The 288358-nt window shown below is 38.0% G+C and overlaps 3 protein-coding genes across 4 annotated transcripts; all 3 read right to left on the reverse strand.

The window, feature by feature from the left end:
• Positions 1-571: 571 nt before the first annotated feature.
• Positions 572-137196, reverse strand: LOC149312145 (phosphatidylinositol phosphatase PTPRQ-like). 2 transcript variants are annotated; one of them, XM_089526809.1, is made up of 63 exons: positions 137149-137196; positions 135812-135949; positions 133997-134132; positions 132556-132810; positions 129811-130028; positions 127936-128122; positions 127550-127834; positions 126066-126350; positions 125166-125435; positions 123248-123508; positions 122069-122199; positions 121548-121677; positions 120847-120997; positions 119912-120018; positions 116823-116920; positions 113971-114136; positions 112047-112307; positions 109667-109827; positions 108662-108773; positions 107719-107945; positions 100474-100543; positions 97667-97866; positions 95316-95550; positions 92471-92599; positions 90465-90611; positions 80298-80470; positions 79969-80176; positions 78716-78841; positions 78437-78616; positions 77160-77267; positions 75251-75532; positions 74264-74446; positions 73693-73794; positions 71733-71853; positions 70318-70475; positions 67950-68095; positions 65711-65879; positions 64184-64477; positions 62978-63253; positions 61439-61590; positions 59338-59479; positions 57814-58086; positions 55305-55628; positions 47691-47812; positions 40345-40531; positions 38231-38475; positions 37229-37295; positions 36380-36538; positions 35249-35471; positions 32946-33019; positions 31960-32059; positions 30272-30400; positions 28771-28815; positions 18421-18447; positions 17684-17765; positions 13169-13259; positions 11399-11475; positions 7078-7212; positions 6849-6974; positions 4570-4718; positions 3659-3794; positions 2209-2332; positions 572-665 (listed from the first exon to the last, which is right to left on the reverse strand). In XM_089526809.1, exons 1-63 carry the CDS (start codon positions 137194-137196, stop codon positions 628-630), a joined length of 10161 nt encoding a protein of 3386 aa, XP_089382935.1. In that variant the 3' UTR covers positions 572-627. The 2 variants fall into 2 exon arrangements, with proteins under 2 accessions (XP_089382935.1, XP_089382936.1); XM_089526810.1 differs by lacking the exon at positions 28771-28815.
• An 11037-nt stretch (positions 137197-148233) lies between these two features.
• LOC149312146 (otogelin-like protein) lies at positions 148234-259964 on the reverse strand. Its single transcript, XM_089527174.1, has 56 exons — positions 259886-259964; positions 257242-257314; positions 256717-256879; positions 253399-253516; positions 250385-250539; positions 249533-249654; positions 248179-248384; positions 246488-246615; positions 245241-245347; positions 244101-244207; positions 243344-243469; positions 240863-240971; positions 240157-240203; positions 237339-237484; positions 236145-236271; positions 233300-233477; positions 231608-231732; positions 230224-230433; positions 229534-229699; positions 228390-228464; positions 227360-227412; positions 225952-226114; positions 222955-223062; positions 222493-222631; positions 207476-207610; positions 205748-205882; positions 203835-203954; positions 199624-199740; positions 197181-197337; positions 196232-196258; positions 194244-194411; positions 192580-192858; positions 190889-191006; positions 188698-188777; positions 184969-187544; positions 184380-184557; positions 179082-179224; positions 178189-178212; positions 177992-178084; positions 177051-177240; positions 176237-176451; positions 172930-173071; positions 170732-170917; positions 169539-169751; positions 167898-168002; positions 167680-167787; positions 165975-166076; positions 164647-164751; positions 164486-164526; positions 163845-163908; positions 163229-163407; positions 161576-161680; positions 160176-160295; positions 157065-157110; positions 151419-151498; positions 148234-148455 (listed from the first exon to the last, which is right to left on the reverse strand). Exons 1-56 carry the CDS (start codon positions 259962-259964, stop codon positions 148255-148257), a joined length of 9582 nt encoding a protein of 3193 aa, XP_089383300.1. The 3' UTR covers positions 148234-148254.
• A 3892-nt stretch (positions 259965-263856) lies between these two features.
• LOC149312147 (small ribosomal subunit protein uS9) lies at positions 263857-267851 on the reverse strand. Its single transcript, XM_089524036.1, has 6 exons — positions 267801-267851; positions 267656-267708; positions 266467-266568; positions 264856-264952; positions 264246-264293; positions 263857-264056 (listed from the first exon to the last, which is right to left on the reverse strand). Exons 2-6 carry the CDS (start codon positions 267701-267703, stop codon positions 263911-263913), a joined length of 441 nt encoding a protein of 146 aa, XP_089380162.1. The 5' UTR covers positions 267704-267708; positions 267801-267851; the 3' UTR covers positions 263857-263910.
• Positions 267852-288358: the final 20507 nt, after the last annotated feature.

Below are 288358 nucleotides of genomic sequence, written 5' to 3' on the forward strand. Positions count from 1 at the left end.
AACCCTCCCCCAACCTACTTCACTGGGCATCAGCTGCTTAGGAAGAAGGAGGCCTACACTGCTGGCTATCAAGCACAGGTGAATGATGCTTCCATCAAGTTTGGGGGGGGGGGGTTTCAGGCCAGGATGGTTTATTTAGTTATGCACAGTATACTTAACTAAGGAACTGATGTAAAATACTGGCAATGATGATTATGGAGGTCTGCACAAAATGACTGGTAACAACTCCCATTTGTATATATGTAGAGAAACAGATGCTTTTGTCACAGCTTAATTTGAAAAGCAGCTTTAAAGGTGAAATTAGATATGACATGATACATGGGGGTGCTGTTGTTTTGTATTTCTTCCACATTCTTGTTAATTTCTAATTAAAAATCAACAACAACCAGATGATAAGGAAAATACCTGCTGGATCAGACCAAAGGGCTGTTGCCCATATTCAATGTCATTTCAATATTTTTAGTACTTATAGTATTTGTGAAGACATATTAAAAAAGTATAAAGTATAATTTCTTTTTTCTTTTCTTTTTTCTACAAAAATTACACTTTGCTTTCAGTTAACTGTAAGAATGGGATATGTTTTGGCCTCTGTTGTTTAAAAATTCAATTTGTTTCTTGCCCATATTTTTACATGGTGGTTTCTTCCCATTCTAGTTCTACATCACCTGCAAAAATAAACAGATGCAATGGTTGAAACTTTTAAATATTAATCTTCATAGGTTATATGTAATAGTTTAATGCAAATTTAAGACATTTTTAATACACACACACACATATAATATGTATAGCCTTAGATCCATAAGTCAAAGGAAGAGCAACATCTTACCAGCCACTGTGGTAAGATATATTTTGTTTGCTGCCTTTCAATGTTTGTAATGTATTTTTTTCTTGCTTATCATTTATTCAAATGTGAAATTCCCCAGTGCCCCTTTCAGGGTAGTAAACAAATATATGGTAAAATATGCAAATAAAAAAATAAGAATATGTTTGAAAAGGAAAAAAGATATATTAAAATTCATGAACAGTCTAGGAATATAAAATATACTTTTCTTCCATTAAAAAAAATAACAATATTGATACCAGGGAGAAATTTCTGGGGAGGAAATTTCCACAAATAGGGAGCCACCAAACCAAAATAGTCTCTGATGTTTGAATTGTATGTGTGTGTGTGTGTGCGCGCGCGCACGCGCGTGCTAGACAGAGATTCTTGATACCTTAGTTTATCTCTCTTCTTATGACTCCTGGCAGTTTGAACACTGCATGATGACAATGATAATGATATCAATGTGTTAATATCACTTTACAAAGTTCAAGAAGATGGACTTTTGCTCTAAGGAACGTCAAAAGGGAGAACAGCAAGAAAGTAAAAGATACGGTAGGAGATATATAAAGAGAAGAAAAACATGCAGGAAATGATGACAAAATGGAATCTGTAGAAACCTTCATTTAAATGATGTGTCCTGTTATTAAATAGGAGAGGAAAGTCCGAACAGTTTGAACGAGAAAAAGAAATCTGTAATGCTAAGGTTGGTATGGCAGGAAGAGTGCAGATCATAGAGAGGAGTATATGAAGATATGAAAAGACAGAGGATAGAGGGGAGACGACCACATAAAGGAGGAGCTTCTTTTGAATCTGGGAGTGGACAGTGGAAAATATTTAAGAAAAAACTTATCATGCTCAGAGCAAACAAGACAACAAAGATCTTGACAAAATGAGGTGGCCAAAGACCAAAGAAGAAATTTTTTTAGAAGTCAAGGTAAGAGATATCCAGAAAATGAAACAGAATTTTTACTCAGGAAGGTTCTTGTTTCTTTCTTTCTTTTTTGCATTTTTTTTATACTAAGGAAAAGTGATGTAATTTGGATAAATATAGACTAAATATAAAGAGCAAAGGGGGAAGAGGACTAAAAAAATTAAGTGAAAGTTTTACACATCTTCACTATACTAAAGAGTGACATTGCCAATGGATACTGAAGGATATGAAGAGAGAATGGTTTGATAGTAAAGGTGAGGTGTTTATTATACTGATTACTGGATTGCAAACAATGAATACTAACTGTATTCATTGAGTTGGAGGAGGCCGAAATTAATATAATTAAAAATTATAAAACTAATTATGTTTTTCAAAACATACTATTTCAATAAGGCCAAGTATGTACTTTTCATTTTAAGGAACACATCTTTTTTTTTGGCACATATCTGTTTACCTTCCATGGCATCCAAAGAATCCATCTTTTGCAGTACTGAATAATTAACAAAACATACAGGCTGGCTGCTCCGCTTGATTGTCAATAAGTCCAAAACACACTGGTGCAAAAATATATATTGTGCCTACAAAATGTGAAAATTAAAAGTTACTCAGCTTAGTTTATTTGTAGATGGCGTGCCTGCACTAATATGGAAATGTTTTGAAGCTATGTTGGAATATCATGTTGATTGCTTTTAGAAAAAGAACATTTTAATAGCAAATTTCTGATCTCTTGCAATCTGAAGGGCATTCTGGGTTATTTCCAGTCCTCGGAAGAGGAAGTGAAACCATGTTTACTGTTTCAGTGTCTAACTTCCTGCTTCTAGGATCTCTGCCCACCTGGAATGGAACTGAAAAAAGCAATAAAAACCCTTGTCTAATGAACTAAAAAAACTGATTAATGAAGCTAAATACTGGGTCACATAAAAATTAAATCCGTAATCTTATATGGCAGTTATAAAGTAGCAATGTGGATTTAGGCACTCATGACTGTTTGATATTCATGATCCCTGTGTAGCCCCTGGGATACGTAGGACTTTACTGCACACACTTTTGCTCCTGATCTGGGCATGGGCAGGGAATGTGTGTGGTTGAGTGAAAATGCATTTTATTGCATGCCATACTGTCCTCAAAGCGACCTCATGTAATTTAGTTTAGGGGCTACATAGGGACTGTGAAAGTCCCCCAATCTGCACTTACTGGGAAGCAGCAACTGTGATTATTAGGGGTCTGTTCCCCTGCTGGCCACCATTCTCGCTCACCCTCATCATGCAAATGATCTCCACCATGAGGGAGAAATGCAACAGGGGTGCATGTTGCACAACAAATCAGTGGCAGTAAGGTGTGGAAACAATCATCAGCTGCTTTCCAAATAAAAGGGGAATAGCCTCCCATTTATCAATTCATTTCATTTATTTCATTTGCATGCCACATTTCTCCCTGAGTGGGACCCAAGGCAGTGCCCAAAGAGAACCAGTTTAAAAACTTTAACAATAAAAATTTAAAAATGTATACTTTATAAATAAAAAAACACATATCCCAAACAAGAGGCTTCCTTGCTTACATATTAAAAGCCTGCTGAAACAAAAAAAGGTCATAGTGGTTGTTTTCTGGTAAGTAGGAGCCAGAATTCACTGCATAGTGCAGTGAGTGTGGTGCTTAAACATACACAAAGACCATGGAGGATTCCTGACATAAGTATGGTGTGGCAAGACCAAAATAAGTGGTAAAAAAACCTCCCAAGTGGCTCCCCTCCCCTTCCACATATTGAGCACAACAGAATCCTGAAAATGAACAATTCATGCAGCGGAGAGGAAAAGAAGAACAGGAAGAACCATAATTCAAGGTAAGGTTTTGCTAATTTAGGTGATATTTATGAAAACGTGATATGTAGGCTTTCAATTTCTTACCAGATTTTGAACCATACACATCCTTTCACTTCGCAGCTCAGCTACAAGTCCATAGATATCCACAAAGTCATGGTCATTTATATGCTGCGTTATATGGTCAAGGGCGATATAAATGCCTGTTCTTCCAACTCCAGCACTACAAGGTACAAGTGAGGTATTTGCACATGACTGTCAATTCTAAAATATCTAATGGATAATTAAGCTGCAGTAAAAGGAGATTACAGTTCAGATAAAATATTATTTAAATTTATTTTTAGGGATACACTGTTTTTCATAATACTGATTCCCTTGGTACCTTTTGTTGCATAAAGACTCCTGAATTCTCCAACCTCTACTGCACAATCAAATTAAAATAATAAGAACTTTTTGTTGTTGTTATGTGCCTTCAAGCTGACTCTACCTTAAGCTAAATCTCTCACAGGGTTTTCTTGGCAAGATTTATTCAGAGGATTTTTTGCCACTGCCTTCCTCTGAGGTCTTAGTCCAACACTCAAAACCCTGTCCTATGCAGATTCCAGTAGTTAGTTGCTCATTTTGTGCCTTTACTTATATTTATGAAGATTTTCATTATGATGGTGTAGCTGCTGTTTTGCAGCTAGTCCATTTCATTCCTAATTTACTGGTCCAGGCTTTTGGCTAATTGATGGATCAGATATATGAAGCAGGTTTTCTTACATCTCCATAGCTGTAAGAAACTACTAGTCCTATGCTTCACAAGTGACCAGAGCATCTTCCCTTTGTACTAGTTTTGCCCCCTTGCTGTTGAAACCTATCAACAACCTGTGTAATGATCACTAGCTCTCCAAATAAGCAGTGAGACTACCTGAACTGGATAAAATGCATTTCTATTCCTGACAAATTAATGGTTCTGTTTAGTGTTAAGTTTGTACTGAAATAAATGATTTGCTTACCTGCAATGAACAACTATGGGTGTACTGTCATGTGCTCGGCTGGCACGAATTAGCTTTACAAAATGGACCAATGATGCACTTGCTTCAGGTACTCCATGTTCTGGCCAAGCAGTAAAGTTACACTGACGCACCATCATGCAATCCCCATGCTTGCAAACACAAGTTGAAATAAATTAAGATCTTGGTTTAGCACTGCAAAGACTTCTATTCATAATCTGGGAACTCACAAATACACTGAATTCTAGTCATTTTTATGGCACCATACTAAGTCATTCCCTCTAAGATAATGATTGAATAATCCAATTTTCCCAACAAAATAATAAAAATTGTTGGAAGATTAATAATGTCACTAATTGTTCTGATTTTTGACAGTGGGATAAACTGATATTTGATGAAGAACTCAAGAAGACTATCATAGAGACATTAAAGCTATGCTGGAAAATGTACCACCCGCCTCCTAAAACTATTACTAAATGCTGTTAACAAGAGGTTAAGAAAGTTCTGAGTATTTGGTTGTTTCATATGTTGCTACCATTTGATGCGGCATACTGGTCAATCAAGACATCTCTAAATTCAGCTGCCAAGACTAAGTCATACCTGCACACACACCATTTAGTATCTCATTACTCAGTGCCATAACACTCCATAACCTTTGGCAGAATGCATAAACTGCTTCCTTTTCTGAAAGCTCTGAGTGATGACAATGAAAAGTTGTTTCTGCACTTTTCATTTCTGACCACTGCTTTGTACAAGTCATCACTCAGCATTTCAGTAAGAGAGTGATGAATGTGTTAGTGTGAACTCATCCACAAACTGACTGTATTTCCTTTGGATCAGATATACTATACCCCGGTGTTGTACAACAGTGGATGCCAGGAATAAGGTGTGAAATCCGTGTGTGTGTGTGTGTGTGTGTGTGTGTGTATGGTAGTATAAAGTGCATAGCTATAGCAATCTCAAACAATTAATATCAGTCACACAGTGAGTTCATATATCCTTAAAACATGTATAAGCATTAAAAAAATTATATAATGTGAAATGTTTTTCTATAAGAAAACAACTCCATCATCCCAAAGCCTCAAAAGGCAATGGAGGACTCAGGTGGAGGTTGAGTGTTTTGATTGTTTGACTAATGGTTTTAATGATTTATTTTATGTTTTGTCATTGTTATATTTTGAGTTTTTGTTGTATATGAAGAGGGGGAGGGGGAATTATGTGTATTGCGTTGAATTGTATTAGAGTTGTATTGTATTATATTTTTGTATTGAATTCCATTAGAGTTGCATTTGCTATTTTTATATAATGTTTGTGGGAGCAAAAGGGACCATGTTCTCTTGTTGTTACTGTATTATTGCTGTACTGCATTATTGTATTGCCTTTCTGTTATTTTGCTGCCAGGGGAGTGTCAGGAATTGCTATCTAGATGTTATGCCTCATTTATTACCATATTATGTATTTTGGATTTTGTACTTTGTATTTTTATTAAGTATTATGCTATGTCATGTACTTTGGATTATGTTTGTTGTATTCTTTATTCTTTATTTCTGCTTTTGTAGAATTGTTTTAGTGTTATTATGTTTGTTGTGCTACAATTGGTGGGGAGGCTATATTTTTTGTATTTGATACCTTTCTTTTGTAATATGCTTTGATTCCGTGAGGGAAAAGCAGAATATAAATAAATAATTTATTATTATTAGGAGTCTGCTAAAATTCAAGGCTTATAAACAAAGGAAAGAAATTCAGAAACAATAATCAACACCAGTGCTAATGATTATAAAAAATATTTTTATTAGAGATGTATTAAATATTATTTAAATGTTAAATTATTAAAATGTTACATTTATAGAGTTTAAGAATTAAACCTATTATTATTAATAATAAATAAACAGCTTCATTTATATACCACTTCATACTGAACTAGCAGTGTCTAAGCGGTTTACAACTGTAAGCTAATTGCCCCTAACAATCTGGGTACTCATTTTAGCGACCTCAGAAGGATGCAAGCCTGAGTTAAGCTTGAGCCCTTTCGCTGGTATTGAATTGGCAACCTTGTGGTTTGGAGTGAGTGGCTGCAGTACAGGCATTTAACCACTGCGCCACCAGTATAATATAATATATTATATTATATAACCTGGATGCTTTGTTGTTGGCAGTAACTCTTTAAAATCAAAAATAATTAATAACAAGCATTCTGAAGAACCAGTTGTGTTTAAGATTAAACTCAGACATTTTAGCAAAAGAATAATCACTGTTGCCACAGAATGTATAGATGATCTTACCCTTTCAATTTTCAAATCCCTTATGGTCCAGTCTATTTGAATGTCTTCAACTAATTTGGTAATCACTATATCTCCAAAAACAGTCACTGGTATGTTGTCTTCAGGCCAGTACTGGTGACATCTTATCTAAAATCAGTATGGAATAATATGGCTCATAAAAATGATAACACAAGTTTCTTTGATTCATAATTGCTTGTTATAAAGTATAATTTTTATCTGAATAACTTACTCGTCCTTTTTCAAAACACTGAGATAGCATAACAAGGGTTTTTGCTCGTGTTTCCCATACCATTCTCCAGAAATCTCCTACTGTGCCTGGGAGTGGTCCTTGAGTTGCAATAAATTCATTTGGACATAAATAACCCTAAGGGAAAGATGTACTTTAATAAATATCAATTTAAAAAAATCAAGTTCATCATTTGAAGTCATAGGACTATACTCTTAACAGGAATGTTCCTCATCGGTGCATAATGATTTCCAGAATGTTAATGAGAAAACTCAGTTTATTGCCATAGATATTCAAAAGAATTTGCAGTGCTGAAGATAGGTGTGTATGTGCGTTGGGGGGAATTCCCAGGACATGGACCTCTAGGGGTCCCAGGCTTCTTGAGATCTGGATAGTAACAAAACAGCATTGCAAAATGAATTTTAGTATCTGAAGAGCCTGAATAATATCTATAATGTTGGTTGTTAACTCTGGATGCATAGGCAATGATCCATCTTGCTCCAGTTTCATTTGCAGTTCTCAGCAGTTCAGGGAATATGTATAACTTTCCAAATGAGCATCCATTGTCATTACTTTTATCTAGCAGATACTGTTATCACTAGAAACCACAGGCATTTGTAAAAATAATGGTGGTTTATCATATACAAGTGAGACCTACATAAAAATGTCATTTTCAAGGCTTCAGCTTGGCACTCATGCCTTTTCCCAGGATACTTGATTCTGTTCTCCTGTTTCCCTCAATTTTCTGAATTTTTCACCACCAGACACTTAGCATTACGTTGCCACCAAGTAGCCACCTTGTTTTGTTTTGTATTTAAATATACCTCTGCAAACACCTTGAAGCTTTCCCAAGAATACTGATATCTCCCTCTTGTTAGTAGATAATGCCATTCTGACTAGACAAAGACAAACACTCACCTCTGAATTTTGGAAACAGACTTTATTGCAACTACTCTGAGCCACAGAAATTCAAAAACAGACATAGAAATATTCACATTTATGCATTCAGAACACACACACACACACTCAACTAGTCCTGACCCTACAATACTCTTGATATGAATCTTCCGCCTTAGTTCTATAAATAATCAAATATGCTTGGCATAAACTGTGCTACAAAGGGAGTATGGCATTGTCATTACTATATTTACTTTAGTTAATTTTTCAGCAAAGATTTAAGAACATAAGAATATCAGATCTGACTATGGGTCTATTTAGTTCAGTATCTTATTGGAATAGAATGCACATAACAAATATAAAATTTTGCATTGCTAAGTTACAGTCTCTCATCTCATTCTTGCAATGGAGGGAATTAACATAGCTTTCCCAAGCCACCTGTTCTGTATATTAAGTATCAGATAACCAATAAACAGCTGTGAATTATTTGACCTGTAAGTATCTTGATTTTTATTTGATGTGAGTTTAATTCTGTCAAGGACTAATCATTCTCCACTGTGAATAAACCCTGGAATATCTTCTGTAGAAACAATATTGGTGAAAAGAAAACCAAATGGACAGAATGTATGCCAATAGTGTTGATTTGCAAAGTTTTCTCCTGCACTGAATTATTCCAGTGCTCAACTCAAAACAAAGAAATTACCTTCTCTTTTTAGCACAAAGGAAAGGATGTGCAGAAGAAAGACACTTAAATATTCTTGCACAGATTAATTACATTTTCTCCTTTTAGGACTGGAACTCCTCATTCCTATTGTTTCTAATGAAGAAATGAGTAGACAAAGTGGACAATGAGTGGACACTTATCAATCTATAGAAAATGTGGATGTTTAAGTCTATAGTGTAACAGAGAATATCATATCTGAAGTACAGTAGTCCCTTTTTGTCTGCTAGCAGTAATCACTTTTAATAATGATATGGCACATTAGCACTAATAAAAATGCATTGTAAATGACTATATTGATTGCAGTTATTGGATGTTGCTTAATATTCCCAAATGTCAAAAGTAAGTCATAGGGTATTCTTATGAATAAGGTTAAAATGAGTGTTGTGTTTTAAAAGATTTGTGATTTAATGACCAGACAGCAGATAGCTGCTTAGAACTATACCCTTATCTCACTATTACAAATTGGACAAGTCTCTCTGAGGATCAGTTTCCCATCTGTAAAATAGGAGCAATGGGTCTTCATAGGTCATTAGTGACAACAAACATATTAGTTTAAATCTAGTTTTTAGTCCCAGCTACAGTAGTTTTATTTATTCAATGGAAACCTAGTAAGCCAACAGTTGTATACAATCTATTGATTCAGTGGGTTTACTGTAGTTTTGATTTTGACCACTGATAATTGCCAAGTACTTTGTATACAAGAAAAAACACTGTTTAATCCTCAAGAGAGTATTCCAGAAAACAGGAACAATGCAGCTACTGAATGCATGTCTTCCCCCACCTGCCCCAAAAAACTAGACCAGGAAACGGTGTGCAGATATGAAGATGTCAATAAATTTAGTATATATATAGATGTGTTTCTGGGCATTACTTCTTTTCCAGAAAATTTGGTGCTATAATGTTTGCTGCACTGCTTGTTACTGTTTCCTTTGTATGATTTCCCATTACATTTTTGTGGAAAAAAGAGAAACAATTAACCATGTAAGAATTACAAGGCTTCCAAAGACTGTGATAACTGAACCATGAAAATAAATTGGCATAAAACTCCCTCAGTGCATTAGTCTACCAAGTCTTACTTACACTTCCTATTCATTTCCTGTGTTTTTAAAGCCTTCTCCAGTGTCGAAATTGATCCAGCCCCCCCCCCCCCTTTTGTGGTCAAAATGTGCCCTATTGCCTCTAGAGGACATTTTGGGGCAAAATATATTTTTAAAAATGTTTGCAAAATGTTTCTACTGTTGGCTGTCCCAGGAGGCCTCCAAACATTATTGGAAATGACCTCAATGTCCCCTAGAGGCCATTTAGGGGCATTTTGAAATTTTTGACCCTTGGGGGGCCCTGAGGTGCTACCTGTAACTCATGGGCTGCATACTGTCCATCCCAAATTTACATAGTGAAAGACTTTGCTGCAGTCTAAAGAAAAAGTGACATTCATTTCCTGGTTTTTTTTTTTTTTAAGGCTTCTCCTCGGCTTAAAATGGTCCAGGGAGACCCAATAACATATGGGTGAATATGCCCCCATGGGCCCTAGATGGTATTTGGGAGCAAAAATACTTTCTGGTTTTCTTGTTTGTTTGTTTTTGGTTTTGCAGAGGTAAGTATGGCTTTCTATGAACCCCTAAGGCAATGATGGCAAACCTTTTAGAGGCTGAGTGCCCAAACTGCAACCCAAAATCCACTTACTTATCACAAAGTACCATTTCCCTCTGGTTTTCTAGTTACGAACGCTGTGCTGGGGCAATGGCATACGTGCCCACAGAAAGGGCTCTGAGTGTCCCCTCTGGCACTCACCACTACTGGCCTAGAGGACCAAGGCAGCCCCCTAGTCCTCCACAGTTGCCCACCCTAGATGTAGATCATGACAGACTATGCTATCCAAGAAATGGAAGTCCTACAATTTGATTGTTGGGAAGCAAGTTGGGGAATATTATTAAATATTATTATTTAATAGTAATGTTTAAAAATATTGAGTATTCCTCAGCCTTGCTTCTCAACAATCAAATTGTGGGACTTCCATTTTTTTTATAGTCAGCCATAATTTGTCGTGAAATCCAAAATCTAAGATTGCAGTCATTTTGAGATTAATTGCAATAAGTGTTGAACTGTATTCAGTACAGGCTTTTGTTTCCTACTTTAGTAGGCTCCAGCATTATTTACAAAGGCCTAAATCCAGCTGCTAGTGCCAACTATAGCAGACCTACTGAATTATTGGATAGAAGGGCAGTACTCAATGTTCAGTGGGCCTACTCTAACCAATGAGAGCCAGCATGGTGTAGTGGTTTGAGTGATGGGACTAGACCCTGGAAAGAACATAGTTCAAATGTCTGCTCAGCCATGGAACCTAGTGGGTGATCTTGGGCAAGTCACAGTCTCTCAGCCTCAAAGGAAGTTAAGGGCAACCCCCCTCTAAAAAATCTTCCTACGAAAAAAATTGTGATAGGGTTGCCATAAGTCAGAAATGACTTGACAACAACCCTGCCCATAACTAGCTATTAGATTTAGGCCAGTCTGCACCAGAAAAATATTAATATAAGTCTTATTATATCTGGATAAAAATGAATTTAGAGAATCACATTACATTATAGCAAGAGAAGAAATAATACTGCAACAGGATAAATGAAAATTTAGACCAATCATTTAAAAAAATAAACATATTAAAAGCAAGGCAAATGTGATATTAATTACAATTGATTCCAAACTTACAGAAACATAGCTGGCATTGATGTAATCAGATCCAGGTATACTTGCATCAGGCATTAGCTTCACCCGGTTGTTGTTATCTGCAGTAGAAGTAGAAGCAAGGCAATAGCTGTTGTTTGTTTTGAAATGTTAGACAGATACTTCTACTGCAGATATATCAAGTATAGATAGACACACATAGATGTAAAAACAGTATTTTAGTGTTACAATTTGTGGTATTCATAGGCCTACACACACAATTTATCAAGCAGATCCCTCCTACCATGTCAAAACTTTATTTCCCTCTTTGCCTCTACAACCTACTCCATACTGGCTCTCAGTAAAGATATGCTATGATATAAATAAAACACTTTAATAGGATATTAAATTTATGTCCAAAAATAAATAGGTTGTTTTAAATTTGGTGTGGAAATTGTATGGTCTTCCAGATGTTGCTGATTTGCAACTCACAGGAGCCTATGCCATCATAGCAAATGGTGAAGAATTCTGGAAGTTGCAGTTCAGCAATTTATGGAGGACTGCATAGTCACTATCCCTGGCCTAGATCCAATGTTAGAGTATAACCAGTGCAATCAGAAAGTTAGTCGTGACTAACATGTTCCATTAATTTCAATGTGTCTATTATAGATAGGAGAACTACTGGATTTAGCCCCTTCAAAAGTAGTAATCCTGTTAGTGCATTAGTCTGTGTTATATCACAAATAGACCAGAAACATCAGGTTTTAGCATTGGTAAACAGAGTAAGCAGCAGCTGTTAAGAAAAGTTAACAGCACAGAAATGTGGCTACATTAACAGAGGAATGCACTGCCCCCCATCTCACATCACAGCTAATGCTTAAAATAATAATGGCATTTCTTGTCTTATTAAGTGAAAAATGAAGCAGTGTTAAACTACAGAGAGACAGACTCCTGTCTCCTGTGATAAAATCTATCCTTGACTTACAAGTTACCATATATTCACTCTGATCTTTAGTGGCACTCTTACACAGTACATTTGTGAGTTTCCTTATGAATGCATCATTATGTTCCAAAGGAAAGGAAAGTTAATATAGAAACAGACGAATGTATATTTGTCAATATATAAGAAATTAATTTTTTCACCATGAGAAAAAAAAATCCAGCAGGAGATGTTATGTCACAAAGTTAAGTAATTATTTAAAATTATGTGGGCCTATTACTTAGTCCCATCTGGAGCAACCTCATATACCTAATTGCTGAACAGTGAATCAACATGTGGAAAAAATCCCATTGACACTGCATGTCTACTCTGCTTGGAACTAACAAGGTACCCTTCAAATATTTTGCAGATGAAAACAGGAGCACACACAGTCAAGAAACATCAGGGCATGGTTATGGCAGTGAAAGTTATTAAGCTGAGTTAATTGAGTGCAAAGTACTCTTGTGTACAGTTTGCAGCAGTTGAAGTAAGCTGAGGAAGTGAGAGGAGGAGAATGAAACTCGGACATTTGAAAAGCAGTTGAAAGAGTGGAATGACAGAGGATTAACTGGGACTTCTTGCCAAATCAGAACAGTTGGAGGACAGGATTCAGGCTATGATTTCTTGTAGCACCAGCAAGAAAGCTAAATGATAATGATAAATAGCTTTCAATAAAACAACAAAAACTAGACAGAGAAATGATGATAGGTCCAAGCTACCATCTGCACTGAGAGCCCCCCTAACCTCATTTAAACACCAGAGTAGAACTAAAAGTTCAAGATGCATTTTACATATACAGAGTTGGAGAAAAGATTAATTTGTAAAATGAAACATACATGGCTTGATGTTTGGGAAACGGTTTTTAGACCTGTTCCAAGGAAGATCGGCATCAGTTGAGGCAAGATCTGGAAGAAACTTGGGAAGTTCCTACAAAATATATAATACATTAGAATCTCTTTCAAGTTATTTTTGTTATAAATAAATCATAATATCATTAGATCAGAAGTAAATATGCACTGAAGAAATATAATCTTATTGATACACATAGTTCATCCCTTGGGAGGCGGCATACAGAAGATGAGGCATGTAAAAATGTATTTTAACTATGAAACTCTTCTGGCAGTCTTACATAAATAAACTGCTTTCTTTTTTTTTTTTTAAGTGATAGTAGTGGAAAAAATGATCTTTTTACTGACACAAATGTTCACATTTTGAAAAATAAAAAATACCTGAAATTCCAATACTCATTTATTGCAAAAATAAGGGGTTTCCTCATATTGTGAGGCATTCCATCATTTGCCCATGTGAAAATATATATATACAGTCATGATGAGATCGAATGAAACAATTGCATTCAACTGCATCATTCCAGTACAAGGAAAGACTGGGAGGGGGTATGTGAAATATATTGGATTTCTAAAGGCAGCTGATAACATTACCAAAGCCTTTCACCTCTCTGTCAAACTTTGTTACATCCACCATGTCAAACGTTAAGCTGCAGAACAGACTGTCAGGCTGAACTATCTAAGCTTATATGAACTTTCACATTAGAAGTCTTGATAAAGTCAGTCTATCATTCTCTTTGTCTTGTGTGGGGATTTTAAGGAAGGAAATCAAATAGGGCAGGGCTTTTTTCTTGAACCATTTTATGTAGCAACAGCAGCCTAGGTAATCCATCAGTGAAATATTTTTTTCTTGATTTTATTTTGCTTTATTTTATATTATTTTGGGAGAACAATTGTTACAGCTCCAGAACAAGTAGGCATTTAATCACGCAAGGATAACTGGCAAATTGTTTTTCCTCACTGAACTCTGTCTTGATGGAGGAAGGACTAGAAAATATAATCTGGGCATAAGAATTAGGGATAAGGGAAGAGATGAGCTTCCCTGTTCAAATATTAAACATAAATTGTGTACAAGGAATAGAAGTGTCAGATTAATACCCACAAAGACAGAATACACTGGATTAAGTTTGTGTTGGGGGGGGGGGGATGAAAGAACAGGCTTAAAATCAAATTGTTACCAAGTTTATCATTTTCACCAGCAATTTTTAGTGACTTCAAATTTCTACTAACAAAGTTGCTTATGTCCTTGGGAGATGTCATACTCCTGATCATTTTGACAACAAATCCCCTCAAGAAAATTTCACCACATTTTGGATTCTCGCTGTACCATTTTAGGCCCAAGAGAGGTCATTTTTCCAAAAGGATGTGACCTGGAAATTGATGTCTGGTTTACTTGCTGCTGAAAAAAGGCTTCACTTGGACCTAAAAGGGTCATGGTGGGGGAAGAAGTGTAGTAAAATTATACCCACATTCCCAAAGGGGTGATGGGGGCATTTTTAAAAATTAAGGGAGTGTGTCCTGGGGTTCCATATGCCACCCAGGAGCTATACCTTCTCCATTAATGGCACAGCAGAAGAGCCAAAATGGGGGCAGGGAAGGAGTACACCAAAAGAGATGAGTTGTGCAAATTCTAAATCTCCTCGTGCCCAGGGATACAGATACAATGCTGACACAATAATAGGCCTGAATAAAAGATATGCTCAGCAATTTCCAGAAATCCCAGACTGGAAGGAATTTAGAGTCATCACAACTTCAGCTGACTTAGTAGTTAGCTTGGCTGGTATGTAGCCATCTTGGCCATTCAGGACTGTGTTCTGCCATACTAGTTAAATGGTTTCTAATTAATTAATTAGATTTTTTAGCAGATTACTATGGTACAACATGTCTCCAAATGTTGTTATCTTGATAAGATGGAACTTCAGCCGTTTTCAGGGGGGAAAAATCCTTACACACACTACGGTATACCCAGAAGTATCTTATGAGTCCAATATTAAATGCAGACCAAGACTGCTCAAGGCTGTCCAAGATTCAGTAGGAAATACTATTAATCTTGTTTTTCTTTTGTTATTTGTTATGAGGATGAAATACTATAATCTAACAGTATAACTGTCAATTGATTTTTTTCTTCATTATTCACAGATCCAGATAATGAACAGTTCATGGCAAATCTATAAAACCACAACTATAAAGTCATTGGAGAATGACAAACGATTAAGAGGATAGCAAATGTCTCCATGGAGTGATGAACCTCTTAAATAACAAAAAGGTATCTATTTTTGACATTTTAAAAACTTGATATCCATATAAAAGAAGTTACTTAACAAAAAAAAATGAAAAGTCAAGACTTAAACATAGTTTTGGTATGACATAGTTATTATATAAATGTCATGCATATTTTGGAAAACTTAGACTGACAATACTGCTAAATGAGATACTGCTGATAGTGATTTTACAGCTTGCAGTTAACTGTGAGCTACTCGTGTGACACCCTACTGAGATAAAAGAGAGCTAAACAAGAACACTGCAATGCAATGATTTTACCTAGCTCCCCTTTATTTCACTTTAGGTAAAAAATGTACTTGGAAGGTTCAGTTGAGTGGAAGTGATTTACATGTTAACGTGTGTGTTGGTTTGTTATTGAACATCCTGAGGCCTTGCCATTGAACAACAGACCAACACAGAGATTAGCATGTAAATCAACTCCTCTTAACCAGCGGACACACACTATATATACCCCACTCACTTCCATGCCAGCATTCTCCAAAGATGCCAGCCACAGATGCTGGTGAAACATCAGGAATAAACTCTTCCAGAACATGGGCACCTAGCTCGACAAAACCTACAAAAAACTATGTTTATGCATATGTTTCCCTGATTCCTATTGCTTAATCCCAAGCAGAGAGTAGGCCCATTGAATCACTTATTGAGTGGTAAACTGATAGACAGGTAGATAAATCTACAGAGCTATATAAATAAAGCATAATAATAATCATAATCATAATAACAATAACAATCTACTCTAATAGGAACAGGATTCAGGCCATAATGTATTGGCCATACTCAAGAAATGAAAATCAAGAAATAGGGTGGCATTATTAGTGAGGAGATATGTAGCAAAAATAGAAAAATGATATAATGCCAAGTCTGACGGAATTATATCAGTAAGAATGACAGACAATATAGAAATCAAATAGACTACATAATTGAAAGGAAAAAAAGAAGAAGCTTCATTCCATCTGCAAAAACAAGGCCAGGAGCAGATTGGAGAACAGACTGTGAACTGCTTATATTAAAAATGAGAGAAATACTAAACCAATAATTGTACCAAAAAATAACCTGAAAAACATCCACACAGAATTAAAAGATAATGTAAAAAATAGATTTACACTATTAACCCTAATTGACTGGGAGCCAGAAGAACCTTGGACTGAAGCCAGGGGCAGTGTTAGAAAAGAATGCAAAAACATTCTATCTGTATCCAAAAAGAAAGAGAAGCCTCAATCAGTGGTGTCACTAGGGTCAGCATCACCTGGTACAGTAATTTAAGGTGTGACTGAGCTTCTCCCATCCAACACCATACAGAATCCTTAGTAATTTTTTGTACTAATGCTATTCATAAATCATAATTCTCATACATCACCAAATGTAATGGCAATAATTCTGACATAAATAACCAGCAAAATTAAAAATTTACATTTAAATTACAATATCATGTACACAACCTAAATGAATTTACATGTACATAGTTTCATGTACTTAAAGTGAAATTTTAGTAAGATGATGTGATGCTTCCTTGACTTGCAACCAGATACCAGTAATCTGCTGTAGTGAAAATTCATAGGGAAACTTTTGCATGATGGTACTTGCATGTGGCAGATAATTGCTGTGAGTATAGAATGGCGGAGCAAGGTACTCTTCCAACACTGGAATTACAAAAAGGAATGGCTTCTTCCAAGCAGCCAAACATGGGGAAAAGTAGTAAAAAACAAAGCTACAGTTCTTTCCAAACTAGATTAGATTGATGATGAATGTGAGACAGCAATCACTTCCTTCCCCATAAATCAAATAAGAATTACCACCTTTTGCTAGAGACCATTCAGTCAACCTATATTTTGGCTGATAATGGGAGGAAGATTTAAACTGCCCCAGCATCGTGTTCTATCCTGAAAATTTCTAAGTATTCCATGCCTTCTCCCACTCCTCATGGGACCTCCTCCCATTCTAGATATCACATGGGTAAATTAACATATATTGCTGAAATGACTACATATTTTTAAATGTTTGACTATAATACTTTTGCTGCTGCAGTTCTGATCATACTGCAATAAGAAAACACTAGTACCTAAATGGGTGTAACATTACTTTCTAAACAATCAAGCTGGTAATTGGGTATTGATGATCAAGGGCAGAGTCCTTCATGGCCTTGCCTACTTAAAATGGACATGAAATGTGACACATGAAACGAATGAAGGTCTTGCAATGTTGTGACAACTGCTGGTAACATACCGAAAATTCTTCCTGAAACTTTAGGTTGTTGTTTGCACAAAGCTCTTCAACATGTTGTAGAAAACATTTCTTGCCTATAGGCCTAGAAATAAGAGAAAATACATTATCAGTGAAAAGAAAAGTGTCTTTAAAAGAATTATCAGAATGTTAAAGTGTTATTATCCACTTGATTGACAAGATTAAGATACGGATGATAATTTACAAAAAGGAATCATTTATGTTTGGAATTGTTTTGAAGGTATCTGTTTCTCTAGCTTTTCACTTTAAACCTCCATGGTTTTAGATGATGTAACACAACTGCTGTCTACAAACTATGTTTTACAAAGGTCATAACTCCAAAATGCATTCTTTCCATATGTATGTATTTTTCTAAAGTCACCTTTCAGTTCAGTTCAAGCACATAATGCTTCTTTTGTCACACAGAAACCATTTTATACAATGCAGGGGCTTTAGATATATAAAATATGGCAGTGACTTCATTCCCATAATGACATGGTTTTTAAACCCCAAGGAGTTAAATATCCCTGTATTACTTGCCAAGCTAAAACACAGACATGCAGGCTTCACCCCAGAGAGAGAGAAAGCATTTCTCCAGTTACCATGCAATTAGTCATGCTTTTATGATTTATTCACAGCTTGGAGCTTTTTCTAATAAATATACAAACAGGAACCACACATTACGAATCAGCAAACTAGCAGATCTATAGACACAATGTAAAAATCAATAGACAACTTACTTGATGGATTTTCTATAACTAAGTAACCTGCAACAAAGATTGTGTTAAGAGTTCAGTTTTGAGTCAAGCAAAACTCTGAATTCCAGTTAAGTTCAAGATATAAAAGAGAAAAAAGGAAGGTGTCAATAATATATTCAGTATTTCCAATGGGTTAGTTCTATAGCTCCTTTTGCAGTTGTACCATTACTAAAACTATTTTTTAAATTTTCTTTTTTTGAGGGGAGATCTTAACACTGTGAAATATCATTTGATTTGTATATTTTACGGATCATTCAGCAAAAGTGCATGATGGAAGTTCAACTTGGTAAGATTTTTTTTTCAAAAAAAGAAGAGTATGCAAGAGCAATGTTTTCAAAAGAAAAATTCAAACATTTGGGTTTACCACGGCAAAGAAACTCCATGCATCAAGAATTCAAAGATAGAGCCATGATAGTCTGTAAAATCAATATGTAAAGAGATCTTGTAGCAGCTTTGGGAATAACTGAAAGAAAGAAGTTGGCAGCATGAGCTTTTGTAGACTGCATAAAGGAATCTTATTATGGTTTGATGAATCACAAGGAGTTCTTCTCTTGCACAGAATTTTTTAAAAGTACTTACTAACTGCTATACATAAAATGATGTAACTATAGGTTTCATGTATGTATATATCTGCTTGCTTTTCTGGACCAGTATAAATTGCTTAGCACCTCAGGCCACTGGTGGCCAATGTCCTGTGATCAGGCAGAGGTTGGTGATTGGGTTTAGGCTTGATTCTTCATGATAAAGTTGTACAGGAGTCAGATACTCTTCTGAACATATACCCCCTTCCACTCTATTTCCTTCCCAGACATGATTAATTTCAGAAACTGGGTGGTCATCTCAGAGGCCTTTGGGATGACTTTGCATTTCCTAAAGAAGGGATACTTGCTGAATAGTGATATATATGACACTCTCTTGTCCTATTTTGGTATTGGATGTAAACATTCCAGATTTGTGCAGCAACTACAAAGTAAGGAGCAATATGAAATTAAGTTTGCCTAGTGAAAAGCACTCCTGTACCTTTAATTGGTGTGAGGAAGAAGGAATTTCATCAGGTGTAGCTTATCATGTAGGCAAGACCTACATGAAATTGGAGTAGTGGATTTCCAGATGAGATAATGGTGGGATAAGATTTTTACATCTCTTCATGGAAGAGAAGAGCCAAGGTCCAGCTGAAGAATGTAAAGGATCTGGGGGCATTTCTAAGCTTGTGGGTACTACAGAAGTCAAAGTGAGGGAATGGGACAAATTCCATCAAGCTCATGCAGCTGTAAGCAAACCTTTAAAGGACACTGAGCCTTCAACTTCACTTTCTCATTTACTTCTTAAAAACATCTGGAATTGTTTGAACTTAAAGAGAGTTCTTCAACTCAGTGATGATACCAATGCCTTGTTGAGTTTGCTGCTTTTCATACTAGTATGAGAGGCTTTAAGACGGTTTGAAAGATTTTTAAGATCACATTTTGAAAGCAGAAAATTTAATGACTGTGATTTTAAAAAGTTTTTTTTAATGGACAAAGGACACAGTAACATGAAAAGCTGGAAAGTAATTTTTAAAATTGAAAGATAGGATGTTTTTGTAAGTGTTTTGCAAATAAAATTGACTAAGGAAAGAGATCAGTTTGTTATGGGAATATGGATTGGTTTTGTCTGGTAGAGGTATCACATTGAAAGCAATTTGAATAACAAGAGAAGCTAAATAGACATGCTCTGTCATTGCAACACTGTATCTGAGGAGTCACTGTGCAGACAAGTGTTTATATATGCCGTGTTTGTTCTTTAATAGAACAATGGCAATGATTCAACCCCAGAAAATATATGTGATCAAGTGATTTGGCAGGAGATAGGAAAGAAATTTAATCTGATAAAAAATGACTTCAAGAACTTCAGATTAACAATCTTTGACTTGATTAAAGCAGAAAATCAGAAGATTATTGCCCTGGGGTTAAAACGTTCCCCAGTGAATTCTAACGGGGGCCAGCACAGAGCGTGACAGGAACCCAATGGGGCCCAGAATGCTAGTTTACTGCACGGCAGAACAACAACGACGCCGAGCATCCCCATCGGGTTCCAGGGGATGCCATTTCTGGGCACGCATTGAAACTGTCCCCAGAAATGGCATCCCCTGGAATCTGATGTGAACCCGATGGGAACTCTCGGTGGTGGCGGCGGCATTCTGCCATGCAGTAAACTAGCATTCTGGGCCCCATCGGGCACTGGGGAACGTTTTAACTCCAGTGCGATAATCTTCTCAGATGAAGCAACAAGGTACCGGATGGAGGAGGAGAAGGACTGAGGGGAGATACTGGCATATGAAGAGGGAACCCTGTTGGTGCTGTGGTTAAATGCCAGTACTGCAACCATTCACAGCCACAGGGTTGTGAGTTTGATCCAGGGACTGCCAAGGTCCACTCAGCCTTGCATCCTTCTGTAGATCACTAAAATGAATACCCATCTTGTTGGGGGCAAATTAGCTTCCACATTGTAAATTGCTTAGGGGGTGCTTAAGTGCACTGACAAGCAGTATAGAAATGTACTTGCTATACATTCTATGAAGATGTCAGCCACAAATGCTGGTGAAATGTCATGAATAAACTCTTCTAGAACATGGCCACATAGCCCAAAAAACCCACAAAAAACTATGGATGCCAGCCATGAAAGCCTTCAACTTCATGTACTTGCTATTGTTAAAAAAGAATTATGAATGGCAATTTGCAGCCAGACCAATAATTTTGGACATTAAGAAACAATCTAGCAGAAACCAAGGGAAAGTACTGAATATATTGGAAATAAAAGAGAGGAGAGGAATAAATTTGGACACTTAGGTGCGTTACAGATGCGCCAAAGGGGCGTGCTAGGGTTAGGAAGGGGCGTGGTAGGGTTGAGAAGGGGCGTCACTTCCTGACGCCCCTCAACCCTAGTACGGACTGAGTCCGTACAAAATGGCAGCACCCGTCCACACAGGGGGCGCCATTTTGATGTCGCAGATGCATAGCGTCCGGACGCCGTGAGTGCGTGACTAGCACCTCATGGCGCCACTTCCGGGGCCCAGAAAGAAAGCCCCATTTCGGCATTTCTTTCTGGCTGCGCCCAGGAACCGCACAGTTTGGCCACTGCGGTTCCCAGACGCAGTAACCAGCGCCGGCGGCAGACCGCCCATTTTGGGCGGTCTGTAACATGCCTTAGAAAACATTGCAAAGGAGAAGAGTATCTGGATGATCCTCTGGAAAGACAGTTGAGATGCTGGAAGGAGGAATGCTTTAACTTACAGTAAAGTCACCAGAGAGAACAATGACATTTGGGGAAAGTTTCTGAAAACAATGATGATATTTAGCTCTGAGTTAGATTTTTGGAAAAAGAGAATGATGAGAAAGATGTTAACAAGAGCTGCATCCACACTGCTGAAATAACCCAGGTTCACACCAGTTTAACTGCTGCAGCTGAGTGCTTTGGAATTCTGGGATTTGTACTTTGTTGTGGTACAAGAACTCTCTGACAGAGAAGGCTAAATATTTCACAAAACTACAAATCCCAGAATTCCACAGAATTGAGACATGGCAGTTAAAGCAGTATCAAACTGCAGTATTTCTGCAGTATGGGTGAAGCCAAAATCCATGTGAAGGTTTTTTTTAATGGAAGGATGCCCCCACCTGCCCAGGTTTTAATGATTTTGATGAATTATTTTCAATTTGTACAATTGCAAGTGTTTGAGAGGAAAAAACCCAAAGGTTAAATTTAAAGTATGAATGGATAAAGTAATTATGTTGTTTGAAGCTTAATGTTGACAGTGTAAAAGAAGTTGTGATAAAATTAAGCTTTTCATATATATATATATATATATATATATATGAATATGACATTAAGAAATTGTTTTAAACAATATTAAGGTTAATTTATATATGTGCTGGTGGGTCAGGTAATTAGAAGGGATGATCTCATGAGAGGGGGTGGTGTGGCAGGGGAATCAAATGCTAAATTTGATTTAGCGCCAGCTTGTATGAGATTGAATGTGAACTGAAGAATATTTCCATTTTTAAATAATTTTACTTCAGTTGAAGACTATGGGAATTTCAGTTATTACAGTTAACTTCTAAGTTCAGTTCCTAATGTTTCTGCAGAGTAGATTGATAATGAAAGAAGCTAAACTTGGGATGCTTTACATAAAAATAATGTAATTCACTGCAGTGAATTCACTTAAAATGCAAAAGAGTTGCTCTTGAAGGGAAAGAGAGAGAAATGTCCAAGGGCACTCCTGCTGAATAAAACTCCTGAAGTGCTTTCAAAAGGTTAGGAAAGAAAGATACTGCATACATATTTTAACACAGTCAGTGTAATAGTAGTCATCTAGCTCAGGCTCAAGGAAGCAGCAAGATGCTGAAATATCCCCCATGACCTCCTATGCAGATCAAAGCAATCTCAGGAGGTCTGTCCAATTTAGAAACTACAATTTACAAAGAGAAAATAATGGAATTACATATTAGACAACATGGTATTAAAAATGTATATTTGATGTAGGAATATGATTGTTTGGGAAATAAACATAACAATTTTTATGTTGTGAAGATGATTTTTTAAAAAAAAGTAATTCTCCCAATTGGCAAGGCTGCATTCTGTCACCCTACTTGTTCAACATGTACGCAGAAGATTTCATATGAAGAGCAGGCTTAGAATCAGAATAAGGAGATGTTAAGACAGGAAGAAGAAACATCAGTAATCTACGATATGGGGATGAGACTATACTATTAGCAGAAACCATCACAGATGTGGAATAATTACTAAGGAAGGTAAAAGAAGAAAGTGCAAAGGCAGGCTTATTGCTGAACATAAAGAAAACAAAACAAATGACCGCATCTACATATGTTCAACTTAGATAATGAAAAAATCAAAATATTTAAATAGTTCCCGTACCTTAAATCAGGCATTGATAAGAATGGTGATTGCAGTCAAAAAATAAGAGGATGACTAGTAGGAATGGGAAAGGCAGCCATGAAAGAACTAGACAAGATCCTAAAATGTAAAGATATACAACTGAACACTAAAGTTAAACTCATCCAATCATTTGTATTCCCCATCACGATGTACGGATGTGAGAGTAGACAGTGAAGAAAGCTGATAGGAAGGAAATCAACTCATTTGAGATGTTATACTGGAGAAGAGTGCTGAGGATTCTGTGGATGATAAAAAAGACAAACAAATGGATCCTAGAACACATCAAGCTTTAATGATCCCTGGAAGCCAAGATGAAGAAACTGAGGCCGTTGTATTCTGACCATATCATGAGAAGGCATGACTCACCAGAAAAGACAGTAATGCTAGGGAAGGTAGAAGGCAGCAGAGAGAGGAAAAATTCATGCCAGATGGCTAGAATCAATCAGGGAGGTCATGGGCCTGAATTTACAGGACCTGAGCAGAACAGTGGAGGACAGGGGGTCTTGAAGATGCCTCATCCATAGGTCCACCATGGTTTGTGGTTGAGTTGAGGACAATTAATAACAGCAACAATTCCCAAAGAAATATTTATATATTCAACTATAATAATAATAATTCTTAAAGGTAGAAACAAGCTGATTAAATCTTTAAATATTAGAGAAAAAACTTTTGACCTCATTGGAAATAATACAATTTGAGTTTAAAGCACTTCTAAATTGTGGTTTGTCTATGGCGGGATACACACCGCCATATAGTACGTATTGTATATGTACTAGGGTTAGGAAGGGGCGGTGCTTACGCACCCCCCTAACCCTAGTACGTATACAATACGTACAAGATGGCGGCGCCCCTTCCACATGGGTGCCGCCATCTTTACGTACTGGACACATAGCGTCCAGACGTGTCGCGGCGCCTATGATGTCGTGAATGCACCAGCGGCACTTCGCGATGTTATCAGTGCGCCGCAAGAAGAAGCTCCAAAATGGAGCTTCTTTTTTGCTCCACGCGGGAGCCGCGCGGTTTGGCTGCTGCAGCTCCCGCGCTGAGCAAATGGCGCCGGCGGGGAAGCGCCGCAAAGCGGCGGTTTGTATCCCGCCATAGTCATGTATCAGTACAGATGGCTAAAGGAGAAAAGATAGTTTTAAAGAGTTTGGCCTTACGTTCTATGGAATTCCAGAAGGAGTGAAAAGTGAATTGACAGATGTTCTTACTACTAATGCAGTATCATAGTCAGACAACTTAGTTTGATTGCAGTTTTCCAGTCCTTTAAAAACACTGCTTATTTAACTCTTTACTAGGAAAATTGAATACCCCAAAGAGACTTACAGAGCAAATCCCTCATATGTTTACTTGGAAGTGAGTCTCACTATGTTCAATGGGGCTTAGATCTGGTATGTTTTCATAGGGTTACAGCTTTCATTACTTTAAAGCTCTCAGAATAAGATTTTTATCAGCTACAGTTTTGACAATTTTATTAATATAATACACTGCACTATTGGAAGCCAGTTATGTGGATACCTGCCACTGAGCTCACAAATGGAAACATTAGTAGAAAGGATTATCTGTTTATTTGACTGGTGATAAGTTTAAAACTTTAATTCATTTGTTTTAAGTTGGATGGAATCTGTGCTTTAATTTTAATTGCTTAAGTTTACATTACATGACTAAAAAGAACCTTACCAAAAAGGAATAAGTCACATGCAGATAGTTAAAATTAAGTTGGTTGCTTAATTGTGCTAAATCTTAAGTAAGGACATATATAAAGTGGGCTAAGAATATTATCAAATCAGTCTCTATAGTCCTGCAGCCTATTCAGCTTTGAAAACCTTCCTGCTCAGTGTTTCATTTATCTTTATTAGGAATAACATCTTCCATGGGGAAAACCTGGCATTTTTGGGATTCTTCTCCATTCCCAACAAAAAATTATTAAAATGACACAAATAATTTGCCAACTGCTGTAGTTGTTAATTGCCAACAAGTTGGCTTCGACCTATGGCAACTCTAGATGAGAGACTTCCAAGGTACTCTTTCATCAACAGCCTTTCTCAAATCTTGCAAACTCGGGGATGGCTTGATTGATTGAGTCTATCCACCTGTAATGCCATCCACAGCAAAGCTACTTACAGACATGCAGCCAATTTCAGATGAGCATTGTGGTCTAGTGGTCTGAACACTGGACTATGACTCTGGAGAACAGGGTTTGAATATCCACTTGACAATGGAAATCCATTGGGTAATCCTGGGCAAGTCACACTCTCTCAGCCTCAGAGAAAGGCAAAATCCCTCTGACCAAATCTTGTAAAAAAAACCATTATAGGTTCATCTTAGGAGTGCCATAAATTGGAAATGATTTGAAAGCATATAAAAACACTATCACTAGCTAATCCCTAATATATAGGGAGATGATTTATACAATCATTCTAATTCTTTTTTGGAAGTAGTACTGTGAGCAGAAATGTAGCTTCATAGTGATCAAGCACATTATCTAAGAAACCCAATTTGTGGAAGAAACTTGTCAATATGACAATAATAGTTAAGATTAACAGAAACAAGTTATCATATGAAAATATAGTTTTCTTACAATAGTATGTTCACCTTAGGGTTGCCATAAATTGGAAATGATTTGAAGGCATGATACAGACACATGCAATGCCATTGCAATATAACTGTACAACAGGATTGATCAACAGTGTAGCCCTCTAGATCTTTTTGGACTTCAGATGCCATAATTTCTCACAACTGGCTATATTGCAGTCTAACAACATATGGAGAGCCACACATTATACTTACTCCTTACATATGAGAAAACCATGGTTCGGGTTTTTATTATGCAGCAATTCAAAATGTTTAATTAAACAAGCCTACCATGCAGATTTGGATAATATGTTTAGGTTACTAGAGTTATTATTACAGAAAGCAAGTGCAATTTATGGGCATTAGTAACATCTATCTTGTCTTGAGTGATAGGTGGAGCCTTTGAACTTAGGTGAAATGTTAGTTTTGTATGACTTTCTATCCTTACTTCTAGTTTCAATTATTTGTCTAGATTTAACAAGTACTCATGTATTTATATTGGCAATAGTGCCTGGAGTTCATATTGTCACACAAAGACTTAGCTTACTTGCTGGGTCAGTCATGTGAAATCCACTGGGAATCAAATCTTGTTCAACAGAAACCACAGAAATGAATATAAAGACTAAAGGCTTAACTCATAAGCACCACAAGCACTTGCTAGGAATAACTAAGGAAATAAATTTCAACAAGTTAATTGAAATCTTCATAGGTCTTATCCTTCAGGGACAGTAACATACAATCATTACATATGAAAAATCCATACACACAGAGAGAGAGCCATTAGGCTAAAACTCAATAACGGATCTTAAACTATTTAATAATGTTCTAATACCTTCACACAGATAGACAACATATTTTATGATTTGTCTAGTGAGACTTGTAGCATTTTTGGCTACATCTTCCTCAAAGTCAAGAGTTTTCCCCCAAAAAAACAAACACTGGAAAATAGTATCAGGTGTTGATACTAAGAAGATTATCATACATTGTTAAAAATGTGACTTACTTCTCCTGTTTTGTAGTCTCATTCAAGATGCTGTCGCCACCTCCCAACTGCATGCGGGCAAAAATCCAGGTAAAATCCACCCTCAGCTGGCCGATTTAAAAGCCAAGAAGCTCCCAAAAGTGAAAAGAGGCCAGTTGAGGGTGGATAATAGCTGAATTTTTGCCTGGATGCAGTTGGGAGGTGGCAACAGCGGCAAAATCCATGCGATAATACCTGGCTGCATCCCGAATGAGACTACAAAATGGGAGAGGTAAGTTGCAATTTTTAAAAATGTGATAATCTCCTAAGAAAATACCTGATGTACAGAATATGACTTTCAGTCATCAGTGCTGGTGAAAGGGGACATTTTTATCTGGGACACTGCATACATTGTTTTTACTTAAGTGCTATTCTGCTATCACAAGCCCTATTTTGTTGTTGTGTGCTTTTAAGTCTTTTCTGATTTATGGCAACCTACTGAAGGGTTTTCTTGTCAAGTTTCTTCAGAGGTAATTTACCATTGCCAATCTCTGAGGCTGAAAGAGTGTGACTTACCCAGGGTCACCGATTCGGTTTCCATGGCTGTGCCAGGATTTGAACCCAGAGTCATAGTCCAACACTCAAATCACTATACCACACTGGATCTCTGTTATTTATACTTATAATATAACTTGTGGTTAGCAACACCATTAAATCATGTGCTATTTTTATAACGTTTTAAAACATTAAAACACACATTTAAGGGGTTGAGAAAATTATTATTTGTTATGGAAAGCATATCAAAGAAATGTAGCATTGACTGGACCACTTCACAACAAATATCCATAGACCTTAAGAAGTATGAGATTTGAAATTGACATGCTGAAATGATATTAAAAAGCAGAAGCACAATAAGTATCATAAAATGCCCATGTAGGTTTCTTTTTAGAGCTACTGTCATGTTGGTAGGTAAATTTACACTTTACAATAAAACACAGGTTGGCCACTGAACTTAATGACTTTTCGATCTCTCCCTCTAATACAGTAATAGTCAAACTGCAGCCTGTAGGCTATACATGACTGGTCAGGCCCCTTTTTGCATAGTCTCCAACAGTCCTTGGTACTCCCCAGAATTTTCTAAAATTGACTTCATGGCTTGCCACCGAAATCTGGCATCAAACCACTAAATACATTGCAACCAGTGAGAAAATGAACTTTAGTCAATGCCATAGTCAGTGCTGCAATCGATACCATATTCAAGTTATATTAACTAAATAATAAATTAAATAATTTCTAATGGGTTTTAAATAATTAAAGGGATTTTAATTTTACAGTAATACCAAGAAATTTCATTACAGTAATTAAATCTAAGTGGGTTTGAGAATTATTTTATTGTTTAATGCTAACAAGTTAGGAATTGAATAATATTTAATGAGTTGATTCAATGTGAGACATTTGGGAGCACTTTAATCTGTTAATATTCAGAAATGTAATACAAGCTTTTTAAAGGAATCAAGTATTTCTGATGTTTCATCTGCCATATTAATGCCTCCTGCAAAAAAAAAAGGATTATTTTTTAAAAATACAGCCCTTGATCACTTGACCAACCTAAAAAGTCATTACTCTTGTTTTAATATGCCTAAATACCCTAAAGACACCAGATCCTATCTGAACTTGGAAGCTAATTAGGATCAGACCTGGATAGTATTTGGATGGAAGATCACCAACACATAACCGGACTGGCAAAACAACCTGTGACTATTCTTTATTTAAGAAAACCCATATAGGTCAACAGAGCATCGTAACACACAAGTGAACACAGCACATGAGAAACCACACATGGACTGTTCAGCCATGCAGCAACTTACTGGATGACAAATATCTCCTTGCGTCTAAAGAAAAAGGAGGAATATCTGGAAACAAAATCCATTCATAATTAAGTATTCAGAGAGATACTAATATTTTTATTCAGATTAAAATTCTTAATGGGAAAACACTGAGCATAAGCACCTTGATTTGAAACAGTGGTCCCCAAACTGTGCCCTTCACCTCCCAGAAGCCTCAGCCATGTTGGCCAATAGTCTGGGATTCTGGGGGCTGAAGTCCAACATCTCTTAAAGGGCACAGTGGGGACAACTGATTTAAAATATAAAAGCTTACATTGTAAAATATGAATGGATGTTAAGATTTTTTTCTATTTGTCTTCTGTAATGACCATTTCCAGTATTATTATCATCACCAATATGTTAGTGACAGAAACTTTAGCTAAGATGAGGCACACTTTCATTCCTGTAGGTAATCCTCATGAAATGGGAAGGCCCTGTCTTCACATTCAAATTCTAAAATGCTCAGAAACATGGAATACTGATCAAAAACTGAAATCTGCTGAAATCTCTGCTAGCCACCTATAGTTTGTAGCACTGAGATTTCTTTAGAGAAGTTACATAGAACACCAATTGTGTTTCAGCTGATTCATGTATTAAATTCAGTGATTACCACCCAAGACAATGAAATATATCTGGTCAAAATCTTTTCCCATGCAATGTTTGGCTCAGAAAGGCCCTATGCATATCATCCTAGGGCCTGAGTGGTCTACAAGTAAATTAAATTGAAGTATTTGTATTTAAATTAATTTAGATCTACTAAAATCAAGGGTATGAACACAGATCTTTAGATGGCATATTATCTGTGGTTATGTTTTCAAATGTCTTGGCTCTCACATACCAAGCACTTAGCAATCTACACACCATTCTATATCATCAGCTCATCTTCCTCTGCTTTCCTCTATTTTGTCCTCAGAACAATTCTTTCAATTTAGTTTGGCATAGAGACTAATTGGCCCATAATGCTCCATTAAATATCATGGCTAATAGCTATTGAAACTCAGACTGTCTTGGTTTAAACTGCACAATATTTCTACTATGTCACACTGACTCTAGTGCTGACAGATTATTGAAAGATGGTCAGACAGCACAGAGTGACTGATGTTATTTAATTGTTCTTAGTCAAAATGAACATCAGTAGCATGCTCTCACAATATTTAAAGTGACTTTATATCTCATTCTTTAAAAACCACTTAACTTCAAAACTACTCAGAGAGATTAAACATGCAATTTAAAAACATGTAGCAAATATTCTAGGCAGGATTGTATAATTATTTGCATTTGGGCCTTGTTTCAAAGAGCAGAAGAGCAAATGATTATTTCAATTCTTGAGAGAGGTGTCTGCAGTTCACCCTTTGAAAGAGGATCTTTGAAAGAGGTGACCTGTGTAAATAAGAAAACCACAAACACTTCCAACAAGTAAAAGGTCACAATGGGGTCATGGCTGCAGACCCCTAGAACTACTGTTTTGCCTAAGTATGCTTACCGTGTAAATCTCTCATCCTTCATTTCCAGGTCTGCCACTGTGATTAACTGATCTAGTTTGAATTTAGTGTCAATAATTTCTGCATCCCGTGGAGAATATGTGCCCCCTTCTTTTTGCTTTTGGCGAATTCTAAACCAAAGGAAATTAAGTAAATCCTCATAATTCCTGAATTAAATAGATCTTTTTAAAAAAATCTATTGGTACAGAAACAACAAAAGTAAGATGAAAAGACAAGGTCTAGAAGTGCCAATATATAATGAATACTTCTACTGAAATTACAGACATTTTTGGTGCCGTTTTTGCAATGGTTTGCATCTCAAATTAAAATACAAAAGTAAAGTTTTATATTTTTCTGTATAACACAGAAAATTATATTTTCAATGAAATTCAGCAGTATTATATCAAATAAATACCAGATAAAATTATATAAATATCAGATAATAATACTTTTCAAACAAAACAAAATAGCAAGTATTGATGTCAAAAGATTAGCTACTTTCCTGGTATAAAAGCTCTTCTAATATCAGTATCTTATAATACTGATATGAATTTTGTTAAAGTTAATAGCACTGTTTGAAGTCCTCTTGCAGATGTCTTGTATTCACATCCCTAAGGCAACAGGCTCATGCCTGTGATTTTATTTGGCTTAGAGTCATCATGAACTGGGTGTCATGCTGTATAAAAGGTTTCTTCAGTGGTGGGGAAGTGATTGTGAGCAAAGCTATGTTGAGGATGATGGGGATAATGCAGCAGATGGGCCTTAGTTCAGTCTTCAATTAGAAACTGGCCTTCATCATCGCTGGTAAGAGTTTAGGCATAAACCAACCGCTCAACAGGTAAATACCATGAACAAGTTAATGAAGTGCTTCAGACAAATCAGAGTAGTGAGATATGGGTTTTTGTCTATCCCACTACATGTCTGTGGAGTTACATATACATCTGCATAATGCCCATAAACCGTTGAATATATTGTGTTACCTTTTTTGTCCACCTCTTCTGTGATATATTTGTAAGGATGTAATAATGGATAATTGTTTCTACAAAAGTTCTCTTCTGTTTATTTTCAATGCAATCTGAGTTTGCATTGTCTGCACAAACCAAATTTTTAAAAAAATGCTCTTGTCCTCCTCTCAGCAGAGAGTCTGCACAATGCACAGCCCAAACCCTGGTTCTGATGTAACAATTTGGACAATGTTCACCCGGTTAAGCACCAACACCCCCTCGCGCCTTATAAAGGATCTTAAAAACTCACCAGTTACTCTGGATCTTCCTGGAAGATCCAGAGCCCTCTGTTGTGATGCTCAGTAGCTGTTTGGAATGTGACCCACTGTGCCACCCAGCATCACCACCACTGGTGAGAATTGTTTGCTCTGAGGTCAGAACAGGGCACCCAGCCATGTGATAAGTGAATGACTCATGGTGGCCATGCCAGGCAGCACACAGGGATGCTCATGTGAACAGCCACCCAGCATCGCAAGAGAAGTGCCAAGGCAACAGGGAACATTGGGGCAGTTCTATGGCCAGAATACTCTGACAGCTCACAGAGTATTCTGGCCACTGCACAAACCATCCTAGACCATGAAATCTTAGACAGTGGAATTGGGGAAAATATAATTCATTCTATTGAATAGTTAATGCATTGTCTTGAACTAGAATAATTTGGCTGAAACAAATAGAAACATACATACCTTGCAAAAGCATAAATTGCAGCCACAAGAAGAATTATGGACAATATGCACAAAGTAACTGCAAGTATTATTTCTACAGCTCTTTCAGACAGTCCATCACCTGTTATATAAAGTGTCTGTTACTAGGACTGAAACATAGTTTAAAGCCAAACAAGATATCTGACAGCTAAACAATACAATGTATTTTTTGCAAATATATTTTCTGCTAAATTACTCAAAAGGCAACATTTCACAAAATTTAGCTAAGATCAAAAGCACAGAATGAAATGATCACAATGGATAATGATTGTAGTTTTCCTAATCGAACTATTATATTACTACATATGTGCTGTGCTGATGCCTTAATGAGGTTTACAAATGGTGTGCAAAAAAGGACAAACTGCCCAAGTATGCATGCCTTACAAATTGAGTTGTTGCATACCTTTAGTTCCTTATATGCTGCAGTGGAATAACTCCCACACTGAAACAGTCACATAACTGGTTACTCTCACATTAGAGCTGGGTCTTGATAATTTTATCATGGATGAACCAAGGCTGAAGAACCCTACCTACAATGCATCTTAGAAAGCATTCTTCTCACATCTCTGATAGCAGAGTGATGGCAAGGAGAATGTCAGGACTTGAGCAGATAATTATGTATCATTGGAAGGATTGCTTGAGCAATTTAGAGCATTGCAAAAAGGCAGAAGCACTCGTGACTTCAGTCAGCAAGTCACTTGTGCATTCAGCTGTCAAAGTCCACTGTAAAATTTGAAGAGAAACTTGGTAAGAGTACATATGCAAGCTGTCCCAGGGCATTGGTGATGTGAAAGTCAATGAAACCCTGTATCTACATTTCCCCCCATAGTCTGCACACAAAGGAAGTTTTTTTTTCATAGCAATTAAACGTCAGGTTTTGTATGTATTTTCTTAAAAAAATGAAGTTGAGCTTCAGATCCCTTTGTGATGCTCTAATGAATAAATGTTTGTAGTAACAACATCTTTACCTAACGTTTTGATGGGGTCAGAGTAGTCTGAATCTGTAAACTGGCCTTTGATATTTGTAGCTCTGAATTTAAATCTGTAAAAGAAAGGATAGAAATTAAGGAACAAGCACATAGTGGACCAGACTGGAGAGGCATCTAACAAAGGATCCATACTTTAACTAGAAGAATGAAGAACCAGGAAAAATGAAAAAAAGTGATTTAGGAATCACCCATCATTTATGAGCAAGTGATATTACTTCTTGCTTGAGCAGAGAATACAGGCAGTTTGGTTTACAGGTCAAAACCACAGCCTTAGAAAACATTCTGGTGTGCAAGTCACTTACCAGACTTGAATTTAAGATCTGATTGTGCTACTGTTTCAAAGGGAACTGGGCAATTAGGACCTAGATCTACATGGACCTTGCTTCAACATCACAAGCATCATCACAAAAATGGCAATCTACAGAAAGTGAGCCTTTTTGAGGAGCTGGGAATAGAAGCATTGTGAAGCATGTTCTGTCTGTGTATGCAAGGTGATTTAAAGAAAGGTTTAATGTTGTCTAAAGTGACAAAAACCCAATCAAAGGGTCTAAATTTTCCTCACATCAGCAGAGGACAGCAATGCTGTAGTGGAATTCTGTTTGCTATTCCAGTTGTGCAAAGGTAGTACACATGTGATACCAGCCTCCTACTATTCATGCATCTGGGCTGCTGATTGGAGTTATGCAAGCTGCCTTGGATTCCCCACACCAGCACTACATAGTATGGAACTAAGTGTTTGTGAGTGTAACATTATTTATAATAGGGGATTACACCATTGGATATTGGCCTGCACTTAATTTGACTGGCAGATTTACTGATGAGACAAGAGCAATCAGGTATAACAGTATGGCTTGTAGACTAAAATAGCCTACTGACTGTCTATTGGTCTTCTTATTATTTGTTTGTTCTATATAGTTATAAACAACTGTAAACAATCAGAGTATTTAAAAAGCATTGAAAGTCTCTAATTATAGCTCAAATAATACAAAATACTTTACTACTATGCTATCAATAAATTCCTCTGTTTGTCCAAGGTGCTTGAAAGTGTGGTGGCTTGAAAGCTTCAGGCATTCTTGGAGGAAACAGATTGTCTGGACTTCTTTCAATTTGATTCTAGGCCACTACTGAGTCCTCCTTTGTTGCCTTGATCTAGTCCAAATGAAAGAGAATGCTACCCTGTTGAGTTTCCTGGATCTCTCAGTGCCTTTTGACACAACTGAACATGGCATAATTCTGGACTGATTCTGTCAGATGCAAATGGGAAACACTGGATGGTGCAGATAACTAACTTATATAATGCATAGCTTGGGAATACTCTTAGATCCATCCTTGGTGCTGGAGACCCAGATAGGCTCCATTGCACAGAGCGCTTGGGATCCCTCCAAATTGTCCAGCAACAATCAGGGATCCCGCACCACATGTCACCCGGTGCACGGGTCGGGACTACTGGAGGGCAGTACTTCTCGGTGGGGATTCCAGTGGAACTTCCGGGGCCAGGGAAACTGCCATGTGGGCTAGGTGAAGCACTTTGTGAGCGGGAGAAATGGCCGCACAGGCTGCAGAAATTGCCGGTCACCGGCTGCCTGGGCAGGAGACACCACCACGATGCCTGGAGACACCCCCCAAGGCCCGAAGTGGCACCCACATGGGTCCAAGGAGTGCCTGTGGGAGAGAAGTGCTGACTGGGTGTCACCCCCCCTTTCTGGGATGTCATCCGGTGCAGTCCACACTCACTCAAGTCATGCCAGTGAAGCTACTTATGGCCTTTCCTGGACAGGAATAGCTCAGTCAGAGTAATCTATGTACTGCACTCTAAGTGTGACTGCCTTTAACGGTGATTCAGAAACTGCAGCTAGTGCAAAATGCAGCAGTTAGGCTGCTGAATGGAATACCATACAAAACCACACTGGTTTTAAAGCAATTGCACTGGCTGTGCTATGGCCAGAATTCTTTTAAATTGTTTAAGTTGGTTTTAAATTATAAACAATTTCATTTTGTCATTTAAAATCATCATTATTGTTATTTATTATTTTAAATTGGATTTATTGTATGCCACCCTGAAATCATGGGATATAGGGCAGGAGCTAAATATTCAAATAAATAAATAAGGGGGGGGGGGGACCCTGATCTGATCCCTCCCCACCAGTTTTGTCAAACTTAAGATAATATTTTAATGTCTTTTCTTAAATGAGCATTAAGAGATGGACCCATGCACACACATATACTCAAACACATTACTAATTATTTACTACAGAGATAGAAGGCATAAGTCAAACACTTACAAGTACTGCTTTCTGGGCTTTAGAGGACCATTACAAATTTTTTCTTCACTTCCTGGTATCATACATGTACTGTCAGCCCCTATTACATATACATCTTCCTTGCTGGTCAGCCCTTCATTTCCTTCAACGCATGGAGGGTTTGGAAAACCCTCATTAACAAAATAGGGCCTTGGTTTCTTGAAGTAGGCATCATACCACTTGGTTACATTGCCATCATACTGAACTAAAAAGAAAAAAAGATGGATTATTGGCACCAAACAGACAGGCAGTAAAGTACAGCTTCTGGCTGCTTTGGGGGCATGGTGCTTAGACAATGCACAATGCCCGAGTGGCCAGAAGACTCGCGGAGAGCATATCTGGCTGGGAAAAGCTGACCACTGTGGTGGCATCCTGGATCAAGTCAGGTGCATGCTGTCACCACGGTCTCACACTGATCACAGTGGGACCAGCCTCTGGCCACTCTTTTTGCCCCATCTGTTTGAGGCCATAGTCTCATACAAAATAAAACTGAATAGTCAAACAAATATATGAACATATTCCACTGAACAAAATTTATACAGAAATATGCATGAGTTCACATATGATATAGAGCAGGAAATATCATTTGTGACAATGAATATGTGCAGAATTGTGCTGAAAATACACAATTCAAGAAATATATGCTTTAATGTAAGATTGAAAAACAAGTTTGGCAATGTAAAGCTAATTCAACGGGAGTCCAAGTATGTAAGGAATTCGAAGAGAATAAAAAGTAGAAATCAAAATAAATTGAGATGGTATTTTATTTACTTATTTAACAACTTTAATACCCTGTAGGCTTACCATTTAGGGTGCTTGTCCTCATAAGGTGGCTTCCACTAGAAATATTTATAGAAGACTTAGACAGAGGCCTTATTGGCTCCTGAGCTTCATACACTTTTAAATTAGTGCTTTCCAGAGGAGCTGTTGTGTTAGTCTGTTGCAGTCATTAAGACTCTTCACTGCTTAAATTTGTACTGCAGCTGGCAGTTTCCCTTTTAAAAAGTATGTCTGCACAATCAAATATGTAAGGCATTCAAAAAGAATAAAAAGCAGAAATCAAAAGAAATGAAAATGATATGTTTAATTTAACAAAAAAAAATATTTCCATACCTCCTACTTCTGCAACTAGAATTTGTATTTTCTTGATGGGTCCATGATCATCACTATAGTAACAAACTGGCATACGGATAGTAATTGTTGTAGAAGTCACAAGTAGTGTTCCACTAGTATCATATACTGGCATTGGCTTCTTACTAGGCCTTGGTGGTTCTGTTTGAGATAAATAAATGGTGCAATGCTGCTCTGTTAAATCCAGCTATTGCAATTCTTTTCCAGTTAGTTTTCAAGGAAGTACATTTGTTCTGCATGAAATACCCATAATATTATTCTAATAGCCAAGCTCCATGAGCCTTTGAACACAACAACAGATATATCAGCACTGACATACTAGCACTCATCAGCATTACTATCCAAGTGCTTTCTTCCATTTTTCTAGGATGGGGCATTGTGGGTAATGGCCCATTAAATTATTCAAATTGTGGTTGGAGTAGACAGCTCTGCCCTAAGTATTACAAATAAAGCTGTGAAATGTATTTCACATCCAACACATACTTGCTAGTGTATTATGTTATTGCCAGAACAGATTAAAATACATTGCAACATCATGATGATGACAATGCTTTGGAAATAAGTCCCACTAGATTTCAGCCTTAGTGCAGCTGACTAATCAGCTAATCAACTATACATTATTGTTGTTCTTTCAGAGGTTAACATTATTTAGCTTAGTATCTGAACTACAATACAACAGAAGATTAGATTGGTAATGGAAACATCATATTAAAGTATGCTAGAATATCGCTTTCCTAAATTATGAGAAAGCAAATGGAGCTGAGTTTATATTATATTTCAATAGGTATGATGTTTATTATTAAAACTCTGAAATCATTCTATGGTCTTTACCTTTCATGTCTGTTGTGATTTTAAGTTGGATCTTTGGCCCTGCACCAGCACCATTGAGTGCATACACCTAAATACAAATAAAACATTTGATCACAATTTGATCTGTTAAACTTAAGCATACAATACTTTACTGGGATGATTTACTAGGTTTCATTATGTCTATATATATTTAGAGGTTACACTCCTAAAGTAAGACCTCTTGATCCCAAGCACATCAACCCCCTCAGTCAATCAGCATGATTAATTTAAATCAATGGGACATATTTATATGTGCCCAACTCAAGGTACATGCTTTTTGTCCACTCTCCCTTCTATTTATTTATTTATTTATTGCAAAATTAAGGTAATTGAAGAGATAAAGTATAACTTGTATATTACAAGGTGTACGTTAATTAATTAATGAACTAACAGCAGAGAAGCTCTCTAGCTTATTATTACATTTGGCTTGACCTTACTAGAGATTTCATCAAGATTTGTTCTTATTAATTTTACTATTAGACTGACAAAGACCAAATATTCCAGGCAGTTTATTAAATATCGAACATCAAAATAGCTAAAATAGTTCAAGGTTAAATAGCATAAACTACTATTTCACAAACGAGTGTCGCCACTGAAAAGGATGTCCCTCCCTTGTAGCTACCTACCTCACCTCATTTGACCAAGGCTCCTGGAGAAGGGCCTCTGCTTATTACCTCTGAGTATTCAGCAACCCATCTTCAAGCCATGAAAGATTAAAGTTAAAACTATCACTCTGAACTGAATCCAGAGACAAATTGCTAGCCCATAGAGAAAGGTAGAATATAAATGTAACAAATAATAAAATAAATAAATAAAAATTGGCATCATATTTTGAAATTGGCTGCCCAAATAAGCATGCAGTAGAGCACAGCAACTTGAAATATGTTGTACTTGATGCTAGCATCTCCACTGCATCAGAAATCTTCAGGCAGTATTTCCAGATACTAATTAACATTAAGGAAAGAGACATATTGTTCAACTTACACTGATATTATATGTATAGCCTCCTTTTAGTCCCTCTATCAGGGCAGTAACTGACTTGTTTGTTCGGTCGATAACAGTTAAATTATAGATTTGGAAGACAGTTGGATCATCTTCTTTGTAGACCATTGCTTGATATACTTGAATATTTCCACTGAGTTCAGATGGTGGTATAAATGTCACCTGAAATTTTGTTACTTCATTGGGTATCTTCTGAAATGTTACATTGTTAAGTGGGTCTCTGGGTACTGAAAGAATTTACAATAATTAATTATTTATTCAACTTTAATTAATCAATCACACTTCTACCTGAGACAAGATTTAAATTTAGATGTCGATTTGAATTCTCCACTTATGTAATTGTTCTTTGTAGCTTTCTGTTTAAAAAAAAAAGATCAAATGGCCAGGCACTCTGTCTCTCTACAAATAATAAAAATGCTACTCTGCCACCACTTTCTAAAAAGTTACACAAAAAATTCTTACTTTCCCAAAATTACTGTGATAAATCGAAACACTATCTATGATGTTGTTTTTATACCACCCATGCTAGGAAGGGGCCATATGCAGATCACACAAATGTGTAGAAGTTCCCCTGGCATTTCCAGTAAAGAATTATGATGAGGAAGATGTTTGTTGAAACTGCTGGAAAGTTTCTGCTAGTCAGAGTAGACAACACTCAAGAAATGGGTAATGAAGGGCAAGGTGAACAAATAGTCTGTCTTCATAGGAGGCAGCTCATATTTTAAAAAGCAATTAGAACTGGCACATCCATTCCACAGACTTATACAGTTTGTGATAAAATAAACATTAACCTCTCACTTTAATGCAATTAGAAGACTCCCAGTCTCTAGAAAGGAACAAAGCTACGCAGATTTGCTTCACATGTTTTGATGCCAGTACATAATATTATCAGCCCTACCAACTTCAGTGCCCATTAACAGCCACATAGAGGACATCTTATCCATCTTGTCTCCTGTAAGCGCAGCCTCAATGTTCTACCTAGTACTTGCAATGGGAAGAATATTTGAAAATTGCTTGAAAAACATGTGTGTGTGTATGAGGAACCCCTTAAGAGGAAACTTCTGGGCTTCAGGAATCTGCACAGTTTGGGATTCAATCTGTGCAAACTGGCACTTTTTAAAAGTGTTGTTTCCTATGTAGAAAAAAAAGAGCAAATTTTGCACAGAGTAAGTCAACAGCTCCAAATAGTCTTCAAAGATCTTCTCACAGCATGAAGAAAATTGCTAAAATTGCTTTTTGCTTCCTCCAATAATGAAGTTAACAGGGAATTCCATCCCTGTTTAACACAGTATGGTAGAAGTATTTTTATTTGTGGAATCTTTAAAAGGGGCAGCTATTCCAGTCTATGTTTCCATGCTGAGAAAAGCAGCAGCATGTTGGTACAACAGCTAGTAGTCTTTCTATTCACTGAGGTTTATTTTAATAATAATAATAATAATAATAATAATAATAATATCGTTTATTTGTAACCCGCTTTTCCAAAATTTTGATCAAAATTTTAGAGTTATTATGGCTGAGAAGAACGGGAGTACAAGCTCATTATTTTAAGCTTTTTATTTTAAAAAACTTTTAAACTTACATTTCTTTCTTTAAAAGACAGAAGCCACAGAAAGAACATTAATTAAGCCAATAAATTTACTAGTACTAGATTTCTGTGCAAATTTGCTAGCCCATTTAAGCTGTATATAAATATCATGGGATGTTTCCATTTATATTCTACAAATGTATTGATAACTGTTTTAACTTTTTAACTTCATTCTGTTTTAATGTATTCAAGATAACAGTTGTAACCTACCTTGTGACTTTCAGAGCCATGCCTCAGAAGGCAGCTTAAAAGAAATGAATAAGATTTAAAAGAGAGCCAGTGTGGTATAATATTTTGAATGCTGGACCAGCACTCTGGAAAAACAGGGTTCAAAATCCATGGTTCCAGCCATGAAAACCCATTAGATGACCCTGGCCAAGTCACACACTCTCAGCTTTAGAGCAAGGCAATGACATACCTCCTCTGAATAGATATTGCTAAGAAAATCCTATCATTGGGTTGCTAGAAGTCGGAGCTGACTTGTCAGCACATAACAATAACAAGGTTTTACCTGCTTCAGATGTGGAAACAATAACTGCAGTGCTAGGTTTGCCTTCAGTGTGTGCAGCATGTATATCTCCTGTAAATGCAGTGACCACTACAGAATATCTTGTAAATGCCCTTAAACCGGAAACAGCAAGAGTTTTTTCCTCATCATTTGTTTTGACAAATGAAGCTTTATAGTAATCTGTATCCACCTGTACAAAACAACAAAATGGCAGGGGAGGGAGTAACTTTTATGGAAATAGATGTATGGTACCATCAGTATTATGACAGTGAATAAACTAGGTTAGCAAAACTGGATTATCTCCTACCTGTGCAGAAAATAAAAGACATCATGCATAATGACATTATCATGATCTTTATTTCAGCCACAGTGCAATAAATCTTCCTTGGCTTACGTTTGTGGCGATTATGGATTTCTTTGGATACTCCTTTAATGGACTCTGAAGAGACTTCAGAGGATCAGTAGTGCACATGGGTGCTTAAAATCTCATCAGCTCACTCTATTCAAACCATCATGTGAAAGGATGTCAGGACTCAAAAACATTTTAAAAATTGGCTCACTGTCTATTTCAATGAACAGTAATAGTGAAATGCCAACCTCTTTCATGTCCTCTGTACTACTAGAAGTTAAGTCACAGCTGAGCCTGCATACTGGGTCCTCTATTTATCTAGGCATTACAATAACATTGCGTGCAAGAGATTTTGCAGACTATTTTGTACTCTATTTACACACCGTATGAAGGAGGTGGTTTGGTTATACAGCAGCTCCTAAAGATACAGCATGGAATATGAACACTGAAAGGTTTCATTATTAACTAAATAAAAAAGGTAAATGGCATTATAAAGCAGCACTGTATGGATTATGAAATTGCCACATGAAGTTGGAAAGCTGATAGTGTTGCCACATTTAAAACCTAAATCCAGTTTGCATTGCTGGAGATCTAAACTGGAATTTCTTGATATTCCTTGGTAAAGGATTGGTAAGAATGTTCCCATGCTGCATTTTGACCTGGTGTGCTTGAACAGGACACAACTCTTTTTTAATAGAATCCATGTAGTATCATGACATGAAGCAGATGTCACAACAAGGAAACTAGACTGAACACAGACACTCTCAGAAACCTGTTGTCATTGCATTATCCTGTACTAAACTGCCACATGCCTTTGCCTCCTCCTCCTTGTGCCAAAACAAAAATGCCAGGACAAGCAAGCCTCAACAACTAAGCAAAAAAAGAAAACATGTCATGTAATAAACAACAAATACAATAATGTATAAATTCCCTCCACTCCCTTATCTCCTTGTCCCATTTTTTAACTGTGCAATAGCAAACAAGATTATCATTCTCTACAGTAGGAGACCTTTTCCCACTGGGTCAGTCCTGTAACAGATGCAGCTGCTAACACACTAAAATAGGTAAAGCATATATTTTCTTTGACAGATGTCCCTTAGTATCCCCACTGAGAGTTAATCTTAACTCTGATGTGCTAAACAGATACCCATTTTCCAGGATGACCACCAAAAGAAGAAGCATTTTATTTTCTTAAATCAGCACTCAAGTATATTTGCCAGTGGGGAGGAACCACACATACAAACATACAGTATATATTTCACATCCACACCTTTATTCACAGCAAGGACCATTTTTGTAAAGTGTTTGTACTACATACATGTGCTGCAATTTGGTAGTCCACTTCCCAAAGGGAGTAAACTAAGACTACTGCATTCATTATACAGCCTTTCTATTACAACAAAAAGGAGGGGGAAACAGAAGAATTCACAAATGTATATGCAGTTTAAGAGAACAGAAGTCATAGAGGAGCTATTGGCATCGAGATGAACAGTCTGAAATCTCTACTCTATATGGAAACACCCTGGGTGGGCCAAGTTAAGAGGAAGTACATAAAAAAGATCATAATTATAAGTGGGACTATGTATAGAAAAGGACTGTGACAATGACGAATAATAATAAATTCAGGTCAGGTTACTATTCAGGACTAAGATCATCAAATGAAGAAAATGTGATGCAATTTATTAAACACAGATAAGTAAGAAAACAAAATGGTTTAGTCCAGTCAACATACTTTGTTTTATAAAAACCTGCAAATTTCACATTACAGTTCAAGTTCAATTTTAAATTCCACTATACCAATCCCTTGTGTTTGTTGTTATAAGTAACAAATGGCCACAAGCGAGATATACATGGATATACATGGATAAATTCATAATAATCTGACTTCTCTGACATATTCTTTAACTTTTGCCTTAGAAAAAATAAACACACTTTGGTTAATCCATTAAGTAGCAATTCATTATATTCTGAGATTCTTGTTAAAAAGCGAAACAAATATAACCTAGCTGCTAGTAGTGACTTTTTAAAAATCTGTAAATTATTTTCCTCTAATACTTTGCACGAGTTAGATAAGTGAGAAGCTCTCCAATTTCAATGAGCCATACTTGCAGAATTGTAAATCATGTTTTAGCTAATCTGACATCAGGAACTATAATTTTTAAATAAACAGTTCTTTGGACCTGGATTATATACAAGTAATTTATACATTTATGAAACTGAACAATACAAATTCTTCCTGCAAAAACACATAATTAATGCATAATTTACATTTCATGTCAGATATTATATCATCTTTGTCAAAAACCATGTCATTCAATAGCCATTTCTTTTTTTAGAGTAAAGATGTAATGCTTTGGTATTATGGTTGTCTCTATGTACAAAATCTGAAAGATGTAAATAGCTTACATTTGCTAGGTAATATTCTGGCATTTTCTTATATTTGTTGTTATTGTGTGCCTTCAAGTCATTCCTGACGTATGGTAACTTTAAGCCGAACCTATCTTGGGGTTTTCTTGGTAGATTTTATTCAGAGATGTTTGCCGTTTTCTTCCTCTGATGCTAAGAGACGATGGCCTGTTACAGACTGCCAAAATAAAGCTGCTTCGGGTCTCTTTGGAGGTATGCTATTTAAATGATCCATGGGTCCTAAGAGTCCGGAGGTTGCGCCAAAGCCACACTCCCTTCCTAAGCACTGGAGTGCAGCTTTGGTGCAGCTTCCGGATTCTTAGGATGCATGCATCATTTAGACATCATACCTCCAAAGAGACCTGAAGCAGCTTTATTTTGGCAGTCTGTAACAGACCAATGATTTGCCCAAGGTGACCCAGTGGGTTTCTATGGCTGAGCAAGAATACAATTCCTGGTTTCCTATGATGTCCAATGTTCAAACCACTACACCACACTGGAATTGTATTGCTAACAGTAATTTAATATATGTTGCCAAATCTTCATGAATCAAGTATTTGCATCCATTTTCAGCACTGAGATATAACCAAAGTCTCCAATGTAGTTCTTAAAATTCTGAATGCAGTCTAACTCATCTAAGCATCAGGTGCTTGATCCAAACTATATTTGTGGCTGAATATTTAATTTTATTTATCTAGAAACATACCTATCCTGCAAATGTAAGAATCACGTTTACAGTCTTGTTTACTTGATGTGTGTTTCCTAACATGGAGTTGCCTTGAATATGAAATGGCAAATAATACACCCAGATAATGATATGTAGACACCTGCTCAGTGACATTTTGACCTAAACCTAAAGTTCTGCACACTGCTGACAAGAACAGATATTTTATATCAGTTTGAAAGAAGTCTCTGAACCATGCAAATAGAATCATAGAATCATAGAATCACAGAGTTGGAAGAGACCACAAGGTTCTATATAAACAATTGACCATCAAAGTTGAAGGAACGCTAACACAAAAAGATAACTTGCAGGAGGAAAAAGAACTCAGAAAAAGAAATCTCATAGTTGAATGGAACTTACTCCCAGGAACCTCAATCTATGACTACTGTCACACTGCAGAATTAATGCAATTTGACACCACTTTATCTGTCATAGCTCCATCCTATGAAATCCTGATATTTGTACAGTGAGGCCACCTTATCAGTGGATCTGAGCATCTGTGGATGTCAAGCCCTCATTGCCCCCAAATGTGACATGGCTGCAGCTGTGCCACCATTGGGGACAAAAGTTCCTCTCCCTCCTCCCCTGCCTCCTTTCTTCCCTTCCTCCTCCCCTGCCTCCTTCCTTCCTTCCCTTCTTCCTCTCCCTCCTTCCTTCCTTCCTTCCCTCCTTTGAATCTTCTGCCCCAGCTTGGCTTTGGGGACAGAGTCTGTCACCTAGTCATCTGGGGCTGGGGCCAACGAGTGAGACTCAGAGCCCCTGTCCCCAGGCCCAGCATCTGGGACAGAGCCTCTGGGCCCCGGCTGACTACAACCAAACTCCACCCCTACAGCTAAGCTGGGCAGAAGATTCAAAAGAAGGAAGGAAGGAAGGAAGGAAGGAAGGAAGGAAGGAAGGAAGGAAGGAAGGGGGGCCAGGGACATTTGTCCTATTCTCTCCAGTGGTGGCATCGCTGCATGGCTGTGCTGTCATTCAAGACAATGAGATTTCAGCATACATAGATTTGGGTATCTGCTGGGGGGAGGGGGCCCGGAACGGATCCCCCGTGGATACCAAGGGTCCACTGTAATTTGTTGTGGCACCAGAGCTCTCAGACAGACAAGGTTAAATAGCTCACAAAATTACAAACCCCAGAATTCCATTGCATGGAGGCATGGCAGTTAAAGCTGTGTCAAACTGCATTAATTCTGCAATGGAGATGCAGTCTATCTTTCAGCCTTAATTTAAATGTAGTCTAAATTAATTTTAAATTATATTATATGAACTTGCCAGAAACTTCATATCCTTCAGGGAGGGCTTTCTCTCAGAATATACATTAAATAAATCACAAGGGAAACTAATTTTTAAAACAAATTTCCTTAATTCTCTTTTTTAAAATCTATTATAATACTGGAATTTTCCAAACGGAATGTTGTAGAATGCAGCTTGTGCATGGAATCTGAAATAGTAGTACACTGTTTCCCAAGAGAGTCACAACATTTTATTGCAGGATTTTCACTACAGTCAGACTGATAGTTTTATTGGGATTTAAGCATCAATATTCCTGTCTAGATAGAGTTTACACCTGCAGCTGCTGATCATGTAGAAACTATTCTTTAAAATTAAACCTTCTGTTGGGGATTGGGGCAATACTTAATCTCTGTCTCTGTATTGCCTGTAACTTCCAAAGACTGTGATTTGTTAAACTGAAATACTGAGATTTAATTACAGTGCAATACAATACATCTTTGCCAAGCACGTCTCACTGAGATCAGCGAGAGCTCAAGTAAATGTTCATAGGACTGCAACCTTAGTCTTGTCTGAATCAGTGAGGAAAAAACTGGCTTATATAGGCTGCTGATTGAGTTGTTCATCATGATATAACTCTTTTATTATACTTTATATCACCTTCCCCAAGGGATGAAAACTACCTTAATACAAAATTTAAACTTGCATCATCATCCACTGACATCATCATAATCAAAACATGTATTGAGTCTTTTAAATAAGTTTCAAGTTCGAACAGTTCAAGACAATAAGATTCACTATGTCACAACAGATGGATAATTTTTCCAGTGGTGCTAGGTAAATCTAAAACAACAGGAATATATGAAGTGACAATGATTTTTTAAAAAGCCTTTGAATTATTATACAGAGAAAGTAAGGCCCTCTACAAACCGGCATAAAGAGCTGGCATGGGGGCAGAGTGGGCAGAGTGGGGGTGTGGCGACCACATGCTGGCTACCCCGACTCCACACCCCAGGCCACCCACTTGACCAGTGGGTAGAATCCCGCCGCATCTTTGGTGCAGTGTTTACACGCACTGCACTGAAGAAGTGACAAAAAGCCAGTGCTGCGGCGACTAAGGTGCCCTTTCTGCACCGCAAAAAGGAGCTGCTTTTTGCAGCTTCTTTTTGCTCCACAGAAAGGCCACATTGGGGCTGGAGCATGTAGTTGCCATAGCCCTGATCCAGCAAGGAAAGGGGAGGCTGCAGGTCGCTCCAAATGAGCGGTCTGTTGAGTCCCTAATTCTACAGAGTAAACCCTCCTCTTGACATGCACAAAGGTATCACCAGAATTTTTTACACTGTTCTTATTTAAACCACACACAATCTTCTCACAAATAACTAAAAACTAGCTTAGATTGCTGCTACGTTAAGTAAACTACACCCTGCAATGTTTCCTTCACAGCTGAATATGCAGAAACTGCTTCTATTGAGGAAAAGAGACTTTTAGACAAATATTGTGAATCAACAGAATCAGCTCATTTGAAATAAGAAGGAAGAGAGTTCTATGGATACCATGTACTGCCAAAATGACCAATAAATGGGTCCTAGAAAAAATCAAGTCTGAACTCTCCCTAGAACCCAAAATGACCAAACTTAGGATATTGAACTTTGGCCATATCATGAGCCAACATGATTCATTGGGGGTGGGACAATATTACAGGGTAAAGTGGGAGGCAGTAAGAAAGTGGAGGATAGACTCAATCAAGAGCTGCTGTCACACTGCAGAAATAAAACAGTTTGACACTACTTTAACTGCCACGTCTCATAGCTATGGAATTTTGTAAAATGTAATTTTGTGAGATATTTATCCTTCTCTGTCAAAGAGTGCTGATACTTCACCAGACTACAAACCCCAGAATCCCATAGCATTGAGGGTTGAAACAGACCGTCCCAAAGGGTTGGCTTCAAGCCACCTCTGCTGAAGCAAGATTGGGACTGTGGCAAGCATGTGCTGAGGCCCCAATCTGCCTTGAAGCCAGCCAAAAAAGGAGCAGCAAAAATATTTTCCTCTTTTTTTGGCTGGCAAAAAGCCAGATTTTCCTGCCTCACACTGGTTTGAAGCTGGCTGCTAGCCACTCCGGCGGCACGTGGCATATGAACACTTCACTGCCAGATCATCTTGAAGCTGCCAATGTCTAAACATCTGTGCAGCTTCAAGACATCTTGGGGGCATGTAGCATCTCAACGCCACACTCCCATGCCTCCCAGAAGGTGGCTTTACCAGGCAGTCTGTTTCAGCCCTGAGCTTTGGCAATTAAAGTGGTGTCAAACTGTTTAATTTCTGTAGTGTGGCTTCAGCCAAGGAAGCTATAGCCTTAAATTTGCGGGACCTGGAAAGGGCTCTTGATGACCGGGTGTCCTGGAAGGTTCTCATTCATAGGACTGCTATAAGTGAAAGCTGATTTGATGGAAATAATCAATAGTGATGGCTAGGTAACTGTCTCCTTCAAAGTTTCTCTCACTGGAAATCAAGCACTGTTGCTATAACATACATTTGTACAGCTGGAGTCCTACTGGTTAGTCACAATTAAAGCAGACCCTTAGAATCAATTACTGACTACTGAGTTGAGACTCGAAGAATCAGAAGCTAAAAATGACTTACTGAGGTAATGTCAATGAGGTAGAATGTTGGTCCAGTTAGGATGAGAGGCTCATTCCAACTAATATTAATACTGTAAGGAGATGTAACTACTGCAGTTACATTTTCTGGAGGAGCATCTGGAGCTGCAAAGAAAAAAATATATCAGAAAAAGAAATATTTCATTTTGAGGATTCCACGAAGAAAAAGCCATTATCACATTTTCCTCCTCTTCTAACAGTACTTACTGTCTGGCTCCAGGCATATGTATGGAACAGCCAACATTATAGGAATTTTAATATGCATATACTCTGTTACTGTATGTGTTGATTTTAATTGTGACTAAAACCATAGGAACTGAGTGCATGAAAATAGATTATATACAGAGACAGCCCAAGCCATTTTGGTGCCTATCCCATATTAAGTTGCAAATAACAAGCAAGTTATTTTGGTACATGTGACAGAAGATACCACAAACACCTCTGTCATCTCTGGCAGTAAAAATACAATATTAACAAAGTAAATAACTAACAATTTCCTGTCCTTTCATGACATCTATATTTGGCTACCTCAGGCAATTGTCATGCTCTAATAGTAGGGCAGGACATATTGGTATACCAGTGCATATTTTCCCTCATTGGTGCCAGTTCCTAGCACATTGGAGGGAGCAAACTGCTGGTCCTAGCTTTTTCCTTTTCCCAATGTGTCATGGACTGGCACCATGTTTGTACCCATTTCTACAACAGTTTCTTTCCTGGATATTCACCTAGGACCAGTAGTTCACCAGCAGTGCAAACCAGCACTGATTCAAGGACCACCACTTTGAGCAATATGGCCCGGTACAGAGCGCCCAAAAAGGGCAGTCTCCCGGTGCCTGATTTTGCTCCATGGGGAAGCCACAGCCTCCAGACTGAGGGACTTTCCCATGGAACAAAAAGAACCCACAAAATGTGGGTTCTTCTTGCGGCACCATTATGACGCCACAGTGCACCAATGGCACACTCGTGACATCATAATGGTGCCGCGATGTGCGGACGCTAAGCGTTCACAATAATTATAAATCTCCACAATAATTATAAAAACTGGGCACAGGTAGTGATAACAATGGTGAAGTAACTGATATAACATCTGAGAAGTTATTTCTGCAACAATAATAGATTGTTGCCCTTGAGGGCTGGATTAACTTCATATTTTCCTTGGTGGATACTTCCATTTTAATAGTCAGTGTGTTCTGTATTTTACAAAATAGGAAAATGGCATGTCCTTCCCCCCCCCCCTCCCTTGAGCATTATTGTGAGAAACATAATTTTCTTTTAAGCTTTTTGCATCATTAATGAGGAAGAGATGGACAGAAAGCTGTTGAGATGGATCTCTTCCGGCAGGCCTTTCCTGAAAAACTTCCCGGCCACCAAATGAAAAGAAATCCAACTTCTGTTTATTGTTGTTTGTGAATATTAAGTATGTTTTAATTTTAATCTGTTTAATTGTATTTTAAGGGGGGTGGAAATGATAGTTTGGGAATGTATATTTTAATGTTGTAAGCCGCCCAGATTGCGTTTCATAGAGGGGCGAGATATAAATAATAATTATTATTATTAGTAGTAGTAGTAGTATATATGAATAATTTATATACTGTGTACAAATAATTAGATTAATATATACAGTTGTCATGAAATGATAATTTCCTAATGACTTCCAGTGTGCTCTTTGTGAGGCTGCCCTTGAAGTCTATGTAGAAGTTGCACCTAGTACAATATGCTGCAGCTACATTGCTAGCAGGAACACCTTACAGAAACTTTGTTGTTTGTTGTTGTGAGCATTCAAGTCATTTCTGACTTATAGTGGCCCTAAGGCAAACCTATCTACATGAACCAATTCTAATGCATAGCCTGCCAATACACTCATCCTCTCACCAAGGAAAATAATGCAACAGGGAGAAACCATTCCCCAGTGATGTCCAAGGTACATGTCATGACAGTTAAAGCCCTTTCTTTTGGGCTGAGGACATTGGGCTTGAATATTTATCTTGTCTTATGTACACCTGTCTGAGCAATGAGATCTTCCAAGGGGTTTAGGAGAATATGAATTACGGTTGCCCCTCTATTTGTGCAGCCTTGGAATTTGCGCCATCGCTTATATGCAAGCAGCAAATGGAGAAGGAACATAATGGGGCACATGTCCACAGCATGCACCCCCACGAGCCCATGACCACGTGCTGCCATTCAAGCCTATGGAGCTTGAATATCTGTGAATTTCTGTTTTCGGGGGGAGGGGCCATCTGGAACGGATCCCTGCAAAAATGGAGGAGTGACTGTATAGTCTGACTAGGTTATGAAGTTCTGTCTCAGTGCAAATGGTTTCAAAATTGGTTAAAATCATTCCAGATTGTTATATGCTTTGAAATGTTTTGTTGTATGTACCCTGGTCTGAGTGAGCTGGCCATATTTATGGAAACTGGACATACACCTAACTTAAGCTGCACCAGCTTTTGGGAACCTCACTGCAAATGTAGCTTTTTGGAAGAAGTATTAAAGATGAGTTTGGCATGCTGCAGACAGGATGTATGTGACTTTCTCATCCTGTGGAGATCTAGAAATGTAGGAATCAAAAGCACAGCCACCATGGGGCACAAAGGGATGCACATCTAGACACTTGCATATAAATGTATTCAGGATCACAGTATTAATGCCTTTCAATGTCTTTGCCTGTAGTGTCAAGACAACCCTTCACTGTCTTTCATCATAGCTGAAGAATGTTCACCAAGAAATAGAAGTTTACATCAGATAATTGGTATAATTAAAATATGAGTGGAAATTGGGAATCTATTAGCTTCAGTCTAGGAGCAACAAACATCTTACAAAAACAAACTCTCTGCCAATGAGTAACTGTCACATACTGATTTAAGATTGTTTGTGAAATGAGTCTAGCCAGTAATGGGGCAAGATATCACCATACCCTTTTCTCTTATAAATCACAGCAATTTACTCAGTAGGAATGACCTGGTCTTATTTATTCATTCCCCTATAATCCAATCACTTCCTCTCATGAGCACTTTTCTCCTGGTTTTCACAATAATGCATTTTCTGTAACTAATAACCATCATTTCCTGATTATCATGCTTCTATGCTTGCACAAGAATGTGGGTCTTATGGAGGTCAGGGTCATTTTTTCCCATCCATCTGTGTCCTAATGCTAAAGCAGCAGTTAAGTTTGTTAGCTGGATGGTAGTCTGGATAGCTTATCACTTTACAGAGCAGGTCTTCAAAAGGAAACACTGACCCTTCAATGCTTGAACACATTCTCTGATTCAGGCTCCATTTACTTGACTAGGGTTAATTTAGGCATAGCAGGTTTTTAAAAGATGAAACTATGAATTATCACATATTTTAAAAGTAAAACCATGACTGCATTTTAAATATATGAACATTTTACAGACAATCAGATTACAGAAACCAAGGCATTAAAAGTTATTAATGGTATAGCTCCAGCTAGCCTCTGCAGTATTTCCAGAGACAAAATTACTAGAATAAAATTGTAATTTTTGCTCCATTGTAACAAAATCTGTGAGGAATTAGAGATACAGAAACAATTTTGTATTCTTTCCTCTAACCTTTGATCCAATAGAAGCACCTCCAAAAAAATCTCTGGTAATTTTAATAAGTAATGTAGAGGCAAGTGACACAATGAAAATGGAAAAAAAATATTTTTTACAGCTTAATTCAATGGAAATCTATTGGTCATATTAATATGCTTTTTCTGGATAGTTTTGTGGACAAAGTTATTATGTAAACTCAAAGCCACTGCCTTTCAAAACACTTGTAAAAATCCAAGTACAACATACAGAGCAACAGTTTAAAAACACTAGAGTGGGAAAGAGGTTTGGGCTTCCCCTTTCTTTTTTGGTATCTTTCATTATATATGTATTGTTTGTTGCATGCTGTAGTGTGCTCAGAATCTGAGACAATGGGAGACAGAGTATGTTAAAGAACCTATTCAGAAATACTATTTTAAAATTATGAATTGTTATAGCCTAAAATTGATATCTATGGGCATTTTTGCCACTTAAACTATGGCCTCATTCCCCCTATGTTTTAAACCAGTTTGCAAACCAGTTTGGTTTAAATCACCCTTGTTCACATGAGCTGAATCGCTGGAGAGGGGGGCCATGCGCTAGACCCATTTAATGCGCTTCTTTTCAACACTCATTTTTCTGTGTCTTTTGCAATAAATCAATTCAGTGCAAGTGTGAACAGGATGCAGATCAGAATTGATTTTTTTATGATGTGATCAGATGATTGTCCACTGAAGAGGGTCTCTTTGGAATCAAATAAGTGAACAATGTGAACGAGAAGTAGGTTATTTTACAACAAGAAAATGCAATTGGGGCAAATATACAGTAGTGTGAACCACATGCCGCTGTCATATTGATCCATTGATTCAGATCGCAAACTGATTTATTTGTAAGTGGGAATGAGGCCAATGTACTATAGAACCTTAAAAATTGATTTGCAGTCCTTAAAGTTACTTATTATTAGGCATAGTAAGTAGTACACAGCTAGAAACAGCCTTTTCCTACCTGTCCAAAGGAAACATTTAATGATAAACACAACTCTTGTGTACCTGCTGCATTAGCAGCTACTGAGAGATCATGAGGCTGTTCAGACTACCCCTAAGGGGTGGCCTACAACCACCTCTTTCTTTGCCAGATCAGGGCCATGGCAACCTCATGCTGTGGCCCCGATCTGACCTTTCCATGGCACAAAAAGGAGCTGCAAAAAGCAGTTTCTTTCTGCACCATCAAAAGGGTGCAGTAGCTGCTGGTGCTGTGGCTTTTTGGCACTCCTTTGGCAATGCATTATCTGGATGAAATGCCAGAGGGGTGCTGTGACGCAACCTGCTGTGTGGTCCAGCGTGTGGCGTCACGTCGGCATGAGGGCAGAGTTGTGGTGTGCATTGTGCGGATGCCACACCCCACTCTGCCCCCATGCCAGTGTTTATGGCTGGTCTGTACAGCCTGCCCCAACATCCACATGTTAATCCTATGTTCTAACCAGATCCTACAAGTCTACATGCTCTGGGTAACAAGGCTCTGTCTGTCCATTGTCTGTATTGATGGAGAAATCAAGAAAAATCCAACAAGAATACAGATTATACAGTGCGCCCTTTTTATACACTGGGGATCCGTTCCAGACCCCCCCCTGCATAAAAAAAAACCCGTGTATGCTCGAGCCCCATTGAAAGCAATGGGGCTTGTGCATGGTGTGGCGGCACAATGCCACATTGAGCTTAATGTGATGCACCGCCACTTGCTCCCCACTTGCTCCCGCAGGCTCCCTTGTGGCTTTCAGCATATAGTGCACCAGCGTATGGTGCGGGTGCACTGTACATGCTTGAGTGTTGTGCACAGGATTGGATGAACATGTGGGGCCAAGGATAGAACCTGCAGGAGCAATACTGATCCCTCCCTGGTGTTCATTGTGTTTACTTTATCTTCTGAATGAACTAATGGTCTTCATGAAGTATATTTATACACTAGAAGAAACAATACCAGAAAAGTTATGTACAGGTCTGTGGTGATTGCATCTTAAAAACAGAAAACAAGAAGAATGAGGAAGAGTCACTGACATACACCCAAATTATGATAGACCCATTGAATATGTTCAGTTTACATTAGTGTTCATTTACCCACCTCTCATTGTTTTAATCAGTGAACTATATTTGGTACTAACTAGACTTAGGCATTGTTCCCAGCATTGCTTTTTTGGGGGGAGGGGGGCAAGACTGATGCAAATGTTATGTTTAAAGTAGAAATTCAGCAAGAAAAGGTACTACATCACTGTATGCCAGGAAAAAATTTTGACTATTTTTTTTACCATTTCTGGCTTCAGTTTTCTGAACAACCAGATGCAAAGAAGACAAAACTATTATGTGTAAAAGTTAAATGAAAGAGAGAATTTCAACATGAACTGCTTTTCTCACCATGTTATGAAAAGCTGCAGCTGTCAACATTTCTTTTCCTATTGTGAAATAAACTTATGGTTTAATATTATGCTAACAGCATAGTTGGGTTCTTTATAAAGCAGATTCCATTGCAAACTCGAGCTATATAATATATCAGCACTGCAATAACAGTACCATCAAACTATTTTATGAGACAGAAAGACAGTTCCTAAGAGGATAATCTATAAAACAGAAGGTTGAGTACTCTATCTATCTAACCGTGGGAGCAGAAATAGCCCTGGTGACACAACTACAACGCCAATATTACTGTTCTTTTTTGTTAGCAATGTATAAAAATATGTTAAAGAATCTATCCATAAATACTGTTGCAAAGACGGGCCAAAAGTGCCACCTTGCTGCTGAAACTAAGGTTCAGGAGGGTGCAGCAACCGCACGCTCCAGAACCCTATTACATGTGGGCAGCAGCCTAATGGCGGCTTCCTGTCCACATGCAGGCCGCTATCTTTACGTAAGCGATGCACATCATCTGCATGTTGCTGTGCGTCGCTTACATCATGACTGCATAAGTGGCGCACTTGTGACGTAACTCGGGTGTCACAAAAAGAACCCAGAAGAACCAGGTTATTTTTATTCCGGAGGGACGTCACACGTTTTGGCAGCTGGAGCATCCCTCAGGAGTTAAAATGGGTACCTGCTGTAGAGCACCATTTTCGGGCAGTCTGTACTGTGCCTATGTACCATAAAACCTAAAAACAGTTTTTTAATATCTCCTACATTAAGGAAACAATGTCAAGATTTGGTGTGAGCTTTTGAATGAAAAATACTGCTAGCAATATTGTATACAATACTATTGTATTGTGAACCCATCCATCACAAAAATACAATATACAAGTATGGATAAGTTCTGATGCTTTAGTATAAATAAATTTCTGTAACCAACAGTGACTTAATTAAGGCATTTCTTGATAACAGTTCCTATCCAAAGTGGATTTTTATTTAAAGGGAAAATATGACAATAAACTTTTGCTTTAGCTAATTTTAAATAATTTCCACAATCTGAAAAATTCTAGATTAGCAGCTGTTTCTGATTATTAATATAAAAAGCATGAGAAATTTTTCCTAGAAATGCTGTCTGGTAACACTTTTCCTGTATAGTATTTTACAGAATTGGGAAAAATAAACCTATTTTAAAATTTCTAGTTAGAACAAACTTATATGGAGCTAAGAAGCAATATTATACTTGTTGTTTTGAAGGCTTAAGCTTTTAAAAATTTAAATCATATTAAGTCATTGTTGCATGGAGAACATTTTTTAAAAATATATATTTTATATCCTGTTCTGTTCAATTATATTTTTGTTATGAACTTCCATTATTTATTTTGTTAATGTATACCTAAGCAAACTGAAGAAGGTGTGGAGAGCAGAAACTACTCTATTTGCTCTTGGACTTTCTTCCTCTTTTACGACAACATATATATTTTATACAGTATTTCATCTGTATACTTAATTCCCGCCTCCATATGAGTTCTTTATTTTTGAATGATTATCCAGACATAACACTATTAGACGAATACAAGGTAATAGTATAATCATTTGTGTGCAATGTGAATTAGTCCTGGTATTCTTAGAATTGATATCAATTTAATATGATGAGGTATAGTAGTTATTCTTACTTACATCCAGGAAGAGTTTGTGTAGAAATCCAAGGTGTGGAGCCACCATATCCAGCATTTGTACTTGCAGAAACTTTAAATCTATACCATCTGAATTTTTTAAGATCATAAACTGTTTCCTCTGTAAGAGCACCAACAAGATGTGAATATTGCTCTTTCTCATATTCAATGCATTCTGCTTCCCAGTTATCACAATAAGAAGAACGTAACTGTGTAGTAATCCTGTAGTTTTGAAAGTAGCCAAAGATAGTAGCTGGCATTCTCCACCTCAAGGTCACACTTGTTGCTTGTACATTTGAAAAAGCTATCTCTCTTGGAGCACTGGGAGCTTAAAAAACAAAAAGACAAAAATGATTTACCTTACTTTACAGTAGTAGTAACTTGAGTTAATTGATGAAAACAAGATGATGCTAAATAAGGTTGCGTAGGGATGATATACTCTCTCATGATTACTTCTGACTTATTTCGTTCGTTTTCTCTCCCTCCCTCCCTCTCTCTCTCTATAGTATACACAAATGTTGTTTCTGTTGTAAGCCTTCAAATAATTGGTTTTTTGTGGGTTTTTCGGGCTATGTGGCCATGTTCTAGTATTTACAGCTCAGGACCAGGCTATTTGATGGATTGTCCTTTCTCATATGAGCCTGCCCAAGCTCTAAGATCTGCAAGGGAGACACTTTTCTCTATCCCACCACCTTCAGTGGCATGATTGGTGAGAAATCTGGAGAAGGCCTTCTCTGTGTCTTCCCCCACACTTTGGAATTCCCTGCCTAAGGAATTTAGGGTGGCTCCCTCTTTGTTTTCCTTTCAGCACTAGGTTAAGCCCCAGTAGCATCACTAGGGGGGTGAGGACCACACCAGGTGACACCTAAAAGGGGGCAGCACCACTCCTCTTCAAACATCTGCTTTTTGGCAGAAATGGGCTGTGGCATTTTCCATGTGTTTCCTTAAAATGATGAAGAGATGGTGTGAGTGGGGTGAGGCTCGGTGGGAAGAGAAAGGAGAGACCCCAGGTTGTTTGAATAAATTAAATTTAAATTTTAAATTTAAAAAAAATTAAAAATTATTATTTTTACATTTTCTTTAAAAAAGAAAACCACCTTTTACCAAATTTTTACTTCAACAAAATGCAACTATGTATATGTAAATCCACTGAGGCTGTGTGTATGACACTGTAATTTAAAGGTATAATTTTAATTTTGCTAGTTGTTTAAGTCATAACTGTTGCCATTACATTCAGTGATACACAGGAATTATGATTTATGAGTAACATGAGTACAAAAAGCATGACTAAGGGTTCTGTACAGGATGCTATGGGAGGGTGCCACTGTTAAGACCTTTCTTTTCCAGCAAGTTTGTGGAAACTGATTTTAACAAAAATGATTTTTATGGTACTGTACTGTTTTTAATCTGTTTTAAAGTAAAATTTTAACTGGTTTTAATTCTGTTATTTAATACTGTTTTACTCTTTTTTAATATGTTTTTAACCATGAGTGTTTTCTTGCATTCTGACTTTTTGTAAGTTGCTTTGAATCCCAGCCTGTTAGAATGGTAGCATATAAATAATGTGATAGATGCATAGATGGATTATTGGAAAAGCTCCCTTCATAAGCAGACCAATGGCCTCCTACTTCATTGCTGGTTTTATCTGGTTTATAAAGGGACGTTTTGTAATGTTGGTTTTGTTTTATTTTCACTGGTTTTTGTAAACTGCTTTATAATTTTTATATTAACAGGGCAGTTTCTATAAATAAAAACACTTCTTTTATAAAAGAAAGCAAAATATCCTCAGATGTATGTTTCAGCAAAACAAATTAAATAATACAGCATACATACATGCATACATATACATATGTTTATATTCATGTTCCATGATCCATTTCATTCTGTTGTGATGGACCAAATATTAAAACAACCTAGTAACCCTTTCAAAGGCTTTGCACTGAGACTTTGCAATGAGACAGTGAGCCTAATTTGATTTCACTTGGTGTCAAAAATAAATCCGTTGGCAGTGACTCAGTGTTGGCTATGTGTCTGTGACTAACATAGACCACCATAAATAAGAAGCTGAGAAAAACTATAAAACTGTTTCCATTCCCAATCATGAATCTCCAGTTTCTGGTTGGCTACTACTAAATAGAAAAATAATTCATGTGAACTCACAGTTAAGAAAACATTGACCTAAAAACAACCACTTTCTTATTATTGTTAGTAGAATCAGTTTCAGCATATTTACTTGGAAAAAAATATTCATCATTCCAATAGAATATTGACTTTCCAGTAAATTTAAGAAACTGGAGACTCATAATTAACACTGTAGAAAGTTATCTTCCCAACAAGACATGCTTTTTAAAAAAATACTGACAGCCACATCTTAGTTTTTAGCCAATGAATTCACAAGAAACAATGAATATTCTCTGAGTACTCAAAATGAAAAACAAATTCATGAACTGGATCAGCAAAGTGAATGTGACAGAGACAGGAAAATCACTAAAGAATATCAAATGAATTTTTACCTTTTTCTGGAAATGTGCTGGCATTGCATGTCTGTTCTTCGCCTTCCCCTGCAGCTGTTGCAGCTTTTATTTTAAACTGGTAAGAGGTATTTGATAACAAGTCTCTGAAAGTATGCACTGTTTCATTAGTGGAAGATATGATGGTTGAATTCTTTCCAAACGTTATGATGTAATGGGTAATAATCCCATTTTTCTTCAAAGGAGGGTCCCACTGTATTAGAACTAACTGCCAGCTGGTTGCAGTGCACTGGATATTCTGGACAATATCTGGAGCTTCAAAGAGAAGCATTTAGTAGAGGTTAACATTCCTACTAAACTGAAAGGGCAGTTGCATTAGAATGTACTTGTATGTATGTATGTATGTCTTTATTACTGAAGGGTGCAAACTAATAAAAAGAACAGAACTAGCTACTTCCAAGCTCTGATTTTAACACAGCACTACTTTACAGGCTCAGTCTCCCTTATCTGAAATGCTTAGGATGAAAAGTTTTGGATTTTGGATTTTTTTTCTGGACTTTGGAAAATTTGCATATACTTAATGAGATTTCTTAGAGCTTGGACTCGAGTCTAAAAACAAAATTCATTTCTGTTTCATATATACCTTATAGACATAGCCTGAAGGTAATTTTATACAAAAAAAATTATTAAGGATTTTGTGTGGTGTGGAATGGGAGGAAGAGGTGACACCATGAGTTACTGCACCAGGTTACCGCTAGTGATGCCACTGGAGAGTAGAAGTTTAGAAGGCTAAGGTTTGCCTTAGCTAGTCTTTGACACAGCACAGTAATCATCTGGCTGAAAGACAGAGGAAAGGTTAGATCAGGAGGTGGCTGTGCCTCAGAGGCCAAGTGGCTACAGTACTGTTTATTCCTCCATGCCACATTCAGTGCCTGCCATTGTCCCAGTGTAGGGGACAGAGCTGTTTTCTAGCACATGGAGCATATTCAGCAAAGTGTACCCTTTACAGTGGCATTGCAAAACATACAGCTCAACTGGGTATCCTAATGATCCAAATCCAGATGCTTCAACTCATCAAATAGATTGCATCAGGTTCAAAATTGTAAATTTAAACACTTAGTATAGAAATAAACAGAACTGAAAGAAGTAATCTGCAGCATTTTACTTATTTTAAGGTCAGGAGAGAAATCTGATTGTTACTGATACAAAGATGCAAGCTAAATAAGGGGGTGAAAAGTGACAGTCAGTGTGGTTTAGTGGTTTGAGCACTATGACTGGAGACAAGGTTCAAGCCACTATTTGGCCATAGAAACCCACTGGGTGACCTTGAGCAAGCCACAATCTCTCAGCCTCAGAGGAAGACAAATACAACCCCCCTCTGAGCAAATGTTGCCAAGAAAATCCTGTGGGAGTCAGTGTGTCTTAGGGTCGCCATAATTTGGAAATGACTTGAAGGCACACAACAACAACAAAAAGTATTTTATGGTATATTTAAAGATTTTGGAGAGAATGTATTTCAGTCATGAAAACAAGGAACATTCATCACTGCATTTTAAACAATCTAACCTGATTCCATTGTTGTGAACTGTACAACATTACTGTATTGATTGCCATTTCCAACTTTTGTGAATGCAGAAACGCTGATGAAATAAATGCTGAATGGTTCTAGTCCAAGAATATTAGTTTCATTGTGAGAACCTGAAATGTTCTTAGATTAAGAAAATAATTACTATAAAATTGCTATTCTCTATAAAATTACAAAAGTAACTGTCTTGTAATACTGTTAAACTAACAACCCTATAATGACATAAGCTTCTGTGAACATGATTCATCAGCTGCATAAAGTGTTATACAGTATTCAGTGTGGTGATATATCTACATATGGCTGTAGAACAGGTTTGGAGAAATTTGAATCAGCAGACCTCGTGTATTCTCCTTGAAGCGGAGGCACCCCACTACTATCCCCACACACAGGGATTTCATCCTCCCCCCCCCCCCTTTTTGGCCATCATGGCTATCATTGCATTCTGCTCAGAACATGCCTGAATATATTCTTTATTGCATGGAGAGCAGATCCAAGTGACAGGTAGGTAAACTCATCCTCTTAATGAAACAGAACTGGTAAAGTTATCTCCCCTATGAATTTCTTAATCATATTCAAGGACAATTAGTATGATGAAGGGAAGCAAGGGAAAAAATGAAGTTTTTCAGATTCAGTTTCAGTTGCAGGTGGAAAGTCACTCTTCAACATCTCGTCTGCTTACTGGGAAACAGCAAAGGACTGAATCTTCTCATTTCTCAGAGACTAGTTCTGCCTATTGTCATAGCTTAGGTGATAAGGCTATGGCAGTGCTCAGCACTTACTCTCTGATACTATCAACACTTTTTGTGCAACCAGAAATAAACTATACATTTTCAAAAGAACATTTATATCACTGATAATACAAGTACATCAAAGGCTATGTAAGATTACTTTATGTAAAAGGTGGCTGGCAAAAATGTGAAAAATAAAGTGGACAGTCCACATTCAAACTATGAACAAACATATCTATTTGTATACCTTCTACAGACAGTCTGTGCAGACTCCAAAGCTACCACTGTTTCCAAATGAAAGAAATCATTCCAGAACACAGCAAGGTAACCTTTTCATGATAAGCTGGGAGAAACTCTTCTACGTTATGATAAGGGTAGTGAGGCCATGAAAAATCTAATGCATACTTAAGGCTGCTGGATGTATTTGTACATGTCTAATTTTTTTCATATTCTGCTTAAATTTGTTTTAAAAAATAAACCGAATAAAGTTTTCTTTGAATTCATAATGGGTGTTTTGTGGTGCTTGGATATAACATTCTTCTATATTGTTATCAAATTCCCCATATTTTCTGCCATTTTGTGTAAGCTTCTAAATGGTATGGGTTGTGACACTAAAAAACAAAGTATGTGGACATACAAAAGAAAAATGCACAGGCTTATTGTAGTTGTACATGGTATGTGCATGAATTACAAGAATCTGACACTATGGAGGTTAACATCCCACCAGCTCCTCCCCCAAAGAAAAAAATCAGCAAAAAAATCCTTATGTTTTTGTTTCCCATGTAACTACATTTACCTTTTCTCTATAAATTCTCTGAATCTAAATGTTATGTTTGATGACTGAGCATGTTGACGGTTTAAAGTGATGAGAGAAAAGTAAAGAGGCGGATACGCTTTTGTCCAGTTCTTCAAACTGTGTTTGAAAATCTGGGAAAATTTAAAGAGCAGTTCTGAGCTTCTGTGGAGGAGCAGCTCACAGTCTAAAACATCTTAGTTCAATTTGATTGATCCTTTTTAAATGCCTACACTTTCTTTATCTCTTTTATGCTGTTCAGCTCTTAATGTCAGAGGAAAGAATCCCTATACTTAATATGTCAAGCCATTTCCTTGGGAAACTACCACCTCCTGTCAAAGCTTATCTCCTAAATGCATATTTAGCCACAGTATTCTTCTATCTGCAGTTTTAACAGTTTCATTGCTTTCCCTTAGATCTTGTCTCATTCCTTCTACGTGGGCCTGTCTGTGTAAATTTTCCTCCATGCATCAATCTAAACTAATAGTTGGTGTTCATTGGATATTCATTCATAAAGACTATAACTGCGATCTATCTACATAAAATATAGATGGTACGTACTTGATAATATGTCGTTTGACTACTGTTGTCAAAAATGTTGAAAACATATGTTCTAATAATACCGTTTGGTTGAGGGCTTGGATTCCATTCCAGCCACACAGAGTTAGATGTGTAATTAATGATTGTCAGATTCTCAGGAGGAGCCAGTGGAACTGTAAAAAGAACTTTCATTTAGCTTCAATGCTGTATGCTATTAATATCCACAGATACTTTGTAGAACTCACGGCAATACACTGGCAGCTGGTGGTAAATTTGCTCTAGGTTCTAACCCAAAATTTGAAAGCGCTATCCATGGTGCTAATCCATATACACAAAGCAGGTTAAGTATCTTGGATAGCAACTTTAAAATTTGGACTAAAACCCAGAGCAAATGCACTGCTCTACTGACATGGAAACCGTCAACTACTGCATCCTATAAACCAGTATATTAAACCTTTCTTTCATGTGCCATAAAAACATCTCTTTAAAACCTGAAGAAAACACAGATAGGCTGCATCCACACTGTAGAAATAATCCAGTTTGGCACCACTTTAACTGTCTTGGCTCTGTGCTATTGCAACCTGGGATTTGTAGTTTGTTGTGGCACCAAAGCTCTCTGGCTAAACATCTTACAAAATGACAAATCTCAGAATTCCATTATATTGAGCCATTTCAGTTAAAGTGCCACATTGAATTATTTCTGTAATGCAGATGCAGTCATAGAGAGGAAAAGGAAGTTGCACATCTGTACTATTCCTACAGAGAAAATCATCTTGCCTGTTGTCTCAGACAAATACATTGTTCTTAAAGAACAAGACGTATCTTCAAGTAGTTTGGTCTCCAACCTTTTAGCACTTTAGTGGCAAGAATTAATATCTCCTTCAAATGCACACAGCCAGTGCAGCTGATACAGTCTCCTTCTTCCTAGCATTTTGTCATTTAAAATGTTTGCAGTAGTAATATTTTGTACTAACTAAAAATATCTGTAAACAGGCTTGTTCTGAATTGTTCCATGAGCTTGCTTATGTTCACATGAAGACTTTAATTTAATAACCAGAAGTACACATCCATAATTAAAATGTAAATGCAGCATTTCTGTCCTCATTATGGCTGAGAAATGGCTGCCATGCTAATGAGAAGTGATGCACTTTGTCTAGATGTACGTGCACAACCACAAGACCAGTGCTAGGTGTGTGTGGCAGACATAGAGGGTAACACCCCATAAGAGAAGTGACATCTGGTTGGGCCCTGCTCCCACTTGACTAAGGGTCACCTACCAAGATGGTTGCTTTCTTGCTGAGAGTTGAGCCACATGCTGCATTAAAGGATATTCTGAGGAGTTGCTCAATATTTGAAAGAGCTGCCTTTCAGATGAACCCAGTATTCTAGTGGATCACGTGTAGGATTAGGAACAAGGGGACTTGGGTTCCAATCACTGTTCAATGACTGTGGGACAGTTGATATCGTTTAGACTAACCTAAATTGGTTTTGATCACAAACAAAAGTGCTAATATTTTATTTGCAATCATTGATTATCCTACATCCTTATTGGTCACTCACCTGACTCATCTGTGGAGAACATTAGTACAGCACACGGCCCAAGTCCTTTTATAGTTCTTGCAGAAGCAAAAAAACTGTACAGTGTAAAGGGTGAAAGATCTTCTAAAATGATTGAATTATTGGAGGTAGTGAAAGATTCATTTCTTTCTGGGCCCTGTAGCTTTAAGTCATAGCTTATTATGATGCCATTTGGCTGGACTGGAGGATCCCAGGATAACATTACTGAGGTAGATGAAAGGTTTTTGTATGATTTCATAACAGGTGCAGAATCTGGAACTGCATCAATAAATAATGAGGCAAATATTAAACTGCAGAAATAAGCATTATAAATAATATGTGTAGTAAACATTAACAAATATTAACAAATTAACAAACATTAACACAAAGAAATATTCACAAATTACAAAACATCTTTGAGAACAGTAATTGTTTGCCATTTCTGTTTTAAAACTAATTGTAAATTGAATGGGAACCCTTAGCTCTCCAGACCAGGGACGATGAAAATTTAGACCCACTATCGTTCCACCACTATCAAAGTTGGAAAGGATTGATAGGAATTACAGTCGAACATGTGGAGAGCTGCACACTTCCTGGTTCTGTTTCAATGTATTTTTTCAAAAATCTCACAAACAATATTAATAGGTTTAAGATTTTTAAAATCAGCATTCCAATATCTTTCAGTCTACCCTAAATTGGTTTTGTTCACAAGCAAAAGTGCTACTTTATCAACAAGTATGCAACTTGATCAACACCACAAATATTGAACACTGAAGATAGTTTGAAGATTAACATATAACCCAAACCTATATGTAAATTCTGAAATAAATAAAAGAGTTCAAGAGTTGATACTCCCACATAATGTACAAAGGACCGCAGGCTTCTTTTTCATATGTTCACAAACCTAAGAGGTATAGAGATGCATTTTCAATGCAGCAGTCTTATTCTGAAACTGCAATGCAGAGCTTAATACTTAGAAATCATTTAACTTGAACAACTTCTTTTCACTTATTTGTTTCTCTCTGATTATTCTAAAACATTTGTTCAACAACAGACTTCAAATTTTCTGTTTAACTACCATGACTAGAAGGTATACTATAAGATGTGTCATACATCACCCAAAAGTGTGATTCAGATGAGATGTTGCCCAAGCCTGGGGAAAACAAAAATTTAGGAAGGAAAAATAATAAAACAAAATATAGAACATACCATCTTCTTCAGTTGTGATGTACAAACTAGTGGTGTGTATGTCAGATGGCCCTTTTTCTGTTGCTGGAGTGATGTTTAGAAGGTAACTGGTATATTTTTCTAGCTGATTAATAATCACATTTGTATCATATGAAATGAATGACCAAATCTCAGGGTTTCCTTGAGCATCCTGTATCTCTAGTGAAACATTATAGAAGACAACTCCATTTGGCTGGATTGGGGGCATCCAACTTATATTTACAGCAGTGGAAGAAACATTTTGATAGGCCAGTTGTTCAATAGGTCCATCAGGAACTGTAGCACAAATTTGAAAAAAGGTATATTATCTGTAGAGATTGCACAAAGGGTACACTATATACAGATACAGTATATGCAAAATATCATAAGCACCATATAAACAAGTTAGTCCTATTGAACTCAGTGATATTTCCAAATAAATTCCACATAATGTACAGAGAATTAGCCTCCACTCTGACATCTTGCTTTCAGTCTTCAGTATTTTTATATGAATAAACATCCTTCATACAGTCCAAAGTAGATAAACCTGGTTAGAAACTCATATACTTTGCATATAAGAATGTTTATTGGATTTATACAAATATTGTTTCACCCAAATAATTGATGGACTTTTGTTTTCAATAGAAGCAGCTCATGTAAGAGTCAAACTAAATGTTAAGGAGAATGCGTATTCTCATTGATTAACTATTTTTCTTCCCCATAATAAGATTTGTCAATGTTTTAAAAGGCAACAGCTAATGCAATTGGCTAGAAAAGTCTGCTGTCTTTGCAACTGCATTCTCAATAAGGCTGCAAATGCCCCAGCGAGTGATCAGCTATGATAGTGCACCCATTCAGATAGACATAAGCTAAAAACCAGTAAAGTTTGGAATATAGTGGTTTGGCATCCCAGGGGTCAACCTGCTCACTGAAAAATATCAAATTCATGCATGACCTAAATATAGGTCCCCCCCTTTGTGTGTGTGTGTGTGTGTGTGTGAGTGAGAGAGAGAGAGAGAGAGAGAGAGAGAGAGTGCACATCCATGTGTCTTCAAGTCACTTATAGCAGTCTTATGAATTTCATTGGGCTTTTTGAGGCAGCAAATACTTCAAAGTACTTTGCCATTGCCTCCCTCTGAAATATAGCCTACAGCTCCTGGTATTCCTTGGCTGACACCCTTCCATGTACTAATCAGAGTTGACCCTGTTTAGCTTCCAAGATCAGAAGGACCTGGTGCCTTTACATCTACGCAAATCCCTGGTTGAAGGAGCACCATAAATCATGAGGGTTGGGAATAATCCTAAATATAGATTTTTTTAAAATAATAATAATAATAATAATAATAATAATAATAATAATAATAACAACGTATACCCTGCTCTTCAGCCAAAAGGCTATAATAATAATAAGGCCAGACTGTATATTGGCCTTCTGTCAACCAAATCTTTCCAATCAGTATAACTTCTAAAACATATTACAAACTACATTTAAATATGTAAAACATAAACAAGGTTTTTAAAAAGACATACTATCTTGATCTGTGTACAATTGCATTATATCACTGGTTTGGTTTCCATTGCCAATGGTTGTGCTTGCAGTTAGCCAAAGTGTGTAGTGGCTCCATTTTGCTAAGTCGTTTAATACTGTAGACAAACTTGTATTATCAGCACCACTATCAGTAGAATAATTGGTGAAATTCTGTGGGGGAAAGTGTTAGCAGAAAATATTCAATTAAAACCAAGTCAAGCAATTCTATGCAACATCTATTTTTTCCCTCCTATATATGCACATAGATCAGGATAAATATGTACAAAAGACAAACTTATAATTACACACAAAGCCAGTATAAGCAACCTTTTGAACAAGGGATGGTAATCTATGTTTATCTGTTCTTATCTGGGGGGAAAAACAACATATCATATCAATCCCCAACAGCAGCCATGAGATGAAGAGTGCAACACAATACAGCTCCACTTCAAAATAAGTCTCACTGAGTTCAAAGGGTCTTTTACTCCTAGATAAGTTCAAAAGGTCTTACTCCAAGTTGTGGGATTTGGAGCTAAATCTTTTAAAGATGGAAATTTTGATTCCTGATAGGTTTACTTTCCTCTTTCTGTTTTTCATTCAACCACTAGATGGAGCCTTGTTTGTATTAAAAGAGTGAGGACAGGAAAAAGTAAATCTTAAACTCTTTACTGGAAGAGTAATTTATTTTTATCCCAATACCACTGAAAGGGACAAAGTTAAACAATTTCCACAAAACTGTGGGATGCAGATAGGCAAGTGTGTAGTGCAAAATTTCTGTGGTTTCTTTCTGATGGGATAATTTATAAAGCTATTCCTACTCCACATATACATGTGGAGGAATTAATTAATAGCTTGAAAGCAGTGCAAAATCTAGCATTCATATTAGTGCCACATTACCAAGTTTTTTCAAGCTTCTTCCATTTCCTTTTCAGTGTCATAATTGCCACCATTTGTAATACTTCTTCTCCACTTTCCCTTAAGTGTTATGATTGCCAACATTTATAATACCTAAGAGTTATGACTTGACAGTGAAACCCCTATGTTCATCTCTACACTTTCCCCCTCACAATTGGATCTACAGCATTAAGAATTGGCAAAATCAGTTGGATAATTGCCTGGTAATAGACACTCTTTCTCTGTAAGTCTTCCAAATAATCCAACAGTGACAGAAAATGTTTCCTACAACTCTCTCTTCACCTTTAATAAAATATTTTACAGCTTAAGTAAGAGGGATGGCAAGTATGGGGATAAAGAAAAAAGATGGGGAAGCTGGCAGGGTGGAGTTCTGTGCACTAGATCCAAATCATAGTTGCAAGTTTCTGATAACATGAATTTACAAACAAGATGATACTAAGGGCTTTAGTCTTAAGCAGTTCCAGAGAGCAAGGCTGTATCTACAAGACTGCATTATAAAAGTAACAATACTGTACTTTCATATCTGCCACCATTGTAAGCCAACATTTTGTTTTCTGATCATGTTTTAATAATTATAATATGCCCAAGCAAGCTTTAGAACTGACCAAGTCCTACTCTTAATTATTATAATTTCTGTCTTCTTTATAAGGGCAAAGATCAACAAATGTTAATTATTTACATTTCACAGTCACTAATGGCACCATTAATTCAATTGAAGTTATATATAGCTTTCACTCAGAAATTCTCATTTCTGAGGAGGAAAGCCAGATTTAACATAAAGAACAGCTTCACTTCTTTAGGTAGAATATTACCAGTACAGTATGCATGATTACAATGCAACTCTATAAATGTATAAAAATGAAACTCAAAAATGCATCATAAATCCTGTCTATATTTTTCGTGAGGAATGCATGAATTCAGAAAATTCAGTACAAGGTCTGTAGATTGTAATTAATCAAGGCAAGGGTAAGGCTCACATTCCTTTTAATGCCATAGTCGGTCAAAGCCTAAATTTAAACATTAGTACATTTTCTTCTACATCTGTGGTGCTCAAAGCTTTTTGATTATGAAATAGAATACTTGTTAAAGCCTTTGTTAATTATTTTTATAGTATGATACATTTACAATATAATACAATCAACCCTTGATTTTGCCATTTTATATAAAGGACACAATTTTACTTTCCAATGTATTTAATGGGACTTGAACATCCACAGATTTTGGTATCCACAGTGTGTCCTGGAACCAAATCCCAGTGGATACCAAGGGCCTACTGTATGGTGTGTTTTTTTCCAAAATTCAAAGAGATGAATAAAGCAGATGTACCTGTATATAAGTGTTGGAATCATTTTTGTAGTATATCGTATAAAACTGTATGACTCCATTTGGCTTTTGAGGAGGATCCCAGAAGATTTGTATTGATGAAGAAGTGAGATTTTTATACCACACATTTCTAGGTGGATCACTTGGAGCTGGAAAACATGTTAAAATTTAAATGCTGCTGCATTAAATTGCTGCCCTTTCATGATATGTAAAATCATCTGCCTGGGATATCTGCCTCTATCTAACTAATGGCAAGACAGTTCATACATGAACAATTTGCCTGAAATGTTGGTTGATGGACAGAAGAATTGTTTGGGGCTAACCTTCTTGTCGAGATCCTGTTCAACTGGATGGGTTACAGTACACATCCTCCATCACTCCAGTAGACAGACAATTATGTTGCCATTGCCTATGACCTGTGTTTGTTTATGTTCATTCATATGTTCATACCCTTATCGCTCCTGTTTTTCCTTTCCATCTGCACTATATGCTGTTCCCAAATGTATCAAATTATAAATCATTAGTTTTGAGTTGGTCAGCATCATTTTTGCTTATTAAAATAACTCTGCTGCAGGGACAGGAAAACAGTAGCTCTCCAGATATTGTTTAACTACAACTTCCATCATTCCTAACCTTTGTCCATGTTGGCTGAAGTAATGGAGTTGATGTCTAACAACAAATGGAAAGTAATGGATTCTTACTCACAGAATCATAAAAAAAATAAATATACTAAATAAATGCATAAATGATCATCATCCTGATCCCAGGATGCCAAGCAGGACTTACAACACCAAAAAAAAAAAAAAAAAAAGCAAATCAACCCAGAGAGATCAAGGAACTTGTAAAGAATCCCTCTTTCATTCTTCTTATTTATATAACACCATAATACTATCATTAGTTAAGTTAGGGATGGGTAAAATATCTGAACCCCCAGATATGGAGCCCTCCCCAAATTTTGGGATTCTGAAAGGGCTTATTGAGTCCTGGGGGGTATACTTGGCAGTTCCATTATGTTTTCAGGGCCTAGCTAGTGTCTAGGTTCAGAACTGGAAGTGGCCATCCAATCACTTCTGCTTTTGAAAAGAGGCCACTATGAACCAGGCTAGCAGTGGGAGGGATAAAAATAAAGCAAAAATGCCCATGGTGCCCTCAAAAAGCACAGCTGGTATATTTAGACTGAAGAATTGAGGATTGGAGTGGGAAGATTGTAGGGACAGGTGTAGCTCATCTGTGGTACTCGTGACAGATGGGACCACTACAACTCTGAAAGTTCTCCACCCTTGAATTAGGTCCTAAATATAATAGAATATCTCTCCACCAGAAAACATTTTCTTGGCTTCTTTTCATGAAACCACCTATCCATTCTCAATAGTCATGGAAGCCTCAGAACTGTAGGAGTAGTGTGAGATACTATAGATGAAAATGGAGAAGCGAACACTAAGATGTTCTCACAGAACACCTTAGAAATAAGCAGCAACTTTAACCAGAGAGCAGATTAAAGTCAATAGGAGAGTAATGTAGTATTATTTGGCTCACTACTCTTCTATTACCCCTATTACTCTCCTATTACTCTCCTAGTATTATTTCATCAAACAAAAATGCAATTCAGAATGCATGTATCCTGAAGAGAAGTGAAATGCCACAGTTGATGATGAAGTTATTTTTTTCCTTAGGGTTGTTAATCCATATAGAACCCATTAACTAATAATACTCCTTCCAGGTCATTTGAAAGCCTGAGGTGGGTTACAGACCACCTATTTGGGGCGGGCTGTACCCGCCCCTTTCCCCGGTGTATCGGGGCCTCAGCGGCCAGAACGGCAGCCGCTGAGGCCCCAATCCGCCACTTTCCAGGCTGCCTGAAAAGGGGTGTCCTTGGGGCTTCAAGCCCCAAGGACACCCCGCGGCGGCGGGGAGGGGGAGAAAGGGGCCACTTGGCCCCTTTCTCCCGTGCTTTGCTGGGCACAGCCGTCTGAAGGCTGCGCCCAGCGAAGCAAAGCGGCACCACAAACCAGGAAGAAGCTCCGAAACGGAGCTCCTTCCTGGTTCGCGCTAAGGGCGCCCTAGGCGCCCTGGCGCGGAGCAAGGACGTCACATTCGCACCACCCCGTATAGAGTTGGCGCGGCCATGACGTCCTCATGGCAGCGGCCGTCTGGAACGGCCGCCATCATTTTTTACGCGCAGAGCGCGTATTAGGGTTAGGGAGGTGCAGAAGCACCGCACCTCCCTAACCCTAGTATGCGCTCCGTGCGTACTTTAATGGCGGTGTGTAACCCGCCTTAGACCCTTTTTTTAAAAAAAATGCTCACTGGCAGGATCATATGCAATAGTAAACCACAGACCTTTTTTCATTAGAGCAAAGGATAGACTTACCTCCTTCAGAGGTTCTGAACACAGTCATGATACTCTTCATGTTTCCATCACCAAATCTGGTACTTGCTGTTACATAAACATTATATTCACTGTTATATTCGAGATCTGTGATCTCTAATGATGTTTCTGTCACATTAATGCTTCTTGACATTAGGTTCCTAAATAAACACATTAAATATCTCATGTGAATGCATACACACATATATAAATCACACATAAATACTTGTCTTCACGAGAGCTATCCCTTTAAGAGGAATTAATTATTTTATTATGCACAGGTCTAATGAATATTATATGCAGCAACACATCTCATCTTTTTGTTATCCCAAAAGCAATGTGTTGCTGGTAACATCTTTACATGTAACTTATTACTTCCAAGCTTTTCCTTTATCAGAGAATGTGATGAGGCAATGGCAGCAATATCAGGGGCCCTTTCAAATTAAACAATTGTAGTAGTATAATTCCACTTTAACAGCATTGGGTCCATCCTATCCCACACTGGCAGTTTAGTATTTCGAATTCTGAGCCAGATTGCTCTTGTGATTCAACCAAGCTACAAAATCCAGGATTCCACAAGATCAGTTGACATCAACTCCATGCTACAATTCTATGGCATGAAAGGGTGCCAGGATTGCTATTTCAGCACCATAAAAGGTGTCACCGATATATAGTATATCGCATTCCTAGGCAGGAATCACTAAGAAATGCAATGGGCTCAAGTTACAAAAGACACAATTTGTGTACCTCATGAAATGAGACAAACACATTCCTGAGTGAATATTGTGTAAAGGAGCTGCTATCCAAGTTTGGGCAACTGGGAGCTTGGCTCACTTGCTTGGGGCAAGTCATAGGGCATACATGCTTTTCAAGAGCCTTCCTCCTCTCCACATGATTCATTTCTGAGTTAATTTTTCAACTAGTTTGTTACATTAGCATTAGATTCTTATTATTAAGTATTAACTGAATGCTGACTGTTATATCATTAGCAAGTAGCTTTAGTTACGATAGAATGAATGGTGTTGTAACAGTTATTATAACCAGGCTAGATATCAGTTGTTTCCTTCTCTTCTGTGGCTTGATGATTGTCCTTGGATGAAGTTATCCAGTTCCACTCCATTAAGTGACACTCTTTTGCAGAAGCTGGTAGTCTGTTCCAGAACAACTGCTTCATTCACTTAACAGCTTCAGTAGCAAAGTGTCTCACTTTTAAAACCCAGCTTCCAAAAATACTGCAAGATTCTGGCAGACACTAATCTTCACTTAAGAAAAATATGAACTTCAAAGGATTTGTTTCAAGGGATGCATTAATATTTATTTGGAGCAAGTGTATAATCCACAAGAAGTATTTAAAAAAAAACATTATTTTTTTCATACACAACAAATTAACATTTATTTTCGGGGAGGAAAAAACTTACCAGATATAAACTGTGTAATAGAGGATAATTCCATTTGGCTCCAGCGGAGGTTGCCATGACAATTTCACAGTGACACCAGCCAACTGTTTTACAGTGAGCAATTGTGGAGGAGAACTAGGAACTGTAAAGTGAGAACACAATATCTTGTTAAATTCTCATGATTTCAAACATATCCTAAAATGGGACTTTTAACTTTTATCTGTACTAGGGATATAAGCAAGCACTTGGTTGAGGCTGGGTTTTTTTGGCTGAGGCTGTAGTGAGGTGATAATAAACAATAATTTTGCATGGTGATGGCAAGACATCTGTTTCTATGATCTGATGGAAAAGAACATTTCATGAGAAAATACAGTAATGAGCATGTTGCAGTAATTAATCTACTGCTTAATTCTCCTCCCCCCCCCCCTTTTAACAAAAACATGAACTTTACAGGGCAGATATAAACTATACAAAAATTCAGTGAAGTGGTTTCCTTAAGACGCAAAGGAAGTGGAAACACATTAGATTTAAATGGTGGGGAAGTTGGAAAGTTTTACACTGAAAGATGATAAGAAGGCAGGATTTTTTAAAAAATCTATTCCATCCATTAAATAACAGATAATACACTCTGTGCCTTGCCAGGCCTGCTAAGCATATCACAGGGTGACGAACTACATGTAATCCAACTGTCACGGGTTCCCCATTCAAAATCTAGTCTGGGAAATTAACCTAATCCAACCCATCCAATACCCACAAACAACAGTCTTCTTCACTGGCTGTTGTGCAACATATAACTTTATTTTTCATTCTCATTACATGTTCCTAAGGAGTTATTTCTTCACTCACTTCAAATGCACTCCTTACAAGAACCATTAGAATGCTTCAACCTGCACGTTAAAGCATTAAACATTTTTCAGTTGCACCTATATTATCAAATTATGTTATCAACAACTGTACTGCAAAGAACTCTCCTTGAACCTTTGGGAATTCAAAGCCAGGGTGGATCCACAATATAGAAATAATGCAGTTTGACACCACTTTATGTCCTGTAGCTCCATTCTGTAGAATCCTGGAATTTGTGATTTTACCAGGTCTTTAGCCTTCTCTGCCAAAGAGTGCTGATGCCCCGTAAAACTACAAATCCCAAGTTTCCATAGGATGGAGCCATGGCAGTTAAAGTGATGTCAGACAGAATGATGTCTAAAGTGTAGATGAACCCCTAGTCAGAACTGGACCATCTCAGTATGAGGTAGCTCCTTCTAAAAACAATTAACAATTTGATTTCTTTACCACTTTAATCATTAGGATAACCAAAATCTTACCAAGATTTAATAACTATGATTAAATATGAGTTAAAATTAGTAATAACAATACTAATTCTAATAATCTTGTAAACTACTGAAATAATCAGTGGCGGAAGATTTTCTCATTCAACAGATACAAGCAAATTATACATAACTGTTTATTTTAAATCACAGAAAACATCATCATGTAGTGGAAAAAAGACAAATAAATAAAAAGAAAGTCATAATTGTAGTCATGCCTAGAAACTAGTAACATAAACATAGCTATTAGAAGGTCTGTGAGGCATTTGGTCTGCTAGAACAGTCTGTACTTGCAAGAGAATACATTATCAACATTATTTGTGCATTTGTACTGCCTTCTGAATTCAGGATATATGAAGACACTTAAATTTAAACACGATAGAATTTACTGTGCTTGTGCAAAAAGGAATAGCAATACTTAGTGATTTAGTAGTATTAGTTGAACTTGGATACTTAAGTCTTCACTCTGGCCCATAAAGTTGTTATTTTCCTGTGAAGATTTTAATACCAATCTAAATGCTAGCTACTCATTTCCTTACAGATAGTTTGCAGATGCTTTGACATGGCATGCCTTTCCTCAAGATCAGCAATTATTATGAGACATTTCACCACTATGAGTAAAAAACCCTATAATTAGACAATGATAGAAAACTTACCATCTTCATCAGTCAGTATATTCAGAGGTACACTGCGAGCACCTTCTCCTTTTGCAGTACTTGAAGATATTTCAGCTATGTATCTTGTATATATTTTTAAACCTATACAAATAATAAATATATTAAACATATTTGCATGTGTGTTTTTTTCTTATATATTTATATGTTTTCATTTGTGGTACTATATGCAGCTTCTTTTATTAGTTTCACAAGTAGAATGTAGCAAGACTGCCCTTTGGCTTCAGGAAATCAGAAAAAAACAAAGATTTAAATAAATACCACTTTGCTACTTTATAACATATAAAGGCTCTGAAGAACATCATGCCGGTCTCATGGAAACTCATGGGGCTTTAGTTACTTGAAGTCATTTCAGTAAGACTTAAGTGTAATTAACTTTTCAGGAATGAGGCTTGCTCTCTTTCATGAATGCAAGAAGATTATGTGAAAAGGGCTTTTTCTCATCTGCCTTTATCATTTTCAAAGCCCATCAATAAGGTGTCGAGATTGCAAGGAATGTCCATTTTTTTTCTTTTAAACTACCTGCTTCAACAGTAGTTGGTGTAATAGTCACCTGAAATAGTCAATGACAAATTTGTGGTATTGATGATTCTTTCCTCAGTTCCATCAGTTTCTCTGAGGTATATAGTATAGCTCTCAATAATTCCATTGGGGACAGAAGGAGGTTCATAAGATAATTCTATTTCTGAAGAAGATACATTCCTGTAGGTTATATTTTGTGGCGGAAGCTCAGGTACTGAAAGGAGAGAAAAAGCATGCAAACAGTAACTCAAATTTCAAAGATGTGATAACAGTTGCAACTCAGGAATAAATAAGCCCAGTTTCCAAACTTCAGCAACACTGTCACCCCTGCAAACTTACCAGGATTTATGAAATCACCCCTGTATTGGGAAGATGCGGCAATTCCCTCAGGCAGCAAAAGGTGGTGGCCAGCAATGGTACATCCCCAAGCTATTCATCCTAGCTCCCCTGGTCATACCCATCTCTTGAAAGACAGTGCCCTCGTGTATGTGTACTTCAAGTTGCCTGTTGACTAATGGCAACCCCATGATTTTCATAGGATTTTCTTAGGCAAAGAATACTCAGAGGTGGTTTTGTCAGTTTCTTCCTCTGAAATATAGCCTACAGCACCTGGTATTCATTGGTGGCCTACCATCAAAGCACTCATCAGAGCTGCCCCTGCTTAGCTTCCAAGATGAGATGGGATCTGATATCCTGGGCAAGTCACTACTAATGTAAGAAGTTATCATTCAGCTGGTCATCTAGTTGGGTTCTCTATTTGAGATGGAGGGACCAAAGACCCCAACAAGACCTTAGCTGTACTTTGCATTGGTATCAAGATGCCTTGGCCAGCCCTTTCCATTAGTGTGCCCAACAGATTTAAAAAAACAAATCAAACTGAAATTAAACAAGACTCATATCTGAGAGCAGGCACTGTTTACTTTCTAAAAAAGCAAAACTAAATAAATGCTATTATGGCCTCAAAGCCCCCAGATTCAAGCTACATAAACAAAACAATATTCTAACATTCTGTGCTTACCAGTTTCAGCTGTTCTTACAGATAACAGGGCAGACGACTGATTCCCATGACCAAGCCGGGTAAAAGCCCTCACAGAAATATTATACAGAGTATATGGTTTCAAGCCATTTAGAAGAAGATTTGTTGCTGTGGTATTTTTAAAAATTAAAGTGCTGGCATCATCATACATAATTTCATAGTGAGTTATGATCCCATTGGGCTTTTCTGGAGGTGACCATCTTAAGCCTATTTCTGTGGCAGTCACTTCTAATATTTCAACATTCTGTGGTGGTGAATCAGGCTCTTAATTCAGAAAAAGATAAAAGAAAGTTGCTGAGAGTTTTTCAACAGTTTAAATATATTTTGCCATTCATTCATATTTCCTTTTAAAAATTCAGTATTTAGATATTACAGCAAGACCAAAATATCAAGATGAATTGAAATTATATTCTTTGTCATTCCTCCTGCCTATATTTATTCTATTGCTATATCAGCTATTGGTACATTTTCACTATGGGGTTTTCTTGACAAGTTCCTTCAGAGTGGGTTTGCCACTGCCATCCTCTGAGGCTAAGTGTGTGGCTTACCCAAGCTCAACCAGTTGGTTTCAATGGCCAAGCCAAAATTCAAACTCTAGTCTCCAGTCATAGTCCAGCACTCAAACCACTACACCACACCGGCTCAAATAAGCATAGTTCACATGAATCTTTTCAAACATACAGGCCTAAATCCAATTCTTATTCATATTACTATTATTACTAGTTCTTAACTCACCTCCTTCTATGGATCAAGACTGAGGCAACAACAGATTAAAATACAACAACACTGGGCACATAACACTAGTTAAAGGAGCATAAAAAATAATGCATACTAACAAAAATTGATTCAGAGTTTAAAACTCATGATTTAAAAATCATCTGGATAAGCCTGCCAAGAAGACACTGGCCATTACTGCTGTTTTGAATTCAGGCAGTGTATACAGCTGATAAATCTCCTCTGTGGGTGGCTGAAGAAAATATCCTTTGGATGAAAGTTGTCAGCCTAGTTTTAGCTGACTGAAATAAATATCTCTTAGATGACCTGAGTGTACATGCCAAATTAAATGGGACAAGGTGATCCCATAAGTAACATGGACCCAAACCATGTAGGGATTTAAAGGTAACAACAAGCAACACTGTGTATTTTGCCCAGAAACTAATTAACAGTCAGTGGAGTGATTTTAATACTGATGTAATATGATCACTCCTAGATGTGCCACTAACCAATGTGGCTGCCATGTTTTGAATTAACTGACATTTGGCATAGAGGTAACCCAATGTACAACGCATTGCAGAAATCCATCCCTGAAGTTACCAGCACATGCACTACAATCTTTAGATCCACCAGCTCTAGGAAATAATTGAAATTACACAACCGTTTATGTTCCAATAAAACTTAAACATTCAATAGGTCTACTCCAGTTTGAAATAACAAGTTGATTTAGGCTTCCTTTCCAACATTTGAAGAAAAGAAAGAGTTACCCCTTTCTTTAAAAATTACTGGTTAAATACATATTTAGGGAAGCCGTGAAAAATTGGACAGCATCTTCTAGACAGCGATTAATAAGACAATCCACAAAGTTGTATACATTTTCTACTCAAGTCATATCTAGGCAGAAGGAACAACAGACATATTTTGAATGAACAAAAACAAATCTGGCGAAACGTCAGGAAGAAACTCTTATAGAACATGGCCACATAGCCCGAAAAACCCACAAAAAACTATGGATGCCAGCCATGAAAGCCTTTGACTTCACAAAAACAAATCTGTTTTACAAAACATAAAGAAAATGTATAGGTATTATTTACAGTGCATTCACCGTTTTCAAAGTGGTAGAAGCAAACATGGAAGATGCAAAAATTATAAAGTCAGTATAAACTGACTATCTTACCATCTTCAGGAGTTGTCACAAAAATATCATTGTCTTCCGACAGAGCACTTTCTCCTATAGTTGTGGAGGCTGCTACCCTCATTTTATAATCTGTATACTTTCTCAAGCCTAGAAGAAATAAGAAACAAACCTTCACAAACATGATTCACAACTATAGTAACAGCCACACTCCATTAAAATGAACAGATTTACACTTTTCCTTATCACTTTAGTTGATAATATGAACAGAGTTTATTTCCAAGAACTATTATGAACAGAAAAATTTAGAAAATATTATGAGTTCTTATTCAGAGGGGCTTTTAAAGGTTACATGCTAAAATGCTGCTTTAGTTTAAGTAATTAATTTTATTTTGTATTGTTAAGAGCCAATATGGTGTAGAGGTTTGAGCATTGGACTACGACACTGGAGACCAGTGTTCAAATCCCGGTCCAGGGAAACCCACTGAGTGACCCTGGGCAAGTCACATTCCCTCGGGCTCAGAGGATGGCACTAGCAAACCCATTCTGAAGAAATTTGCCTAGAAAGCCCCATGATAGGTTCATCATAGGATCCTCGTAATTGAAACAACTTGAAGGCACAGAACAAGAACTGTTAAGGGTCAGGATAAAAAATGTCCAATATTTTAAACTTTTGATCTTTTTAACACTACGTTCCTATGCCTTGTCACAATACTGCTTGATTTTGAAAAGCATTTTACCCATCATAGGTCTGTGCCACTCAGATCAAGAGCCTCCTTAGGCATGAGAAATATAGTTGCAACAGATCCTCATAATTACCTTTTACAAATTGCTAATTTCTCCATATTACAAGTCTGCTAACTTTTCCATTATCCACTTATAATCATTTAGGGATGGGGGGAGGACAGACAGACAGACAGGGGCCTGAACAAGTGAATTCTGCAGAACTCTATTGTAATTGCTATTATTTTATAGTAGAGCTTTAGAATATTGAAAGCTCAATTAAAGATTCTTTGATTGAACATTCCTCCTATCTGAAGAAGTGCTACATCAGGTATCAGGAACTTATGGCCCTCTGCTAATTGTTGGACTAAAAAAAAGTTGCAGCCATTAAGGCTCATAGTCAGTCAGGGATGCTCAGAGGGTATAGTCCAAATTTCTGCAACATCTTGAGGGTCAGTTTGCACTCCAGCATTCGATATTATCTGTAGTCAGTGATTTGGAAGTTATATTATTTCTCTGAAGAGAGTTGCAGCACAGACATATAAAACCAGGTACTCAGTTATTCGAACACATTTTAATGATCATTTTCAACTAACCTGTAATCAAGATGCTGTTATTTGATGTGGTCATGTGAAAAGCTCTGTTTGTATCCAACTCCATTGCATAAACTGTGTAGTGTGTGATTTCTCCATTGGGATTCACTGGTTCATCCCAATACAACAAAATTGAGGATGAACTAATATTTTTATAATTTATATTTTCTACAGAGCTTGGAACTATGACAAAAACAGTAACAAATGATTTAGTGTGACTAAGGGAACTGTAGAGAAATTAAGAATCCACAGCATGAAAATATTTCATTCTTCAAAATTTACCTTGTTCACTCGTTCTAGCAATGAGAATAACTGGTGGTCCTTCTCCAATGATGGTAAAAGCAGATACAGCAATTGCATATTTAGTGAAAGGTTGGAGTCCATTTATAAGATATGACAGCTGCTCAGCTGAAAGGTGAATAGTATCAATAAATGCTTTACATTTTAGAAAAAGAAATAAATATCTTTATACTAAATACTCAATATCAAAACTATTGTTAAATTGATCAGAACCAAAGAAAGTAACATCTGTAAAAATAAAAATGTGGAGATGAAACATAAGTTGGCTATTGACAGAACACAGGAAGGAACCCACAATGTCACTTACAATCAGACTGAAAAAGAGGAATCTTATAGCACAAACTTCTGTATGTCTCTGAATTCAATGTGACATTCACAGGTAAACATGAATAGGATGCAACATTCCATTCTCATAGTATACAATTATACAAAAGAGAGAGAGAGAGAGAGAGAGAGACATTAAGTCATTCATATTATAATGGAAATGGAATACTTCTTCTTGAACAGAATTAAATGTCAATTAAAATCATAATCAGAAAGCTTGGTTGTATTTTTAAAAATTAAGCTCCCAGCCTTGGAAAGGAATGTAAATAAAATCAAAATGTGGACGTCTATCTCATTAAATGAATTCATTTTGGGGGCGAAATCAGAAAGGCATTTGAAGCATGTATATCTGTCTGCCAGTCCTTGTTTAATGGTTCATAAATATCTATACTTAGTCAAGAAGGATGATCCATTGATAATGGATGCCACTGAGTATGCTAATGATATCACAGTGTCATGGGGTCATCTCCACCTGTTTGTTGGCCCCATGTAGCAGAGTTGTAACTTTTTGACCTATTTACCTTCAGTGACATTTGAAAACCTATTAGTCAAAAGCTCTAGGAAAAATTAAGTTCCACTTGGGACATGGAGATATGTTAATCTCCTCCAATCACACCTGCCTTGGCAACTGTAATAACTGATTGTCTATGCAGCTTTTCCTATGGCTCCGGCATCTTCTTTCTCCAGGAAGAAGGTCAGCTGGGTGACAAGTAGCTAATAGTTTCTGCTTGTGTGGCATTCCTCATTTGCTCCAGGAAGCATTTTTAAGAGTTGTGGGGGAAGGAAGAAGAGAGAATCTGACTTAGCAAATGGCCCACTAACAATCTGGCCGGTTTCTCTCATAAGGTTCATGTATGTGACAGTAGCCTTTTGAACAATGAGGTAGGTACAGTAAAGAACCTTTTACTTACCAGAATCTGCATATAGCTCTGACATTTCGTTGAAAGTGGGAAAATTATCACCAGGCATATTTGTAAATTTTACTGGAGAAAATCTGTGCTCTGTTGAGAACATGTCAGCTGAACCTTCATATGAACTAGTCACTGTTTCTAATTTATTCCATGTGATAGATGGTGTATATTCATTTATCATATCTGGATCCACAGATTCAACAAAATACTAAAATGAAATATAAAGGAGAATTCCTTGCTGGTTAAATCTCATTCTGGGTCTCTACAGTAAGGGATGAGGTGAAATAACTGAAAATCAGTAAGAAGTAACAGGCTACAAAATAAGTCACCTTATCTTTTTCTGACAGAATTGTATCTTCAAGAGTCTCCCCTGTGTCCTCAAGTAATACTTGTACTCTGTATTGTGTGATAATTCCATTTGGTTGCTGTGGTTTCTTCCAAGCAATTCTAATGAAGCTTGCTGCTTCCTCTGCAACATGCAAATCAAACACAGGTCCTGGAACTAGAATCCAATAAACAAAAAAATAATCAATTCCATTATTTTCTGCTACTAAAGCCTGCTAAAGCCACTAATTGGATGTGTCAGATGAAAGTATGAGCATCAAAAATATTATCTGTACAATGATTTGAAATCCAATCTTAATATATTACACCTTTTATAATGATGAAAATACAGTCACTTTGGGGGGTGGAGCCAAGATGGCGGAGCGGTAAGTCGCAAACTACTGTAGCGGGTGGTTTGAGACATCAATCTGCGGGCAAATAGCTTGTCTCTTTGGAAGATCGAGGCTCAAATAACTGGCTATTAACCCCCTCGATAAGGGGGGCTCAGATGGGCCATCTGGGGTCCTTGAAGAAAGAGGATTGAGTCTGATTCCAGAAGGGATCAAGACATCTCCTCTGAGACAGTAAAGGACAAAGGCACCCGCGCTCGCAGACTGAGGCTGGAATCAGCAAAGCTCTGCCAAGCTCCTTTTTATTCCTTTGCATTGTGGGGGAGAGAGGCAAAATTGAAGAATTTAATACCAAGAGAAGATCCTCAATCTTTCAGAACCCATCCGGGTAATGAAGAGAAGTCCAGACTCTTAAGTAAAGGGCTGGACGCAAAGTTTAAAGAGACACAGAAGGGAGTGTATTAAAAAAAAAAAGGAGGAGCGGCGGGAAGCAGAAAGGAGTTGGAAGCGGAGACGAACAAGAGAGAGTGAGAGAAAGGGTGGAAAAAGGGAGTAGAAGGCGGTAACAGAAACGCCGGTTTGGAGAGAAAGGAGACTAAAGGAGTCTAGGACGAGAAGCAGACGACGACGGAGCTGGGCGAGAAGCAGACGAAGGGAAACTAGGACGAGAAGTAGACGATACTAGGTAAAAAGCAGAAGCAGACAGAGCGGCTGGGAAAGAAAGGAGGACAGGTTAAAAAGCAGAACAGAAGCGGCAGAAAGCTTTGTAAAGGCGCAAAGGGTGGAAAAGTTTAGAAGAGGAAGATACAAAGACGGAGCAAAGGGGAGAAAAAACAAAACCAAGAAGGAGAAAGACTTACAGCGGAGCGTTTTCAAGGTCAGGAAGCACATGTTACCCAATACAAACAATAAAGCATAAAGGAAGCGCGTAAGAAAGGCAAGAGGGAAGAAGAAGTAAAAGAGGAGGGGGAAGAAAAGAAAGAGATAACTATAAGAGGGAATTCTAACAGGACAACAGTGCCACCCTGAGGGCGGAGGTGTAAACTACATAAGAACAGCAAGAAGGAAGAAGAAGAAAAAGAGGAGAAGGAAAGAAAACAAGAGAGGACCACAAGAGGGAAGCCATAACAAGACAACAGCGCCACCGTGAGTGGGGAGGCCTAAACTACATAAGAAAGATAAGAAGGAAGAAGAAGTAAAAGAGAGGAAGGACAATAAGAAACAACTACAAGAAGGGAAGATACAGTAAAGGCAATAGCGCCACCGTGTGGGCGGAGGAGAAAATTACACCAAAGCCAATTTCAGTGTAAAAAATATATATATAAATATAACATCAATGTCTACATCAATAGTAACAAGAGGGATGGCTAATAAAGAGAAAGACAAAAAGTCACCACAGTGGCAAGACCCTAAACAAAATTTAATAAGAAGAGTTTCTCAAGAATTTAAACCATCAGATCCCAACTTTAAATTGTTAGAAGCAATTCAAAGAATTGAAATCAATATAAGACAAGAAATAAAGGACTCCAGAAATGAGTTGAGACAGGATTTTAAGGAAGATTTAGAGGAAGTAAAAGAAGCAATAAAAGGAATTTCAGAAGAAGTGAAAGATGTGAAAAAAAGAGTAGGAACACTGGAAATGAGAACAACAGAAGTGGAAAAGACGACGAAATTAGTAATCCAAGAACGCCAACAGGAAAGAACCTCGAATATTTTAAGAGAAATAAAGGATAGAAGAAAATGTATTAAAATCAGAGGTCTAGAAGAAAAGAAGAAAAGAAGGATTTGTATGAATGTTTGGTACCAGCCCTCGCAGAAATGATAGAATGTACCCCTGAATATCTGGACTTGGACATTGATAAAATCTTTCGAATCTCCTCTTCAGCAGCTAGGAACAGAAATCTTCCCAGGGATATAGTAGTTTATTTCATCAGAGAAAGAATTAAGGACAAAATTATTCAGGCAAACTATGAGAAGAAATTAGTAATTGATGGAAAAGAGATAATGATTTATAAAGATGTGCCCAGTGAAATATTAAGGAAAAGAAGAGAGTACATGACCTTGACGAGAATGTTACAGAGGAAAAATATCAGATACAGATGGGAACCCATTGAAGGAGTGTCATTCAACTGGAGGCAAAAACTGTATAAAATTGACTCGGCTGAAAAAGCCAAAAGGTTTTACAACAGATGGTGTAGAGAGGAGGAGATTGGAAAAGAGAAGGAACAAGAGGAAGAAAAGAAAAGAGAAGAGGAAAAGAATAAAGATAAGGATCAGGAACCCCAAGATGGCGCAACAGGGGAAAGAGACATTTGCCTACCAATGAATGAAGATCTGACAGAAGAGATTAATGACGACAATGAGGAGGTAAACCCAGAAGAAGACCCAATGTTTGGATATGAAGAGGACTGATACATAAGTAGCAAATTGTAAAATAAGATAGAAAATGAAATTCCTTTCTTGGAATGTAAAAGGGGTAAATTCAAAATATAAAAGAAATCAGATTTTTCATATATTAGAAAAAGAAAAAGCAGATGTAATTGGCATTCAGGAAACAAAAATAAAGAAAAAAGAGGAAAAGTATTTGAAAAACCCTAAATTAGGGCAAGTATTCATAAGTGCGGGGGAGAAAAGAAAAGGGGGAACAGCAATATATGTCAAGAACACCATACCAGCAAAAGAGATTATAAATGATATAGAGGGAAGGATAATCGGTATAGAAATGGATCTAAAAGAAACAAAAACTTTAGTATTAAATGTGTATGCTCCTACTGAGGGGAAAAGCAAATTTTTCAAAAAACTCCTAAACAAAATTAAAGATTTAAGTTATGATAAGTTTATTTTTATGGGAGACTGGAATGGTGTACTTGACCCAACAATGGACAGATTCTCCAAGAAAGGAATTTCAGAAAAACAAGGGAAATTACCAGACTCATTCTTTAAACTTAAAGACTTTCTTTCCTTAACAGACCCATGGAGATATAAACACAAAAATGAAAGGGACTATACTTTTTATTCAATTCCCCAAAACTCGAGATCAAGAATTGACATGTTTTTTACTTCAAAAGACCTGATAAAAGAAATTAGAGAGGTTAAAATAAAACCCAATAAAATTTCGGACCATAATCAAATTTTACTGGACATTGAGCATATAAGACAAGAATATTTCTGGAAGTTAGATGAGAATCTGTTGAAAGATGAAAATGTAAGGAAACAAGTGAAAGAGGAACTAATTTGGTTTTTTAAAATAAACAAAGATGACGAAGTAAAGATGAAAACAATATGGGACACATCGAAAGCGTTCATTAGAGGCTTTTTGATAAAGAAAAAAGCTGAGAGAAATAAAACAAAGAAAAAGGAAATAGAAGAAATCTCAAAGAAAATACAGGAACAGGAAAAAAAATTAACTAAAGACCCAGATAGCAGTAAAGCTAAAAATAAACTACAGATGTTAAAAAATCAACTAGAGGGCAAAATGTCAGAGGAATTGAGCAAAAAGTTAAGATTCATAAAACAAAAACAATTTGAATGGGGAAATAAAATTGGGAAATGGTTAGCTTATAAAGTTAGAAAGAAAAAGGAAAAAAATACAATAAACGAAATTCATGAGGGGGATGTAACCTATACAGGACAGAAAGAAATTAGAAATATTTTTTTTAAATACTATGAGAAACTGTACAAAGAGACTAAAGATATACAACAACACAATGAAAAAGTAATAAAGTATCTAAAGGGGACTAAAAAAATAAAATGCAATGAGGAAATTCTGAATAAGTTGAATGGAGAAATTACAGAGGGAGAGATAAATGAGACTATAGATAAAATGAAAGAGGGTAAGGCCCCGGGACCGGATGGGTTCTCAAAAGGATATTATAAATATTTTAAAGAGGAATTAGTAGGCCCCTTAAGATATTTATTTAATGATATACAAAGGAATGGAATTCCAGAGACGTGGAAAGAAGCAAATATAGTTTTAATACCCAAGGAGGGCAAAGATTTGACATCGACAAGGAATTATAGACCAATATCTCTTCTAAATTTAGACTACAAAATATTTGCCTCTATTTTAGCGGAAAGAATTAAAAAAATCATAAAAGATTGGATAAGAGAGGACCAAAGTGGGTTTTTGCCACAAAGACAAATTAAACAAAATATGAGGGTAGTGATAAACCTAATAGAATATTACGAAAAGAACCCAGGAAAGGAGGCAGCAATGGTTTTCCTAGACGCTGAAAAGGCGTTTGATAGGGTGAATTGGCAGTATATAATACAATTAATAAAAAATCTGGACATGGGAGGAAACATAATAAATTGGATAGAGAAAATATATACCAATCAGAGGGCGAGGATAATTGTAAACGGGGCCAAAACAGAAGCTTTTCAAATTAATAAAGGAACCAGACAGGGCTGCCCACTATCTCCACTCTTATTCATCATGGGTTTGGAGATATTATGCAATAATATAAGAGAAAATAATCAAATTAAAGGGGCTAAAATAAAGGGACAAGAATTTAAAATCCGGGCCTATGCAGATGACATAGTTTTGATAATTGAAGATCCTATACAGGGAATACCCAAAGTTTATGAAATACTAGGTGAATATGGATCATGCGCAGGGTTAGAGATTAATAAGAATAAGTCTGCTCTCATGACATTCAACATGACAAAGCAAAGACAAGAACAACTGCAAAAAATATCAGAAATACAAATAGAGAAAAAAATCAAATACCTAGGTATAACACTAACAAAAAGAACAGTAGACTTATTTAAAAACAATTATGAAACGAGTTGGAGAGAAATAAAGTCGAAATTAAATAAGTGGACGAATTTAAGGCTTTCCTTCCTAGGGAAGATAGCATTAATTAAGATGAACATAATACCAAAGATACTTTTTATATTTCAAAACTTACCAATTATAGTGAATGACTCAAATTTTGTAAAATGGAGACAGGACCTGACTAAATTCATATGGGGAGGAAGGAAAGCGAGGATAAAATGGAATTCATTAATCGATACCAGGGAAAGAGGCGGCTTAGCGATGCCGGATTTAAAAATATATTATCATGCATGTTGTATGGCATGGATTCGAGAATGGATAAAACTGGAAAATAAACAATTGTTAGATTTGGAAGGCTTTAACAACATCTATGGGTGGCATGGGTACCTTTGGTATGGAAAAACAGAAAAAAACAGACAATTTAATGAAAATATAATTAGAAGATCCTTGCTGAGAGTATGGAAACTATACAAAAAGAAAATATATACAAAGATACCAGATTGGGTATCACCTCAAGAAGCGTTTTACATCAGAATTGAAGCCCGAGAAAAGAGATGGCTGAAATATAAAGACATAATTTATACGGAAAATAAAAAAATACGCATGAAAAGTCAGGAGGAACTAAGGATGGAAGGGATAAACATAAGTTGGTTTCCATACTATCAACTCAAAGGTAGATTTGAGACAGATATGAATCAAGAAGGAATAACACAAATAAAAACGGAACTGGACATACTTTGGGAAAAAGGAGAAAAGGGAATAATCTCAAAATTTTATAAGGTCTGCTTGAAGTTACAACTAGAAGCTACTGAGACAATTAAAGGTAATATGATCCAATGGGCAAAGAATATAACACGAACTATTTCATTAACAAATTGGGAAAGAGCATGGGGAAAAGACTTGAAATTTACATCTTGTGTGGATATCAAAGAAAACTTTGTGAAAATGTTTTATAGATGGCATTTACCCCCCAAAAAATTAGCAAAAATGAATAAAGGTAAAAATGATAGGTGTTGGAAATGTAATGATGGCATTGGATCCTATTATCACATGTGGTGGACCTGTCCACGGATTAAAAAGTTTTGGATAGAAGTTCATAAAATAATACAAGATATATTGGATGTTAAGATGGAACTAAGGCCAGAAATGTGTTTGCTAAATATAATAGAGGATATGAATGCAAGAAAGAAACTGAAACAAATATTGTATTTAATTTCTACAGCGAGAATAAGCATTGCAAAGAGATGGAAAGATAATGAAGTTCCGACAATAGATGAATGGTTAATAAAATCCGCCGAGGTTATAGATATGGACAACCTGACAAAATTGTTGAAAGAAGAAATACATGAGGAAGATGATTTAAGTTGGAAACCTTTTATTGAATTTTGTGAAAAGAGATGGAAAGCATAAATACTAGCAAAACTGTAAATAAAAATTAATTAAAAATAGAATAGTGAAGAGATATAAGGCAACTAGTATAAAGAGAAAATATAGAAGCAAGGTTGATGAATGTATGTTATTATGTTTGAAAATGAAAATGGAAAGATACAGTTAGGTGAGGGGAAAATTAGATGTACATTCTCAAAGATGAAATATTTCTTAGCATAAGATAAGAAATAGAAAGACTGAGATGGTTCTAGGGAATAGACAGTCAAGGAGGAACGAAGAAGAAAGCTGAATAAGCTATGTAAGAAGATGTGTGTAAGAGACATCTAGATGGTAAAAGAATATATGCAAAGGGAAGCGGGGGTGGTGGTGGAAGGGATGGTATATGGTAACATTGTAATAGCGGAAATGTAAATATATATGTGATTTATTTTAGATTTCAAATAAAATTTAATAATAATGAAAAAAAAAAAAAGAAAATACAGTCACTTTATCGCAGTGTTTGCCATTCCTTTACTGAGCAAGTCTGCAAAAAACTCTAGAGCAGCATTTATTCTAACCACCTGCTGCCATCTAATGGTCAAATAATTGCTAAACTTTCACACTTCAAGGGGATTTTCATTCAAAAATAGAAAGACAGCTGTTTAGAAGACTCAGTATCTGATTGATTTATTCTGTTGTTCCAAAAAAGGTAGTCTGGCAACTATGGGAGGAGTGGAGTTGAGAGAACATCATATATGTATCATAACAAGTTTCTATTTAAATTGCTCTCATAATCTCTATGCTGATTTTTAAACTTAGCTTCTGAATTTTAAACTCTGGAAAACTAAATCAGATGCCCATACATGTGCAGGTGCCTTTCCAAATTCCTGGTAGAATGATATGATGTTGCTGCTTCAGAAAACATGTTCAGTTCAGAGTTTTTGTAGGATTTTTACAAGGGGAGGACTTAGGGAGATTTTTGAGGAAGGGTATCCTTGGCAATGCAGTGGCTGTAAAGGGGTCCACATACTGAAATGAGAAAGTGCAACTGGCTGCTGTCAGCTTGTGGGAAGAGCTGGTAATTCCTGAAGCAGAACATAACCTGTTTCTGCCATGGAAAACTCTTATTGGCTTCTCCAAGTATGTGCAAGTATAATTTCTTAATGAGTGTCCTCACATGCTGTTCTCCTGCTCAGTGTGCACTAATTATGCTGACTTATAAATTTATCAGACAGGAAAAATCCCATGCAAAAACGCGATTTAAAAGGTAGAAAAAACCTGGAAAAACAGGTTGATTTTCACACATGTCATTGTTAAACTTGTGTTAACCCAAACGGAAAGTTTAAAAAAAAAAGGCTCTCCTTTTTACTTTCGGGATTTTTCCAAAAGTATAAAAGAACAGCTTTTGTCAACTTTCCCTTCACTTTCTGTTTGGGTTAACATTAGTTTAATAATGACATCATGTGAAAATCAACACACTTTTGTAGGTTATTTCCAATTTAAACCCCCATTTTTGCATGGGATTTCCCCCGTGTGATAAATTCCCTAGGGGTGTAATTATTCACCAAGGCCCAGAACAGATGGGCATGAAAGAGTAGACCAAGTCTGCTCTGGCCAGAAGCAGGTTGGAACGTAGCTATCCACATAGCCCACTCCCAAGATGGACTGTGGGCAAAGGGGCTGACCAGTGCCACCTGGAGTCGAATTATTCTGGCTACTTTTTGCTCTGGTCCTAAGGACTGGAGCACAGCTTCTGACTACTTTGGAGGCATGTGTCCTTTTTTTTTTTTTTTTTTTGAATTTTATATATACAAAATATACTAAAAGAAAAATATAACGAAATTACAAAATATCATCTTAAACAAATATTCCTATATCATATCTTCTTATTTGCTCTATGATTACCTCGTGTAAAAATTTTATGTTTGTTCTTACTTTATTTGACACTTCCTAGCAGAACTACCAAAACCTCAATTATTCCTAATACTTAGCCTACTAACTCTTTCTTATAATTCTTCCTATTCTTCATCAAATCAATTCCACCCGGATATCAGTGTATGGGATATCTACATTTCTTCATCTATACTCCTATCGAGATGGACTGTGGGCAAAGGGGCTGACCAGTGCCACCTGGAGTCGAATTATTCTGGCTACTTTTTGCTCTGGTCCTAAGGACTGGAGCACAGCTTCTGACTACTTTGGAGGCATGTGTCCTTTAATAAGCACGCCTCCAAAGTGGCTGGAAGCAACTTCATTTGGCCCATCTGTTTCATCCCCATGTTTCTCCTCAAAGATAGCAATGAGTAATTTCAGAAGTTTTCATGATAAAGTCTTTGAAAACCACTGTTTTCAAAGGCTACGTAATTTGGGAAGTCAAATCAAGATGTAATTATTAAAGCTGTTATTTCTCACACATCTTATAGGTATTACACCTCCTGATTTTGAATAATAGTTGTAGAGTTTCTAATAGTGTCTGTTCAAAAAACATATTTGTGACCATTTATGAAAATTTTTCAATATTCTTTCCATTCGTATGCTAACTTTGTTTATAACTTCATGATTTGGTCTCCTACACAGATATGGACACCCAACCAAGCTAGCCCCTATCTGAAAACATCCTCTAAATTAGCCATGCACAAATGCATCCATTGACCCAGTGATATTAGGGCTCCCACTGTTCAATCTTTATGAATGTAAAAGTGCATGGTGATCACCCAATAATCTAACAAGTAGTTCCTGTATTCTCATCTTTTAATTTACCTATATCCTTTCTTAAACTTTCATAGTGAACCAGTGAAAGGGAAACAAAATAAACAATTGAAAACAGTCTTCAAAAAAACAAACAAAAAACATATAAAGGGTAATAAACAAAAATAACAACCAAGATTTGTCAAGTACAATTGTTTCAGACACCAGTTAAGCAAAAGCACTTCTGGAACAGCAAGGACTTCAGATGATAAGTATGATGCCCGTAAAGAAATTTGATCAAGCATGTTCCTTGGGGACATATGCAAATAGATAGCACTATAGGCTGTGCCTTTCAAAACTTTCAAAACTATTAAAGTAGCAGAAATACATGGAGCTTGGAAAAGTTATTTTTTAAACTGCTCCCAGAATCCCAAAGTCAGGGACGTAGCCAGGATTTTGGGAAAGGGGGTCCAGACTAAGTGCCACCATTATAATGGGGCTTGGGTGCGGCGGTGTGGCAGCACACACCATTCATTTTATCTAACGGAAGGGGGGTCCAGACCCCAAGGAAACCCCCCCCCCTTTGGCTAGGTCCCTGCTAAAGTTAGAACTCACAAAATCATTCAACAGCTGCCCATTCTGGATTGCAAACAATGGAAGTTGAAATTAAAACTCTTCCAAGTTCTCACATGTTCTCCACGTCTAATGGTCTCCACATAGGAAACTATGACCCCTACAGATTTTTTGCTTGTGATATAGCTGCTAAAGAAGCAGAGCCTTTGTCAAAATAAATACTGTGGCATCCACTTTTATTTACACTACACTATAGTAGGAAATATGTAACTGTTATGGAATATATGACTTTATACTGAAAGGAGAACACACATTTTATTAAGAGGCTGCATTGCAAACTCTTGTTTTTCAAAGAAAATGACAACATGGGCTATATCAAGAATACTATGCACCTTCTTATCAGACATACAACATACCTCCTGCAGGTGTGAATACTGTTAAATTTGATTTTGGCCCCACTCCAGCACTTGTCTCAGCAGCAACAAAAGCATCGTATGTTGTGAATGGTATTAGATTACTAAAGGTAAATTTCATGTCCTTCGTGCTATTATCCAAAATATGCCCTACAAAGAATAAATACATTGCAAAATAAAGAAAGAAAAATATTAGTACCTCTGAAACAAAATTGCAATTAAAAATTAAGGGTTACTGATACATTTATGTGAAATAGATCTAATGTACTTATACAGGCATTATTGGTATGGTAAAATGTTAAAAGATAATTACAATACATATGGACCCTGTTTCATTTAGACTAATAACTTTTGTGTTAATTATTTCCTCCAGCTAATCCTATCACTCCCTTCTAGACTTCATAGGGTTATCCTTTGCACTGCTGCAGACCCATTCTATTATTATTATTATTATTATTATTATTATTATTATTATTATTATTTTGCCCCAGATAACTTGATATATGGTAGGATAAGTACTGTATATAATTTCTCTTTAAATGGGCAGGAGTAGTCTTATACACAGATCTCTATCATTACTGCATCTCAAACAGAAATCCATTGCTTTCAATCATGGACTGTCTAAGGGGCAAAGTTCCCCTGATGATTTTTGCCAGCTTCTATAACAGCAGCAGCAGCATTTAAAAATGGTTTATCAACCTGCCTAGTGGGCCAACAACTGACTGCAAGGATGGACCTGCCAAAATGGAGCATTTATGGCTACAAGCCATGCTGCACCATTATTTTTTTTCTGATCTGCTGCAAACGCATGTGCATGGGTGCACAGATACTGTTTTAACCACATGCATCATTTGAACATGTAGGTTTTCTAATGGGCTAGAGCTGTTTCTTTTAGTCATGCAGACAACCCAAGTCATAAAAATCTAAGAACATGTTAAAAATAAAACTGTACGATAGATAACGCTGAATGCATTTGAGCATCTATTATAGAATCAATAATATTCTGCTTCATGAAAACCACTTGAAACTTGGCTAACACCAATAAAAATATTCTGATTTCCTCATTATGTTTTGTGGAAGATAGGATACCTATATCTAAAATGTCAGCAAGATATTAATTTTCCCCTTATAGATTTTGTCTACCAAGGAAGAAAAAGAGAAGCAGATCCTCACTGAAATTATATAAGTAGGGTCTGTAGAAAGGAACAGAGGTAACACCATCTCAAAATTCAAGAAAGTAATTTCACATTTATCTTCAGAGCGACATAGACATCTTGTGCTAGTCATCCTATTTCAATATTATCATATGAAGCGTACACATACATTGGTACTCATAATTTTCTTTGCCTGCTGTCATCCTTATCCTCAGCACTGCCTGAGAATGAAGCAACTAAAGATGGAGAATATCATATCAAAGTTTCTATAGATGTTTTGTTGCCAAAAGACAGGATTTTATATAGTGACAAATAACTCATGCAATGGACCATTAGACAAGCAATTTGACTGTTTCACTGCTCACTGGGGGAGGTATAAAAGGTCTCTCTGCTCAAGCAGAAGAGTGACAATGACAATTAAGATGAACAGTAGCCCCAGCTTCCCATTACAACACACACCTGCCAACCACAACTCTGGCACACATCTCCCAACAACTGCCAGATTTATTCAGAATAACTATTTTGTGAACAATGAAAGAGACTTCACAGCCAAGGACCTGTGGGAGAAGTGGCTTGGGATATCTTCTGTCAAAAAGGCACATGCCAGGCATTGAAAAGCAGATATCCCAAGCCACTTCTCCCGCAGTTCCTTGTCTGTATGCTAGACAGTCAGGCATAACAACTCCACCAGGAGTGGGGTGCTCTGACCCACAAGAAGCAAACAAAATGTAGGGTGATTAATTTAATAAAACATTATTACAGTGTATCTGTAAAACATGCCATTTTTATTATCATACTAAAATAATTGTATGAATAATAACATGACCAGAGCAAATTACACAGAATTTGACTTACCAGAGGGTCCGTATAACTCAACTCTGTAGCTAAATTTTCCAGTAACAATGGTTGGTGGTTCCCAAGAAAGTGAGAAAGACTTTCCTGTAATGTTGCTTTTGACTAAATTTTGAGGTGGATCCTCTGGAACTAAAGAAAGGCAAAAAGGAATTTCTGTGCCCACAAAGTTTATATTTATGTCCCCCTTGTGTTATCTAATTCATAAAAATAGGAGTTCATAATACACACAAAATAACTATTATGATAGTACAATTCCCAGTCCATACTAAGAAGCAGAACTATCTACTTTGTGATAAAGGGGAAAATGATATATGTTCAAAGGATATCCTGTGAAGACAACTATTCCTAATATGCTCAGAATTAAAAAAATTCCATCTGGTCTTGTAAACTAGTTGTTATAAATAATGAAATATATCTACTTTTATGAGTCAAAATTTGTGTAATATGGTTATATTATGTTTTTGCTAGCATGTTACACTAACATAGTAAGATAACAGCATTTGAACAGGAAAAAAACACAAATGGGATGGATTTCAAGGTGTCTGACATGACTGGAATGGAGTTTGCATTAAAGCAAGATGGTCTCTCTGATTTCTAACAATCCCACACTTTTTCTCCAGCTCCAGGAAATACCCCATGCAGATCTGATGGGTTGTATATCCCTCAGATATGGCTTTTGGGGGCTGATATAAGACTTACAATAGTCAAGAGAAAGTGAAAAAGTCCCACAAGCAGATTTCATTTACGCTACTTTTGCCTCAGATATGTAGTCATGCAAAGCTGTACAAAACTTTATTTTAAGCTCTGACTTGGATTTTTAAAAAAAAGAAAAAAGAAAAAGAAAATTCACCCTGGTTGTAAAGAAATTATTTAAAATAAATCTCACTAATATCAATGGAACATGTTATCGACATGTTCCATATCAATGAACATTAATTTAGAACTGATATAAAATATTTGGTATATTGCAGACATTAAAACAAATTAAAATAAAGTTATTATATAATATATAATGGTTGAAACAAAAGGAGATGAAATTATTTCAGGCTTTGAAAGGTGTTAAAAGACAAACTTTATACTATTGTTTTCTAAAAATAATCTTGGCCATGAATCTAAGCTGTCTTGAATATTTTCTTGAACACTTACTTTGTTAATGATATCACTAACATACTGCTATTTCTGCACAGCTGACAAAATGCTTCAGCTGCTTCAAGTGTAACAAAGATTAGGTCAAACCCAACATTATTCAAAGCCAGTGCTGGTCATAAAAAAGGACAATTTTTTTATTACACTTGCTGTCAAAATGAGAACAGCTGTTAACAAATTGAAATAAATCTCTTGTCCATTCAAAAGATGCTCTGCTTATTGAAGATTACTTCAACATTTCTCTATTGTCTTGCCAACTGTAAGGGATTCAGTTACAATCCATAAATTATTCTAAAATATAACTCTAAAGATGTTAGAAGAAGTTCTGCAGTTTTCAGAAAAGGAACATCTCTTATTCAATGAGTATTTTTTGTGTTTATACAAGGCTTACTCATTTCTTGTTTGCATTCCAGAACCTGGAAAACATACGTTGAAGATTATATAATGCCATGCTGAAGTCATCCATAACTGAATAGTGCTAAGTCCAGATCTCAGGACACTGTTCAGTTATTTAAGCATTAAGCATGTTATTCTATTTACCTTCCTTAACAGTAACTTTTTAAACTCTGCTTAAAGGTAAGGTCTTCAGAATATTCTATCACCAAACTAAAGTTACCTCTAACACAGCAAACAGCAGCTGAGAAGATTATGAAGAAAATAACACTGGGAAAAAGAATAAGTCAAATCCAGATAACATGCTGTACTGCATGCACAGGATCCCTGTGGTCTAAAATGGGGGGAGGGCTTACTCTGCAGAAGAGATGAATAAAATGCAGCCCCTGAACCGCATGTGACCCTCTACATTCCTTATTGTGGCCTGTGCTCCCATCACAAAATTCTTACCAGCCCCTAGACATCCCCTCATTTTAAAATGTTTGGTTCCTGTTTTAGCCCAAAAAACAATCAAAAGGGGTCAAAACTACTGAAAAACTGTTCCCAGATCATCCATGAACCCCTTCCCCACAAAAAGGCAGTCAAAAATGGCTGGAAATTAAATCAGAAGTTACATTAACCCCTGGTATGGGTTAAAATGTCCTCCAGTCCTAGCACAGTTGCCAAGCATGGCCCTACTGTGGTGAAAATAAACATCAGCCATAATAATGTGAGAACTTTGCTGAACTATACCTAAGAACTGCATGGCTCTTTTTGGAAGAAACTGATCATGGATGGAAAATCTGATCATGGATCTAAAAATGCCTTATCTAATTTAGCTCAAAACAGGAAATGATATGAATAGATTTTTGTTGCTTATACAAGTTTTTACTTTAGAAACAAATGTGCTTTAATCTTCTACAAAGAAAATTCTCTTTCTGCTTACACAGAGAATAAACTTCAGACGCAACAACATGAGAACTCTACTGAATCAGACTTAAGAATATTCACATTCTGTTCATTCAGTGGCCATTCTGTTGCTGATGAGAATCCAACAAGCAGGCAATGAGTGCAACTGCGCCTTCCATCCCACATTCCTGAACAAGTAATACAGAGAGGCATGCTGCCTCTGATACATGAGATGATATATATCTATATTGACTAGTAGCTATTTACAGCCCTAACTTCCATTGTCTAATGCAGATATTCATAACTTGCTTTCTATGTTATTGAAGAAGGAGCTACAAATACTTGTACTGACATGAAAATAGCTGAATATAACCCAAAATGTATGAACTGAAGGGAAATCATAGTATAAACATTGTACCTGATTCCGGTGTCCTGACAATTGCACTATCAATATAACCTGCTTCAGTGGTAACTGCAGAAACTTCAAAAAGGTAAGTAGTGTATGGTCGGAGATTAGTCACAACAAAACTGATAGGTTCATTCCAGACAGAGCTCATTTTGCTAGAAGGAATTGTACTTGAGATAAATAAGGTAGTTTTACTAGGAGTAGTTGAAGGAGTGGTAGTACTCCACAAAAATGATTCACTGTTATCCTGAAAAGACAAAATAACCTCACAAAAATTAATTTAATACTTCATATGCACTATGAGACATTCAGACAAACGGCAGTGTTAATTACACATCTGATATAAAATATAGGCAAAAGAAAATACATACCAGGCAGAAATACACATGTACACATCGGGTATAATAAATTTAACCTTAGCTGTGTTATGACAAAAAATGCTGACAAACAATTTCTTCTTCAAAATACAATCAAAATACATACCATACAAACCAGTGTCAAATGATGCAGCTGGGAATGCTGGCTTCGGTGCCAAGACTAGTAAATTTGTATTAATAGATTAATGTTTTCCTGAGAGAGCTGATCATCTATTTCTAATGAAGCATATCAAAATTATGTTTCTAGCACTCTCAATTCAAATTAGCAAACTAGGCCACAAGTGCTAAATGTTGTTGAACAATGTAGCTTGTAATTACAAAATAATATCTTACAGAATTGTACCAGTGGTGTTATATACAGGACTACTGTGTAATTAACCAGTACGTTCAAGAAAAAGCAAGGCTAGGTTTCCCAGTAGGCTCCACTTCTGTCAGTGGATATAATATGGAGGCAAAATTATTTACTCAAGAATTGTTAGACAGATGTTTCACAAAATGCAGCATCAAATATAAGGAGAACTTCCTTGCTAACATCTATCCATAAACAATATGATAATCATATCATTTGGTCTACCAGTTTTAATCATGCCTCAGAAAAGAATAAACAGTCAGTAGAATCAAATAAATAAAGAAATGTGTCTGTAAAAAGCTTAAGTAAATAGAAAGGCTATTGCCTGGTGGTGAAAAGACAACATGAAAATATGAAAAGATGACATTATAGGAAGTAAATGAACCCATTTGGGAAAGCATTTCAAAACTGCAGCATTTCAAAACTGCAGTCCTTTTCTCATACCACATGACAAGGCTGCCTGCATTCACTGAAAAATGTTTTTTAAAAAAAAAATAGAGAGAGAGCTTTCCAATACCAAAAGAAGAAAAATATACAAACCAAAAAAGAAAAAGAAAAAAGACAGTAAAAAACAGAAGAAAATCAGAAAAAAGGAGAAAATTTACAATGACTTCTGACTTTCCTAATGATGATGATATCTGATATATAAAATCTTACTTCTCCAGTTGGAACAACATCATATACTTCTTAAACTTGGCTAAATCTACTAATAATCAAACCCATGATTAAAATATTATCCTTATTTTTCAGCAAAAGGACTATTAAAGATTTCCATAATTAACATGTTATTCTCAGTTTTGTAATAAAAGACAATCGAAAATTCCCAGTCCTTTAGAAGTATCACCAAAAAATTTTCTTTAATCATAAATAACTTATCCAAAGTCACTGGACCAAATTATTTCAATTTTTCATTGACATTGCAATATTAATATAAATAACAATACGTTCTTTCCTCTTTCCAGTATAGCAAACTTTAGCTTATGTTTAATCTATCTCATACATACTGTATATCTAATTTATCAAATACATCAAATCTTCTCTTTAGCTTTAGTATAACCCAGAAACACCCTTTTATAAACCAGACAGCCCATGTCAGTTAACACACTGGAAGCTTGTGTAAAAGCTTGTGTTGGTGTTGCTACAGAGAGCTTCATATTTTCCTGCAAAATCCAGAGTAAAAACTAAGGCCTGAAACAGATGGGCCAAAAGGTCCTTCGTTGGGCTGTGATGGAGGTGTGTTGTTTAGACGCTGCACACCCCAAACATAGCCAGAAACCACCCTGATGCCTCCCCTACCCAGAAGAGCCAGCCTGAAAAGGAGAGGGGAAAAACCTGCTCCTTTTCAAAAGCTAGTTGGAAACAGTGGTAATGGGTCAGATTGGGGTGAGTGGTGCTGGAGCGGCCCCAAACTCCCCTTTTTGGGCAGTCTGTTTTGCCTCTAAGTTATTTTAAGCAGGTTTAAGAGAGAGGGAAATGGATTCGGTGTAGAATTGGCCTTATGCCTTGTATGCAGTCCACACTCAAATTGAGGATTTGGCCCTGCACCATGAAGACAATTTGCCATGACGGTGGTGTGAACCACTTCATTAGAACCAAACAACCCAGAGAAATAAAATCTTAAGTCTGTCACTACTTACATTACATTCTGGCAGCCTTCCAGACAGAAGGTCCTCCACTTTGACAGAAACATCTTTCACTACTATCCCACTCCTTGCATGCTTCACACTAATTTTGAAACTGGTTATTTTTCCATTGGGCTGTCGAGGCAGAAACCAAACCAGATTTACTGCAGAATAGTTGAAAGCTTCAACTGTGAGATTCACCACTTTGCCTGGAGCTTCAAAAACAAAATCAAAATCAAAACAAACTTCCAGAAGGAAAATATTTCCCTACTGCTCCTCCTTATAACCATGTAGATATAGGTTTTCAATAATCTAAACAGACCCCAACTGCTCAGTTGTACCTCTCACTACAGAACACAAGGTACACCTGCTGAAATCCCTCCTTCTATACATCTGTAAAAACTGCAGGACTTCTGTCCTCCTTTTCCTTTGACCACCCTTCTGAATTCCCATTCTACAGCTGTCAGAAATGCATTGAGTCTTTCTCACTGAGGCTGGCCTGTTAATAGTAAATGCAGTTGTAAGACCTTCCTCCAACATCTTAGGCATGGAGTGTAATGCTACTGCAAAAGGTTCCAGGGCTGCATCTACACTGCAGAATTAAAGCAATTTGATAGCACTTGAACAGTCGTGCTCAGTGCCATTGAATTTTGGGATCAGTAGTTTTATGAGTTATTTAGCCTTCTCTATTAGGGTGTCACAACAAACTACAAATCCATAAGATAAAGCCATGACAGTTAAAGTAGTGTCAACCTGTATTAATTCTGTAGTGTGGCAGCAGCCCATGTTAGCATATGCAAAATAAACTGCCTTCATGCTGCCTTATGTCATGAATTCTCCCCACACATTTTTATGTTTGGTAACACCATTATATGGCAATGGGTATGTCATATTTCTAAATTCTGATTATTTCAGCCGAAGTGGGATATGGCTGTGTTCCTCAGTGTCATTCTATTATCATCTATTTCCAAACAGCATGCTTGTATGAATAAATAATAAAAGAAGAGTGAGCTGCTTGTAACTCCTGTTATTTTCCTGAATCCTAAGGCTCATAAACATTTGAGAAGTTCTTTTGCTGACCTGTCTACTTGGACTATGGTATATTCTAAATCTGTGCAAATTCAGGTGAACACATCGGGACCTCTAGGCAGATACAGACAGCTATTATTGTTGACCAACCATGAAATAATGAAATCAGGCACAATTAGTTGGATTAAGTAAGGGCGATTTTATTTACCTATACTATAGCCTATTTAACTGTTTGAGGCCTGTGAATAAGCAAACTGGAAAAGGGAGGGTCAACCAGGTGTGGGTACCGATGAGGCCCAGACATCTACCTATGAAACCTCCCCAGCTATCCCTTGGATAAAACACCAAATCCTGAGAGAAATTCAAAGAGATTGGTTGCTATCTCACTCATCTCAAACCTGGAGGGATTCCTCCCAAGCCCCATGACTTTATAAGAGAGAGTAAACCCCAGTGCAGTCCTAAGGACAGACTTCTTAACTCATACCCCATGGTCCTATGCCCCATGGAGGCAGTTCCAGAGGACAACCCTACACCACAGTGGGGTGCCAAGGTGTACACTGATCTAATACAGTTGGTCCTCCTTATCCACGTTTTTTTTATGCATGGATTCAAGCATCCACGGCTTGAAAATATTCCAAAAAAGTATAAATTCCAAGAAGCAAACCTTGATTTTGCCATTTGATATAAGGGGCACCATTTTGTTATGCCATTATATTTAATGGGACTTGAGCATCAATGGATTTTGTTATCCAGAGGGGATCCTGGAACCAAAACTCAGAGGATAACAAGGTCCCACTGTATTATCAACACTACTTCAGGCTAATTGTCCAAATCTCAACAGATACAGTAAAGTGCAGGCAAAACAAAAAAACAAAAGAACAAAAGAACAACCAGGTATTGGGGAAATTCCTAGCTGGCCTCTAGACAACCAGCAAAACTCACACTGCACTGTGGGCACGTATTGGGTCTCTGAAATTCATTTGACACACCACACATAGGGGTGACAGACTGAAAATAGTGTCTGCACTCACCCCCATTACATGACATCACTCAGCCAATCAGGCCAGCCACTGAAACCCTTCAGACCAACAAGTAGGCCCTCTCTTCCACAGTGGCTTTTGCTATGCAGTTTGTGGCCCAACAAGATTCAGGTTTCAATCTAATCTATTCATACAAGTGACTGCACAACTATTTATCATTTTCCTCAAGCTCTTCCTGGAGCATGACTCAGCTGCATAAACAGATTGGTCTTAATGAGTATGCAATTTATTTTAGATAAAAATTGAGATATAAATTAATTAACATGACTAGATTTATGTTATAATGCAAAATTTAACATATACATGTACATGTATGTAATAAATTGAGACAATTTAATATTTTTTAAAAAACAAAAGGTTGTTTTAGCTATAGCAGGTATGGGCAACATGCAGCCTGTGAAATTCAAATAATCTCCAACCCCCCCCCCAAAAAAAAAAAAAAATTGGTGGTATGCTCCTGCATTTGGAAAGGACAACAATTTTTAATAACCAAAATAAAATAGCCTTTTGCATTCAGACAAATATTGGTTGCCTTGCTTTGGAGAACTGCAGTTCATGTAAGGAGCATGTAAATTCTAAAATCAGAAACAAAGGGAGGAGCACGAAGCTGTGTGCATCCCAAATTCTCTGCTGTCCATTATCTAAATAACTAAGCTTGTTCTGTAGTATCTGAAAAGTCAGCATGTGTAACAACATTTTAATTTTTCTTAACACTAGCAAGCTAATTAAAAACACAGTTGCAAATCAAGTTACCACTTTCTGCAGTTTGAAAGAGAAATGGGTCACTAAACACTCCAATGCCTGCACTATTTTCAGCAGCAACCTGCAATTAAAGAAAAAACAATAGCCAATTATTTTCAGGTAGCAATTGCAAGGCAAATAATAACCTAGCATACATAACCTGTAACCTAAAAACTTTAAGAACGGAGGTTTGAACAGAGTGGAAAGCTTTACTTTGAAACATAAGAACTGTGCAAAAACACACAAGTGATGCTGCATACCTCCTGCTCCTTATAACTGAATAACTTGTAGATGATAGCACTATTTGCAATGTACATGATCCTGATCTTTCCCAAATGTAACATTCCATATCTTGCCAATAGTCAGGCTCTGGGGAAATCATACAAGGGGAATAAGTCTGGTAATTTATTGTAATTATGCTATAATTTATAATAGAGCACAGGAACACATAAAAAACATGCAGTATGTGGGATAGGTACATCCTATAGAGGCATAGAAGCTCTAGAGCAGGAGTGGGCAAAGTGCCGCCCATGGATCACATGTTCCCTGAAGGCCCCCAACAGTCCTCCCAAGCCATTTGCCACCTTCAGTATTTAAAGTGTTCAGTTTGAGCCATATTTCCCTGGAAACTATGTAGAAAATGCCACAAACAAATGAAAGCAGGCCTCTACCTAGACAATACCTACTAGATCCTTGTTTCACTCACAGTCCCTCTTACAATGCCAACAGGAAATGATACAACATCACTTTTTCAAAAAATAAAAGGAGGATATCTGAGCTTCCTGAGGAGATGGTCTGGAGGGAATGAGCCCCTTTCTCCTACATTATTGCCCAAGTCTTCTATAGAACAAGGATATGGAGACATTTGCCTACTTTTCACTACAAAGATAGTGACCTCTGTCCCAATGCACACAGTAGGGACTTCCTTTTCCAATTAGAAGCAGGGAGAATTTGGGGAGTGGGAAAGGGGACCTGGTCCTTCTGAGTGCTGGTAGTCTTTCCCACTCTAGAGCTCCATAGGTATGTTGCTCAAGCTAACTGAAAGAATGACTGAAAATAATGAAGATTTCCAGGAAAATACAGAAGATCATAGATAATTTCTAGACCAAGATGCAGCTGTATACATAAGCTGACTCCTATTGCTTCTACCACAATTTGTGAACCCGTATGCACCCTAAAACCTGCTCTAGAGCATTTCCCTCCATCCAGATGAACATTCTAAGGATGCACAGAGTGTTGCAGGAAGGAGAAGGGTTGATGATTCTGATAGAAGTAGTGGGACCAAGCTTATGTATCAGATTAGATCCTGCCTAAGAGCCTGGCCAACCTACTGGAGACTGGGGAAAAGACTCCTCTCTCTGCTAGTCATATCATCATAGAATAAACAGAGTTGGAAAGAGCCAGCTAGTCCAAACCAGCACCTCCCCCCTGCCATGTAGGATTTACACAGTGATAGCTCTCCTGCACATCAACACATCTAACAAATGTGCCAGAAGGAAAGCAGAGAAATGGAAACCCATCTGCTAATAGTTTTCTTATATGCCACTGCTTCTGTCTCCACCATTATACTTTGGAAAGTACAAAACAGAAAAGGGGAAGCTTTGGAGGGTGGTAGGGCCCAATAGGAAGATCTCTGAATGACCATGATATTTGTTAGAGTCAGTCAGGAATCCTCTTCTGGGTCAGACTTTAATCCAGGGTGAGAACAACTTTAAGATGCCAAGGTTTGCCTTCCCTTTCAGGAGGGTCTTTTCAAGAACCTGAACCTTTGGTGGGGGGGTAGTCCAAAACTCAGCAAACTTTGCTGGCATATTTATAGGGTTTTTTAAAGATTTATATCACAGGGGGGTTTGGGGGAGAGGGTTGCAAGATTTGTTCAGAAGGGGGTTGTCATTGTCATTCTCTGAGGCAGTGGTCTCATTGGAAGGTGCAGACCATACTGGGTGACACTCAAGAGGTGTGTGTCACCTGGTGGGGAGGCAAGTGGCTGCCTTCCAAGTCTGGCGCAGCAACCGCCACACTGGATTCAGAAGGACGGGGGGGAGGCTGCCTTCTGAGTCTGACAGACATAAAAGTACTGGGGGGGCAGAGACTGGTTTCCAGGTCCAGTGAATTTGGAAGGCTGAGGGTGATTATGGCTGTTTTCTGAGCATGGTGGACTCAGAAGGCCTGAAGGAGAAAGGAGGCTGCCTTCCAGGTCCGAAGGATTCAGAATGACTGAGGAGAGGTGGTGGTGACAGTAGTGTCTGGCTGGGAGGCAGGGAGGGCAAGGAAGCCCCGCAAACACCAGCTGACACCAACCTTAGTCACACCACTGCTCTGAGGCTGAGAGAATGTGACTTGCCCAGGGTCACCCGGTGAGATTCCATTGCCAAAGAGGGTTATGAATCCTGTGTTCTCAGGCTACTAGTCCAACACTCAAACCACTACACCACATTTCTTTCTATAATCTTTCTGAGAGTATTTAAATTTATGGAAGAACAGTTACATTTAGTACAACTGAAATTCAGTACTGTACTTGTGGCTTCATAACCTAGAAGTTTATCGCACCGGGGTTAAAACGTTCCCCAGTGCGTTCTAATGTGCCCGCGCGTGGGCGTGCACAGAACGTGACAGGAACGCGATGGGGCCAAGAACCCCATTTTACTGCACACTGGAATGCCGCCTTTGCCACTGGGCATTTCAGTCGCGTTCCCGTTGAGTTCCAGAGGGCACCATTTCTGAGAACTGTTTTAAAGCATTCTCAGAAATGGTGTCCCCTGGAACTCAATGGGAACATGATTGGAACGCCCGGCGGCAAAGGCGGCATTCCAGTGTGCAGTAAAATGGGGTTCTTGGCCCCATTGTGTTCCCATCATGTTACGTGCACGCCCGTGGGCGGGCATGTCAGAACGCACTTGGGAACATTTTAACCCTGGTGCAATAAACTTCCTAGAGTTATGAATCTGTAACTGATTTGTATTCACAAAGACTATGTATTGATGATCATGGTACAATTGCCTTGACCATTAGGTCCCCCCGCTTTACTAGACATCAGCAGTTGTGAATGACAGAGATCTGTTCTCCTGTCTATCAGTACAGATCTTTCCTATCACCCATTTAGCCAATGATCTCCAGTGCGAAGAAGAATTGGAATAAATAATCCTTTTGATTGTTGCACCAGAGAGGACTGCTGCACCCTAGAATCATAGAGTTTGAAGAGGATACAAGGGCCATCCATTCCAATGCCCTTCCATGCAGGAACACACAATCAAATTACCCCCAACAGATATTTAAAAAGGAGACTCTACCATACTCCCAGCAAGTGTGTTCCACTGACAAACAGCTCTTACTATCAGGAAGTTCTTCCTAATGTTGAGATGGAATCTCTTTTCCTGTACTTTAAATTCGTTGTGTCAAGTCCTATTCTTTGGGGCTGCAGAAAACAAACTTGCTCTATCCTCCATATGACTCCCTTTCAAATATTTAAACAGGGCTATCATATTGCCTCTTAAGCATCTCTTCTCCAGGATAAACATACCCAGCCCCCTAAGTCTCTCCTCATATGGCATGGTTTCTAGACCCTTCATGATTTTGGTTGCCCTCCTCTGGAAACACTCCAGTTTCTCAACATCCTTTTTGAAATGTGGTGACCAGAGCTGGACACAGTATTCCAGGTGAGGCCTAACAGGAGAACACATCTCTGTCACAGTTTCTAATGCCTGGTAAAGCTGCACTGGAAAATGGAGTCAGTCCAACAGGTCTAGGATCTCAGCCTACATCTTTTAGTATAGTGTTGAGGTACACTTAAAAATATAATAAAAATACTGTAACCAACCTTCAGTTGACTTCATTTTTTTTCCTGTTTGGGCCACCTCATCCCCAAAAGGGAACAGCAGAAACAAAAAACATCCAAAAGCAACAAGAATAAGTTCAGAGACAGGACAGGCATCAGTATTAAGAAAGAACAGAATTAATAGGACTGTTTACTACAGTGACAAGATTGGGTTAAGAGGTAATACCATGTATTTTATATCTATATCTAATTATCTGAGTACAAGGAAAGCAGAAAGATCTACTACACTTTAAAGCCTTTAAAAGTAATGTAATAACACTGAAAAATGCAAGGAAATTGAAAGCTGCATTCTGCCAACCTATCATAGCCATTTTAGAGCCAAATAACCTAAGTGACGCACCATGCAAAGAGGCTCACCCCGTATTTATGTATAATAATAACATCAGTATAGTAGGTTTGCAGATGACCTGCTAATCTTGTCAAAAACTGCCAGTCAGCAATGAGATTGTAAATGGCCACTATGTGGCAGTGTGTCATCTGACTCCACAAAATGCAATGTGTATGAGGAAACTCATAGGGGCCATACTATATGCCAAGAAGCACATTTCAAATAATATATAGATCTAAAGAGGCTTAATGAACATTAGCTGGACCAAGACCATTTATTGCAATTACCTGCACATTCCAAACATTCACTCCAGTTACAGGCTTCTGCAAAGAGAGTACCATTTCTGTTCTTCTATACCCTGCCTCAAAAAAGGTAGTTTAAACTCATTCTCAAGGGTTTCTAGCTCATGAACTGGGATGCTGAATGCTGCATTCAGCTACACATTCCAAAGCTTTTTATGTGCTTGTACAGACCGCACAAGTCCCACCTCAGTATTTGGAGGCAAGGCGGCAGCTTTTAGCCAGAAGGTCAGTGGTGCATTCTAACCCTGGATCTATAATCACAGATGCCAGTGCTATATAATACTAATGTTCTGAATGTGATGTGCAGCAACAACTGAAACATTTGCTCATTTAGTTCATTTATATATACATAGCTCAATTGATTAAGCAGGCTTCATGTTTCAAAAAATAAGCAGTGAATGTGATCTGTACTGTGTATTCATTTACATACAGTTAAGTTTAATGCAAAATACATGATTTGATCCCTATGATCTCTGATGAATAAGCCATCAACAAGTTGCTCCCCACACTGTCAAAATTCCATTTAAAAGGGTTTAGTTCCAGTTGCGTGTGCATTTCTCTCCAGCAGGTTGCTGATAATGTTTTTTAGAGCCAAGAGTAATTCCCAAAGTATCAAAAGAATTACCTTTCACACCTAAAAGCAATTCAGTAACTATATGCATTCATTATATGTTTTGATAAAGAATTCTGACAGTCTGTAAATTTTATTTTCTTCTGTTGAATTTTATTAAGTTGTATTTCTTTCAGTAAAAAATGTTTTTGAAACTAAATGTAATATCTAGGACAGGTATTGGAAACTGCCCTTGGCCACCTTAGCCCTCAATGGGATCTTGGAGGGGCCATCCCCCATCACCACAGCTCCACATGTTTTACTTTTTTTTAAAAAAAGGTTCAAAATAGCCTCCCACAGTCCCTAGAAGTAGGTGAAGGGCAATTTTCCCTGGGCTGCTTTAGAAGCAGGAGAAGCCTTAAAAAAAAATTCAACTGGAAGCCAACAAGGGTGCCAAAAGCATGACAAAATTGCCCCCATACACCACAGTGAGTGTGGGACATTTCTATCACAAAATAATCACTTTTTTTTTCTTTTTTTCTTTTTAAAAGCGGGTATGGAGGGGCCTCAAAGACTTCAGGACAGCATATCTAGGACAAGTTCAAATTCAGGCCTTGAATTCATATCTGAAATACTTTAGACATGATGAGGTTAACTGGCCTGTCAACTCACGTGTATGAGCTGATAACTACATTCAGTTCAGTTTTTCAGTTTCAGCTGTTAGAAACAACCGCATATATTGTGATACAATACCAAATATCAATGTACACTGGTTTGTGCAAAATTTTTACACTCCTGTTACATTTTTCAGGATTGTGGTCCCTAGGATATGTACACATACATTTGTACATGTATGTTTGTGTCCTGAATTATGCTGAACATATGTGGAGTGGTGGTGCATGCACATAGATCTGTTATTTTAGAATGTGTACAATATTGCTTTATTAAAACAAACTTTATTCATAGAAAAACTCAGGGAAACATAGAGTATTATAATGCATGAAAAAGGAGTTTCTGCATTATTCTGCAAGTAACCTACACGAGAGCAAAAATAAATACTGTGATGTGGCCTGAAATTGTGTTTTCCATGTTGATAGAGATTTGCTTTAAGGAGTACAATAACAAGTACTCTCAATTGAGTGATTAAATTAATATAATCCTTAAATTATAGTGGTTAAACTATAGTAGTTAATGTTTTTGATCCAAAACCAAAAGTAGTTTGAATAATTTATTATCTTCAGTGACTGAGACAGGCAAGACTAAAAAACTGAAATATATTGTCAAAACAATACAAATAACATTGATGAAGGAATGTATCCAATTGCTGTATCCAATGCTTGACTTCCATTTGTGCAAGAACAGAATCCAATATAGAGGGTGGCACAATCTCATTTCCCACTGCAGCCCTCAACATCCCAGAACTCTGCTGAAAAGGATGCAAAATCTTCCAGAGGTGCTCACATCCCACTCCATCCCAACAGCATAGGCCACAGCATTGGGTTATGAAAATATGTCAGAAAACTTTCATTCTGTCTGGAAATCAAAGTTCCTCATCAATGTACCACATAGCTTGTATCCAACACACTCTTAACATGAACAGAATACACAACCTTCTACCAACACCTCATTGGAGCCATTAACCTTACTTTGTTCCATCAAGCTTTTAATGAAACTGAGATGAAATTAACAATTGCTTCAATTTCTCAAAATTAAACTCAATCATCTGCAAAGTAATTTGTATTAATGATGCACTGATGATATGCCATACCAATAATATATCATGAAGCTTTGTAGTTTGAAGTTAGGATTTTCATATCTATCCCTTCCCTATCTAACCATAAATAATAAATAACCAGAGACAAAATGGAGAGTGATAAAACAAAAGTCTTTCTTTGGTCCAAAACACACTGCAGAAATAATCCAGTCTGAAACCACTTTAACTGCCCTGGCTCAGTGCTAGGGAATCCTGGGAACTGTAGTTTATTGTGGCACCAGAACACTCTGACAGAAGACTAAATGGCTCCTAAAACTACAGTTCCCAGAATTCCCAAGCATTGAGCTAGGTCAGTTAAAGCAGTCTGAAACTGGATTGTCTCTACAGTGTGTTTTGGACCAAGGTTAGCCATTTATTTTGTGCAGAGCAAATGGTAAAATAAGGAATGATTTGATAGGTTTTCATCTCCTACCATTTCATGTTATAAATATATTTAATCTATAGTTTACAAGTAATTGGAAGGGTTACCTGAATTTCGTAGGTTGTTCCAGGGTTGAGATTGGTGAGAAGGACTTCCAAACTGTCTGGCTTTGTTGTAACTTGAGTGTAGGTATTTTGTATCCAAGGGCATACCTCCTTATATTTGACAGTGTAAGATATAATCCTCCCATTTGGATGAGGGGGGGTGTTCCAAGAGAGAAGAATTCCTGCAGAACCCACTCTTTCTCCGGCAAGGAAAACAGGAGGTCCTGGATCTGCAGAAAGGACATCATTTGATTAAATTATTCCTTCAAATGTTCAGAACTAATGCATAATAGTTAAATATTTTATAATCTCGTGGGATTTTTAAACAGAAAAGTACAGCTAATATGAGGCTGGATTTCTTAAGAACTCTTATAAAAGATGATTAAATATATTTTGGAACACCAAGTACATTCTTTCCATAAGAATTCAAAAAATGGAATGTTGAAATATTCATAGACAAAACGGATCCTGGTGCCAATTTAGTTTTTAAAACATCTTACACAAGCATCAACCTTTTGTAACTGAAGCTCTATAAAATTTTGTGGAACTGGACTTCTCCAATAAATCATGGACTTTTTTGCATTTTGTCAAGTATATTATAAATGATGGCACTCTTCATAACATATTGGATTTACTGGAAAAAAATAACTCATTGTATTACAACATGCTACATCCCCAATAAGCATTACCAGTGAGCATGCTAGCTGAGGAATTCTGAAGGCTATAGTCCAAACAAATATTAACATTTCCAAGTTGTACTTCTAAATGCCATTGTTGTCATAGTTTCACTTCTCATTAAACACATCAACAATTTTAAAAATGAATAATCTATAACAGTTTAACACAGAAATGAACAGACTCTAACGGAGAAGTAGTAATACACTCAAATCTGCAAGATAGATATCTATCTAATTTTAACCAAAAGGAATTTTTGCTGTGAACTCACTAGTTACATTAGTTGTCACTGTTTTGCTGACAGGTGAGCTGTACACTGAAGAGGTAACGGAAGAAAGAGTCACACTGTACATTGTTCCAGGAGTGGTGTTTGAAATATCAGCCTAGAGTATGAAATTAACTCAGTTAGAACTCAGTAGATGTCAATTTAAACAAAAAAGGAAAAAAGGAAGGAAGGAAGGAGCAAATGTTAAATACATGGCATTAATATTACTAATGGTCACAATATACATCACATTTCAAGATAAATATTTTAAGTGCTCTTGTTACATTATTGAAATATATAAACTGTCTACTAAGCTCATAAAAAGGCAACATTAAAAAATATTAATTTTATTCCATCAACCAATAGCTTTTTTCAGTGGCTTTATCCATTTCATCTTTAATGGCTTTGCAGAGTTCTCATGCTAGCATCTCACAGCAAAACACATCTCCTAGAAAAATTTGTACCGCTGTCACACCTTGAAATATAACATAACAACAACATAGTCAGCATTCAAATAAAGTACCTGTGCCTTTGCAGCTCCAGTTAAAAAAAGAAGCAAAATAAAATGAATAACCATGGTATTTATATTATTTTTTTGTTTTGTTTTCCAATACTGGAATCAAAGAGTGCTCCTATAACTTTGTGATGGCTTAAGAGGGAAATGTTGCCTGCATTAATGATTTAAGTCTAGATCTTACTGGCAAGTACACAATTAATGAGCCTCTATTACTCAATAGCTCTGCCCTGCCTTTGTTAAACTATTCATGAACCCTTAAATGACTGGCTAGAGGTCTGTGGCACACTCCGTAAAAGTATCATAGCTGTTGTTAAGGCAACAAAACCATAGATGTTGAAATTTGCTCCCACAAATTTGGCATGTGTACTTTTGGATTCTCATCTAAGTTTAAAAGCTGAAGGAGAGAACGTCATGCTTGGCCAATTTTCCTATCAGCTCAGTACATAAACAATTGCTGACTATCCAAGCATTTTAAAACAAAGGCCCCCACATACCTGATACTCCCCACCTCCCACTTCTTGGATAGAAACAAAGCCGTGAGGAGGTGTGAGATGCACATGAAACCTTTCCACGTATCCATACGGTAGCCTCCAGCGAAGAGAAAAAGAATGTGATGACACATTGAAGACTTCAACCTTCTCTGGCTTTTCAGGCTCTTGAAGAGAATTTATTTACACATTACTATTTCCACTGGACATATTTCCCACTGGAGCAGCTACTGGATCTATTGCCACAGTGGAAGTGAATCCACTTTCGATTTTACAGCCTATCCTCCTGCAGCTATTCCAGGTTGTACAGGAACCATCCAAATGATGGATCCTGTTCCTGACAGAGTTTTGGCACCAAAAGAGCTTCCGTACAACCCACAGCAGCTATGGGAGGAACAGCTACAAAACCAAGACTGGATTTGTAGCAATGGAGCCACTAGCTTCCCTGTTTCTCATCCTTCTACCCCAAAACCTCAAGAAGGCATAGCCACAGTGGGCATATCTTCATATGCATCAGCAGTCTGTGTCTCATGACTGGAATAATCAAATAATAAAAACTGAGAAATCTCTAAATTCCATTCTTTATTTATTTAATAAATATCTGGCCTTTATCCCAATATGGGAAATTACAATATAAATTAAGCAGCTTACAGTATAAATTAAAATGTTAACTAAAAACAATATACAATGTACAAAGGTTTTTCAAAATGTAAAAAATCCAATTAAAATTAATTTAAAACAATTAAAAATACATTCAACACATTATAAAAGATATAACACATCTCACTGAATATCTTTCTACTCCAACCAGTTAAAAACTGAAGGCCTGTTTAAATAAAAAGGCCTTCAGGCAGAGAAAGGGCAGAGAAAAGGTCTACCAAGCCTCCCTTAGCAGGGGGTTTCACAGCTGAGGAGCAACAACCAAGAAGGCTCTTTCCTGTGTCCTCACCAGATAGGTCTGTGAGGGTGATGGGCCCAGGAAAAATCCCTCCCTCGAGGATGGTAAGACTTGGGCAGGTTCATATGGAGAGATGCAACTTTCCAACAGTCTTGACAAAACTATACAGGGCTTTATAGGTCCTAATCAGAAATTCACATTATTCCCAAAGACTAGCCAGTAGGCACTGAAGCTATTTATTATTATCACTTATTTATAAAGCACCATCAAAGTCCATGACACTTTATGAGTGGTTTACTAATGTTAATTTGACAGTCCCCTGCTTTCAGGTTAAAAAGACTCAGTACCAAGGAAAAAAGGATAGCAGTGTGGAAGAGGACTAAGTCCAGCAGATGCTGACTGCAGTTCTCTCCCTCTGAGGCCACAAAAGTGGCAATTGGGATGGACCTGCTTGTCCTAGGCATGATGGGATTATATTACAAGGAGTTATATTTCAAGGTACTCATATTCCATATAATCAATCCCAGTAAGCAGTCTAGATGCAGCATTTGGGACCTGATGAAATTTATGAACAGTTTCTAAAGGCAGCCCAATGTAGGTTGTATTACAGTAATCCAAATGGGATATAGTTAAGGCATGTGTTATCACTGCCAGATCTAAGATCTCCAGGAATGGGTGCAATTAGTGTACTAATTTTAACAACAAATGTGCTCCTAGTCACTGCTGAAACCAGGGCATTCAGGAGCCAGGTTGAGCCCAGAAATGCACTCAAGACAGAATTCTTAGATTTTATGGATTATAACCCCATCCAGCACAGCCTGAATTCCTATTCCTCGATTTGCCGTTTCAGTGAACACAAGCACTTCCATCTTGTCTGGATTAATCTGTTCACAAACTGAACATATTCCTACTGTATAAATAAATGCAATAAATACCATACACAAAGACTGCAACACCTTACTTATTTTTCTACATTTTTAAAAAGAATATACTAGACACTCCTTCATTTGTACCTGAGAATAACTAGTGCTGGGGAATGTTTTCACACAACACTCATAGTTAAATCAAGAGTGAAACCTGACCAGTGGGAAAATAAATCAGATAAAAGTTTCAACTGGAGTTTCTCTTTTAAAATGCTCTGACTGCATTACAGGTACAAAGAAAGCACTTATACGATCTGATTCTTTGAAATGTTTCTATGAATTGCACATAGAATAGCTTCCCCCAACAAAATAAATGGAACAGTCTTGGGAACAGGTTACATCAGGAGTACTGAGGGGCATCAAGTAACTTTTTGCAGTATTATTCCATTCAGCAATTTCTGATAGGACCAGATTTCTACATTTCCCCTCTAAAAAAGTTAAGCAGTCCATGTTTTCACAGAATTCTGTCATCACAGAACACTCTTCAGAAAAGCCTGTAGTAGGCATGCATACTTTGTAACATGATGATAAATAATAAACATAATTAAAAAAGAAAACTACAAACCTGCAATGATTTCAGTAAATGCAGTAACACTTTCAACACTGCCTTTTACTCTCTGCAGTGTGAAATTATAAATCCCACCAGCGATCAGATTTGAAATGGTGTGATATGACTCAGTTCCTAAAATAGTATATTCCTTTTTGAAAGTATTGTTTGATACAGATGCTCTATAAAGGGTGAACTTAGTCTTGCTTGGATTCCATATTAATGTGGCAGACGAAGTATTTACTGCTGTTACCATTAGACCACATATCCCCATTGGTTCTGATTAAAATATTTAAAAGAGAGAGAGAGTAGATTAAGCTGCAGAAATAATACATAAGGTATTTTTTTAAAAAAAAATACTATTACTTTTGACAGAAACAGCAACAAGTTATTTACACAACACCACTAGAGCTGGTGCTTTGAAGAAATACATTTTGTGAAGTAGCAAGCTCACAATAGGTACCTATTAACATATAATGACCAATTGAGTTTGATAGGTACTACTTGGTAAATGTGGGACTTATGAAATCCTGAGTTTAAAATAACTATATTTCTAAAGGGTTAGATGGGAGAAATCTAGAAATGAGTCTATGTGCCCCACCTTCTCTTAACCATGCTTTGCCTTCCTTCTACTTGCACAAAGCATGCAATTCTAGGTTGGTTTTCCTGGTCTGTAATCGTGACTTACAGGATAATGCAAACTATGGTTCAATCATTCACATATTAAACCATGTTCAGATAGTAGAGAGTTACCAAATGCAAGAAGAGATAGGAAAGATGGATAAAGAAGTGAGATAAAGACTCCTTCAGGTTCATATACAGAACAAATAGCAGAACCTAGTTATTTTTAATTGTCCTCTATCTGTTTTGCTATATGGAGAGAACTGCAAATGTAGGAAATGGGAAGTCTGCCAGGCATTGGAGGAAATGCTAATGCACACAGCTGATCAGCAATGGGCACAGTCAGATTGCATGAAGAAATAGGGAAGGGGGGGCAACCATACAAATGGCTATCACTTCCAGAGTGACTGGGTTGGAAACTTTGGAAAAGTTCCCACCTTTTGAATGGGAAACAAAATGGTGGCAGCTCCAAATCACTGTGCAAAACACACCATCCTAACACACTATGAACTGCTATTCACAGAAAGGGCACCCTGAAAATATGCCTTGTGAGATGAAAACGAACAAGGTGGTAGTTAAGTACTGCATGTTAACATGCAAGAGCACGGAAATTATTATAACACATTATAAATTATTTATGAGTGTCATACATCTTTGGAAGTTCAAAATTTTTGCTTGCAATCCAGTCTGTAGTCCCAAGATAGAGAAAGATAATGTCTGCAACTAAAATATTTAGCTTTCTTTCTTCCCATGCTTCTCTGCCCTCCTTTTTATTTTCTGTTTTTTAAAGACTATCCTCATGAAGACTTCTAGAAAACACGAAACTTTGCACATTTTTATGCATTTCACTTGATCCTAAACAAACTATTACCCAATTATGATTTTTAGATTTATTTTTGTTCTTATGGACTAACAAGGCTACCTCTGTGTGTTTTTTTTAATTCTTGGAAGAAAACTGAGGTATCTATAAATAGCTTTTTGTCTGTTTAACACAGAACATAATTGTAGGTAAGCTTCATTTAGTAGACTATGCTAAACAACAACAAGGCAACCCAACAATAGTAGTACTAACAATACTAATCCTGGTGTGAGACTCACAATCATGTAGCAAAAGTATATTATATATTAACAATACTGTAATATTATATACATTGTAGTTTATATTGACCATTACACTAGTAAGAGTATTACAAAATAGTATTACCTATTGCTTGCTACATGATTGTAATCTTCATTTGTACCCAGTTAATTTGAGTATTCTATGTATTGTTTAAATAAATTTACATTATACATTCTTTCAAACAATGTATCAGGCAATTACTTGTTATAACATTTTTCTCCATGGTCACACTGAAATCTTTTCCTTTCATTGTCTTGACTTGAAAGATATACTCTGCTCCAGGCATCAGATTTTTCACCACAGTTCTGCTACCATGAACTTTAGCTATATGAAGAGCATCACTGTTTGCTGCCAGACCATAAGAAAGCTAAGGAAGAAAACACATTTCCAAGTCAAATTCCCTGTAACATTGAAAATGCCACTTAAGGATGGAGTTGCCAAAACAGAACAGCACACAGATGCACAGTGAAATGTGCACACACTCATATATTGGGCTGAATCTAAAGAACTATGCATGGGTGGCAAACAGCAGCTAGCCATTGCACAAGAAATTATATAACTGATCTGCTAGATCTGAAGGACCCATGAAAAAAGTAGTATGAGTGTCCCCAGGAAAAGTTACATTGGGAAGAGAGTGCCACACTACTTTCCACAGTTCCACAAATGCCACCCTACGTTTTCGTTCATCCAGTGCCCTGCTACTGCCAATTTGTTTTCCCCCTGTGTTTATTCACACTTGTCTTCTTCCCTTTTCTTTGGCATGCTTCCTTCTCTTCTCTCTTTACTGCTAGTTCATCTTACCAGGCAGTGCAAAAAAGTTAACTGACAGGTGCTAAGACTGTCTCCAGATCTACTATCTTTATTTTCCCAGAGTCTCTGTGGGCAAATAAAGATGGTGGCTACAAGAAGCCTCAGCAACAGGAGCTTCACTGTGCCTCCCCTACTAAACATTTAGAAAATAAAATTTATTGTTGTTTTGGCCCTTCAAGTCATTTCTAACTTATGGCACCATTAAGGCAACCTATCACAGAATTTTCTTGGCAAGATTTGTTCAGAGGGTTTTTACCTTTGCCTGCCTCTCAGGCTGAGAGAGTGGGACTTGCCTAAGGTCACCCAATGCAGGGATTCGAACCCTGGTCTCCAGAGTGGTTGTCCAATGCTCAAAGCACTACATCATACTGGCTGTCAAAAATACAACATATCCTCCAGTATTTCATAAATGAAAACTAAGACATTTGTGGCCAACCAACATCAGAGTGTGCTCACAATGTCAAAAGTTATTAATGAAGAAGAACACACAAGCTAAGAGGCTTATGCAGTTTTCTTTAGTCTCAGCCTAATTACTGGAAATTGCAAGATTCCACTTCTCCTCTTCCTTACTGACATAATTGAGTGCAAACTACTTTTGCATCTTAAACTTAGTTTGTGTTGACCAAACTACTTTTGCATCTTAAACTTAGTCTGTGGACAAAGAAAAGAAGTGGAAGGAGGAAAGAGAAGCCAGGACATTTGAAAAGCAGCTGAAAAAAGGGAGATATCAAGGGATTAATTGGGATTTTTGCTGCCAAATCAGGATAGTTATAGTATAGATATGATAATAAAAATCAGTGCTTTTGCACAGCCCATGCTGAGCCTGTTTCTTACCATCATCACCCCTACTATCATTTCCCACATAAACTCCTCTGATAGTTGTCAGCATCCACTAGGCTGCAAGGCCCTAGGCATATATCCCAAGGTCCAATGCTAGCAGAGCCACTGTGGGTACATATGAAACTAGAACATGGAGTTACGCAAGCATAATATAAAAGATGTGCTTAGAACTAGAATGCCACAATTGTTTTCTCACCTCCTGTTCGATGTTTAAGGCCAATACATAAATGCCCCATTTGAAAGATCACTTTCCCTTATACACTACCTTTCACAGTATTAGACTTCCTTCCTACTTTTCTAAGAAGTAGTATGACATCTGTTTTCAACCAGGGCAGTTCAAGTAGACTATGGAGCCCCATTATGACAAGATTTGAGCACCTGAGTAAGGCCTTGAGAAAAAAAATAATGATTGATGGTTGTGAAATGCCCTGGCTTTTAGGATGAGTGCTAAAAACAGAAATGAGACTCCAAAGTAAATAAGAAAATGAAATCAGTCAAGGGGATGAAGAATTTCTGGGCCGATGGATTTGTCCTAATAGATCTGTGCATGTGGATTGACAGCCTCAACAAAGATTTTGGTTGAATAATTACTTCTGCAAATGATAACTACGTACAAAATATTAAAGTCAAAGTAGAAAAAAGGAAACAAATTACTAAAGCATTTTTTAATTGTCTTCACACCCTCAATTCCTAACTGGGTAATGAAAATTGGATGAGCTGGGATGATTAAATGGCGTAAAATGATCCTATTTGTGCAGGTGCACTTTGCTAAGCAACCACAGTTTCAAAGCCTCCCTCATTAATATTTCATACTTAATCTCATTTATTCAGAAGGAACATAGTCTAGCATGGCTGCTTGCTCTGCAGTATGTCAAACAATAACATTATGTCATTATGATTAATATTACATGACCCTTTCTTTCCATAACACATTAAAAACATCCTTACAAAGTACATTTTCAAAACTCTTATCTGCATGCATTCATGGACATGCACACATACTTAGAAACAAATTTAAATTTCATAGGTTGCTCTAGGATGAATACAAACGTAGTCTTCATCAATATTTTTCTTAATCTGCCAAACAAAACTGAGCGGCAGTAATGCTGGTGGAAGTTATATGGTTCTGTGTAAGATATTTGTGTTTTTATATAAGGATGCCATTTTAAAGGGAAGAAGGGAAGGGAGACAGGAAAGATCTTCTTGACTATTTCCCCTTGAACAATTTTTTCTGATAAAAATCACACACATACTTGCTTCTTTTATTCTTCCTTAGAAAAAGATATTAGGGCAAGTGCCAATGTTCTGCAGTTTTAATATATAATCTTCTTGTATGGTTTTTAGTATAAGTTACTGAAAAAAGTAGAGTGAATAATTATTTCTTTACACTTTTGTTTCCTTACTTCAAAATTATCATAGCCTCCACTTGGCAATTTCCATGACAAATAAACTGTGTTTTCTTCTATTCCAAAAGCTTGCAAATCTAAAGGTGGAGCTGGATCTGAAGAGAAAAATAATAATAATAATAATAATAAAAAAAAAATTTTATTTCTATACCGCCCTTCTAGAAATCAGGGCGGTGTACAACAAGCAATCCATATATTCAAACATATTAAAGAAGAAGACAGGTAGACATTTAATAATAAATTAATTTGCTAATATTGAAGAAATACAAACATTTGGAAAAATATTTAAAAATGAATCACTTTACTTTTCATACTTGGAAGCACACAAACATGAAGGAAACCATATTTAAAAGTGAATCAGAGTTTACTTTTTATATTTGTGAAACATACAGAATAAAATGCACTCCCACCTTCACATTGTGTTTTTGTGTAAAATACAGCAATAGAATCTATACTAAATTTTTTGCTTTGTGACTTCAAGAAAGAATATTATATATACAATGCTTTGTTATGACGATATGAAATGGGATAAATGATCCATTAATGTTTAGCATCATGAACCAGACTCCTGAAATGAACAAATCCTATAATCAAATAAAATTTTAGAATAACATAATAAACTTAATCTTTTATCATCACGAGGCAATAATCATTTTAAGATAGAATCTGAAAATGTTAGATAACCTTCTTTAAAGAGGTATGGGGTGTTGCTTGACCCTTCTCCCAGTTCAGTTTTTGTGTGGGTCATGATTGTGTCAGGAAAGAGGGAGAGATTTTGCCTTGAACTGAAGGTCTGAAGGTAAATGAGCTTAACATTTTGGGTTTTTTTTCCAGTATCTGAGGCAGAGCAACAAATCTCATACTTCCATTCAAACTGCCTAGAATCCAACAGGAGCCAGATTATTTTGGCATATGAAGCAGAAAATTCTACACGTGCCTAGGTTACAACCCACTTGGAGTACTGTAACAGACACTAAATGGGGCTACCTTTGAATTTCGAAAATTCAGCTGATTCAAAGAGCTGCATCCAGGCTGCTAACAGGGGCATATTACAGAGATCATAAAATGCCCCTGCTGAAATAGTTCCATTGGCTGCCAGTTTGTTTCCAGGCACCATTCAAGGTGCTGGTTATTACCTATAAAGCCCTACATGGCTCAGGTCTGCACTATTTGGCAGACCGTATCTCCTTCTATGAACCAGCCCTGACTCTGAGATCCTCTGAGGAAGCCCTTATCTCCGTCCGAACACCATCACAAACACAGTTGGTGGGGATGCAAGAGAGGGCCTTCTCAGTGGCTTAGACTCTGGAACTCCCTGCCTAGAGAGATCAGAATGGCTCCCTCCTTGATGGCCTTCCACTGGTAGGTTAAGGCCTATCTGTTCACAAAAGCTTTTAAGGAATTGTTATAAGGACAGGCTGGGATGTTGGTCCATGGGGAGAAGCAGGAAAAAATTAAATATGTTGTGGTTGTTTTTGTTGTTGAAATGTTTATCTTTATATAAAATGGCAAACTTTGAAATGTATATATTTTTAACAATATTTTCAAGCCACGGATGTTTAAGTCTGTGGATATAAATATATGGATAGAGAGGGCCAACTGTATTTTGTCATATCTGGAAAATAGTGAGTCCTTGGGGTGTTGGAGAAGAGAGACCTGACACTAAATATCATTGATACAGGATCTCAGGGTCAGGACCTCTTGCTGGGACTGGGGCCTGAGCCAGAATTCTTCTTAGACATCACTTAGACACCAGGGACGTAGCTAGGATTTTAGGAAGGGGGGGGGGGTCCAGACTAAGTGCCACCATTATAATGAGGCTTGAGTGTGGCGGTGCAGCAGCACACACCATTCATTTTTCTAATGGAAGGGGGGGGGGAGTCTGGACCCTAAGACACCCCCCCACCGGCTACGTCCCTGTAGACACTGTTACCGTGCTATTATTCCACTTTAATTGCTATGGCTGCCTCCTGTAGAATTCTGGCGTTTGTAGTTTAATGAGGGCTAAGATCTTTCTGGCTGAGAATTCAAAATGCACCCCCCAACTGAAAATCCCAGGATTCCACTGTAGAGCAGTTCAAGAGGAATGATAATAGTGTAGTGTGATATTGTCAAGAGTTTGCCAACACTGCCTCATCCCCTTTTGTGTTTTTTCACTCAAGTCTTCAAATTTTCCTCCCATCTCAACTTGGGGAACACCATTAACTTGTGTTGAAATAGGATGGTAATATGGAAAGCTCACATGGATCTCCCATTCCCTGCATCAGTAGCCTGTGTTTCCTGCATTCCTGTTCATGCACAGCTGTAGGGGGGAAATAATACTAGACATTACTGAAATTCCATGGGAATCTAACTTACTTTTTATAGAAGGATTTATATCCTTGGGAGAAAGTAAACCTCCTCTGAATAAATTTTGCCAATTTGCCTTACGGTTGCCATAAGTCAGAAACAACTCGAAGGCAAACAACAATACCATATTTCAAAATATTTTTTCAAGGGTGGCTTCGAAAGAATTGAGAATAAAACATAACCATTTAAGAATATCCTTAAAAATCGATCAGTAGCAGATGATGGTGTCCATCTCAATTCAGTGGTGAATTCACTCCAGATTTAATCTGAATTTAAAGTAGCTGTCACCTGTACTGAACCTATTTTAGGAATTGGGTCCAGCATCTTGGCTATCTCCTTTAAAGTTTGGGATAAAACTTGTAAATTTACCACACAATGACATGCGACACACCAGCTGACAGTGCAATAAACTGCTGCTCCCCATGAGCGTGCTCTTTTTAAATTAAAAATGTTCACCAGGGCATACAGTGAGCCCTCCACTTTTGGTAAAGTTGGGGATACAGAACCCCTGTGAAAAGGGGAAAAAAACACTATTTTTTTATACCTGAGAAAACACCTCTCTAAGTGCATTTGCTGGTGAAAGTTGGTCATAGAGTCATACTAGAGGATCTAGAGATTCCTAGAGATACCATATTAATCAAATCCACATATAACCAAAGCCGCAAAAAGTCAAAGCCGCAAATGTGGAGGATGACTGTAGTTAATAATCAAATGCATATAATATAAAATAAACTTACTAGTGCTTATCATCAGAGTGGTAGGGGTGCTTCTCTTTAATCTATTACTAGTAATAATTGTAATATAGTAATCAGTTCCTGAAGTAAGACCGTCAAAAATGAACATTCTGCATAGTTAAGAAAAATATAGCCTGATTAAAGAGGTTGAAAAGCTATACAAGATTAATCAATATTAGACAAAATTAGGCTGTATATAATATGAAAGATTAAAATGTTTGAATGATTATATATTGCATGCATGTGTGTGTGTGTGTATATATACATAAACATACAGTATATACATACATACACATATACATACATACATACACACATACATACACACTCACACATAAAATGTAGGTGGGGGAACTGTACAGCTCTGCATTCTGTAAGTATCTAGTTTATTATCAGGACATAATCAAACACAGGCAGCTATTTTAAAAAGTGACAAACAAAATAGATAGCTAAATTGCTAGACACATTTATTGATGGAAAGCCATATACTAACTATCTACAGATAGTGAGGCAGGCAGGCAGACAAAATAGAACTGCTTCATAAGAACTATCCCACAGGAATAATATAATATGCAGAATTGGTCAAAACTGGGTTCCTTGTAAATGCAGGTTTAAGAGGCCAAAATAGACACACAAAACACTGGTTTCCTTTCCATCCAAGGTTTTGGTTTTGGGTGCTTTATAACTTTATAACTATTAATTTAGTCAACTATAATCAGGAAAAAAACAGAGCAGAAAAATGTTGCTTCAATCTGTTTATTTCTTCTAAATATGCCACACTACATTGCTCTCAGTTTTCTTGTTAATTCATTTAAATACTTAAAATTAACCTTTCCATCTAACAAAAGTACCAATAGCTACAGGACTTTTCAGAATGATAGCATACTATCCAACCATATTAATTAGTAAGAAAGTAATATCTGATCTTTAAAAAATACCGTGCATGTGAAGATAACCCTTCTTCTTTGCTGTAGTTTTTGCAAGTCAACATAGCAATGTATCCATCAAAGACACCTAGCGCTGATGGCCATGTAATAGTTATTGACTCAGAATCCTTACTGAAATTTATGTACTTAACTGAGCTTGGCACTGTCAACAAAGAATGTGATTATGACAATCAGTAATATTGCCACATCTCAAAACCAACATTTATTAGCTCAATTTTGTTTGTTTATTTTATTTATCAGATTTATATCCCACTTTTCTCCCAAAAGGCCAGTATCTCTGGGGATTCTTAAGAGGCAGTCATCAAACAATTGTGAATGGCCTTAAGAGGCTATCAACAATCCTTTAAGGAATGAATCTCTGGTCCCTTATATCTCCCATCAGTTTGTGGTAAGAAATGAGTGGACAGTAAGTGGCATCTCAGAAATGATATCCTATAAAAAAGCTTCATCAGATATATGAAGCGAGCTATTAACAGGAAATTATTAAGCATTGCCAGCTAACCCATGACACATAATTAATTGACAACTCTTTGTAATCATTATCATCACTCTCATCAATAGTTCGCCTTTACCCCCAAAAAGGGACTGGGGTAGGATATTAAAAACTGAAAGAGGGAAGGAATTTCCATGTAAGATTTTTGCATGTTTGAAATTGCCATGTGTGACACAAACAAATTTAGTTACCTACTTACCTGTCTCTATTTGTATGCTTACAGGAATGCTGTCTTTGTATCCTTCTTTTTCTGTTTTAACTGTAAAATTATACAACAAGCCTGGGCTCAAACTGGAAAATTCTGCCATTTCTTTTTGGACTTTTTGGACCTATATAGCAAAAGAGAGGGGGTATTTTCCTTGGGGCTTTGTAAATGTCTGTGTGTGTATCTTCATGTTGGTGTTTACACATATGCTCAGTGACAGACAACTCTTGCAGTCAACTTGTAATGTGACTTCATTCTGTGCATATTAATCACTTGGTGGTTTATGGAGTTGGACTATGCATCCAGTGACACACAACACAAAAGTATTACTTTATCTTGGAAATATAAAGTCCCAATACATACTATAGCAGTGCTCCTTGTTCTCTGATGTGGCAGATCAGCATTTTATTTTCATTGTGCCAGGAACAAGTACCATAGTTATGCCATTGGCTATAACTGTTGCTTTCTTTTCTGAAACTTGCTTGCTTATATATCACTGTTGTTTTAAAACGTACCATGGAAGTACCTGCACAGTTCATGCATATGACTTCATACTGCTGAAAGTTTCCAGATGCCTGATCCCAAATAATCTGTATTGAAATATCTGTAACTCTGCCTTCACGTACATTTAGTGGAGCTGCAAGACCTACAAGATATATTAAACATCCACATTGCACACTGGAATTTTTCATGTCATAAGGAAAAGATGAAGTGGATGAATGTTTAAGCCCCTTGGATTCCAGCCATTACCCAAATGCACTAACACAAACATTTCACCAATTTTCTGCTATAGCACTCCAATTTATGAGTTTTCAAAATTAGTTATGAAAGAACTGCTGGAGTAGCAGTACAGGCAGCACAGAAATATTTTAAATGGCAGAAAGGGCACATTGCATACTTACCTACTCATCTCTCTATCTCCTTAAGCAGAGATAGCCAAATTCTAAATTTTGGGGTGTACAATTACGTTTAACTGCCATCATGGAGTAGTGGTTTGAGCACTGGACTAAGACTCTGGAGACCAGAGTTCTAATCCTGGCTCAGCCATGAAACCCTACTGGGTGACCTTGGGCAAGTTTTATTGTCATTTTATTGTCTAAACATTCACATACAAGGAGACAGGGAAATTTATTACTGAAAAGGAATATGGTAGGCAACCATAAAACATCTATGTAACCCTTTCTTTTTCTTCCTTCCTTCCTTCCTTCCTTCCTTCCTTCCTTTTTGCATTCTCTGCACTGTAGCATGAATGTATCAAGGCACATGAAGTATTAAGGACCATATAGTCTTAATAAGCATCTAGCTATCTGCCTATAATCACTGATTGCATCAAAGACCTCAAATATCACTATACAGAGAACATGCACTAGCACAAACCTTTCACAAACAATTTTCACCTGTTGCACTTCCAAGTAAACACAGCATCATATTATATATTTAGGGCTAACATGACTAAAGACCTTGTTTTACAAAATTAACTATGCTCATGAAATCCCATATAGATATTAATAGATTTTAATAGCTGTTAAGACAATAATAAATCAGCAATGACAATGTGTATCAGCTACTGTTAACAACATAATTTAATTAGAAATGGTCCATATCTTGTTATAACCCCCAAAATATATGGACTAGACAACTTATATAAAAAACAATTTGATATTGAACTACAGAAATGCACTCATATAACTTACATGTTCTAACAGCTCGCAGATGATATGGAGAACTTAACACATAGCCACTGGTTGTAGAAACAAAGAAATCATATTCTGTGCCTGGAATTAAGTTTTCTATGGTTACTTTTCCATCAGTTGATAAAGTCAATGATTCATTAGGGCCTCCTTTACATATAACATGTATGCCATCAGCAATTCCAGCAGTAGGCATTTGAACAAATAACACCACAGAATTATTGTGAATTTCATATGGGATGACAATTTGTGCTGGTTTTGGTTCTAGAATGGTAATTTTAAAAAAAAACAAAATTAAAATATTATTTTACAAACAGCTGAAAAAGAAAATATTAAACATGGATGAGAAATTATAATACAGGACAATATAAACTAGTGGATACTAGAAATGGTTTGTTATATATTAGGTTACAAACTGAATATATATTCTTCTTGAGCTGCAGTGTTGCACATCTCATTCACATCAATGGAACTAGTTCAATACCTATATAAGCTGCACTTAAATTCCATGATTCTGCTCTAGTTGTGACTGTCAACTGGATTTATCCCATTTTTCTTTCTATAAATACCTTTAAAAGCTGGTATGACATATATTCCTCTAGCTTTCTCAGTAATTTAAAAAATTACATGTGCCAGTGTCAGTAGTAAATTTTGGAAAAGGACCCAATACACTGAAGCAGAAAGGCATGAATAAATAAATGAATAAATAAATTGAAAAATTGCCTCAGCCATTCCAAGTGCAATCACAATACATACCTCCTTATTAATAAGTGTTCATAATTTTCATATTTGTGGTTGCAATGGTTGTATTTTTCATAGTATTTGTAATCCTTGAGTTCAGCTAAGGGCCAAAACAGATGGCTCTGAAGGGACAGCTTGATGCCACCCCTTTGAATGCTGGGTTTGAATGCCACCCCTTTGAATGCCACAGCCCCAACCCAGCTTTTTGCCAGCACAAAAAAGAATGGCAAATTGCTGCTCCTTTTTGAGCTGACAAAAAGCCGGCTTTTCCAGTGCCTTGCCAGCTTTGTGGCACTCCTGCAGCATGCTGCGTGTAAATGCTGCGCCACCAGAGCACCGCAAAGCTGACCCCCATGTGGTCGGCGGGCAGCATGACACTGACTTTGGGGCGTCGTTGGAGTGTGCAGTGTCTAAACACTATGCTCTGATACCACATTCGAGTCAGCACAAAAGGGTGGTCTGTATTGCCCCTAAGTAACATTACCTAAGAATAATGGTGATGCAGCATGTGCCTTGAATTAAGTCTACTTATCTACTTTTTAAAAAAAATCTATGATCTACTAAAATTCATAAACTTTAATCTTCAAAGATATAGCCATGTTAGTCTAGAAAATTAGTATGAGGAAGTAGAATTGTCTATGAAAGTTCATGCTACCAGCTTTTTTTTCAGTTAGAGGAGAAACAGCCCTGAGAGAGTTGGATTGGAGCTGCAGCAACTTCACACCATGGCTCCAATCTGCCTTGTCACTGGCCCTGAAAGTAGCAGCAAATTGCTGCTCCTTTTCACACTGGGAAAAAGCCGGCTTTTCCCACCCCACCCCTGCTTTACAGTACTCCAGCAATGTGTGGCATGTAAACGCCATGCAGCTGTAGTGCTCGGAAGCTGGCCCACATCTGGGCAGCTGGGTGGCTTTCAGGTGTCTTGGGGGTGTGCGGCATCTAAACTCCATGCCCCCAAGCTGCCAGGAAGCTGGTGTTTAGAGACAGTCTGTTTCACCCCTTAGTCTCAAAGGTGCTACAAGATTCCTTTGCATACAAACTTTAATCTTGTTCTCATTGCTTCTGTAGATAATGATAGCAACTATTAGTAACATATTACACTTGTGTTAACCCTTGAAAGTGAAATAAAACTATTTGATAAGTTGAATTTTTAACTCTGAATACATTTAAAACATCTTACTAAGGGTGCACTGAATACTATGCAGATCACTCTTATTTCCATTGGTCACAGTGGCCACTCCTATTTCATATGTCATTCCAGGAATTAGGTGTTCAATTTTAAATCTGTCTGTGTTGTTCACTAAAAATGACATGCTTTTGTCCTTGAATGTTGCAGTCTTTGCTTGAATATAGGATTCCTGGCCCTCTTGTGGTAGTTTCCAGTATACAGTTACATGGTCTTCTCCTACATCCTCTGGATAGATGAATACATTGGTAGGTGGGCTGACACCTAAGCAAATAAAGCAGCAACAACAACAACAATACTATAGTATAGTTTATTTATTTACTTGTTATTTAACCAAATTTTATAATGTTCCATATATCTAATATCTCTGAGCAGATAAGCGTTAAAACATTAAAGTATAGACAGTGAAATACAAAAATATTATATGTGTAATTTTGTTCTAAATGTATTAGTTAGTTATTGAAGCAGGCTATATATTAGTCAAACCTCTTTCCTTTTCATGGCCTTGCCTTGATACATCGCTCCCACTTGAGAAACACACAGTCACTGATGAAAAGTTTATACATTAACTCATTCATACAAAGTTTTCTTAAAAATAACTATTTTAAACACCCATATTTCTTGCTGGCTAAATTTGTAGGAGAATTACATCTGTAGAAATGTACATTCTGACATGAATATACTTCCAGAACTTTGCATTTTAATCACTACAAATATTAGAAAACATTAGTCACCAAATTAGGCCTCAATTAAGCCACTAATATTCTCTTCCATGAAGTCTGAGTTAGAATGTTCCCCTAGCACATATGTGTATCTGTGTGTATGTGTATCTCCTATATGCAGAACCAGTTATACCAAGTAGTGTACATTCTTTACAAAATTGAAATTACATACCCGTTATTACTATCATAGGATCTTCATAGCAGCTTAGAGTTCCCTGTCCAGACACACTCTGAAGATATAGCTGATACCGATGGTATGGTTTGACACTTCTAATAACAGTTGTAGTGTTGGTTTTTCCAAAAGGGAATGTTTCCCATTTTGCTACTTTGCTATCAAAGATGCTAACCAGGTAGTGATGAAAAGATGCATTGCATGAGCTCACCGGAATATCCCATTGCAAAACTATTTCTGATGATGTCACCTGTATTGCCCTTACATTGTGTAAATGTAATGGCCCTAATGGTTAAAAGATGAGAAAACATAATTCTAGTATGAAAGTACCTAATGGTAAAAACATTTGTCTGAAGAAGCAGTCTGAATATTTAAGCAGCTTAATGCCGGATATGGTGGCTCAGTAGTTAAGATGGTGACTCTGACGATCGCAAGGTTGGCAGTACAGACCCAAGCAGCATGTGACAGAGTAAGCGCCCATCACTAGTTCCAACTTCTGCCAACCTAGCAGTTTGAAAGCATGTAAAAGTGCAAGAAGATAAATAGGTACCACTTTGGTGGAAAGGTAACAGCATTCTGTGCAGTCATGCTGGCCACATGACCATGGGTCATCTTTGACAATGCTGGCTCTCTTGGCTTAGTAATGGAGATGTACCATCTCTTACAGTCAGACATGACTTGACAATCATGTCAAAGAAAAAAGTTTTACCTTTTACAGCTTAATGCCTGGAGACCCAAAGCAAGAAGCATTAAGGCCCCCCACTAAGCCTGGCCATCGCCATCTTATCTTTCAGGGAAGGGAGTGGACAGTATGCAGGCAGCAGGAGGAAGGACATCACCCCATTCGTTAGAGATCTGTGGTGATGCTCATCCAAATCCAACAGTAATTGTCTTTCTGTTTAAACCATCTTTTGAGTTGGAAGTGTGCTATTCCAGATATTTTTGACCTGCAACTCTCACTGGCCCAGCCACATAGTCAATGGTGATAGATGGGAGCTGCAGGCCAATACTGAGAGGACCACAGGTTCTTACTCTTGTTAATTATTTTCTATTTTTAAAAAAACTTTCCATGACTGATTCACCAGGTCTGTAACACATCTTTTGCATTTTAATATTGCTACAAGAGCCCTATTCAAGAATTCTAAACTAGCTGAAGTAAACACAAGAAGGGGAGACTGTTGTAGCCCACTTTCTTCAATGTTACTGATATTGGAAGGGGGTTAAAGCATTTCCTTTTCCTCGAGTGTTTACTTTAACTAGTTTGGAACATCTGAATAAGGAGGATTTTTTATGTATTATAATAGTTCATTCCAGAGACAATGTTGGAACAGTTTGTGCTCCAAACAAAGATAATGTCTGAATCAGAAATTTCATTCAGTGTTTTTAAAAACATTAACATCAAGACAGAAAACAACTTTTTTTAAAGGAATACACATATTAAATGGGTGTAAATAAGACTGATATTTTACTGCATTGCAACTTACTTGTTTCTATCATGATGACTGAATGTAGAGTAACTTGTGCTCCTTCAGGGTTCCTTGCCGATAACAAAAAATTATAAGAATGACCTGGGCACAATTCCAGAATTTTTGTGCACGTTGTATTTAGCATAAAAGTTTCAAAATATTGATCTGAATGTTCAAAATAGTATTTAATATTGATCTGAAAGCCTGAATGAAGCCAACCATTCAAACTGCTCCAGAAAAAGGTTGCTTCATTTGTGCCAATATCTTGCACTTTAAATGTGAAGTTTTCCGGAACAGAAGGTACTGAAAAGGACAATTTAAATTCTTTCAATTCAAATGCAAATGCTATGCAGGCAATTTTAATTTCTTGTTGTAAGAAGTTGTTTAGTAAAGTGTTTAATTACACTCATATTTGCAAATATATGGCAATGGAATATAGCAGAAAAAACCCACGAAGAAATAATCTGGACCAGCTGGATTTCTCTGGAAAGCATAACAATTTGTCTCATTTTCTGGTACCATTGCCATAGAATGGAGTTCAGATTTTCCAAGATATGGAGAACCATCTGTCCAAGAAAATTGCCCTTCCTCCTGGAAGAATCAAAATCAACATAAGTCATGTCTTAAACTACATTGTAATATTCATGAATTGCTTTCTACAATAGACCTAGGTACATTTTAGTAGCTGTTCTGCTTTGTCTTGTAGCTAAGTCACTACATATTTTACTATATCTATTATGGGGGGGGGGGGGGGGGAGGAGACCTGTCCTTTAATCATAACATGTTACTTTAAAAAGACACAATATTTTGCTGAGACTCCAGATTGTATAATAGTTTTCTAAAAAGTAAATACATCACACAAAAGATAGACTGCAGTGGCATCTCGCAAATTCAGAAATTTTATGGCATTAGTTTTTGTGAGTTCACTACAGCCTCTTCATCAGATGCATAAGGAGATCTATGGCGGGATACAAACCGCCGCTTTGTTAGTCCGCGGGGGAGCCAGAGCCTCCCTACGGCGCGACTCCCGCGCAGAGCGAAAAAGAAGCTCCAAAATGTGTGCGACGTAGCGAGGCGCCAGGGGCGCACTCGCTACGTCACAACGCCCGTGACACGTACGGACGCTCAGCGTCCAATACGTCAAGATGGTGGCGCCCATGTGGAAGGGGCGCCGCCATCTTGTACGTATAGAATACGTACTAGGGTTAGGGGGGTGCGGAAGCACCGCCCCTTCCTAACCCTAGTACGTATTCTATACATACTAAATGGCGGTATGTATCCCGCCCAAGTTTACTGTCTTTAGTAATCATTACTGAAATAATTATTAAAGTAATTACAGTATGTATTTTTAGCATTTCAGTATATTCTGATCCCACTGATTACATTCACTCACCCAAATATAGTATAATTTACTATGGAACAATTTATCAATTGAAATAATGCTTTGAGCATCTAATGAAATGAATTGTACTCCACAAAATCTTATTCTGTAGAAACAGTAGTTAGTCTATAACACACCACAAGTTTAGGGTTTTCACAGTGGTTTTTGCAATGATAACATGCATATCTAAAATTCCTGAAGTTCAGCTCTCTTTTTTTAAGTGGCAACATTAATAAGGCTATAAGCCCATAGTCCTTAGAAGGGTATCCTGAAGATCCTATGTTGCTTGTTTAATGTCCCCCTTAGGGATCAGAATGGTTGACAACTTATGAAGTTGTAAAAAGGTCTGTTCAGGTATTTGCCCAACCTCACAACTCTGCCAGAGAAGACAAAAAGGAAACATTCAGGTGGAGCTCCCTAGGTATACCAGAAGAGGCTGTGGGGGATCTGCAAGCCTTCTGTGTCCCTGTATATCACTAGGGGATGGGGCAGGGGAGAACTACATGAGCCCTGGACAGAGCTCATTCTGCAACCATATTGCTTGCCCTACAGTTGAAAGAATCTTGCGATAATAACTGTAATACTCCTTTAGGTAGTGTTGTTACTGCTATGTACTTATGTCTAGCCATACATCCTAAATGTACATGAATTTAATTGCTATGTGGAGTAAGGCCTGTTTGGTGTTTTGATGTGAGATTGCTTGGGAATATTGGGTGATAAGCATTTATAATTTAACACAAGCTTCAAGGGAGTATTTGTCTCCCTTGAAGCAGAAATTTATATTTTATTTTACAAGCAGATCACATACTAAATCAATAACAGATGTAAGTTTGAATTCATGTTTCTGCAAGTCTACAGTGGCTCTAATAAAATACCAACTGAAATATAACATACTGACCTTAATATCATTTAGATCTGTCCATAACATGATTATTTGATTGAATGACTGCAGAAAAGAAGTCAGAAATATATGTTCTTCTTTACTTCTTACATCAACAAGGTGTGCTCCACTTGAAAATAATCTACAGTGTTGTTGTGCCATGTTCCAAGATTTGCTTTCTTTACTTACTTTATAGCAATTCTGTTTGAAAGCTGTCCAACCATCTGAACACAAACCTAAAGATGGGCATGTAGTTACATGAATTTCAAGGAACTAATTCAATTACATAAAAAGTAAAAAAAAATCAAATTACTATTTAAGGAATTTTTTAATAGAATAAACAGTAAATCATGCATACTTTCCATTTTATTGAAATAAATGTGATCAGTAAAATTTTATACAAGTCTCCTGTAATATGATTCTTTTATTTCTATATATAGTGCAATAATAAACACTGCATTCACACAGAATTTTACAGATTTAAAGCATGAAGAGCATTAATAAGCTTCTTTATACTTCATTAGTAAATTACTATGCAAGCCAGCAAGGTCTAGTGTTTGAAAATTGGACTATGACTCTGGAGATCAGGGTTTGATTCTCTGCTTAGAAATTGATTGGGTGTCTATACTCTCAGCCCCAGAAAACCCACAGATAGATTTGCCTTAGGGTCCCCATAAGTCAGAAATGACTTGAAGGCATATAGCAACAACAACAACAACAACAACAAAACCTATTGTGACAATCGCAAATACCAGTGAACTAATGTTTACTGCTTTTAGCCATAGACCATTAAAGAAGCCATTTGAAACATAGAAGTTTATCGCACGGGCCCTAAAACAGGCCCATTGTGCACGGAACAGGATGGGGCTAAGAAATGTATTTTACTGCACGAGGGAACGCCGCCGCTGCCACTGCCGCCGAGCATTCCAATTGCATCCTCTCTCCGTTCCAGAGGGCGCAATTTCTGAGAAGTGTTCTAAAGCATTCTCAGAAATCGTGCCCTCTGGAACGGAGGGAGGAAGCGACTGGAACACCCGTTGGCAGTGGTGGCGTTCCCTCATGCAGTAAAATACACTTCTTAGCCCCATCCCATTCTGTGTGTGCCCATGCGCGCACATGTTTTGTAACACAACAGGCCTGTTTTAGAGCCCATGCGATAAACTTCTCAGTATTAGACCCAAAGATGAGCTAATGTGAGGATGTACATGAAAGGAAAGTATGCTATATATTTCTGCCTGCTGTTACCAGTAAGACCCCCTCCCAGGTTCTTGTACAATATGGGATGGGGTGTGAAATGGAGAAGAGGCGGGAAACTTTGCTTTCATGTGGATGTGGAAGTGGGTCTGTGGGTGAGTGCCTTCAAGCCACCTATTGAGGTATGGTGCCCCCATGTCTTTCCCAGGGTTTTCTTAGGCAAGGAGCACTCAGAAGTGGTTTTGCCACTTCTTTCCTCTGAAATATAGGCTACAGTACCTGGTTCCCATTCAAGTACTAGCCAGAGCTGACCCTGTCTACTGTAGTTTCCAAGATCAGATAAAATCTGGTGTGTTTTAGGGTATTTAGGCCCTTTCTTTTCTTTTAGGGTATTTAGGCCCTTAAATTAACTGATCTTAAGATTTTAGCCATTGAATTTTGAGACTTTTCTGAAACTAAGGTAACTCACTTGCAATCCATATATTTAGAGATACTCAGAGTTTAGCTGGATTAACAACAGCCAGTACTGTACACTAAGACCATTACTATGCCTTCCTGTTCTGAGGTGATCAGAAAGATCCAAACCCAATCAGAAAAATATATCTACATTTTACAAACATCAATGGAGTTCTCATTAAACAATTTTCCCATTCTGTCTATTTAAGTGAGTTTAGGAAGGGGGGTATGCTGCAGTTAATTTTTAAATAATTTTCAGAAATATTTATGTACTTATTTATATATTTAAATCTTTTTGTCTGGAGTCAGACCCAAGGTAGCTGACAGAAGGAAATCAATTAAAATATACCCATGCCATTTTTAAAACACTTAACATTGTCACAATTAGAACAATATAAAATTAATTTAAAACAACAGAAAGGTAAAAATAAATAAAATACATCACCCCAATATGAAAGCCTCCATGGCACAGTTAAAAACCTGCTTAAAGGAAAAGGTTTTTGTCTGACAGTAAAAGGGAAACAGGGAGGGTGTGAACCTATCCTCCCGTAATAAGGCATTTAAGAGGTGAGAACAGCCCACCACTGGAATAAAATAAAACTGCTAAAATTAAACTTTTAGAAGCTTTTAGTTTTTAATAAAATAACTGAACAATTTCAGTAGGATAATGAATATGGTCCTCACAATCAGGAATTTTATACATCAATCAAGCTGAGAACCCTTAAAATATGATAGAAGTTAATATTTTCTTCATTGTTTCTTTAGTGGTTATCTAGCTGCAACTTGTGATACATTTTAAATTATAGACCATAGGCCAATGCAATTACATGTTGTTCTTATGTCACAGTAAATAACAGTCCAATCCATCTCAATGGGATTTACTCCTTGGTAAGAGTGCTTAGTAAAGGCTTATAGCTGCACAATAAAGCGAAGATGGAATCATCTTTATTTTTAAATGTTTGTACCATTACTCTTCCTTCTGTTCCTTCTTTACAAAAATTCAGAAGCATGTGCATAGGGTTCCAAGTGGTTCATTTTTCTGCTTGGTGAAAAACAATGTTAGATGTTCTCAGGACAGTAAGAATGACAACAACAACAAATTACCATACATACCTGTTTCAATTTGAACATCCAGTGTCTGAGATACATTTAAAAAATCCAAGTGAAGCTGTCTAAATATCAGAGTAAAAGTGTAAAGTGTTGCTGGAGTCAGGTCAGTCCATTCATAGAAGACGTCATCGTGTTTAAATATCCGAGAAATGTTATTATGTGAAATTTCAACAGAAAAATCACTAGCTGATGTATTCCAGTGAAACAATACACTAGTGCTTGTTGCATGCGTTTTTATAATACTGCTGGCAATCCCACCTATAACAGACATATAGGACAATGAGGTTCGTTATTAGAATATTTCAACAAACTAGGAGGAAAATATTGAATGTGTTTCATTCACGTGTGCATATGTGATGCAGTGGCCCTTGTGGTCTCTTCCAACTCTACGATTCTATGATTCTATGATTCAGTGGTTTGAGCATTAGACAAGTCTGGAGATCAGGGTTTGATTCCTTGATTTCCATGTAAACTCACTGGGTGGCTTTGAGCAAATCACCCAGTCAGCCCCAGAAAACACCATCATAGAGTTGTCAGAAATAACTTGAAGACACACAACAAGAACATGAATGTATGCAGGGAGGAAGGCAGGCAGACACATATGCAAAATGTATAGAACAATCCACTACAATCCTCTCTCCACATTAGTGGGAATTAGGGGATCAAGACCCCTGTGGATGTGAAAAAACCATGAATTAACACACACACCCCAGGGCAGTCATTTCTAGGGTGGGAGGAGTGGGGAGACAGGAGCGGTCCTTTCCTCCACCCCTCCCAACCTGGAAAGGCTCAAGCCTTCAGGGGAAGTAAGTGCTCCCTTCCTCCAGCTCCTAAGTTTACCTCTCCCTCCCTGAGACACTTTCCCTGCCTGATTGCTCCCTGGGCAGCCCAGGGAGCAATCTGGCAAGGAAAGGTAGGAGGAGAGTTGACCATGCGAATAATCAAAACCACAAATCTCAAGGCCGTGACTGTGGAGGAAGGACTGTATAACATTATGAAAGATGCTGTACTAATTCTAGTGACACAGAAGCATGTTGTGTATCGTACTACACTCTTAAAATGTTGCTATTTCATTTTAACTGCTTTGGCTGTTGCATTCCAGGATTTGTATTTTAGGAAGGGGCATTTAGAATATTCAGTCAGAGACCTCTAAGGCCTCACTGAACTACAAACCCCAAAACGCAACAGGAGGCACTCAATGCAGTTAAAGTGGGATAGCAACGTTTTAAGAGTGTAGCATGATAATCTACACTGTGATGACAACAATCGATTGATACATGTTGCATAAAAGAATAGCAAAGAGCAACTGAAAGTGCACTGCAGATATGAAACTCATTGTAATACCAAGTTGATGATAAAAACGTTTTTCCCTGTCCTTTTGAATCTTTACTACAAATCTAATAGGAGACAATTCTAAAAGTAAACTTTGCATTGGTTTACATACATGTCTTGAATGATTTCGAATATAGAATCTTCCCATTCTTCAGTGACTGTACCATCACATCATATCTCTTCTCTTCTTCAAGCAGAATTGTAACATTCTGTGCTTTTACTTGAGTGGTGAAAACACTTTCCATATTCTGTGTTTGAAGAAGGATTTAAAATGTTATTTTAAAAATAAATATAACACTGTATCTTAGGTAGCAATCCTAAACATACTTGTTTGTGTTGTTACTGTGTGCCTTCAAGTCATTTCTGACTTACAGTGACCCTAAGGCAAACCTATCATGAGGTTTTCTTGGCAAAATTTGTTGAAAGACTGTTTGCCTTTGCCTTCCTCTGATGCTGAGCGAGTGTGACTTGCCTAAGGCTACCCCATAGGTTTCCATGGCTGAGCAAGGATTCAAAACCTGGTCTCCACGTGTCTTAGTCCAATGCTCAAACCACACCACACTGGCTCTCAGGCACACTTACTAGGAAGCAAATCCTATTAGAGAGAGTGGAATTTGCATCTGAGTAAATATGCCTGGGAGGACTGCATCATCAATTGGTATTTTCAGTAACACTGTGACTGTATGTACCAAGATGCTTAATTTTATGTGAGACCAGAGCCAGTAATTCATGAAATGACGTCGATCCCTACAGACTGTGTCCTGAAGGCAATGGAGTACATGGTTTCTGCTGACTCTCCATTAAAGAAGGCTTACAATGACAACTGTCTAACAAAGAGCCAGGAATATATTAGAGTGACTTAATTTAATTATACATTAATTATAATAATCAAAAGATGATTCAGGAATTTACTTCACATTAAATACCTCTCATCTTTTAACAAGCACATTCATTTTGACATCTGCATTAGCTTTCAATTTGTTTTTGGGCCCTGTTCAACGTGCTTCTTATGACCAAGATTACCTGAGCGTTGATTAAAGAAAAGAGGCTCTCCTGGAGAAAATAATCATGGGCTTTACCACACAATAGGTTTGTTCTTTGTGTGTACATGTGCACATGCCTTCAAGTGGCCTGTCTATACAAGAAATCAAAAACACTATGGCATGGATTCTGACTTTCGCTTTTAAGGATATATCTATATACCTGAGCATCTTATCTAGTTCTTTCATAGCTGCCCTTGCAAGTCTTGTCTAGTCTAGTCTTCTTGACTACAATCCCAATTTGGATTAATGACTGTGTCTAGGTATACAAAATCTTTAATTATTTCAATGTCCTAATTACCCAATTTAAAATTATATATATCATCTGTGATCTTCTTTCTTTTCTTTCTTTTCTTTTTTTTTTTTTTTTTTTTTTTTTTTTTTGTAAAAATGTAACTCCTTTTTTCATGCATTCAATACTTGATAGAATATGGTCTGTTCTGCTGATTTTAGGTTATTTATTATTCTGTTTTTTATTTGTAGGCAAGAGAGTTTACTAGCAGCACTCAGACAGCATTTCTTTTGGGAAGGGGCATATAAAAAGCCCAACAAGTTTAATTCATCTTCCAACAGTAATCTTATTATTCAAGAGATGTAAAGATGAGACTTCCCTGTGGAACTGAAGGCTGTTGTAATAAGTTTTCTTCTGTAAGTATTTATTTTATGTTCACAGAATTATAGTTATACATTTTGTTGTCAAAGATTAAATTCTATCATCTACCTACCTACCTATTTATTACTCTCATCCCCCAAACTAAGACACAGCAATTCTTTCTTCTAAACTTTCTAAACTTTCTTTTGGACATCCAATACATCATCTCCAACATTTTTTCCAATATCTTAGGATCAACCTATGGAAATATGTAATTATGAATTATTCAGCATACCTTCTGAATAAAGTCATCTGTGAGATGGTATGTTACAGCATAAATGTCTGGATGCATTCCTTTAGGAAATTCTGACCATTCTAACAAAACTGGTCTAGAAGATTTCTTTATCTGCTCACACATCAGACTACTAGACACCTGCAATGTAAAGGGAACAGTATATGTCAGTCAGAATAGCAAGTGATATATTTTGAGGGCAGAAAAAATTAAAGTAATTAATAAACTATGCATAATTCTGTGAAGTCAAAGGCTTTCATGGCTGGAATCCGTAGTTTTTTTGTGGGTTTTTCGGGCTATGTGGCCATGTTCTTGAAGAGTTTCTTCCTGACGTTTCACCAGCATCTAAGCATTCTCTGAAGATGCCAGCCACAGATGCTGGTGAAACGTCAGGAAGAAACTCTTCTAGAACATGGCCACATAGCCCGAAAAACCCACAAAAAACTATGCATAATTCTGCACATCACTTATCAATGTTGCCAATGTTGAAACTTAACTGAGGCCTGTTACAGACTGCCAAAATAAAGCTGCTTCGGGTCTCTTTGGAGGTATGCTGTTTAAATGATGTATGCATCCTAAGAATCCGGAAGCTGCACCAAAGCTGCACTCCAGTGTTTAGGAATGGAGTGTGGCTTTGGCACGACCTCTGGATTCTTTGGACCCATGCATCATTTAAATAGCATACCTCCAAAGAGACCCGAAGCAGCTTTATTTGGGCAGTCTGTAACAGGCCTATATTTCTCTGATTACTTGGGTTTATAAAATTCATTTAAGTACTGTATTCCAAGAGAAATATAGTACTTAAATATAGTATTTACAGAGACTGAAAAATGAAACGAACTTCCAAATATGTCCATATCAGCAAGACTAGCTTATATTTAGGTTATACAGCTTGCAAAGGTGCATAAGTGTTCTTAATAGATTTAGGGCACCATAGAAATGACATGTTCCAGGGTTTTATCAGCTACATCTTAAATTCCAAGTTGCCAAGTGTGTGAAGTTTATGTTGCATCTCCTATTGAAAGAATCTCTTATATTTCTCTGATAAAATGCATTGTTTTTCATGTAAGCCAATAAATGCATGTTGTTCACACAATGATATAGACAAAAGCAATCTTAGAGAAGCTAGATGAATTCAATAAAAGATTTACAAGCTTCCAATACATAACTGAGATCATAAGCTGAGGTCCTACAGAAAATTTCTACTGCTTTCTTTCTGTACTCTGGAAAACTTGTCATTCTGTTAAAGGCAAAGCACACTTGCTTTGACATAAACCCTATAAAAATCCCATCCCTAACTATGTTGGTGGTCAAAATGGAGGAGGTTATGTAAGTCTTACCTGAAATATGTACTGTGCTACAATCAATAGCCAAATTACTTTGTCCATAGATTGTGACTGCTTTGGCTTCCAGAGTTTGGTGTAAGTCAGCATCTCAACCACTTCCATTCAAATTGTGTCTGAATACTTTCAGGGGGGAAACAAGATAGGGTTTAATACAAGTGTAGCTTCTGCCTTTCATTAATCTTGCATTACATTTCCAGTACAGAACTTCTATAACAATATATACATAATGAAATGCCAATAATCATAAATGGAAATGAAAGATGGTAGTCATTAGAAAGTGAGGAAGACTGCACACCAGATGGAGAGACTCAAACAAGGAGCCCATGGCCCTGAGTCTACAGGACCTGAGCAGAGTGGTTGAGGACAGAGGGGTATGAAAGGGTCTAACTTATGGGGTTGCCGTACGTTGAAATTGACTTGAAGGCAGCTGACAACAATGGGCTGAAACAGGTGGCCATAAGGGGGCAGTTCTACACTTCCCCTTTAAGCACAGGCTCATGGCTGCAACAACCGCATGCCATGACCCCAATCTGGCATTTTTCCAGCCCACAAAGAAGAGGCAAAATGCTACTGCTTTTTGGGGTGGAAAAAAGGTGTCCTCTCTGCCACAGTAGTTGTTTTTTAGTGTTTCTGTGGGGCAGCACGTGTAAATGCGGTGCCACAGAAACGCTGTGATGCCACCCACTGTATGGACAGCAGGGTGGCATGACATGGGGGCAACATCAGGGCATGTGCCATGTGTATGCCACATCCCCATACCACGCCAAAGCCAGCATTTTTTTGCCGGTCTATTTTGGCCCAACAATACAGATGTTGTGCTAGTGATGTTGAAGCATCTGCAAGCACGAAAACAGATTTAATTTGACGGTTTCCTCCCAGTATACCTTTTCTTTTTCTTCTCCCCCACTTTCTTTTGGTTATAGGAGGCTCCCCTCAATTGACTGTTGAATCTAAAATGGGAGGGAAGTGGTAACATTTGCCTTCTCCTAGAAAAACATTAAAATATTCATTACTCCTTATGATGTACGCATGGGACAGGAGAAGTTCCATACACTACAGATTCCATTTCTCTGCACCTTATATAAGGATACAAATGTGAGCCATCTCAATTGAAATTGGATCATCTGGTGGAAGGAACAAAACAAGAAAAGATTATTCCGAACACAGCAGTGTCCCAATGTTCAGCATGTACTTTTTTCACCTAGGAATAAATGACCATTTATAATGCAAAAAGAGTTTCTGATACATAAAGGGAAGAAGACTGACCCTACGTTCTGCCATTAGACTGTTCAGTTCTTTCCATATTTTGTTACTCCCTCAAGGATTTTGTCAATAACTATTTGATTTAATAAGCTACCCTTAACATTTCATGGTCACTGAGCTAACTGAAGTCCTTTATTCTATTCCACAGAATTTAGTCCTGTGGTATTTCTGGTCATATTAGACTGTATCAACCCCAGGAAATAGCTGGGGAGTAACATAGCTAAGCCTTCCCTTCAAAGATTATTGATACTGCCAAAATGGGTGTTCATGTGCAACAAAGGATTGGTTATTAAAATGCACTGTTGAGACCCTCTTAGTGTTTACACTAGTGTAGCCTTCCCTAGGAGGTCCAACTGGGAGTGTTGGAAAGGTCCATAAATATTAAGACATCGATACTGATAGTGTAACAGCAAGTCATGAATAGGAGTTTTATTTTAAATTTGTGACAAGTCAACCAGTGGTCTTTGGGCAGCATAATAATAATAATAATAATAATAATAATAATAATAATAATAATATTGTTGTGTGGTCAAGTTGTTTCCACTTCTGGTGACCTTAACATGAACCTCTCACAAGGTTTTCTTGGCAAGTTTGTTCAGAGTGAGTTTGCCATTGCCATCCTCTGAGCCTGAGAGTATGACTTGCCCAAGGTCACCCTGTGGGTTTACACGACTGAGCCTGGATTCAAATCCTGGTCTTCAGAATGACAGTCCAATATTCAAACCACTACACCATGCTGGCTCACACTGTAAACATGGGAGTAAGTAAACGGAACAAGGGCAGGTGAATTGCTGTTATTCCCTAAAATTTTTGAAGAAAGAACTACATCCAGAAAAGAAAAGATAACAAAGAAGATCGTAGTGAGGACTCGCCACATGCCCTTCATTTTAATGAACTGTTCCTTGTTCCAGAATATGACAGCAGTTCTTTAACACTTCACAAGGCAAATTTTATTTTTATGCAGTGCTCTTTATTTGTGAAATTTGGCTGTGTTTCTCTATTTCAGAGGACTCCTAAGTGTAGTTTTGCTCCCGTGTCTATGGACAACAATGGCTATTGTTGACAATAAACAATTTGCAAGAAAAAAACCCAAAGCATTTTTATTTAATAATATCCCAATCCTACATGTTTCCTCAGTATGAAGGAAGTCCTACTGTTGCTAACGTTTAAGTAAAAGTTCACGGAACTGAAGTCTAAGCAATTCAGGCTTCTTAAGGGTAGTCCAGCTGTCTGAAAATATAGAAACTCTTGGTTTTCCTAACTTTGCACATTCCAAGCGTATTGGATGTTTAGCATACATAATTTTGTTTGTGTGCATACAGTGATGTGTATCCCACTGTAACATGCCAATTGTGTCTGCATTTCCAGTCATGTCAGTCTATTCCATAGTATGTTAATAATCCCACACCCTGACAAGTGTCATGACCTGGCAAAGAAGTGTCAAATATAAGCATTATCAAAATGAATTGCTTTGTACAATCTGGAAGCCACATCTAGAATACCACAGGTAATGCACACACAAACTCCATTCCCAAATCTCCTCTTTTTTTTTTTTTTTTGGTGGGTTTACAACACAAAAACAAACTGTTATAGAACTCCCAGTCTGGCTCCATCTGTTTTTACTGTTTTTAAAGGTTTCTAAAGATTATTTTGAGAGTCAGCAGGGTGCAGTGATTTGAGTGCTGGACTAAGATAGTGAGGCCAGTTCTACACGGGCCTTTGCCACACCCCAGTATGTACTAGGGGTTGGCCGAGGACGCCACGTCTAATCAGGCCTCACCCCTAGTACGTACTGGGTATGTCAAAATGGTGGCGCCCTATACACATGGGTGCCGCCATTTTGATGTGGTGGACGCTTAGCGTCTGTGCGGCGTGGTTATGACGCCACAAGTGCGCCACTGTTGCCTTGAGGTATCATAACCACACTGCAAAAAGAACTCGCTTTTTGGGGCTCTTTTTGCTGCGCTGGGGATCCACGCGGTTTATCCACTGCGGTTCCCTGGCGCAGCCAACACAGGCGCCGGCAGAGCGCCCTTTTTGGGTGCTCTGTAAAGCGCCCGAGAGATCAAGGTTCTTATCTCTACTCTGCCATGAAAACCCACTGGGTGACTTTAACCAAGTCGCACTCTCTCAGTCTCAAAGGAAATCAAGGTGAAACCCACTCAGAACAAATTCTACCAAGAAAAACATATGAAAAGGTCGCCTTAGGGTTACCATTAGTCAGAGACACACAACAACAACAACAACAACAAAGAGTATTATGTTTTTTATTGTATTAATGTTGTTAACCGCTATGATCTAATGTTGGAATAGTGGTATACAAATAAATTTATTATTATTATTATTATTATTTAAGTGTGTTTTTTAAAAAAATTAAAATTTCTGTAGCTTTAAATATTTTTATTTGTTGTGTATCACCATAGGAGCCCATAGGAACTAAGAGACAATACAGAAATGCTTTAAATAAATCAATGAATTAATCTGAATGAGACAGATCTTATTGTAATACCAATCATGTCCATGCATTTCACAAAGCAATGGACTCTTTATTCCAAAGGATTATAGCAAAAATAACTTGTCGCTCTTTAAGTTTTAACCAACAAGTTATCTTCCCCCTACATTGTTCTATCCATTCTGGTAAACTGGTCAGACAACCTCCAATTGCATCTGAGGAAATAGACCACGGCTGCTTTGACACAGCAGAAATAATCTGCTCTGACACCACTTTAATTGCCATAGCTCAATGCTATGGAATTCTGGGAATTATCTCTGGTGCCACAACAAAGTTCAGTTACCAGAATTCCATAGCATTGATCCATGACAGTTAAAGTGGTGTCAAAATGGATTATTTCAGCAGTGTGGATGCAGCTTTAAGTCTAGGAAAGCTTATGCTACAACTGCTTCTGCTTCTCAAAGGTGTGACAAGGAAACTCAGGATTTAGCCAAGGCAACCCAGGTAAATTGAAAGGCAAGGTAACCCAATATTTAGGCACAGTGTCCTTCAAAGGCAATGGTAAATTCACAAATTCAAAGACCAGGCAAGACCCTTTTCCTGCTAACCTCCAATTGTGCTTTCACATGTTGAAGAAAGAAAGAAAGAAAGAAAGAAAGAAAGAAAGAAAGAAAGAAAGAGCTTGAGTGAGTACATGTGCATGTAGTGTGTGTCTGTGTATATAAACCACAATTCTAAGTGCTGTTTTTGACCAGTAAAGCCCTATATGGCTCCCTGTACGAGCCCCCCAGAGTATTGAGATCATACAGAGAGACCCTTCTCTCTATCCTGCCATCCTGTCAGGGCTCCTTTGGTGGGAATAAGAGAGAGGACCTCCTCACTGGCTGCTCCCAAGCTTTGGAACTCCCTCCCTAGGGAAGCTCCATCTCTGCTGTCCTTGCAGTGGCAGATAAAGACCTTCCTGTGATGGCAGGCCTTTGCAAACTGATATGGTCTGGGAATGTTGTGCTATTTAAAATTTAAGGTGTCTATTATAACATTCTATTTTAACTCCTAACTGTTTTAACTTCTGTTTTTTTTTAAAAAAAAATTAATGCTGGACAGTTTTTAAACTGTATTGTTTTAAATCTGCTGTTTGCTGCTTTGGGTCCCTATATTGGGAGAAAGGCGGGATATAAGAAAATAATAATAATAATAATAATAATAATAATAAGAAGAAGAAGAAGAATATAATAATATATTCCAAAAAAGGGAGCAAACTGAACAGTTTTTCTTTATTAGATGCATCAAAAGCATCCTCCAAAAGCTCCCCTAAGAGGACTCCTTTTCCAGAGGTACTGCACAAATAAACCAAAGGGTTTGGCACAACCTGGTGTCCCTTTCTTCACACAAGTGCCTTTCTTTCCCCACAGAGATTGAATTTTTGTAAAACCCAAAACACCAAAACAAGGCTACAGGTGCACGCTTTGTGACACTGCCCTGTCTTGGTTTGGTTCTGAGTGGAAAGGAGAGCTGGGAAAGTGCCTGGCTCCTTTCCAAATGTTCACACTCTGACAACAACAACAACAACAACAAAGGCAAGAGCGGAATCGCTGGTCCTGCTCTCTCTCCTTGGAGGGCTGAGGTGCACAGAACTCACCTACAAAGGTGGCCTTTCCATGAGGAACTCACCGAGGAAGACCTCTCTCACCTGTCCTTAAGAGCCTCAGTGGCTATCAATGGTTGCTCTTGCTCCTTTCTTTCCCTTGAGTGGGCTGCTGAAAGGAGGAGTTCCCACAGAAATCAAGGGAGCGAAGAGACAGAAGAGGAAGGCAGGAGAAAGACAGCCAAACTCAGCTCTCAAAAGTCAGAAATTAAAGGGATGAAACTGCCCCCACAGATGACAACTCCTTGCCTAGCACACCCACACCTCTTTGGGACGTGCTCAACTGTTAGAGACACTCTCCATTCCTCTGAAACTCTTTCAGCCCCAGATTCCTGGAGTTCCCTAAATCCTAGGTGACCTTGTCTTTGCTAAATCACTCCAATTTTACACAAATTTCCAGGGAGAAGAGAAGGATTTTACCTCTCCCTCCTACTTGGGCACTCCCACACTCAAATGACAGAGAATGTTGCCAGGTTCTGCACCTGTTTTAGGGGGGGAAATCTAACACAGAAACATTACTCTTAGCTATGACATTTGAACATTTTATCTTTTTCAGCTTCTAATTTTAGGGATATAGAGCAAAACAGCCATCTGTATTTAGTGTGTTATGAATTTTACTGTATTTAGTTGTATTTGTGTGTATTTTTATGTATTTTATGCACTTTATTTTATATGTGGTCTGTGACTGTAAATAAATGATTGATAGGTTACCTTGTCTTTGAATTTTTGAATTTACTATTGTATTTGAATTTACTATTGTATTTGTATTTGGGTTACCATCCCACCCTTTTCCCAAAACTGGGACTAAGGCCAGCTCACAACATTAAAAAACAGTACAATTAAAAACATACAAAAATGGTACATTAAAATAGAATTAAATTATCACAACATTAATACCTTGTCTTTGAATTTACCTAGGTACCTTGTCAAAATACTGGGTTACCTTGCCTTTGAATTTACCTGAGTACTTTGTCTAAATACTGAATTACCTTGTCTTTGAATTTACCATAGTAGACCAATCACTGTTGCTAAAATTGTTTATTGTTGTGTGTCTTCAAGTCATTTCCAACTTGTGGTAATGCTATTATAGGGTTTTCTTGGCAAGTTTCTTCGGGGGGGGGGGGTTGACTGTTGCTATAAATACCCTTTCTTCAAAAGTACAAAAAATGTGATGCTACAGGTTGAGTCTCCCTTATCCACAATGCTTGGGACCAGAAGTGTTTTGCATTTTGGAATGCTTGTATATTCATAATGAGATATCGCAAGTTCATTTCTATACCACTTATCAGTGAAGCACTCCCTACGCGGTTTACAAAGGGTAAGCTAATTGTCCCTAACAATCTGGGTACTCATTTTAGCGACTTTGGGAGGATTCAAGCCTGAGTCAAGCTTGAGCCCCTGGGCTGGTATTGAACTTGCAACCTTATGGTTTTGAGTATTGATCAAAATGGAGACTGCAACCAAGAAATCAGAAAACTAGGTCTTGGAAGGGCAGCAATGAAGGAATTAGACAAGAGCAGGAAGTATAAAGTTATATCACTGAATATGAAAGTCAGAATTGTCCAAGCCATTGTACTTCCAGTTTCTAAGTATGGCTATGAAAGCTGGACAGAAAGCTGATGGGAAGAAAATCAACTCATTTGAAATGTGGTGCTGGAGAAGAGTTCTACAGATTCTGTGGACTTTTAAAAAGACAAACAAATGAGTTCTGGATCCTGAGCTCTGTGTAAAAGGCAAGATGACTAAACTGAGACTTGTACTTTGACCACATAAGAAGAAGGCAGAATTCCCTAGGAAAGACATTAAAGCTGGTAAGGTGGCGTGCAGCAGGAAAATAAAAAGACCACAGTCCAGATGGATACTCAATCACAGAAGATAAGGATATGAGTCTGCAAGACCTGAGTTAATGATTGGACAGTTTGAAAGTCTCTTATTCCTAGGATTGCCATGTGGTACAGATGACTCAAAAGCAGTTAAAAGCAACAATAAATCCTCAACTGTTAGTGGGACCATTACAAAGCCCTGCTTAGGAACCCCATTTACTGGACATCTGCCTAAATTCTAGAGTGAAGCTACATGATATCTTTTACAAACAAAAGTTTGCAGCGGTCAGCTTTTCAGTGAAGGCTTTATAAATAATCCAGTAATATGTCATCAGCAAAATTACTCCTTTAAAAACAATGCAACTAATTTTTGTAAACAAATTCCATTTTAATTAAATAGATACTCCCCAAATGGATTTTTGTTTTTCTGTTTCATAACCGTTCCTACAAAATTAAAACAAAGGCCAAATTACACCTTACCCAGCTTGACCATGTAAACCCACTGGGTGACCTTAGACAAGCCACACTCTCTCGGCCTCAGAAGAAGGCAAAGGCAAACCCGCTTTGAAGAAACATGCCAGGAAAACCCCATGATAGCCTTGCCTTAGGGCCACCATAACTCAGAAACAACTTTAATGCACACAACAGCAACAGCAACAACAACAATGCACCCTCATATCTACTGTTCATAAAGAAAAATGGTTTTGAAAAAGACCCCTTTTGAATGAAAAGCAACAGCTGTAGAAGGGGGCACATCACTGTTTTCCCGCTTAAAGTTTTCTTTTCCAAGTTACTCTCCAGTAGCTTTGTTTCCAGACCTAGCCAAATATATGCAAATCAGACTGGAGGGCGATTTGGAATGTGAAGCCAGAAGGGACCATGCCACCTCTTATTTCGCTCAATACACATCACTCTTGAAACCACTTTCCTTCAGGAAAATAACAACCAGGGAATTTTTTTGCCCTTACTTTCAAATTTGAACCAGAGCAGTTACCCCTTTCACCAATGTAGGTTTTAACTATTCCATGCTATTGTTTCATTCAATGTTGATGTGGTCTATTCATCATTTGGTAGTCAACCCTCTGGTGGTGAGCCTGTCTGTACTTAGCTGGGTTGGTCTGCAGATGACAGACATATAGTTTGCCCCTGGGCTGGATTTGAGGTCTTGTGAGCTTGGATGAAACATCTGGAGCTTCCACTCTACTGACATCATTCTTTGAGGGAGTCACCACAGCTGAGATACCAAAGTACGACCTTGTGCAGTTTGTCAATGGCAATGACAAAAACTTGCTATTACGTATATAGTTGGCTCATCCTATCCACCGATTCTGCATCCATGGCTTCAACCATCTCCAACTTGAAAATTCACAAAAGCAAATCTTGATTTTGCCTTTTCATATAAACTACACCATTTTGTTACCTTAATGTAGATAATGGATTTTGGTATCCATGGAAGATCCTAAAACCAAACTCCAGTGGATACTAAGGACCCACTGTATTTTCATGCAAGGTCTATTTTGTCTCAAAAGAATGTCACAAAATTCTGACATTTCCAAAATTGTAAAGGTACACTTAAAAATAAAATAAAATAAAATAATTCTGAAGGGTGCTAATATTTTTACAAATCCATTTCCCACTTCCAATGCAAATACAGTTAGACTTGCAGTTGCAAAGGTTTAGAATGACAATAATGTACACCAGCTTTTAAAATATATTTATTTTCTTATCACAGTATACATAACAAAAGCATTGTATTCAGAAATAGCAGATAGGTTAATGTGCTATGGTTCACAAGATGGGTCTGAACTACCAAATTTGCCTCTGAGAATACCATGTGTGATTTTGAACAGCGCACATCTTCACATGCTCTGGCACAATAAACTTCCAACTTCAGAGCAAGTATCAGCTCTTTCATATGCCTGTAGTAAGACTTTGTATGAGAATTGCTTGTTTACAAGCGCTCTATTGAAACCTATCATATAGAAGAGGAGCTATTGGATTCTACTTATGAAGCAGTTAATGCTGTTTGATTTTGTTAATTGCAGGATATTTTATTTCATTATTTCTCCTGATATTACTGCTAGTCTGAGCAGCATGCACTGACTATAATATGCACTATATCAGATTTGCAAGGTGTTTATTTTAAGACAATTATGCATCTTTATAACAAACATTATCATATATTTTCATCAGAATAGTGGCAGAATATAATAAAATTATTGAAGTCATAAAATACCCCCTCCCCAAAATAAAGGTGCATTTCCACTGTATTAGAGAATATATATTCATTCATTCATTCATTCATTCATTCATTCATTCTCATAGGATGGCATACTTAGGATATTGTAAGTACTTCATAGGAGTTTATCGCATGTAATTTTAACGCCAGCCCAGGCACGGGATGTGATTGGGCTGGAACAGATTAAGACTAATGTTGCTGCATGCAAAATTGACTCTGGTGGCCAATTTTGGTACTACAGAAAGCTTCTGTCATAGCAAAATAAGCCTCCAGAGCACTGCTGGATAAGGGTGATGGTCAGGCAGCAGTGCAGCAACAATTTTGCATGCGGTAACATCAGTTTTAACCCGTTCCAGCCCGATCCCGTCCTGTGTGCAGGTTGGCATTAAAATTGCATGCGATAAACTCCATAGTCTCATCTAAAATCATGGTACTATTGCCACAACCACAAATGATCCTGAAACCCATCTTCAAAACCAATCAACCATCTGGTGTAAGGGAGATCTGTTCTGCTGGCGAGTGGATCACTGCAGGCTGATGTGACCAGTTCTCCCCCACCAGAAAGTGAGGCTCCATGGAGCAGAAATAGGGTGGAAGGGGAGTGATCATCCCATAGCAGCCCACCCACCAGCAGAACAGGCCTCCCTTGTGCTAGAGTGACTTTTAAAGTGGATTTCAGCAGTTGGACGGGTGGTTAAAAAGTAGCTACAGCATTTCTGGTGTGGGATCTCAGCCACAAAATTTATATTGAACAGAATTGTATAAAATACCAATTGCCTCTCTGCTAAAATAAAACTTGTAAATGTAAAATAATGTTACGTAAAAGGTAAAGGTATTTTCCTTTGACAAGGTTGTCAAATCATGTCCAACCAAAGAGGGTGGTAGTCATCTCCATTACTAAGCTGAAGAGCCAACATTGTCAGAGACTATTCTGTGATCATGTGGCCAGAATGATTGCACAGAATACTGTTTACCTTCCCACAGGAGTGATACCTATTTATCTACTTGCATTTACATGTTTTCAAACTGCTAAGTTGGCAGAAGCTGGGAGTAGTAATGGGAACTCACCCCATCATGCGGCATCCGGGCCTCAAACTGCCAACCTGCTGATCTTGCAATCAACAGAGTCAGCATCTTAGCCACTTGAGTCACTGCATCCCCCCAAAAAATGTTAAAGGGGGTTAATTAGAATTTTCTAAATATACAGAATATACAAAAATTTTAAGTGTTCTGAAAGTTACAAACATACACATCATAAAAACAATTAATATTAGTGTGTCACATATATTTAAAATAATAAGTAAAACACCAGATGACATTACATTGCACAGTGGATTCCGCTTAATGCACAAATAAGTGGTGCACCCGGATGTTCTAATAAGCTGCAGAATGGTTTGTGAGTTGTAACAACTCTAAAGCAAGTATATATGATTAAGATCGCTTTCCCATGAAGTGTTTAATTCACAAATCTGTCATAAATAGATTACTGAAAGATGAATTAACTGCTACATATATGACATGTACTATTTTAATATAATGTTAAAAAACATGAATAAATTTCTGAATATGTCAGAGACATGAGAAATATGTATATATTAATATACTTTATGACATTTGAATATAATAATAAACATATAATGCTGCTTGAATACAATTATCTAGGATATCCATATAATTTTCAGGTCCATTGACATGAACAGTCTGTAGGCTCCTGGATCACATACATAATTTCAGTGCCATTTCCTGAGCAGTAAAGTGGCACTGTTAGATTCTGGACTCCACTTTCACGACAGCATTTGCAGAATCTTAAATGGCTATTAATGTTGACATTAAAAATTGTGGCAGAGGGACATTTTCCATCACAAGAAGCCATATTAATCTGTTAGGGGAAGGAAGGAAGGAAAGTCATTGAATATTTCAGGTTTTATCCATTTTAAAAGTATGTCTAACTATGTATGTCTATACATCCAATGTATAAGAAGCCATTTTGAAATCCATTCTCCCCATCAGTGTTGACTTATGCATATGCATCTTCCAGTAGCACCACAGGGTTGTTTCGTTTATTAGACAGCCCATGGATACTAGAACTTGTTTCAAGATCTAATATGTGGGAAAGTAGCCTCACCCTATCCAGCCCTCCAGGAAGGAAACAATAGGGTATAACTGTTCTCAGGAGCTACCACTGATGCCTATTTTATATTTACAAAATGAGGTATTATTTGTTTCTTTATCCAAGCACACTAAAGCATACATGGACCTAAGAGCAATCTGGAACTAAAGATGTCTGCAGACCTGGTGGCCTGTGGAGGCATTTACAGGGCCTTGAGTAGTGAATTGCACTGTTTTCCCACAGGGAGTGGGGCCATTGCCTCACCACCCTTGTATCTCCCATCATGGTCTCAGCTTCTTGCCAACACAACCTGCCTTAAGTGTAAAGAAGGCCCAACCCATAAAGCAGGAGCTTACTTACTGCCTAGGCCCCAAATGCCAAGCACAAGGTGTTACATCCCAATGCCCTTAAAAGGATTTATGATTCTATCAGATTCAAAGCATATCCATGGTAAGAAGTCACAGATCAGAATGTTTTAAAATCAATATTTTTCATGCATCTTTGTGCCTGGTCACTCTTGTTTTAGAGTAAGAAAGGCATTTAATGGCATACAGCACTTCTCTGATGTAAGCAATTATATTGTGTGCAGCTCATCTGGAGGCAGGTGTTATTCTAAACAGAATTGCTCAGCACTTCTGTCATGTATGGGTAAAGGCAATTAAGTTGTAAACACAACTATGAGTGGGAGAACATTTGCAAGATAAGAGCTCTTCTAAGGTCAAGGAAGAAGGAGGCCATATTTAGGGTGCATATGTTTGTTTAGTTTTCAGGGAAGTAGCCCTGTTGGCCTCTTACAGCATTAAGAGGCGGAAGGGAGGGGGAGGGGGAGGGGGAAAGGAATGTAGCAGCAGCTTTAAGACTAACTAGTTTTACTTTAGTATGAGCTTTCGTGGATATAGACCCAGTTCTTCAGATGCAGTACAGCGTGATATCCAGGCCTGAGAACATAAGGCATATTTACACAGTTGTGGGAGTTGAAATGGCATGGAATGTAATGGGATCCAGAAAGAAGTAAATCACAACCCTTGCCCTAAATTTTCAAAAGGGATGCTTGCAAAGTGATACAGGTCTTTCAGAGCTTACAGTGGTCAGTTAGTGTTAATATGTGAATCTTCCCTAGGAGGATTCCTTCTGTTACATATGTGCAGTAGCAAGAACTCTACTAATAATATATGTAGTACACCATGCTAACTCTGCTAATGGATATGAATTTGTGAATATAATTCAATCCATCTGTCTCTAGTCTTCCTTTGTATTCTCCTTGTTCAAGGACTTTAAAACTCATGCTATTTTTAGTACCTTTTGTAAGTGAGCAGTTAAGATTTGGAGGGTATCTGTAGGCCAATAAAGGCCTGCCTCCTAGAGCTTGTGAAAGGGCTGTGTTAGTCTCCACAATTGGTTGTGGTTCATTGATGATCCAAGTGAACTCAACTGGTGACTGTAAGTGATCGCTAGGGGTGTTCCATCATTTTATGCTGCTGGTATGTCCTGTAGTAGATTGTTCTGGGGAGGTAATATTTCCTTACTGATCTTTTTCTTAAACTCCTTAGGTGGATATTGTAGTTTGAGAAATGCCTGTTGTAAATCCAAGTTTTGAATCTCTGTCTTGTGGGCCTGAGCAGATGCAGTTGTATCAGAGGGCATGACTATAAACAACATAGTTGGTAATGCATTCTGGATGAAAATTGGAGGCATTATTTATAGTGAGGAGTAGGTTTTTGATAGATACATTATGCAGTTCACAGTGGTGTCAAGAAAGTTAATGTGTTGTGTGGATTGTTCCAGGCTCAGGTTGATGTTAGGGTGAAAGTTACTGAAATTCTGGTGAAACTTTTCAAGTGATTGCTTTCCATATTTCTAAATAGCAAAGTTGTCACCAATAGATTAGATAGATGGATGGATGGATGGATGGATGGATGGATGGATGGATGGATGGATGGATGGTATCTGGGTTCATGTGCTGAGAAGGAGTTCCAGGTCAGCTATGGAGATGTTTGCATACTGTAGATGTGAGTTCCCACTGCAGTGTTACTGACTTGGAGGTACATGTTATTGTAAAAGTGAAGTAGTTATGAATGAGTACACAGTGGCAGTTTGGTGGCTATGTGTGCTATAGCCTCATTCAGGATTGTATTTTTGATGGCCTGTAGTCCACCCTGGTATAGGATGTTGGTGTAGAGGGAATCTACATCCATAGTGGCTAGGATGGTGTTCTTTGAGTATTTGTTCATGGACCATATTTTCTGCAATAAATCAGTTGTATCCTTCACATATCTTGGAACATTAATTGTACGGCCTGAGAATTGAGTCCATATACCCAAATACACCAATAGCAAGGGTGCTATGCTTGAGACAGTGCGTCTTCTTTGATTAGCTTGTTTGTGTATTTTGGATAGCAGACAGAAGATGCCAGGTTTAGGCTGCTGAAGTATGTCCATTTGAATTCAGTTCTTTACATCAGTGGAGAACTGTCTGAGTAGTTTGCATAGTTCCTTCAGCTATTCATTCATGGGATCCTTAGAGAGGAGTTTGTACAATTTAATGTTGGACAATGGCTTCTCCACCTCCTGTGTGTAGTCTTAAAAGTGCTGCTACATTCCTTTTTTTCTCCTCCCCTTTCTCCTCCTTTTTGGATTTTTTTAGCACACTGATTATGGATATCTTTTAATGCTTTGCATGTTACAACCCACACAAGTAAAAAGCACAAAGCAAAATTAGCCACTTGTACTTACAGGACTCTGACTTATGCAGTCATGTTTCCTGATAGTTGTTCTGATTGTCACCTTTTGGCAAATCCTATCATCCCTTTTGCCTGATGAAAGATACAATAACCTCTGTTTAGTCATCAATTCCAACATAAAGTATGGAGATAATATTCAGAATAACATTTCTTAGGCCATGATCTAACGAGCCCCCTAGGTGTGTGCTTTTAGACATGCATCAAGGTGTCTCATCTTTTTCTATCACTTGTCCAATTATTGTTACGTATACTTAGATGCCAAATCTAGAAGTTGTTGAGCTTGAAGAGCGTGTCTTATTATATGAAGACTGTTTTCAAATGTGGTTTTATCAAGGCATTGTATTGCAACTGTAAAGCTTACCTCATGGCCCTGAGGATCATGGCTTTAGTTTAATTGGTAATATGGTTATAACTATCTCAGTACCTTCAGTAGATTCTTCAAAACTGTGATTTAGTAACATTCCTGTCATTACTCATTTTCTCTATGGGAAAATCTTTTATACTTAATAACTGCTATAAGTAATGTTTAAAGAAGCTGAAAATGCCACCAGTGTTCACAGATTTTGAGATTTGATGCTTTAGTTAATAAAATCTGAATCCACTTTATGAAAATCAAGGAAGAAAACAGATTGCAAAATAGTATTTCCTAGTGAATGTAATAAATGTTGCATGCAGTACATTTAGGCTTCAGTATGTCCAGTTCACATTAACCAATGTATACATTTCATATGCAGTGGAGTGAAGGAGCCCTATTCTTTTGCATATCTAAAACAGACATAAAATCTGCTGTGCTAGTTCATTACAGAAAAATAATCAAGAATCTTCAGGGACATTAAAGACTAATAGATTTGTTGTGCAACTGAAATCTCACAAAGAAACTTCGGTGTGAAAAAGGCCCTTCAGATCTTACATGACATGTCCACTTTCTTTTACAGCACACAGCCCTCATAGATATTTATGTAAACTAACCTCATAAGTAATGGGGAGAACATGGAATTCAAAATGTGTTGTTGTTTTTTCCTGTATCCTACCTGCATGGAAAATCTACATGTTTGGGTTATGTATGAACTAGAGTTCATATGATGATGATTAGAGAGAAAACATGAAACATTTTCTTATACATGTAACATATTATTTCAAGGACCTTGTTTGGTTACAAATACTAAATGCATGTGCAACAATTAACAGCATTCAAGAATATATGGTATGTTTTCCCCTCCCTCCTCAATTAAAAACAGCAGTAAGGACACATGGAATGGAAACTAACAAATCTCAACATCAAGAGACCCCTAGATATTAAAAAAAAATTGCATGCCCTGTTCACAAAATTGATTGTGCAATTTTAGTAGAAAAAATAATAGCTACTCTTTTCACACAAAAAATTGCATCCATGTGCAGGACAAAAATGTTTACAAAATCAGGATAAAGTGAAGCGCTGACAGTAGTACTAGCTTTATACTGGACAAAAGGAGAATGTGATAATATGTCATAAAAATCAAACGTGTTCTGTTGCACCAAATGTCATTGTGGCAATTAAGCCCAAATTAATGTATATTGGTATAAAGTTCTCTTCAGCTAATTCTCGCTTTAATCTGGGTTTCTAAAATTATAATTCATGATAACTGCTATCTGCCTACTCCATGTCCATGATGCTCCCTGCCATCAAATGCATGTTGAGAACAGCTGTAAACGTATTTTTATTTGGGAGAAAACACAATCTTAGAGTGAATTTTCTTGCTTGTGTTTGGAAAGCCCACTGGACATCACAGTATCAATACAATTTGGAGTAGTATACGGACATATATCAGTCCTGCTCCTTATATATTTCCATGGAGAAAATAAGGTGTACACACTTATATAATCATGTATGGTAATCACATGAGCCCTTTTCAGGTGCTCTTTAATTATAGAAAATAAACACGTGAAAAGCAGAAGCACTCTAGCCTGCCCACCTCTACTCTCCTCATGTGGAGAGTATGCTCTGAAAGGGAAAACCTACTCTAAGGATGATGGCTGACCATATGATTCAGAACACCTGCAAATCTAATTTTTCTGCAATTGCAGGAAGAACCTTTATAAATCGTGCAGCCACCCCTTTTCAAACATTCACACTCTCCACATCTGGATCATGATGGAAACATTGAAATCACCCAGTCAAGACTGTACACTGAAGCCAATCATGGGTGTTTGGTATGCTTGCGTCCAAACCACTGTTGTGCTTTGCTTCCATCATATTACAACACCAACCAGTTAAGGTTTCTTATCTCCCCCAATCACCTGCTGTAGTAACCATTACCATGAACTGATTCATTAAGTGGAAAAGAAGAACACATTTTATAAAAAGTGGAATGGGAAACTTGTGACCACCCAGCTGCTGGATGGCAACTCTCATAAGCCCTTGACAGTCCATAGTGAAAGATAATAGGAACCACAATCCAAAAGCCACAAGGTGCCCATCCCAGGCCTAAGCGGTTGATCTGTAAAATGGTGGACAATTAATTCTGCACCTCATCCCAAAAGCCATTCCTGATGTGCTCAGGGGCAGCTATCAGCTTGAAGGCTATCAGCGCTTGTCAGGATCATAGAATAGCCTGTTCTAACTGAGTCATACTTAAATATGGACATTTCTATAAAGAATATAGACATATTAAAAATGATTTTTAAAGGAAAGAAAATACATTATTAAAAAATAATAATACCTGGTTCACAATTAATACTACCAGTAGAGACTACGGGGCTAATGGCAAAAGGTAATACACCCCATCCAGAACCTGGCAGAATTATTGGGAACATAAGTTTCTTGTAATATAAGAACATTTTACACAAACAACATTATATTAATTCTTACACTGCCAACTGCAATCTTTTTTTTTGTTAAAAAAGTAGCAAGTCTTCCTATTTCTCTAAATTACAGATAACCTACATTTTAATACTTGTGAGGATATCAAAACTACAAAGATTAAAAGGAAAAAAAATCTAGGGCATGTTATGACTCTGGCAAGGTAAGAATTAAATATATGAACTCAGCATGCATTTAATCATTTCCTTTAAAATTTAAAGATTATTGGTTCCCATTAAAACCCAAAGAGTTGCAAGCTATACTTGTAGATGACTTTTAAATCTGCTTTACAATAAAAGCACATGCTTTTAGTTTAAAAAAAAACATTTACTATTCGCATTACAAAAGCATTTTCATTACACATTTCTTCTTAGAAGCCATCTCAGCAAACACTTCTGAAGTATAACACTGCCTTTCCTAAGACTACATAACATTGTGCACAATGTACTTAACACTATAGTAAATGAGCAATTTATAAATTACATAATATAGGATGAGATTAAACTTTGTTTATCCATTTAGGGAATTAATCCTCCTTAATATTTTTCTTAAATATTTGGCATTCAGAATAACAACCTCTTTAGCTAAAATTATCTGTTTTTTAATTAGGATACATACTCATATGCCTTCCAATAGTAATTTTTAAAAGAAACTGTTGAGAAAATATTATATAACCTATATGTAAGATGGGTGGGTGGGTTGGTGGGTGGGTGGGTGGGTGGATGGATAGATGGATGGATGGATAGATAGATAGAGAGAGAGAGAGAGAGAGAGAGACAGACAGACAGACAGACAGACAGACAGACAGATTCCTTTGAGTGGAAATCCAGAGGACACTCCTATTGGAAACAGGAGGAGAAAGGCTATTTTTATTGTATTTTATTTTTCTGTTTTTCCTTTGAAGCATCCTACAAAAGTTTTTTCCAGAAGCTCATCTCCTCTGGTCACTAAAGGCACTGAAGAAAGCACTGGAAAAGGAGGAATTGGCAAAAGTCCCTCTCCTCTCAAACCTGCAGGAAGTTTTGCTGGATTACATCCCTTCTATTAACAAGAACCAACCCCCAGTCTCATGTTGTGCCACATATATCTTTAATGTTACCATTTACAACACAATATAAGATTATATTATTGCACTGAATAACTGATGCTATTGGTCTAGTGAACTGGTGGGAATTTGTCCCCTTCAAAGAACATTTTTGTATATGTGAAACATCATTAAGCAATATAAAAGTACGTATATTGTGCACACTTGTTGAATGAGCTACACTGATCTAAAACACGTGTTGCCTATTAGGATAGATTTAGAGGACATATCTAGAGAGCAGAGTTCAGCTTGCACAACATTTCAATCTCTGGAATAGACTAGAATGTAAAATATAGAACATGCAGGCATGTGTACATACTAGAGGACAAGAAACTTCACTTAAGACAAGTAAAAATTGTTTTCCTCGCACACAATAGGCTTTCCAAATTGAAAAGAAACAAAAATACAACTGTACAGATTGGTAGTTACCAACATGTTTTTAAAAATATGATCGTGTATATATGCCCTGTTGGGTTGGGTATATTTCAATTAGCTTTAGTGACCTGCAGTGTGGATGAATTTAAATAAAGGTACAAATAAGCTTTATTTAATAAAGACTTCCTCACACCACAGATGCTAAGAGCCTGTGAAGTTTCTTTTTTTTCTTCTGGTTATTTTATTTTATTTTATTTTGGTCTTCTCTTTCATCTATATCCAGTACCCCATTTTTGTGCTTTCTTGATCCCTCCAGCTTTGGTTGATGGATGGATAGGAGAAACCACCACACTGGATGTTCACCCTTCTCTCAGGTGTCACCCAGTGCCATCCACATTCCCTGTAACCACTAGTGATGCCCCTACTTATAATCATGTGCAAATGATTATGTGCTGACACATTTACACTTACAAATTTATCAAAATGCAACTGACCTTTTTTATATATATGAACATTAGAAGTTGTTTGCTCACTGAATTATCTTCTCATTCTTGAACTGAAGTGAAGGGAAAAAAACATTTATTCCTACAGAATGTACAGGAGTATATGTGTTTCCTTTTCTATTAAGTCCAAGTGTGGGAAGATAATTCTAATGTTCAAATCACATTTAAAAGTTAAAGCTCTATAGTCTTTACTATATGACAGAAAAAGTATTACACAGAGTTTTACACAGAGTTTTATCTTGCTTTGCGATCTTGTACTGTGGTACTTTGAGATGGCCTACGGGCTAATCAATAAATATTGATTGATTGTTTGATAGAAAAACCTATGACCACCATGAAAATAATTTATTTCACTCCATTACCCAAATCAAATGTCAAGGTTTAAAATGTTCCTTTGAACAGATGTTCATATCTTGTACTTGGTAATAAAAAATATAATTGGGGGGGGGGGGTATTTTAAAAGTACATTTAGTTGCATATATGTGTATTCCTTGCCTAAGAAAACCTTATGAAATTCATGGGGCCTCCATAAATTGACAGGCAACTTGAAGGCACATGCATATACGCGCACACACGCACACACACTATATTTGGATAGATTTAGTTATACTCCAGAAGGAAAGATTAAATAAAAATCCAAAATCACCATGTGAGTAGCCATACAAAGCAAGGCTTATCAATGATATTTGTTAAAAACTATACATATTTAACATGATTTGGGGGCAGCATGCTTTTTTCTTTCCATATGTCCATTAGAAGAGTTAAGAACACAAAGTTATCCATATCAAAAGCAAGACTAGCATACAACTAGCACTCAATGCAGCTTTCTTCACTTACAGGTCTTGCAGCAGCCATCATTATATGTCTGTACAGTGCCTCCATTCTAGAAAAATTTTAAAAGAATATTTCAAAAAAGACTTGTGTCTAAAGAAACATCTTGATACATTTATATGACAAATACAAAAAGCAAGAAGCAGTCAAATCCAAAACCTGTGCAAATATTTACTTATTTAAATTTTATCTTAATAGTTTACATTATGAGAAAATTCAGCAACACAATGATTGTAATATAGAAGGCAGCACTCTTTTCTTGTCATGAAAACATTAGTGAAAACTCTAGGTGTTGTGTTATAAGCTGTAGTATTTGTCTTATGTCTCATAATTCATGTAAAACAAATTATGTGTGAATTATGCTGTGTGAAAAATTGAATATGTACAAAATAAACTGCTTTTGAACCTTCTCAAATGCCGTATCCATATAGTTAGCTAGAAGTGATGCACCAATAGTGCAGCACTCACCTAAATTTCCTAAAGGCACCAGATCCTGTCTTATCTTGGAAGCTAAGCAGAGTCCACCCTGATTAGTACTTCGATGGAAGATGGCCAACAAATACCAAGTGCTGTGGACCATATTTCAGAGGAAGGAATGACAAACCCCTTTCTGACTATTCCTTGCCTTAAAAAATCCTATGAAATTAATGGGACCACATAAGTTCACAGGCACCTTGAAGGTACAAATACACTCCCACAACAGTGATGTGAACCTTTCCTCCACTTAATGTACAGGTTTCTGATTGAACTAATACACTGCATTAGCACCAACTCCTACGAATGCACGAGTTTGTCTCATTTTTTGTCATTCAGGCTTTTTGGTTCATGTGTGTGCTCTTTAAAAAAAAGTATTTTTGTGGCTGGCATTCATACATTGGTCCCAGTTCACTGAAAGCTGACAGAAAGGAGATTGGGACAGACTTTCTGCACCATGCTGTTATCATCAACTGAATGAATAAACCAGGGCAAAATTTCAAAAGTGATTTGGCATGTGGCATGGAGTTACTATTCACCTTTGTGAATAAGGACCTTATTGCATGGCAAAATAAAGCAACTTATCCCTGCTGGGCTACAGTCACTTATGGGATGCAATCAGGAATTATTGCATAAAAAATGCTGCCAATGCCACTGGGCAATTGCATCCTAGTGGCATCCAGGCTCCCAGTCATGCTCAGCTGGCCAATTTGCAAACACAGGAAGCTCCCGTTTTTGAAAAGTGGCTGGCTGAGCATGGCCTGGATGCAGCCAGGATCATCTCCTCTGGGCACTAAAAGCATTATTTATTTTGGCATGCAATAAGGTCCTAAGACTTGCAGAATTAATAATATACCATATGTAATTTTATGTACACAGCTTATAATATTTGTTGGTCTACTAATATCTCTGATCTGTATTCATTCATTCAATCCTTGTGTGCTATTTGATTTAGTACAGTACATCTAATCTGAATTCTGTAATCATCATGCAGTTGTAAGGCAGTGGTTTTCCCACACCAAGTGCCACTCGGTGCAGGGGGTGGGACTTTCAAGGGTGAGACTTCCAGGGACAGCATGCACTCCCTCTCCCCAAGCCAACCTGTCTTTTTCCTGATGAGGAAAAGGATGGGATGGCACAGGGGAACAGAGCAGTGTGCGCAAGGAAGGAATGGAGTGGCGTGCATGGGAGGAATGGAATGCCATATACTCACGGGGGATGGAGCAGCACGCAGGGCAGATGGAGCGTAGGGGATGGTGCGGGGCAGCTGACCAGGTATGACCCCCTTCCGGGGTGTCACCCAGTGTAGTCCACATCTCCCACACAAACCCCCAGTGATACTACTGCTGTAAGAGCATATACCAGTGATGGTGAACCTTTTAGCGGCCAAGTACCCAAACTGCAACCCAAAACCCACTTATTTATTTCAAAGTGCCATGTCCCTCTGGCTTTCTAGTAACAAACTCTGGCAAACTCTATGCTGCGGTGATGGCACATGTGCCCACAGAGAGGGCTCTGAGTGCCACCTCTGGCACATGTGCCATAGGTTCGCCATCACTGGCATATACCCTAGAATCATAGAATTGTAGAGTTGGAAGAGATCACAAGGGCCATCCAGTCCAACCCCCTGTCATGCAGGAAATCACAATCAAAGCATCCCCAACAGATGGCCATCCAGCCTCTGCTTGAAGACCTCCAAGGAAGGAGACTCCACTACACTCCAGGGGAGTTTGTTCCACTGTCGAACAGCCCTTACTGTCAGGAAGTTCCTCCTAATGTTGAGGTGGAATCTCTTTTCCTGTAGTTTGCATCCATTGCTCCAGGTCCTAGTCTCTGGAGCAGCAGAAAACAAGCTTGCTCCCTCCTCAATATGACATCCCTTCAAATATTTAAACAGGGCTATCATATCACCTCTTAACCTTCTCTTCTCCAGGCTAAATATCCCCAGCTGCCTAAGTCGTTCCTCGTAGGGCATGGTTTCCAGACCTTTCACCATTTTAGTTACTCTCCTTTGGACACGCTCCAGTTTCTCAATGTCTAGGCAACCCTAGGCAAATCTCAAAGAAGTAAATCAATACAATTTATTTCTCAGTAACTGTAAGTCTACCGATGATTAGATCTTTACAGTTTACATGCAATCATAATAACACTTACTCTTATCCAGTAATATGGTCTGATATCCATTAATCACAACTGCAGGAGCAGACCCACAAGTAATTTATTTGTGCACATGGGTTTCTCTTCTCCGAAAATTTAGTGGAATGACCTATAGTGGAATAGCCTATATGATCAAGGATCCCTTCTACACAACAATAAACTATGTGGGCTCAGGATAAAGACATTTACTTCCATATATGTATGCTTAGGACTACAACCCTACTCAGAAAAAGTTTGGTGTTAGCTATCAGTGTATTATTAAGAACACAATTTAAAAAAATCTTCAGCAATATTATTAATAAATAAGATTGTTAGTCACCACTTATGCAAGTCCCATTGATTTCAGTGGGTCTACTCTAGTTGAGAGTAACATTATATTTCACCCTATGAAAATAATGTATTGCACAAAGAAGATCAAAATTGCAAACAAAATATTCTTTCATATCATTTTTATTCTTTTCTATATGCTACATCAAGGGTACAAACCTTTGTACACTCAGTCTCATTAAAAGGTGGGCAAATGATGTTCGATCCAAGTACTATTGCACCTATAGCTGTCTTTGTACATTCATATTTAATACAGTTTGACACCCATGTGCTTCCTTCCTGAAAAGTAAAAGACAAAAGGTTATTCTTCCAGAATAACTGGTTAAAAGGTGACAGAAATGTTTACTATGGCTATCCAAAAATTTTAACAGCTGTTTAATTCTGCTGACCACTGTCAATATTTTCTGAGAGCACCATTTTAACCATTTCTGCTGCAGTAACTATGCTATAGCAGATAAACTTCCTTACAATCCCTTTTTGTATGATTGTCCACTTTAATTTGCCCAGACTTCTCTTTAAAAAAAAGACACACATGATGGGGAGCATCTTGAGGCCAATGAAAAAGCAGAGAGCCACCCTGCTATTTCTCACTAAAATCTACTCTCTCCTTGTGTTGTTTTTCCCGATATAAAAACCTATATCAGGGTTTTGTTTCATGTATTTGCATGCAATGGCCATGCTGGCATGGATTGTAAATTGTAAATCATGGGTTGTAAATCAGGATTTTGGTGACTCTTGGCTTCTCATGAACTATCTGCCTGCAGGTGCACATAGCTCATTTGCACCTTCTTTTCTCTTCCTGTTAGTATGATTAGTTATGGAAAGTAAGAATGGTTTCTAACACAGACTTCCCCAATTCTGGAAAACTGCCCGAAATCAGAGATTCCCACTGTTATAGCTTAAAACATCTGGAAGGCAACAGATGTTAGAGAATGCTGATTTAGCATGTCATCCAAACGAAGGACCCTGTGTTATTGCTCCCCTATAAAATAGGATACAAAATTAAAGAACAAACCCTGGTTTGTTTAGCCAATTACATTATCAGGAAGAGTCAAGCAGTAGTGAACAAGTATGCAGCCCATATACAATAAGCAACATTTCTTCACATTTGTTGTTTCATATGAATATGCCCAATTTCAGGCTCAATTTTATTAAAAGAATAAACAAATTAATATTCTTATCCTGAAGGTAGGCCCTGAAGAGTTAGATTCTTGTCTAAGTAGTGTTTTTTTCCTGTATTTTGTTCTCTTTGGGATTATGTCTATCAACCAAAAGTACATGCAGGTAGCAGCTATGACTGTGACAACTACCCTTTTAATACAAGTATACTGGCTATATAAAGTGACTTAGAACCCAAGATAGTTTGAATTAGGCTTAGAAATAGAATCATAGAGTTGGAAGAGACCATAAGCACCATCCAGTCCAACCCCCTGCCATGCAGGAAATCTCAATCAAAGCATAAGAAACAATTTAAGAGATTTAAAGATTTTCTAAAATAAGAATTGCCTAATAAGTATCCTTATACATTACTTTTTACAGATTTTTAAAAATGAACTTACTTCGTGAATAACGAGGGTTCCATTGCCAGTATCGAAAGGACATGACATATTTATGCAAGAACCACAACAAGAATGCTGACTTAGTGAGGGAACATATACTTGGTGCTGTTGAAAACAGAGAAAAGGGGTTTTTTTTAAAAAAGAAAAGTCCACACTGACATTATTTTTAAAAAACATATACCTAATCATAGTCAAGTGATTTTTATCTACATTTAATAGTTAAGGTTTTTTCCATGGACATTATCTGACAATTGTTTCAACACCACAGCTGTGATACATAAGGTAATATGCCGTAGGAAGCCTACTGACATTAGCCACTGGAACAATTAAGGCCCTATCTTTACAGGCCAAATAAAATGACTTCTCCCTGTCCTCTCTCTGGGGAGACCAGATAACACATGACCCAAACCCCAGTTCTGGTGCAAACAGACACAATGATGTATGGTCCATTCAGCACCAGAACTAGGGTTTAACCCCCCTTAAAATAAATTAAAATACTCCAGCAGTTGCTTAGGATCTTCCTGGAAGATCCAGAGTTCTCCATTCTGATGCCAGGCAGCTGTTTAAAATGAGTCCAACTGAATCAACCCATGCATCCACCACTGTTGCCAGCCACTTGCTCTGAGGTCAGAATAAAGTGCCAAGCTGTGTGATCATTTCTAGGTGCCTTCTGGTCTCTGAGTGAGGTAATCCACCACGGTGTCAGATACACTGGGAGGCTCAGCAGTAAGTATGTGCAAAAGCTGCTTGGTGTCAGAACAGAGAGTGAGATAACTGGGGGTGGTGAGTTTGTTCAGCTCTGAGACCAGGATACTCCAGGCTGCCCACAGAATATTCTGGAAATTGCAGGCAGGACCTATAATAAGGCATTTTCTCATTCATTATTTATTCATTGGATTTGTTTAAAACGTTGTGAAATCAGTTTAAAATTACAAGAATGTGCTGCAGTAGGGCATCCTCTTGTGGCTGCATGCACGAAGTCAGTAGCTAGGGATTCAGAAGCGTTTAACCAGTTTGTTGTATTAGACAAATCCTAGATTAACACAATTTGGGGTATTAGATTACAAACCAGAGTAGGTATCATGCCACCTGCAAGCTGTATGTGGCCCCTAAAACCTTTTAAATGAGCCACAGACTTATCCCAGAACTGCCTCGGTCCCTCCATTTGTTTTAAAAGGTGGCATAAACAAGTAACTGCTACTCCAGAAGCAGCAATTTACTACAAAGCATTCCTAAAGTCCAGCTAACACCCCGAAAATCACATTCTGAAGACTTCTACTTCTTTCCATTTCTGGTATTTGTTTTCACAACCTTTGCAGTCCAGGGGAGGCCCTTGAAGGTGAAAATTATTTCCTCACTCCAGCCCCAGTTGCCCACCCCTATTCAAAACTGGGGGGGGGGGGTGTTTGACTTGAAGCAAAATGTGAAATAAGGCTTGAAATTGTATTGCTCTCCAGATGCTGTTGGACTGCATTTCCCCAAAATTCTAGCCAGTGGTGGGGAATACCAGGAATTGTACTTCTGCAACATCTGTAGGCCACCACAGTCTCCATCCCTGACTTAAAATATGTATCTAGTATTTTTGAATGGATTTCAAGAACAATCCCAGTTTACTCAAAAATAATTTCACACCTACACATTAGCAAAACTTACAGCTTCGCATTTTTTCGAACAGTTTACTATGATAAGATCCATAGCATAAAATCCTGTGTTGGGGTCTCTTTCATGTGAACATTTTGCTGTGTAACAGAGATCTCCATCCAAATACTGAATCATGGCTTGCCCAGGGCTCAAAATGGTCACTTCTTGGAATACACAGACATTGTCCTTTTCTAATGGAAAAAAAAACAGAGTTGTGTTAAAAATGTTATACATGAATACCTGTAGAAATGTTTTGTACTTAAAAAGCACTGCCATTTGTTAGGTACTTTTCATATCACTTCTACTTCACACAGAGACACATTATTCTCTTTCTTTCTCTCTTGCACACAAAATGAAAATACACTTGTTTACTGTTATACATAAATGTCACTATGTTATAACGTGCACACATGCACATACGGAATAACATTTGTTAAAAACTTTGGCTAACATAACACAGCTGAAGGACAGATGATACAGGTAATTTGGAATATTTTTATTCTAGATCTTTGTCTTCTCATTGACATGCAGATTTGTAAGGTAATAAAGAATATAAGACATGGTTTTAAAGTAGAAATAGATATTGATTAAAACTAAATATGAATAGTATTGAAAGTAACATGTATACCACAAATGTACTGAGGACATCCACACATGGTAGAAACACTAGAATCTATTCTCTGAACTTCTCCCTGCAATATTAATATATATATATATATATTAGCATTATATATGTCCAATCCCACACAAACAGAAAAATATAATTTCATCCAAAATAAAAATGCTTAACCCCAATGGCCAAAAGCATATGCCAGTACAAATGTGACAATATTTCTTCCCAGTCCCTTTTTCATGGCCCCAACAATGAACTGAAAGCAACTCCTGAGGACTTGCTAGCCCTCTCAAGTTTCTGAAGGAGCAGCATCAGAGAGGGAAAATATCCCTCGCCACCCCATTCTGTCGATGGAAGTGGTTTCATCAGCAGATTTTCCCTGATGAATTCTGCCCAAGATAAACAAACTACAACAATAGCAAATAATACAAATGCAGTTTAACAACAGAGCACTTCCCTCATACATACAATTTTGCTTTTAATAGATATTAAAAGTTGTGTGCACATTGTATATGTATCCTGTCCAGGATTTGAGGAGTGCACAGTCACACATCCTACCTAATCTGCCAACACAATTATATATCTAACATCAAATAGGGACAACTTTAAAACTTTTAAGGTATAATTTGGTAATAATCAAACCAAATATTTCTTACCACTTTACATGCTGGTACAGTTAAATTTTCACAGTTACATTCTGCAGAAAGAAAGGATAATAGGTAGGGGGAAACAGTGGAAAGATCAATATAACTATATAAGATGAAAAACAGTTTCTAGGTTGTTAATTCAATAATTAGGAGTCAGAAATGGCAGGTACCACAGATCCAGTCAGGACAACACTGTCCAGGTATTCTTTTCTTCACCAGCTTCATATCAACAGAACAATTCAGAAGAGGGGAGCGACAGAGAGTCTCATCACAGACTACAGGAAGAGAAATGAAGTGATTAAGGATTACTCCAATTCCACAAGGCAATTAGTCCAATATCCAAGACCTTTGTGTTATGTCTTTATTATTTTTAGTTGCCAGCTTGAATGATTGGCTCAAGAACAAAAGCAGCTACTTTAATCATACATAAGTGAGCTGACATCCCTTTTGGCATTTTGGGCTTTTTTTCCATATGAAAAATACTTCTTCCTAGCCTTAACACAAATTACTGTTAAAATACCTTTACACACAGATTCAAAAAATGCAACATGAGAGGCAGTTGCTTCAGGTATATCACTATAAAAATAAACTATAATGATGATGATGATGATGATGATGATGATGATGATGATGATGATGATAATTCAGATATTAAAAACTCAAAATGTTATGGAGTGGAGGGCTGTTGGATTTTTGTTGTTGTTGTTTAGACTTGGTTACAGATTATATGAGTTTTGTACTGTCTCATATGTGTAGAATGGCTAGAATACTGTTTTTGGATATTGCAAACAAAGTTCAAATCTTTGCTTAACTTTCTAGTTCCATAAGTAGCCATGCATAAGTCACTGTAGTCAGGAAATGTAGAGAATATAAACACTACAATGTTATATCCATTGCATGTATTTTAACAGGCATAGCTTCCTTCTAAGAATCCTAGGGTCAGTAACTTAGAATTGTCTGCTAGAAAGTGCTGGTGCACTCACTCTCTTGAACTACAGCACTTGAGTATTCTAGCAGCAAATTATAAGTCCCTCCCCAAATTACAAATCCCAAGATCCTATAGGATGCACCTATGGTACTTAAACTGACAACCAGCTGCTGTAACTGTATAGTGCTCATACACTCTCGGTTTCCTGACTGCAGAGAGGACTGTTATCACATTTACACTTCTGAATCAGGAGCAATTGTGTGGTTACATTCACCCTTTTAGATCTTGCTGACCAGTGGAAGAGGTATGGTATGAAGTGGGCAGAGTCCCTGAATGCTTAGACTTTCAAATCATATATTATGCTTAAGATGTCTTATCTTTCCACCTCCCTGATTCTTCCCAAAATGTCATTCTTTCTATATTCTGATTGATATTTATACAACCAGATTTCATATAATTGCATTATATGGCAGCTGGGATCATTTGCTGAATAATACCTTTTCTATCCCCCCAAAAAGCACAACAGTCAGCTTCATTCAACCTAAGATATATTAACAAAACAAAACATACCACAGTGATAATGAGGGCAACAATAGTGTGTAGTGTTACGGTGTACAGTGAGAATTTCCCCTTCATTACATAATGGGATAGGTTCAATGCAGGATTCACAAACTGCAAAAGAATATAATTCAAATGTCAATTTCAAAATAGTTGACAGCTCTATAATATTTTAGTTATATGTTCAAACCATCACGAACAATTAAAAATATTGGCTTCATTTTTTTTAACTGAATGATTTTATTCATTTCTTGAAATTATCTTTGCTACTTTGCCCTATTCCAAAGGTTATTTTTCAGTTAACAGTTTCTTTCAAATCTGTCCATCCATAGTTTTTCCCCTGTCTTCCTAATGTGCATTTTTGACCAAAAGAAAATAAAATTAACTAGATCTCTTTTGATACTACTTACTGACAACTGCAGTAGTCACTGAATGATTTTAAATTAACAAACACACAAACATCTTAATCTGTACCAGCCTCTCCCTGAGCTCTCTCTGCATGGTAGTCATCCTGTCATTTTGCAGAGCAGAAGAGAAGCAGGAGTATTCCATCATATCTGCCTAAAGACCAGCAGTCTGTGGATTTCTCTGCTGTTGTCACTCAGCTAGTAGCCATTCCTCTGGTTGAAGAGTAGAGGGAGTAAAGAGAAATGACAATTCCATCAACTCAGTTGAGAAGACCAGCTTCCTCAGGATCCCCTTCACTGTTACTTCAAAACTGCGACTCAGGATGCAGATCAGACCAAAAACATCTGGCTCCCCCTTAACTGCCACCTAGCTTAATGGTGATGGTGATGGAATAGTTGTTTCTCTTTGCTCCCTCTGCTATTCAGCCAGAGGGAATGGCTGCTGGCTGAGTGACAGCAACAGGGAAATCTATAGGTTGATGGCCTCTAAGCAGATATGATGAAACAATCCTGCTTCTCTTCTGATGTGCTAAATGAAAGAATTGCTACCATGGGCAAAGGATTTTATCACACATGGCTTTAAAACCATAGTACCTTTGATAACCTTTGATAATAGCACCTTTGCCAAAACCTGTTGCATGACACCATCTCCCTCTCACCATTGCCTTGTCTTCCAACTGTGGTTAGCCTGCACCTTGCCACTGATGGGAAAAAACTATCAATAATCTCCCAATTGCACTAGTATAGTGCTTGACCTCAGGTGTGCTAAATTCTTCTGTGGTGGTTCTGGGACTACATGGTCATGTAGTGTCAGTGTCTCCTTCTCTCATCTCCTTCACTATTCTAAAACAGCCTATTTGTTTGTTTGTTTGTTTGTTTTACTTTTTTGTTAAACTGCATTAGCACAACTCTGGAATTGTGTTTTAAAAAACCAAACACACACACAAACACAAAAGGCATGTGGGGTAGAGCCTAGGACAAGGAGGTGGGGATAAGGACAAAGGTGAAAGAGATCGCATAGGGCCAGAAACAGCCCAGTTACACACTAAGGAAGGGACATGCAGTACAGAGTGCTCCCAATCTGGTATACTTCATTAACATGATTGTGGCAAGAATGGGAATCATGTGAGAAAGTCCTCAATCAAATGTTAGTGACAAACATTATTCAAAGTTCACAGTACTTACATTGCAACACCTTAAACCAAACCCTATTGTATTCTGCTTCAAAAAAGTAAAGTCTACATTTGTTCTTATTCATGGATATTCTCCAATTCCTTGCTTGAACTGTCAAGACAGGAAAGGCTCCTTACCACACAAATAGGAGAAACAGCAAGGATCCTCTTGCTTTGCTTCAACAATAAATTGGTCTTCTCTGCATTCTGGTCGAGAAGCATTTGGGCATGCTGATGCATCACATTCTGAATTTAAAATATATCTCTTGTAAATACAATTAATTATGCTCAAAACCACTGTACATATATAGATAAACCATATTTTATCAAAATAATACTTTCAGTTTATCACTTACCACATCGGTATTGAGGACAACAGGAATATGGACTATATCCCACAACCAATTTTTCCATATTTTTACACTTTGGTATGATAGAATCACACAAAGTCATGTTGCACTCTAAAATAAAAATAAAGACTTGATCTTTAAGTATAGTACTACCCAACATCCACCTGCAAATGAAGGTGTTTCAAATTAAAATGAATTTTTGGTTTTCCATTTTAACAAAGATTTATATTAAATAAAGATCTAGATTTATTATTTAACTGAATGTGTTCAATTGTTTTACATATTGAGGAAATTCTTTTTATAAAAAATTAATGTGGGGTGTGAACAAATTATGGTGACATCATTTCAAACCTGCCTGCCAATGTCATAAAGAAATAAGATGCTTGTAGTAAATATTATAGATCACATTGCAGCAGAAACAGAAAAGCCTGAAGATGGATAATCATGAATATGATGAAAGCTTTCTCCATTGCTGAGAACTCAGCACACACCTAGAAGATCAGCATTTAAGAACACTTGGGTGCTTCTTGTATGCTTTGTGATCATTGTCTTTCCTTCCTTCCTTTTTTCATTTATTCATTCATGTTCCCAAGACTATATATATATATATGCCTGATTTCATCCTCATTTTCTCCTCATAACACAATTTTGAAGTAGATCAGGCTAAGAGAAAGTGTTTTGTGTAGCATCACTGACTAAGTTTCATGGCACAGGGAGAACCTGAACCTCCATCTCCTAAATCCCATTTCAACACATTAGTTCTCCTAGCACACATTTAACTTCCAAGAGGTTGATTTGTAATTCCTGGGAACTTCTCCAGATACCATTTTTAAGCATCCCTAGAATCCCCACTCAGCCATGGAAATCCGCTGGGCAAGTCATACTCTTGAAATAGACAAAGTGCCTCTGAACAAATCTTGTCTTTCGGCTATTAGGAATAAGATATGTTGAGGATATAGATTAAGTGTTTGTATAAGGAAACAAAATATGAAGCATCTCTAAGAAAATGTTATTATGTAAAATGATGTATACCAAATAGAAATGCACAATTTGTGCTTTATTTCTTTCTCTTTTTTACCTTTTTCCCTTCTCCCTGTCCTTCCTTCTTGTCTGTCCTTTTCATCCTTTCCCTCATTTCTTATTCATTTTCTAACAGTTTTTATGTATATGTTGTAATTTTAAACTTAATTTAAAAAATATTTTTAAAAAAACAAATCTTGTCAAGAAAACTCCACCTTAGAGCCATCATAAGTCAGAAATGACTTAAAGGCACACAACCACAACAAAGAGAATTTGGTAAGAAGAATCCTTGATTGTCCTCTTTATGTCCTTAATTTTGTGTTGCTTTTTTAGATCTAGTTCTATCTACCACCTCTGTGTGGAAATGTGACCAGACTTGTGTTTGATTCCACACTTCTCTCTATAGTCATTGTTCACTTCATTGATGAACTGGTTATTTTTCTCACAGCTCTGAGGGGAGTCTTTCCATAGCTCATCAAAAGGGTGTGTGTTTTTTCTCTCCAAACTCTTAATGCTGACACTACCCATGAGAAATTACTTTCCCCTGAATGTAAGCAATGTGTCAAATAGTTTAGCTTTCATTGCATCCTGCACAGAATCTTATACCAGCTCATAAATATTACCTACCACATGTTTTCTTTGGACAGCAAGCTCGTTCTTCGATTATATTAATAATCACTTCACCCTCACGCTCACATATTGGAGGTGGCTCTTTTTTGCATTCAGGCTCTATAGAAATAATGCTTCCATTCTCCAAACATTTATACATGCAGCATCCCTTATTGGAGCCATTCCATTCCTCTCCAACAGAGTGAGGGTGCCCTTCATTATCAGTACAGGCTATAGATGCAAAATATGACATCTTTTAAATACCCACAAGAAAAAAAATTATATAAAGATATATTTTCATGTGAAGCATATCTGCCAGAAAATGTCAGAAAACATCTATATGAAGTTTCCAGTCAAGGACTTTTGCATTTTTTCAATACTAGGGATTCTTCTTTTAAAAAGTATAAAATCTATGTTCAAAATGTACCAACGTATTTTCCTGTCTAAAAGCTGATAATTATTATATAACTTGTGCAGATCACCCATCTGATCTGCAATGTAATTAAAGGAATCGGTATATAGTATTTTAGGAATCACTGTGAAAATTATGAAGCAACATTCTGGATTTACTCTATCTCCAAATAAGCACGGCCAGCATAGCCAAACATAAGGGTTGGTGCAAGTTGTAAACTATCAAGAACCACATAATTCTAAGGTATGCCACTATGATAGGCAGCTTTATAAATCTCCTTTACAGAGTTCACCTTTAAATAAAAATACTCAACCTCTTTCAATACAGCAGACAGTGAGAAAGGAAATATGAGAATGTGAGGAACCTGTACTGACAAGATCTCATCCCAAACAAACAAAAAAACTGAACAAATAATACTGTGTAGTCTTTGGTGTCTATGATTTTGTCTTCTTTTAATGTGTTAATAATGTTTCACCTTGGTTCATATTAGTGATGAACCAACTATTTCAGAGTCAAAGATTCTTGTGAGAACAACACTGAAACCTTGAAATAGATGATCTTCAATATTATTGACACTTATGTGGAATAAATTAGCATTATGTAATTATAAAACTCAGAGTTGATGTTTTACCCATTGGTAAATACAAAAACTGGAGGTACAATGACCTGTTGATTAATTTCACACTATTTGATGGAAAAGAAGGCAGAGACAGAAACCATGCTTCTGCCCCACTAGAAAATAAGCATGCTTGTGCCTAATAGGGGAGAAAATTGTTTACATAGCTATAGGTTTACTCACCACATTTTTCTTCTGGAATGCAAAGGTCAGAGTCTGTTCTATGAAGAATGGTCCCATTTTTGCAAACACAGTCTTCTCTTAAGTAGGAGCATGGTGATTCTTCATAGAACCATTTATTTAGACATGTTTTGGCAGCACAGGGTTGCACGCAAGGCTGGTATTCTTTTCCATCTGGACAACTGAGTGCTATGTGTCACACATACAGAGGCAGAGAGCAGTAATAGCAACAGCAGGAAGTCACAGATCACTTTGTATTCCACAGTTCTCCATGCATGTTAATATCAAGGCTTGGCAGCGTTTATGGTATAAGGAACAGATCACCAACATCAAGGGAAATTGCCTAGGTGGCTGTCAGTGTTGCCAACAAGCCTCAAAGATATTCCCCTGACTGTTTTACCAAAGTCCCTGGCATTCCCCAATATTTACTGGAATATTCAGTCAAAATCCCCAGAAAGAAATTAATTAAATTCCCTGGATTACCCGGAAATGGGCAATGCTGGTGGCTGTGTTACACTTTCTATTGCACAGTAGATACAATTTGCAAGGTATGTGGAAAGGACTGTACTTTTTTAATAAACTTGTTAGTTATATCTGGTTCAGAAGAATGGTTATGATGATTTATGGCAAAGACAGGGTTTTGCCATTCACACCACAAAATTTTACTGCATATAAAAAGTACCACTATTGTCTTAATATCTTGAAACTTGGCGTTCATGGCCAAGTCACTGAGGTATGCCAAGTTTCAAATCAGTGCTATAAAAATTGCAAGATGTACAACAAGTTGACCCTGCATGGTGTTATGGTTTGAGCTAGTCAAGGGACTATGACCCTTGAAGACCAAGGTTCAGTTCCCCACTCAACCATGGAAACCCACTGTGTGACCTTGTGTGAATCGCACACTCTCAGCCCCAGAAAATCCCATGATAAGGTTAGAGTTGCCTTAAGCCAGAAACAGCTTGAAGGCACACAACAACAAAAGCAAGTTATAGCATTAAATAATGCCAAGAAGTGGCACATTTATCTATTTTTACTCCTTCTTTTTAGTATTTGTCACATTTTGAAAACTACCGATATACAGTATTTTATTCAAGCAAACCTACATTGTGGAATATGACCTATCAGGAACAAGCTATATGTTACCACAGAGATTCCAGAATGTTTTTAAGGTAGAGGGCCTCAACATTGACAGGCAGATTGTTATTAATTTGGCCTACCTTCAGGTACTTGCGGGGGAAGAGCAAATTACATTCCCCATCTATTGTCACTGAAACATTCTGAAATGTGACTACTCTTACAAACACAATGTGCAGGCAGAAATATCTCAATTTGTTCAATGTAGCTTACACCCAAGTAAGCATTCACAGGAGAGATGCCAGACAGCCTTTAATAGTCCTTGGAGAACTCAACAATATTATTGATCTTAGTATTTCTTAGTGTTTGATCATTTAGTACACTTATGACTGATAAGGCCTGAGGAGGCTCAGCTACACTGAAATTTTGGTTTTCCAATTTTGCCCAGTCATTTGCAGGGGGCTCAAATGCATTACTTGAATCTTGGGTGGCCTGAGACACATCACAGCCAACTCCCATTCATGCCACGGAGATCAACTCTAAGCATGTTGGAATACAAGAGCGTTTTCCCTTTGGTCTCTTGAAGGAATGAAGCATAACCATTTTTATCTCTCAGGAGCTGCCATGGGTTCCAATGTTCTGGTTTTGCGAAGCATCAGATAGCACAAAATAAGCCTTAGCTCTGAACTTTTTTCCTAAACCAGCAGTATTTTTTTAAAAATAAGTTAATCCAACTTCTTATTTAGTTGAAAAACCATAGTGAGCATACAAGTGTACAATACCAGTGGTGAGCATTGCCTATCCTATTAATGAAAAGAATTTTAGTTTGCAATCAAATCTGTTCTGACAACTAGGAATATAGAAGAGCACTGAAATGTTGTTAATGAGTCATGCACACAAACAATGCAAATTACTAAGGCCATGTTTAAGTTAGAATTTAGTAAAAAGCCATCATTCATAGTAACTACAATGCCAGAAAAACAAGGCATTTTTAAACTTCAGAAAAACAAGGATTTTAATGTGGGTCTGCCTTTTCCTACCCTTTTCATGTACTGCATCATAGGCTTTAATCATATATATTTAAGAGTAAGAAAATTCCTGCCCAGGGAAGGCAGTACCATACTTACAACAGTAATCTGATGTCCTCCATTTAATGCAGATATTATGTTTGTTACACAATGCCACATATGCGGAAAGTGCATCACATTCATAATTCCAAAAGTAAGTATTATTGATCCACATTTTCTCACAGAAGTCTTGTGGTGAAACCTAGATTGAAATTAGAACTCAGATGGATATCAAATAACAATATAATAATAATAATAATAATAATAATAATAATAATAATAATAACTTTATTACAGCCATTTGGCCAGCACAAATAACAATATATAATTTGGAGGTTGGGGGGGTGTTATGAGGCCATGTTCTGGAAGAGTTTATTCCTGATGTTTCACCGGCAGCTGTGTCTGACACCTTCCTGAAGATTCCAGCCATACCTGGAATCTTCTAGAACATGGCCTCATAGCCTGAAAAACCCACAATCAACTATGGATGCTGGCCATGAAAGCTGTGACTTCACAATATATGTTTTCCTCTATCTACACTTGAATAGATTAAAACAAAAAATAAACAAAGATAAAGAGGCAAACAGATTACAGTTACCAGAATCCCATACCAACAGGGTCATTGGCCATGCCAGCTAAGGAATGCTGAGAGTGATATTCCAAAACAGTAAAATTTCAAAGCTTCCCTACCAAGTTCTTCATTTTTAGTGTAAAGAGGCTCAGTACTTAACTTACTATTATTTATTTCTTTATTGTTGTGATTTTTCAGGAAAGTCAGCCTATACACAATAGCTTAAATTCACCATCTACCTTAAAAATTTGTTATGTTCCAATCAAATCAGCTATAACTCATGGTGAACCTATGAAAGATCCTATGAACATTCTTGATCCCTGATCAATAAGGTTTAGTAATGCACAGCTATTCTTTATATTGTCTCTAAAACCTCTAAAACTAGACCTCCCTCCAAACGGCACATGCTCAATGGTAATGTGCTGTGAGGAAGCTTATGAGTCTCATAGCTGACAAAAAGTCTAGGAGATCTCCTGAAATGCTTTGTCTAAGCAACATAGACAGCAAGGGCACATCTGATATCTAGCGTGTGCCAAGCCCCCTTGTCATCAGTTAATTGCTTTGAGAAGAAAATCAAAGACAAGAATTGCTGAGACAAATGAAAACAAAACCACTTTCAGGAGAAAAGTGACATCCAGAAATAGAACCACCTTGTATTTATGGATCTGGAAGAACAAGTGGCCATCCTGGCAGAGGTGATGGACAAAAGGAGCACATGAGGGGGTGTAAGTCACATGAGGCCAGGGGTTTGAAAGGCCATCTCATCAGTTTGCAGAGAACCAAGTGAAGATCACAAGCCAGAGTGTTGAGAGTTCAAGAAGAAAAGATGTTCACAAAATCTTTTCAGAAAAGTTTAACAAAAAAGGAAAACAAACCAAGAAGAAAAATCCTGGGGTTGAATGAAAGCCAAGGGAGCCACCATATAGACAGTATTGAAGAGACAGAGAGGCCTGCAATGCTAAGGAGAACAGGAACCCAAGAATGTGACTGCTGGTAGAGGTTGAGCAGGATGAAGACGATACGGAGATGATAGCACTCTTGCAATCTGTGAAGAGAGAGATGATGGAGACCTGGATCGGCATGAAGTGATGGAAAAGTGCCTTGGAGTGGTGTGGACTAAATGAGTACCTCATCCTCAGAGTGTGAACCAAGACACTGAAAATCTGTTGGATTCAAATCTGGGAAAAGAAGCTCCTCTCATAAACATTCCAGAATAAGATCAGGAAACCCAAGCAGCCGCGCACACATGGTCAAGACTTACTATAACCAGAAGCACTAGAACAGATAGGACTGTCAAGTCAATGGTACCGAGTGCCATTAGTGCATCAGACCTCTTCAGACAAGCAGAAGGTAATTCAGTTGGCTTGGATTTCCTTTAATGAGATGAAGGATCCTCAGAAGAAAGATCAAAAGATTTAGACTTCTTATGAGATGAAGGATCATCTGAAGATTTCTTCCTTTTCTTAGAAACTTCAGGTGGAGTCTGCCGAAGGCCTCATACAGGACCTAGTCAAATCTGAAGTTGATGGTACCAAAGCTCCCTGATGAGAGGAGGGAGTCTTATTGATACCAGCAGGATCCAATGGTACATCGGAAGATGGAGCTGATGATATTGAAGAGCACAAAGTGAGACCCATGGAGGCCATGAATAGAGGTCTGTCCTGGGTGGTGAGGTCTGCAGTATTGATAGACAACTCCCAAAGAGGGGCTTTGAGATGCAAAGCCCTTTTCCAACAAGCCTGGTGGGAAAAGGCTCTACAGTGGGAGCACCTATCCATAATGTGAGCCTCATCTAATCAAAGGAAGTACTTAGAATGGCCATGTCTATGGAATTTTCTTACCACAGAAAACGCATCTCTTGAACAATGCTATAGTTGCCATAAACAGGAGGAGAGGGGGGGATGAGAAAAGATGCCAAAGAAGACTAGGTAATGCAGCAAAGTTTCCTATGATGTGGTTGCCATGGTGGATGAAAAAGACAAGAGGTGGTTTTACTATACTGAGGATGTGCAGTGTGGGGGAAGGTAGCCTTCAGCTGAAGAGATCTAGCTCTAGAAGTTTCCAAAGATGGTCTGAACAGGTGCAGAGAATCCCATATGTGAGTCACAGAAGCCATGAAGAATGACTGAGAAGATGAATAATTCACTTTTACTCTAATTTTTTGATATTAGTAGTTTGTGGTCTGTGCCACAATCTGCTGCTGGTCCTCTTTTTGAAAACATAATGGAGCTTCTCCATCTTCTGCTTCCAATTATGTTTTCCTTTTGATTTCTATATTGGTCATCCAGTGATATCTAGAGACAGTCAGCTGCCTGACGAATGTATGGTCATTAATTCCTGAAAAAGACTGATGCATCTTAGTTTGGTGTCTCCACTTGGAGCATTCTACATTGGACCCTTCATGATGTCTAGTCTTCAGACAGTATTACTCTGTTTTACTGACAAAACCCTCCACTGCATAAAGGTATGCCTTCAAAAAATAAGTTTTAATTTCTTTATAATATTAAAAGCATAGCACCCCCCTTTCCCACAAGAAATTGTTTTGTTTGTTTGTTGTTTTCATTTATAAGGATATATTTGCCTTGCTTTTATTAAGTTCATAAGAAGATGCCGCTCTAAAGATTACCTACCTAATCACCACATTTTAGAATTTTCTTAAGTGATGAAACCAATACATCATTATAACTCTGTTGCATCTATACAAATATTATTTATGTATTTTATCTAGTATTACTGTACCATAAATTATAAGCATTGACCTTATACACAGAAGACTGTTTACTCTTTTGTACTTACTTTCTTGTGACAGGGGACAAAAACCCATCTGTTTAAGAGCTCCATACAATATGTACAATTATCTTCTGTACAATTTCTTACAAGTCTCCTTGTGGTCACATCAATGGACTTCTCAATTTCCCAACTCTTAATGAAAGCCTCAATTTCTTCCATATTTGTGATCACTGTTCTGTTCTGCATTTTCCAGTCATCAACTGGATCACCATTACAGACACCTTAACAGTAACAAATACATTCAAGGTATTAAATATGATAAATAGAAAAGCAGAAGTTTCACATGATCCTGAGAAACTCCTGTTTATGAGACAATACCTTCTCTTTCTTATTAGCTTTCTTTCCCATTCTATAACTCTTGGTTATATAAGTGTAAAAGGAATAGAGTGAATCAGACAATGAAAAATAAATGTTATCCTCTGCTTTATTTTAAGGATGCGTGCATTCTAAACATGGGTCTCTATTCCATGTTGCTGAATCATGTCAGGTGGGACCCTCTGCAAAGGATCCTAAAGATAAAATGCTACACTCCATTGCAGCACCCTGTCTTACTGGTAGTACTTTTATGTAAGATAAATGTGAAGGACAAAGGAGGAAGAACACAATAAGATCACAAAACAAAAGACAGTTGACAGGACATAATAAAGCATACTGTAGCTTTGGAGGGGGCACCTCTGGAAGATTTAGAATAAATAATGAAGACTAGACACTATACATGTTTTAAATAATAAGTTGCCTTGAGTCCTAATTTTAGTGAAAAGGCAAGATAATAATAATAATAATAATAATAATAATTAATAATAATAATAATAATTCTCACCACAAAGTCCTTCTGTTTTAGTGGATGTATTAGAATGAAAACCATACTGGATGTCTATAATGCCTGTAACATGGGCCCATTTAATGTTGATGCCAGCTGGTGTATTGATTACATACATAGCACCAGTGTCCTGAATGCATAAGCCATGTTTCAAGAAGGGCAAAGATTGAATCACTGCATCCACAACAACCTAAAATAAGGCAAAAAGACTGCTTAAATGAAATCATTTGTTCTAATATCATGCACAAGAAAACCATGAGTGGTAGTGTTACTCTTTAGAAACTCCTTCTGGTATAATAAACTACAAAGACATGAGTGTTTTCCTAAAATCATAGTAGCATATTGCTTTCTCTTTCCCGTGTTTTATTTTCTAAAATAAAGTGACATGAAGGAATGTCTCCTTTGCTGACAAGGTGTCCTATATTCAAACTGAAAAAAACAAGGTTGGCACAAAATATATAGCTGAATTACAAACTGCAAATGGATAGGTCTTTCTGAGAAACAAAAAATATGGCCTGAACTCAAGGGTAGAACAATCCTGTTGCTTCCCTAATGGTTGTTATGAATGCAAAGCAGCAAGACTAAAGCACAGGAATGTCTTGGATCCAGCAGAGCCCTTCCACAACCAGGATAGAGGAGTATTGATTTGCCCCAGTGCTAGGATCTATACGCATTCACATACCTCTAAAATGGGCTAAAATGTTACAACCACAGAAATTAGTGCTATTTTGGAGAAGTATTTGGCAACAGACAATTCAAAGTTGTTTAGCTCCTCATTTCTGGCTCCTATTGATAAACTAATGCACTATAAAAGAAGTCTTCCTTTGTATTAAAGCAGTTTTGTCACATTCCAGAAATTTGTATAAGTATTGGTGCATATATTTTTTTACATTTTTAACATTAGCATTCTACAGATTATGTTTTATTAACTCACAACTCACCTTTCTTGCTAAACGATTGATAAGTACTGTATATAATGGTGTTGTTACGTTAAGTTTCTTAAAACAGAGACCTGAAGCACTTCCAGGGGGAGCCTTGAATGAAAAAGACAGAGAACATTTTCAAAAGCACATAACACACCACAAACTGTAGTGTATGCTTACAGCTATGTTAAAATCATCCTTACAGAAATACTCACATGCTTTCTTATTGAATTGGCACTCTGAAAAATAATTTTAAAAGTGGGTTAGAACTCTTGTAAAAAGTGGCATAATTCCAGAAACTACTACTTATAATTCAATATAAGGTCTTTAAACAAACTTATTTTAAATGATTCATGAATGTAAACAGATACCATTGCAAACAGATAACATCACTGATTGTGCTAAAACCCCTCCTGCTTCAGGCCTCGGAGGTAGAGAGGAACTGCTGGACCTCTTACCCTTTCCCTCCACCACTCCCTTCTCCTTCTGTGTCATGTCTTTTTAGATTGTAAGCCCGAGGGCAGGGAACTGTCTAACTAAAAAGATTGCATGTACAGCGCTGTGTAAATTTACAGCGCTTCATAAATAAAGGTTAATAACAATAATAATAATAATAATAATAATAATAATAATAATAATATTTCTATACATACATCTGGAATAAGCCCCATTGTACACAATGGAGCTTATATCAGAATAGATATGCATCGGATTGCACTCGTAATATTTAATATTTGCACAATTTGCATTTTAAATACTGAAGCTCTATGGTCACTGATCTGTTCATCCAGAATCCCTCCAAAATCATGGGCACCATGTAGCATGATGGATTCCATATCATCAGATTACATAACATAACTGAAGCATAATTGTTTTCATTATATTTATCATAGAAGATGGGTGTTTATTAACACTGAAAAATAAAGTTTTTTCTTAATCTAAAACATATAATAATAAGTTTAATAATAATAAGTTTTATTTATGTTTTCCCGCCTCTCCCGCTGGATCGAAGCGAGATTACAGTCAGATTATACAGTTCAACAACAATAATTCTAATAACAGTATTAAAATCACACTATAAAAATATAGTACTACACAAGTTTCTTACCTGATTAGTGGGACATTTTTCAATATGAGCCACAATAATCTCCGTGGGTAGCTTGACTAAAATATAGGAAGCTACTTTATACAGTGCTAGGTTGTTTCCATCAAATGTAATAATGCTCAATTCAGACAGGACAGAGCACTGACCTAGGAAAGAACTGACCGTTAATGATATCACCATTGAACATTACAATTCAGATGTCTTTACCGAATCCAGGATCCAGTGTACTAGTGATAAGTCTTTCTCACAACTTAGTATGCTTACTTCTTATAATAAAGTGTAAAAAACATTTCACTAAATATAGAAATAATGAAGATCACTGTCCAATAGCAACAAATATATCTATATTTGGGGATAAGAGGCACAGGTAATGGCGATGGGCCACATTGGGAACAAAGGTACAGCAGTGTGCCCTATTGGTCACACATGGTCCACTACTGATACAAATTATGTCCCACCTTTTTCAGTGGGGATTCCTTTAAAAGTTTACATAGGATTGCAGTTTTTATAGAATAACAAAATCAGGGAATCAGAGAAGGGATCAATGACCAGCTAGTCTAATATCTTGCCACTGTAGGAATCTTAAGATGTCACATATTATACAGTTAGTCAGTATATCCCAAAATAGCAACAGAGTGTATTCTGTTACATGAAAGAACTGCATTGCTTATGTGCACACTGCAGAATATGGCAAACAGTCTGGATTCACAGCATTGAGTAGAAAGGGAAGATCAATCATGTAGCTCTCTCAGAAGCTATACACTATACAATGATGATTTGTAAATTTCAGCTTTGTATCAGTAGTGGACTATGTGTGACCAGCAGGGCACACTGCTGTACCTTGGTTCCCAATGTTGCCCATCGCCACCACCTGTGCCTCTCATCCCCAAATATATAGTAATAGTAATAAAATTTATTCGGTCATTGACCAGTATAAAAACAAATCACACAAGCAACATATCAATATAACAATAACAAATTAAAATATAAACTGGTAGTAGACCGTACATGTACGGTATCAAACAGTTCTTTCTACACGGTAATAAAATGGCCATTTGACAGTTGAGGGCGCAGTTTACAAACAATATAACAGAATTTAGCCACCTTAAGGGATACTGTAGGATCATTGTTGTCCAATAGGAGGCGTAAATAAAAGGAGTCAGGTTTGCCTGGGAATTTACACAGTAGTGGGCTAATCAGTTGGTGACGAATGTCTCTATAGAATTGACAATAAAGGAAAACATGCTCATTGGTTTCAACAGTGCCCGAGCCACATGGGCAAAAACGGATTTCAAAAGGTGTTTTTTTAAATCTACCTTCCAACATGGCTGTGGGCAACACATTGAAACGTGCCAGAGTTAGAGCCCTTCTGAACTTCGGGAGAGTAACATGGAACAGATATGGAGCTGGGGAGGGGACCAAAACTTGAGCACTGAACATGACATATTTTGAAAGGGAAGTTGAGTCCATATATCTTTCTGCTTCTAGGATTTTTTTTTTTTAATAGTAGATTTGGCTCTATCAGTGTCAAGCTTTAAAATTTCATTTTTATTGAGACCAAGCTCATTTAATTTCTTAAGGAGGGAAATTTCCCAAGAGGATTTAAAGGAATCCAGGAAAATTAAATTTGTCAGACCTCCAGAAGTTTTATGCAATTTTTGCCAATAGGTGAGTATACTAATCCACAGACTAGATTCTATTTTAATAGTCCCAGCCTCCCTTCTGAGAACAGCGTTCGGAACACAATGGGCAACCTGAAAGATTCTCCTAAGGAACTTAGTTTGCACATGTTCAATTACATTTATGTTACTATATGGTTCCAATTGGGCTCCGTATAGCAATTGAGGGCGAACCTTGGCATTAAACAGTTTAATTGCGGCTGGAATGAACTGAGCACCTTTAGTGAAAAAAAATCTTAAAATAGCCGCTATAGTTCTTTGGGCATTACTAATGACAAGTTCTGAATGGGCTGTTCTCCTACCAGAGGTATGAAATACAATCCCGAGATATTTGAAAGTCTTAACCTGCTCTATATGTTGTCTATCAAGTCTCCATTGTCTCAATTTGGAGCGGTGAGCAAAGGTAAGAATCTTAGTCTTGGAGGAGTTAATTGTTAATTTCTCCTCTTTACAAAACAAAGCAAGAGAATTTAGGGCTCTTTTAAGTCCGATGGGAGATAATGAGAGGATAACGACATCATCCGCATAGAGCAATGAGTTTATATGCTTATTAGCCAGCTTTGGAGGATGAAAAGAAAGATTGTTCAAGGCAGACACAAGGGAATTAATATAAAAATTAAATAAAGTGGGGGCTAGGACACATCCTTGCTTTACACCCGCCTTGACAGGAATAGCCTTAGAAACATGACCTTGGAGACTGCATCTGACCTTAATGTTAGAATTCTCATGGATCTTAATAAGAAGCAAGAGGAGTCGTTTATCTATATTAGTGCACAATAGTTTCTCCCACAATCTAGATCTATTAACTGAATCAAAGGCGGACTTAAAATCTATAAATGCTGCATATAATGGTTGACCATAATGGAGGCATTTTTCAACAAGATATTGCAATATCATTGCATGGTCAATAGTGGATCGTCCAGGCCTAAAACCTGCCTGTTCAGCCAACAAAATATCTTCGGACTCGAGCCAATCTATAAACTTATTTAAAAGGTGTTTTGTGTACAATTTACTCACCAAACTCAAGAGACTAATCGGTCGAAAATTAGAGGGATCGGATCTATTGCCTTTTTTATATATCAGGATTATGATGGCCAAGCCCCAGTCTTTTGGAATGGAAGCAGATCTATCAATGGCTGCAAATAATTTAGAGAGGACCGGAACCCACCAATCAAGATTATTTTTAAGTACTTCACCAGTTATAAAGTCTGCACCTGGGGCGTGAGCTGGTTTGAGTTGAGTGATAAGACTCTTTATCTCTGAGTGCGAAACTGGAGGCCAAAGGGGAAGAGAAGAAACTTCTATCATAAGATCAGCTGCTAATGAGTTTGGAGTATTTTCAACAGAATCATAAAGACTGAGAAAGTGACTTTCCCATATGTGGGCTGGGATCTGGGCTGTATAATTGTGTGAGTTCTTAATAAATGAAGGAGCAACCTCTTTCCAAAATAAGGTGGGGTTATTTGCACTAGCTGACATAATTAGTTTGTTCCAAGAGTCTATCATGGCACCCTTTTTCTTTTCTCTGACTAAAAGCTTGTATCTTTTCTTCTGTTCCAAAAGTTCAGATACAGAAAATTGTGTTGGATTTAATTTATGTTGTTTGAAAAGATATTTAAGGTATGCCCATAATTCTTTGCATTCTAAGTCAAACCAATTCTGATGGCGTATTGGTTTATTTCTAGCAGAATTACTTTTGGTAACTGTTAATAGTGGTTGAAGAGAACTAATTAAAGTATTATAATTAGACAGTATTTCAGAGTCCAAGTTAGCATCTGCTATTGTGAAAGAAAGCCGCTTGATTGATTCACTAGAAAGAAACTTAGTGAGGGTATCAGACAGTTGAGGGGACCATTTAACTCGGGTTAAACTCCAAATATATATATTTTAAAAAATACTGAAAAAAGCATGTCAGTGTCCTTGAGGGGCCATTGTGGGGTTATTTTTAGCAGATTTAGCTTTCTTTATAACAAATATTAGAGTGTTGGTAATACAGTCGGCCCTTCTTATACACGGATTTTTTATACACGGATTCAAGCATACAGGGTTTGAAAATGTCCCAAAAAAGTATAAATTTACCTTGATTTTTCATTTCTTATAAGGGACACCATTTTGCTATGTCATTATATTTAATGGGACTTGAGCATACACGGATTTTGTTATACACGGGGGATCTTGGAGCCAAACCCCAGCGTATAACAAGGGTCCACTGTATCACCTCAAAAGAAAACTTTTTTAAAAAAAATCAAGACTGAATGACATCAGATTGGAAACTAGCTTTAAAAACCCACCTTATTTATTTATAGCAAATTCACAGAAGCATATTTTTTGCATTTAGCATCCAAACAATCTACAGAAGTTTGAAAAGGGGAGGGGGGGTTTCAACCTAGCTCACTTCCAGTCATAAGCTCATCAGCTCAGTACAGTCAGCCCTTGGTATCCTCGAACTTGCCATCGGCGGATTCAAGCATCCGTGGATGGCAAGCCCATGTTTTCCCCAATGATGGTGCATGTATTTGGCCATGCCACCATTAAGGACAGTCCCCGTAGTCCCCAGTGGCAGTGAGTGCATTTAGCCATGGCACCATTAAGTTCCGTTGTCCCAAATGGCAGTGCAGCTGCATGCATGCCCTGCCTCGGAAGAACGGGGACTATTCCTAATGGCGTCATCACATAGATACACCACCATTGGGGACAACGGAACTTGAACATCCACAGATTTTGGTATTCACAGGGGAATCTGGAACGTATCCCCCCACCCCAGATACCGAAGCTTGGCACACATGTCAAGTTCCTAAGGTCAGAAATGATTGCATATTACTATAGGTTTAGTGTAATTATGTTTCGATTGGCAAACTGATTAAATGTGGAATAGATGGGAACACTGTCAGTTGGATCTGTAACTGGTTGGAAAACTGTGCTCAAAGAGTCATCATCATTGGTTGTGCTGCAAACTAGAAGGAAATCTCAAGTAGAGTGCCTCAAGGTTCTGTCCTAAGACCATTACGTACTAAGTTTGCAAATAACACAGAATGGGGAGGTATGTCTGACACATTGGAAGATAGATAAGTATGACCCAAAGGCTTTAAGAGATAGTCATGTTTTTAGTGGTGCCCATCCAAAATCTTAAATGGTACTGCCTAGGCAAGCTTTCCACTTAAGTGAGAACTAGACCCAACAGTGCAATCCTATGAATATCTGCCTAGATATTAGTTTCATTTAGTTCAGTGGCACTTCCATCCAGGTAATGATGTGTAGGATTGCAGTTTAAATGGAGAAGTTTCCACATAGAGAGATTTTAAACTTTCTGTCTCTACAGAATGATTCAGTTATTTTTCTTCCTATCTCAACTTAGAATTTGTCTCTGTAGACTTGTGTTAGAACATCCTGTTTGGCTTAATTATACTAGGCAAACTATGGGTTAGATTTAGTAGACACACTGAAATTAATAGGATAATGTGAATGAATCAAAGCTCACTAGTCTACTCTAAGTCTGGGTGCACTGGGCTTTATGAGTTTCATATAGACCCATAGTACAAAATTATTATCAGTTTTTAAATGCAAATCATAATTTTCAGATTTTACTTATAAACAATATAATGTAACCTATGCAAAGACTTACAAGGACATTCCCATTCTGGACAGCAGCTGTCACTGTTAATTTGAATTGGCATCCCTCGAAAACCACAGTCAGGTTTCTCCACATTTTTATGACAGTTCCTTGAGAGGTTGTACAGCATCCATCCCATATTAATGCACACATACTGAGTACATTGGTCTACTGGATCAAGATACCGTGGCTGTTCCATTGTAACAGACAGGGAAAAATTGTCATTAAAAGGATTGTTTTATTTTATGAACAAAGTTTCACCATTACTATAAATGGATGTGTTGGTAAAGATGATATAGGTATATGACCGAATTGTAAGTAGATAACTTTAGTAAAGAAAGCAGCAGAATTTGGCCCACCGGTGATACTACATACAGGGATTACTAAATGCACACACTCAAAGATGTAGATCTGCAGGAATTTTTATGAAGAGCTGGGCACTAAAGCAAAAGAATTGAATATAAAGACAGAGGCATTTAATGAAGCACAAATGAAAGCAAGTTTTAAAAATTTGACATAATAAATTTCAAATAGAAATTTTGAGTAAAATTAGACATTAGAATAAATAGCAAAATAAATAAGAAGGCAAAAATATCCTCACCGTGCACTCAAGGGATGTTGCAGACATAAGGGAATGGATCATTGTGCCAAAGGAAGCATATTCTGGACTTTCTGTTGCCATCACTTCCATTTCCGCCTGTGATTTTTGTGTTCCCAAAGACACTGCAGGAGAATGTGATGAATCTGTTATTGTGACATTTGGTAAGCTAGTGATCCTTATTTGCTGTGGTTCGGTCACACTGTAATAAGGTCCAAATGATTTTGGTGGAGGAACTCTAGACCAATCAGATGCTGTCACATCAGAGAGTGTGACTGGTTTTGCTGGCACTGTGCTGCCTTCACTGATAAATGGAGTCACCTGAATTGGGAGCAGTGACAGCTCTTTAGTGTGTGTACTTTCCTGTATTTCTGAGGTTTGATTACTTGCTAGGGAATATGCAGTTTCCCTAGCAGAAGTTGTATTTTTAAGTTCAGATGTCGGTGCTACACTCAGCTCTCCTCCACCTGAGGTAATCACTTCTGCCGTTTTAATCGGCATTGTTCTGAAGTCTTCTGTGGAAAACCTGGGTGTAAACAAAGTAATATTTGAAGCATACATCATTGTTTGGGAGGTAGCAGGAATTGGAACTGATGCTGTAGCAGTGTGAAATTTCAAACCAACAGGAGAGAATTCAGTAACTTGCTCAGTTTTAGGAGGACCTGTTGTGCCCACAGATGATAGTAAACTAACTGAGGGGCTAAGGGAGTACTTTTCAGTAACATCTGCCAGAACTGATGTAATATTTGAAAGTGCACCCACAGTAAATGCTTGCTCTGCAAACTGAGTACTGAATGTACTTGGTAATGAGGACAATGTTCTATTGTCCACTGGAATAGTCAAAGAACTTGTAGCTTTCCAAGACAGCACAGCTTCATCTGAGACCTTCACAGGAGGTAAATATGTTGTACCTATTGTAGAAATATCTGCACTTGATAAAGGAATAACTGAAGGAGATGCTGCAAGATAAGAATCTGGGCTTCTTGAGGTAGCTTTCTCACCAAGTGATACCACTGGCATTTGTATGTGAGTAGCAGTTGGTATCAGAGAAAAAGTCGTGCCAGTTTGGTGCATTATTGATGAATGTGCAGAAGGAGATGCTGAAACAGAGATCTGAGGAGTAGAAGATCTTGTTAATACTGTGAGTAAAACAGATGGACTTGCAAAAGACGAAGTTCCTGAAAACTCTGCAAAAGTAGTAGATGTATCTGCACTGTGAACTACAGATGAAGCTTTTAATTCTGTTTGTGGGACAAACTTATCGACACTGGCTTTAGAAGTTGTTTGTACAGTATCATATGGCATCTTTATAGGTAACTCTGAAGTACTACTTGGCAAAGCCCTGGTCCCAGTAAACTCTGATGAACTCATAAAAACAGCTGGTACTGCAGATGAATCTGTATGCAGTACGTGTTTACTTTCTTTTGGACCTGTACTAGCTAAAAATGGTTTGGAAGCTTGAGGGACACCCGGGAAAGAACCTGTGGAAGGGCCTATATGAAAGCTCTTTGAGACAATTGTAACTTCTCCAGTTGCTTTAGGTCGCTGAGATGTAATTGGAGGCGTCACTAATGCAGACATTGAATGTGTCACATTCAGACCCAATGAAGATAACGTTGTAGGTCTTTGAGTAGCAACTGAAGATAATATTCCACTGTGTATATCGGCAGTTGTGGTAAAATGTTTTGTAGTTAAGGGAACAATATATTCAGGTGTCACAAGTGTTTTTGGTGATGAAACAGATGTATGTAGCAATGTTTTAGTTTCTGTCTTTGAGACAGGTGGAATTGTCATTGAGTCTGAAGATGAGATGCTATAAAGGGGCCTTTTATCAAATACAGTAAATTTAGAAGTAAATAAGGGAACTGGAGGCATAGTACTGGGGAATGAAGACAGATAGGGCTTACTTTTTGAAACCACAGTAAATGTGTGTGTTGATGGTGAATGTGTAAACAATGTGGGACTTGGAAGAGATGATCTTTCTGTTAATAAAGATTGTGTTGCTGCACCTATCAACACAGGAGAAGGGCTTGTGGAAAGACTTCCAGTTGTTAAAAGGCTTATAGGTGTTTCAGCAGATGCAAAGCCTTGTTGAACAGGTAATGTGGCTACTGCAGCAGAAGGGATTGTAGATCCTAATGGTTTTGTGGATGTGGTCATTAGAGGAAATGTTGTCGATAGCTGTATAGCTGAAGTTTCAGAGGGCAATGACATGAAGAAAATGGGACTTGTACTGTTGGATGTTGTTTTTACGGTAGTTGTTGAGATTGAAGCAACTGGGAAAGTTGTTGGAGATGTAGATCCAGTTCTTCCAAATGGTGTTGTGGCACTGTAGCTATCAAGCAAAGTTGTGACTGTGTGAAATGAAGCTGCTGTATGAAGATCTGTAAGCATTTGCTCATTACTCTTTATTTTCTCAGTTGTTATTTTGGTAGTCAGATTAATATATATTAGCTCAACTCCTTCAGTAACAAATTTTGGAGGCATTTGTGAAGATGTTTCCACTGTGTCTACTAGATGGGTGCTTAGCAGGGTAAGCTTTGTCCCAGATGAAGATTCTGTAGGTTTCACAGGTATGCCTATAAAAAAAAAAAAGGTTGTTGTTGTTATTCCATAGCAGCTTCCTCTAATTTGGTACCCACTAGATATTTTGGCACCAGAAAGGCTTCTCTGCGGTAAAGAAAGGGAGAGGGAAAGTAGACTGCACTTAGTTTCCTCCACTTCTAAAAAAAGTGGAAAATACAGGTGTAAGGCCCCCAACCTGGATGAAAAGGGAAGTGTAGTAACTGGCAACTCTGCACAGTTTGGGGCATAGTTTCCAACTTCCTCAGGGGACATGCAGGTAAAAGCTTAATTAGGCCCATGTATTGCCCTTGCTGACTAGGATGAGTAGCAGAAAATGTTTTGCACTGCTTTGTTGTTATAAAATTATGTAAAAGCAACAACAAAATTTGTAATGGAAAGTGGGCCTGACAATTTTCTCTGCCAGCAAAATATTGGAGAAATACTTTGAAAATTATGGAACTGACATATTTTAAAAGAAAGAGATAGGCTTTTATGAGTTATCCATATATATAGAATTTAGAGTTCCAATTTTTAAATTACTAGAACAATTCTTTGCATATTTTCTCAAGGCTCAAGAAAAATGCTTGGGCCCTGACTATGTTACATATATCTTTTTCGTTCTCAGTGATACTATTCATTATTTCTTTCCTAGGCACTGGAGACTCTTCCATGCCCCCCTCCCCATGTCCACTGAACCAAATGTCTACCCTACTTTCCCCTCATGCCCCAGCCACATGTCTGGCTTGCATGCATTGTAAGCAGCAGAGCTCTGGAGTATCTTCCCAGCTGATAGAAAACCACAGTGTGAAAGAAGGAGGGAGGGGAACAGGAAAAGAATTTCTTCCTCCTGTTTCTGATCTTCATGTACCACCAGGAGCTCCTTTCCTGCTTGGCCCAAAACAGAGGCACTCACCCAGCCAGCTGGCTTGAAGTCACCAACCAGTGGCCCCTGCTCCTTGCAATGGATTTTTCTTCAACAGGGCACAAGTACACTCTTAGCAGTCCTGCTTTTACTCACTAGAAAGTATGCACAGAACTGAAAATGCTAATATAGCACATTTTATTAAAAGACACCAAAATATCTCTCTAACACTGAGTGATATCACTTATAACCAACGTGTATTATATTACTGTGGTAAGTTTGGACCATTGTATAAGGACACTTACAGTCTTCTGGATAAACACATTTAAGTGTGACTTCATCAAGAATCATGTCTTTAGAACAATATGGTAAGCATCCCTCAACCCTACAAATAAAAAAGTTCAAGAAAAAATGCACAGTAATTATTTCTGCAGTCTTTTTTAAAAGGCAAAAATTCTGATGTTTCCATGGCTGTAATCATCTTTCCCCAATCTGACATCCTCCAGATGCAACTCATATAATCCTACATCTGCAGTGCTGTGGGATTATGAGAGTTCTTACCAACACATCTGGAAGAGACCAGATTGGGAAAGGCTATACAAGCACTACTCAGAGACTATTTCAATGAAGAAGGAAGAGGGAACTGGAAGTTTTGGCCTACTGTACTATCCTACACACACACACAACTACCTTAGTGTCACCATAAGTCAGAAAATACTTGAAGGCACACAACAAAAAAGTGGATATGGATATGCAGCAGATAGGTTCTAGAATTTTTGTCAGCACCACCACCAAAAATTAACAGCTGTCTAGTATTATTGAAAGGGTTATTTTGTCTTTGCTATTAGATTTTACATGGTAGTTCATTACTAGGCAAACTCTCCTGTTAACAATATGTTTATTCTCCACATGTTCTTTTATCTATTAGGATGGAAGTAATATGCCTCTTCACAGCAAGTTATCATATCTATCGGAATGAATTGTACACACCTGTACATCTCACTTCCCTTTGTTTGATTCTGCCCTGTGTTATCTTGAGGATCCATCTTCCAGGTTCCTCACTCACAGCCCCATTATCTAACCATGAGTGTTGGACCACAGCCCCATTATCTAACCATGAGTGTTGGAACCACTGACCTTGGAATAGCCTGGCTAGAATTTGTTGTTTAGAGACCCAGTCCTACCACCTGATGCAAAGGGATACTGGAACTGTTAAACGACTTTTATGTTTCTTCTGCAGTAAATCACCTCCCACATTGATTTACCACTAAAGATTATCTTTTGGCAATGCAGGGGCCTAAATTGCAACTAGATCCAGTGCTGAACAAAGTGAAATTCTGAAATCCTGCAAACAGAAAATTGTTGCCATCTCCAGTACAACATGTTATGCCTTGCAAGGCCAGGAAACTGCCACCTGCACATCAGTCTAGAATAGTGACTTCCTTCTTCTCCCATTACTTTCCAGGTTCAGTAAACAGTCCACACACCTGAAGCCTGTTCTGAATTTCCACTTGGATAGAACATATGTATTGACAAGTTAGAGGTATGATGGCTGGTCTAGTATACTAAAAACCTGAGGTCCAAATACTAGAGTAAACAGCAAAGCAATGGCTGGGAAAAAATGGAAGACCCACACTTAGAATGAAGGAGCAGGCCCAGGCCTATGAGCTCATGGAGCTAACTTGTTTTCTGCTGCTCCAGAGACTAGGATTCAGAGAAATGGATGCAAGCTACAAGAAAAGAGATTCCACCTCAACATTAGGAGGAACTTCCTGACAGTAAGAGCTGTTCAACAGTGGAACACACTCCCTTGGAGTGTAGTGGAGTCTCCCTCCTTGGAAGTCTTCAAACAGAGGCTGGATAACAATCTGTTGGGTATGATTTGACTGGATGGCCCTTGCAGTCTTTCAATTCTATGATTCTATCTATGCTTCTATGCCCAATCTAGAAATTTGTTTTTAGCCCCAGAACTCATCTCCGAAGTCTTTCACACATAAATCCATACCTGATCCTCTCCTTGTTGCTTACACACACACAAACTCTTTCTAGTTTAAATAGTTCAATCAGAGGAAGAAAGGAGAGAGGTCCTTTTGGTTATAGAACTCAGAAACTCTCACCAACCTTCTACAAACCATGTATAAAGTTGTCAATAGACTCTAGTCTATCTTCTGTCCATCCCTTAACTACAACTGTGCTATTTCAAGGACCTTTTACATGTTCAGGCCTATATTTTCTAAAACTACCGATGGGTGGGGCTTATATGAACTGTAGGCCAAAAAACTGAGGCCAAAGTATCCACACCCCTGTTCTACACATTGGGACATTCAATGAGACACATTTGCCTTTGCAGGAGTTAGAAACCATATTGCTTTATAATCAAACAAAATCCAACTTTTTGAAAAAAATGTCATCAAGACTTTCCATACAGGTTAATGAACATAGACAATGGAAAAAAGATTACACAAAATAATGGTTACAGAAAATATTTGTACTCACGGTGGAAGAAATCTGCATGCTGTTCCTTCAGGATCACTGCAAGTTTTAACACAAGGACTTGTGCAAGGTTCATATCTCCATTCACACATCCTCCTATAAGGCACTGCTGTATGAAGTTCTGAGAAACAACAAAAACATATTTTATTTAAAAAAACCACAATTTTTAAAACTTGCTTCACCAAATAAAAAAGCATTTGCAGCAGGTGCTAAACATAACTGGAAACAAGTTTAAAACAAACCACAGTAATCACACCATTAAAATAATCACAAAGGGCAGAAAAACATTAAAAACATTTAAAAGAAAATGCATCTTTACACCCTTCCTAAAAGGAGCATGAGTGCAAATTATCACAGTTCTAAAAGGAGGACATTTCACAGTCTGGGAACAACACAGGTAAAAATCCTCTTCAGCAGGCTTGTTAGTTGGGCCTCTCAGGTAATGGCAGCCTCAAGAGGGTTTCTCCTGAAGATTTGAAAATCCAGAAGAGTTTGTAATGGCCCCTTCGATGCAAACTGTCTCTATACCATGATCAGTGCTGACAGGGAAGTATAAATTCACTTTGAAGAAAAAGTAAGGCGAAAGTCAGTGTTCCTGATGCAATCTTCTTGGAGGCAGTATTCCATCTGTATTGACTTGCTTAATAGAAACAAATTAACTTCCATCAAGTCAACTTTGACTTGTGGTGACTCTATGAATGAGAGACTTCCAAGTCCCTCGTTACCTACCATCCTGCTCAGAGCTTACAAATTCAGGACAGTGGCAGTACAGTACATGGTCTTCCTTTTTTCCTTCTCCCTTCCACCCTACAAGCATTATTGCCTTCGGCCATGATGTGACCAAAGTACAACAGCCTCAGTTTTGTCCTCATGTTGTATATTACAGCTAGATATCTTTTTCTTTTTTCATTGTGTGTACACTGTAGAACATCAGTGGGTGATGTCTGTCCTTTCATAGCATAATACTGAGGGATCTGTATCACACAGGGTCATAGTGAAGGGTGATGGAAGTTGCTATCCAGCAATATTTGGATGGCTACACTTTCACCATCTCTGGCTGTCCAAACCATGCGTTGAGAAAAATGGGTTAGTGAGAATGATGTGTTCTTGCATATCTATACAGTGGGTCCTTGTTATCCACTGAGGTTTGATTCTAGGATTCCCCTGTAGATAACAAAATCCATGGATACCCAAGCCCCATTAAATATAATGGCATAGCAAAATGATGTCCCTTTTATAAAATGGAAAATCAAGGTTTGCTATTTGGAATTTATACTTTTTAAAAATATTTTCAAGCCATGGATGCTTGAATCCGTGGATAAGGAGTGCTAACTGTATCATGCTTTTATAACATACAGCATGTACTTTAAACACCAGGAAAACACTAATTAATAGTAAAACTTTCTGAAAGCTGAGGGCATATCAGAGGAGTGGCAATATAAAATCACCCCAGTCATTATAGGAGAAAATGGAAGTCTTCATATCACGTGTTATACCATGGAGGCCCTCTTGAAATCTCACAGGAGAGAAGTAAGTATAGTACATGGCTTTGAGTCCCAATTTTGGGAGAAAAGCGGGATATACATAACAACAACAGCTAAACTTTTTTATCTACAAGTAGTTGTAAAGTCTCTGTGCTACTACAATAATGTAACATCTCCCATTCACCTAACCAGTTATCATGTGTAACTCACCCTCTATACTGAAGCTGCTGGACCGTTTAAATTCTTCAGAGTTGTCATACTTTGACACTTTCACGGCAGAGGTAGTGAGTATAATGAAGAAACCTTTCTTCCTATGCAGTTCAAATGCACTATAACCTGGGATCCAAAGACCCTGATGATGGAAGAAAGTTGCCCTTCTACGAAATGCTGGGCTTGCATCCCACTGTTCTAAGCAAACACTTTTGTTGTCATGAACATATAAGAAGTAGTTTGGTCTTTCTGCAGACTCAAGCGAAACCAGAGATGGAGCTGCCACAAATTAAATCCACAACAATAAACAGTAAGCATCAGCTACCAAATCCTAAATGTTGTAATACAGCTAAAGTTCTATTTAATACTAAACCAATTCTTGCAAGGTTATACTAAGATTTGCTAACGATATATTAATGTGGCTTATTTTCATAATAATTATTCTTGTACTATGCCTACACTAATGGAGAGGGCATGCAGCAGATAGAGTTCATGATTAAGGAGCAAAGACACCAATGGTTTAGAGAGAAAAAACTAAATGCTTTATTATAAGAACATCATTCAAAGATAGGAAAATTATTCAGGTACTAAGCTCATCTAGCTTAGGGAACAGCTGAGAGAGGAACTGGGGGAAGAGGAAGAAAACCATCCCAAAGGGGATCAATTTACATCACAGAGAGGTCAGGATAGGTAGACAAAAAGGGAGGATACTTTGGGTCACTCAGACTATGCAGCCTTATTACTACTATCCTCAGTGAGGTAATCTTTGCTCTTCGATGCTAAATGTTAACCCAGTTCTAATATGTACACATTATGGGTGAAATTCAAAAAGATTCAGAATCTGAATCAGAGTAATAACTCATTAATAAATGAAGATTATTGAACCAAGGTGTGTTTTCTATATTTATCAACTTAATTATGAAACCTGTACAAAGCAACATCTTAGAAATTGTGTAATACGTGTCTGTATAAAAGTACTCAGCAATTCAGTTTGGAACTTAACTATTTCTTTTCTTTTTCAATATTAAATACAATCATTTATGTTTAAATACTGGAGAAAGACCCTTACATCTGAGATTATATTCAAGCATTTTACACAGATCAGAAGACTACCAAGGTTGGAAAAATTCTGCTGGGGTACATTTTTGTACTTTCCTAGACCTTGTGAACCACATTTTTTTTCCAACATCCTCAAAATCTTAATAAAAACAAAAATAACCAACATCTTAACGAAGCAATTCTATATGGTATGTGAGGTCAATGAAGCGACACCTCAAATCCTCTAAATATTTCTATGTCCTGCAATGGGTAGGAAATGTGGGTAGTAGTGGGAGCTCAGGACTGCTAAATTTGTAAAAAGTTAAATTCTTCCCTGTCTTAACTGTACAAAGACAAAGTTCTGTAAAAAAAAAAAAATCTGTACAAAAATCCCACACAAAGATAAAAAGCCACCTTGAATCCCATTTTGGTAGAAAGGCAGGATATAAATTCCCTAAACAAACAAACAAACAAAAATTTCCCTTGACTCTTTTATAGCTTAACAAATTTACTCATATTTTCAAAACTTTGTTATAAAACCATTCTCTGGTATAGAAAGGTTAAATTTTTTCTTGTAATTCCTAAAAACAGGTTTGATCACACTAAATTCTAAAGATAAAACTTACATAGTATCTTATCTTTGAAAAGTCCAGGAGTTAACATAAAATTAAAATACACATTTCCACTGATACTGATTCTAGGCAAAGGAAAAATCTTTTTGCTGGTGATATTGACTCCTATAACAGTATCATTCTGACCATAGCTGGCCAAAATGTATGGTCCTTCTCCAAGCCCTGGAAGAGGGAAATGACAATCAAATGTTAAACAGAAGAAAGAAAATAAAATGAGAATGAAAGAAAAAAATTGCTTACCCCACTGCTGGTAAGGTATTGCTTTTATAACTCTAAAAGAGTAAGTAAAATGGAGAATCTACAGAAGCAATAAATAAGTACTATTCTGTTCAACAATCCTGTTAATCATGATCAAGATCCTTCCTTAATATCAAATGGCAAGCATGTCCTGTTCAGTTGTGATTACCTTAATTCAATTTTCCTCCTTGTAGGGAGAATTTTATTTTGGGATTTCAAAAATCAAGCAGATTTCATAGCTTGATAATGGACACAGGTGAGAATTAGCTATTGTGGATGAATAGTCATTAACTACTCTCTGAAAGCCACAATTTCACTTTCTGTTCAGAAGGGCAAATAACATTGTACCATTTTTTTTCTTTTTATCTAACCATTTTAATTTTTTAATGAAAAGAAATTGGATAAAATTAGTAATTGAAGTCTTCTTTGCTCACACATTCACACAGTAGTGGGAAGAGAAACTGACATTGCAAATGAGATGATATTAAAGAGGTAATTAATCTCTGTTCACTCAAACCACAAGTAATGAGTAATAAGAAGAACCTTGGCTGTCTATACAGGTTGGGATGGTGTGTGCATTTTATGACAATAATTGCCATGAATAAGACCTGAAGAATACAGAAGGACAGCATAGAAAGTATTAGAATGTCATAGGCTGATAGTGATATAATCACATTATTTAAGATGAATATGGGGGCGCGTTACAGACCGCCGGATTGCGGCGGTCTGGCTCCGCCTCCGCTTTCAGCGTCCGGGAGCCGCAGCGGCCAAACCACGCGGCTCCTGGACGCTCTGAGGAAGAAGCGCGGAAATCGTGCTCCTTCCTGGACCCCGGAAGAGACGCCGCGAGGCGCTAGTCGCGCACTCACAGTGTCACTTCCGGGGCACGATGTGTGGATGCACAGCATCCGCTACGTCAATATGGCGGCGGCCGTGTGGAACGGCCACCGCCATTTGTCACAGACTCTGTCCGTGATAGGGTTAGGGGCGTCTGGAAGAGACGCCCCTTTTTCAAACTGTAACCCGCCATAGTGTCCAATGTGGCAATGTCCTTAGGTTGGTTTCTATAAAACACAAAGAAGCAAAGGATTGACAACTCCAGAGGAAAGATTACTCTGGAAGCTACTGAGGATGCGTTGTGATACCCTAATATTCACTTCTACTGGTTCCTGCCACTCCCATCCTCCTCACAAAATAATGTAGATATGCGTACAAAATAACCTTCTGTCTGGACCATCTGGGTTTACTTGATACCTTCTTCCTGTAAACAGTAGAATAGCAAACTCTGTCCTTTATTATACTGATTTTGAATACTTGTTTATCTGCATAGTTCCTCAACTGTCACTTGTACATATTTGAACAATTTCTGTCTCATTGCTGAGACTTGATCTTCCCAATTCAAACACTTCCATGCTCCTATTAGACTAACCGAACCACACAAAATTTTCCTTGTGCTTTCTCTTGGACTGCAACTGTTCCTGAACCTATTTGTCTCACTGAATATACTAAAAAGCAGAGCATGGGGTGGGGAGTGGGGCAGATTCTCTTAAGGTTGCGCCCCACTGACAAATGATTAAAATGTTGTTATATATCAAATGTTGTGCTGATCATGTAAATGAAAGCATTTTTTGTATGAAGCAATTGGTCAGTAGACATCTATCTCTTGAATCAGAAGGATCGGATCTTGGAAAACTCTTTGCATTTTGTTCAGAATTTTTTTTAACATCCACAAAATTGCTACATACCTTGGTTGTAATAATCACAGTCATAAGCTGAAAGAAAAAAAAAAACAGGTACACTGTTTAGAAGCATTCATAGCAAAATCTAACTGGGGAATTCATTATCGGCAATAGTTCCAAAACAATTTCACAGTCAGGCAATAAAATCTGATTCACAAAAACACACCCTTCCATATTTTTTAACAGGGAGCATCATTTTCTGGGATCACCTTTCTAGTTACGCAATACACTGAATGTGAACATTTGAAATTTCAGTGCAGGTTTGCACCTACAAGATAGGCTTTAACCCATGCTTTAAATGCAATGGAAAATAAACTTTCCAAATTTGCTTAAACATTCACTTATTCTTTTATAAAATAGGCAAAGTTAATGCAAAGGCCAGTTCAAGAACCTAGGAATATAAAAATACCAGAATAAAAGTGAATTGAGAGATTGGTAGATAGTTAGGTTTAGATCTCTCAAATAGAATGATAAAGTATAGATTTTTACATAGGATCCATTTTTACAAATATAAATCACTACAGAACTCATATCGTATAGCTTAGGAAGAGGGGAGCTGTTTTTGCAGACTTCAGCTATTCCACACATCCCCTGTCCTTCTACTAGCAAAAAGGGGAATGACTTGCCTGTCCTGAATGAGTCTTTTTTAAATAGGTTATAAGGGCCCCCTGCACTGGTTAACACGAATAAATATCTATTTTTCAAGAGCAGAAGCACACTTCCAACTATTTCCAGGCTCTAGCTTGGCAGGACGCAAACTTCAGAGACTGTCACAGTCAGAAATGTGGCTTTCAGACTCGACAAAATTGTCCACTTCTCATACTGTTTACGGTATTGTACCACTACTTATCAGCATTAGCACTTTCAGCCTCTGTAATTTAATCAATCAATGAAGTGCAGAATAATCCACTTTCTCTACACCTATGTTTAAGGACATAATAAATACCATACATACGACAGAGAGAAGGAGATCTCCAATGAATTACTGCGCCCTCCTGGCAGCATTTGTGTGCATAAGCTGCAATACTTGTACACAGACATTCACAGTCCGCACCAAGATTGCAATTGCATGTGTCAGTATGGCAATTTTTGACAAATGATGTAACATCAATCTGAAAAACATGGAGAAGAGTCAACATTTCTGAAAAATGAGAGGATTGGTTAAAATGTTATTGAAATGCAGAGTATGGACTGTCAAAGTCCTTCATGGAAAATTGTGCAGTTATTTAAACGTATTGTAATTTAAATAAATTGATGCAAAAGGTATCATTATGGAATACTGACCCCTTAGAGGCTCAATTGGTACTTACATTGCTCTCATTCCAGTAAAAACATGGACCAACTGATTTGGAGCCTACATTATTTTTTACAGACCTTCACAAGTGCATGGTTTTGAATTGTTTTAAAATATTTTAACTGATTTTAATTTGTCTTCTTTTAACCTGTATCTGACTCTTCCTTTTGTTAGCAAGGAAGCTAACAAAAAATTCAGAACATAACAGCAGGTGAAGCACACAACTGAATCACATCACTATACTGAAACAACAACCTGCTTGAACTTATTGAACTTAGGAGTTTATCGCATGGCTTACTTACCCCTGCTGTGTTGAAGTGTCTTTCATGATAAAGTCAGGTATTATCACATGCAAAATGCCACCAATCCCACCGCCCAGCTAAATTCTGGCTAACATTCGGCTATAAGCTGCAAGCAGCTGGCCAATTTGCAAAGCCAGGAGCTTCCTGGTTTGGAAAAGAGGCTGGCTGAGCACAGCTTCTAGCCAGAGGTTGGCTAAGATTCAGCTGGGCAGCAACATCGGCACCATTTTGTGAGTGATAATACCTGACTTTATCCCAAAAGAGACTTCAGTGCAGCAGGGTAAGTTGTTTTTTAAGCCATGTGATAAATTCCTTAGATGACAAAAGCTAATCTAAGCAAATCTATCCTTGCCTGCCTGTAGAAAGTTCAACATGATTCATGATAGTTAAACATAAATATAAGAGGAGCCATAGAAGGCATGAAGAAAAAACTGGCGGAGGACAGCTGGGACCTGGCTTGGACCCGGTCTGATAATGGGCAGTGATTAGGTGGGCAATTTAGCATGCGACAATCCCCACCTCCATCCCGTGTCCTGGCTGCAGCCCGGGAGGCTTGAGCCAGTTTTAAAGATCATGCAATAAGCTCCTAAATTGAAGATAGGGCATGGAATGAAAGATTTTGAATGGAAAATTATTAAAACTGTAAAACATACATTTATTTAAATACACCAGAAACAGGAAACTAGCCATTGTGGCAGTAAGATATAACCAAAGAATGGATATGGGAAGGAGACTGCAGGCAAACTAGGTTAATTCTTTACTTTAGCTTTTACTTTAGCTATAGACATTGAAGAAAGACTCATGTGTGACCAATTTGTTTCAGGAACAGATGGATGTCAAACAGAAGTGACAGTTTATCAAAATTAATAAGATCCCATTATGTTGCATCACCTTGGAATTGCAGCTGCATCAGCTTTATATATATGTAAATGCCTTTGACTCCTGTATATGCATGTAAATGTTATTGAGTTGACCTATGTATTTTAACCTATGTTTGGCTACTCCCTTGAGAACTTATAATGATAAAAAATTTTAACGAAGTCAGGCAGTTATTACTTTCTTGCACTGGAAAGCAAATGCTGCCACCTGCTGTAATAACTTGCTCAGCTACTAAGCTCAGCCAGTGGTCATTTTAGCTCTGAATCTAGGCGTGCTGATTGGAGGTTTCTGAGAACTGTGGGCAATAAACCATTTCCACCCTTTGCTTGGTAGATAAATTGAATATGTTCTATCTATTTATACCACATCCTTTTTAAACTACAGATCTGTGGGTAGGTCAGTAACTGGTCTTGATGAGATGCCTTTGTGTGTGTTGTCCCTGGAAAAAGAAGTCCACAAGTGGCAAAGTTTGCCAAAAAGTGCCACAAAATAACAATGATGGGTAAGCCCTAGTGGATACAGCTGATGTTTCTTATGAATCAACTAAGTACACTCCTATCATAGGGCCAAAACACACTGAAGAAATAATCCACCTTGAAACCACTTTAACTATCCTGGCTCAATGCTAGGGAATTCTGAGAACTGTCGTTTTGGGAGACATTTAGCCTTCTCTTTCAGAGAGCTTTGGCACAACAACAAACTACAGTTCCCAGAATTCCATAAGACTAAACCAGGGCCGTTAAAGTGGTCTCAAACCGGATTATTTCTGCAATGTGTTTTGGCCCAAAGAGTCCATAAGTAACATGTGGTCTAGTAGAAACACTTGGAAGTACTAAGATGTGTAATGGCTCATATTATCAATCTAGTGTAAATATCTGATAATTACCTATTCTTCTTAGATGGTTTATGCAGTATTAACTTACCACATTGCGACAGGGAGCAAAAACATCACTGTACAAAACTGAGCATTCCTTTTTGGCGTAAGGGAACTTGCTCTGATGGACTTCACATGGTTTTATGGTTTCATTGGGACTTGCACACTGATTGACAGAAACACAAACAGAACAATTATCAATAACTGTATTTAGGCGTATCATGATTTTCTCTGCATGGTATATGTTCTTGGAAATGTCCACATAAAGTCAGAAGAGACATAGTGTTTGTTTTGTTATGCTCCAAGCCTGTCTCATGCCTTCCTTACAACTAAAAATATTCATCTGGAAAGGATCCTTGTTTATTTTTTTATTTTTATTTTTAAAAAAACCCTAAACCCTAATCCTTCTTTTTAGCACAAAATTTTTATGTTTTATGTACCACATATCATTGTTTCCAGAGCAGCCAACTGTAAATCATAAACAGAACACTGTTTAGCCAATGTATCATTTGGCTAAATTTTAGTGATTTGATTATAAGGGCAAAGGTGACTAACTAAGTTCATATAAAGCAGGAACAGTTGAAGCAAATTGTCTCCTGACAAAATTGCAAAAGAACAAAATAAAAACATCAGCAGAAAGAAAAAAACAGTGGAGATAATTATTTGTCCTTCCAAACCTTTTTAAACAAATAAATGTCACAATAGGAAAGATGTTATCTGCAGCATACACAAAAAGCCTCCAAATAAATTTATGTGCAGATATTATTATACGTACCCTGTCGGAACACATGAAATGTTTGCAAATGCTTATGTGTCTATTTCACTGTATAAACATGTCCAACCTCTCTCTGCTGATTGCTATTAGCTGTGTATATATTTAAAGAGACATATGTATATTTGTCAGAAGAGAACCAGTCTGGTGTAGTGGTCTGAGGATTGGACTACTACTCTGGAGACCAGAGTTCAATTCCCCGCTTGGCCGTGAAACCCACTGGGTGACCTTGGGCAAGTCACATACTCTCAGCTTCAGGAGAAAGCAATGGCAAACCTTCTCTGAACAAATATTGCCAATAAAACCCCATGATAGGATTGCCATAAGTTGGAAACAACTTGAAGGCACACAATAACAACAACAACAAATATTTGTCAGCAGCAAGGCCAGTCTTGCCATTAAACAGAATAAGGTGGAAGCTTTTAGGTGGCACAAAGGGACAGCAAATTTTTAGTTAATTTATAATTATTGAATCTTTGCTGCCAGAGAGATAATGAAATGCCTGTGAGAATTTCTCTGCCACATGCCAAAGCACTGTGACTGTCTTTGGGTACTGTACTCCTCTCTTTACAGAAGGGAGAGGAGGAAAATAAGCATAATTTCCTGCATCACTTCAGGCAGCAAATTGTTTTAGACTTTGAGCATGATATCTGAAACACCATTTTCTCCTACACAATCCTGATCTGGCTTTGAGATGTTTGTGGGAGGCTCTTCTCTAAGAGCTTTATCATACTAGGCAGGTAAATTGCAATTACATCAGAATAAGTGCATCTTCAGTTAAGGCTTATCACATGACATGATCCTCTTCTGTTATTCTCCTGGTGGGAGACCATTTGGAAAGTGTTTCTTTTTATTAACCCAAAAATCCATTAATGACTTCCTTTCCCATCATTGCTTTGCGACACTTTCCAATCCAATAGTTCAATTCCACTTTAATAATGCTGATTTTGAGTAGTCAGGGAGTAGTCAATGGGTGAACTTTAGATGTGGCTTAGGTGCGCTAGTGATCAGGTGAATAGGAGAAAGGGTGGACATTTCAATTTGATTTCCATTCAATTTGCAAAGTAACTGAGACATTAACAAAAAGAAGATATTTGGCAAATGGCTATCCTGCCTCTTGCTCCCCCCCACCAATCCTGGGCAGTGCCACAGCCGATTATGCCCAATTGGGAAGCACTTTCTGCCCTGGCACCTCCTGGGACTTGTAGTCCCAGCGCTGGGAGGAAGTGCCTCCCTTTCCAGCCCCTAGCCAGACAATCATGGGCCATGAAGTCTGCCCCGCGTACTGGGGTTGAGACCCACCAGGAGCCTGTCCAGCCTCTGTGGTTCTCTGCTGAGTCGGGCGGCCGCATTTATGAGAGGGTGTTGAAATGTTCTCGGCCCGACCCATGTCCAAACTTCTGAGTGTAATTTTGTCATTGTAGCTTGAAAGTGTGTTATGTTTTATTGTAAATTGCCAATTTGCAGGTGATTACTTTTTTATTCCAACACGGCTTTGGGAAATTATTATAACAAAAAGGCTTTTTAAAGTATGATGTACTGTTTTTATTTATTGTCTTTTTAATAAATGTTTTAAATTGTTCTTAATTTAAATTGTTTTCCAATTCATTGTTTAATTTCCTTTTAATAATAATTTTCTATATGTTTTATTTATATTTGCTTTACATCTGTATTGTTTTTCAAATGTTGTAAGCTTCCTTGAGTTCTGGTTCTATTAAAAAAAATCTGGCAGATTTAGAGTGTAACATATTAGTTATATCCATGTAGCAAACAAGCTGTATGAAGCAGCCTTGAGAAATAGCTATAATAGAGAAAGATCAGGCAGAGGATGGAAAATTAGTTAAGGCTTTTGTAATTTGATACGGCAGCACAGGAGTGGGAGCTGGGAGCACTTCATTGCACGGTTGAACTGCAAAGGCAGTGGCTGAACAGAGGCAAAACATGTTTTTAAAACCACTGCTTCAGCTAAATTGGAGATATTACATTCAGATATATGGAGGGTCTAGTTAGAAAACCAAATCAGGAAGGAATTCATCATTTCCCTTTTTACATTACCATATCATGGTAAATAGCAGCATATGAGATAGTATTGGAGGTTTCCAGAAGTATTCAGAATTTCCAGATCTTTTTTGTTTTAATTTTACCTGCATATTCATGGTTTTCCATTCAAAACCTTCCTTGAAATATCCTGAGTTTCCTTCACTCCCCCCTCCACATTCTTCTTCCTCCTATCCCACCAATCAAGTGTCACATTTAGACTCAGGCAACATTTCAGTGGTATACTGATAGTGCAGGTGGAAGAAACTCACTTCTGGTTTCTCAGAGTGGGATTTCATTTGTAAATAATGGGAGCAATCATCTTACCATTCTCATGGAAACTACCGTATATACTCGACTATAAGTCAACCTCATGTGTAAGTCGAGGGTAGGTTTTGGGGCCAAAATTATGAGTTTTGATATAACCCATGTATAAGTCGAGGGTAAAACTTAGAAGCCTATAGCAAATGATCTAAAGGATGAAGCAACGCAAAACAATGTCAAAGAACTTATAAAATTCCAGCAGACATAACTGTTTGTGCTCATTCTAAAGGATGGATGGATGAGAGAATAGAGGGTATCAGTGCTTCCAGGACAGATTATGCTCTTGCTTTTCATCAGGGAATGGTTCCTTTTTAAAATAAGAGTTAAAGTATAGTACTTACATTGACCCGTGGATAAGTCAACTCAGGTTTTTGGGGTCAATTTTTTAATTAAAGTTTTATTAAAGTTTAAAGTATACATGAGTATATACAGTACATGAACTGCAATTCTCCTCTCAAACAAAGTATCCACTCCTGGAGGATCATGTGTGAGTACAAAGAAAAACAAAATTACCTTGTTTTCCTTGTTAAAAAAAATGTGATGCCTCCCAAATTCACACCATGTTGCAGACTTGGGGGGTAAAACAGACTGCCCCAAAGGGTGGCTTCAAGCCATGTCATCTGAAGGCAGACTGGGACCACAGAATCTGCACACTGTGGCCACAATCTGCCTTGAAACTGCCCAAAAAAGAAGCAGCAAAAAGCCAGCTTTTCCCAGCCACCATGGCTGGAAGCTGTCTTTAAGGTGCTCTGGTGGCGGGCGGCATATAAACACCATGCCATCTGAGTACTGGAAGGCAGCCCATATGTGGGCAGCTGAGCAACTTCCAGGCATCTTGGGGGTGTGTGTCATCTCTTCGCCATGCCTCCATGCCAGCTCGAAGCTGGCTTTTTATGCCGCTGTGTTTCTGCCCTCAGTTAACATCGGAGCCCACCAGTCATGAGTAGTTGGAATTAGAAAGTGATTGAACAGAAACATAAGAGAAATACATATCATTATTATCATATTGATGGGTTTTATAGCTTGCTTGTTTTAAAGTAACCAAACCATTCTATGTTGTTGTACTCTTAACGCCAATACGTATGCCATTAGAATGGAATGAACATTAAGCCTGTTCACATGCTTACCTGTCCTATTGCCCAGCTCTCTCCAAAAATCTGAGCATTTTTTATTTCCATGTTGTTGGATGTAATCAGATCATTTGAAGTGTATTTATCAAAATTTCCACACAAGCCTGACAATTTCCCCTGAAATTATAATAGTATTATTATTTTTTGATTGATTGATTCAGTCATTGAACTGTTAAATTTAAATAATCAAAGCAAGTATCAGGCTGATGACACTATTACACAAATTGTTTTCAGCAACAAAATTAAAATTTCAGCATTAAATGTGCAGAACAGATAAACTGAGACTTCCATAAAGCTGCCCTATTTCATGCTGATTTATACTGAACATACTAGCTCCTCAAAACAGTCTCTAAAATTTACATCTGTAATTAAGGTATTAATTAAGCCCTCCCTCCAGTCCATCTGCCTTGGTCCAAGCCTCGGAGGTTGAGAGGAACTGCTGGACCTCTTACCCTTTCCCTCCACCACTCCCTTCTCCTTCTGTGTCATGTCTTTTTAGATTGTAAGCCTGAGGGCAGGGAACCGTCTAACTAAAAAGATTGCATGTACAGCGCTGTGTAAATTTACAGCACTTCATAAATAAAGGTTAATAATAATAATAATAATAATAATAATAATATAATGCCCTGTATATGGGGCTGTACTTGAAAAGGACTCATTTAAAGTAAGATTCCTTTGATAAGGAATAATGTAGTAATCAGACTGTTGTCAGGTACATATGAGTTTTTCGGACCACTTATCACCAGTCATGCACCAATTGCACTAGCTTCCAATCTGCTTCAAAGCTCAGTTCAATATATTGATTTGGACATGTTGTTATATTGACTGGACACCTTGGCTGGACACTGCAGAATTAATGTGATTTGACATCACTTTAACTGCTATGGCTCAATGCTATGAAATTCTAGGTTCTGTGGTTTTGTGAGCTATTTAACCTTCTTTCTCAGAGAGCTCTAGAGCTACAACAAACTACAAATCCCAGGATTCACAGAATGGAGCCATGACAGTTAAAAACAATATCAAGCTGCATTAATTCTGCAATGTGGTAGCAGCTCTTCTGAGGGTAGAGTAACATGATTACTCTTTTTTAAGACTTTTTTGTTTATAACATAGTATTTACATAAACTTCAATCAGTTAAATGCCCATAATTGGCAGAAAATGTCTGAAGTGATTGTTGCCATAGTAAGAAAGAAATTGTCTCTTTCCCACTGGGAATCCAGCTTCTCTCCCTGCAGGATGATTTGTGTGTTCATATTTGGCAGCATGTAAGAGAAAGATATGAAGCCACCTCAGACAGAATGGAGAAAATGTCCACAAGGAGCCCTGGTGGCACAGAAGGAGCCCTGGTGGTGCAGTGATTAAATATGGTACTGCAGCTGTTTACACACAGCCACAAGGTTATCAGTTCAATTCCAACCAGGGGCTCCAGGGTCGACTCTGCCTGGCATCCACCAAAATGAGTACCCATCTTGTTTGGGAGCAAATAGCTTACACACTGTAAACTGCTTAGAGACTGCTTTGTTCAGTATGAAGTGGTATAGAAATGTAGCAGCTAATCTAAGAGCTCTCCTTTTCCTCAATTTGCAATGAGAAAGCATGACCCACACATTTTGTTGAAGCTGTCATGCTATTTCCAGTTCTGACAAATACAGATATTTTTCAACCTACATGCCTCTAGTAAGTAGAAGATTTTTATGGAATTCATTTATGTGCAACATTTTGAAAAAAGTAGGCAAAGGTAAATATCAATTCTCAAATGTCTAGAAAAATACAGTTAACAACATGGGATAAGTTTGCCATTTAATTCCTCCTTCAACGGTTTATCAGGGTATGGTTTGTGGAACACAATCCTTTCTGCAAATACTCAATTTCTGGAAAATACAAGATGCTTAACTTCATATCAATTTACCTTCCACCGAGCTCCAACTTTGATGTGAATTGTGGTCTTCCTGTCCCATAGTACTGTGATCTCCTGCTCTGGAAAGTGTACTGCTGTATAAAATCCTGCCTTCCAAAGCTGATACTTGGATTTGTTTTCATGTTTCTTCAGCATCCTCTGTAAATCAATTAGATTACTATAGTAACATGTAACAATGCAAAGGGCTCTTGCATCACCTTTGAGACTAAATGAAAGAAAGAAGCTGGCAGCATGTACTTTTATAGGCTGGAGTCTACTTCCTCAGATGCATGGAGTGTAATGAGGATTCAGGGATAGACCTATTTAAGCAGGCTGTGTGAGAGAATTGCAACAGAAATTCAAAACTTTGTGGGTATGGAGATGAGGTGACAAGCTCAATATAAACTATAGTCATGGGGGGAAAGGCAGAAGGAAAGGTATTGCCTAAAGCCAAGGTAAAGGAGGGGGGGGGGGGAATCTATACACAGACATTCAACTAATACGAAAGTAGGAACTAAATAATAGACTAAAATGATGCTTATTGTTCAAAATTAAAAACCTTTTTTTAAAAAAATGACAAACTCTATCAATATTATTCTTAGATGGAGGCACTATTACATGGAGAGAAGCTGGCTCTTTTAACATTTCCAGTCCAATCTCTATGTAGTTAGTTTACACCATCACTTTCATTTAGTTTAAACACACCTATGCATCATAACAATTTGTATTTACCGCAACCACAGTTCAGATAAACTTGTGACCAAATACAGATGTACAGCAAGACTTGGTCCTGTATTTCTTTGAAATACGCCCAAATCTCACACCACACAGAAAAGCACCTAAATATCAGGACAGTTCCCAAAGTTTTCTGAGATACAACACAGATGTATCAAGTTAATTTCTGAATATGCATGCAAGGTCTTGGCTACATCTGAAGCAGTCATCTCCACTGGGTCTCTATGGGAGATCCATTGAAAACTGAAGTTGTACTAAACATGGTCTGAGGCTAAAACATATGAGGATGAAGTAAAAAAGAAATGTGAGTGATGCAACGAAACAGCCATATCCAAAGTAAATGTCCATCAGACTGCCAGCTCCTGTCCTGAATTAGGAACTCTTAGGCCTTTAACAACTGCTTCTCAAGGAGAGAAAAAAAAGGAGCAGGCTTGGCTTTTTTTTAACATCAATATCATAAGAGAAGCAAATTCTCCTTCCGGGAAAATGTTAAAGCTATTCTAAGCAAAATGTTGAGAACTCTTCAGTTAAGACATTTGGACAAGGCAACCATGACATTTCTCCTAACATTATTACTACTGTCATTTTCTGATAATTTTTTTGCTTTCATTGGAAGTTAATTCAGATTATTTGGTGCAGTAGTCAGGATTTATTCTCCCAAAACACTATGACTAGGAATTAATGGCAAGAGACCAAAATTATTAGCTCCAGTTCTGTCAGACCAAGTGGAATACCGCTTATACAAATGACTATAGAGGGGAAAGCATTAAAAAAAGCAAATGAAACTTTTGTTAAGTGAGGATTTGAGAATATTCTACAGGAAGAGGTGCCCTCCTGACACAATGGAATATCACAACACTCATACTTTCCCATAATGGCAGGGAAAGGAATTACGGGCCAAGACACATGAAGGCTCTGGGTTGGGGAAATAACATTTTAATGGTATTGTAAATACTGGTTTGTACTGTGCTTCAAGAAAGTCAAGAAAGGAAAAACAAAACATACCTGTAAGTCTAGGGGTTCACTGAAAAAAATCTCAGCATCTCCAACAGAAATAAAAACATTTTTTGAGCAGACAATGTCATTATCAAAGCACTTCTTGTTTTGAACAATTACAGACAAGTTTGAACTGTTGGCACCCTGTGGAGGAAAAAAAGCTTGTTATGAACACGATTATACATCAGTCTAACATCCACACAACAGATCTACAGACAATTTGGCAACTAGTACATCCCTTTTCCTTAAGTGGCACTCCAGCTGTCTTGGGCTGTTTTGTGGTTCAGCCTGAGTTAATGCTGTCTTAAATCAAGTTACTGTATGTCAGGATGACCTGGATATAAACCCAGATCAGCAAGAATGCAGTCAGTCGAACATACAGTATCCATTGGATTCCATTACATATGTGTGGTCTACTGCAACTCAAATTGGAGGAATCTGTTTATTTGGGAATCATTGTTCTTCAATTGAAGGTGGAAGGCATCATCTATGGCGCGGTACAGACCACCCATAAAGGGCAGCCTGCCAGCGCCTATTTTTCCACCAGAGGGAAGCCTCAGCCACCATGTCGCGGCTTCTCGCCAGCGGAAAAAGAACCTGCAAAAAGCGGGTTCTTTTTCCGCTGCCGCTATGGCATAATAAGTGCGCCACTGGTGCACTCATTATGTAAGTGCCACACGGTGCTGTGCAAACACCGTGCGGCACTTACGTAACAATGGCGGCACCTGTGTATATAGGATGCCGCCATTGTTACATCCTTGTCACATGCGAGGGTTGTGGGGCATGTGGGCGCTCCGCTCCCCAGGCAACCCTGGCACGTGACGAAGACGTCACAAAACCAGGTATGTACTGAGCCACTGATTTTCAATTCAAATATGCTTTCTAAAGAAAAATTTGCAAATTTACAAAATTATCTGCAAATTGAAAAGGAATGTATCCCTTCCTTTCTATAACCCTTATCAAGCAGCACTTTGTGTGTGTGTGTGTATTTCTTATATATATACACGAAGTGAGAGTTACTACAGGTGTACACTGTGGATGCTGTAGTATTTGCTCTCAAAGTGTCTGTGAAGATTGGTTAATTCTTCCTTTTCCCAACCTGATGCCCTTCAGATGTATTAAGGCCATCCTGGGTGGAAAGTACCATGTTGGGAACAGTTCAATATCTAGAAGGCACCGTGCTAGGAGAGGTTGAGCAACCAAAACAGAATTCTAGTTAGTGATATGAACATATAAAGCTACCTTACACTGCCATTTGATCCACTACTGGACTAGCTGGTTGCTGCTTCTCATATTTTAGGGCAGAGGCTTTTCATAGGCCTACCATCGAGGATGTTTTCACAGCAGATGCTGGGGAGAGAACCTGGGGACTTCTCTACCCTAAGCTTGTGCTCTGTCTCCCGTACTGAGCTGTACCACTCCCATAGTTGCCACTGTCTCAAGGAAGCTATGGCAAAAGAAAAAATATTTCCATCTGTGAAAAGGTAATTTTTCTCCTAACCTCTGGATGCCTAAATATTCTAAAGGCATCTGATTACATCAGATCTTGGAAGCTAAACAAGGTCAGCCCTGGTTAGTGCTTGGATGGGAGACTGCCAACAGATATCAGGTGCTGTAGGCTCTATTTCAGAGGAAGAAACTGGTAAAACCACCTGAGTATTCCTTATCTGAAAAAAATCTATAAAATTCATGGGATCTCATACAGATACTTTCTGGAGCAGAGCTTTCCCTTTTAAGGTAAAGCACAAAGAAGTACCACCGTCTCTCATGTGAAACCAACTTACATTGAGAGAAAACAAACACCAAATGCTTCTCCCTCCTTTCCACCCTGTGAGCCTCCCTCCTATCTTCCCATGAAGTTACCAAAAATGAGCCTGTTCTAACTTAGTATTTTCTTTGCGATAGTATGGTGTTGCTAAGCAATAGAGAAACAAAAGGAGAAACGTAGGCAAGTGACCAAAAACTCAGCAATAGGCCTGTGGTTTAAGAACATAGTATATCATCACTGAATAAAATAATGAACTGTATTCCTTTTGGAGGGAAAATTAACAATAGAGATTTCTATAACTAATTAAATTGGGATGGAAAAGCTAAAATATGTTGGTTCAAATCATTTTGACTTTGCCATATCAGCAAATTAGCTATACTAAAGGAGCATTTTTAAAAAAAACTGGTTCCCTCCAGTGTTGAAATGCAACTCCCATAATCCACATCATAATGCTTTCTGGACAGTATGGGAATTGTAGCCTAACCTATGGAGGATATGAAGCTGAAGTAAGCAGTATTTCAAGTATATCTAAAATAGTAGTCAATCAATCAATCAATCAATCAGTTCTTTATTATGATCCAGAAACCCAGCAAAATCAAATTCACAACATATAAAATAAATGAAAGGTGCATGGAACAATTAGCAAAATGATAATCTTCTAAAATTCCTTTTTTAAAATGGTATTAAGATTAAATATACATTCTCCCCATTTTTACTCAATTGGTTATAGCTTTAAAAATCAGAATATGAAATGGAGACACTCCATTTTCAGGCACAGTAGAAACGAAGAAAAAATCAGATTCAATTACTCTATCTGTTTTTTCCTTTATGACTTTTTTTTAAAAAATCAGATAGGACATACTAAATCTGATTTAGCAGTCTCCATTTGCTTCATGAAAGTTATGAAGGTTCAGACAGAGAAAAACCCAGCTCCTTGTAATACTAAACCTATGGCAATGATTGCCCATGTGGTCAAGACAAACAGGATTAAATATTTCTTCATTATACTTTCTTTAAATAAATATATTCTTTATATGTTTAAATTGCTTTATTTTTTCCAAATTGCACATTCACCCAAAATGGAATCCGTGACTGCAAAACAATTTTACAATAAAAATTAAAACATAATTTCAATAAAATGGAGACACAGAAAACTATCATTTTTAAATGTCTGAGCAAATCAAATGTTCTGACCTAATAGAAAAAGTGTTGCATGTTGTTACCAAACTTAATTTGTTTTGGAAGGGAAATCCAAAGCTGAGAACGCCACAGAAAAGCACTGTCCTCTGAAGATGCATCACACATTTCTCCTAAGGATGGTACTCCGATGATTTTAGTGCAGAGGCAAGGGAATATGAGAAAGGGCATTTCTGCAGATATTTGTGACAAAGTGTAATGTAGTGATCTGAATGCTAGATTGGTCCTTTGGGAAACCATGGTTCAAATCCCTACTCAGACAAGGAAACCCTCTGGGTGACCTTGGAATAGGTCATACTCTCTCAGTCTTAAAGGAAGGTAACAGTAAAACTCCTCTGAATAACATTTGACAAGAAAATCCTCTAATAGGGTCACCATAGATTGGAGTTTACTTGAAGACAACAACAAAATGAGAGCTACTAGTGCAGAAGAATATAATATATAGAGCAAAGGGGCGTTAAACAATCTAAGTACCAGTTCCAAAGAACTGATTATGTAAACATCCATTGTATGAACAGGTGTGTATTCCAGGTATTTCCTCTGTTTTCTTTATAAAAAGAATCTAGAGTATGTCCATTCAAAAAGGTGAAAATGACATTTAACAATGACTCCTGTCAAAGATCCAGTACAAAGAATGGATGTGTGCTCACTTTATCAAAACAGACAGCTAATTAGACAAGTTAACACTGCCTTTCCTAATGGTCTTTGATTTCAATAAGAAATGGTATCATGGGTGAAGATATTTAATGTAGTTTTAAAGAATACATCACGGTTAACAGTTGCCTTTTGTATACTTTATTCGGTTTTCTTCTGCTTAGTATCAGATTTGGTATTTTATTGGGTTACATTACAGCAATCCTTTCCTAATTGAAAATATGATAGTTCCAAGATTAAGGTTCAGGAATGCTCAGATATCCTCTTCCAAGTGATATGATCCCTAGCAATGTGCTTCAGTACATGTTTGCACTGCACAGCAGGTAAAAAACACTATAGGTCTATAAAAACATTAATGAAGGGATTAATGTTTCTGTTTTCATAAATGTTTTCTTTCCCTCTCATGTAAAACCAACTAAGGAATGAAGGAGAAAGGGTATAGACATGACACTATCCAAAATATACTTTTTATTGAAATCATGTATGTATGATCCTGCAAGTCACATCAATTTATGGCAACCCTAAGAATGTCATAGGGTTTGTTTTGTAGCAAGGGATACTCAGAAGTGGTTTTGCCAATTCCTTCCTCTTCATATAGCCAACAGCACCTGCTATCCAAGTACTAACCAGAGCTGGTCTGGTTTAGTTTCCAAGATCAGATGGGATCAGGTGTCTTTAGGGCATTTAGGCCTTGAAATTGTACAACTGCATTTTTATATGTCTGTGAAACAAGTTCAATTCTTGAACTCTCAAAGGAATAGCTCACATTACTAAACGAAACTTATGTAGAAGAATATTTATCTAAAATCAATGAAAATTCTTGATTAAAGTGCAATCCATATCTACTCAGAATGAAGCCTGAGAGATGTTAGGTTTAATTCCCAGGTAAATGTGTCGAAGTTTGCAGTTTTGATTAAATGAAAATTAAATTCACACTTCAAAAAAGTTTTGTCAAAATAGTTATTCAGAAGCAATTTTTCTCATGGACTGCAGCAAAAATAGCAAGATAACCCAAAATATAGTTTTAAGGCTCTAAACATTTAGCATCTATATGACACTAGTTCATTCTTTAGTTGCATTACATTTTAGTGTAGCAGGAGACAAAAACAATACATGCTGAGTGTTAACACATAGTTAAAATAAAGCCAAGCTGAGCCCATCGGAAAATGAATATATTCAAAGAGCTGCAGAAGTGAAACCAAATATCCATGACTACTGAAAAATTTAAACCCCAAAAGGTTCAAGGAAAGATACTCCTTGAACATGAACCCAGATTATATCCCAGGCTTCTACAAGTGTATAATGCATATTGTGATCATAACCAAACTGGAGCCCTGGTGGCGCAGTGGTTAAATGCCTGTACTGCAGCCATTCACTCGAAACCACAAGGTTGCGAGTTCAAGACCAGCAAAAGGGCCCAAGCTCGACTCAGGCTTGCATCCTTCCGAGGTCGCTAAAATGAGTACCCAGACTGTTGGGGGCAAATTAGCTTACTTGCTAATTAGCTTACTTGCTGTTCACCGCTATGATCTTTGGAATAGCGGTATATAAATAAAACAAATTATTAATTATTATTATTCCAAGTAATAAAGCAGCATCAAGGAAATCTTCCCAACATACCTAAAGATATAAAGTGATTATGGACTCCAGTACAGTGTGCCCTTGTTTTACGCGGGGAATCCATTCCGGACACACACACACACACCCTGCATTAAACAAAAATTGTGTATGCTCGAGCCCTATTAAAAGTAATGGGGCTCGTGCTTGTGGCGGTGCGTGACGGTGGCAGTGTGCATGTGCCATGGGCACACACACCATTGTTTCTTCCAGCGCATGACACTGGAAGAAGCATCACTGCTTTCAGCGTATGACATGGGTGCACTGTACAAGGCAAAAAGCTGTTGCACCTATGAAACACTGTCACTAGCAGCATTATGCTATGTACAATAACTGTGAAGAAGTTGCACAGGTAATGAAATTAAAGGCCCCCTGGCTGTCCTTTCACCTGAGAAGAAAAATAAAATGCTGCTGGCCCTTCCTCAGCACAGTACAGTTTGCAGATAATCCCTTTAATAAAGACTACTGTGTGCCTGCTACATCACTATACGTCATAGCAGTACCCATAACCCCTTTTCATATGGGGACCATCCACTCATTCCTAGCACAATAGAAGAAGGGGCAACAGCAGTGGTGACACTACCTATTGTATCACCTGGAGCAGAAGGGGGAGGGAAGCCTGCCCTGTTCCTCCCACTAACTCACTTGCCTACTCCCAGCCCTGGCTGCGCAGCCATCCCTCTTGGGACAGACCCTGGAAGGGTCACAGGGTGGTGGCAGACTCCCTTGCTTCCCTTCTCCAGCCACTTTGGCTGGACAAATGAGGCAGTTATCAGGGAGAAAGGGGCATGTTCACCCCTCCTGCTCCTACGTCACCCAGCTTCCCCCTCCCCCAGAAAAGCCCAGTGATGAAGCAGCTGTGAAGGGCATGCATTTACCCCTCCTAACCGAAAGAGGGAGAAGGGCCCAACTGGGTGTCACACACACACACACACACAAATGCCACTGGGCAACAGGTACCCTCCCTATCACAGGCAAAGGAGGAAAGAAGCAATATCAGCATCATCCTGTTTCCAGACATAGAAGGAAGATAGAGCTGACACCAGCATCCCCTGTAAACTACTGAAGGAGGAGGGAGTATGGGCAATAACTGACACAGGGGACTTTATAGGTTGCTCTTCCCAGAATGCCTTGGCACTAAAAGACCCCTCCTAACTAGGTTTTCAAATGATAGCGATGTCTGAAGAATTGACCATATAAGTGGAAGGAGCTGTGCATTTGCCACTCCCTGCATTCTGCTGCCTGAGGTTACTGCCTTATAGTATGGATTAGGTCTGGTGAAACTTCTTTTCTGCAGACTCTGTTATTGCTTCTGAATAGATTGATCCTTTTAATGGAGATTAATGTGTGTCTGCTGCTTCACGTGCCATAGAACCCTCTTTTTCTCTAACTACGGTATTTTTAGGGACTGATGTACAATTTAAAAGAAAATTTGGAGAGCTATTCACAGTTATTTAACATCTTGAAGGAGCCTAGTGTATAACGGTAAATGAGTCTGAAATTGCTGATCTGGAGTAGATTCAGTTAGAAGAATGTAAAACCAGTGCCAACTGTAATAAGATATTTTGCCTACTGCAGAAAAGTAGAACAGGTGAAAGGAAAGAAAAAGCCAATTAGCAGGTAGGAGAAAGCACACTTGTGACAATGTAATCACTGATGAATGTATCGTTGCTCAATCCACTTACTTTAGGCATACACAAAAGTATTTCCTGCAGCTGTTACAAGTTAGTAGCGTACAACCCTCTAGCACTGTTAGTCTGTTGTAACAAAAACATCGAGACTTGTGCATTTCAATAACTAGACCATTTATAACTAGGCAAAGTAAAAGTCCAAATGCATCAGCTGCTATTCTCTATGTTCTCTTCAAGCCTTCCATCTATATACCACCCTAAGCCTCTTTCAGAGGAAAGCTCTTAGCACTGAAACAGCTTTGATTGTAATTTGTGTATCATCAACAACTTGCACTCATTATCATTATGTTTCTGAGGGCAATTTTTATGTTTGTACTGGCCACTGTGTCTCCAAAGCACATACCCTCTAACATTTCAAATGAAAACTAGGACATGTGTGGCCAAGTAACTTCAGAATGTGGTCAAGCCAGGAGAAGGTGCACAGTTTGCTTTTGTCTGAATCTCCTGGGAAGGGTAACTCTGCCCCCTCCTCTCATCTCCCCACTACTGAGTTAGTTGCGTTACAAACTACTTTTGTATCTGAAGTCATTTACAGCAATATGAAATAACCTGAGGATGAATGGGGAAAACAGAAGGAGAGAGAATGGGACATTTTAATAGGAGCTGAAATGGTGGTACAACAGAAGATTTATTGGGACTATCCCTGCCAAATTGAGACAGTTGAAAAGTATGGATAGATGTGCTTCAAGGTTTGTAGTGACCTTTTCTACATGCTTTCCTTTTGGGAGGCACAGTTGGCAATAATGATATCTAAGGTATCTACTGTGGCACTATAGTCATAGAATTCCTTCCATACTGCTCCCATTTTTAGAAGACTGATATAAACTGACCTTGCCAAGAGTTTGGGAGAAAGTGCTGTTTTACCTAATAAAATGCTGGAGATTTCTTAGAATATGCCCTTAAAATTCTGTAGTTTGGGCTTTGAGTACCATGATATACAGAAGGTTTATCTGCAGTTTAGAATATATTAAAGCATCATCTAAGCAGGAATCTTTCACAATTACAGGCATATGCTTTATGTCAAGTCAGACAATTGGCTCAGCTAGATCAGTAACAGCTATCTCAGAAATAGGTACACTTAGTGAAACTGAGGCCCGTTACAAACGGGCGTAATAGTATGGACTGGGTCCGTACTAGGGTTAGAAAGGGGCGTCACTTCTTGATGCCCCTAACCCTAGTACGGATCGAGTCCGTACAAAATGGCAGCGCCCATTCCACACGGGGGCCACCATGACTATGTCACCACCGCGCCACCTCCAAATGAGGCGGCGTGGTTGTGACGTCGTTGCGCCACGCGAGGGCGCCTAGAGCACCCTTTCCGCAGCGCGAGGAGCTCCGAAACGGAGCTCCTTCTGTAGTTTGCATCGCTGGCACAGCTTTTAAACGGTTGTGCCAGGGACACAAGGGAGAAAGGGGCCGAGTGGCCCCTTTCTCCTCCTCCCCGCTGCCAACGGGTGTCCTTGGGGCATGAAGCTCCAAAGACACTCATTTCCAGGCCGCGGGGAAGCGGCCTTTTGCCACTTCCCTGTGGCCTGGAAAGCGGCTGGTCGGGGCCTCGGAGGCTGCCATTCTGGCAGCTGAGGCCCTGATCTGGTGGGGAAAGGGCCGGTTACAGGCCGCCCCAAAGGGGCGGTCTGTAACATACCTATGTGTCCAGCCTTTCAGATAGGAGTCTTTCCTTGCCCTACCTGGAAACTGAACTTCAGAACATACAAGGTCTTATTTTCACAGGTGATGCAAACCAAAACAAATTACCCTACCAGAGTGCTATAGTCCTTCTCCTGCAATTGAAGAACATTTAGTGTTTTTTTTTTAAAAAAATGTTTAGTCCAATGTTAAGGACAAAGAGCTTCTCAAGACAGCCTCCAAAGATAAATATAGTAATTCCAAAACTAAATAAATGAAAGCAGGAGACAAAAATTAAAATATTCCATCTAGCAATCCAGCCATTATTTTCAAGTATCAACAACTGGGCATGGTGATCCTACTCTGAATTCCATTTGTGGGTACTTCTGTACCATGAGCAGTATTTCTCAAGTATAGTCCCTAAGTGGGCACACCTAAGTTGTTAATTCTTCATCCCAGCATCCACTGCAGCCCAGTTTTGTGCTTTGTACAGCACAGCATAAGTTTGGATTTCTCACAGGCAGGAATACTATACTAAGTCCTTACAATTGCTTAATGTCATCAAGTCTGATGGTGTTCTGTTTCTGACTTATGGTGACCCTATGATGAACCTATCACACAGTTTTCTTGGCAAGATTTGTTTAGAGGTTTAGAGGGGTTGCCATTGCCATCTTCTGAGAGTGAGAGTGTGTGATTTGCTTCACACACAGTGGGTTTCCATTACTGAATGTGCATTCAAACCCCAGTCTTTAGCGTCACCATACTAGCAACAAGTGTGGACAGACCATAATTATCAACTATTCATTAAAATAGCATGCCTGCTGGAAAGCACACAATTTGCTTTAAACCTCAACTTTGCCGCTGCTCCCCCCCCCTCCCATTCTTAATGCAAACAGGTGGAACATATTAAACTTTAATAAAAATGCAAAGCCTCTTTTGAACAGCAGACACAGTGGTAAAAAGAGAACAGATTAAACAAAGCTCATCAGATTCCAAAAGGCTCATGGCCAAATCAAGCAACAGCTGCCAGGTAAGCAAACTGGCATTAACTACAAAGCAAAGAAATAAAAATGAAAACAAAGATACAAAGTACTATTTAAAAATTATCCTTCTACTGTTAATAATGACTGGACCAATAATTCCTGGTGGAAGATCCCTTTAAATACTGTATTTTGATGCCAATACCCTACAATCACACCAAGAACCTATGTTATTTACATCCTGAGAAGAAGCAGTTTAGCAGGCGAGGAAGGCATACATTCTGGATTCTCAAGATTAAAGAAGTTCATATTTCCAACCAAAATGTCAATCTTTATTTGAAATTATTGTCCCACAAGAAGTGTGCATACATCTACAGTCATTCATTGATTATTGTTTTGTTCTTTTTCCAATATGGACATTATTGGGTGTGCAGCTTCCTTTGGGCCACATAGATTACACAGTAAGAAGCTGCAGATCTATGCATATCCACACCATCCTCCTTCTCCCTCTTCCACATGCACACTAATGCAGGTCACTGGGCCGGGAAGGTTCTATCTTACCCCCATCCCTGTAATATTAATATTAAGTGCTCTGATAGGATGATGTCAGAGGATGGAGCAAGGTGCAGTCCCATATCCTCCAACTGTCCTGCTTTGGCAGAAAGATTAATCCTCTGTCATTCTTTTTTTTTTTTAGCTGCTTTCAAAATGTCCCAGTTACTCTGTTCTCCTACATTCCCCTTTTGTCCTCAACTTATTTCAATTGTTGCAAAGTGAGTTCAAAGTGCAAAAGACATTTAGGTATATGAGCTTCATGACTTAGGAGACATTTGTACCCAGGCCTTCTAGGTATTTGTACCCAGACTCTAGATAGCAAAGTCAAAAACTGCTTAGGCCAGGCTTGATGCCTACCAAACCCTCTCACTAACATTCCTGAGTTAAAGCCCAGGTGGGGGTGATGCTGGAGTTCCTTCCCAAAGGCAAAAAAGTCAAGTACAAGCAATAATATTCAATGCTTCTCCCCCTCACATACACAACCTGTCTTTCCTATTCAAAAGCAAAGGCCAGTGAAAGTGGAAGGATGGATTGCCACATTGGCTTTTTTCAGCCGCACCTAGGAAATTATTTTGGACTAACACTTCCAGAATATCCCAGCCAGCAGGAAAAAAATTAAGCTATGATTTTCAGGCACCTATATCATATAAGTATTAAACAAAACCCAGCCTTTCCCCTTTCTATGGAGCAGAAATGGTGGGAATTGTCATATTACTATTCAAACAGTCCTATCTATCTTGCTCTTCCAAAGGCTTTGAATGACCAAACATATACAAGACCAACAGAGCAATATATATTTTCTGTGGGTTCTTTGCTCTCCTTGTGGGCTTTATACAATGTATTTCCAAATATATGGCCTTACTAACTCCTTTCACCTAGGATTTGTCTTTTCAGTTCAGTAATGAACTTTTCCAAGGAGATATGCTATGACATAGTCTGAGAATATCTGGTAGACTACAGTCAACAGCTTTTCTGTAAGACCAAAGAAATCCTTCAACAGCCCTGTGCAGTCCAAATGTTAAGAACAAATTAGCTATTATGGAATAGTAGTTCATTCTTTTTTTTAAAAAAAAGGCCAAAGGCTGAAAACCTTTCTAGGTAGAGCTGGCATTGCACCTGTCTTTAAAAAAAATAATGATGCTAGTTCTAGTATCATGAATCTACACTGTCAATGTTTTCATCACTCGTGTCATCTTGCTTGTTGGATGAAAGGCCTGCAGGCAATATGCCACTTATCTTGTTATTGTGAATGCCAACTTCTCTCCTGAACTTTAGAACTCCACATGTCCCTGGTAGAATAAGCAGAAAATTACTGTGGCAGATGGGGCGAAGGGTTACAAATATACACAAAACACACATACCTAGGGCAAGGATGGGAAATCATTTGTTAGTGTTTTCAGTATTCCTTTCCTCATACACATCAAGAGTATGTTATGTACCAAGGAGCTTGAGTTGGTCATTTTCTTAGGGAAAGGGTGAGCAGCTGCAAGGGGCTGGGAGGCTGCACTGTCCTCCCATGAGGGCTTGAATAGTCACACACTCCTGCTTTGCCCCACATTTTCTTTTATTTTGGGATCATATTTAACTAAAATTTCCCCCATGCCCCTTAAGAGCCATGAGGAATGGAGCAATTTTGTCATTATTTAATTCTCCCTGGGCTGTATGAGGCCTCTCATCAACCACGAAGTAAACTGGAGAACTCCCTGGTTGAAAAATGACATCTCATGGTTTTAAAACAGCCAGGGGCAGGAACATGGTGAAATTGCCACCATGTCCCATAGGCGACATGAGAGGCATGTTATTAAAGAAATGCAAAACAGCTAACAAAGTTTTAAACATGGGCTTAATTTCTTTAAATTAATCCAATCTGCAACATGAAAAGCAGTTAGCTATACTAACATCTAACAGTGCAGTACCAGAGGGCATCCCGTAAGGATACTTTAAGGTGAAACACCTCAGCTCAAAAGTGAATATGAGGCCATGTGCATTGTTTACAGTCATTCCCCCCTGTTAGTGGACATGGGATCTGAGGTCTTGATTACTCACAGAAAGCAAGTGAGGAGGGAACAAAATGGTGTGTGTGCCCATGGCGTCCATTCAGGACCACACACAGGAGCGCACAGCCAATGAAATCAATAGGACCCCAATACCAGCAATTTTTTCGATTCGCGGGGATGTACAGAATGGATCCCCCATGAATTGGAAGGGGCAACTATATTCTCATAGCCAAATTCCCCAGTTAGGAACACAAAGGGGAGGTCAAAACTGCAGCAGGGTTGGCTAGCCCTTGTTGTAGTCAACCTGTCAATTCTACCAAGGATATGTTCAAAAGGAAGAGACCTTGGCAAATGGCAGTCCCAGGCAAGCAACTCCTTCATTCCGTGATGGTCACCAGGAAGTCCAAATATGTATATCCATCTCAGACTACACCATGTTTCCACAATACACAGGGATAGGACTGTAATTGTGAAGATCACTCCATACATGACAATCCTGTCACTGGCTGACTTTCTCAAAGCATTCTTATTCCCTCTGCACAAAGGGAGAAAGGGTGGCAAAAAGGTTGTCTGTTCATTCAGAGAGGGAATGATATTCCTGTATAAAAGGGACCCACATCAGGCAAATGTGCTTTATGGTCACCATGCTTTGCCAAGCTGACCAAACTACTGAATGACTAGCACAGTCCATTGCACACTGGATGCTTTCAGTGTGCATCATTTCTAAGAGAAATTGGCAATATGCTAATTGCAAATGGAAAGAACAAGTCATTTAAACACACTAAAGAGGGAAAAGCTTGTTGTTGTTGTTGTTGTTATTTATATAGCGCTGTAGATTTACATAGCGCTGTACACACAAACAATAAAATCAATAAAAATGAAACCTGCCAACGGCGTACATTCTACAAAATACACATAAAACAATAGATAATAATACATCAAATATCAAATCAAATGTCAGATAACAATCGGATAAAGCGCTTGCAGTACTAGATGCAATTTTCAGCTCATTGCACACTCATTTATACAAAGGCAAACCAACCAAGCCACTATGATCTATTGTTCCCCCTCATCCAAGATGAAGAAAAATCAAGGCCTTTTCACAGAAACACTGAAGAGTAACAGAGAGTGAGATAACCTCTATTTCTGTCTCCTTTTCTTTATCTTCTATCCAACCACTTCGAGAAAAGAAAAGAAGAGCACAATTTCACTGTGCAACAGAAGTACACTTGGAAATTTTCTTTTGGGGGTGGGGATTATAACTTCCAGAATCCCCTAGACAGTGTAGCTGAATTTGAAAGTTTTAGTCCAAAAAGTCACTTCTCCAAGCTCTTAAACAGGTTCTACCTCCCACAATGTTCTCTGAAAGGTATAGCTACCATCCATCATGAAAACTATCAATTCTTCCAATTTTTGGCAGTAGCCATAATTTATATGACGGATGGGAAGCCCCCCCCCCCCCCCACGACCCCTTGAGACTAACTTTGTTGTGTGCCTTCAAGTCATTTCTGACTTATGGTGACCCTATCATGGCACTGTTCTTGGCAAGATTTGTTCAGAGAGAGTTTGCTATGCCATCCTCTGAGGCTGAGAATATGTGAATTGACCAAGGTTACCCAGTGTGCTTCCATGGCTAAGCGGGGATATGAAGCCTCATCTTTTAAATAAGCTGAACGCCTCTCCCCCACCTCACACTATTAAACAATTTAAAACATTAAAATATATTTATAGGAAGCATATAACTTCCTTGTTAAAACAGCTTCACTGGATACTCATTTGATTTCAAGCACAATTTAAAGTGCCAGTAATCACCTATATAACCCTTTGTGGCTTAGGTCTAGACTATCTGTAAACCCATCTCTCTCCATGATCCCGCCAAGTGTTGCAGTCATCAGAGGGAAGGCTTTCTCTCTGTCATACCACCCTCATAGACTCAACCTGCTGAAGACATAGGTGAGAACCTTCTCTGTAACTGCTTCTAAGCTGTAGCGCTCCTGAAGTGAAGCTCATTTGGCCACTTCTCTGATCTCTTTTTACCAACAGGCAAAGAGTTGCATATTCAAACAGGCCTTCAGCCTTTAACTCAGGGGTAGGCAACCTGCGGCCCGTGGGCCAGATGCGGCCCAGCAAGGCCTTGGGACCGGCCCCAGCCTGGTCCTGCCGCCGATTGCCACCGGGGCCTTTGGGGGGCAATTGTCTATAGAAGCCTCAGAAACATGCATTTATATTAACATTTTTTAAAAAATCAGCAAATTTTTTTGCGTGTCCTCCATTTTTTTAAAAAAAGTGTCTTCCATTTGAAAATTTTGTCCTACATTTGTCCTGGTTTATTTATATATTTAATTTTTTAAAAATTATTTAATTATTTATTTATTGGCTTCGGCCCCCCAGTTGTCTGAGGGACAGCAACCCGGCCCCCGGCTCAAAATGGTTGCCTACCCCTGCTTTAACTGATTGGAATAGAAAAATGTGGAATGGGTGTGCTGCTTTTTCATATACATTATGCATTAGCTTACTTGCTGTTCACCGCTATGATCTTTGGAATAGCGGTATATAAATAAAACAAATTATTATTATTATTTAACATGTTTTAATTTTTTTAAATTAATGTTTTAATTGGATTGACTGTTCCATGCTTTTAAAACTTTTGTACCACGTATAGTTTTAACTATTCTGCTATAACTTACACTGTGAGCTGTTTTGTGTCCCTCATTGCTGGAAATAAACCAAGTCAATGAAAGAAACATTTTCCAGCCACTTCCAGTTTTGTTTTGTTTTTTGCAGAGGGGGAAGCAAATTGTGAGGAAATGGTTGGCCTGAAGGAAGGGCCTCACAAGCCAAAATTGACACTGTTTCAACAAGTTAAGTTGCCCACCCTTGATTTATACAATAATCTCTGCATTAGAACCTTTAAGAAGCAAAAAGGGAAATGTATCCTTACCTTCACCAAATAAACCTGGCAGTCACTGACATAATCATACTCTAATCCATCAAAGGTATAATAATGTCGGTCCCCATAGACTGTACATATAGCAGGACAAGGATAGTAGGTGCAATTAAATACCCCATGCCGACAAATACTGTTTGAGACAAAAATCAAGATCCTCTTATTGGAGAATTTTAAACATGTACATGCTTTTGTCATAAAACATGTTCAAGAAAGATTTTACAACAGTGCAATTATTATTTATTCATTGATATAGTGGACATGGTGCTTTTCAGCAGCAGAGATACTCAACCTGTTTGAACTTCCTTCAGATTTATTCTATTTTATTTTAAAAACAGTATTCATTTTAGTCTCATTACATGACTCAAAGATCAAAATGTAAGATGACATCATGTTATATGCAATACTAAATACGATTATACCATCAATCACTGTAATAAAATAACAGCTACTTACCATGTGTAACAAGGTGTAGCTATCATTTCACCTGACATGTATTCCCAGTCTTTCCAGGTACACGGACAACTGTCAGGCACATAACATTTTCCTTTGTGCTCTGCCATCCTTTGAAATAAATAAATGCATAAATTGGCTCTTCCACTTGAATTTTTTCAGAGAAAGAAGCAGAGAGAAATTCTGCATAGTTTTTGTTTGATTAGTACAGTGGGCCCTTGGTATCCAGTCGGGTTTGGTTCCAGGACTCCACATGGACCCCAAAATCTGGGCATGCTCAAGTTCCATTATATACAATGGCACAGTAAAATGGTGGCCCCTATATAAAATGGTAATATCAAGGTTTGCTTTTTGGAATTTAGACATTTTTAAAAAGTATTTTCAAGCTGTGGATGGCTGAATATGTGGATAAGGAATACATGGATAAGGAGGGGCAACTGTATGGGCAGAAAGAAGCCAAGACAAAAGAGATTATCTCATGAGGCTTCTATAACACAGCAATTGCATTTCTGGAGCACATGGAAACATACTAGTATTGAAGCAATCTACTTTGTATGGTGCACTGGTATCCACACTCCCCACTTCCACTTCCTCCCCATTATTGCCCTATGTAGGACATGTGCATGAGTAGGGAGCAAGATAAGTGCTAGAGGGTTGCAGGGAGGAAAGACCAGGTGAGATCAGGTGGTGGGGAGGTTCAGGGAGAATGGATCAGGAGACAGGAGAGAGATGTAAGGCAGGACAAATCAGGCAGCAGAGGTACAGAGAGAACAGATCAGATGGTGTGAGGAAGAAAGGAAGCAGGGAAACAAGTAATTTGATTGTCAACACCTTCCAAACAGCAAACAGCAGGAGGCTTGGGGAAATCACCTACATCTTTACGTTTAAAAAACAGTAGCTTTGGTATGGGAAGTTGAAATTGGATTGGGGCTGAAGTGCCAGACAGAACTCAGAAAAATTAAATTTTGGGATTATACTTCATACATTTCCCAAGTAAGAGATTATTGCACGAGGCTCAAAAAATAGAATAGAAGCAGGATAGTAGTGTTTGGTTCCTTTCATTAACGCAATCACAGTGAGAGTGGAGCTCATGCAGCAATCTCTGTATTGGCCATACTGTTTGTGGGATTCTGTGAGTAATAGTACAAGATATACTTTTCCATGCTTGGATTAGGTAGAGCCTTTTGTAAATTGGTCTATCGATCACCTTGTTTACAAAAGGCTCTACTCATATATTCGTATTTAAAAAATGAACTGGTAGACAAACAATATTTGCCTGATCAAAATAACCTGCCCACCTACTACTGAACCTGTTAGGGAAAACACAAATGCCTGTACTTTTTCTTAGTGAGGCAAATAGCTCCTTGGAGGGCATAGTAGATTTATGTTAGTCATCAGCACTAACATTACAGGGGTTATGTAACAGATGCCATTGATTCCTTTGCAGACACGCTGCACATAGTCTTGAAATATGATCAGAAGCAATTTCAAGATATTGCCACTTGAGAATTCCTTATATTGCTGGAAAGAATAACTGTTTTTGCTCAGTAGCAACCAATGGCAGACTAAATTCAGATAAAACATTATCCTTCCTAAACAGAAACAGTATCTTGGAAACCTACCTGTGTATACAGAGAAATGACCAAAGAATAATTGTGAAACAATAGCATAAATGTATGCTTCCCCTGCCACCACCAACCCAACAAAAGGTTCCCTTTAGAAAATGTTAAAAAGGAACAATAATAAGGGGTGGGTGGGTGGGATTACATGAGAATACATTCATTTATCCTTTGGCTGCCCCAATGTATTGCTCAGTGATAGTACAGAGTTTTCTCTCACTGAAATCAAAGTTGCCTCAAAGTGCCTATCAGAGGATGTATCATGCCTGGTTAATTATAAAATATATATTTTAACAACAGCTGACAGACCACCTTTGATAGGGCAATTGTTTGCTAATGAGTGGATGAGTATAATCTGCTGATGTTTCATTAATGAGAAGTCAGAGAGGGAGATGGTCTCCAGGACTGATAACTGAGAGTATCTTCAGGATATGGAATGAGAATGGAAAGTTTCTGGCCAGTGAAGGAATGAACAAATGTGAGAGGCTACATTACCCCTAAGAGAACCTGGGTGGCCACACCCTACCACTGCAAAGAAACAACACCCCACAACTTTTTGCCTCTCAAATATCCCTCCAATGCCCTTAAGGGACTGTGGGTGTCATGTTTGCCATATTTTTATGCCACCAGGCCATTATAGACCCAGGCAAGCCCTTTTTTTCTAAACAGAAAGTTTCTGGCAGTCACATCTAGTTTACATCTGGTTTATTTTGTTTTTTAAAGGCCCTAAAATGGCCTAAGGGGGCCCCCAAACAGCAAAAAAATAATGCCCCTCCCCCCGAGGGCATTTGGAAGCAAAAAGCATTGGAAAAGGGGGTATATAAATGGCCCTGAGGTGCCATATGACAATAAACAAACCAGGCAGTTTTCCCTCAACTGCAACTGCTTCTCATTTAGTCCAAACTACGAAGAATAACAGCTTTGGAAGAGACAAGCTATTAAATCAGTTTAGTGTAATGTCCTGCTATGTTCTGAAGCCCTTGTCCATACTTCCCTATTTCAGACACCCAGGGATCCACTGGTCAAGAGTTGTCCTCCCCAAAAGTAACTTTTCCAAGTTCCAGATTGGGTGAAAGCAAAAACTAGACCACTTGCTTTGTCTGCAAGCTTGCTACAATGCTACATATAAACGGGAAAAATGTTTTCTTTTATTGATTTAGCCAAGATGTAATTTTCCAAAATTGGTCTATCGATCATCTTGTCATATATTTGTATTTTTTTAAAAAAAACCTGAGTCTCCAGTGTTCTCATCTAAAAAAAATGAAAATAATTACAGATTATTTTATCATTGAAATAACTGGAAGAAATGAAGCACACATAAAGAAATAATAATGAAGTCTTTATTTTTCAGTCCTGCACTTGAGCTCTAAGAAACACTCACCCAGGAGGACAGATGCAACCACTTACACATGGTGGAGATGGTGCACAGGTAAAATTCATGGCTAGGTTTGCACAAGACAGCTCACAGTTTACCCCAGCAGATGGCAAGCCAGGTACATGAGATCGGCAGTCATAGTAGATCTTTCCTTCATGGCATGTCTGAACTGCAAATGTGAAATGCAAACCACATGAGATCAATTTGTTCTCAATTCTACTTTGAATTCAATTGGGATTAACATATTTATTTTTACTGGCATATGATTTCAGCAACATGAATACAGATATTCTGCTAGCCACATTGTGATACTTTATTCTTTAAATGATTTTTAAAATCCTTCATTTACCCTATGTAGGATTAATACCATGTGAAAGTGTTCAGGATTGTCAAAATTCTCCAAATAAGAACAGTGACGTTTTATAAATTAAGCTCTAAAGTACTGCAAATTTCAGCATGCATCAAATAACTTCTTATTTGACAAACCTCAGCTCATTTCACATAAATCAAAAGTATTGATTAATTCTTTTTATGCTAAATTGTGCATAGATAATTCTCTAATTACATCACTCAGCTGCGGTACAGGAAACTTTACAATATTATTTCTTAAATTAAATGTGAATACATTCTTTAAATTACAATTTGAAAAGTATTTGAAGTTAGTAAAATAAATTTTACATTTATTTGACAACCACCAATGGCTATGTTCTTATAACCCAACAAGTGTTATATCTGTACAAATAGTTCCTAAGTCAATAAACTGATTTGCACTGGCTTCACTGAACATAAGCAGAGTACATCCATCCATAGATCTAATATGAAGCTTACTATTTGGAACTTTGGGCAAGACTGAAACTGGCAATGTTTCAAAGGATAATAATGTTCCAGCTAGTTCCATAAAATATTACCAATTTGTCTATTTGAATGAGTGAATGTATATACTCGTTCCAAATGATGAATGCTGCTGATATTTCTAAGTCTAAGGAAAAGGGGAGATGAGTCTAAATAAAGATGATTTATTCAAGTCCACTCAAATTGACCGGCATCCATGGACAAACAGAGTGGTTTCAACTCACAGTTCACATCCATCCACCTTCCTTACAATATTCCGTGGCTGAATCCAAAAGAAAGGTAACTAGGGCCTGATACAGACAGGCCAAAATAAAGCTGCTTTGAGTCACTTTGGAGGTATGGTGTTTCAATGATGCATGTGTCCTAAGAGTCCAGAAGCTGCACCAAAGCCACGCTCCAGTCCTAAGGACTGGAATGCAGCTTTGGTGCAGCTTCCAGAGTCTTAGGATGCATGCATCATTGAAACACCATACCTCCAAAGTGACTTGAAGCAGCTTTATTTTGGCCTGTCTGTATAGGGCCTAAATAGTATTTCTTATTCTGAAACAACAGAAGGAATTACCTGCAGGAGCTGCAGTGACTTCAGTACATCTCATTGTTCCATTTAGACACTGGCTAGTCAGTGAACATTAAAAATAGACATATTTTCATAGTTTAATATAAGAAAATTACAACTCTTATTTTAATAACAGCAACATGTTCATCAGAAGAAATTTGTGAAACCTGATATGTATTTTCATAATGCAATAAATGCAATACAATTTAGGAATATAACAATCATTAAACTCCTAAACTTTAAAAACATTTTTAAAATGTAACACTTGTATTTAATCCCACTTTAGCTAAATTGTGCTGAGATCACTGGGATTGCTTGGAATCACTAGGTCAATTCCTTTGGCTTTCCAACATGGGTTATATTTCTAACTGTTGTTACACTCTAGATGTGTCAGGGCAAGAACCTAATGTTTTGAAGATAGCATCAAGGACACTATTACATTGCTGTACTCAATCATGAATGACTGGCAGGCCCATCCTCACCCTTCTCTATGCAGGCAATTAGTCACTAATTTTGTTCTTGAAGGAAGAAATAAGTAATTTTAGCAATTGTCTTCCTAGTGCAAAACTGCAGTCTTTGAAGACTATTCCAGTTCAGACTTATTTAGCACAAAGTCCGGTATGGTTTTTTGTACATTAAACAGCCCAGCATTTCCTGTGCAGAAAATAATGTTTCTCTGTAAAAAATATTCTACACAAAATTCACAGATTTTTCTGCACAATTTCTTTCCTGTATAGAAATATTATTTTTAGTGTGGGAAATGCTGTCTCCAAGCAAAAAAAGTAGTTCAAAATGTAGAGAATGGTGACTAGTGTTGTATATTATATCACAGTTAAATTAAAAAACTTTAAAAAGTTAACGAAAGCAACAAACAGTATATGAACCTTGTTTGGGAAAGCATACTAAATGCTCAGTACAAGAAGCAACTGTTCATATATCAAGAACCATAGATCCAAATTTATATAAAGTCAACCTGTGAATTCAGCGCTATCATGTTTGATAGATAAAAGATGAAACACTTAATAATAGAACTTACCATGAGCCTAATGGTGTGGGCAGAATTTCCCCAGGTTGAAAACTTCTTCCTTTATAGTAACACCGGCAACTAGCCCTGAAGATACAAAGCATCTGAATATAGATGGGTAAAGCTCTACAGAACAAACCACACAATACAAGATTGGCCTACTCATCATAATAAAGATTTTTACTATATATGAAGGGACAAATGCCAGAAGTCTAAACTGTTTTCAAAAGGAAGAGGCACTAGAAATAATATACAGTTGCCCTTCCTAACTCATGGATCTGGAATCCACACCCTCAAATATCTGCAGAGGGGCGACCTCCACCATCTCCAATGGTATATGCGCCCAGGCCGTGAACACAGGAGTACCCCATTCAAGCCTATGAGGCTTTAATATGTGCAAGCCTCCATTTGCTCCTTACTTTCTAACTATGGTATGCTGTGATCCTGGTGACATCAGCCTGTCTATGGAGGCCTGCTAAAAGGATGTTATCACCAAAGATCACCTCCAGATCTATGATTTTAACTTCAGTTAGGAAACGCAAGGGAAAGTAGTCCATATATTTGACTGTAAGTTGAACTCATGTATAAGTCAAGGGTAGGTTTGGGGGGTCAAATTATGGCCTTTGATATGACCCATATCAAGAGTAAAACTTAGGGGCCTATAACAAAGGATGTAAAGGATGAAGCAAAGGGAAACAATGCCAAAGAATTTACAAAATTCTGACAGGCTTAACTGTTTGTGTTCACCCTAAAGGCTGGCTGGAAAGGGGAACTACCATAAATGGTGGCTGTAGGATATGTGGAGACTGCAACCAGGCACAGGTGGGAACAAGTAAAGGCTCACATGTCAAAAAGGTCTGAAGCAGCTGTAGTATAGAGAATAGATGAGGTCAGTGCTTCTTTTAAGTGTCCCCGGGACAGACTAAGCTCTCACCTTTTGCCACTGTACTCAGAGAAGGGGATAGTTCCTTTTTTATGTAAGGGTTAAAGTACGTTATTTTCATTGACCCATGGATAACCCAAGGTTTTTGGCTCAATTTTCTGATGAAAATTCCTCAATTATATAAGAATATGTACAGTATATTGAACAGTACAGTTATAGTGTGTGTGTGTGTGTGTGTGTGTGTGTATTAAAAATCTATTTAACATGGCTTACACTGGCACACAAAAGTTGATAGAGTCTTCAAAGTATTTTCCCTGAGGGCAATTACATCCTTCTGCACAGTCATGATCACAAGTATCCAAAACAGAAAGGGAAGAACAGGAATGTTCACAAAAAGAAGAACATGGGTGGTACAGCATACCACTTCTGCACACTAATGCTGTGGAGACACAAAACATTATTTCAGCATTGGAAATAAAATGCAGTGCAGACATCAAGTTTTAATAAGATATAGAAGAAATCTTCAGCCTCCATTTGTCAATCAAATCCATGATAATTCTAATGACCAGCAGAGAACCTCAACATATGTGGTTTAATTAATCAAGAAAGCCTCTCTGTATCAAAACCTTGTTCAAGATATTTCTGGTAAATTAAGACCAACTCAGATTTGACAGCAGCAAACTATCCCAGAAGCCAGCAGTATACTTCTAAAGGATCCCACTGCTTCTACCAAAACAAGCCATTCACTCCTCCTGCCCGTAGCCTATGCAACCCCTAAAAACCTGTCCTGAGAGGCTAGGAAACTCTGGGGGAGATTTCTGGAACAGCAAAGGGAAAGGGAAGAAATCGAATTCAAATTGAAATATTTGGAAACAGAGTCTGTGTACTTTGTTTAGCTAAATGCATCTATCCTAAGAACATTTCAATTTTTTGTGTAAACTATATTTGTGTTCAGAAACTTACCACAATATGAGACTTGAGACCTGAAGTCAATACTAATTCCATGCTTTCTGCATACATGGGCATAGTGTGCAAGGGCATTGCACAAACAGCTGCTCCCACATTTGCAAGCATCAAAACGGCACAGCTGGTAATATAGCCCTGGGTTGATGTAGACATGACATGGAGCAAAGAGGTCTTGATTGATGACATCACACTGGGATGCATATCCAGCTAAGGAAAAGTGACATTTGGCTTATAACAATACTAATGCTATTGAAACATTCAGTAAAAATAAATGGCAAAGACAGATAACATATACCACAGAAAAACTGTAGGCAGCTCAAATGTGTGCAAATAGAAGGGAATAGTCCTCTTTTCACTGATTTCAGTGGGTTCAATACAGTGATGGCTCATGGCTCACATTTCTGAGGGGTGGTGAAGCCACTCCAGGTTTTAATTTAAAGGCACTTTCCAAGGTATTAAACCCTTTTTCCAAGTAGGTTCAGCATTTTGGAGAGCTCCCTTAAAGCTGTCTAAAACCTGCATTCACCACCCTTCTGATATGGCTCTAACCAACCATCGCTGATGTACTGAATGGTCATTTGAATCAGCAGGATTTCAGCGAACAAAAGCAGTGGCATCCCTAGTTGGATGTGGTGGGTGCACAATGCACTGGGTGATACCCATCAGAGGGATTGACAACACTGGGGAGGAGACGGTAGCAGCCTCAATACATCAAGGAGACCTCAGGGGGATGGGAACAATGGCAACGGTGGACTGGCAGCAAATGCTGAGGCACCTCTATGCTGATTCCCACTGCCTTTGTTCCCACCACAGCTGCACTTATTCAGGAGGAGGAGGAGGAAGGGGGAGAAGCAGAAGAAGGAGGAGGAGGAGGATTCACCATGACCACCTTCTTTCCCTGGCTGGTCTGGCCATGTTTTCCCAAGGGCAGCTCCCACTCAGTAGCAGAACCCTAGCTAACCAAGAATGTGAGAGAGGAGTTTTTTGCAGCCGGGGGGGGGGGGGGGGTTGAGGTAGTTTTCTGAGTCTTGGGTGGCACTTTTGTGCACAAAGTTGAGCATTGGTGGCAAGGGGTTATGTGATGTCATGCATAAGGGGGCTCCCCAATTCCACTGACTGCTACCCCAAGATCTTCTGGCTGGTGAGGGGTGTGGCCATGGGGGTGGCACCATGAGCTGCACTAGGATGAAAACAACTCTAGAGACACCACTGAACAGGAGAGCGATTTACCTTTTTCAGTATGATTGTCCTCAAAAGAATAAATTAAAGGAAGAAACCCCAGCTCATTTGAAAGTAATAATAAAGCCCAGACACCAGAAAAGGCAGATCTGGTCAACAGACTGTGAGAATTCTATGTCAAAATTATGAAATAAAAGTGCACCATTTTGTTGGTTAATGTTACAAGGATCAACCACAGGGATGTTCACAGGCACATGACATGCTGATGAAACCTTCCATGCACTAGCATGAAGCTGTGGCGTTCCTTCGATCATTCCTGCTGGAGAACTGAAAAAGAAATTGCATGATTAAACAGAAATATCAGACTGCTCAAGAGAAGATGCCTGTGGGCCTGATAGGGGCTGGGAAAGACTGTACGTAATAATTATCAAATTGTAGCAAGCCTAATATATATTGGATGCCACAGACAGTATGCCATTACTACATGAGATGTGGCATTCAGTATTATACATGACAAACTTCATTAGTTTTTCACAGGCTGGGTCCAGGACATATACTGTATTTTCTGGCATATAAGACTACTTTTTAACCCAGGAAAATCTTCTCAAAAGTCGGGGGTCGTCTTATACGCTGGGGGTCATCTGATATGGCAGGTTCCGAAACTTTCGAGCCGGAATGGAGAATCTGCAGTTGCTGCATATGGTGGGGGAGCTGAAAAACGGCCGTGGGGTATGGAAAAAAGAGCTGTGTTTGCACTATCAGTCTGATAGTCTTGGAGGGAGGGAGGGCTGGGCAGGTAGGGAGAGCTGACCAATCCAAACAGGCTTTGTATACAAAATGTTTTCCTGCTAAGTACTCACATGTCATAAGCATTTGAATTAAAATTACCATATTAAATTCAAATCTGATGTTTTTTAATATTTTATTTGGTGTGTGTTGGAAGAGGGGTAGTCTTGTACGGCGAGTATATTCCAAACTCGATATTTTAACTGGAAAAGTTGGGGATCGTCTTATATGCCCAGTCGTCTTATATGCTAGAAAATACGGGTAGATATTTTCCCCAGCTCCCATATGAAACTTCCCAATATTTTAAGTTTTCCTTCTGAAAACAATTGTGATGGTGCAGTTTTTGCCATATATAGCCAGCTATAACCAAAATGATAAACCAGGCATATTCCAAAGTGAAAACCAGCAGGATGTAATGGTTTGTTTGTTGAACTTGGAAAATAACAGTGACTTTCGGAATAGATGCAGCTTGTTATAAGGAGGAAGGGTAAGTCTGGATGGAAAATACATTCTGTACCACTTTTAGCGTAATGACTACAGTTATTTCCCAGAACATAGATAGGAGGGTTGCCAATTAGAAGATAAAATAAAACCATCCATAGGATTTAATACATTTTCAAGCACAGTAGGTGTTGATAGATTGGTGTCACATATGTGGTGGAGTGTGGAAGCATATGTGCATAAAATACCTCTATTCATGAGTAAAGATAAAATCCAGGGATTCCCCGCACCAAAAAAAATTTAAGTAAAATATTAAGATTAGCGTTTTACAATTCACAGCTCTAGTTTATGTATATTTCCTTTTACCCTGATATAGTTTCAGGGGTCTCTTGAGAGCATATTCATGTTGACACCCACCATATATGAAGACCTTGTGGTTGATGCCCTATAGTCATGTAATTTGGAGATTAGTCAAACACAAGCAAAATCATTCTCCAGAAAACCTGTACTGTCTTATCAGTTTGGGTGAATGAATAGGTGCCATATTCTATACTTTAGTACATATTTAATTTTATGGCTATCAATACTCATTACCCATAGTTTACATATGGATTGATCAGAAGGCTAAATAAAAGAAGGATGAAGTAATTGTGTCATTTAAACTTACAGAAAATCATCTCTCAAATTCCCATTGTAAGTTCCACAAAGACCCAAAGTTCTTTTCTTCCAATCAGTGCTGAGTTGAATATACACTCTTTCACCGTCTTTAGCAAACTGGATTTTTAAACCAAATTTAGTTTTCAGCTGGACAAACAGTGAAGACAAGTTCTGGATTTCAACATATCCTACACAAAACAGAAGAAGATCCCACCACAAAATTCAATAATTGTCCAAGGCTTACTCAAACAGCCACAGCTGAAATCTAAGACATGCCCACTGAAGAAAGGGGGAAAGACAATTTTCATTCATATATTCTTACCTCTACATGCCTCAAAACCAGTCCAAAAAACTGCTTTGAATGGCCAGGGGACACCCTGCTACACCCCCCAGAACAACAAAAGCCACAAAGGAAGAGAAAATCAAGGAAAAACATTTCTTTCCACTGATTGCAGTTCTTACTAGAACTTACTTCCTTTAACAAACAGGAGACTTCTGTTTTGTTTTGTTTTAACTTTATTCAAAATATATCATACAAAATCTTGCAATCATAAGACAATGGTATAAAAAGTTTCATGTCATTAAAAAACTTTCCTTGTTTAAGTTTTAGACAATTCAATTCATTTAAAATAAATCTGACCTTAAAGAACAGTGGCTAGATTGAGGAAAAACGGATGTAAAATTTGTATTAATATAATCTATAAGAGGAGACCATTTTTCCTGAACAGGTCTTTGATTTTGTTGTTTTGAGTTATATTTCATGTTGTATGTTAATTTCTCCATAAGCCATTGATCCCAAACTCCAGGGATACAAGGCCTATTTTCCAATTATTAGCCACTTCTAGACCAGCTACTGTCAGCAAAAAAGATATCAACTTTCTATTTTTTAAAGATTTATTACCTTTTGTGTGTATTGAAAATACAAAAGAGCTGGGCAAAAAATTATGTTTTGTTTTGTAATTGAAGCAATTTGGCTGCTCACATCATGCCAGAAGTGGGTAATTTTGGAACAGTGTAGCTACTTATGGATATAAGTCCCTAAGACTGGACAACCTCTCCAACACAGAGGTGATATAGATTTTATCATCTGTGATTTCCTAATAGGGGCCAGATACCATTTATATACTAGCTTTAGAAAGTTCTCTTTGGTTAAAGCTGATCTTGACTTCAACACAGAAGATAACCAAATAGCATACCAGTCTGATTCTGGAATTGATATATTTAGTTCACTTTCCCACAATGTTTTGATACTTATGGTATCATGATATGAATTCAACAAGATGAGATGATATATTTGGGAGACTGAACCTTTACTATTTCCAACAGGATCTTTGCATAAAATTTCAAAGGGAGTCATAGATCTCAATCTTTCCCCTTTCTTAAGTAAGCTAGAGGGGGAAGTTTTTATTTGCTTAAATTGAAACTACGAGATCGTTAATGGGTCTAGAGTTGATTCTAAATCTTCCCTTGATTTGAGTTTATTATTCTTAAAGAGGTCTTTAATTTGATAAATTCCTTTTTCTTCCCAACCTTTATATTGCCAAAATTTATCCTCATGAAAAAAATTTGGATGATGTAAAAACAGACAATTAGGTGACAAATCTGGAAAGAGAATATCTTTCCATTTTTGCCAGATCTCAATGGTAGTTTTAAACCAAGGGTTGTTGAGTCCTTTAATCTCCTTTCCTGATCCTTTTTTTAAAATTACTGTAGAAAGTGTGTAGATCTGTATTAAATTCCATTTTTACCCATGAGATATTACTACTTTTTTTCATTAAAGGGATTGCCTGAGACTTCTGTTTTAAGGGCAAGTTCATATCTCATCCAAATATCTCTGTAAATTACAGAGAACTGACACTTGGTTATTCTCATTTACTTTCATGGGATACACAAAAATGGCAGACCTTCAAAATCCACACATTTCAAATTATTTTAGCACCAAACGGATATATTGTCTATCATAAGCTATTAATTTTAAAGCAGACTGCATACTTGCATATCAAAAACTTTGTCATCATTATCCCAATTACAAACAATAGCAGAGAAATGAAAATGATGACAGTTTTCTCTAAACCTGTGGCACCTCCCTAAAAGGTGGAAGAAAATGGAGGAGGGCTGGTGAACAGTGGTCAGTGCATCATCAAGTAACAGACAATTTAAACAGAATAGTAACTTCTATCCAGTGTGTATGTGTTTATGTTCAAGCTATTTAAAATACTTTCACATAGTAGTCCCCTAAAAAGACCCTCAAAGCATGATATATCATTTAACTGTGTGACAAGAGAAACTTATAAAAAATGCTTCATTTCATGCATTTTTGCTTTCACCTACAGAAGAGATGTAGGGCAACTTTCTAATTCATTTCACATGATGAGTGAAAGCTACATGCTAGTCATTCAATGCCCAAAGCATAACATATCAATTAACTGTAACAAGATAGGGTTTAGGGCAAGAAAACTTGCTTCATTTCATGCATTTTTACTTTCACATATAGAATTCTAGTGATGAGTGCCAACCACCTAACTCAATTTACATGATGATTGAAGTCTGTATGCTTATCTGTCAGTGCCTTCAGTTATTTCACTTGGTCTATTTCTCAGCTCCAAAACTGGAGAAGAGCTTTGTACAGATACGAAACCATAAATTATGAATTCATTTTAAAAGAAAAAGGATGATTTAGCTGAACCTTTGTCCTTGCATGAGAACACGCACTCATGCACATAGTTCAGGTTCATTTTTTATACCTTTTCATAGAAATAGCTTGGTTAGAATTTTCTAACATAATATATTAAGAACATTTAGAAACATGAGAGGAAACCATAAGACCTCACATTGATAAGGTAAAAGTGTCTTACCATTTAGATTTAAAGCCTGGCTAGAATAGCCATATTGAACTTCACCACCACGGTTCAGAGTCACTTGCCTGTTTATATCATCTTCCAGTACAAGTGTTACAGACTGAATGCATGTGTGGTCAAGGTTCTATATGAGTCCGTGCAAGAGAGTTCCAAGGGGGAAAAAAAAAGGGGGGGGGTGCAGAAACATTTTCATTAAATTAAGTATGTGAAAGTAACATTCTATTTTGATCAATGTTATGTTTTTATTATGCCTTCTTCCAAGGAGCAGGAATGCTTTCCCCAGACTTGTCATTTTATTCTCACAACAATCTGTGAGACTTAGGGGCTTGACAGACTGCCTCTTTTAGCTCTGGATCAGGGCCACAAGAACTACCTGCTGTGGCCCCAACTTCGCCTTTCTGCAGCACAAAAAGGAGCTGCAAAAAGCAGCTTCTTTTTGCAACCTGAAAAAGGTGCCATAGCTGCTGGAGCACGGCTTTTCAATGCTCCTTTGGTGCTGTGTCATGTAGATGCAGCACCAACCAAATCATCTGTAAGACATTTACTTTAGAAGTTATAACAATGTACACTCCATTCACTCTTGGAATGAGACCAGTTCAACAAATCAAGTAAATGAATAAGTATTTTAATTCTTAAAATTTAATGCAAATAATTGCTTTAATGCAAATAAAAAGAGGAACTTCATGGTGCAGCAAATTCAGCATATTCTGGATTTAACCACACACCGCCAGCTGGAATGCCCTATCATTAATATTTCAATATTCTCTGAGCTCTCAGATTTATTGTTCCAAGAAATGAGAGAGCTTATAAAATATCAAATAAATATCTCAGTCAGCTTCAAAACGCCTCTTATCTGGTTGGCTGTATATCAAAACTGTTCAACCCTGTCACCAAGAGCATTTATCTGCCTAAGACACCTGCTCAGTTTGTAACCAAATATGTAGATGCTTGTGTAATCATGCATGAATGAAAAGCTCTGTAGACTTAATCTCAGTAAAAGGCACAATTGGTTTTACAAAAGGCAATCCTTACAAATGAAATAAAATCCAGGTTATGGTCAGCTAAATGTTCAATATTAAGTAAAAGAGTGATTTACAATTGTTAATCTTCTTAATTTATTGGCTCTAACTGCATAAAGTTATGTAGGCATTCCTTTATCACCATGAAATTTTAATTTAAGTAGAACTTTACCTGACCACAGGGAGTTTTCTGTAAGGTGATTGTAAATTTGTCTTTCCCAATGCCTTTCACCAGAATGTATTGACATATACCAAGGAAGGTGTAATGGCGACCATCAAATGTTGTGAAATGGGAATCGCCAACAATTGAACATTCCACTGAAGGCAAAGAAAGGTAAGTAGCAAAATTGTTTCACATAGCCAGATGACAGCATGTAACAAGCAGTGAGAACCAATGCAGGTTAAACATCTAAATCTTCTTTTATCTCTTTTTCTACTTCTATCCTTACTACTTTATAAGTCTTATCGCACCATGGCATCATAGCATCATAGTGACTCATTAGTCTTGCTATTGTCTCAGCCTTATTGCACGACGCTGTTTCTGTTCTGTTGTTCTCCAGTGGGAGATAGTTTTGCTTGTTCTCCCCTGGGAGATTGTTAATGACCTCCTTTCCCACTACTTTTCTGCTACAATTTCTCATGCTAAAGTTCAATTGCACTTTTTTTGGCAATTCTGGGTGGTCAGTGGGTGTGCTTTGGGTTGCTCACTGTCCCCCTACGCCACCTCCTTTTCCAGCCCAGAATATCTCTCTCTCTCTCATTCTCTCTCTCTCTCTCTCTCTCTCTCTCTCATACACACACACACACACACCGGAAAATGTAAGAGGAAAAGCGTCTTAAAGTTTTAAAAAGTGTTTACTTCATTAGCTCTTGCTTGTTTGCTGTTTCTTCTTAACTTCAGACTTAATAATTGTTGGCAGATGAAAGCAAGCATCAGGATAGCTCAGGCAGATATATGAAGTAGCTGCTGGCTTCACATGCCAGCAATTAGCAACTAGTTAGGTTTGCTGTAAACTAACCATGAAAAGAACCCCTTTAAAATATAAGACTGTTTCCATTTATATTTGTATATTTTATTTATTTATTTATTTCTCTTTCTTTCTCTTTCTCTTTCTCTCTCTGTGCATGTATGCATACCAAACTAGGAAAAGAGGCACAAATAATGTTATGCAAGAAGTGGGTAGATAAGTCTTATGTGTGATAAGCTTGCAATAAAGTTTTAGCACAAATGGACACTAATCTCAAAATGGTTGTGAAAGTGTGAGAGGAAAGACAGAAGTCCTGCTTGACTAGCATTTTTAGAAACACTGTTTTTGCGGGAGAAGAACCTAATGCAATAAGGCCCTATGATGTATACTAAAATTTAGGACCCTTTCAAAAGTAGTTTGCACTTCAGTGCTCAACTACTTTTGAGCGTGGAAAAGACAAACATCATTTTAATTATACTATCTGTACACCATGGAGAAGGAAGGAAATTCACTTCTTGTACTTTCTAAAGTTGGTGGCCTACTCCAGATAATTACATCTTGACTTAACAAGCCAAGACACAAACATTTTGTCTGTTATACAGCAGTTTTCCTCTGCCTTTTGCACAAATTGAAAATAGGAAACTTCTAATGTATCTATAGATTTTTGTGGGTTTTTTGGACTATGTGGCTATGTTCTTGAAGAATTTATTCCTGATATTTCTCCTGAATCTGTGGCTGGCATCTTCAGAGAATGATGGCATGCAGATTTTTCACTGAATGCAGTGTTTAAACAGGAATTAAGAAACACAAGAGACACTGCAGACTGGGCCAGACAGAAAAATCAGCAGTAGCAGAACACATTATAAACCAACCTGGGCATAAAATGCTATTTGAAAACACTGAAATTCTGGACCACACCAACAACTATCAAGTCATAATGTACAGGGAAGGCATTGAAATCCACAAACACCATACCATGGATCACTTATTAAATAGACACAAATCCTCCTCTCATATCATCCCACCCTGAGGCCTTGCCATTTACCAACAGTACAACACACAAATTAACATGTAAATCACTTCTTCTCAACCAAGGGTCACACAGCATATATACTCCACACACCTCCATCATACCATTCTCTGAAGCTGCCAACCACAGATGCAGGTTAAACATCAGGAATAAATTCTTCCAGAATACAGCCACATGGTCCGAAAAACCCACAAAAAACTATGGATGCCAACCATGAAAGCTATCGACTCTAATGTATCTGCTTTGCTGTTCCCTGTTCTGCTCAGACTGTGAAACTATAGTTGTCACATTCAGGACAAGCTAGAAGCTTCAACAAAGCCAAGTCAAGCTGGTATAAAATCTTGAGTCATTCTTGTACTGGACTTGTTTTGTATGAAACAGAGAACTACAGTATTTTGAAGCCTTCTGATTTAATCATAATTCATGCAAAGAAATGAAGTACTTATGTGCATGAACAAAACTGAGATTGTGTTGTAGTCATGTGCCTTCAAGTTGTTTCCAATTTATTATTATCCAAAGCTGGCTAGTGAGCATGAAACACACAGGAAGTTGTAACATATGGCATATTTCCAAGAAAATTTTATCACACTTTATAGGACTCTTCGTAAATAATGATTTGATGTTAACAACTTTCTGCATGTGCATACATGCACTAATGTAAACTGACACATATCCACTAGATAAGCTATAGTATCAGATATAAACCTCTGTGAATGACACGCTGATATCTAAACCTGAACTATCATTTAGAAGAATTGTAAAACATTCCTCTATTGGCTTGTTCTTGTGGTCATAGCTAAGCAAACTGGCAGCATTCCTATGCAAGCATACTTGGGAGTAAGTGCCAATGAACTCAGTGGAAGTTACATCCAAATAAAAATGCATAGGATTGTGCTGCTAGATCAACGTAAGTTTTGCATTAGGTAGATATCAATTGATATCTCATATACACATAGTCATAAACTTGTAAAAAAAAAAAAAAAACAACTTACCAGGGCAATCATGTTGAGTGCAGTTCCAAATACCACCAACACAAATGCTAAACAAATTATAATTTATAAAAAAATTAGCTATATACATTTGGGTTGATAGGGAAACACTATAAACATTTCTGTTATACAACCATTCTTTGTAACCATTTTGCTTTTAATCTACTAAAAAAGGTGCTCTTGCAATAGGTGTGGCTGCCTGACTCACTAGGCCAGCCAATTTATTGCTGGGAAGGTGCTTGGAGATTGCTGTGGCTTCTGACTGGGTGAGATTACAACTCCCGGAATGCACTGGGAGCCGGATGTGGCCTCAGATTGGTTTGGCCACTGGAAAGGGCAGGTTGGTCAGAAGGGGCAGGGAGTTCCTATCAGCTCAGAGGCTTAGATCAGACCACATGCTGGGCACAGGATGCCATTCCGTCCTATCCGGCTACCCCCTTTTGTCATCACAAGGCCTGGCTGTGACCGGGCAACAGGGTTCATCAATTAACAGTTGGGTTGGATTATGCCAGATCCTGACCCATGCCAACCCCACCTGTCAGATGTATTTAATACAGTTGTGGCCTTTTTTCTTCCATATGCTGATCTCTGTGCATTGCTCTGTGCGGTGCCCCCTCCACTGCAATAGTACCACACAGCAAATTCCTTTAAAAGAACTATTAACATTTAGACAGAAGGTGGAGAGATGACAGAAATAAAAATTACATACCAATTACTACATTCTTGCTCAATGGTTGAGCCTACAGGAAAAGCTCTCCCGTGATAAATACAAGGGCAGTCAGACAAAGAAATGCAAGTTCCATTATCCAGTATGAGACCTAAGTAACAAAAATATCATTAATGAAATCACAAAATACAGAAAATACAATGTTAAAAGTCATTCAATATATAACAAAGATCTCCCTCCATATGTAGCAAGGATATTCCTCAACCAAAATATCATATAAGGAGGATCGTTGATAATACTCTATCTGCATTTCCCAGTTTCAAAATAGCTTTCTTTAAATTTAGTTAAGGTAGAACTTTGTCCATAGTAAACAGAAGTGATAATATTGTGTTTAATCACTTTTAAAACATAAGCTAAACAGCTAGAAGGTTCTAACCTTCTCTAATTGATTAACTGTGACCATCCTGGTTGCTGTGGATCAGCTCCCCACCCCTCTTTTCCCTTCACATTTTTTAACACAGATTTCTGTCTCTCTTATTGCTTGGAATATTGCACCCTGTTCTTAATGTCCTGGATCATTTCTCCTGAAGTCTACTTGATGATTATTGTTGTTTTTGACTGTATAGGGGCCTCTTAGTATCTGCTGGGATTTGGTTCCAGAACTCCCTGTGGATAATAAAATCCATGGATGTTTAAGTCCCATTAAATACAATGGATTGTAAAATGATGTCCCTTACATAAAATGGCAAAATCGAAGTTTGCTTTTTGGAATTAATATATTTTCAAAATATTTTAAAGCCATGGATGCTTGAATCTGTGGATAAAGAATCGATGCATACAGAGGACCAGCTATATATTTCACAAAGAGTATTTTGGTTGTAAATAGGTATCCCTTTTCCCCAGCACTTGTAAACAAGTGCATCTCCATAATTTGCTGATGAGTGAATTATTACCTGGTCCAGTCCTGGACATTTGGTCACCTGCTACCGTGTAAAGTTTTTTTTCCCCCTAAAGCTCTAGACCAGGGGTAGGCAAACTTTTTGAGCCAGGGGCCAGGTTGCTGTCCCTCAGACAACTGGGGGGCCGAAGCCGGGGGGGAGCTTCCACCCTCCGGGCGTGGGGCCGTGTGCCGGGGTGGAGCTTCCACCCTCTGGGGGCCAGGAGGAGGCCTCCAGCGCTGACAGCCCCCACCGGCTTTTTTGCCAGCCTCTGACGGGGCCCGAGGCCCCATCAGAGGCCGGCAAAAAAGTCCTAGAGGCCTGCTACCACCGCTGGGGCCCTCCAACAGGGCTCCGGCGATCGCAACGGGCCTCCTAGGGGCCCACTGCCGCCACCGGAGCCTTGTTGGAGGGCCCCGGCAATCCCATCGGGCCTCCTAGAGGCCCGCTGCCACTGCTGGGGTCCTCCAACAGGGCTCCGGCGATCGCACCGGGCCTCCTAGAGGCCTGCTGCCACCGCCAGAGCCCTGTTGGAGGCTCCCAGCGACTGCAACGGGCCTCCTAGAGGTCCGCAGCTGCTGCCGGAGCCCTGTTGGAGGGGCCTGGCGATCGCAACGAGCCTCCTAGAGGCCTGCTGCTGCCGCCGGAGCCCTGTTGGAAGGCCCCCGGCTACTGAAACGGGCCTCCTAGAGGCCCGCTGCCGCCGCTGGGGCCCTCCAACAGGGCTCCGGAGATCACACTGGGCCTCCTAGAAGCCCGCTGCCACCACTGGGGCCCTCCAACAGGGCTCCAGACATCACACCGGGCCTCCTAGAGGCCTGCTGCCGCCTCCGGAACCCTGTTGCAGGGCCCTGGCGACCGCAACAGGCCTCCTAGAGGCCTGCCGCCATTTTGTTTTTTAAAACGGCGGTGAAGTCTCATGCGGCCTTTCCCGTCGTGCCCCATGACGGGAAATGTCACGCGAGACTTCGGCCACCATTTTAAAAAACAAAATGGCGCCCGGAGTGGCACAGAAGCAGGGCGGCAATCGGCGACAGGACTGCGCCGGGGCCGGTGAAAAGGCCTCGGCGGGTCGCATCCGGCCCGCAGGCTGGAGGTTGCTGACCCCTGCTCTAGACTAATGGGTTCTACTTTAAACCCTTGCTTCTTAGACTCTTCAGAGTCTGGAGTAGATCTGGCTTTGTCCTGATTAAGATTGAGTGGACATTTTTGGGTGGTGGCCATCAGAGAAGGGAGTCAAAGGTTCAAAGAAGTCAGAAGGAATATAGGGCATACTGACAGACACACATATTTTAACTACACTGTCAAATACTGTACAGTATATTACTTATATATCTAGAGCTGTGATCAACATATTTGTGCAAATGTAATTCCTGCAGTTTTTTTTCCAGCTGTGTATGGAAAATACTCTTCTGTGTATGGAAAGTACTGTGTATATAGGTATTATTGTATATGCACCCTGGAAAGACATGACTGAATCTTCTAAAGACCCAAATGAATTGGATACTGTCCCTGTTTAAAGACACTTCTCATGTTCTTGACATAGTTCAACTTTAAAATAACATTAATAAAAAGTTGCACTTACCATCTGGGCAGTAGCATCCATCTAAGCAATGAAGGTTACTTCCAAGGCAATCTTTCTCAAAGGTACAGCTTGGTGGACAACAGCTAATACAATCCCGATGGATAAAAGTGTCTTCACACTTATCAACTACAATGCAACAGGTTCAACATTATTATATTTTTGTTATTTTCATTTGGCTGAAGATGCAAAATACACAAACTATTTATTACCTTTTTGGTACTAATAGCTGTATATTAAAATTAGGGCACCTAATCACTAGTAACCTAAATTTAGTGCATTTCATGGTCAGTTCTTTAAAAACCAAACAGAATAAGATCTTTAAGATTTTGCTCAAAGTGATAGGAGTGTGGAGACACAGAATTAAACATTTACAGGATTTAGAGTCTTGTCAGAAGAAATCTAGTATGATAATCTCATTGAAAGCTGCTCTGAGATCTGGTATGACAGAGGGTATTTTAAAGAATTAAAGAAACATGGTGAAGATTATATGTCTTCCTTGAGACATAATCCTGAATCATGTCCAAAACATGAGATGCTCTGCTAAAGTAGACACAAGAAAAAATATCTGAAGGCTATCGCCTAGAAACATTCTTGCATCCAAATGCTTGCAGTATGCCTGCCGTTGTTGTCCATTGGTTAGTACCCTGGAAATGGACCAGTGGTACCTCAAAAGATGTTTTTGACATTAGGGTGGTTCAACAAGGATTAACATCAGCTATTTTCTAGGTGATCAATATTAAACTTGCACTGAACTTACTACATGCTGGAAAATCATCCCTCCAATCTCGTATTGGGTAGCCTGCATGCGAACACGATCTAGCATACTCTGTCACTGCCCGGCAGTAAGTTTCATCATCATCTTCTCTGAAGAGGCAAAATAAATCCTTACTGATTAAATCTTAAAGTTTAACATTAAGTGTACAGTGATATTATAACCTCAAAAGAAAGGGGTCAATATTCAGTCTTATATTGGTATGTAACTGAAAAGCAAATCCCAGAATATAATTTTATTTGCTGACAAAATATATCTATGTCCAGCAATGACTACACGGCCACAATAAAAACAAAGACAAATACTGAAGAGTACAGGTTTTATTTGTAGAGGAAAAAGGCTCTTCAGAATACATGTTAAACTTACAACAGCTTGCCTCTTTGGCAATACAAGTTGCTGAACTACAAACTTCAAAGATAACTTCATTGGAACACAGCCACAAAAGTCAAAGGTAGCAGTTGAGTTTAATTTGGAATCCATTGAGTCATCTTCAGATATGGTGACCAAAAGGTAGGAAAATTTAATAATTTTAATGTAATGTTCTTCTGAAGAGCTGAGACATCTTTCAAGAGTGCTGTCATTGTGTACATCTGCTTGGCGGGCAGGTTGGACTAACTGGCCCTTGTAGCCCCTGCCATTCTGTGACTCCAGAAAAATGTATCTAATCTGGATTGGTTTGGCAACAAACTGAGTATTGATTTGGGCAGGGGGAAATAGCCCCATCCATTTCCAAGTATACCCAATGTGAGTCAAACAATGAAAGTCACTTGCTTCTAATTGTTGATCTTAGTGGGAACATTTAGAATTGTTTTTCGTTCATAAAGTCATGTACAGTCGGACCTTCTTATACACAGGTTTTTTATACACAGATTCAAGCACACACGGTCTGAAAATGTTCCAAAAAAGTATAAATTTACCTTGATGTTCCATTTTTTATTAGGAACACCATTTTGCTATGTCATTATACTTAATGGGACTTGAGCATACACGGATTTTGTTATACACGGGGGATCTTGGAACCAAACCCCAGCGTATAACAAGGATCCACTGTACAGGGCAATAATATAAAAATAATTACTATTCAATACGACCTGTAAAACTAAAAAAAGTTCATTCGCTGCTTACCTACAAAGGTCATTCATACAGCTGGAAATATATGGATAAGGATCTATGCTTTGGTGGCAGCTAAAAAAAGGAAACTGCAAGAGTATTTGGCACTTGAAGTATATGTCCTATGGACAGAAGAAAACAGATAATTACTGATGTACATGTTCTCCACTACACGTACATCATATTGCAAGGGGATTTTTACTGAAGATCTAATACCACTAAGACAGACCAGCACAATTCTCACTAGAACCCTTTCCATGCATTTGGTCCATGGATTTCAAATTACATCCTGCTTCAGAAACATTGACTAGGCAAAATGCCTTCTAGACAGGCAGACAAGGTGGAAAATCTGTACTCCTCTAGATATGTTGAATGCCATTTCGCACCAGACACAGAAGGTATGGCAGTAACCATGGATGATGGGAAGTGGTATCCATCATAATCTGGAGGGCTATGAGGGCTATGGTAAATATGAGACAGCAAAAATTAGAATTAAATTTTTTATTGCATTTTACAGTAGAACCAACTATTGTCCAATATGTTGTATAAACTGTACAGGGCAGCATCTCATAACTATACGTCACCTGATTTCATTATATTTCTTTTAAAATATTTGGTAATTTGTCCCTGACAATCAGATCAATGTTCTTGTCTTAACTCACTTAACCAGTGTCCACATGTGTGATCTCTCTCTGGCATTTCACTCAGATGTGGGCCTATGTGAGTTGTTACAGCTAAAGGAGCAATTAACATCTAAATAAATGTCATGAACACTATAAAAATTCAACACACCAATAATGATTGTTATTGTTGTCATTAAAATCCTTCCTTTATCAATACCACACTATTGCTTAAGTGCCTAAAGCTCCATCCACACTGCAGAAATAATCCAGGTTGACACTGCTTTAACTGCCATGTCTCAATGCTATGGAATTCTACTATCATGCTTGCTGTTTGGATTGGTTAAGAGAATGAGTACCAATGAAAAATAACAAGTTGTTACAGCTGGAAGCTTTCAGAAATCTATTTGGTTGGCACATGCAGTCCACTTTTCCAAGCCCTGAGCTAGAGCATCAAGCAATCTCTAGAACATTCTAGGTTCCCAAGCCCTCCAGTAAATATTTCCAAGGGGGTTTCACAGGGATTTATGTGGAGATCAGGCAGAAAGAACAGAAAGCATCCTTGCACAAGTATCCTTCCATTCACTAAAATAAGTTTTGTAGAGGCCATTATTATACGAAATAGCACACTAGCCAATTTACCTCATAAGATTCTGCATCAATGTAGCAAGGACTAGGAAAATCAGAGGCAGTAGCTACACAAACTGCATCATCTGGAGTTTGCACAGACCAACTGTTGGCAAATTTAGCAATATCTTCTTTATAGTCACCTAATGAAAAACAGAATTTTCCACAAAAGCAAGCAATATTTTGCCACCATATTATTATACAGGTAATGCCACTGTATATATTAATGTTTTCACATTTCTAATTAGTTCTTAACAGTATGTAATTCTCTTTTAAAGTGAGGCATTCAGTTTAATCATTTATATGGTTAAAATGACTCTTCACATAAAACTACATTCTCATGCTGCAAGCTGCTAGTGACAGACAGAATCACCAGCCCAAAGCTTAAATATCAAAGGTCTACAAAGAAAGTCTGCTTATGAGAAGCTGATGTCTGAAGAAAAGAAAATAGTCTCACAAGAATATAGACACTTAGCTCATTCTCATACTTGCTGGAATGCTTTGCCTAATTCTAACAAGTATTAAATAAACACCTTCTGGGAAGCTGTGTATTAGTTGTCTGTGATGCTGTCAGTTAGTCTAAAACCATCAACTGGGTGGCAAATGCCATACCCATTGCAGTAGACTACATTAAGTGCCTTACATTATAAAAGTGGCATTTTCAAAATTCAGTCATAATGTTAAAATGATTTGTCCTATCACTGGGAAATCTGGTATGAAGCATTTGTCTTGCAGCATGGTGTAATATGAACCCCCCCCCCAAAAAAAAAAAAAGGCTCATGAGGGATGGCTAAATTACACTGATGCACAGATACTTCTTATTTCTGTGTGCCAGTCTCAAGCATAACTCCTTAAACTGTAAGTTAAGGCACTTGCTTTTTGGTGTGTGAAATAATTTAATTAAGAACAAGTCTTCTCTTGACTTAAACCAAAGGCGTTTTTTATCCAAGAGTTAAGCTACATTTTTTGATATTGAAAAGTAAGACAAGATAAAATGCCAAAAATTACAGCAAAATGTTGTTACTGAATTGAGTTGATATTTTATAGCATGCATTCATATTGTGCAAAATGTAGCAAACTACTGTTATTCTGTTCATTGCACATATTCTTATTATTCTTTCATTAACACTAAGTTTTTAATTTCCTTGAATGTATTTTCTTGATTTATAGTTAATGCATATGGACCATTGTTTATAATAATAAAATAAAAATAAAAACACATGAGGTTTCTGTCATTACAGGTAGTTGACACTGACTTACTATATATAAACTGTAGAATTGATACTAAAATGTATTATTGGTCAAGATGTACAAGGCTATAGGCCAGAAATAGTCCAGTCTGGGTTTGCTTGGCCTTAAACATGCCTCTCTCAGTCTCTCTCTACCTCAGTCTCCTATTTGAATTATGTAGATAAAACCACTACTTTAAGGAGTTATTGTAAAGATTAGAATAAGAACAAAGTAACCTCTGTGATCACAGGCATGATGACTAGGCATTATGTGAACTCAACATCTGGAGATTCAAGGTTGGAAACCACAGTCCAAAACACTATATGAATACTGCATGTACATTATCCTCTCATTTTGAGAAAAAATTATGCAATTACAATTTACATCTGATAATATCCTAGTAAAATTCTGAATTACAAGTGACTATGATCGAAGAATGTGTTGTCACAAACAATATGCCCCAATTATATGCTTACTATTTTGTATTACAAAATCATCTGATGTATTGTTGTTATAATTTCCACAGAGACCACATGTTTTGCCCTTATATTCGTCTATCAGTTTAATGTAAACTCCAGAGTTTCCATCCCAAGCCAGGGAAAAGCCAAATGTAGTTTTCACCAGAATATAATCTGCTAATCTCTCAATGAAAATATTTCCAATTGTTTGTGGCAATGTCAACCTGAAAAAAAAACAAAATAAACTACATATCATACAGTCTAATCACACAGAAGTCTTTGCTTTTTAAAAAATTCAGCATTGGTACAAATAAAAACAAAATAAAGAAATCAAATTATTATGCAAATTATAATAAAGTCACAACAATTGAAATTCTTAATTTTAATTATCCATTTCCCTTATCATCATATAAATATTTATATTGCATCAGATAAACTAATACAGGTTGAGTCTCCCTTACCTAATATGCTAGGGACCAGAAGTGTTTTGGATTTCAGGGTTTCTTCTGATTTTGGAATATTTGCATATTGATGAAATATCTTGAAGATAGGATCCAAGTCTAAACATGAAACTCATTTGTCTTTTGTATACACCTTATAAAAATTGTATGGAGGTAATTTTATACATAATGTTTTCAATAATTTTGTACATGAAACAAAATTTGTGTATATTGAAACATCAGAAAGCAAAGGTGTCACTATTTCAGTCACCCATGTGGGCAATTTTGGATTTTGGACTATTTCAGGTTTTGGAATGCTGGATAAGGGATATTCCACCTGTATGACCTTCTCTTTTTTCACATATTAATGTAAAAATTACATTACTAGGGGAAAATACCTCTATCACTCAAACCAACCAACTCCATGTTTCCAACATTTATCAGAAATACATAAATCCATTAGTTCCAATTATACTTAGGCTCAAAACAGACAAGCCAAATAGAGCAGTTTCCGGCCATCTCAGGGGCATAGCCTTTAGATGATGCATGCCCCTGAAGTGGCCAGAAGCCACTCTAAGGCCACCTAAGGCAGCCCAAAGCATCCAGCAAAAGGAGCGGATTTAATCTGCTCCTGCAAGCAGGCCATTCGGGAATATGGTGGCAGCCCATTTCAGGAGCAGGCCATCCGGTTGCCACGATTCCGAAGTGATTGCAGCTAGAGCAGCTGGAAATCGCTCCTTCTGCCCTGTCTTCTTCAACTCTAAGTCAAAATTTATATAAAGCCCATTGGTTCAGTGGGTCTAACCTACTAGGGACTAGTAAACAGATTTAAGCCATAGTATATAGAATACAGTTGTATTATAAAAATGATTTAATCCATTTTACTTTATGTATTTTTTTTCTGATTAAGAAAAGACTTTTAGATTATTTACCTGATTCTGCCCTTTCTTACTTCATGTCCAAATATGAGTATTTCCTCCTGATTTGAAAAAAACAAGCTGATCGATCGCAAACAAGCATATACTGAACCAACACAATGTGGGCTGTTATTAATCTAAAAACAAGAGAAAGAGATACATGCTAGTAAGAAGCCTATTCTGTTTTTCCAACATTTTCATACCACTACAGTTGCATCCAAAAAAGGTGAACTAGAGATGGAAATGTTTATTATCAACTATTAATATCATATTTCTAAACACCAAATATGTCTATATCATTTCCATTCCATACAAGGTGAGTGCAGGTTGGCTGGAAAACCTAAGGCTAGTGGGATGACTAAAACTTCTTAACTGATGAAGTAAAGAAGCAGGCTTTTTATTCTGTCAGGTGTACATTTTGAATTTTAAATCGTGTAGTGGAATAGTGTTCTGAAAGTGGTGTGTTCTGCTTTTATCTTCTATATTTATTGTTTACCTTTTATATTTATCTTTTAAAAATATGTTAAGAGAGCCATCATCATGTAGTGGTTTGAGCACTGAATTATGAGCCTGGAGGGCAGGACTTGATTCCAAGCATGAGCATAAAAACTGTACTGGGTGATTACATGGAATCACTGCATACAATGAACTGGCAACATTTGACAGATCTACATCAAAGGCTTTATTTCTTACTTTCCACCATTTTTAATTAGATGCAAAAAATATTTTCTGGTAACAGGTCCTTGCAGTTAATTTGGCCTATTAATTGATCAGTCAGGACCAATTTTACAGGAAATGGAGGGAAAGGATGCATTTATTTTTCACCATACTTTCACTTCCCTTTGGATCCAAATTCTCTTCTCTTACCCACACAGTGTACTGAGGCTCTGGATCACCACAGTCTTTCACAAAAATGTAAGAACAATTTCCTGGGAAGTAGTAGTAGATGCCATCAAATGTTTCATAGTGATACTGCCCCCATGATTTGCAAATTCCATCTCTGTCTTTGCCACCATTTGCAACTAGAGAAAATAGAGACGTTTACAAGTGTAGCAACAAAAAAATAACAAATGTAAAATAGCCCACTCCAAATGTAGTCATCATCTCATTTTTTTACAAAAATCCCCACAACTACAATGTACTGTTAATTGGAAGTTGGAAAGGATGAGGTGAGCTGGGCTGCAAATCCATTGATCTCATCCATCATGGTATCCTTCTGGGGCATTTGGTTGACACAGGACATGCAGGTACCATTTTGCAGGTGTTTGGCTTCTGGTCCTTTTTGGGTTAACATTTCCAGTGGTGGAGAATTGTGAGATTGGTTCAGTACGGTCTCCTATGCTTTTAAACATTGAAGAGCAGCCACTAGAGGAAGTCACACAGAATTTAGGGAGGGTGTGTCACTGTCTTTTTCACAAATGATGCCAAGAAAGCTATGGCAGTCCTAAATGGATGCCATGAGGTAGTGGATATGGATGAACACATAGAAGTTCAGTCTAGATAATACATAACATTCTGTCCACTTGAAATTGAGATTACAATGTATTCTGGCCATGGTTGCACTCTCTATGAAAGACCAGGTTTGCAGTCTGAGGGGTGCTCTTGGGCCCTAGAGAGCCAGATGCCTACTGTGATCAGGAGTTACTTCTCCTAGCTTTGGCTGGTTACAAGCTATACCTCTTTCTATGGCAGGTTGATTTGACCAAAGTGTTTCGTGCCTTAATTATCCTGTAATGTGGTTTATGTTGGAAGGAAAGAGGCATCAACACTTGTATGAAGTGATCAGTGAGAGAGGAGAGCCTAGATAAAGTCTGTCCTTTTGTTTCACCCCTCTGTACTTTTCTTAGATCATTGTACTCAAGTCTTTTGCTTCCTTCTTATCTGCAGACATCACTTTGCCTTCTCTCAAGAAGATGGATTTCCTGACACAATAAAGGTAACATTTCTTTTTTACCTTACAACTTCTCCTGTTTCTATCACAAGTTCCTACTGAACTAGACCCACTCACTATATTCTGCTTAATATAGATACCAAACATTCCTACAGTTTACAGACCCTAAATATCCTTAAGACTCCAGATCCCATCTTATTTTGGAAACTAAGGCGGGTTACAGACCATCATAAAGTATGCGCTCCGCGCGTACTAGGGTTAGGAAGGACCGTATTACGGTTAGGAAGAGTCTCACCTTCCTCACGGCCCTTCTCCATAGTATGCACGGAGTGTGTCGTAAATGGCAGTGCCCATCCACATGGGCGCCGCCATTTTGACGTCTTGGACGCATAGCGTCCATATGTGTTGCGGCGGAAGTGATGCCGCGAGGGCACACTTCGCCCCTCACAGCGCCACTTCTGCATTTTGAAAAGGAGCGCCATTTCGGCACTCCTTTTTCGCTGCGCCGGGAAGCCTCACGGTCTGGCCGCTGGGGCTTCCCTCCACAGCGAATGGCGGCGGCGGGAGAACGGCCACTTGAGGGGGGTCTGTAACCCGCCTAAACATGGTCAAACCTGGTGAGTACTTGGAAGAGAGACTGCCAAAGAATACCAGGTGTTATAGGCTACATTTCAGAGGAAGGCATTGACAAACCACTTCTGAGTTTTCTTTGTCTATGAAACCTTATGAAAGTTGCCATAGGTCTACAGGTGACTTGAAGGCATGGATTATTTCTGCAGTGTTTTTTGGACCTAGATGACCAATACATATAACAGGGCATTCCCAGCCCTTCCCAAGGGAGATCAGGATGGTTCTATCCCCACTAATCTTCCAGTAAAAGTTAAAGGTAGTCCCTTGACATGGATGCCTAGTCATAACTGACTGCAGGGGACGGTGCTCATCTCCATTACTAAGCTGAAGAGCCAAAGTTGTCCAAGAACTACTTCAGTTGCCATGTGGCCTGCATGACTGTGCCAAATGCTGTTACCTTCCCACTGAAGTTGTACCTCTATATCTACTTGCATTTGCATGCTTTCAAACTGCTAGGTTGGCAGAAGTTGCAACTAGTGACAGGCACTCACCCCATCATGTAGCACTTGGGCCTCGAACTGCTAACCTTCTGATCTTCCAATCATCAGAACTGGTGTCTTAACCATTAAGCCACCGCATCCCTCCAGACAGTACCCAAAATGTCATTAGTCCACATGGTCTTTGATTCTTAACTGTTTAAAATGTTTGCATGTTTTTACAGTGTCTTCAATTTGATGGGCAATTCCTGTATAGAGACAGGAGCTACCAGTGGGGTGTGGGAATTGTCTGATAGCAAGCACCAGGGACAGTGTGAGGAATTTACAAGTTCCAGTGTAGGCAAAGGTTTCCATAGCATATGGAACAGAGGAAAGGAATCATGGAACCACTCCATATGTTCTTAAACTGCAAGTCCCAGCTGCCCTGGCCAGCATAATGTTGATGAATACAGGGTGCTGCAATCCAAAAACATCTAGACAACAAGATTTACACTCCTAGCAAAGAAGAATTGTCATTACACCATACAGAGACATAACAGTGATAAATAATCATGGACCATTCACTTACACATAATATAAAATAGTTATTATACTAGCAGGTCCAACTATAAATGAGGTAGTCAGCAAAATTAGAAGCAAATTGATTTAAAAAGGCTCAGGCATGCCAATCAATTTCTCAAGGATGCTTAGGACAGAGGGATATCCATATTGCCAGTGCATATTAGAACCAGAGAAATGTCAGGTGACATGTTAAATCTGGTTTGCCAAAAGCGTAATGCACACAATATTATTGCAATGTATTTCCAATGAAATTGTTGGTAACAGGTTGCCAAAGCATTATGTGTACTTTTATTTTAACAAATTAGGCTTAATAGCTCACATTTATATGAAATTCAGCTTTGTAACCTGTTACTAGAACTTACCAGTTTGACACCGTTCTCCCTGTGCCTGGAATGTCTCACAGTCACACACTCCTGCCTCTGTACAAACTGCTCCATTAAGGCAATCCTGAGGGCAAGAACCTGCATAGCAAAAAGTCAGCTGCAAATGAGCATTAAAATTGTATTAATATCTTAAATCACCCTTCCCCAACCTGGTGTCCTCCAGATATAAATTGTAGTCCAACACATCTAGAGGTTCTCTAGGTTGGGAAGGGTGGTCCTAAATAATTTAGAACAAACTTTACCTTACTATTAGCAACTGATAAGTCTGTACATGGAAATGGGGGTGGTGGGACAGGCATTTTGACTTTTGTCATAGACAGCAAAAATTTTAGGATGGCCTCATCAATAAACCTCTGTCTTTGCAGCCTGTCTGGAACTATGAAAACAGGGGGCTATCACACATTTCATAGGCCAGAAGGCATGGTTGCTATTCATCTTGACAGCTCTTCCTTAACTAAGCTAACATTAGATGCATATGCAAGGGGATCTTGTAGCACCTTCAAGACTAACTGTGCAAAAGAAGCTGTAGCATAAGCTTTTGTAGGCTTGGTCTACTTCCTCATAGTATCCCTTTGCATACTAATATTCCAAACTAACATGGGTGCATCTCTGAATTCTATCCCCATTAGATATATATAATTGCTGCATCTTCTCTTTTACACTAGATGCTTTGGTAGGTTATCTTCAGCCCTTATGGAAATGAATTACACAGAAGTATGTTATAGAGCCAGCATGGTGTAGTAGTTTGAGCACTGGAGTATGACTCTAAAGATTAGGGCTCAATTCCCCACTTGAGCATTAAAGCCCACTGCGGGACCTTGGGCAAGTTATACTCTCTCATCCTCAGAGAATAATAATGGCCAACTGTCTCTGGAGAAACTTGTTCAGAAAACCTCATGATAGGGTTGCCTTAGAGTTGCCATAAATAAAAAATAACTTGGAGGCACACAACAACAGCAAAATTATAGATACAGTGGACCCTTGTTATACGCTGGGGTTTGGTTCCAAGATCCCCCGTGTATAACAAAATCCGTGTATGCTCAAGTCCCATTAAATGTAATGACACAGCAAAATGGTGTCCCTAATAAAAAATGGAAAATCAAGGTAAATTTATACTTTTTTGGAACATTTTCAGACCGTGTATGCTTGAATCCGTGTATAAAAAATCCGTGTATAAGAAGGGCTGACTGTAATTATATAGCATTATATTAGCATTACATAAAATGACTGGCAATAATAGTTACACTATTATTATGAGAAAACGTAAGTAACACTTCACTGCTATCTTTTACAAGAAGCAACAAAGTGATACTGACCTCCAGATGAATTCTGAGCGTGAGAAAAGGCCTCATGAATGGGAGCCCCGGAGGAAACGGCAGCAATCTATGAGAGAAACAGAAACTAATGCAAATAATGCATGTCTACCTGAAACACTTGTTACTACAAATTAATAGATTGCATCTAGATACAAAAGAGCAGACTGATTGAAATAAAAAATGGGAGAGGGATGTGTGGAGAAAAACATGTCCAGTGTGGGACAAAGAGAAAGATAAAAGTAGAATGATGGGGAGGGAAGGAGAGGGGGAGAGAGCATGTGCACATAAAATGGAAACGTCTTGGGTGCTTCTGTGGAGATTTGATGTAGCTTCCCTCCATTTATACCATACTTTTACACTGATAAACCAATCTGTGAAGAAAAGCTGTATTTTTTTTAATGTTTTCTAGTAAGAAATAGTGGTTTGAGCCCTGGACTCTGACTCTGGAGACCATGGTTTGACTCCCCACTTGGCCATAGAAACCCACTGGGTGCCCTTGAGCCAGTCATACTCCCTCAGTCTCAGAAGAAGGCAAAGGCAAACCCTCTATGAACAAATCTTGCCAGGAAACCCAGTGATAGGTTTGCCGTGCAGTAAACCTAAGTCAGAAACAATTGGAAGACACACTAGATGAGAACAATAACTGGAACCAGATGCCATGCTTCTATAACATGGAGAGGTTTGTTTTGGTAGCAGTACTTAATAGCATCCCTTCTCAATAAGATCTATTTGTGAACTTTTGTGGGAATTTATTCCACAGACTAAAGGTTCTTTTTAAATGGAACCTAGATAAAGAAAAGTGTGTTGTTCTACCACATATGAAGGCAGTAGCTGGATAACCAACCTTATTCTTTTAGTAACCAAAGCAAAGCGCTCTCTTTTCCTAAGAAGGTAGGATAGCACTGTCCCTTTCATTTTTTTCCGGCTTTGAGAAATAATGTGATAAATCTACAGCGCTATATAAATAAAGCATAATAATAATAATAATAATAATAATAATAATAATAATAATTGAGATTCTCTTTCCTAGGAAACCATAGTATCAGGTGATGGACCTAGCACAGAGTAAGTAGGAGAAACATTCCTAGATGGTATTTGCTAAAATAAAAAATGGTGGTTTTGCAATAGCAAGGCTAGTAGTTATAACAAGAATGGAAGCTTTGCAGTCCTAAACCCATCTGAAGCTTACAGGAAAAACCTTACAGGAAGTTTTAAGTAACACAACAGAGCCAGCATGAGCTGTCTCAAAGTCTTTCAGGTGTGGCTGATGAAGAATCTAAGAGTATAAGGGATTAGGACTGCTATGACCCCACATGTGTCACATATTTCAAAAATAATAAAAGTGGTTGAAGTCATGGAAACAATACATTAAAATCACAGTGAAACTGTGATATTAGAACCCTAATTTGTCTTTCAGACCTTGGAAAAGTTATCTGGCTGGGGATTCCTGGGAAGAGTCATTTAAAAAATTACTTTTTCAGAGCTCTGCATGTCAGTTGAAGGAAAGCAGGAAGAACGCTTTTCACAAGTAACATCTCTGTCCTGGGAACCTGTTGGAGAGTGGAGCAGAGACTGTCACAGTAACAGCACCATTTGCAAAACAGCTCATCTACTGTTTCATGATTGTGCTTTGTGCCAAGCACTAACAAAATTCCGAGCCTTTTTGTTTGCTCTTACAAAAGAGATAACAGTGAAAAGGCCTCTTTTTCCGCTTGATGTGCGTCACTTAGTTTGTTGCAGTGTTTAATTCTAGAAGCGATTTGCAAAGAATGAATGAATGAATGGCTGAATGTAGGTTTGCATTTTGAGAACTGCAGGAAAACAGGTATGTAAAAGTTACTCCTCCTCATCCAGCCTTGCTATTACCATTTTCATTCTACTTTACAAAGACTTCATTGTAGAAACAGCAAACTGCCCTTAGTAGGCAGATGAGTGTGAGCGTGTGGGTTTTTTCTTTTCTTTCTTTTGAGGTATAACCTACCTCAGCTGTTAAGAGATCTCTTTTCTGACGAACTGCATTAAATTCATTCCTGGAAGAAAACAAAAAGAATCTTGTATAATCAAAGATTTCAAAGCAAGCTGAATAAGCCAGCTCCCATGAGAGGTGTTTCTCACTGATTTTTCTCACATTATCAAAGACACCTCTATTGGGTTAAGAGTCCGAGTTTTTAGACATTAACATTCACATTTGTTTACCCTTTTTATATATGACAAAATATAAAACAGCCCAGATTTTTGCTCATGAACACAAACTATTGAGGGGAAGGCATTAAGACCTAGGTAGGTTTTAGTTAATTTAAAAAGAAGAAGCAAAAGGGGGATCACAGTTTTCACATAATTTAAATTCATTTTCCATTTTTTGTACTCTTGGATTCAACCTACTCAGTGGAAGAAATCTTTCTCACACTTAAAATGTTCTCAACAAACAGCAGTCTGATCTCTACATTAAGACGTCCAGTGAAGAAAAGCCCATCCTTTCATAGGTGATTGGTTAACCTGGACATACCCTGATATGAACTTCTTTAGCTTAGGAGGCTGAGGAGGCTGATGGTCTACGCTAAACCTCCTCTGTTTTGTTTCTGTGAATTAATATTGAAGTTAGTTGCTGTAAGAATGTAAAACTCTTCCACAGATGAATGTGAAACAGAAAATGTTGAAATGCATGATTGATTGGGGGGGGGGGGGGATCCCATCACTCAAAAATAAACTTTTAGCAAATATTGACATAATTTACAACTTTAATTTTGAAGAGTGAATTATGATTAAATCCAGTAGTTTTAGCATGACCAGTAGACCATTAAAGATATCACCAAAGGGCTTTTTTTTCTTTTATACATTTCCTTAGAGACAGTTCAGTGCTGATGGTTTTCATTGTGGCCTATTATCTCTAGCAAACATGGTCATATACGCCTTGGATAGTTTTTATGATCCATACCAATTGCTACTGCCTTACCTGAACATAAACAGTTGCATGTATATTTTCCCATATTCCCTTTTTTACTCAGGAGAATTCTAATTAATCAGATCAGGGCATCAGATATTCATTGTCTAGCCTACTCCAAGGACACACCATAAGTGGTCCATGGATGGGCTTTAGTAGATCTGTGAATCAAGCTCCTAAAATGATTTTATTTTCTGATTTCCCTTTTCTTACTTTGAATATTGTCTTGGGTGGGGTTATTAATGTCAATTTATGTTATTAAGATATTGTTTCATTCCAAGCATATGTAGAATAAGATCAGGCGCTACTGTACATGGTCAGGTAACGTACAATTTTCATAGCCAACGATGGCATTGGAAGGGCTGTTCCCTAGCTTTTACCAGATTTTCAAAGGCATCCATGACCCCAAGAAGATGAAGAACCGCTGATCTAATACAATCTTGGTGAATACAAGTACAATGTTATGATATCTAAATACAAAATGTTTTGTATTTATAAATACCAGCCTTCTTTCCCAAAGAGTATTTTTAGACTACTGTTTTCTATATTCTCACATCAACATTCAATACTATACTTGAAACAGACAAAAAAGCCTCCTGGGAATATTTTTGCCAGAAAAACATTCCTGAATATGAAAAAAAACCTGTTTAAAATATAAAATAATTTTATATTTTACTCTTGTTATATTTACTGTTGTCAACCGCCCGGATTGGTTCATCACACGGTGGTATACAAATAAATATTATTATTATTATTAATAATAATAATTTCTTTAAAACTTTTTTTAATTTTCCAATTTCTAGTGTATTAGAGTACTGTTCCAAACTCCAAATGAATAAATTGTCAGCTGCCTACAAAAGAGGAATTAAAGCTCACCTTGGAGTTCTTTTCAGAAGAGGTAATTCACCAACAGCCCCTGTTAGATATAAATAAGGAATATCAATCTCTGTCTCTCCTTTTGTACCCAGTGTACAGACTGAATTCAGAAAAGCACCATTCATCGACAGTCCAGTTTTAAAAACAAGGATGAGTTGTGTTCTTTAAAAAGGATTGAGAAGATATTCAGTTATATCCAGATTAAATACTTCTCAAAGGAAATGATATTGTTTGTTTTAATTTTTATCAGTGACATAGGCCTGCTTTTTTAAAGGACTGAAGTTGTTTGGAGTTGTGTATACACAACACAGCCAGAACTATGTAGCTAACTTCCAAGTAAGTACACAAACTTGCTTGAGCTCAAATTTTGCAGTGATTAATGTACAATTCTTGAAATATCACGTTCACTGTCTTTAAAAACTCCTGTCCTCACAGTACAAAATTAGCTCTGTAGTCCACGCAATTAAAACAACTTTTGCCATTCAAATTTATTTCATCAAGCCTGTCTACTGTTTTAGATTTTTATATTAATTTTTCATTGTCATGAGAAAACTCAAATTCTTTAAATAATTTTTCAAAATATCTAGGGTATCCTTTATTTGTATGTATGAAGAAAATACCGTCTAATGTTTTATCTAATATTAACTATGTATTCTAAAGTTGCAACAAACTGCAAGTGAGGAATAATTTCTGAAGAATGCAATATGTTGTTCTGAAAAATCTTTATCATCCAGAAGAACAGCTTGCAAATGTGCCATACAAACCAATGCATGTTTGTTCAAAAAATAATCCTATTGTGTTCACTGTGTGTTCAAAAGTAAGTCCTGATGTGCTTCTCTCTAGTGCATGTTTACTATGTATACTGTTTTGGAAAGTACCTCCCACTAAACACAATAGGAATTACTTTTGAGTAAGCTTCCACAGGATTGCACTATCTATTTTCTTTTTTAAACTCACATTCATCAGTTTAAACCACATTTATAAGGACATCAATGTCCCTGTTAGGTCCAAAATAGTCTTTTTCTTCTTACTAATAATATATGTAGAGGAATGGGCAATACATTAAACTAAGGGGGCTAACATCTATATCAATGCACATACTCAGTGCACATACACACATATTATGGATATCTAAAACAATAAATTACAGGTGTTCACTATAAAGAAATAAAAGCAGCAGTAAAGAACAAAACATGTGCTTATTCTCCAAAAGTCAAAACAGTAACAAAATAAATGAGAAACTTGAATTTTTCTAGACACCGAGATATTTTTTTCTGAAGGAAAAACTCTTTAATAAATATTTTATAAATGTTTTACAGTCCAAAAAACTTACCCTCCAAAGAAAAGAACAGAAAATGGAGCCAAAATACATCCCACGGTGTCATGAAATTGACTTTTCTCACAATGTTCATTTCAGTGCAGCTTCTTAATATGAATGCCCTTAACTAAGATGGCATCTTAAAAGTTAAATGTTCTCCACGAGTCCTTGTAAATTTTATAAACTAACTGGAAAAGAAATGAAAAAGAAACAAATGGAGCTTTGCTTGTTGCGCTCAAGTTATTTTTTAGAGCTTTGCTGCATACGTTTTGGCTGGGTTTCTCTCATTAGTAATGCATGGTAGCTCCTTACCTGAGTCAGTATGAGTTACATGAGACCCTACGCTCCTACTCCTCTTTTGGACTGAATCAATCCTTTATAACGCTTGGGGACAGTGACACAGAAAGAAATCTGGCTGTGCCATGATACTGTGAGAGATCATTTTGCATCTGTCTGCTTTGAAGCCTGTGCTGATCAAGTTTTCCTTTTGGAGGTAATTTTCATATTACAGGCAACATAGAGTTCAAACATTCTGTAGTTTTTGGTAGCTTTTTAAAAGGTACAATAGTTTTAATAGCAAGGATGTCATTTCACTCAGGCAAATATTCATTTGTAACAAAGTCTTAATTTAACCTTCTCATGATACAGCCCAAAACAAGGGCTCTAGAAAAGTGATGTGGCATGGCATTGATCTTTCCCCCTAAAAGACTGTTACAAAGAATACTGTTCTATTTTCATTTTCTCTTTCATATTGTTAGCTGTCTTAGAGATCTACACCTCTGAGGTGTGGATATGTATTATTAGCATAACAATAGAAATTAACAATCCCACTTTCATGTAGTTGGATGTCTCAAGCATTCTCTCAGCCACCTATGAATCAAGACTGAACCATTTCAGAGATGGAGCCATGTTGACTGCCAGAGTATTATTTTAAAAAGTCCTAAAAACGCTGGAGGTGAATGTTACCCATTCAAATGCAGGGATGAGTCCAGTAGCCAGAACTGAACAAGTATGTGATGCAACAGCATCATCCAACTAGACCCTATTCAGCAAACTGCCATTAACATTTTAAGATCCAGCTACTTTATTTGATGGATGATTCACCAATACACATGTTTGAAAGGAGCTGTCAAATTGTGTCCAACATACTATATTGTAGCCCCAACAAAATACTTTTCCTGGGGTCCTTCTAACATGTAACTTTTGTTCAGCAATTAGCAATTGCTGCAATTGCATAAACCTTCCTATGAAGCAGTAGTTAACTGCTTTTCTGAGTGTTGGAGAATGATACCAAATATTTTGAAAAACATCACTGGAAATAGACTAACTGCTTATAACTCTTGTTGTTGTGTGCCTTCAAGTCATAACTGACTTAATATGGTGACCCTAAGGCTATTCTATCATGGGACTTTCTTGGCAGAATTGCCTCCCTCTGAGGCTGAGAAGGTTTGAGTTGCCCAAGTTCACTATATTTCCCTGGCAGAGTAAGGATTTGAACCCTGGTCCTATTACAATATGCAAGCCAGTACACTACACACTGGCTCTTTATACTGAAACATGATTGATGTGGAGCTACAAGAAGGCATTATGGCCAAGTCCTTTAAAATAGGGGTCCAGAACCTCAACTGGCATACTAGTTTTAATTGTGCAAAGGCATTCCTGGACACTACTAAAACTTGGCTTGCCAGGCTCAGAGTTGAATCCAAGAGTACACCAAGTATAGCTCCAAAACACAGCGAGGCCCAAATCCTAAAGCATTTGTTTTAAGGCAGCTGGCAAGTTTTTTCTCACAATTAGCAGGGTAATGAGAAGTGTATTGGGGGAAAAAACTCTAAATAAGATACACATTTTAAAACCCTGCATTTAATTTAGTGTTGACTGTTTTAATGTCTTTGCATTAATTCGTTTAGTTCTACATTTCAGTGTTTTGTAACATACTGATTATTCCTTGCATTATTATAATTTGATGTTCATACCTGCATATTTACTGATGTTTTGTACACAATTGGATGCTTAGTGCTTTGGCGCTTAGTTCACCATTTTCATCCTCTAAACATGAATCTGTACCTGTAGTGTTTTGTCATGTTTTGCAGTCATGTACTTTTTTTAGCCTTTTGTTTTGGAATGTATTCCTATCCGGCCTAGGAATCTACATCTGCCTTCCAAGTGATCAGGAGTACAATACCTCTGTCTTATCTGGATTAAGTGTCAGCCTGTTCATGCTTCAAGTCTCATCAGTTTCTGGAACACTCTCGAGTCTTATCAGTTTCTGACAACATAAACTGTTTTAGTACCAAAATTGCTTACTTGAAGCTAGATAGAGGAGAAACAAAGTTCAGTACTGATGAACCAAACTCCAAATCTCCAGACCTCCTCTCCCAAAGATGTCATGGATAGATAGAACTGGAAGAGACCATAAGGCCATTGAGTCCAACCCAGTCATGCAGGAATACACAAGCAAAGCACACCAGACAGATGGCCATCCAGCCTTTGCTTAAAAACCTCCAAAGGAGACTCCATCATGCTCCAAGGCAGCATGTTCCATTGCTGAACAGCTCTGTCAGGAAGCTCTTCCTAAAGTTGATGTGGAATCTCTTTTCCTGTAGCTTGAATCCATCACTCTGGGTGCTATTCTCTGGAGTTGCAGAAAACAAACTTGCTCCAACTTCAGTTTGACATACATTCACATATTTAAACATGGCTATCATATCACCTCTTAACCATCTCTTCTCCAGGCTAAACATAACCCAGCTCCCTAAGTCAATCCTGATAGGACATGGTTTCCAGCTCTTTCACCATTCTGGTTGCTCTCCTCTGGACACACTCCCGATTTGTCAACGTCATTTTTGAATTATAGTGCCCCAAACCAGATGCAATATTCCAGGTAAGGCCTGACCAAAGTATACAATAGTGGTACTATTACTTCCCTCAATTTAGACACTATACGTCTCTTGATGCAGCCTAGAATCATATTGGGTTTTTTAGCTGCTGCATCACTGTTTACTTATGCATAATTTGTAGTCTACTAGGATTACTAGATCCCTTTTACATGTACTATTGTGAAGTCAGGTATCCCCATTCCTATATCGATGCATTTCATTTTCTTCTGCCCAAGTGTAATACCTTACATTTCTCCATGTTCAAATTCATTAGTTTTACTCCAGCTTTCTAATCTATTGACATTTTGATTTTTGATCTTGTCCTCTGGGATATTAGCTATCCCTCCTAATTTGGTGTCATCTAAAATTTTGATAAGCATGCCCTCTATTCTTGTGAAACAGAATGGTGGACAAAACAACTCTGAGTACCAGACTGATATCTAGGGTGTTGAGTGTACCCTTCCTTGAACTAGAACTACTGTAAAACAGTCCCTCCAAGCTCCACCCAAGAAGCCCAGGATATCACAGTTGACAGTACAGTGGGGCCTCACTATCTGCAGGCTTGCTACTCAATGGTGGTGAGTGCATAATGTGCACATCACACTACCATCAGAGAAAATGAGACTTAAGGTCCTGTGTTTTGTTTTTGTATCCCATGGGAGAGGGGGGGATCAGAACAGATCCCCTGTGGATGCAAAGGTCCGACTGTAGTCACTGAGAAGTCTGGCAGAACAGAACTCAGAAGGTGGTGATCTGTCCATGAGAAATGAACTAAGAGAAGTTCCTTCACACACAGCAAGCAAGCAATGTTCCTTCACACAGAGAAAATGAACAAGCTGGGGAAAAGGAGCAACAATATTACTGCCAAGACCAATTCCACCAGCTGAGAAAGGGAGACTCCAGAATATAAATGGAGAGATGTCTACCATTTTGTATAAATGATTGCTACCACTTCAGTGACTATAGCTCTACCCATCACAAGTAGAAAGACACTAGTCTTAGTTTTACACTAAAGTTGTATCTCTTAAATTGACAAGCCAATTACTGTTGCTCTTAAAAACCCAGACATGCAGAGAATTGAATCATAAATTTCAGACAAACAAAACATAGAAATGAAATTTCCTCCATCTTTATTTAAAGAGCAAAATGCATAATTTTCTTTTAACGGTAAGACTTCTGGTAACGTGCACGAGCACCAGGTCCACCAAACTTCTTGGACTCGCAACGACGAGGATCAGCAACCAAAAGAGTCCTATCATACTGGATAAGGATATCCTTTATCTCTTTCTTGGAAGCTTCATCTACATCTTGAGAAACAAAAGAACACCTGTTAGACATCAAAACTTTCACTTGCGTTCAGTGCTAGCTAGGAAATAATTTGGTACTAAGAATAGCAGAAAAAATATAGAATGAGCACCGAGTTATGGATAATGAACTGGTACTCTATACATCTTGGGTTAAGCATTTTAAAGATAAAACTCAACAAATCAACTTACATTTCTGGTAATATGCCACCAATGCTTTGGAAATGGATTGTCGAATTGCTGTGGTGGAAAGAAAAATAGAAGAGGAAAAGGTGATGAGACAAAGCCTAGGCTGGGAATCCAGCTGTAAGGCTTTGGAAGCTAGTTCAGAACTCTGAAAAAGCACAAACATGAATGCACACTTATCTGCATTCAACTATTAATAGAGTGGGCAACTGCTAGGGGTTGGAGAGCCATGCTAATGTATTTATTTCTCCCAAAATGGCATCCAAGCACAGAAGATAAAAAAAATAATGGAAGGAGAAAAAGGTTCTCCCAAAACCCCAATTTCATCAAGTGTTTTAATTTCCCTCAGGGACGAAACCCATTTTTAAAAACAAGTAGTCAATTTCTGTTTCATATCGTGATTTTTAAAAAAACTGTTGTGGCCTAGATGCAGAATTTTCCCAATACCAATACACAGAAAGTATCCAAGCAAACAGGCAAGTTTAAACGACAAATAATAAAAGTATTAAGTGTTTTATACAAAAAATGCAAATATGAATGTTTTGAAATTAGCTAATATATGCAAATTCCCATCCTTTCCAATTGAAATAAAGTAAGTCACTCATAGAAACCATACCATATATCTGCGCGACGTGACCACCACCCTTCACACGGACTCTGATGTCAACTCCTGCAAAACGCTCCTTGCCCAAAAGAAGAACTGGTTCAAGCAGCTAAAGAAAGAACATTTTAGTTATAATTGCATGACAACTCTTGTACGATTTCTAATATCTTTGCCTGTTAAAGAAGCCAGTGAAACTTTGAAAACGTGCATGATGTATTTTGCGCTTTTTAGTTGACCCTATAAAGCATCATTGTTTAGTAGGTTTTGTTGTATTCTGTTAAGTATATAAGATTGACTAGACTACCAACAGTGCAACCATTTGAATGCTTACTCAGAAATCTCACTACTTTCAATCCTAAGCAAACTTACTAGGGAGTAGGCTCATTGGAATATTAAAAAAACCAAAACCTTACCTCTAAGAAAACATGCATTAGACAATATTTAAATATTCAGCTTAACTATTGCTAATTTAGTCTGTTTTTGCCACGTATCACTGTCAATAGTAAATGACAGCAGATAACTATTTTCTATCAGACTTCCCCAGGAACTTTAGTTGTACTTCTTCACTTCACTGCAGTAACATCAGTAAGCAGCCTAAGTTACAGCTAAATAAACATTCAAGGATTCTTTCTGCTTCTGTCTCCTTGCATACAATTTGGATTTTACTATTTGCCTTCAAAGTCATGAATCCTTCAGGTTGTCCCAACTACAGCAGAGCCACTGATTTAAATGTTAAACAGTGACTTAACATTTATGCAAACTCCACTGATTCAGCAGGCTTACTCTAGCTGGGGCTATGTGCTTTGGAAGTCTATACAGACGCTTACTACAGTAGTTTTCAAAGAACATAACTGACCTACTGCTAAAGGGACAGCCCTGTACTCTTGCAATGAAAAACAATACTTGGCAACACTAAGAGGTATGTTTGCTATATATTATCTCTTTTTGCACAGCACAATATCATCATCCTGGGGCAGTCCTCTAATTAGTACCAGCACAGTGGCAACTATGGGAACTGGGGTATCTGTGTAATAAAACATAGAGTCAAACAACAGTGAGCCCTTGGTATCCGCTGAGGTTTGGTTCAGGACCTCCCAAAGATACCAAAATCTGTGGATGCTCAAGTCCCAATAAATGCAATGGAAAGAAAATGGTGTCCCTTATATAAAATGGCAAAATCAATCAAGTCTTGCTAATTGGAATTTATATGTTTTTAAAAATATTTTCAAGCTGTGGATGCTTGAATCCATGGACAAAGAATCCATGGATAAGGAGGGCCGGAGGTATGCATAAAGTACAGTAGTTGTTTATCAAGCCCATCATCAACAAAAATCTTGTATGTATGTCTATTTAATATGTGCTTTTTGTGTACTACAGTGTATATGATCTGATGCACAGCATTACCCCAGCTTTAAAATTTTTTTACATGCTTGGATGGGTAGATTACTATCCAAATAGCAGCTCAAAATGAATTTAAGGACCCTTAACGTAACAGTTCCCCTTCCATGTGGAACCAGGCCTATTTCAGCAACATAATCAAATAGGTAAAAGCAGTAGTCATCCATTGCAAGTATACAACATGAAATCTGATTTCATGTTCCTAAAAGGTAAGCACCAACTTACTTTATACTGCAAAGTTCTGGGCTCTATCATTTCCAGAGGTCTTCCATTCACCTTAATGAGGCCATTTCCTCTTTTGCAGTGAGCTACTGCAGTAGCAGTTTTCTAAAATAAAATGTGTTTTAAAGTCAGTAATGTAACATCCATACAAGTATTTTAAATCATGCACTGTACAGTTCTAACTTTTCAACCACTTTGAACGCTGATTAGATTTGCCTCAAGTTTCAAAAAGCATTCTGCCATTCACATGTTCCATAAACTCCTATCCTCTTCTCCTATTATGTTATTTAAGGAATTTATACCCCACCTTCCTGTATATCCCTCTTGAATCAAAATGGGATTCATGGTACCATGTACTAGATGGCATACATACAGTGGCATACGTGGTACTATGTGCTGTACAGTACATATGTACGTAGTACTATATATGACATACATGGTACTATATGGCATGTCGTGTACTACATTCAGCTACAAATTTGCTCCAAGGGAAAAAGTTATGTTCAATAGACAAAAGGTTTTGGATAATTCATCAACGTATATACTTTGATTACATATAGCTGTCAGTTCACTTTATATTATATTGTGGATGTTGTATTTTATCTGGATATCTTGTTTTGCAGTTGTACTGTGCAGATTGACATGCCATTAGATATAGAAAAATGTGTATTTCAGACTGTACATCTTTGACAAGACCCTAAAGGAGCGGATTATTTCCCTGCTAGCAACTGAATGACTTGATGCATGGATGGGGCATGTCCAGATGAGGCAACGCAAGGGGAAAATAAACCTCACACAGACACTACTAGCAATGGAGGTGATGATGCCTGTGTGAATGGAAGAAAGGGATGGTGAGCAAATGGAAGGCCATTTGCTCGGATGTTCCTGGGGAGGAAGAGAGAAAACGGGGGGGAATCTACACTGAAGGAATACAGCAATCTGACCCCATTTAACTGCCTTGGCTCCATCCTACTGAACCCTGGGATTTGTAGTTTTTCTTGGGCAGAGAAGGCTAAAGACCTTGTAAAGCTAAAAATCCCAGGATGCCACTTAAAGTGGCGTCAAACTGCAATTCATTAACGTTCAAAGATCTCTCCGCGAATCAATACGTGGTTCATATTTAAAGCGAGTGCTTTGAAACCGGGCCACGCGCAGCGGCCTCGTTCCCAGGAGGAGCCACGCAGAGCCTCACCTTCCTGCCGAAGACCTGCACGCTCTGGAGGGGTCCCTTAGCCGGCATGGCGCCTGAGAGACACAGAGAGGGAGAAAAGGGCGGTTAGCAACCAACTACAGCGGCGGAAGTGGAGCAGAGGAGCGGGAGCCCCGCAGAAACTCACCCGACCGTCAGAGAGAGCAGCCGAAGAAAGGAAGTAAGAAAGGAAGGACGGGGTTTCCCACGCTGCCTTCCCAGGGGCGCAAAACGTGACGTCGTTTCCGGTAGTACGATAGTGTGTCTGCGCGCGCGCGCGCCTGCTTTACGGCAATCGCGGCCGTTGTGGGAGTGGCTCGTCGTTGAGTGGCAGGTCTGCAACCGCGATCGTTGTGGGCGTGGCTAGAGTCGTTGACTGGCAGGTCTGAAGGAGGCGGGGCTCAGAAAGGCGAGGCTGTGGTTTTCATCGTGGGAAGGCTTCACATGCAACCGCGGCCGTTGTGGGCGTGGTTGGCCCTTGACTGGCAGGTCTGAGGGAGGCGGGGCTGACTGTGGGGCTGGTTCTCTCATTGTAGGAAGAAGGCTTTGGACTGGAGAGTCCTCGAAGGGCGGGGAAAGGAATGGAGGACCAGGCTTTAGAAACACTTTCTACATTTTATAAATATATAATTTTTTTATAAATTCTAATAAATTAAAAACATTTTATAAATTTAATAATTGTATAAATTAAGGGTTTTTTATAAATTTTAATAAATTAAAAACATTATAAATGTATAAATTTTACAAATATAATTTTATACATTTTAATAAATTAGAAACACTTATAAATTTTATAAATATAATTTTTATACATTTTAATAAAAACACTATAAATTTAAAATTTTTATAAATATAATTTTTAAATAAATTTTTAAAAATTAAAAACACTATACATTTTATAAATTATTTTTATACATTTTAATAAATTGAAAACACTTTATAACATTTATAAATACTGTATAAATTGTAAGGCGTTTTGTTTTGGGCTCCCTTTTTTTTAAGGGAGAAAGGTGGCATAGTAAATAAAATGAATAAATAAATATGTGTGTGTATGAATGAGTTCATGTGCACTTGGTTTGTCTTGATCAATTTAGTTCCTAGTGGTGAAATCTTAAACTTTTTCTTAAGGACCAACACATTTATCTCGCTTTATGAACATTATAGTAGTTATTAATTTTGGGGGAGGGGGGGTTGTTTGTTTGTTATTGAGTCTTTTGTTCCAAATGCCCTCCTTTTCTGCCACTTTAATCATCCCCTGAGTCTGTGCGCCACCTAGTGGTTGCTTGGTATTGCTTCCTATCATGGAAAAGCATCATAAAGGAATTAAATCAGTATGGTTGTGCTTTACTTATAGGTGTTACTAATGCCATTGTAGAAAGAGGATGAAAATGCCTTCATTCTTCTTCCAAGGGGTTTCTGAGAGAGCTGGTGTACTTTAAACGAAGCCGTTCCTTCTCAATCCAGATCAGTTTACACAGGAAAGTCCACTGACGCCCCAATGACAAATATCTAGAACACTATCATTGTAATGTATAGTACTTTACATTTCTGACAAATATTCATTTAACAAAGAACACTTTACATACTCTCTTTCAAAATGTCACGACAATCTTGTATTTTGTACAGAGAGTGTGAAGAAATCGATAAGAGAACGCATGCTGATTTCATTGAGCTGTAAATATGCATAAACCCACCACATGTGAGCTTATGTTTTCTGGCTCTGGATGTATTGAGTATTGCATGATACGCTTCCTTCTAGATCTGCAAATCTTTCTATGGATATATAGGGGGACATTTGTACTTCCTGAAATATACAAGAATTTCCATAGAGACAGAAAACAGTCTTATATGTCATTCAGCAGCAGGTGGTTTTTATGCATATAGATGAGTGTTCAAAATGATATTAACACATAACCAGCTGTGCAGACTGCATTCAGTTTTGCATTGAATCTAAATGCAGTCCCACTTAAAGCAATGCACTTTCTCCCCCTCTCCCACCCCTGCAAAAATGTCTCCATGGAGATTCTTGTGAAACACGGGGCTGAAGAAGGCAGCTCAAGAGTGGCTTCTGGCCACTCTGACCCAATCGGGCCCAGACCACGGTGGGCTGCTACCATGGTCCCAATCTAGCAACTTGCGGAAATGGATTAAATCCAGTCCTAAAAGCATCGGCTATTGCCACCATTGTGCAGCCTCAGCGTGGCTTCCAACCGTTTGAAGGGCATGCATCATCTAAACACCATGCCCCCAAAGCAGCCAGAAGCTGCCTTATTTGACCCATCTGTTTTAGGCCCTAGTTCATTGAATGATTTGAACCCCATCCCTCCTCACCTAGTGAATTAATTGTAGTATTGATCTGTGCCCTTCCATCAGTGGAATAAAAACTGTTTGTTGATGGATTGCAGCTCATCCTTCGTAGTGTTTGCATGCCTCCTGAATCTGCTTTGGAGGCTTAGGGGACCTTGAGAAGTAGATTCGGGGGATTTGCCAGGGAAGAGAATCCCATTCGCATGAAGAAGGCTGTTTGTGTAACATCTTTGTGGAACAGATGGGCAAAATAAAGTGATTCAACACTGATACTGAAGCTGAGAAAGTTACTCCCAAATGTTGAGAAAGCTGTTGTCCAGGGTGGCGGGGGGAATTCTGATAGTAATAAATAACTTTGCCAAATTCTGCTTATAGGAAGCTCCAAAGGAGATACTCTGATGTTTAAAGCTCTCCCTGGTAGAAAGAGGGGTACATACCACACAAGAAACAAGGTATCAGTTATGCATCCCTTTCACCAAAGGAAAAACAACCAAACAAAACTGCAGGAAAACACTTTCTCATGTGTGCAAGGGAAGCATGGGGGATGACTAGAGTGTTGGGTTTCATTGCTCATATCTCCCTATGCTGTGATGCTCATTTCACAGCCTTGGGCAAGTTAGTTTCATGGTCTAAATGCCCTTGAAGTCAGTTGCAAAGGTAAACTGCCAAGCTAGTTAGAAGATCATTGGGAAAACTACTGAAGGACATATAAACAATCCCTGTAGGACTTTGATATTATTATTATTATTTTACATTTTCTGACCTATGAGATATTGATGGGGAGATAATGAATTTCAAGAATTCATCAGACCTACTGTGGAAATCTTGTATTCCTTACAGGCAGACTACTTCCATAACAAGGGTTTTTTTGGTAATTAGATTTACGTCAGGGAAATAGAACATACTGTAAATCATGAATATCAAGAACAGATGACATTCCCCCTCAGTTTTGCATGTAGGAAACATAGTCTCAGTTAATTTGACAGATGAATGGTGCAACTAGCATTGTGAATACACACACGCACAGAGTGCATGGTGGTACCACTCACTCCCTGGCGTGATGCAGTTCACACACTATACTGTACAAGCAGTGCCATAGGTTTTTTGGGGTTTGGGGTGGGTGGTTTTTATAGTTTTGTTGTATTCTGAAGGTATTCTTAATTTATACATGTAAAGAAAATGTTTATAAATTAAAAATACATTAAGAACATAACAAAATAACAACAAAACGATGGCCCGAGACAGACAGGTGGGAAGCAGCGTGTTGGTGCCGATTCTAGGGTTCGGGAGTGCGCACCAAATGCACACTCCCAAACCCTAGTCCATACAGACGCCGCCATCATGGCGGCCTCCCATCCCTATGGAGGCCGCCATGATGACGCAAGCGCGGTGCCATGTCCATATGCCAGGGTGCTGTGCTTGCATCATTGACATGCCACAGTGTGCTAATGGCGCATTGGTGGCGGTGCCCACACGGGCCAAGAAGAACCCACCTTTAGTGGGTTCTTTTTGGTGAAGAGGGAGCCCGCGTAGTTTGGCTGCTGCGGGTTCCCTTGGGAGCAAAAACAGGCGGCTCCAGCCAGCCCTTTTGGGGTGGTCTATGGAACTGGTTGTACAGTATAACGGCTGAGTAAAGAAAATGTGGGAAGCAGTGTGGTGTTTTGGTTTGAGTGCTAGACTACAACTTTGGGGACCAGAGTTCAATTCCCTCTCAGCCATGAAACCCACTGGCTGATCTTAGGCAAGTCACATGCTCCCAACGTCAAATCTCCTCTGAAGAAATTGTCTAGAAAACTATGTAATAGGTTTCCCTTAGGGTCACAATATGTTGGAAACAACTGTAAGGCACACAAACACATACACGAGCCAATATTGCAGCTTGTATTATATGGAGAGGTTGGTCTGTAGTTTACACAGCCAATGTGGTCTTTGCCTGGTTTAGGAATAATATAAATAAAAACTTTATAAAAGTAAGGTGCAAAACACTCTCAGGCTGCATCTGCACTGCAGAAATAATCCAGGTTGTTTAATTGCCATGGCCCAGTGCTATGGATTTCCGAGAACTGCAGTTTGTTATGGTACCAGAGCTCTCTGACAGAAAAAGCTAAATATCTCAGAAAACTGCCAGTCCCCAGAATTCCATAGTATTGAGCCATGGCAGTTTAAAGTGATGTCAACCTGGATTATTTCTGAAGTGCAGGTGCAGTCTGAAAAAATATTTTGACACAAACAGAGAAATCCAGGAACCAACTGCTCTTAGATATGTTAGGCGAGAAGCAAATTGGCTGAGTGCATTTTGTACAATGTTTTCTAAGACAAAGCCTGTTACAGACAGCCAAAATAAAGCTGCTTCGAGTCACAGTGGAGGTATGGTGTTTCAATGATGCATGCGTCCTAAGAGTCCAGAAGTCGCACCAAAGCCACGCTCCAGCCCTAAGGACTGGAGCGTGGCTTTGGTGTGGCTTCTGGACTCTTAGGATGCATGCATCATTGAAACACCATACCTCCACTGTGACTCGAAGCAGCTTTATTTTGGCTGTCTGTAACAGGCCAAAGTCTTCCTCTCAATGAATCCTGAACAGTGTTTTACAGAAGCCGTATGTTAGATTCCTCCCACTCATGTAAGCTTGCAGTGAATGCAGGCTATGAGATGGTTCAGCCTTCATTTTTAGCAATTCAAAGGCCATTCGCTATTTACCATATGTGTGTGTATGTCTTCAAGTTGCCAGTTGACTTATGGCAACTCTGTGAATTTCACAGAGTTTTCTTAGGCAAGGAATATTCACAGGTGCTTTTGCCAGTTCCACTTTAACTACAGCACTTCTTTTTACATAATAATAAATGTAAAGTAAGATAAATACTATTTATAAAATTTATTGTATTTAACCTATTAATATGAAATATATAGATTGCCTGCTTTGAGGGGTACAGGCTGACTAAATTTCATAAAAATGAAAATAAAAAAGCCTGTACAGCAGTTTAAAAACTGGAGATCTTTGGTTTCTGTACTCTGTTGGAGAGGCATCTTAAAGGTACCTTTCTGAAGCCAGAAAATATTTTTTAAAATGTAGGTTTCCAATGCAGTGTGCCTTTCATCAATTTGTTGGAAATCTTTTGTGCAGTTTTAGTTAAGACATTTGCTATTTTAGTCAGTGATGAATGAAGTATGTGCGTGTTATACCACTGAGATCATTTGTACCCAGTGATGTTGGTGTGGAGGCAGAGGTTGGCAGAGCTGAGCTGTGTGAGATTATCTGACTAATAAAAGCTTTAAAAATGTTACTTTTTATAAAATCAAGATCCAACCAGTAGGAACCCTCTAAATAGCAAAGAAATCAGATTAAAAACCATTTAATTACAAATGTTTAAAAGCAAAGTTGTTTCAAAAAAGAAAACATACAACATTTTTGAACAACACTATAAATGGATGGAAATATATAAAACCATCATCTGGAAGTCTTTGATTGAAAGCTGGAATTTAGGGTAGCATCAAACCCCTTTTATAACAATAGTACTGTATGTGATGGAAAACAATTATGCTGTTCGTATATAAGGGGCTAATCTGGCTCCTCTGAGGAAAGTTTCTTCTACGCTGAAAAAATCTTCAATTTTAGATTTATTCAGACAACATAAATTATCTGTATTTGATATGGGAAATAAATACAGTTGATTGCCAAAAAATTATATGCAGTAATTAGTAAGCTTGCTCTTAGATGAATGGGAGTACCACAACATCTGATAAGACTTGATGCCTAATCTTTACTCTAGACAAGAGGCTGCTGTTAGAACAGAATATGGAGAAACAGAATGGTTCCCAGTCAGCAAAGGGATACGATAAGGTTGCATACTATCACCCCATTTATCCAATCTGTATGCAGAAAACATTGTTTGTGCAGCAGACTTAGAATCAGAGACAGGAGGAATGAAGAACGGAGGAGGGAACATTAACAACCTAAGATATACAGACCACACAATACTACTAGCAGAAACCATGAAGGACATGGAACAACTACTGAAAAAGGTCAAGGAGGAAAGTGCAAAGGTAGGCTTAATGCTAAACATTAAGAAAACAAAAGTAATTACCACGGAGGAGCTACAAGAATTCCTCATAGACAATGAAAAAATTGAAACAGCCAAAGAATTCCCATACCTTGGATCAAATATAGATTAGAACGGAGACTGCAGTCATGAAATCAGATGAAGGCTAGGAATAGGAAGGGGCAGCTATGAAAGAACTAGATAAGATCCTAAAGAGTAAAGATATAACTCTGAACACTAAAGTGAGCATAAACCAAGCCATTGTATTCCTCATCACAATGTATGGATGGAAGAGTTAGACAGCAAAGAAAGCTGACAGAAGGAAAATCAACTAATTCAATAATAATAATAATAATAATAATAATAATAATAGTTTTTATTTATATCTTCCCATCTCTCCCGATGGATCGAGGCAGGATCACAACAGAGTTAAAAACAATTACAATATTACAACATTAGTTACCACTTAATTTGAGATATGGTGCTGGAGATGAGTACCAAAGATACTGTGGACAGGCAATAAGACAAACAAATGGGTCCTAGAACAAATCAAGCCAGACTTCTCCCTAGAAGCCAGGATGACCAAATTGAGACTATTGTACTTTGATCACATTATGAGATGGCATGAATTATTAGAAAAGACAATGATGCTGGGAAAGTAGAAAGAGAGGAAGACCAAACACCAGATGGTTAAACCGGATCAGGGAGGTCATGAGCCTGAGCCTACAGGACCTGAGCAGGGAGTTGAGGACGGGGAATCTTGGAGATGTCTCACTCACAGGATTGCCATGAGTCAAAGTCCACTTGAGGGCAGCTAACAACATAACAACAAAGTTTTGTTAATATGTAAGCAGACATTGAAAGTGTACATATTTGTGCCAATTTATAATGACAGACCTGTTCTATGTAGACCATAGAAGGCCATTATGGGCAAATGATACTATATACTTTGGAAATTTCTATTGCTCTCAGTTTATGTTTGTGTGTAGTATATAAAACTTTGGGTTCTAGACTTCAAAAATTATATTCTAGATTCTTATCGTTGTTGCTTTACTTTCAAAATACTTAGGGTGGCAATGCTTGGTTTTCACAGGGTGTTTTGAGTCAGTGATTACATTGTTAACCAAATTATATTTTGTATAAATGCATATGTAATTTTATGACTGATAATTTAACGAGCCATTCTTAGTAAATTGCAAGGTACAATTGGTCCCATTTTCTGGTTTTCATAATTCATAACTCAAGTAATTTTGCAGTCACCTGGAGAAAAAAAATGGCTAATTTTCTTAAAGCCAGACTCCAATAACTAGAATCATATGCACAGAGTAAATTGGTTGCTGATTTTTATCTTTAGAAATGTAACTGTTAGATTTTTGATTATTTTGTTTTGTTGGATAGTTTTTTATGGTACTCTTAGATCTGATATTTGAATCTTGACTTTGTGAGGCTGTTTTATACAGTGCCTAAAAGCCCTTGATCCAATAAAAATATCCACAGACATAAGGTGGAGGCACTCTATGCAGTGGATCTACTGCAGTGGATTCATTGGGAGATGCTGGTATAGTGTGTGGTGGGAGAAGTTGCAGTACATTGCCATCACTTTTGTTTATGGATTGGAAGGACATGGTTAGAACCTTAGGGGAGAGTGAGCACATTCTAATGTCTCATATCATACTTATATTCATTTTAGGCTGTCAGGGCCTTTTCACACTACACAATTATAGCACTATGATTCCACTTAACTGCCTTGGCTACATTGTATTGAAACCTGTGGTTTGTAATTTAATGAGACACGAGAGCTCTCTGGCTGAGAACTCTAAATAATCCTCCCTAATCTGCAAATTTCAGGATTCCATGGGATGAAGCCATGGCTGTTAAAGTGGATTTATAGTGCTATAATTGTGTAGTGTAAAGGGCCCTAGTCTTTCACTGTAGTTCTTTTTGGTAGAACTGATGTTGAAGACACCAGACATTTCTCCTTACTTCTCTATATATTTTCATTTGGGTTGGGAAGGAATGGCAGTGTTAATAACAAGACACTGTACGTAGGAGGGACAAAGTTAATAGACATAAGATACAGATAAGAAAACAAGCTGAAAATTGGTGCAACTAACTGTGTTATCACAAGCCAAAATGCAAGTCAGCCAGGCAGTTTGGTAGGGTAGTGAGTCATGGGGAGAACTGAATAAATACATCAGCTTCTGCAGCTTTATATTATATTATGTCATACTGCATTTTATATACTGTATAATCACTCTTCATATAGAGATAAGGAGAATGCTTAAGATATGATCTGTATAGTAACATATCTGGTTTTACTTTTAATTAAGCAGGCATTAGATTGAACTGTCCCTGGTGGAAGCCCAATAGAAACCCGTCCTCCAGGAAATGGAAGGACTAATCAGTCTGCTCATTCTTAACCCCTGCAAATTAGCCAACAATTGGAAAGCTGTGACAGAAGGTCAAGAGACAGGAGCTTATCTTTTCACAAGATCCCAATGCTTCTTCATAGTTGTCCAGAGAAAAGTGCAGCAGGGGACAAGAAAGCAAACCTGAAGTCTTCTCCACCAAATGGAGGAAGGGGAATTATGTTACAGGAAGGAGTCAGACCATAATGTAAGGAATTCAGGGTTTCTCCTCTCACTTGTTGAAGTTCTTTTGCTTTGTTTTTCATGCATAAAAATTGTGGGAGTGTGTGTTCTTTGGAATATCAATGCTATCGCTGTCCAAAAAGAAGCATCACAAACTGAATCTAGAACAGATAAACAGTCAGCCCTCCTTATGGATTTTTTTTATCCATGTATTCAATCATCCACGGCTTGAAAATATTCAAAAAAAGTATAAATTCCAAATAGCAAACCTTGATTTTCCATTTTGTATAAGGGACATCATTTTGCTATGCCATTATATTCAATGGGACTTGAGCATCCACAGATTTTGTTATTCAAAGAGGATCCTGGAACCAAACCTCTGCAGATAACAAGGACCCACTATATTCCTCTAATAATGACCACCACTGGTGCTAGTTTATTTATCCTGGTGCTGTTTGTAGGCCTGAAACCCAACTGTCCAGCAGTGTTCTTGCTCTCTCTCTCTCCACACACACACACACACTTGTGTTTAGCTCAAATCTTTCTATTTTTATTTTTTGGTGGGTGTGTGTACATGTGCATACACAGACCAGATTGTATAACTATGACAGAAGAGAACATCAAAGAGAGATATGAACAAACATCAGTTTGGTTGGTACTATATGCTAGCTGAGAGAAAGGAAAGACCAGATTTTCCTTGGAAACAAGCATCTGAACAGCTTAGGAAGACTTTTCACCAGTCTGTTAAGTGCTCTCAAAAGAGAGAAAACGTTTCTCTGAAGTAGGTAGGAGAAATGTATAGCATCATGGTCCAAATATTCCACTGTGTGCACATGTGTGTATGTTGCGTGCCTTCAAGTCGTTTCCAATTTACAGCAACCCTAAGGCAAACCTATCATTAGGTTTTCTTGGCAAGATTTGTTCAGAGGAGGTTTGCCATTTCCTTCCCCTGAGGCTGAGAGCATGTAACTTGCTCAAGGTCACCAAGTGGGTTTCATGGCTGAGTGGGAATCAAACCCTGGTCTCCAGAGTCACAGTCCAACATTTAAACTACTATGCCATGATGGTTCTCAAATAATATAATTGATGTTAATTGGGTTTGCATAAGAAGAATGTTTAAGCTTAAGTACAGTGGGGTTTGAGCAATGGTGTAGTAAAATGGTATCACTTATATAAAATAGCAAAATGAAGGTTTACTTTTAAGAATTTATATATTTTAAAAATATTTTCAAACTGTGGATGCTTGAATCTGTGGATAAAAAATCCGTGGATACAGAGGGCTGACTATATTTTGTTACCTGTTCAGTGCTGGTGATTATGGTCCAGAGTCTGTGTTTTGCTCTTCCATATATGTCAGTGAAAATTTGGAAAGGAGTATAATACTATTCAGTAGTAGGTTTATCTGATGGCAGTTAAAGCAGTGTCAAACTGTATGTTATTTTTGTAAAGCAGATTCAGCCCAAGTTGCTTATTTACTTATGGCAACCTTATGAATTTCATAGAGGTCATTTAGCCAGTTCCTTCTTCTGAAATATAGCCTGTGGAACCTTATATTTGTTGGTGATATCCCGTCCAAGTATTAACCAGAGCTGATCCTGCTTAGCTTCCAAGGATCTGGTGTTTTTAGGGTATTTAGTCTTCAATAGGTCTTTTTAAAGGGAAGGGTATCCTAAAACAGTCACAGCCTAAATACCTTAAAGACACCAGATCCTGTTTCGTCTTGGAAGCCAAGTAGAGTCAGCCCTGCTTAGTACTTGAATGGAAAACCAGGTGCTGTAGGGTATTTTTCAGAGGAAGGAATTGGCAAAACCACCTCTGAGTATTCTTTACCTAAAATAAACTCTAAGAAATTCATGGGGTTGCTATAAGTTGACAGGTGACTTGAAGATACATACACACAGGCATCCTATAATAGGAACCTTTTTGGTCCAGGGGTTGAATTCCAATTTGAGAAGGGCCTCAGGCAGGGGCAAGGAGTGGTTAAGAGGCCAAGATGAAAGCAAAACCTGTGGGTCCAGATGTCATTTTAACCAATTTAGATATTTTCTCATCAATTCACCTCAGCAGTAAATCTCAGTGCAACATTTTCCAGACACTGCCTTTAAGAGAGCAGGATATTTAACATTTAAATGGCTTAAACCTCTCTTACTTCCTTGATCACAGATCAAATTTCCTTGCACTTGGCTGCAGAAAGGTTGCATTTCTTTAGTGCTGAGCAGGGAATTCCCAGCTATTATCTCCAGTCAGTAACTATTGAGAGCATAGCACTGCAGGGAAAGGGGGCATGGTCTGTAGAAGAAGATTCCAGGCTGACTAGGGAATCCCCTTTTGGCTAGAGTTCATCATACGTGACAATATATTCTTGCCATCCTTCTAGCTTTAACCTGTTGCAAATTTACCTTTTCTGAAGATTTCTATCCAATCTGTACAAGAGTAACTTGAAGTACTGGATAAAGGCAACATGTAGACCATTTTTAAAATACTTTATGAAAATAAGACACTATATGCAACCAAAAAGAAAGAGAAGTTTTCAAACAGTTAAATACAAACGAGATGCAAAAGTAAAGAGTGGCAGAGACAGGATCAGAACCCTGAATGCAATTGTTAAGCAACTTGTGTGCAGAGACAAAGAGAACTACAGTAATAATCAATGCAGAGAAATAGAAGATGAGAACAACAAAAAGAAGGGCAAGAGCTGAGAAATCAAAGGGATATTTATCACAAGAGTGGAGATGCTATACGATCAGCGGGGAACACATTACAAAACCAAATGGAAATAAAAAGATGATGGAAAAAATACACTGAAGAACTATGTGACACCAATGAAAGGATGACAGATAAAATCAACAAATAAAAGCTGAAGACAAAAGAATGGCCCACAAATTGGAAATGCTCAATTTGAATCCCGAAGAAAGGGAACACCAGGGATTGCAGTAAACATACAACCATTGCATTAATCTCTCATGCAAGAAAACTGATGCTCAAAATTTTACAACAAAGACTTTTACCAGGGAGTGAGAAACACCAGATGTCAAAATTGGTTTCAGAAAGAAATTTTGTAGACATACGATGGATAATGGAGTGCACCAAACAATTTCAGAAGAAAGTCAGTGTTTGATTTATAGATTATAGTAAAGCCTTTGACTGTGTAGATTGTAAAAAAATATGAATCACACTTAAAGAAATGAGTATATCACAACATTTGTTTGTCCTGATGCATAGCCAGTACTCAGGGCAAGAGGCTACTGTCAGGACAAAATACAGTCAAACAGAATGGTTTCCAGTTGACAAGAGGATGAGGCAAGGTTGTGTTTTATCACTCTGTCTGTCTAACTTGTATACTGAACATATACATTAAGCAGAATTTGACTCAAGGAAGGAGGCATGAAGATTGAAAACAGAGCTTCAACAACTTAAGATATGTAGATGACACCTTACTAGCAGCAGAAAATAGCAAAGATTTGGAATGATTACTGAAGAGAGTCAAGGGAAAAAGTGCAAAGGCAAGTTTCTCTGTATGTTTGTGAAACCTGAACAGTGAAGGAAGCTAATAGGAAGAAAATAAACTCATTTGAAATGTGGTGCTGGAGAAGAAATCTGTGGATACCATAGACTGCTAAAAAAAAAACCAAATTAATTGGTTCTGGAGCAAATCAAGCCTGAACTCTCCTACAAGCTAAGGTGACTTAGAGGTGAAACAGACAGCTCCAATGGGGCAGCTTAGAGCCGCCCCATTTAAGGCTGGATTGAGGCCGCGGCAAATAGATGTGCAACTTCAATCCAGCCAGCCTCTAACCCAAATGGGAGCTGAAGAAATCCACACCTATTTTTGCCAGTTCCAGGGCATGTGGTATCTAAATGCCCCCAAGTCACCCTGAAGCTGCCCAGCGTGTAATTGGTGGTGCGACTTCCAGGTGACTTGGGGGCGTGGCGCATGTTAATGCCATGCCCCCAAGCAGGCTGAAGCTGCCAAACTGTTCCAGCCCTTTATTGAGGCTATTGTACCTTCGCCATATCATAAAAAGACATGACTACATTACAATAAATAGATTCAGTTCAGTATGTCCCATGACAAGAAAAATTATGAACTCCTAGCTCCATTTGATAAGGAGACATTCTAATGAATGTGTTACTCTCCATGTTGCTTGTAAAAATTGAAACAACATGGTTAAAAACTACCAGTTATCTTTATACCTATTGAAGCCATGAAGGAGCAATGCATGATGAACAAACAATTTATAAAAATTATTTTGAAATGGGTACAAATGTGTAACTGCAGGTATCAGAAAAAAGAGGCTACAAGGAAAAAGCTTTAACCTACAAATCCTAACCATAATCCAGTGCTTTGCACAATATAAATCTACACCAGTTTTGTTGACAGACACATGATGATGGCTTTCTGAAAGTTTTGCTAGATTTGCAAGGAGATTGTGGAAGTCCTGATAAACCAGCCATGCAACTGCAACAGGCTTAATAAACTCACAGACTGTTCATTATATCCAAGGAGCTATACTATTTTTCACAACTCACAACATGCACCTGTAATTCAGCTTTCCTCTGTAGACAGGAAGCAGAATTTAGCCAGTAGTAACACCCTAAGCACTTGCCAAAACACAAGATTAGGAAGTATACTTAAAGTGTAACATTAAAAAAAAAACCAGACTAGAAACAGATTGACAATTTAACCTGAATTACTGTGGGAAAGTTTGAACAATGTAGGTGAAAGATTGGTCATATATAGCCCTATGTGAGTAAGACTCTAGAGACTGAAATCTTTAGTCAAACCATATGGTTAGCCATATAAGCCAGATGGTTTTGTTTATGCAGGCAAAGTTCACATATAATTAAGTGCATTGCATTTAATAATGTAAAAGACATAGGTGCATTTTAATGGTGAGAAACAAACACTGATGAGCTGTTATCTAGAATGTTTTTTTTAAAAAGGCAAGTGGACGAGTTTCATTTCATTTCATTTTTTTAATGCCTTGATATTTTGGGAAAGTAATTCCAAGGTATGGCAATGTCACTGAAAGTGTGTTACGAGCAGAAGAGAAGAAAATAGGTATAAATTATACCATTAAAGACTTCTGAGATAATTCTCAGGTGTTATATTATATAGCTGCTACCATATGAGCCAGGAAACATCTGAAATCTGACATATGGGTTTCTGCTGTGTAATGGCTGACTACAATGCAGTAGGAGAGGCATTGCATATGTATCTATAAGGTGGTTCCTCCACATCTTCAGAACAGTCCATTGGTGCAGAAGCATTCTTTGGCTGGCATGCATGCAACTGTTGAAACATCAGCAATCTTGCCAGATGTGAATGCCTGAATTACAAGCATAATTTGCCTAGGTTTTTTGTGCAATCAGTCAAAGATGTAGAAATTAGCATGATTAGTTCCTGGGAATGTAGTTAATTGGAACATTTGTATTTACAGTACTTTTCTCGTAGAGTTTCAAAGCAGCTTACACTAAATACAATCTACTTTTCTGGAGAAACACAATAGTTTTCATATGGAAAGGGGAATCATTGCATTTCAACACTCTTAACTGTTTAATTTATACACCAAACATATCATATGGAAAGTGGGACTAGTCCTAGAGTAGGAATGAAAATGGAGAAAAAAATGCAAAATCAGGGTTACAGATCAATATTTCAAAGAAAGAAAAGTAACAAGATGTTTTTTACAGTGGATGGTGAATGTAAGCCAACATATTTTTACGTTCATTACATTTTTAGAACCAGTTTCACCAGCAGAGCCTTTACATCACATACAGGCAAGGAACATCACTAGGCAGGGAACTAGAAATGGTAATTTAACTTGTTTGTCATACAATATGCAGACTAGTCATGTGAACCACTATTTTATTTGTATTCTGCTTTCTCAAATTCTGGGCACGAATGTTCAGTCAAATTGGACCAGCCCATCTACAACCTGAGTTGTATGCTGAAAAAGAAGATTGCCTTATAACCTTCCACAGGCCCATGTATTTAGTAGGTTCCCTTCTCCCCCTATATTTTTGGCTATCACTTTTACCCAGGTTCGTGCTTCTAAGAGAGTGAACTCCATATACTGCTTGTTCTTTAATAAAATAGTTTAGCTGGTTACATTGGCTGATAGGTTCCTGCCAGAATGAAACTATTTTCCAGAAAGGAAAACAGCTGTAAATTGTTAATAGGTCATTTAACTTTGATTTACTGCTGCTGTATCCTACGTATGATGTGAAGCACTCAGGATGTACTGGATAGGGCAATTAATGAATCCCATTAATTAAAACTAATTAATGTGTCAAGATAAGTATTAGGTTTGGTGCTATAATAATGATACATGCAAGAAGCATGTTTGAAGTATCTGCAAGTAAATATCTGTATAAACCTGGGTGGTTTTGTTTGTTTATTTTTGACATCAGGCCATTTTTGAAAATGACACATTGGCACCAGTGTTCTGAATGTGTATTTTGTAGAGGATGTTAAGGCTGTTATGATTATTTTTGGAACACCTATTTATTAACCAGATGTAATAAATAAATCAAGGTTCTAGTTGTTGTTGTTTTTTAAAAAGCATCTTGAGTTAAAGAGAAGAATTAGATAAGTAAATAAGTATACTTGAAAATTGTTAGGATTCAGATATTGTCTTTGCTTAGAATTCAGCTTGTTGAGTAGGATCCAAAGGATCTCTGACTGAATCAGAGTCCAAAGGGATCATACATGCCATATAGCCCAACTCCCTGCCACTGCAGGGATCCTCCACTGAAGTACCCCAAAAGGGGACCTTCCATCCTTTGTTTTAAAAATGCCAGTGCAACAGAGTCTATTCCACTGTAAAACAATTCTTATTGGAAGTGAACCCCAATAATCAACTCCAGAGAATTGGGGAACCTTCCAGGAATGTTTTTGGGCAGCTCTGGGGGCTCCCAGCAATAAGATGATGATTGGAAGAATAAAAATGGTGCTGAGGGTACATGAAGGTTAAGCAAACATTCGCCAGAAATACAGAAAGATAGGCAAGGATTAATTCTTCATTTTATGAAGCAACGTTGTACCAAAATGTTCACTTTTTGACCATACTGCTATGGTGAGTGGGAGGAAGCTCTGGGCAAATGGCCCCTATGATGCACATGTCCTTTTTAATCAAGGTCAAGTGAGGATTTTTTTATTCTGAAGATTAACATTCACTCTTTCCCTTAGCTTATTATTATTACACTTTTAAAAAGCTATGTGCTATTATTCTCTCTCACAATAATGGCTGGGAATGCTAAGAGCATATACTGCAGTACCTTTTTCTTTTTCTTTTTTTGTGGTTACCATAGCACCTTGCCATGCAAATAACTGCACTGCCATAGCTGTCAGATGAAGAGATAAACATATTTAGCAACAGTGGCTTCCTGCCACCATCTTTAGTCAGCATGAAAAAGAAACCATTAAAGGATGAGCTGTTTTCTAAAGTGCTGATGGGAAATTCTGGACTCCTGAGAACACAACAGTGAGGACCCTGCAGAAGGCCAGAACATTGGGTTGCATCACAAGTAATTAGACCTTTTATAAACTTTTTCCAGCTTGTTTATGTACATTACTCATAAATAGATAAAAAGGATGCCCTTTTTGTTAAGTAATGCTTGTGAAAACATTTGGGGGGGGGATGAAAACGGACTAATTTTATAAAAAGTTAACATGTATTTGCTATACTGGCTGGGAATGACGAAAATTGTAGTCCAATACGCTTGAAGGGCACCAGGCTGGAGGCGATTGATACAAAGAGATAATGTGTGAGGCTTGGCCCCAATCTATGAACCTCCTTTTCTTAAGCCCTGGTGAAATGCAAGTATGAATGACATCCAGTTTTTACTTTTAGAGCAGATGTGGCTGAGAATGAGATCCTTTCAGTTCTCTCATTCTCTCCCCCTCTCTTTTGTGGATGAGTAGGAATACTGAGATTAACAATCTAGAAAAGTAAATTTTCAAGCTGTTTGAATGCTGCAATTCCATACACAGTCACTTGAAAGTAACCTCTCTTGTAGGCAGTGAGGTTTGCTTTCGTTACATGACTTTGATTATGACTAATAGTGAAATTATAAGTCTTTCTTTGTCAGAAATACTCAGATGAGGTTTGCCATTCCTTTCTTCTTAGGCTGAGAGAGTGTTGCTTGCCTAGAGTCAGCCAGAGAATTTCCACAGCTGAAGCGTCATTTTAATCCTGATTTCCAGAATTCTACTCCAACACTGAAGCTACTACAAGCGTCTATCGGCCCACTGTAATCAGTGGTGTATACTCTGTAGTTTACAGTGGGGCAAATATCCATGGAGTTGAGCTATGAGAGATCCTTATGTGGCCCCACTTGCAATACTGTGTCTAGTTCTGGGTACCACAATTCAAAAAGGATGTGGAGAAACTGGAGCGTGTCAAAGGAGGGCAACTAAAATGGTGATGGGTCTGGAAATCATGTCCTATGAGGAATGACTCAGGGAGCTGGGAATGTTTAGCCTGGAGAAGAGAAGGTTAAGAGGTGATATGATAGCCCTGTGTAAATACTTAAAGGGATGCCGTATTGAGGAGGGAGCTAGATTGTTTTCTGCTGCTCCAGAGAACAGGACCCAGAACAATGGATGCAAGCTACAGGAAAAGAGATTCCATCTCAACAGTCGGAGGAACTTCCTGACAGTAAGGGATGTTCAACAGTGGAACAAACTTCCTTGGAGTGTGGTTAGGGATGCCATATCCTGGCGGCCCCTGGGACAAACCCGCTTTTGGGGGGCCCCTGCCTGCCCCGGCCCGGTTCCCCCTCAACTGGGGCCTTTGTCCTGGGCCCAGCCTCTGGGTCGGGCGTGCTCATGCGGTCATTACCGCGGCCGCTAATGCAGCTGGCCAGCCAGCCACCTCCTCCTCCATGGCCATGCCGCGCCGCCCTCCACCTCCACCGCTCCTCCTCCACCTCCTCCCCCAGCCCAGCTGCTGCGCAGCCCGAAGTGCTTGCCTGGGCCACGGCCGGCAGCAGTGCATGCTTGCCCCTTTTGCACACTCGCACATGGGGCTTAAGGGGCAGCGCTCGCCTTCTGGCCAATGGCAGATGAGCAGGGGCTGGCCTAGTTTCCAGCCCCAGTCTACCATTGGCCAGTGTCAGGAGCCTTGGAGGAGGAGGAGGAGGCAAAGGAGGAGGAAGAGGAGGCAAAGGAGGAGGAGGCAAAGGAGGAGGAAGAGGAGGCAAAGGAGGAGGCGGCGGCAGCGGCGGCGGCAAAGGAGGAAGAGGAGGAGGAGGAGAAGGAGGGAAAGGGTTTTTTTTAAATATATACAACCCAGCCTTGGTTTTTTATTTTATTTTATTTTTGTTATTAAATAACAAAGTGTCCTCCATTTTGACCATGTCTAAGAAACATGCATTTATATTAACATTTTTTAAAAAATCATTATTTTTGGCATATCCTCCATTTTAAAAAAATGTGTCCTGCATTTGTAAATCTTGTCCTACATTTGTCCCAGTTTGGAGCTCCTGACTTATGGCAACCCTAAGTGTGGTGGAGTCTCCCTCCCCGGAAGTCTTCAAACAGAGGCTGGATGGCTATCAGTCGGGAATGCTTTGATTGAGATTTCCTGCATGGCAGAAGGTTGTACTGGATGGCCCTTGTGGTCTCTACCAACTCTATAATTCTGTGATTCTATTATTCTATGAAATAGTCCAGAAAGCAAAATAGAAAACTGGTTTGGATAATGGTGTCAGTAAATAAATAAGGAAAATGCAGAGATGCCAGTGAGGTAACAGTTAATTATATTGATCAGCCACCAGATGTTTCTTGCCAGCTTTCCCAATCTTTGATATTTGATCAATTCCAATCTGCAGGACACATCAGATTGTAGATGAGTTTCATGAGTTGCAACTCACTGTACTGGCACCAGAGGGCCAGTAAAGAAGGGAACTATCCAAGTGGATCACTTATGTGTGTCCCCCACCTCCCCACTTGCACAGCAAGGTATGAAAGAATGGGAATTTCATTATCCTCTTTCTGTAACAATTCAAGATGCAGTGTTATAAAGTGAAATAAGGCACACAGTTCAGTGGGCGAAACTGATTAAAAGCAATGAGGTCATTTTTTATAGTTAAGGAAGATAGTTTGCCTTAATGTAAACGTGCTCCTGCCAAAGAGATTCTGATTTGCCACTGATCAGTTCAAAGTCTGGAAGGCTGCCTGAGGCATCAGAAGAAAGCCATTAAGATATTTGTCCACTCCAGTGTTGCAAAGGCTTTGCCAGAGACACCAGACAATCATCTTTTCTTTCCAGCTGAACACATTGCCTTGATTCAAGACTTCTAGGATTTACACAAAATAATGTCTGACTCTCTCTCTTAATAGAGAATGCTCAGCCCAGAATTAGTGCTGTCAAAATGAAATTCTCCAGATCGCCATTCCTCTCCCTTCCTCCCTTTCTCTTTCTGTCTATTTCCTTCTCCTGTTTTTACTTGTTCCATGACTAAGTTAGTGGGCTTTCCCCAGGCTTATAACTGAATAATGTACCTGGTGGAAAGAATAATGTGAGGGAGGAAAATGGTGGAGTAAACAAACACGTGACTCTGGAGCCCCTGGGAGAGAACTTGTGATATTTTCTTCTGTCTCAATTTTCCCCAGCCTGACCAATCATCATGTTGAGAAGGGGTGGGAGAACTCAACATTTGGGTTTCAGGCACCCCCTGCTCAAACCATCTGGAAGTCAAAAACATCTGGAAGGCACCAAGTCAGGGAAGGGTGTTCTGGTTAATGCATAAAACAGCAGAAATATTTTAAATTATAATTCAGTAAGAAAGATGTCCCTGTCTCAGCCATCCATGAAACAAAGTTTTGGATTTTGGAGTATTTTGGAATTCAGAATTCTGGATAAGGGAGACTCAACCTGTACCCTGTGGAAGCCTTACCTCCACTAGCATGTAAAATGTGCTTATGAGTTGAGCAACAATGGTATTTCCTCCTCCTCCCTGCCTTGCCCTTTTCCTTCATATGTCTAGTGGATGTCTATTAGACAACAAACTTTCTTCCCTTCCATACTGCAACCCACCAACCACTCAGCTCTGGGAGGTTTCCTAGTCATCCAGGGTTGCATTGGAGGGCTGCAAGAAGAAGGAGGAACTAGAATTAGTTTGTAGGTTCCTAGCCCTAAAATGCAATGTTTGGCTCGTGGGAGGAAGTCCTAATAAAATTAGTAGAGTTTTGATTTGGTTGAAGGTGTATATATCAGTGACATCATACAGGATAAATGGTAGACTGTACAAAAATCATAGAATCGTAGAGTTGGAATAGACCACAAGGGCCACCCAGTCCAACTCCCTGCCATGCTGGAAATCTCAGTCAAAGCATCCCCGACAGATGGCCATCCAGCCTCTGCTTAAAGACCTCCAAAGAAGGAGACTCCACTACACTCCGAGGGAGTGCGTTCCACTGTCGGACAGCCCTTACTGTCAGAAAGTTCCTCCTAATGTTGAGGTGGAATCTCTTTTCCAGTAGCGTGCATCCATTGTTCTGGGTCCTGTTCTCTGGAGCAGCAGAAAACAAGCTTGCTCTAAAATGTTAGTACATTAATATTGCTGTAGTATTTCAATAAAAATTAAATATATATATATTGTTGAGCACCGAAACAAATATCCTAAATTTTACAAGAATGCATAGGCCAAGATATGCACCACAACCTTTAATTACATATTAAAAGACATAGCTGTATTAGTCTGAAAAATCAATATACAAAGGGATCTTGTAGTACCTTTGAGATTAACTGAACGAGAGAAG

The sequence above is a fragment of the Sceloporus occidentalis genome, unplaced genomic scaffold (genome assembly GCF_023333645.1).
Source record: "Sceloporus occidentalis isolate IW3139 unplaced genomic scaffold, rSceOcc1.0.p SCAF_5, whole genome shotgun sequence".
Lineage (NCBI taxonomy): Eukaryota > Metazoa > Chordata > Lepidosauria > Squamata > Phrynosomatidae > Sceloporus > Sceloporus occidentalis.

What these genes read in the sequence shown, in the direction of transcription:
- LOC149312145 (XM_089526809.1), bottom strand. Translation starts at nt 137,196, where the DNA reads ATGGACAAAGTAATTTGGCTATTGATTGTAGCACAGTACATATTTCAG. An exon ending in TAGTATTCAGTGCACCCTTA is followed by an intron (nt 123,509 to 125,165) that starts GTAAGATGTTTT and finishes TTACCATTCTAG; the next exon opens with AACCAAAACCAGCACAAATT. An exon ending in TGTGACAACTCCTGAAGATG is followed by an intron (nt 75,533 to 77,159) that starts GTAAGATAGTCA and finishes TTCTGAATTAAG; the next exon opens with AGCCTGATTCACCACCACAG.
- LOC149312146 (XM_089527174.1), bottom strand. Translation starts at nt 259,964, where the DNA reads ATGAACATTGTGAGAAAAGTCAATTTCATGACACCGTGGGATGTATTT. An exon ending in AGTCACTGCAGCTCCTGCAG is followed by an intron (nt 226,115 to 227,359) that starts GTAATTCCTTCT and finishes TCACATTTGCAG; the next exon opens with TTCAGACATGCCATGAAGGA. An exon ending in TTGCCCTCATTATCACTGTG is followed by an intron (nt 164,752 to 165,974) that starts GTATGTTTTGTT and finishes CTCTTCCTGTAG; the next exon opens with TCTGTGATGAGACTCTCTGT.
- LOC149312147 (XM_089524036.1), bottom strand. Translation starts at nt 267,703, where the DNA reads ATGCCGGCTAAGGGACCCCTCCAGAGCGTGCAGGTCTTCGGCAGGAAG. An exon ending in TGCAGGTCTTCGGCAGGAAG is followed by an intron (nt 266,569 to 267,655) that starts GTGAGGCTCTGC and finishes ATTTTATTTTAG; the next exon opens with AAAACTGCTACTGCAGTAGC. An exon ending in TCACGTCGCGCAGATATATG is followed by an intron (nt 264,294 to 264,855) that starts GTATGGTTTCTA and finishes TTTCCACCACAG; the next exon opens with CAATTCGACAATCCATTTCC.